Here is a 288,358-nt window from a genome sequence, read left to right as displayed (position 1 = left end):
TGACTGTGGAAACTTAACCCTGGACTTCAAGCAACTTGGGCTATGAGCTTCTCCACCATTCCTCCAGACTCTAGGACCTTGGTTTCCAAATAAAATTTGCTCTCATCTGAAAAGAGGATTTTGGACCACTGGGCAACAGTCCAGTTCTTCTTACACCTCTGACGTTGTCTGTGGCTCAGGAGTGGCTAAACAAGAGGAGTACGACGACTTTAGCCAAATTCCTTGACATGTCTGTGTGCGGTGGCTCTTGATGCTTTGAACCAAGCATCAGTCCATTCCTTGTGACTGGAAAAGTTCACCCAAATTCTTGAACTGCTTTTGCTTGACAAGCCTCTCAATGTTGCGGTTCTCTTGGTTGGTTGTGCATCTTTTTCTTCCACACTTTTTCCTTCCACTCAACATTCTGTTAACTTGCTTGGATACAGCACTCTGTGAACAGACAGCTTCTTTGGCAATGAATGTTTGTGGCTTACCCTCCTGTGTCAATGATTGTCTTCTGGACAACTGTCAGATCAGCAGTCTTCCCCATAATTGTGCAGCCTAGTGAACCAAATTGTGAGACCATTTTGATGGCTCAGGAAAACTTTGCAGGTGTTTTGAGTTGATTAGCTGATTTACATGTCTACATGTCACCATATTCTAATTTTTGAGATGGTGAATTGTTGGGTTTTTGATAAATGTGAGCCAAAATCATCACAATTAAAAGAATCAAAGACTTAAACTAGTTCAGTGTGTACTGAATTCATATAATACACAAGTTTCACTATTTCCTAATTAATGATATTGTTATTTAAACCAGTTTATTATTCTAGATGAAAATGGTCATTTTTAAGTTGGACCAATTTCCAGAAGACTTAATTGTGTGCTTCATCAAAGTCACATGCAGATGAATCTTAAAGATTTTATTGAAATACTAGCAAACCGTATACAACACAGTGAGAGCAGAGAAGTCAGACAATCTACAGGCAACATTGTAAAAGCCAGGGAGCAGAAGAAGACCAAAACAAGAATAACAAGTCACAAAATGAAAGGCTTTGTAAGTCTGAGCACACTAAGCATTATAGTACTTTTGTAATTGACCAAGATACTCCTAGTATTATATAGGGTGTGAATGTAATTGGGAACAGGTGTGTATAATAAAAACTCGATAGACTGTAAATATTCCGTTGGATTACTGAATTAGGGATCGTCATCAGTGTCTGCAGAAAGTGGAGTTTCTGGTGGATTCCCTGTATTTCATGCATAAATATTATGCTACATGAATATTTTTTTAAAATGAACTTAATCTTAAATTTGGTTTCTGCATACTGTGTATAGTATAAAGTATAAATCAAAAAGACAATTTTAGATTTCCAAATGTTCATTAAAATAAAGGCAGACATTTTTTAAACAATGATAACAAAAGTATCTAAAAGAAAAATGCTATGGCAAACTATTCTCATAAGAGTATTTTGTAAAATTGGTTTTGTGCTGCATTTTGTTCAACTCTGGCTTACTCACTTAAGGCTTTTGACCCAAAATACAATATGTTCTTATTGAAATGCCTAAATATTAACAACACTAATGGTGTCCTGACAGACCAGCATATAGAGATACAATGCTATGCAAAGACATTTGGATATACATAGACATATACCAACCACTGTACATTGTTATATAATCTGTGTATTTTATTCTCTTGTTTGTAAAATGCACACATTAGCTAAAACAGAGAAGAATAAATATGCACACAGAGAACAAATGAGTCATTTTTTAATTTTTAACCCCAGAAATATAGTGAAACACAAACACCTGCCATTAGTCACTAGCCAGCTTACAGTACAGTACTTTATAACTATCTAACAAAACAACCACACAACTGGGTAACAAGCTAAACATTACCATAAAGATAAATCAAATAAATAAATAAATAAATCAATCAATCATAACTCAGGAACACCATACATATTACACCGTACATTACATTTTTTACACTTACATTTTTTTCCACTGAAGCTTTAGGATCAAGAATCACTTTTCAGATAAAAATGAGGATGCCAATAATTACCTGCACATGCTGAAGCAAAAGAGCCAAACTGTGCAGAATAACACAGTCATGTTTTTTAATATGCTTGGAGCAAACTAGCAGATGATTTCCTTATAAAACAGCATGAAAGTGTACCTAAGAGAACTGATGCAATTTTAATGAAGTATGGATTTCATTAATTTACTGCTATTTATAATAATTTAATTGACAGAAGTTTTATATTTCCTTATTCCTTATTGTTACATATGCTTAAGCCATTTGCACAGGACTGATTAGTTTGATCACAGACTGTGTTACTGCTGTTTTTGTTTATTCATAGGGCTCCTGTTGAGCACAAGACTACACAAAATAATCCTTTTGAGCAAAATCTACACTATATATATATATATATATATATATATATATATATATATATATATATATATATACTTGCCTTTTTGTAAAAAAAAAAAATTAGGGTACTTCAGTATTTCAGATTTGTAACTTTACCATTTTGTACACTCCTCCTTTTGGTATTTACTACTTTATTTCACCTTTCACATTACATTTTCTTTCGACAGGAAATTATTCCTACACATACTGTATCCTTTCCTGCAGAAACTATTGCTATTCTGTACAGCAGGTTACCTAATGTTACCTTTCAAGCAGATGCTCTGTAGCCACGGGGTTTGTCTGCAGAGGAAGAGGGTTCAGACGAGTCACACAGGGTCCAGGGAGAGAGAACCCGGCGCTTTGATCCCCCTCCTAACCTCAGGCTGTGTTCTTACGCTTCATGTGCACAAAAGCATTACCATAATTGATTGCCCTCCCTTATATGGGGAAGGGGGGTCTCTTCCCTCCATGCATCAGGTTTCTGGGCACTTGCCATGTCTTTGATGTACAAGTGTGTGTTTCACATTCTCTTGCATCTGAGCTCAGTATCAGTGTATCTGACTTCTTCAGCTAATGTTGATGTGTCTTTATACATTTTTTCTTTCTTAATATGCTCATTTTTTACTTGTGTGTGGGTTTGCTTAAATATCATATTTTTATATTGTCATGTAGTGAGAATAAAATGGTTTTGGGTTCCAGAGTGAAATTTGTTTTATTTTAAAATCCAATTGTTTGTTAATTCACCGTCAAGCCATGCTCTTTGAAGCACTGTAGATCTGTGCTCATATCCAGCGCACCTCTGGGAAAGGCTTCAGGTTGGTTGAGATGCAGGAGAGATGGCGTCAATTCCCAAACCCCCTGTCTGTGAGCAGCGGCAGCTGATCCCTCCATCTTTCTCCTGAATGATAAAGCCTGCTGGAACTCTGCTGTTCTTGCTAACAGGCAGAACAGGGAACATTAATACACTGTACATGCATTATTGATGGAGGCAAGGAGCTGATAATCTTATAGGGGTTGCAGGCTTCTCTCTCCTCACACCGGGCCAATTAAACACGGCCAAATTCATGGCCTTGTAAAGCCATGGATTGTTCCGAGGGAGGACTTGCTGTGTACATAAAAACAGAAAAATGTGGGAAGCCACACGTACTTGCACAGAATCCAGCATGTGGGACCAATATGTACTCACACGTTTTTATTTTAGTCAGCATTATCATTAATGTCCATCCCTCTGCACACACACCTAGGGTTGTACAAGTGGGCAGTAATTCCACTGGCCCCCTGTTACTCCTGACATGCTTCACTGACATCTCCTGCATGGCCTTTGACCCCACAGGACATTAGTGAGGCAAGTTCTGGGACGCTGCAGGAATGAAGTGGTTGGAAATCTTTGTGTGCACACGTCCTTGGTGCCCATTATTTGTAGAAAACTGCAAAAATCAGAGTGCACGGGAACCATGGGTGGCCATTACAGAAAGCTGCTAAGAGTCATGCCTGGGGGCAGATTAGGCATAACGGGAAGGGGATAGGGTCTCTAAAGTGAGTCTGAGGGACAGACCAAATGGCCACTGTTATGGCTTATAGAGTGCTGATTAGGTACACTTCTTACTGTAGCTTTGTCTTTGAGAAAGCTGCATGGTGAGAAAAACCAATAATAGCGGTTTCTCCCTGGAGGGAATAGTTTCTCCATGGGTCCAAGCAGTGATCTGAAATGATTTTAAAAATGTATGAAATTAAATTGCAAACAGCATCAGTGTGGTTGCCTAAAAGGAACACTGCGGCTCCAGCACTACAATTACCTTACTGCTGATCTTTAACATTCCCACCCAAAGGACTGAGGTCCATCAGTAATCCAATCCAACTTTCCTTAACCAACATCAAGCAACATATCAACAAAGTATTTAAAATAGAACTGCCATATACTGCTACAACACCTTGGCACTTATCGGTACTTTAAAATTATGTGGAGAAGGTGGTGTCCATTTTTCAACAGATCAAAATTTTGTCTTGGCAGTCTAAAGCAAATATGACCCAAGGAGTCAATGACTGCTGTCAAAATATGTTGAATGACTATTGAAAGGGTACAGCAAAACAAATACAGGCAACCCCAGTATTTAACTTTACTTTGTGTTAATCACTCATTATTATAAACTTAGTCAGTAAACAAGCCGCAAGCAACCAGTGCAATGATTTCTAGCACAAGGGGAAAAAAGCAGTTCTGACCAGGTATTATTTTTATATTTTACAAATTTGAAATGTGCATGTGATTGTGTGTATGTTGGGGGTGGGGTGAAGGTGTGAAATTGACTTTTCTTCAATGGTAGGGAGAGGTAATCACTCATTCGGAGTGACAGGTGTGTTTATGCTTGGCATGCGTTATGCTGTGGCCTTGCCCTTTCTCCCTCTTAAAAGAAATGTACAGCACACACACACACACACACACACACACACACACACACACACACAGAGAGAGAACCTTAAATACATACAGTATAATGATGTGTTCATGTGCACCACCAGACACCAGGAATAGAGTATAAAAAAAGAGTAGATTAAATGTAAATTCTGTATGCTGTGTATTTGTGTGTATACACGTGCCAGCCCAATAGGACTATTATCATATAAAACTGTAAAGTATAAATTAAACATTTCCAGGGTATACAGTACAATATATAAAGTGAGAGAGAGTGAGAGAGAGAAAATAATAAACAAATGTTTCAAAGAAAAATGGGCAATAAAGAAATTTCACAGGCCAGCACAGCTCTAGCACTAGCGCTGTAAAGGCAGGATATTAGCAAAACCCCTCACCATGGAGTCACGGGATACATTAAAGATCATCATAAGCGAGATCACATCAGGAGCACAATGCCTAAGCCAGAGTAATGGACTCATCCGCACTGGTCTAAAGGGTTTTATGAGCTAATCTTCAGCACAACGATCTTTTTTACCTCGACGGCCTTTACGCAGTGTGATGCAGGGTCCAAACCGATCCTCAGACCACTGGGTTTACATGCAGTAAGGACCTTGCCTTACAAAATATCTGTAGCACATAACACAAGGTGACCTTTTTGTGTAATTCACACAAATGATACAGAAAAAAATTCCTTTTGAAATGTTTGTTTCTGCTAACCTTGCAACCATATGTCATTTTTAATTAAATAACACATCACGTGATCAACAGACTCCAGAAGGGAGAAAGGCAAATTGTCCCATTATTATTATTTTCAAAGAAGAAAGAGAGCGAGAGAGGGTGGTTTTCTCAGACAAATCTAAAGTCAAATTTGAGATAAATCACTGCTTACATGGATTTACAGGAGAGACATGTTTGTATTTCCATTTACTTACCCAACCTTCCTTGGTCTAGATTCAGCTTGTTCACTTTGCAATGTATTGCCTGCTGTTGTACAAAAGGTCATCAGATTATTCATTGGTTTTTTTTGCTGATTTCCATTTCATACTGAACAAAAGCATATGTTTATTGTGTATGATATGTATTTCCTGTCCAAAGCAGTGCCACCCTCCTGAGACATCATATTTCCTGCCTAAATGGTGGAAAGCTCTGTATCGATTTTCAATTTAGGGCTTGCGACATGGTCAGTTTGAGATATATAATGCGGTTGCACACTATCGCTTCTGCTCAAGTTGCCCATATTTCCAAAGGTGCAGAAAAGAGTGACTACTCTGAAGATGAATATGGCCATCCTCACTAGCCCTATATCACTGACTGCCAATATTCTATGCTATGTTCTCTTGCACTACAAGGGTTGAACATTCTCCCTGAATAATCTTTGACATACTTTCAGGTATGCACATGCATTTCTGCTGAGTTCACATCCTAAGGTCAGGGAGTTTAAAATCACTTGTGCTGAACTGTCTTAATATGCACAACCACTTATATGAAATCGCACACACTTGCATCTTGTAAATTCCTTTCAAATTGTAGGATATATCCCGAATCTAAAAGAAGTCAGCTGGCCGTATAAATAATAATTCGCAGACATAATTACAAAGCTGTGCTCTTGTAAACTTGTCAGCATATCCTTCACCTTCTTATAACAATCAGTTACACTAGCTCTAAAATATGCACACTACTCTCTTCCACACAAACTTAATTCTGCATTTTTACATTCCCATCTCCTTTTCGTCTAGATGCTTAGTACCGTGGCTCTGTCCATGCATGTCAATGGAAAATTGACATTCCCCAACCCCCAACAAAAACCTCTCTCTCTGCATATAATGTAAGTCTCACACTCTCTATAACTCTAAATAAGAACAGCGCACTCCACACCTCACACCTATAATCTGAGGGCATCTATAATCTTGCAACTTGGGAGTGGTTTACAGGTATCAGTAAATCAGAGGACAATGGACAGATTTTCTCCCCCTCTCTCCACTGCTGATTTCCCAGCCATCGGTGGCTGTAAACCTCAGGCAAAATTAGCTTATGAGTCATTTCACAGCATAAAATCTTTCATATGGATAGACACATTTTCCAACACCAGTAAAAGTGATTACAAAAAATAACGTGTTGTATACTGTAACTTACGATTATATGATAAACATGGCTTGAAATTATTTACTTATTTTTGCACCAGAAAATCTCCATAAATGTGAATTATATTACAATAAAGTCAGTAGGTCATAGACTGAAAGACCTAACAGCTGCTTTTTAATGAGACTCCAGAATGTGCGTGTGTGTGTGTTTGAGTTGTTCATAAGCCATCAAACCCATTCACTGGGACAGGGTCAAAGTCCTGAGCACTGTTTCTGTGTTCTGTTAAAAATGATAAGAATTGTAATGCAAGGGAGGGAGAGGGAGAGAGGGAGAGAGGGAGAGAGGGAGAGAGGGAGAGAGAGAGAGAGAGAGAGAGAGAGAGAGAGAGAGAGAGAGAAAGTTACTGTCCATTCCCCTTCAAAATGGCATCTTGGCCTCCAGCTGTGCGTAATTTAGACAGTGTCTGATTATCTTCTGGGTGCATGCTCCTTGTAATGGGCCATTCCTGCAGCTTTCATTCCTGCTCAAATATTCACACACCTGCTGAGCTTTTACACTTCTTACAACCTCTGAGGGTCACCCATTTCATCCAAGGTTATTGAATTTCACACAACAGCATCTCTGCACTTATATTTTTTCACGGTAAACCAGCAGTAGGTCCAAATTTGACCTGTCAAGCTTCTGTCTGAGTCCCTAAGACCAACAAACTGAAGAGTGACATTAAGAGGCTCAGATCTTATTATCAGTGTGCAGAAGATGCTAAAAGCTTTTCAAGAAATACATCATGAAGTATAGCAAAAATATGGCCCAAAATGGCCAACAAGCTGTTCAATTCCTTTCAGATGTTCTTTGGACAGAAACAAAGCTAAAAGCCAGATATGCAGAAATATTCACTGATGCATAAAACTGACACAAATCTATGAAATCCTGACCTACCTCTGCTTGAGGAATCCACTCATACACTGTGTCTTTGTTAAACCATACCCCTGAAACCAAAGTCTATAAGAATTATAGATTGATGGGTTTCTTTCATACTATACTTTCATATGGCATCATTCACCCATAGCCACTTTTCATAAGCCGATTTCCTGCAATTGATTACAACTTGGGGATAAATAAATTCAGCATAGGTTGTTCATAAATTCTGAACCAACTAGAGGAATTGCTGATATAAATTTGGAAAATGGCTGACACTTTAACTCTGAACATTTCTGTTCCAATATAAGCAGTTCAGATTCAGCCAAGCAATATGGCCTGCATATTTATTTATTTGCTCTAACTGTTACTAAATAATGTCTGTGTGAGCTTTGGAACATTACTGCAAGCTCCTCAATACCTAAAAGAGCAGACGTTTAAAATGGTAAAAAATATGCAGAAGAATGATTGTGAAGATTGATATTAAAGTAGTTTCACAATATGAAGATGTATATGTATATTGTGAAGCTTGATATTAGTTTCATATATACATTAGTTGATGATGTATATGTACATGCAGAATAAAGGATGTATTAGTTACTCATCAAGTATCAGTTTCTCAATGTCTTAGAACTGGATTTTTATTATGTTGGCTGTGTAGAAGCCAACATTCTGTTTTCCTATTTAAGCTTAGACAAAAATTTATAAAATTTAATTCGGCCTAGGGCTTTCGAGCCACATGCACTAAATTCGGATATGTTGTAGAACCTGCTCTGAAGTTTGTTGCTATGACTTTTGTAAGCGATCCGAGTACCGATACTTCCGGTACCGGGTCTCAAAATGGCCTTTTTCCCCATAGACTCCAAATTATAAATTTTGGAGGTTTATAACTTGGCAAGCTTTCGAACTATCTACACCAAACTCGGCCAGCTCCTTTAGGGTGATACTCTGAACAAAGTTTTAAATTGGCTTTCCGATCTACTTAACAACTTAATAACTCAATTAATTACTAAATTGGTCAGTCATGTGTTTCTGAAGGATTCCCATCCTTACTGATCCTTAATATAGACAGCTCTCTATGCCCTGATGTGACTTCATCCATCTTATCTGTCCAACCAGATCTTCAGCTGTGGCGTCTCTTTGATGAAGGCCTCTTGTACTGCCAATCAGCTGTGTTCAAAGAAAAAAAAAAAATCATGCTGTTCTTGTTTGGAAACCTTGACACAACACACAGCAGCTATGCCCACATCAACAATTTCAGATTCTTTGACCTGGATCATTCACAGGAATCACCTTCAAGCAACAATGGCTGGCATAAATAGTCTCCTACCATCTTTTCTTTACTTAACCCCCATCTCCCCACCAACACATTTTCTTTCACTATTACATTAATCATGGAATTTGAAATCTTTATTCATTTAACCAAGTTGGAATGAGCCCATATGCACAATGTAGGCTCAGATTTCTACACATTCAAGGCATTCATGGAGGAACTTGTAATGCTGATGACCACAATAACCTGCCTACTCAGAACACTACTTATCCACATGTCCAGTGACCTTGCACCATACAGTATGCCACTATGATCAATGCATCTGGTTTCTTTAAGCTTGTCTGTCTGCCTATCTGTCTGATAGACTCACCTACTCCATACACTTAGATCCATGAGTATTTAGACACTGCAAAAAAATGTTGTGCTTAACGTTTACGTTCACAAACAAAACAGACCCATAAGAGAGATGGCAGAAACTTTAGGAATGGGCAAATCAACAGTTTTGTACATTGTTAAAAGGAAGGAATTTACTGGTGAGCACAGCAAAAAATGCCTAGCAGACCAATGAAGGCAAGTAAAGGTTCATGGAAATGAACATTCTTAAACAGCAGGCAGTCAGCTGACTTCAACCCAACTAAGCGTGCTTTTCACAATACTAAGGCAGAAAGACCCACAAACAAGCAGCAACTCAAGGCAGCTGAAGTCGCAGCAAAGCCCCTCAAGTAGAAATTCTCAGCATAGACTGCAGACTTCAGGCAGTCACCGATTGTAAAGATTTTTATTCATGTATTAAAAAAGAATCTTTATATTTATAATTATGCTAGTTTGTCCGATTACTTTTGAGCCCATCAGAAACGGAGGGATTATATAAAAAGGCAATATTTTTTGTTAAACCTTTTGAACTCCTGGAAGTGACAAAAAACCAAAGAAAATTCTCCTTGAACTTTCTGCTGCCTTAGGAACTGTAAATTACCAGATTCCACTTTTCCCAACGATGGATCTTATGGTGTAGCACATAGAGGTTTACTTTCATCACATCACAGCCACAAATGCCCTTTATAGTACATCACTGGGCTGAGTTATCAGTTCTCAGTATTTCTTTCACCACTATTATGTCAATGTGTTTTTCTTCTATCCACTTTCCACATTGTTCTGAAGATATGGGAATGCATTATCTTCTAGATGAAGACTCATTTATTGAAACTCAACAATAAAACAAACAAAATTGGAACCCTTGACAACGAAGAACGTCCCTCTGTCAGACCTCCCACTGACACCATTAATCTTGATGTTATTTTAGATTATAGATTCAGCTTGTTTAGTGTTTAGTCATAATATCAGAAGAAAACAACATTTTCTGATTACAGTATGTTTGTTACTGCTAATATTAGCCATTATAATACAATACAAACCAAGTTCTCTCTTTTTTTTGGTCTCACTTAATGTGTCATACCTTCTCTGTAAAGTATCCTCTCCACTGCATACCTGGTTTATAACCTCCTGAAGTTCTTTCACATCACTCTCCCTACTGCACTAGATTCCTGACCTTGCTGAGACAAACTTCAGAACATTTGGCACTTAAGGGCTCTGCACCATATTATCAATGCACCTTGATCAGAACCACACATCTGCACCTCAACTTTGGAGTGCATGGCTCAGAGAGGTCTAAATGTGCTAATAATGTAATCTCTCACCTCCCTTTACAGATAATATCTGGGAGAACATCTTTCTTTGCATTTGTCCTTTTTATTACAAATTGATTTTTAATTGCATTATTATCAATGCATATACACACGTGGACAAAATTGTTGGTACCATCCGGTCAATGAAAGAAAAACTCACAATGGTCACAGAAAAAACTTTAATCTGACAAAAGTAATAATAAATAAAAATTCTATGAATGTTAACCAATGAAAGTCAGACATTGCTTTTCAACCATGCTTCAACGGTATTATTTAAAAAAAATATGGAACAGGCCTGGACAAAAATTATGGTACCCCTAGAAAAGACTATAATAATGTGAAAATAATGTGTAAAATATATAAATGTATAATAATGTAAAATAATGTGACCAAAGGGACATGTTAATTCAAGGTGTGTCCACTAATTAGCATCACAGGTGTCTACAATCCTGTAATCAGTCAGTGTTAGGGTTAGGGTTAGTCATTGTTTGTTTGAGCCAAAGTGGACTACATGGGAGATGACCAAGGAGAACACCATTGTTGAAAACAAATCATAAAAAAGCTAGACTGGAATATGCTAAACTACATGTTGACGACAAGCCACAAAGCCTCTGGGAGAATGTCCTATGGACAGATGAGACAAAAATGGAACTTTTTGCCAAGGCACATCAGCTCTATGTTCACAGATGGAAAAAGGAAGCATATCAAGAAAAGAACAGTCTCTACTGTGAAACATGGAGGAGGCTCTGTTATGTTCTGGGGCTGCTTTGCTGCATCTAGCACAGGGGGTCTTGAATCTGTGCAGGGTACAATGAAATCTGACTATCAAGGGATTCTAGAGAGAAATGTGCTGGCCAGTGACAGAAAGCTTGGTCTCAGTCGCAGGTCATGGGTCTTGCAACAGGACAATGACCCAAAACACAGCTACAAACACGCAAGAATGGCTAAGAGGAAAACATTGGACTATTCTAAAGTGGCCTTCTATGAGCCCTGACCTCAATCCTATTGAGCGTCTTTGGAAGGAACTGAAACATGCCGTCTGGAAAAGACACCCTTCAAACCGGAAACAACTGGAGCAGTTTGCTCATGAGGAGTGGGCCAAAATACCTGCTGAGAGGTGCAGAAGTCTCATTGACAGTTACAGGAATTGTCTGATTGCAGTGATTGCCTCAAAAGGTTGTGCAACAAAATATTAAGTTAGGGGTACCATCACTTTTGTCCAGGCCTGTTCCATGAATTGTTTTTTTTTTTTTTAAATAATTCCGTTGAAGCATTGTTGAAAAGCAATGTCTGATTTTCATTGGTTGACATTCATAGAATTTATTTATTACTACTTTAATCTGACAAAAGTTTTTTTTTTTTCTGTGACCATTGTGAGTTTTTCTTTCATTGACTGAATGGTACCAACAATTTTGTCCACGTGTGTAAGTTTTTTAAATTGTTCGTTCATTACTGGTAACCTTTTGTGTTCTGGATGCAGTTCAGTGATGGACTGGTGTCTGATTCAGTGTGTGCTATTGGGAAAAAAGTGGTTACTGGAGATAATGAATAAATTCTCCCTTGTGCATGAAGCCTTGCAGGTTCATTTTGTATTCTTGCTCGTTTTATAAGTTTGCATATTTTGTTAATCACTCTGGATCAGATTGTCTACTAAATAACTAACTATGAATCACAAGTCATAGACTGACTGCTGATTATTTAAGCGCGGTCTCCTTAGACTGGAATTAGGGCAACTAACTGATGTTTATGTTGGTATTGGATACTGATATATGACTTTATTTGCACAGTTCACACTTCTAGCACTCTTTAAGGATAGTATATAAAGTGTGATCATGTTACAACTCCCCAAAAAGAAAACGTTCTAAAATACAACTTTAGGAGTAAGACACAGAGGCACTTAATAAGCAGGTTGAAAGAGTGGGATGAGACAAATGTTCACTCACTGACCCAGATAAGAGCTGCATAATTGAGCAAGATGGGTTTGAATATAACAGATCATTAAAATGACAAGAAACATGTTCAGGCAACTCATACAAGCCCTGGGTGAGCAATGTTATCTTAATCTAAAAACTGTAATAGTGAGAGGATACCTGGGATGAAATATAACTGTTTACTATTATTATCGTCGTCATCATTGTCACAGGAACAATGCTACAAGTCATAAGTACATAAAGGAAAAGTCATGTCAGGTTCCACTGTTCCTTTACATAGATGCAAATAAATATAAATCTTAACTTTTAGGTGTGATGCAAGATACATTTTGTGAAAAATTCTTGAATTCTTGCTTCTTGAACTCAGTGAAGTGGTTTCACAAAATATGCAGGTCACATTCCTCAAAAAGACATCACCTTGGATAAAATAAGATGGCAACAAATAATGGACTATTTAATTCACTTAATGCAATCACTGATGCTAATGAGGAGAACTGCTTATGTGATTTTGTTGTGCACTGGGCTGTAACAAACTTTAAATGTCATATGCGATCACATGCACAACACCCTCTGTGAAGGGCCTTCATGGATTATTTGGAGTCTCTCCACAAATATTTAAATGTCAGCTGTGCATAAACACTTTCCAATTATCATTGTCAAGAGGCCAACACATCAAAGTCTCCTCTGTGAAACTTGGCGGTCAATAGTCTCCCTCTGCCATCAGTGTCCCCAGAGTGAATGACTGACCTACACACACGCACATACACAGACTCAGAGAGGTGCACACAGAAGCAGACACACAAACAAGAAACACACACACAGAGACGCAGAGGCACACGCATGCACATGCTCATCCGCTCACACACACGCACACACACACACACACACACAATAAAGAGCTTGAGCTAAGATGTAATATAGTGTACAGTTATAGAAAAACAGAAAGGAAATTATTGACAAATGCATTATAGAGCATTACACAGATGAGGCTGAGGTTTCTTCTTCATATCATCACAGGAAGATTTTCCTTGCCACTGCTGCTTCTGCTTTGTTCATTAGAGACATTTAATATAAATAGATAAATTAGTGCAATATTATTTTGTCATCAGTATCAACATCATATTGTTTACTTAAACCCTCAGTGAATCCACCGAAACAAGTTGTACTGTTAGTTAGTTTCTTAGTTAGTTATATAGTTAGATACTCAGCTAAAAGCACCACAACCTTCAGTAAATATTCAACAGATTCTAAGGTTAAGCTTTTAAGATATTTTATCTGTTTTTATATATATGAAACAACATACCCTATGAAACTAAAGAAAAAAATGGTCCGGTACTGAAAGACATATTAATTTTCTAACTTTTCTTGCTGGTGTATTCACCGTCTCTATTCTGTTGTTTGTATCCTGAGGCTAATTGCTTTAACCATTTGCATAAATACCAATCCAGTGCCCTGTAGTGGGGATGATGGTGTCCCAGCCCAATTACAGAGAGCAGGATGAACTACAATGCTGGATCTCTATGAGCTGGAACAAGGACAAAATGAAATGTGTTACACCACCAGATGGATGTGAAACAATCTACAGCAGCACAGACTGTTTTCTTTTCACTGAGTAGCCACATGTTGATAGCTGCTAACACCTACACAGGTTGTACCTAACTTCAAAACAGACACATAGCTCAATTCCCTGAAACAAGCTCTTGTTCTGCCCACAAGCACTAGTACTCTTGTTTTTTGTGTCTTTTGCTTCACTGTGATTAATATGGATCCTAGGACATGACTAAGTTTTATCTTGAGATTTTATCTTGTTTTGAACCACATTCCTACCTTGATGTTTGACCCAGGGTAACACTGTTTATAAATATAGTGCATATATTTTTTAGGGATTCCCCTAAAATATAGGGAACAGCGGTGTTGTGGAAGACATTTTACATAAAAGGTAGGGGAAGGCTCATTCAATAATTAGCATGCATTAATGTCTCTGCTGCAATCATGTCAGCTGAAGACAATAATACCTGCAAGAGCAAAGAAAATGAATGACTATTGTAACACTGAATGAATACCAAAGAAGATAACAAGATAATCTTGAAGAGGTGTTAGCAAGAAATGAAATTCAAATTCAAACATTTCATGTCACTGCTTTTCTTGGACATGGTGTTGTTTTTACTTAACTGGTATGTGACTGTGTCAATCAAAAAGGGGGTGGAACCAATCACAAATGTGACATTATAAAGTGTGTAAACAAAGGCAACATTTTATTATATATAAACACATTTAAGACATTTGTAAATCCTTGAGGAACTATTTTTTCCTATAAATTATTGCTGTGTCTGAAACAGACAGTGGCTGCTTGGATGCCTTGTTGTCTCATAAGCCAGTGTTATAAAAGGCCATTTAACCAAAGAGTGTGTGAACAAATATCCTGCTACTACAACAGGTATTTTCTGTCAGAAAGAAAATGAATTTAAAAAGATGAACTAATTATTTCACAAGCTGTTCCCTCTCCCTGGTGTTGTATGACTAAATCAGCTGAGCTTTTTCTTCAAAAATCACTTGCATGAAGGATTCTTGGGTAGTGTTCTGTGCAAACATTAGATTCAGAAGTGACTCGATACCTTCCTTCCTCCAAATGAGCATGTTTGGAACTTTTATCCATCTGACTATAATTCCATTGTTTTCTATGTGTGCACCTACAATGTACCTATTAGGATTGCACATTTGTCATATGCATGCTAGTTCAAGCTTGAGATGTGATAGGATTGAAAAGCAATCTCCAAGGAAGTGCTCAGTTTCCCTCAACCTCCCATTGAGAACATGCCACACAGGGCTGCTCTGAGTGGCAAGGTTATAGCAAGGGTGAGAGTCACGGAGTGAATTAGTTTACACTGAAATCATAAAGCTGTCACTCACACATGCACAAGAGAGACTCACATTTAAACATATAGCAGCTTATAGCACAGGGCACCATTAATGGCAGTCATGTCCACTACAGACCTAAAAAGTAATAACATAGGAAAGAATAAAAAAACCCTTTATTCTAGTCTGACAGCCTGACTGTGGAACTTGAGGTGGTTTAAATAATAAAACCCTGAGTGAACCCGTGTTGGTCTTCCTCCCACTCTGGCTGAGGGCGTCTCAGCTTTCAGGCCTCATGCCAGATCAGATGTGTGTCTGAACTCCTCTGCTTCTTCTGTTCCCTCCCAAATATGCTCTCAACAAATTATATGGGGATCCTCAAAGAAAATAGAAGGCCACACTTGTACAGGAGGACTCGCATGGCTGTGCTCTGTGCAGAAGAGATAATTGTAATAAGTCTTTGGATGACTGCATTATGGTGTGCACAGGGCAGGAGAACAAAAGCTCAAATTTGACCGACGTTGAGCAGCCGTGTAAACAAGGATGCTGGCAAAAATGGAGAAAATTTAATTAATGATTGTGACAGAGGCTAATGTCTCTATTAAATAATCAGGGACACATCACAAAAATAGCAGATAATAATCGTTGGTGCGTCAGCGGTTTATACAGTTTATGATATGTCTCTTATAGTTGTATATAATGCTGAACAGGATTCTGTACAAAATGGAAAGGATAAAGATTTCCCTTTTATAGAAATGCTCTCAATGCACAAGGAATTTCATTGAAACACTGACATGTTTTAGAATAAACTTTGCTGCAATGTAGAGATATTTATCATTTTTAATGTGTACAACTTACAATACCATATTTTACAAAATAAATCTTTATAATGCTTTTTTTTCCATATACTCCATATCGTATATAACTAGCCATTTAAATTAATGTCCAAATAAACAAAATCTTTGGATGAGGTTTTTAAAAGCTAATTAATTGGCAGCATGCCTTCTCCATTTGTAACTGATTTAAAGTGAATCTCACGGACGTCCGACATACAGATGGGCTTTTCTGCTGCATAAACCCTTGCTTTCCACAAAATATAATCTTTGCCAAAGATGCCTGATGTAAAAGAAATGAGTTTCTCCCTTGTAAAACTGAGGAAATATGATTTAAACTATATGGACCATGTGAGATTGCCTTTTCTCCATGGAGGTAGGCGATGAAATTTGATGGGTTACGGAGGCACTCATGGAACACGGTTTGCACCCTGCATAGTTATTTATAGTAAAACTAAGATTCTACACCTTTACATTAGCTCACAGATATTTAAGACTAGGATGTTTTATTTCAATTGTTTATTTCAATGCCTAGATACATTCCTTGGCATTAAAATGTCTTTAAAATGAACAACAAATGCATATTTATAGTAATATCTCTTCTACGAAAACAGGAGGTGGAAGACAAGAAATCTTGGAAATTTCTCTCTCTCTCGCTCTCTCACACACCACACACACACACACAATCAATACAGACCAGGTCTGTCTTGATACTGAATGATAGTTAGTTCCATTATCTTATCTATGTGGACTGTAGAGAAATAGGCAGGCAACTAGTATTTTAGTATTTTTGTTGTACATGAAACAGGATGTGTTTTTGTGCAAGGTGCTGCAATTGGCTTAATGATCAGCAATTAAACATTTCAATGTAATCCAGCTATTTAGAACTATCATACACTGTTTCTAAAAAAGGTGGAACTTTTGCCTGCTAATTAGCTTGATCATGCATGTTAGTTAATAATGAGCTGATGGAGTAGGAAATAAATCTAGGTAAAAGCTGAGTTATTGATACATGGTAGAAGGCTTGCATGTGACTAAAACATGTAGTTCTTCAGTTGACTAAAGTTGATTAACTGGAGAGATTTGAGGGTCTTGAAAATGAAAGGAGAAGCACAATCCATGCAAATTTTATGCACAGACACAGGGTTGAGGGAGGAACCAAACCCCAACCCTGGAGGTATAAGGCAAACATGCTCTACACTAAGCTACCATACCCTCATAATTTGCTATTCTCTCAAACAAACTGTATTGTTGCAGAAAAGTTACTCCTGCACACATGACACGATGAGAAAACATTAATTCCAGGTGACTGAGTTCTATCAATTATCTATGTATACTGCAAATACTGTTTAAATAAGAAACCTGGCTTTCCACCTAATTACTTTTCTTCTATCACCCCACATGAGGTATTATTCACATGTGATTATTTCCCTCATTAATTTCTTGAACATTAAATTCTTAATTCTTGTGATGTCTTTCCTAAGCTTTGAGATGCAAGACTTCAGGAAACACCATCGAATAAACCAGAACAGAAAATGAAAAGAATTCACATCAATTTGCAAAATGAATTTGTGCATTCACCTCATTAACCTCATCATTATAAAAGATACACTGGGGGATCGTAAAGATGAAATTCAATATTGAGCTTCCTTAAAAAGGCTTCCTTTTATTATTCACAAGCCATCTACTCTCCAGAATATGAAGCCACCAATTCATTGAGCACTGAGCTTGTAAACACATGCCATTTTTGATAATAGAGGAAATAAACAATAAAAGGGAATTGGATTAGACATGGCCAGTGGGTAAATGCAGATTTTAAGATGCATCTAAGGTGTACCGTCATTAATACACAAGAGATTCTTTTTACTTGTTTATTTGTATCTTTGTTTTTATTACTGGATTAACTGCTGTAGACAGTGTAATACTTTCCTTGAAGATGAGTATACAGCTGTATACAGTATACATGTCACTGCTGTTTGACTAGAATTACATTGTGGACACTTGACAAAAGCCTTTTTGAAGACTCTCGACCTTCTTCTTAGCCACAAACCATGCATCTAATGCTGAATCTGGACAAATGGTTCACAAGGACAACTGTGACAAAAAGAGATAAGAAATTCACTAAAGAAACATTGCATCACATATGAACTGTAGGAGGAAATTGTATCCACCCTCTCTATCCTCTCTTGTGTTAGGTTGTACAGACTTATGATATGATGATCATTATAACACAATCGATGCTAAGTGTATTTCTGTGCTTATGCCTTTGTACATCATCACATCTGCAATTATCCAGACAGACAAAATCACTCACACCTTTTTTCTTTTAACATTGTAAACTATGTAATTCTCTCTCTCTATCACTCACACACACACACACACACACAAAATATCTGCATAAAAGGTATAATGGACAAAGCACTTAAGGCAAAGTGCCTTTTTTAAAGCAAAGTCTCTGAGCCTTAAAAAAAAGCCTACAATGAAATAGAAATTTGATGTAAGAATATTTTAGAGTACTTAATGACTCTAAAGTGAAGAGAACAATGGAAGGCAGAAATACTTGAATTACCCTTTATATCCCTCAAATAGCCCAAATCCTCAAGTAAACAGAAAATGTGAGAAATTAGTGGATATATCCTCGCATGGTATCCTGATTTGCATCAAGAGCATGCACAGTCACATGATTTGATGCATTAACTAATTACATAAGTCATTAGTTAAATATCAAACTGTGCAGCGCTGTGGTCTTCTAGTACTGAGCCGTATGATTATAAGTGGCCCTTGTAAACACATGTCTTTTTTATTCCTTCATACCACCTATGGAGTCAGTCTGTATGCAGCATGTGTGTGTGTGTGTGTGTAGTGCATGTGTTATGTGTGCAAGCACCCAGGCATTTCCTCTGATAAAGGTCAGGCCTGGCCATGATGGATGACTGCTACTGCTGCTTTAATTTGAAATAAAGAGCAATAAAAAGGATGCCTGCACTGACGGTGAGCAGCCTATGATGAAGGAGCCATTAGTTAAGCAAAGGTCGTCAGCTCCTCCTCTGAAACCGACAGAGCCTGATCGGAGCATCAAAATCCTGAGAAACAAAACTGTAGAGAAGGAATAAAATTAAGAGAAAAGGAGAAAGGACACAGATGGAAAAGGTGTAAAGGGCAAATAGACTTATCAAAAGAGAATAATGCAACTTAAATAATTTTTAAAACAGTCATGGTGGGGGCAGGGTGAACCTTGAGTCAAGGGAAAAAATGAAGACATTCATGCAGATGATTGTGGAAAAGGAGAATGAGGTGAAAGGCTAGGTGATTCCAAGAAGAAGGGTGTTAGAACAAATGAGAGGAAGTGAGTGAAAGAGGTAGACTGCATGACAATGTGAAACGACAGCATAATCTTAAAGACTGCAGGCTCTCATGGGAGCTGTGCAAGTCAGCCATGTCCTCATGCAGAATTTGAATGCAGAGGGCAAAAGCAGCAAGATAAAAGCGACATGGAGACAGGAGCCTTACTAAGGCCACTAAAAGACACGGCTGTGTTAGCATGCAGTTAGTGGGTGCTTAATGTCACAGGAGAATACTCAAGACACTGATCTGCTGTACTCGAACAATTGGTGCCATTGTAGAACCCTTGCCCTACTGTAGGGTCTCAGAGTTTAAAAGAAATAGACAAAACAAGAGCATTGCCATCTCTCTGCACAACAGGAAGCATTTACACTGAATGAAATCTTCTCAGCTCTTAACCTTTCTGTTCAGGTCAAAATGACCCATTTTAAAGTTTTTCTGAAAGTCGTATTTAAAGTATCATATTAAATGGCATAAAAAAAAAGCTTTTTCACTATGAAACGTTATGTGCTTCACAATTTTTATATTTATGCATTATATATCAGGGATTAGAGGAGAATTAAAATAAAATAAAAATGAATAAGGTTACCCCAGGTGTGATCCCTAAACACATGGTTTCAATCAATAATATTCATAGTGTGTATTAGAAATGTTTATTCATTCATCCGTCTTCATTAATTTCTTTATTTTGATCAGAGTGTCAAAGGATATGGAGCATATCCCATTAACACTGGGTGAGAGATGGGAATATACTCTGAATGCTACAGTACACACATACACTATAAAGCCAAATGCTAAACAAAAGCACAAAACTGTATAGGATGCATTTGTATGCTGTGGCATTACAATTCCTTTTCACTGGAACTAAGCAGCCCAAATGTGTCTAATGTCGATGCCCTTGTGCAGAAAAAGACATGGTGTGCTAACTCAACTGGAAGAACTCTTGCACAAGAGTCCTGACCTCAACCCCACTGAACAGTTACAGCCCCGCAGTTCTCCTCATCCAACATCAGTGCTTGACCTCTCTAACGATCTTGGAACAGAATGAACACAAACACCCACACCCCAACACTGAATGGAAAGCCTTTCAAAAAGAGTGGAGTTTATTATAACAGCAAAAGGGGAACTAAGGCCACGTTCACACTGCAGGTAAATGTGGCCCAAATCTGATTTTTTTGGGGTCAAGTGACCAGGTCAGACTTCTTCAGGAGTAGTGTGAACACTCAAATCTAGCCCAGATCTGATCTTTTCAAATCAGATTCAGACCACTTCCATATGTGGTCCTGAATCAGACCCAAATCTGATTTTTTCCAATGTGGCCGCAGTGTGAACAACCAAGGTGGATTTGATGCGACTTTTACGTCAATCTACATCGACATTCGTCACAATTATGAAAGAAAAGCGAAAATGCTTACTTCCTCCATAACCTCGCCAACTTTAGCACAACGGCGTGCTGCGTGTGATGTCATTATTGTTTGTTTGCGCATGCGGGTCAGTTCGAGACAGCAAACAGTTCACACTGGTATCTGATTATAGGCCACATTTTAAAAGGTAATGTGAACAGCCAAACAAAAAAAATCAGATCTGAGCAAAATATCCGAATTGAGCATTAAGACTTGCAGTGTGAACGCGGCTTAAAATCTTTAATGGGGTGTTCCATAGGGACATATGAGTGTCATGGTGCACACAAACTAAAGTGATTTAGCCTAGCCCAGGTGTTTCCAATCTTTTCTGCAACGGGATCCAGTGTGAATGCAGGTTTTCATTCCAACCAGGCAGAAGCCACACCTGAGCCTACTGAAAGCCAAGATCAACTCATTAAACAGGTGTTAGGAGGTGTGGTTCCTGCTGGATTGGAAAGAAAACAAGTGTTTTTGAGAGTTGGGAGGATCAAGGATCACGCTAAGGACTCTAGAGTAATAAAATGAATTATTTCCGGCTGTGAAATTAGAATAGATAAAAAAAAATAGATATAGAAATACATGATAAAAATTTAAGCTTTTCTATCGGAAAGAACTCCAAACTATAATGTTCTTACAGAGCTAAGGAAATCTTAGATATGAATCCTTGAAGATTGCCTATGCTGTAAGTGTAGTGAACGTAACATATGGACTACTCTTGCTGAGCATGAGGTTTAAAGATTTTCAAGTTAGATGCCCTTGGAGAGTTAGTTATGATGTATCCTTCTCTCTAGCATGGATTTATCTTGAGATTGAGAATGATACACAGTCAGTATACACTTACTGTAAGGCTGTGTTGCAGAATGAATACTACACACTACATATAAGTAGATATCAAACAAACTAGTATTCTATTACTGAGTTTGCTGGCTAACTAAATGTAATGTGGGGAACAAAGCATTAATATTTTACTTTATGTTTTGGAATGTGTTTATTCCCTTGTATAAACACTGTTTCATTTTCTCAAGCATGCTTACATTCGTTTTAAATACTCACACATTTGTCACAGAAGATAATAATGAAAAAGGATAATATTTGTAATGTAATTGAACAGGGCTCCTCATGACACTGATGTAGTAGCACCTTGTGGGTCCATAAACACAAAATAATCTCATCATGAGGCGTCATCATGGAAAATGTTGCAATCACCAAATGCTTCACGCTGGTTAATAAGTGGGTTGGCTTGTCATGTGGAGACACCATGATCAATTTGGCCCACCAAAGCTAATGGCTGTCATTGCATTAGACTCAGGCTTTCTGAAATGGTTGACGGAAGCCAATTTATTTGCTGTCAGCAAGAGACACAGGAGCAAGCAAGTTCTCCATTAACAACACTAATGAAACAATGATATAAACCAAATAAGGCTGTCCTCAGTTTACCACATGGATACTAATGGCCTAAGATGCCATCAATGGGCTTGATGTATGGGTCAGGTGGAGTAATTTACACACTGGGCAAAATGGAGGTGTAGTTTTGATGCCGTTTTTCCAAAAGAGAAGATGTTGATTGAGTGAGTTACTTATTTAGCCCTAAAGAAATAATTGGCATCAATGAGGTACATCAGTCAATAGCTCTCTAAAAATATTCAGTGTCACTTTGCATTGGCTGCTTTATATTTTTTACCCAGTCACCTGAGAGGGGTAGCAATATTTACAGTTTTATTTTATTATATTAGACGTTTAGACAATATGTAAAGATCCGAAAAACTGAAATGTTATTGCAATGTGTTAGACTTCTAATATGTCTGAATGTGTACAGAAACTGCAGCTTTAAAAAATTTCAGAGGAAAATCCCCACATACTGTAGATAAATAAACCACTGTGTGAATGAGATTGGGGGATGTGGGTGAGATTGCGAGGTTGAATACTAGTGACAGCTATGGATTTTGAGAATGTCTAAGTGTAGATCATTATCAGTTCACCCTCTTTTGATAAAGAAGCATATTTACATCAACATGAAAATTATGTCCATGAGTGTGAATTGAGGATAGAAATGTGATAATTAAAAGACCAGTGAGATCACCACATTGCTCTCATTTAAAAATACAGATGACAGTGTTTTGCTCTGTCAGCTGTCAAGCATGATTAATAGTTATTTACAATACACTGTTAAATATTAATATGAGCGCATGTGCACGGTGTATGGGTCAATACAATTGTGTACTGTAACGTGTCTGAATACTTATTGGAAGATTAAAATTGTTCACCTCATCTTTTCCTGAACCTTCTCCTACATATAGTCTTTTTATAGTCATCAAACCTGAAATATTATGGTATTCACTGTGAATATTTTGCTCAAAAACAATTATGTAAATTTAATTATTCATAGCAACTCATAAAAAAACACAGGGCCATCCTTAGCTAACTCATAGTTAGAAATACTTTCTTGGCATCAGCCACCATATACTGTATGTCTAGGAAGTAAAAAATAAATCAGATCTTGAGCTTGACTTTTATTAAAACACCTACTAAAAAAGAAAATAAATCATCTGAATCTAATTCAGAATTTTGCTCAGCATTAGTAAAAGCTTGATGATATCAGGCAGACACAACTGGATTTAAAAAAAAAAGGAGCACACAACTGTCTGTGTTACCAAAAGTAAGAGCATCAAAAAACAAAAATCAGCTCAACGACATTGGTGCTGTCTGCTATGTCACGCTAAAAAGCAGCCAAGCTGCTAAGTAGCTAGCCAAGGATCACCGAGGATGCTATCCAAACCTAAAAAATAAACAAAATATTGCACATTTACAATTTATTTAGATTATTTACAAATACATAATAGCAAGTGTTACTGAAATTTGAAATTCAATTAAATTTAAAAATGTCAGTCAAGTTCATTACCGTTTTAATGATTGGTCATTTTTCCACCCCTTTAAATGATCTCCCAAATATAATGTGTAGAAACTGTGTATCTGGGCATGATAATACATGTTTACAAAGTCCATACTGTATGATTAACATTGAGTATTTTTCTATACAAATTTTAGTCCTGAAACACTCATCTATTCCCACAGAAGCCATTCAACTGATCTGGACACTTTAAATGACTTATTAAAAGCATGTTGTCCAGTGAGTGTTAATCATTCTTCCAATTAAAGTGCACTTAGCATAGTTTGCCTTATATTAGTCAGTATAGATCTATCAGTGATGCATGTACTGCATTACTGTATGGACATTTCCTGGCAGAATCTGTCCACCTGAAACAGTTTAAACAGCACAATATTTCACTAGATAATTTTTACTTTGAAACACATTGAAAGTGATGAATAATGGACACAAACACTCCATTGCTGAATTTGAATGAATTTGAAGGAGGCCATGCTTCCCATATTGTCTGTACACACCTGGCCTCAGATCACTACAGTGACAGTTTTTTTTTGTCTCCGTAACACTTTATGGCTTAGGATCAAAATTTATCTCAAATATTTTAAAATACACCTGCTCGACATCTTGCACCAAAATAAACTATTCAGCTAGCAGTTTCTCAAATTGAGATTATGATGGGCAGCATTTAGCTATTATGCTCATGAGCATAGATTTGGTTTAAACATTGGAGGAGGTTGATGTGTGAATGGGTATGCTTCCCATTATGTATAGAAAAATAAAGAAACTATATAGCTACTATATAGAGTGTCATTAGCTAGATTATACCATAGTCTACCTCCTTCTGAATGCATGTTTTATTATTTTTTTTTACACTCCCTCTCTGACCAGAATTGAAAAGTCTGCTGCATAGGTGGCAATTGTCTTCATCTTTAAAACTACCCCTGTTCTCCCAGTCAAACACAGTAATCAAGCTCTGTGTTACAAGGCATCTTTAGTATTTCTATAGGATTGATCTGAACTCACAATTGAAAAACACCAACAAATTACTTCAACATATGTTTCAGTTTATCATGGTATAAATATTGGGGTGGGAATTATTTGATGTTAATTGATAGTCACAGGTAGAACCAGCTGGCAAAATGGCAGACATGCCCCATTTGTGGACGTGTTTATTAATAAAATCTACCAATTGTACCTTTTTGTTTTTTTTCCTACATCCAGCACTGCAATTTTTTCTCAGCACATCTAACTTTCATTCAAGAGGTACTTTTAAACAATTATTTGTTGCTTTGTTATTCAGTGTTTTTAATCATATGAATTTGAACTTAATTTATTAGTTAATTAAGTCAGTGCACAGTGTTTGTGCTATAAAATGAGTTCAAACATGTGGTTGAACCCACCATTCCTGCAAAAGGTACTGGTTTAGGTACTTCAGCATGCTAATAGTCTATTTGCGTTTGCAGATGGGTTGTCACTTGAGCAATATACCTAGATTATACAGAATGAATGTTGCTGAACCTTAGTCCATAGTTAGTCGGGCTGACCAGATTACCCATATCGTCGCTGTCGGGCGGAAACCTTGTATGTCCAAATTTGGTCAATTTCATATTTTTTCACATATCGATGCTATTGGTCAGTCCCCACGTGGGTCTGTTATTTTTACAAGTTATTAACCAATCTAAAGCCTTGAAAATAGCTTGAGCGCAAATCTCATAACTCCCAATGGACACTTCAACTGTCCACCTCTTCCTCACTCCGCGAGAGCTTCGCGGCATATTTCTCCTCGAGAAGAGTCGCAACGAATCAACACGTCTTCTGAGGTAAATGTCTTCAAAACACTTTGCTCAAAGAAAAAAAAATCTTGACCCCCGCTAGTTCTGGTGCTCGTCTGAGGACAGGAATTTAGTGCAAGACAATCCACTTCAATGCGGACTAAACCCTGTGCACTGCAGATAAGGTACAGCGTTTTTTTAATTTCCTGAAAAATAACGTTTTTGGAGATACGAGGATTCTGCCCGACAGCGACGATATGACATTGTAAGCTAGCTACTTGGGGTCGCAGTAATAACCCAACATGGTGCCAAGAATGCCATTGATACTTTGCAAGGAAACAAGTACAAAGGAAATGTCCACTAGTTCTACATTTAGTTGCAGAGAGAACTTTGGCTGTATAAATACACCTTTCAATTGTAATTAATATACAATCAAGTTTGTACATTCTTTTTAGGTTCATCAGTAATTCTGGATTGCAACAGCATCTTCTCCTTGCATCTTTTTTGTTGTTCAAAAAGAAACAATTACAGTTTGTATGCTTACAGATAAAACATTCAAACTGAAGATCTGGCAGGCAGTCAGTAACAAAATACATTTTGAAATCTAAACTTTCCACACGGCACTGAATTATCAAACATATTCATTGTTGCAACCTCCTTTAAATGCTGAGCATAAAAATAATAAAATTCAAAAGCTTTGTTAGCCCAAGGTAACAATAAAAAGCATTTAAGTATTTGTCAGATCATGTTTTTATCTAATATCTGCACAAACATATTATAGGCAGACATAGGGGCCTATTTATTTTTATAAATATAAAGAACAGAATTTAAAGTAGCCTTGGCTGTTCAACTGGAAAAAGAGAGAGCAGAACCTCATGTGCAATATTAGAGGACATAATGCATAATACAAAATAAATAACACATGGTCATTATGGGAGAGAGGCCACAGTTAATTCAAGGCCATGTCCAGCAGAGCATCTCAAAACCCTTATCATCCAACAGCAAATAAAAATTTGTGGTCTGTATATGGTCTGTACAGTGCTACATGGTCACTACATTGCTTTTTACAAGCTCCTCTGAGCTTCTCGTTATGGAAAGTCTCTAAATCTTGCTATATCTCATTAAAACCATTTATATTTACTGTAATTACTCCATATTCAATTATTCATCACTCCACTATCACTGCAGTATACAGTGACACTGATTTAAGATGCATAATTAACCACATGGCCCATGATAACAGAGAATAGGACAGAGTTTTCCTTTCATAGTCTTCAGCCCTGCACTTTATCTTATAGGTTTTATTGTTCACTGTCCCCTGCACAGGCTAAACCTGTGTCCTCATCATGATTACCACTCATTTACATATGAAATAATAGGGCCAGGGCTTCAAGAGAGGCTCGGTGGAAATCTTTATGCAAATCATAATTAACAGCAATTAAACAATTGAAAGCAATCTATGATTATGAATAGCCTGATTTAGGAACCCAAAATTGAATCTAATGGTTTGACTGTGAGAGATTTTGTAAGGCAGGAGAACTGAAAAGCAGAGCTATCCTATTGAAAATGGATGAAGAATCAAGCGCAACTCTGGGTCATTGCCCAGCACACGTGATTTAACTCATAAAGGGACTGTGGTCCATACAAGAAAGACTACTAGTGAAATTTCCACCCTCTAAACATGCACAAGAAGGCAAATAGGATCAGCCTTGTCATACTGTTTAGCTTCTCTCTCTATCTCTTTTAGGTGTGAATTTAAATGTGTGTACTTTACAACCAATTAACATATGGCACAGGTGCAGTATCTTCCCTGCGGTGTATTTTAATGGATAATGCACATGAAGGTCAAAATCACTTGAATGGCACGTGAAGGTGTCATAATAGCTTTCCCCTACCATCACATCCTTTTTTCCCCTTGCCATCATATTCTAGTTCAGACGCTACAATTTCAAGCGTTGGATTTCATAAGAAGAAATGCTAGAGTGGAACTAATGGGATTATTGCTATTTCTTATCCATGTTTTTATGTGAAGTCTCCTGCAGTAATTATCTGCTGAGGGTCCATTTGAGACTTCTTCACTAATGACATTTCTGCAGTATTGTTAGCAAACTGAAATCTCTTTTGTGCTTCATGCAGGCAACATATTAAACAGTACAGAATTTTTATTGCAAAATATGAAACAATTTACTTGTCCAGTAAAGTTAGATTATAAAAGTAATCTAACTAAATTTTGTACATTGTTAGTAGCAATAACATTACCTCACAAGTGCATAAATACCTACCTGTCATTATGTCAATAGGTCAGGAACTGCTTCACCGCAGCTTACAATCATGGCCACCACCACCTCCAGCGTTCACATCATAATTGTTTTCACCGGTGTCTCATTATGTGAGGTTGGTTTATCACTCTTTATACGCATCTTTGTTTCAGTTCACTTTTTGCAAAGTATCTGTTCTGTTCTTGAGCCTGTTTATCACTATTTGATATCAAGGTTTTGGCCTTTGTATGTTCCCTGTTTCTGACTCTGCACTGTAAAACATGATGGCCTGAGTAAGTTACATGAACCTATTTCTTCTCTTTAACATAACTGTCATAAGTTTTGGATATTGAACTGAAGTTTACAAGTATTAGTAATCCATTGCTCATCTTCAAAATGAGTTTACTCAAATTTTGAAGGCATCAGGTGAACTTGTAAGGTGAATTTGTAAGTTTAATCACCTTGAAATGTTTTACAGTGTGCTTGGATCTAGCCTACATTGATGCTGTTCTAGTCTGATTGACCTTTGCCTGTGTGACCTGACGTTTTTGGATGGTTTGCTATTTTATTTATTTTTTCTCCACTTTTATTCCTAATTTCTTTTAGTAGTTTCCTAATTTTTTAGATTATTTCTATTTCCAGCATGTTTTGTAAATAAAACCTCCAGCACTTGCATCCAAATTGATCAATTCTTAGTACATCTCATTAAAATAGTTATCTGTGCTCCATTTTAATAGCTAAAACAAAACCTCCTTTGGTTAGTGTTGAACAGTAATTTAGTAATAGTCTTGCTTTCAAAATCCTTGATGTTTCATCTATTCAAATTTATTTATTGTCCAATGTGACAAAAATGTACACTGATTTCAGGAGTGCCTTTGCATAGCATATTTTTTAGCTGACCTTTACTACCAGTGCTAGTAAATGTTAGCATCTTTACAGTAGCTGCACTAGTTAGCATCTTTAACTGCACAAAAGTTAGCTAGCATAGTGTACATTACGAAGGTTGTTCGCCTAAAGTACTACAGAGTCAGTTTATACAACACCAAGATGTAAATGCAGTGAAATCTAAACATGAATAAAAGAAAGAAAAAAAAAAAAAAACAGGGTTTAAACAGGCTCTGATTACTCTTGGTCAGCCTTGAATTAATATCACTAGCTCATTGTAGGCTCATGCATGTCTAAATACATTAAGATCACAGAGAATTTATTCATTTATTCAAAGACACATGTAAGAAAATGATTTCACACAGTTAGCAGAGGACAAGGATCTGAAAAAGGAGGGTGAGGAGAAGAGTATTATTGGAGAAAATTCTGCTGAATACAAGAATATATAATTGACTTAATTACACAATTGTTTTTATTTCCAAAGTCTATAAAAGACTGTGCCAGGAGGTTGAGTTTTAATATGAGTCAATTGTTTGTGTGCTATATAAATCAGAATATATTTTAAATGCAACTTAAATAGCATCAATAATATTTTCTTACAACTACAAAATCCCACATATTGTTTTTATATTTTTATTCAGATCTCTTATAATGTCCTTCTATACAAACCAATGAGAGAGAGAGAGAGAGAGAGAGAGAGAGAGAGAGAGAGAGAGAGAGAGAGAGACACATTATGCTGTCCTTTGCCCCTTTACAGTTAAGACATTTTTTCAATTTAATCCTAGTGGGAAGAAATGAAAGCCAATAATAAGGCAGCAGATTTCTAATAAGAGTCATGATGTATCATAACCCTGATTACAGGTGGACATGTACATGTGTGGAGGTTGGGGGGTTTCTCAGAAACATGCAGTAGTGTGTCTGTTTCTGTGTCTACATGTTGGTGTTCTGGTGTGGTGACAGATAACAGACAGGAGGGAGGAGGAGGGTGACATTAGTATTCCTGCATAGTAGTCTGACCCCTGATGATCAGTCCTTTCCTCCAAACCCCAACACTCCTCCAATTTCCTCTACTACTACTGAAAGGCCCCAATGCCCCCGAATGAAATTATTGATGGCTATATCACTCTGTCTGCTCCACGCTGTTTCATTGGTGCGTTTATGGATATAATGCTGACAAGGGGTATGATAATGGCTGTCACAGATCAGCATGGCAACTGTTCAACCTTCCAAGCAAAGAATAAATTGAGTCTCACTTACTTATCCTGCATAACAGGGTCAGAGAATAAAATAGGATGAGTGATGCATATAAATTACAATACATAAGATTATAGTTTTGATGTTCAAGATCTAGAGAGATGGATGAGAATGAATTAAAGTTCTCTCACATACTGGGTTAAGCCTTATTCATTGATGCTGCTGCCGTGTTCTGGTGCTCTTCTTTATGGATGTGCATTTTATCAGACCCATGAGTTCAGAGGAAATTAAGATTGTTACCACTATTCTATATAAGCTACACAGTCTAGACTCCATCCTGCTTTTCAATTTCTTTAAGGGCAGTCCTGTCAGAGGTAGCTAGGGAAAAATGACACTCAAAGCACAAAGGTCAAGGTTCAGAGGTTCTGTACACTTCCCTTGTCTGTGCCTATAACAGCAGTGACACTTATTTGAACATTCTGCCTGTGATTGCCTATTTCATCTAAACAAACAGCATCCCAACACTGTTAATACAATTTGAAGCTGAAACTGGGAAACTGGGAAAGGCTAAAATGTGTGAAACAAAAAGGCACAATAGGTTCCTGACAAGGAAAAAGACAATGATCGCCTGCAATGTGTTAAACCAAATGAGATTTTATAGTTCTAAACATAATTCTCACAAGCGCTGACTATGAATTATGCATTATGCACTAATTACAATGCTAATAACTTTCACACCTACGTGATCTCACAGCAACAAACAAGGTCATACGAAAAGTTTGTTTATAGGCACTTATAATAATGAGTGTAGAAGGTTGGCATGTTTGATGTGTCTATCGTCCTATTGTTGTTCTTAACTTATCGTATTTTTCTATGACTTTGTAAAATTGTTAATAAAGCCAAGCTACCAACAAATAGGATTGACCGAGTTCTTTGGGGTTAGATGAGGATGTAAGTGCAAAGACACCAACTTAAGTATGAAGAGTCACAAGTAGAGTGTAGACCCTGGCAAAAGGAAGCCTGCTCATTGCTCCCTGAACGTAAGTGCACTTCTTTTTTTTCATAATTTCTCCGGATGCTTACTTTACTGTGTTCGCAATACACATCATATTGAGTTAATTTTTATGACTACACTCACTAATACTGCTCTGCATTTTAAGGTTGAATGCCCCAACACTCTCTATTTAACACACAGTAAAAAACACTGTAGTACCTTTTCTTGATACCTTCATAAGGCACAGTTTACAGTCTGCATAGTTTACTTCATGAGATACGAACATTGTTTATGAGTATGAGTAAATGAGCATGGTGTTGGAGTGATATCTGAAACCAGAATCAGTACTAATGCATCTCTGTTTGCAATACCAATGGAAGTACTCTTGCCGAGGTTAGCACTTTTAGCTTGTGAATGGAGGACCATATGCAGTAAAGCTGTACAAACACTGAAATGCAAGATAGTAACAGATTCTCCAGGCAAACTGCCAAACACAACATTAAATGTCAATGGTGTATAATAAAAAAGAGTGTTAAAGAGAAAAAGATATTTGGGGGATCCCTTTTAATGAACGTAATTAGTTTTATTCTCATTAATAATTGAACAATGTACAGTATCGATTTTAAGCAGATCCACATTGTAAAGTATAAAGCTTTTTAGTTTACCTTCAGGGAGTTGTTTTATTAGACTGCATAAATACTGTCTCATAGGCCAAAGAGGCCAGATTAGACCTAATCAAAGTACTCCACATATATGTATATGTGGAGTACTTTGATTAGGTCTAATCTCGACAAAGAGGCCAGATTAGACCTAATCAAAATACTCCACATATACATATATTCACACACATATACACATACAGTATGTACACACATACACTGTGTTTCACTGTGTCCATGCTTAGTGGCCCCTTGAAATTGCCCCTTTTCATTGTTATCTTTGCACTTCTTGTCAGAGGCAATGACTTAAGTTTATTCTATATATGAATTCATTTGAATGTGAAAGGACATTGAAGTTAAAGGATCAATTGCAACATGATGGTTACTGGGCCACTATTTTACATTCTAATAGAGAAGCTGAGGATCAGTTAACATCACTCCTCAGGCTGAATCTGGCCCTGGGGTTGGATTTAGGACACCTCTGTCATAGGTCTATGTGATTTGCAATATGATGCAAGTTCACGTTATAAAGGTTAATAATCTATTACAGAAAATACTAATTCTAATTCTTGTGTACACCTGAACCCTAATGTAATCAGGATTACAATTGGCCTCATACCCTTCATATTGTGTTTAAACAATGCTGAGACAATAATCTGCATTGAGTAATAACATGCATGAAATGTCATTTAGGCTTCAGTTTTTAGTCAGTCCTTGTGCCAGACAAGATACATGCAGGAGTTTTATTACTGGATGTATTAATATCCTGAAAGTGTCAACCTTGTTGCCATTTGTTAAAATGAAATTCATTGCTCTTCTTTTAGCATGAGCAATTTTTCTTTGTCCAGAGATAGATGCATGCGTTTAGAATAGTGAAATCATTTTCCTGTGAAGATGCATGGGAAGGTTTTTTAAACAATGGGTGATAGTTTAGAAGACTGCTGTCTGCAAATTATACGTTTGCAAAAGTTCAGAATATGGTATAATTTTAGCCTGTGGTTAAGAGGAGGTCTGTGTGTGTGGTATAGGGATAAGACTGAACATGCAGTCAGTGGTTGAGATAATAATCACATTTGCCTGAGGTGTAAAGTTGTAAGGATTTAAAGAGGAATGATCTTGTTTGGTAATGGATGCAATGTACAATTCAGTGATCAAGCCAAGAATGTTATCTTTCCTTTCAAACAATTAGCATAAAATGCCATGACACACAACACAGCAACACAACAACTGTGTCTATCTTTATGTCGGTCTTCTAAAAAAAATTCTTCAGACTCATCAGGTGAAGTGAGGCAGAGTGAATGTATGGTCAGCATTAGGGATCAGAGAACTAAAAAACCTGACCACTACATGAACTGAATTAGAATAAGTGATGACTAATCACTATGGATTTATTGTCATGGTGTTCAACCTGCAGTCAGGCAGACCAAAGATAACATCAGCAAGAATGAAGAAAACCATAAGGAGAGCTGAAAACACAACCTACATCTTGCTCGCAAACAAATAATAACCTAAACAAAAAAAATTCTACTTTCATTTTACTATTATAAGGTAAATCCAACCATTTACTGTACCGACACAGGGTCATAGGAAACCCATGGTCCAGGGGACTTGGGGCATGAGTCAACCCATCACAGAGCAAACACACACACTAATTTAATGTTCATTATCATCAAGCTCAAGATACAAAGAATACAAGATTAGATTTAGAATAAGGTTTCTTACAAGTCTTCAGTTGATTATGGATTAATATGTGCAGAGCAACTGAAGGAAACTGAATACTATTTATAGTCCCTCAGTCTCTTGGGAATCTTATTATTCATGTTTTGAAATCTTTTTGTTAAAGTTTGCTAAAGTCTTTATCTCTCTCTCTCTCTCTCACTCTCAAACACACACAATGTGTGTTTCTTGTTTTTGATTTGTGTACATCAAGCAACAGCTAATAAATATTTCATTATCAGACATCATTGACAATAATACCTCTTTCTACTCAGTGTTTAATACGTTCACTTGCACAGGGATCGTGAGTGGATTTGTCTCATCAATAACATCACACTTATGAAACCATTCCTCTCAGAGGAAAGCACAATAGGATGGAAAATGCATTAGTGCATGTCTAGCCCATCATCCTGCATGAGAACTGATGATCATCTTGAAGGCAAACAAAGCTCCTTCTATGCTATTCTCAGCTGCCCATCCAATAATAAATCCATTATAAAATAGATCCAGGTACATGATGCACAGAAGCTGGTAATCCTCTAAATCACATGTAAAGCTCTGAGGGGACGTCACACTGGATTTGCATATCAGGAATTACAGAAAGACAGTGAAGGGACGGTGAAGAGTTTTCTATGGTTCTTCATACCACTTCTCTTTAAAGTGGTCTATAGGACATAACAGAACAAGAGAAAATTCAATTGAATTAAACCTCTGCTGTGTTCAGTGTGATGTCATTTGTATGTTTATATTGATTAAATATTACATGTTCTTCTGTCTGCAAATTTATAGAAGTCACATAAATCAAGTCCTATAAATTAGTATAATGTATCGTATAATACTATGTTTGTGTACTGTATATACTATATTTATATCAACAGTAAGTTGAGGTTAGTGGTAGCATGAAATGTCCAGAGTTGCTCATTTCAATGCATAGGCACTTAAAACCTGCACAGGTTGCACAGACATTTACAAAGCAGAAGAATGTAGCTGCTTTAATGATTTGTGTCTAATGAATATTTTCTTGTCTTTGGGGCTATGTGAATGAAACGAGCAGCCAACTGTGACAGCACAAAGGAACATGCTTTAAACCAGAACAAAAACAAAAATCTATTTTCTGTTCGAATGATCAACCGTTATTTTCTCAACATTGATATTATAAATCAAATATTAAAAGAAAGGATTTATCTGTTCCACCCAACAGACACAGCAACAACACAATCAGTGCTTTATCATGTGAAGTGTGAAGACAAAGTCAGGGACTGTGCTAAGCATAAAACACATCAGATTAATAGAGGTACATTTTATAATATTTAAATGGCATGAAAACGGATATGTTTTTGATTGAAAGGTGTTAGATGTTTGCTAGGGTCAACTAGGCCTAAAGCTGGCCCTTATGTGCTGGTGCACACACATGCATGCACGAACACACATGCACAAGTCAGTTCGACTCGTCAGTTTACAAGTCGAACAACATATGAAAGTCACAAAGCTATAAGGCCTCTGGTTTGTGGACAGAAAGGTAGCTTTACTCTCAGAAACCATGAAAGGGTTATTCATTCATTCATCTTCTACCGCTTATCCGAACTACCTCGGGTCATGGGGAGCCTGTGCCTATCTCAGGCGTCATCGGGCATCAAGGCAGGATACACCCTGGATGGAGTGCCAACCCATCGCAGGTCACACACACACTTCACTCACGCAATCACGCAATCACACACTAGGGACAATTTTCCAGAGATGCCAATCAACCTACCATACATGTCTTTGGACGGGGGGAGGAAACCGGAGTACCCGGAGGAAACCCCCGAGGCACGGGGAGAACATGCAAACTCCACACACACAAGGTGGAGGCGGGAATCAAACCCCGACCCTGGAGGTGTGAGGCGAACGTGCTAACCACTAAGCCACCGTGCCCCCCCATGAAAGGGTTAAAACTATTTAAATATTTGTTTGAATTCACTTAATCTTTCTACAGAAGAGAGGTATGGTACACAAAATGACAGGAGCAAAGCGCTAATCCAAGCGTTACTGTTCCAGACTGTGGTCCAAGCACGGTGTGGCTACGGAGATAAACAGAGCTTGGGGGATTAAAATCTCTTAAATGTGAAGACTGGTTAATTGAATCCTCTCAGGGGACATGCTGCTCCTGTGGATGAGTTTATAGAGGAAGTGTAAGGTTTTTTCTACTGTAGAACGGGACACCTGGGGGCTGTTCAGTAGGTCACACTGTCAGAACAGCAAATCCTTTTCCCCCATTATTCCTGAGCTGGGGACTCAGTCTTTCTAACATCAATAAGTGGTGTGGGTTTTAGTGAACATAGACAGTCATTATGGCATGGAAGCCTGATACAATGTGGTGGCCTTTATGTCTCTGCCAGTGACAGAACCAACTTGCCTCTAGGGCTGGCGTGTGGGGGGAAAAGTCTATTTGATCAATAATTAATATGAATATTAGAAAGCATTTGCTTTGTGTGACAGACCAATGAGCGCATCATTCATCCATGGTGTGAGAAGAGAGTATGAGAGCAAAGCAACCTCTCGATCACAGATCCCAACTCAGCACCACCCCCAGGTTAAAGACATCAAATCATCCCAAAATGCACCATTAACCTGAAAAATGATGCCACCTCTAGAAATAGTGTCAGACTGACAATCCAGGGAGCCATAAAGGAGAACACACATATATAGTACATCTCCAGTTCACATTACTGAGTGGTTGCTTTGAACTGAGAGTTTGTTTTTAATGGGTTACAAGCACTAGGTAATAGATTAATAAAACAATAGAAGCCATACAAATGGCTCGGTTTAATAAAGCATCTAAATGTGAAGTGCAGTCGTTCCTCCAAGTGAAGTTTTGCAAGAGTTTACTCTCATTTAGCACAACTTTTAAAGAGGAAGGAAAAACATTTGTGAGGTCTATTGAGAACAGAATTTTTTTGCTAAATAATATATACTCAGGGTACATGGACTTAACTTTATCTTAATCTAAGAATATTTTCTCAAAGTTCTGCAAAATGTCTGATCACGAATGATGACCCTTGTAAAATTGTTTCAAAGGCCAAAAATATGCCATATTTCACAGTTTTGATGATTAATTACTCACAGAATATTAACTAGTGAGAAAAAAAGCCATTTATTTTTTGTTAATCAGATTAGAAACGCTTACTTGCTTCTTAATTAGCAGGTTATTTAAATGCCTGTGGAGTGTGATCCTTTCCAAAGCTAATAGTCAGTATGCTAATATCGCATTGAAACAGGAAAGAGCTCACTCAACAAGAGAAAGGAGAAACAGCCAAATTCGTCTGTGTTTTTAAGTGCTTTGATCAAGTGTGAAGTAAAGCGTGGAGGTCAATACAAAGGCAGCGTTCCATAAATAGCTGTTCATTGCATAGAGATGGTGTAATGGATAAGGCTTTCAGTTTAGGTCTTTCTGATTCTTTAGGGCTGTTTCAAATACTACTCGCTGGACCGTATCTTATATGAATATAAACAATTTTATAGAACATCATTCATTTGATCAAAATTTGCCTGTATTGTTTAACTGTGTGTGAATATAATGCATGTTTAGATCAGATCTGTTTCTCAGTCCTTCTAAATGCTTAAAACAGCATGGAGTGTTGCAGCATCTGAAGTGACTTGGCACCATATTTATTGTTTCTAGTATTAAACTAAATTGAAGAAAAAAAAATTTGAACTGATTTTTTTTGTTTGACATTTCCTTTGGAAATGTATACAATAAATTATTATAATAGGTAACGTTTGCAGCTCAGCCATCTGGTGGCAGTGTTCCAATTCAGTCTAATCACTAGTCCCCAACAGTATAAACTGGTGGCCAGGCGAACAAAGGAAACACTGACACATTACAGCTGCCAGTAATAGTCAAATTCATCATGATATAGTGCTACACACATGGCATATGGCAAGTGTCACTCAGGGCCACTTCAAATGGCCATATATGTGCAACATATTACAAATTACCAGTGTATTAACATGCACTGATGAAGTACCTGAAAGCAGATTTGACAGCATAATTGTTATTAACAAACATAATCAGCATTGTTAATACTGATAATAATGTCATCATTACTGTGGTCATCAGGTATTGTTAGCAGGATGATCTGAAACAAAGTATTTTGTTTTTATTCAATATCGAATTGAAAGACATTATAGCTACAGTATAATACATTCTCTCCTTACTTGAAATCCAAATAAGAAACTGTAATAGCTTGAATATTAGAAAATTCTCTTCACACAAGGTGGGCATCAGATTATATGCCTATACGTGAATCTCTGAACTGTACAAACATTAGAATTCATTAAAATCATTTTAAGAGGCTTTCATTACCTTCTGAAGGAAAGTAAGAGCTCATCTGGACTGGCTAAGATCTGAGTGCTACAATAATTCTTCATTTTCTTTGATAATATTATCTCATAATGAGAGACCATTTAAATGTTAATGGACAGATTTCCTGTGCCATACACTTATCAGTATCTCTCCCTGGGAGTGCTGAAACCATAATACGTGGGTTAAATCCACAACAAGCTTATCCACATCACATTTCTAACCACACTCGCATATTTTATAATACAAGCAGTCATAATACCATTTTTTTTATTCAGTCATAATTATTCAGTTATAGATACAATATATTACCTAATGATTGATGGACTGTATTATGGTATATTAGGTGATTTTTTTTAAGCTCTGAAAGACTGACTTTATAATTTTGTGTCTCATTAGCACAGCTATGGATTCTAGATTATTATATATCATACACATTCCAAATATATGACATATGAAATTTGTATTGTGTCATTTTGACATAAATATATATTTATAAACATCACAAAATATAATCTAATACTTCAGTTTTGTTTAATAAATGTGATCATACATTTAATAATATTTAATAATAAATTACATATTATTGAAAACAATACAAATTATTCAAATAATAAACCATATGTTACCAATTTTAACCAAATTTTAGAGTCAAAGGTGGAAACTGGCCGGCATCGAAACTCCCTGTTGTATAAAATAACTCTCGGCCTGGGCCATCAAAGGTTAGTGAGCTTTAATAGCTAGACAACCCAGTTGCCTCCCAAAGTGAGGCCACTCTAATGAGCCCCCTCTCTGCCCAAAGCCTTCCTCCAGAGGGGGTAAAGAGGCCATCATGTTGCTCATTTACAGGCGACATATAGCAATGACTTTCCTCTAATTGTGCCTTAGCTGGCTCATTTGTTTTGGTCATTAACATTCTGCCTGATATACACACTCCCACTACCACTACCATCATCAGTATGAAAGCACATATGCCATAGGAAGTAAGTGTAGATAGCCAATGTGGATTTGGAGAAGCATTCTGGACCTCACAATAAATGTCAACACTTGCACACACACACACACACACACACACACACACACACACACACAGAGTAAAGCAACATCACAACAACATATACAGCCTCCACACAAATACACAGAAACATGTTCTAAAGAACAGACTGGTAACACACAAGCGCACACACACCCACACACACAGACCCTGTGGGGACTGTCTGCTTTTTGTGGCATATTTCAAAGCATTAAACATCAAAACTCTGTGAGTTTGGGATAAAAAGACCTTTAGTGTTTTGGTATTAAATATTGATAGACTAATGATATGCAGATTGTTTATTGACTGGCTCCTGAATGGAAATGTGAGATGACAGGATCACTTGTGTCGGCTGTAGCACCCCGGCTTTAATGACTTGTGTCTTATTTTGGAATATGGTTTGAATATGATGTGTTGTTAGCTGGGGTTGTAATTACCAAACATAAACGAGCAATTAAAAGAATAATGGACTATGCATGCTGCCTTGCTTAAGTGTTTAGCAGTAATGGGCTGGCATAGAAGGGAATAAACCGTAGGAGTGCAACACAAGTGCTCTGTTAATGCCCACTAATGGCTTCAATTATGGCCAATTGTTGCTTATTCAGTATGAACACAGGGTTTCTGACAGTTGACACAGTGATGACATTTTCCAGGTGGTGTTTGCTTATCTCATGTCCATTGAACAAAGCAATTTTCATGAAATATGATGTTAGGACTGGATATTGTTTACTTTGATGCAGTTGTCCAAATAATATTTGATACTACTTTTAAGTGCCAGTGTTTTTTATACACATCTGTAAATTGTAATAGCATAGTATGGAACTTATTGTACATGTATTTTCATGAAGAAGCTTGTATTTGCACCAAAACAAGAGTTTATCACTATACACATTTTCTCATCCTGAGTTCATATGTAACTTGCATGAATTCAAACAACTAAAGGCAACATGGTTGGATTTCATACTACAATTAATGCAAAATCATTATGGAGAAACGCAACACAGAGAAACCTGTAAAAACATTTAAATGTTTCTAACTTGTATTGTTTATTGCTGTAACTACCCATAATTTAATGTACGTGCCTTATTATCATTCATTCTAAATGAAGTAACTTTACAAAGAAGATCTGAAATATAACAATTATGCAATTGTAATGTTTCTCTCTTGCAGATGTACTAAAGCTATTTTAGAACAGCTGTTGGTGTTTCCTCTTTGAAAACAGCTCTTGCTGTGTTGTGGGACACTTTAATATTTTGCCTGTGGTGGTTTTCAGAGGAGGCCGTCATCTTCAGGGAAAGCTCCGTCATTTCTCATGCAGTCTAAAAGAAACTTTCCTGCCGATTAATCCAATATATTGTCCCATGTTTCATTAGGTTTGATATATCACCAGACTTCCCATGCCAGTTAATGAAAAGAACTAAATTCTTTCACATATTACAAGGAGATTTTGTGATTTCTGTGTTTCCCTTTTTATTCATTAGATTCCAGACAGATGTCACATGAGAATAAGATTTCCGACTGTCACAAATAGAGTCAGTATTTTGTGAGATGGCAAGTGAGACCAGGAACAAATGTGTAAAATTAATCATGCAATATAAATAAGTCTAAATATTATAAGGATTCATAGGGATCACTTCAATATGTTCTCTTTATGCATATATAAAATATACGGATGAAAAAGTAAAAAGCATTTTAATGACTTTTGGGACACCCAGTAAATAGACAAAAGCAAAGAATTAACCTGTACAAATTCTGTGCTTGAATAATTACGAAAACACATTTATTTATTTTAAAGTATAGACAAAAAGCATCACCTGTGCCTGGTCAGCATGAAAAGCCATGCAAGTGACCAATGAGCATCCATGCATTGTGTCCACTTGTTCAGATCGTCCTACTTTTTGTAATTCTGTGGCACAGTCCTAATAACAGACAATGGAAAAGTAATCCTTTTATGGTTCGGTGTAAAAAGCCAAAACTCACCATGAGACAATAAAACACATTTTTGTTCCAGTAATCAGATAAACATGAATAAAATACTACTGTAACACTTCAAACATCATTATGATGGTGTAGCCAACGAATGTCTCTCCAGGTAGAAGTAACGACACATTTGTTTGTTTTCAAGTAAAGATGATGTTCCAAGCAGAAAAAAATGCTTGTAGAATGCAAGATTATAATACAGTTTTATTTTAAAATAAAACAAGATGCTTCTTAGCCTATTGAAACCATAGCCTATTTGCCTACAAGATGCATCTCTTGGATAATGTGGATTATTTACATTTGCATAACAAACATACAGTGATATGCTTTAAATATGCTATTTAATAGTCTTAACCTCTGAATGCTGATAAATAAGTACTAAGTCTAAAATGAGGCAAAATTGATAAGATTGTATCTTGAAAAAATTGTGCAGTAATGGACGTTCTTGATAATGTATTACTTCCTCCTAGTGTATGGATATCCAAGCAAATGAGGATTAGTCAGGCAGGCACTAAGTTAGTCAATGAAGCAAAAGACATTCACTGATTCTTCTAAGTAACTGCATCCGGCATTTTTCATAAGCAAATACACATCCTGAAAGAAATACTTCATTCACACTTAGGAAGTTTAATGTGTCTAAGTCTTTATTTATAATCAAACTAGATGCAAAATGAGGTTTAATCTTTTTCCCATTGGTTTCAGTGGCAAGAAGCATGGCCTCTTATCTTATTATTGTTATGACCCTGCACCCTGTATTGTGGCAGTTTTATGGAACATTGGCTGCATTGTTGGGTGAAAAATTGTTTTCAACTAAAATCATATAAAACTGTGGAACAGACACTCTTGTGCACTGGTCAAATGACTTGTAAACAATGCACTTTTGAATAAATGTGATTTTTGTTGAGTTAAATTATTTGGTTTAGAACTATGGATGTATATTGAATGTATATTTCTAAACACCATATGAACACCATAATATTATAAGTCCCCTTATTCAGAAACATTGATCAACAGGGACTGAAGATCACACCTCAGGATGGTCTTTATGACACATGGTTTTATGACACAAGGCTTAGGTAATGCTTTACCTCATTTACTCTCCTCAGCACTGACAGACAAGGTGATGTCTTACCAAAAAAAATGTGTCACCACGTGCAGCTGCCATCGAGCTGCAAATAATTGTCTGGTCCACTCTAGTTAAACCCCCTGGGGCACTACATAGCCTCTGGCTATTGTTTTCAGACAGGGCGAAAATGAAAAAGAGGCAGTAAGAAATAGAACAGAGGCAGATAGGTGACAGAGTGAGAGCGCGAGAGAATGTTAATAAGGAGATGATGACAAATACCTGTTCTCATAGGAAGATTGGCAAACTGAAGGCTACAAAGAATAGGACATTTCCAGAGGTTTTTGGATTTTCAAAGCTTTTCAGGGTGACAGAGTAGCTCTTTCATCAAAACGGAACCAAGGTATATAAAAAGGGTCACATCACTAATTAAGAACTTCCAGGTACAGTAATTGGTGCAAGATATTTGGATATATGATTTGGATACATGTTTACCTTCATCGATATATGAAGCTAAACAGCAGTGGAGTAAATCATGAACGTCCCACGAATCAATGTTAAATTTTAATAAAGAATATGACAGAACCTTAACCCTGTCAAGAGAAGGTTGTCCACCAAAAATAACCAAGCAGTCATGGGGCAACAGTCAATATAATGCTACCACTACATGCATCACTTTGGGGATATTGTTCTGATGGTTTAACTATTTCAAACAATTTTGGCACACTCCAAACAGGAATTTGTATGGACCGTCTAGGCGGTGGGTGTCTTGATACACTTGGACCCTTAGTTGCTTCTGTGAGTAATGACCTTCTTATCTGTTCACAGAGTTTTAGTGGACAGACTCTTGGAAGAGTGGGCAGACTCATGGTAGCGCCATATTTATTTCATTTTTAATATTGGGTTTATATAGCTTCAAAGGATGCTCAAAGTGTAGGATTAATTTATAATGACATTTTATTACATTAATGATGATATTTTATGGTTATTGAATTCTGGAGGTGTGGTGTTTGGTAGCTGTGATGGTCCCATTGATTACAAAATATTTTTATGCTTCTGTAAAACAAGGGGAGTATAATGTTGACAAACAATAGCATATTTGAAATATGAAACTTAAATAATTTTGACTGCTCTCAGTACAGGATAAATATTAATCTATAATGTAAATAATAGGTTCCCCAATTTTTATTACTTTACTGAATCATCCATGATCCATAGCTGAATTACAGAAACAATTTAATCTTCCTCTTAAATTTCTCTGGCTTTGCCAGCGGTCCATGGTCTAAGGTTTACTCACAGAAACCTCCTGACAGCATTTCTGAACATTTAGCTAAAAATGTGCTTTTGATTCCTTGGTGGTTTTACAAGCTTATCCGACTTGGCACTATATCTGTCGCTTCTGGCATGTCTGTTGCCCAGAGCTCTGCAAAACAAGGCTAAGGAAAGGGGGCTTTATGAACCTTGCTGGTTCACTGCAGATGTATAAAGATTTACAAGTTCACTTATAGCCTGAAACATTCTTCTGAACAGAAGCACTTTTATGTTTTGTTTTTTTTTAATACCTGCAATTTTGTCAGTAAGAGTATGTATAACAAAAAATAAAAGGGTGTCAGGGGGGCAAAGTGCACAGGGTACAACCTGAGGCAGTGCCTAAGAGGTGTTAAGCCCTGTCTCTTATATCTCCTAGAGGGAACGAGCATAAAACAAGTCCACAACACCACCCGTTTCCACTTCATTTGTGTGCCGCATCACAGCAGGAACTCCGCACAGAGAGCCTACTAGATACCAATCAGCTCATTCTGAAGATATCAGTGGAAACAAAGGGATGAAAAACTCACGATTGGTGATATTGAGGCAGTTTAGCTTAATTATAGGTCTCTCTCTCATGCAAGGAGAAACAGGCACATCTGGCACAAAAGTCTGCTACCAACAGACATTCTGAAAGATAAACACAAGTCACACACACACACACAATTTGCTGCTTACACAGCACTCTTGTCTTCACCAGAGACTTTTTACTGAGACTCCACTCTTCACTGTAATAACAGGTTGGCAAACTAAGTCTTATTGTTCACCATATGGCAAGCCTTCTGGCCGTGACACATTCAGAACACCAATGGCTAGATACATCTTCAGTCTGATATATATGAGCTACAAAGTTCTAATGAGCACTCTCAGGACCACACACACCTACACACCACATCTGTAAGCCCTAAATGCCAATGCACATACACTCTCCATATGTAAGGACTGAATGCACTCACTCACTCCTACACTCTGAGGACTGCAAGAACAAGTCACAGCACACGTCTCTTTTAGTATAATGATGGCTGCCAGAAACTTGTTGCTTTCCTTCTTGTGCTTTTTATCTTTCCATACTGCAATTTCAGACCTATATCATACAAAACCCCTTTTTTCATAAATTTAATAAACTGAACTGAACTTGATTGCTGTAATTATAAGTTGCTGGCGCCTCCAGTCATTTTATATTCACAAACACATTAAATCAAATATGTTCATGTAATTATGTGAGGGTTACAGTAAAACTGGGGCTTAGAGCTTCATTGTTGGAAATAATAAATCTATATGCCAGATTTAATAGAACCAAAATCTCTCTTAATATGCTGATGTAGAACATGGTTTCAGGCAGCCCAGCTGAAAGCAACATATTTTTAAGTAATTATACAAATCTTTGTGGTCAAATAGGCTGCTGTGCTTATGCAAACCTCTGAAATGTTCTGCATTATTGTTCCTTTGCAACCTTTGAATACTTCAGTTTATTCAGTTTTATCATAAGTACACATGATGCAAAAAATAAGATCGAGGCTCAAACTCCATGGTTTTTATACTTTGCTAGTCATGGTTGTGAGTCTGTATCTCTGAGAAGATGCCATTCAGTTCTCTCGTTATCCATTGTATGATATCTGCTCTAGTGTGTACAAAGTTCATATCAGAATCAAATTAATTCTTCAGTCACCAGGTTGATTCACCTGCCACGTCTGTAGGAAAGTGAAATGGATGTGTAGGCAGGTGTTGGCCTTCAATCTCCCCAGCATAAAATAGAAAATGAAAATGTATGACTCCCTTTATTTTGCACCTGCACAAGCATCTGCTATTTAGTGCATTTAGCTGCACCGTTCTAATGAAATATATAAAGCGAACATGACCTAGAGGAACACAGAACTACTCAAAAGGAAAAACTCTATTCTCAAATAACTTTCTATTGCTCCGGCCTGAACATCAACATAGACACAAGGACATTACCATTTACCCAAGTAAAGTATCTAGAGACAGGTCTCAGAAACCTAAAAGCATGGAAGTTGTGCTGGACTGTAAATACAAGGCCATAGCCAGTTTGTGTATGATGAACAGCATCAGAGGTCAGATCCCTTTAAGAAATGTTTAATGCTCAGTGATCTGAGGAGCTATTTTTAATTTATTTATTTACTTATTTATTTATATATTTGAGAGCATACATTTCCACAGTGCAAATGTATATTATATAACACCCACTACAAACTCATTATCATTATAATACAAGGAACAAAGCTGATATATTGAATTCTTTCATGCATAGCTCACAGATTAATAGGGACAACTTTCATTGTGATACAGATCTTCACAATCAGACAAAACAAAAGAAAAATAATAATTCACAGACACCCTCTGCACACACCCAAATGTGTTCCATTGAATATGGTAGCGAATGACAGATAAATGTTTCCACTTACATCAGCAGGGTGCAAGAACAGAGTTAAGTGGTAGAGGACTGATAATAGTCTGCAGGGGTCTGCTCTAAAAAAGGGGCTTGGATATAAGCTTATGTGCTATACAGCAACCAAGAGATGAGAAGAACACACATTGTTCATTAAGCAAAGTACAACATTTTATTAGAAAATACAATAGTCCATTCCAGAGTAAGCAGATGTTCTTAAATGCATACACGTCTAATTCACAGTATCCGGTACAACACAACAGTTCTAACAGTTAGAGAAGCTCTATTTGAACCCCATTGATCAGCGTCCTGTTTGCTTACAGTTGCCTTTTAGTAATACTGCCAACAAGATTTTTCCATTTCCAGATAGTTCACATTTTCACATTTATCAATGACAAGAAGCAAGACATGCCACAAATTAACTTAAACCACACCATGAAATAGAGCTTTGTCCAGCAACTTCCATATATATATATATATATATATATATATATATATATATATATATATATATATATATATGTGTGTGTGTGTGTGTGTGTGTGTGTGTGTGTCTCTTAAAAATCGATTTCAGCCACATCAGCATGTCAGAGCTTGAGAAGGAATGAAAAAACAGAAAAGAAATATATAAAAGGTGAACACTTTATAGCCTTGCTAAGGCCATAATATATATACAGCGGCGTTCCAAATATCTGAGAACACTAGTGATAATGATACTATTTTCCATTCCTTTGTATGTTAATACTATCGTTTGCATTACAAATTAGATTATTTGACAACGACTTGAAAAGTAAAATATTTGAAATTTATGCAAGATGCAGTTTCTAGCAATTGGTATGTCGCCTTGTTGCATTAAATGACATTCCAGCTGCATGGACTCCAAGTTTTTGAAAAATTTTATAAGCCGTTTTAGATCAAATCCATCAGTGTCACCTGAACACATGAATCAATGTTAGATTAGACATGAAAAATCTGACCTTCTGTATAAAATGCAGTTCAAATCACATTATTACATTTAGATAGGCACCCAGAAGCAGTGCAGATTCCTAAATTAGCTATTATTTATCACTTATAAATAAAAATTAGAAATATTTTTTTAAAAATTCAATTGAAAAAAATATCAGAGATTATTAATGTGGTCACAAAATCTTGGACACCATTGTGTATGTGTAGATTTGTTGTTAAAGCGGATTTGTTGTTTTGACACATTACCCAAGTTGGTATCTTAAAGTGTTGAGAATTAAGAGATGACTACAGCACAAGCCTCCTTTTAAGAATCCTTTGGGAATATTGTATTATCTACAGGATTAATCAGAATATAGTCCCAGAAGGAAAATTACATTTAAATGTTTATTCTACATCAGCTGCTTTTTTCAGTCGACATGATCAAACATTTATCACATTACAATTATTTATGTGAGTAGAAAACCATATGAATACGCTCTGATAACACTTTAAAATCAAGCCTCCTCTAACTATCTTTATTTAATGCATTAATTAACATTAACAAAACATGAGCTTCAGCATAATTAAACCGAACTTGATTTGCACATTAACACATGATTTATCTGACATTTATTTCAATGATAATTAAATGCACCTTTAGTGACTGTTTTATTCATCAACTAAAAAAAGCCCACATAAATTAAGGTATATTAAATACATGTTGCTCAATGTTGATAAATTACTGAACTCTGGTCTCCACCTCCGTTCTGAATTTTGCTAACCTGGGATTCATTTGACTTCATTAAAAAGTATGAATATTGGCTAATGCTGATGTTGATCATTTGGCTTAATTGTTTATTTAAAGAAAACACACAAACTAATGCTAGGCTTTGTTGCATTGCTTATGGTGTATTAATACTGACATACATGGTTTATGTAAATTAATGTTAAATGATATAATTTAAGTGAACCATAATGTAAAGTACCATTGATTGAGACATTTGCCATATGTGTAACTGTTATTCTATCATGATTTAAAACCTGTCTAAGACTAGGTTTGGGTTTGATGAGGAGTGGGATTATTATATAGATTAATTCAGACCCTCAGTCTGAAACGTCAACCCCCTGGACACAGGTGGACACAGTGTCCCTCATTTATTCCAAGTGTAGGGTCACTTGAGTTCAGACACCATTAGTCAGGTGTGGCAGCATTAATCATAGTGCAGAATTACTCTTCGCTATTAAACAGCTTAGCTTATGAAACAAATACCCCATGCTGAATCCGTTTGCTTCACTTTTTTCAATCTGAATTCTTAAATCTAAATATCTTGTGATCTGTATTTGGCATTCATTTTCTAAACCTGTGCTGACATGTTGGGTCAGAAATTAAATAACTTCATATTTATGACAAATTAAGATACTTGTGCAACTGAAGATCCCAGACTGAGATAAATTATTTCCTCTTGATATCCATCTGTTTTAGTCCAGTATTTTCTCAGACCACTGAAACTATTACTGCATCATAAAACTCCAGCTGCAACTAGCGGAGGATATTTAACAGCACATAATCAGTAAAAGCTATTTTATAGTCGGTTGATTAGCCTCCCACTAATTTTGGTCACTGTTTAAAATCATGTATCCTTTTGGGATTATGACCCAGTGACCGGGGCAGGTTTACAGAAGATTATATGCTTGCTCATCATGTCTAGAAGCAACCATAAACCTGTTTTTCTAATACCAGAGTCAAGAAAATTTAGAAAGTGGTGCACATGGCCACAATTCTATATACCTACTTAGCTTTCAAAGTTGGTTCTTTCACTCTGGCTGAAAATATATATACAAGGTTCTTTTTCTGCCCTTCAGTAGTGTTTTGTACATTGTTCAATCAGTTAAATTATAAACAGTATGTTAAGCTTTAAAGGGGAGGGCAGTACAACCAGACAAGACAATAGATGCAGGAAAGGTCATAAAAAAAGGAGGAGGATTTTGTGCCTTTTGGGGTGTCCATTTTCAGCATTAAATTTCTTTGTCATGTCACACAGTAGTGCATAATGGCTCATATGAAATAAGGCACTTATGCTTTAAGAATTTGTAGTTTTTCATAAGCAGTTCTGGTTTTAATATATTGAGAGATAAGTTGGTGAGAAGAGACATCTTAAAAACTCTTTTCTGCACGGATTTGATGACCAGAGAATGCACTCAGAGAGCAGGTCTGATTATTTGAGACTTTGTACACAGTTTATTCAAGTTTTGTTCTTGTGGACATTGCGAGTCAGAATATAAAACAATCTTTCAAGGCTGACCAGTGTTTGAATTCACACTGTCTCAACACAGTAGTTTCTAAAGATTTACATCAGAACAGAATATTAGTTTTATCTATTCATTTTGTAAAGACTGAGCTTTATGCAGCTACAATGATTGGTACAAACCCCTGAAAAGGAATGGTAGCATTAGGAGGGAATGGCAGTGCTCGATTAAATTTCTATACCAATACAAATGTCACTGGAAATACAAGCGTATGTGCAAGCGTATGTGTGCATGTTTGTCTAGACATCTTGGATGGCAGATTATGTTGATAAGATGAGAAAACATGATGAACAGGTGATAAGGACACAAAAGTGGCTTAGATTAGAGGTCAGATCTACTTGCTATCAGTGTCTAATGAGTGATGGGTCTTAAGAGGTGCCTTTCTTCCTTTAATCTGAAAACGTATAGCAATGCTACACATCCAGTAAAACAACCAATAAGATTTTAATGGTAGCTCAGTCTTAACCAAGCTGCCTGTAGATAAAAGGCCCAAACAGCAGCTATGTTTTTCAGTGTCTCATCATTTTTGCCTTTTAAAGAAAGAACAATTTCAAAACCTACAGAAACTACTGAGCTGTCTGCAGAATGATTGCAGATAGAAACAGCATGGATTTAGACTTTTGCAGTAATCTTTAAATAGCAACACTTTAGCCTTCAAAAGTACATAGTCTCCAACTGATAAACTGACTCACATCAGCACAAAGTGTTTGGAGGATTGTAGTTGCTCTCATGGAGGCTTTCACTTTTAAGAGTGATATTTACTGTGGGTTTTAGGGGAACAGCATATTTAAACAAATTGCTAAACTATCCCCTGCAGCATACATTATTGCTGCTAAAATGACAAATGGCCTACACAATGCCTCAGCAGAACTAAAGTTCACAAATTAGAAGCTTTTCTTTGCTATGCCACCTCCAGTAAGGTTCTTATGAGGAGTCCTGCTGGTCCAACAATAATGACAGGTCATCTCTTCAGCATCATGGACAGATGGCTGCATGACTGGCCCCACTCCATCTATGCACAAGGTCAATCCCCCACCCCTTCTTCTTCCCTTCTCTCCTGGGCCCCATTGTTCTTTACATGGCTTTCTTCGAAACATCCTCAGCACATGCCACCCAGGTGATGAGGAGGTGTTGACCCTGTTTAACCCATCTCCCCTTTGGGAAAAAGGCTGGATTGATTGAGGAAAACTGAAATGGGTGAATTATCATTAACAAGTTTCTTATTGCACTGGAGATCAAGCACCCACATGGCTATGTTACATGAATTTGGTCAAACATATTGGACCAGTTAAATTATAACATATAATGTGGATAAATGTCAAATATTTACCAATAATTCAAATAAAATAATAAAATAATTTTAAATAATTCATCTCCTGAAATTCAATTAACTTGCCCTTGGTTTAGTCAATACAGCCATCAGAACATGTATGGTTTTCAATGGAAATTTATCTTTTGTTTATATTTTCATATACTTTGATAATTTCACAGTTTAGATCATATTTATTTCTGAGGTGTTGGATGCATAATTATTAGTATATTTTTACCATTAATAGTAAATCAAATAATGAAAATACTGTATGTAGACAACCTTATAGGGTAATTTATGATTGCTTCTGGTGAATGCACTACATTAAATAAAACAGTTCATTGTAGCTCAAGGTGTATGACCGAGTACAGTTAATCGTGTTTATAATCATTGTATATTTTATTTACAGTTCTTGTACTCTAAAATTATGCTCTAAACGTCTAAAAAATTCAATTCAATTCCCCAATGAAGTATCCCTGAAGACTGTCACTGAATCAGTTATACAAGTTTGTCATTCTATAGAAATATTGTTTGATTAAAGCAAACAACATCCATAATAAAACAGTCAGGGATATATGTAGGGTTTGGCTATGGTAAATACCTCCCCAGTGCACAAATATTTGGTTGAATGGGCAACACCTGAAAGATCAAGATTTACTGTAAGTCCATTTTAAGCAATTTAACCACCTCTTTCTTGCTGTGATGGAATGAATCTAACAGTTGACAAATTCAGCTTGTGGAATTTTTTGGGTTATTTGGTGTTGAACTAATGAATTTAGTGTATAAAGATAACAAGAGTATATCTCTTCTCAGAGAGAACTAATTGAAATAAATATATAATTAACTTATATACATACATACACACATAAATAAATAAAAATATAGTACTGAGCCATGTGGGAATAATATGTGAAACGCACAGGTAAAATGAAATATTAAACTACAAGGGCCGGTGCTATTCTAATGTGTAAAACCTCAAGACCTGAAATAAAGAGACTTTTTCGTGTTGGTATTATCGGAAATCTTAGAAAAATGCTCAAGTTTGGCACAAGTAGCCATCATTATAAGAAGCACTATGGTAGCATGTGGTAAAATCAACACCTCAGTACCAAGTTAAAAATATAACATTGCTTTAAATAATTTCTTCATCTCTTGCCAGCTGTCTGTGAATCAGCTATGCCAAGACTCTGAGACAAAACAATCAAACTGAAAGAAGTTGGTGGCCTAATTACCAGTACATCACAATCTGCCATCTTCAATCAATAGATGGCCAGGTCTGGAAGAAAGAAAACCATTTATCCTAATCCAAAATAAGAAGAGAGCATTGATATGCTGGTGGGACTGGACATATTGATGGTCAGGATCAATGATCTATGATCAGAGGCAATGTGTACCTGCCAGAGGGAGAAAGATATACCTGCATAAAAGCTCTATCTATAAGGTCCTACATCTGATCACTTCAGAAACAGATAGCACACAAGAGGGGGGGGGGGGGGAGTAATATTGCAGCTAATCTCTCAATCTAAATCATCCAACATCCAGTCTTCCCTGCCAACTTCAAAAGCTGTGTGTATATAAGTTGCAATTAGTGATCTAGTCAATATAACAGTAGGAGGCTGTGATCACAATAGCAAGATGGGAAGGTGGGAGTTCAGGGCTGGCACACAATTACAAGACAAAGATACCAAAAGTATCATGCAATAAAAAAGTATGAAAAAAGCTATTTAAATACAGAAAAAAAATGGTGAGTAGTTCCAATCAAGTGAATAAGCCAAGGCAGCAAAATAACCCAGGGCAGAGAAAATCAATTCTTCCACAAGTGAGAAGCAATTAAGATGTGATTTTTATACCTGCACTTCACCACACACTGTAAACTTGTCCTGAATATTTATAGTGGTTTTAACTGTCCACCACATCACTCTCTGAAGTGTCACAAAGCAGCTGTAATCAAGACTCGGAGATGAGTCCCATTTCGAGGCTCTCTATCTCCTCACAGTCGATAACTCTGCATTCTGCTGTGCATGTAAATGCTTACTGCCTCATTCAGTGTTTCATCAACTGCATCAGAGTGCAGAGCAGAAAACCATGCTTAAAGGAATTCCTATAGCTGATTTTGGCTTAACATCAAAACAATTAACTTTGTTATATCATATCCAGGGAGGTTAGCATGTTTATCTCACAGCTTTGGAGTTGGGCGTCTGATTCTTGTCTCTAATCTGTGTGCATAGTTTGCATGTTCTCCCTGTGCATTGGAGTTTTCCATTGTGTACTCTGGTTTTCTAGTCAGTCTAAAGACATGCATAATAAGCTGACTGTGGTGGCTCAAGTGGTTAACTCTTTGGATTGTTGGAGGATCAGGGTTCAAGCCACTGCACTGCAAAGCTGCCACCATTGTACCCTTGAGTAAAGCTTTTAACCCTCCCTGCTCCAGGGGCAGATCCTCTGCTCTGACCCCAAACTCTAAAGTATATGTGAATAAATGCTTTACAGCACAGTGAAATTCTATGTGACAAGCAAATGTAAATTGTCCATGGTGTCTGAATGATGTGTGCAGTTGTGCCCAGTGATGGGTTGGCACAATGTCCAGGTATCCCTTGTTCAAGTTCCCTAGGATAGAGTCCAGGACCCCACAACCCTGTATATAGGTTGATATGTATCATATATATGATATACATCATATTATATCCAGGGTGGCCATAGCTGTATAGTTTCTGTTTCACTTCTGCTTGTGTCTGCCTGGGATTCTTCCTATTCTCAACATTTCTCTCACCTCCAAAAAACATGCCAGTTGGTGGATTGTATACGCTAAATTACTCCTGGGTGTGAATGACTGTGTGAATGTGTGTGAGTGCAATGCCTCCAAGGTGTATTTCCGTTTACAACCAGCATTCCCAGAACAGGCTCCAGATTCAGTGCCATGAAGAGTATAATTACTGAAGATGAATGGATGTATAAATATGATATACAATAATGTTAGTCATGCAGTCATGTTAATGATTCCTAATTTATACTGGTGACATTAATATTGGCTAGGGTAGTCCACTATCTGTAGCTAAGCATTAATTCATTTGATATTATAGGGAGATATACAGAAGGCTTAACAACAGAAGATGTTCTGTAGCAAAAGACTTATTTTGCATAGTTTCATCTTTTCTGCAAAAATGTATACAATTATTCACAGTAATTGAGAGTACAATGATGGAGAACACTAATTTGCAATGCATAAATAAACTCTAACTAAAGCAGTCCTAATAAATTAAAAATATGTTTTGAGAAGAAAATGTGGTTATGTAAAATCTACAGTCAGAAGCTTTTATCTGCATTTCAGTCCTTTTTGATCTGTCCTGTTAAGCTTTGTAAGCAATCACAAATTGCTCAACCATGTTTTATTGACTGAAAAGTACCAAAGCACTGTGCTTTAATTAGAACTCTACATGCTTGTGTGGAAGAAAAGGGACAGGATCAGTATTAGCTGACCAAGCGTTAACAGCAGTCCCTAATTGTACCTATGCCTGCTCTAAACATCAGACTCATCTGACGTGCAGTACCAACACAGGAAAACTAAATGAGCTGGTTACATGTGGATCAAGTACTGTATACTGTATATGCAGGAGATAGAGCTGGAAAGACTGAACATCTGAACTGATTAGGGGATTATGTCTGTTGCACTTTGGCAAACTGTGTTTTTGAAGAGAAATATCCTGCAATACGTTTAAAAAAAAAAAAAAGGAAAAACCCCTACATTTTGTTTTGGGTCTATATATTCACAGGTTGAGGAATTTTGGCCAAAACCCAGTTTCTCATCTTTGTTGGCTATTTTCCAGAATTCTGTCACAGCAACATCGAAAAGCTTCTCCCAGAACACTACATATTTCTAAACGGGATTGATTACATAGTCCACAAATCCTGATTTATATCTGCTCCTGTAATCCTCTGGGTCTACTATCAAATTATCACAAGAAAAAGCTCACTCCATAATTCATTCTCTCGGGCTTTGGAAGAATTTCATTTTTGTCAGTCTTTTATCTCACTGCACAAACTTAATACTGTCAATTTGCATTCAGTTTATGATCTGTCCTGGTCAGTGCAACATTCCTATTCAGTTTCCCAGAAAAAAAAAGCTCAGGGATTAGTAAATGAATGGATGTATGATTGCATAGGCAATGAAAAACAATTCTTCCTAACAAACAGCTCTTGAAATGCCTGAGGGTAGAGAGGAAAAGTTTACCTTCCTGTTCTCTGTGGGGGTGAAGCTTTGTTCCAACCACAATAGTGAACATCCCAGAGAACATCAAAGGAACACAGTGTTTTCTAACCCCTACACTAATGAGAGAAGACTGCATCACATGAGTGTGTTTACGTGGAGGGATTTGAACTGCTAGGATATACAGACCCCGTACAGTCCAGGGTCTGATTTTAATTCACAAGTAATGAGTAGTGTGTGTAGGAAGTGAAATAGCTTAGATGCTTAGAGTGATGATTAACAACTTCATTTCAAACACTAAATTCAAATCAATGTGGTGAAAAAAAAAAAAAACAATGAGAAAGTGTATTTATATATCTTTTTTTTATATTTGCTATTTATTACAAATATTTTAATTAAAAAATTAACAGAGAGAAGAAGATATTTACATTTACATTTATGAGGACAAGTAATTTCAGTGAATTTTGTACATTCTTGTAGTGTATGTGCACCTGTACTTCTTGGCATGAAAACATGTAAACAAACAAAAAGGTTTACCTTGAAAATCATGCTCTGTCAGGGGAGCAACACTAAGCGTTTATTTATCAGCTCAAGACCTGCTAGTAATGCATCACAAGGCACTGCAACTAGCCTTGGTATTTACTATCTGACAGGACCTCACTAATATCATTATGGATTATACAGTAACTGTGCCCTACAATTTACTGCGTTTTATGGCTTTAGGATTGCTTGGCCGCCTTGGTCCATAAACGTGAAGGTAGATGATTCTTCATGGACTGATAGGTGTAGAACATTGCGCTACCTCCAGATCAGCATGTTTTCAACCCAAGGATGCAGTTGGTGCAACCCACACCCACACATCTTTTAACAGAAGTCGTCTTCACTTCAAAAGGGCAAAACTGAATTGATTATTGATTCCACCAGCCTACATTAGCATAACCAGTGTGTGTTCCCATTAGAAAAGAAGAATGCATAGCTTTTGTGCTACCCTGCTATGCATACCACCTGCTATTACAAAAGGATCTTATCAGAAATTTATGAAATAGCAAGTCTAATCGTATTAGCAGGCAATTACTATACAAAACAATATCCACAAAATGGATATTCACAAAACTATAACTATTCACAAAATGATCTGGAAGTCAAGGTCAATGGAGTGATTTTTTTTTTTACCAATTATTTTTTACAATTAGCGACAGTCTTAGCTGTTACTATTCCCAAAGGAACATCTACTGTCAGGTGTTGGGGGACTGACCCTTGCTGTTTTATTAATATTAATGTATTTTTACTGTAATGAACATCAATGTAGTTATGGGACTAAAAAGTGTAGCCTTCCTGCTTGTGCTAAAATAGTCTCACCACTATAGATTAGAGATTTCCTATTGAAACAAAGACTCTGATATTTAAACTCCTCATCCATTTGCTTCCTTTATTTTATCTGCTAGTATTCATAAGCATGTCATTGTCCCCCACCTTCTGCTCCCCCATCATTAGTTTTTATGGTAATTCCACTGGAAAAAACATCGCAGAAATAATTATCTTGATTATTCTGGATAGATTATGTAGCAGGGATTTTGCAGATCCTCTCATCTTTGGCTGCAGGGCATTTCATTCTCCCCACAAGTGGAAGTAATTGTAATGAGCGGATGTTTAATTATTATTTTAAATACAGCCCATTCGAATGATTTGTGCATACGCTGCACTTGAGCTTCTTTTTAAACACATCAAATGTAGCCATTTTATTAAAAAGTAGTAGAATATAAAGGTCTTAAATGTATGGTAATGAGTAAGCTTTTCGTTTTCAGTCTGCTCTTGTAGACTAAGCACATATTTTGGTAGTTTATTCAAATCCAAGGCAGAGGAAAAAAGGAGGTATGTATTGAGTTTGGTTTGATGTGGCAGAAACAGATAAAAAAGTAAATGAAAAGCAACATTAGACAACATGATTCTCACAGTTCAGCACTCTCCAACTGCAACAAACAGCTATGGATGGTAGGTTCTTCCACAGTGTTTCTAGTAGAAGGAATAACACCAAAACAATAGCCAAGAGCAGAAACCACAGGCTGATCCTATCTTCTATTCTCTCAAATATTAAGAGGAGAAAGCACAAGGGCAGCAGTCTCAAAGGACAGCATCTATTATTCATCTAAAGGCCTTATGAATTAGAAATGAGATAATCTATCTATATATGTTTTTGATGTAAAACTTAAAAAAAATAATTAACACTCACCTACTGAAAAATAATTAAGAACATAATTAAAATAAAATAAAGTAATTTGTAATTCAATTTGCAATTGTATTATTGCATTTAAAAAAACCTGACAAAACGCATGGATCTGATCATGATCCATTTGTTTACAAAAAAAATATTATGCCATTTTAGTTCATTTCTTTAAATAAGCTGACTTGAATGAGGAACTCACTGCTACTGCTTCTAATGATGTAAAAAAAAAAAATCTATCCAAGTGCCAAATACATCCATCTGTTAATTAATATCCACAATTTAAGCCTGCCAGCCTGTGGAAATTAAGATGTTAGATTGTACTTAAACTTTAGCCAGAGTAAAGCATAATTTGATATGAAACATTACAGCAATATTAGGACTTGATTAATTCTCTCCCATGTGATTAATTAACCATAAATCCTTACAGCATTCAAGACCTCTGTTCGATTCCATGTTGTGTTATGATTAAAAGTATCACAACCCTGACTGAATATATATTTGCGAGCAAACAACCTCCCAGGAAGACTTCATCATGTAGACAGTGTCCATTCATCACTGGAAAACACCCTGACAAGTGGTCGTAAGCGGCGCTCTGAGGTGCCGAGCTATGAAAACTGCTGCATCCCAGAGCAACACAATCACCATAACTCTCTCAGTTTAGTACCACGGCACGGACAAGCTTCAGTCCGGAAGCCTGTCTGTGAGTAGGCAGATCAGCTGGACCAGGGAGAGTTGTATACACCTACAGCAGGGAGTATGTGCACCACCAGGGAGATCACAAAGAGATTTATAGCTAAGGTTCTGAAATAAATGCAATTTTTACATGGAGAGAAAAAAAATCTTATAGAAAAGTTACACAAGTGAAATAACAAGTATCCTTACTTAATAGCTAATGATTAACAGGCATTTTGTCTTCCATAGGTTCTTAGCAGGTTTCAGAGCATTATAGGTATTAACTGAAGCGCAACCATGGCCCAAAATCTTAGGTCACTTTATTATCCTCATCTTCCTTCTAAATTTTGTCCTCTTTATTGAGTTGTCAGATCTCACGCAAGTGTCCATCTGTTTGCCTGCTCCAAAAGGGCAGATGTCTCTCACCCAAGCCTTATTTTCTTTCTCTTGTTCTTCCTTCCTTTGCCGCAGGTGCTCTTTTAATCAGTGCAATGTACTGACAGTCTCACACTCTACTGGTCCCTATGTCACTTGCACAGTTGCCCAACTCAGCATCCCGATGGTGGCTGACCAACGCATGCTGGCTTCAAGACATAATGAGATCAGACAAGATGCAAATGTGCACCAGCAGGAGAGGAGAGTGCATAGAGTTAGAGGTGTGGTCTGGTCTGTTAAGTCATTATACTGCACAGTTTCAGTAACATTGCAGACCACTGGGTAATATGTAATTTTAGACAATCAAAATCTTCTAAATAACACCTGTTGAACATGTTGAAAGTCCATAAACAGATCTAGCTTGTCATTGTTTGGTTTATCGATCAGAATAAATGATTATAAGAAAGGTCACCCACATGCTCAGTGTATAATGATGATGCACTCTGGAAGACACTACTTTAAACTGCAAAGCATCCATGTCAATAAGTTCATTGTAACGAATAACAAGCAAAGAGATTACTCCTAACACCTACTGTAGACCGAGAGGTCATGTTTATTCAAACTGTGCACGCCACCTCAATTTTAGCTCTCTAATATTAGACAGTGATTTATTTTAAATGACATTGGCCAACACAACACAATTGACAGGTAATTTATTTTCTCTTAAAAAAATTACCATTGTTAACAGGCCAACTATAAAATGGAATCATAATGAATGAGCTTAGAACACAGCTTGCTTAAATAACCTGCACATGTTACCTTCATCATTTAGCTGGAAGAGCTGATATGATTAAAAGCAACGGTTAATATATGCCAGTTAATTGAACTATTATTGTTGAATCACATTTAAATTGAACACCGTGTGTTCATGGATTGTTGCAATTAGCTGTAATTTGAAAAAAAAATGTTTTGCTTTTATGCTAAATAAATGTGAGGCTAGCTAAGATGGCTAAGTTGAATGCTTATAAGTTTTGAAGGGCTATCGCTACCATGCTATTACTGTTCAAATTTATAATTATTTTGGAAAGTTAGAGTAGTAGTTTTCCAGATGAATCAACCAAACACATCAAGGATAATATGGATGGAAAAGGGAGTACAACCCAAGTTATTGCAAGACCCCATCACACCAATAGAAGATTTTGTTCATTGTCCTTCAGCCAGTCATGAGTAAGTTTGGGCTCATAGTGGATCAAGAGTCTATCCACTGGCACAAGGGATGCAAGATAGGATGCCATTCCATCACAGAGCAGAGTTACTCCCTCCTTAGTGGAAAATTAGTGTTGTCAGAAAATCTAAAACAAGGTCCTTAATCTTATCTGCAAAGGCCTGTGTGGCTGCAAGTTTTCATTCCAACCAAACAGGAGTCATGCCTGATTCCACTTCTTCAAATATCTGATTCTGGTCTTCAAACATGTATTAAATGTGTCTGGCTAGGATGAAAAACAAACCTGCAGCCACAACAGTTCTTTGAGCATAAAATAGAAGCTTTACAAATGTGTTTTGTTAAGAAACAAGCATTTGCTGTACTGAAAATTCCTTTATATGAAACTCTATAAAAACATCAATTGGCGTCTTGCTACAGCACAAACAAATATTAGCAGTAATTAATATTAACAAATTTAACTTAATTTTCTAATGAAATGTCATAAAGGTCTTAGCTGTTTGTATTATGTGCAATTCACATTTGAATCTAAAATGTCTCTCTCACTGTAATATATGGGTTCAAGTTAAAATAAAAATTCAAAAAGATGTGCCGTTTGCAATCAGAAATTAAATGAATTTCAGATGTAAAAAGAAAACATTTTTTTAAGTTATGCAAGTAGTCTTTTCAAATCTAGAACAAACGAATTTGTAAAAGAATACTACAAGATATCTTTTAGATCTGCATTTATACAGAAAACTGACACCAACTTTCACCCTAATGACAGATTTGGCAAAGCTGAGAGAAAAGTGATTGTCAGTTCTGTCTCCAAATCTCTCTCAAAAGCCTTATGCCCTGAGGGATATGGAGCACCTCATCGTTCCAGGCTACACAAATGCTTCCAACACCAAGAAACAGACATTTTTACTCTCTCTTTACATGCATTTGTGAACAGGTCATATGTACAACAGGAAGCTGATCACCCATATTTCTTGAAGATCATGAGAAGAAGAAAAGTAAGCTCTAATATTTTTTTATTTATTTGGACTGAAATTATGATATTAACAGTTAAGGTCAATTTGAATGTACAATGCTTTCCCCACTAGAAAGTAAATGTTTAATAAATATCTTATAAATAAAATTCTGACAAAGAATATTCTCAATGCCACCATGTTATTAACATTGTGTCTAGGAAACCACATTTTGTACATTTCCTAATTCTTTGCGAAATTAAGTTATTAAATGTATGCTTTCTTAGATTTAATGATGAAAAAAACTTTTTTTTTTTTTTTTATTATAAAGAAGTTTAAGTGTTGTCAAGAGCAGAGTGATGCCTTTTTCATGGAATCACCCTAATTGGTTTGTTCACAGAATTACATTCTAGTGCACATACAGACAGAACTGAAAGCCAAATTAAATTACAGCAGTCCTTTGAGTTGAAATTATATACATTGATGCTAGAGTTTTTTTTTTTTACTTAAACAATTTTTCATACAAACCTTAAGACAAGCTTAAATGCTGTGTAGAAATATCGTGTGTAAAATCTTGCCAGGGTATAATACTGAGTGATTTGTGCTGCTGTGTCCCAGAGAAAGGCAGTTATGGTTCGAAGCATAAACCCCTCTGATACTAAAGTCTCTATGCAGAGAACGTGGCAGACCTGTATGCCATATGTTCAGTAAATGCAGGCTCAGGTAGCTTGTCACATTCCTGTAGTAAATGGACCAATTCCCACAAATTTAGCAGAGCCATCATGTCCAAGTGCGTGCTAGAGTTGTGTTAGTGTCTAATCTAGTGATGTAAATGGGAAAAACATGCCAGTCACACACAGTAGCTCAGATGGCGTTCTCTTTGAAAAAATGCCCGAAAGCTGCACACCTCCCTTCTGAATTTCTGTTCCGTTTCAGCAGAAGGCAAGCAATTACCAACTCAAATATATTCCAAGTGAGAAGGTCGTGGCATGAGAGAGTAAAAAAGTACACATCAGAGTAAATTGATGCAATCTGTCGTTTGATCTTTTTTTTTAAAACTGTACTTTTGCACTTTCATGGTGTAGCCTAAAAATAGCTTGCTTATCAAGACCAAGGAACGCATTATCTTTGGAATTCGGGTCATGTGAGGTTTTTGGTCAGTACAAAGATGCAGATGCAGACTTCAGCCACCGCCAGAACCACCACCACCACCACCACCACCAGACTATAGCTGTTTATGTAACAAGGGAAGCATTTCCCCTCAACAGCTTACAGTCAATCTAAAAGAATAAATCCTTGGCTATATTTCATTGCATTTCTAAACATTCAACACTCACCAATTCTCATTGTGAGAAACTCAAGAAGTGCTACATTACTCTCTAGCACAAGTGAAGTGTGTCAGATAACTTCAGTGTCCTTTGTGGTTCTGACAATTGAAGTCTGTTATAAACGCTGTTTTGAAATGTACAACACATTATGTTAATGACTTAGTATTTGATTTGCTTCCTTCTTTCTGGGATTTATTTAGCAAACTACTCCATCTCTGCATCATGACTGTTGACTTCATTTTGTTTACTTTGCTAGCAAGTTACTAAGCTTAGTTCTGTGTAATGGTTTCTTGTTTTAAAATGTTTTCTTCTAATCGCTCCCATTTTTCTCCTGTCAAGCACTCCCTTTTTTTTAAGGTGAAAACATTTGTACAGTCCTATTCACTGTTCCAATTAAGTGTTGTGTGCAAATGTACAAAGAAATAGCTTCATGAATGCTCCTCTTATAAACTACTCCTTATTGGTGGTAAGTTGTTTGACATAGGTGTTATTCACTTCCATGTTGTCAATAGAAGTCAGTGAGTGACTGTTAAAAAGGGAAATGAGAAATAATTTATTGTGGTATTTTGTATTACTTCATTTCTCATATGTGAGATGTCTCATCTAATGAGGACATGTAAGTAAATGTATTTTTTCTTGAGAGACCAAAGAAATGAAGAAGCAATGAAATCTCCAAAGCTCAGAACAGATTGTGCTGTAACACAAACCTTGTAAACCTTGTAATTGATGAGATAAATGAACATGTTACAGCAAAGAACACGCAGTAATGATCACTGACCTGCCAGGATTGGTGGTAGTCACAATGATTCAACCAGCACCACCACCCGCAGTGATTTAGCCACCCTTAGTGACTGCATCTTTAGCATCATGACCAACTGGGGAAAGGGGTGAGTAAATAGGCAATTATGAAACAATGAACAGGTGTGCAGGATCAACCAATTACCCTTCCACTTCCTCTGACTGCTTTCACCCCCCTTTTCCATATTCCACCATATCCCTGTCTGCTACACACAGTTTAAAAAATGACAGGCTTTCCCTTTAAATAAACTGTTTTTTTTCCCCTGTCCCATAAGATAATGCACCATCTGGATTTGTTAATTCTCTGCATCAACTCTAAATCATGATTTTGTGGTGCATGGCTGGAACCATGGCGATAAATTTAATATACAGTCTGTGGTGTGAGAATCCTAGAAAACCATGTGCTCACTACAACCATCATTTTCCTTTTCCTCTGTCTAATCTATTACATTCTATTTTTCTCTCTCTCTTTTTACTGATCCCAAGTGGATTCACTTTTGTCTGTAATTCACTGCCAGTCTCTCTCTCTCTCTCTCTCTCTCTCTCTCTCTCTCTCTCTCTCTCTCTCTCTCTCTCTCTCTCATTTCTCTATGCCAGTGCACAGCAATCTGTCTTGCAAAGGATAATTTCCCATGTTTGATAGGAATGCTCTTCCATCCTGCCAAAACCATACAAAAACCAGAGACCATAAGAGACCCACTCAATCTACCATACACCATAAAGAAAAAGGGATGTTTGATAGCACATGTGAGTGTTTTATGCAGGCTTCCTTTGGTTATTCATATATTACACATATGCCTAAGCATGCACACTTCACAGAATCTATATTACATTCATGTTATTGGCTCTATTAGCACCAAAGTCTTCATTTCCACTTCATCCCCAGTAGGAGCCAGTAGCATGCGATGAGAGCACCTGAGGGCTGGCAGCACACATCCACAAACAACAGTGCCTGACTCTGCCTTTAACAATGCATGATAAATACTCCAACACATTGGCAGGATGTGGACAGTAGCTACAAGCCATTCCACTGTGTGCTGTCATTAATTACAAAGGGGTCCAAAATGTGGGATGTGAAGCAGTACATGCCTGATTCCCTCAAGCTTTTAATTAACTAAACGCATGCACACTTGATCACCCATTGATCACGGCTTAGGGGATTGATTATTTCAGCGGTGACACAGAGAAGAGACGAAGCACGACACGTATCTAGGTGAGCAGAACACAGCTAATCAGACACTAATGCTGAGCATGAGGTAATGCAATCGTCCATCAGTATAGTCTCAGCTTTACTACATGGCTGTGTGTAGCTGTGGCAGTCGAGAACCTGAACCTAACATCATTGTGGATGAGTTTTATTCCAGTATAGTGATTTACTATACTATTTACTATACTTTTTTATATAGTGATTCATTGTTCATTAATTGTAAAATTAATAAAATTGGTTTCAATTTTATTAGATGATTGGAAGCAAAACAGGAAGCACAACAAAGGTAGCTTAGCTCTACTTCTGGTTCTAAGATGATACCATTCTATTTCTCTGTTCTACTGTCTGCCACACTGCAGTTATGTTAGACTTAGTAAATGTCCTTGAAGCTCAGAGGACATTCTGAAAGAACAGGGATGATGATGGTGTGTAGCTCCCAATTGGACACAGTGTCATCTGTGCCCTAGAATCTCACTGTAGGAAGCACTGACACACACACACACACACACACACACACACACACACACACACACACACACACACACACACTTACCTATATGTGAACCTGAACACACACTCAAACTCTTACTTATACGTGCAACACACACACACACACACACACACACACACACACACACACACACACACACACACACTCACACTCCCACATACACACACACACACACTCCACCTGTGATGCCTCCTGTCATGACTGAAGCTGATGGGAAGCAATCCTATTTTCCAACTTAAATGAGGGAAGCTGAGTTATATTTGATCCTCAGGTTTTTGGGGGCAGGGTGTGAGTGAGAGAGAGAGTCTGAGACAGAGATGGTCCTGTCCTTAGGCACTGGAAGACTTTTTTTATGGAGACAGACAGGCTGAAATTGTTGGGCTAAATGAAGGCGGATAGGGTGAAAATGGAGTAATGTGTCAGCTCACTTTGGGAGCAGTGAGATTGTCCTCTCAATGTCTTTTCTGTTCTCTGCTTATGACTAATGCACTCATTCATATTCCTCCTTCACCAGGATTTTCTACATGAATACATCCTTTTGAAGAATTACACACATCTTGAAAGCTTATTTTAATAATGCATACCAATCCTCCTGTTAGTTTAAATCTGGATGAACCTATTGGCCTAAGGATTTAGACCTAATTTTGTACCTCTTTTAAGTTGACCTATGAATACATAAAACTAAACAAAATGAAACATCATAATTTACATTTGTTTGTGCTGATTTGTACAGTATACAAATAGCGTTGTCAATAGCGTTGACATTAACAGCTCTAGGGTCTCAGTTTCAAACGGATTGAAAGGTTCTGTCAAGTGCATCTGATCAGTAGTCCGGAGACTGTGAACAAGTGCATGGCAGGAAGTGGAGCCATGTTTGTAGGCCATGGTGCATTTTGGGGACTTCACAATTAACCACTATGTATATAGAAAATATATGTCCATAGTCACACATTCCAGAACGGACGAATAATGTGTAAGCAGTACTCAAGATGCATGTGCTTTTTATGCACTATATATTAATATAAATTTAAAATTTGTCCCAGTATATAGTCACAACTTACCACATTCAATATAATCTGTCTCTATAGGTACTAACTTCATACACATTAAGTAGCTTAAAAACAGGTAAAATGAAAGAAAATAGCAGAAATGAAAGAAAAACCCCAGGAGCACAAATAGTCTAGCTAAATAGTTCTAAATCCTGGAGCATGCTCTCAGCCATATCACAGGCTTAAGCATTTTACTTCAACTGGGGATAAACTAAACCACAATACAAAATACAGGATCAGTAGGACTTGTCATAGCTAAGAGGTATGACATATCTTTGACAAGTTCTACTGATCCTCTATTCTGTGCTAAGGTTTAGTGTGGAATTGATGTCTGCCAAAAAAAGGCAGATCTATGTTATTGTGGTGTGTTGCATGGTGAAGGTTAGAGGTTAGCCCTCTGAGATATAAGGCACAACTGAACAAGTGAGAGAGAGAGAGAGAGAGAGAGAGAGAGAGAGAGAGAGTGTGTGTGTGTGTGTGTGTGTGTGTGTGTGTGTGTGTGAGTGAAAGAGAGAGAGAGAGAGAGAGAGAGAGAGAGAGAGAGAGAGAGAGAGAGAGAGTAAATTTGGACTGCTCCCAGTGCTGACTTGTAGGATGAGTGTAATAATGACAGGTTGTGTTATGTTGTCTGGCTTTGAGAGTCACTGTATCACTGCACAACTTCCAGAAGGCATATCCAGCAACATCCAGACATATACACTAGACAGACTCACTCCATATATACTGTTTGTACACCTCCAGAATGTAGTGCCTTTGGCTAAATGCAGTGACACACTCATAGACCTTCCACCAACAGATGGGCTTTTTACAAGAACTGCTTGGGTAAAGCACTCGCTCAAGGGGATGGCAGCTGTCTCTCCTAAATTCTGAGCTCACCCTTACCCCTCTATTTTCTTCAGTGTTTCTCATTTCCCCTTAAAGGTCCACAAAGCAAATACAGTTATGGCTCTCTTGTAACTGAAGCAAAATATATTGAACTAATGCATGATTTAAAACATACTCAGTAGTTTCCATGTTTTTGTAAGTGTTTGGTCACGCTTACAAGCTGATTCACTCTTATGTTTTATCCTTAAACTAAAGTGTCACCAATGAATACATATTGAGAAACTATAGCTTCTGAATGCCAGGATATAAATCCAGGGTTTGTTCTTCACCAGACCCAGCTGCAGGGCATTGGATGACACCGTGTAAAGTAAAATTTCATTTGTGGAGAAGCCCTATGGAAGTCTCTATCACTCACCCAGTGCTCAATAACCTTGAGCTCATATTTCTCTGCTGGTGATTTAAGACCTTACAGCGTTGCCATGGGTTTTAGTTCTGCTCTGATCCACTGTCTGGAGCTATGTCTGAAGCACACATTATTTATTTCACCCAGCTACAAGCCACGCAGTGACACATGGGCACAGGCCAATGCTCCATCCATCTTCAGGTTAAATATGTGTCAGCCAGATCAGGTTTGAGTCTGAAGAGTTAGGTGAAGAATGTTACAGATTGGCAGACTGGACCCATGAATCAGCCTGTTCTGCAACCCCAAAGAGTTCAGGTTTAAGTTTTGCTTGTTGTGTGCGATTCTTGTCGATTATGCTGTCATGCTGATTAATGGACCGTGTAGAGTTAGACGAAGAACACGTCCACATATCATGAACATGATAGGCTCAACAGTGCGGAATATTGATAGAGATTTTTATTACACAAACTACAGCAGTGCAGAAAGTCTATTGTATTACAGCAGTGATACATTTGCTGTAAGACCTGTTGGTTTGAGAATGGCTGGATTCTTGAGACTATAGAATGATATAAACGAAATTATATGAGCATCATGGTTTTTAGGAGAAACGTCTAAATAATACACCCAAACAGCATCATTGTGCTCAGTAACAGATAGCAGGTTGAAATTGGTCTTGCATGGATGAGAGTCATTTCAGGACATAAAAGATATTGATGTATATGTTGTTCTCCATCTGGCGCTACTTAACCAAACCAACACTGGACCTAAAATGACTATAAAAGATGTCAGGGTGCTTCATAATTAATTATGTATACTGAAAGTGTGCCGTGTTTGCATTTTACCAGTTTATTTTTCTGACCAAAGGAATTTATAAATATGTTTTTTTTCACGGAGGAACCATTAATCCATTACAAGGAGAGAAATTGTAAATCAGGTTACTTATGCAGAATACTTAACTGGCAAAACTAAGTCAGTATTTCAGAAAAATCTTCTTAATATATGTGTTTGGCAAGTTAATATTAAAGTCACGTAATACGTAAATCTTTAGTGAGGAAATAATTTATGTTTGACAGGGTAGCTGTGAAGGGATTGGGGTGGGTGGGATGGTTCTTCTACTTTTCTATTCGGCAAGAAAGAAATGTTCATGAAAAATATATGAGATCCTATAAGAAGATGTGTGTGTGTATGTGTGTCAATTAGTGTCAGCTTCCTGACAAAATTTCACACAATGAAAGGGATCTTCCTGTTTTCAATAGTTAAACTGATATACGAATGCACAAAGAATCAAAGCATACTAGTCATTTCCTTTACAATTTTTGCTGAATATACATTGTTTCCTTAAAAATCACACCACATACTGTTCTATAAGGATATTTACGGTCCATCTGCTATTCCATGAGCTATCATAGACTGCCTGCAATTAAATCCTTAGCAGCTGTAAAACTGTTAAACAAAAGAGAATTCTGTACATGCCACAGGAACATGTTTTTGCCAAGTAAGGTCCCCAAGGAATACTTTTTTATTTACTAAGACTAATTATAATGCAGCACATGCATCTCCAGCCTCTCCCTTGTAATTAGTACATTCTGCAAATAATTCCAAAACTACACAGAGCTAGAGAATAGGTGTTTGTAGAAATCCAACTTAAATATGTATGCAGCTCTTATATGAAGCAAGACAAATATGGAATTTACTGTAAACTTATAAGCAAATGTTGGGATTTCTGCAAAAACATGTGACTGCACACTCACACACACACACACACACTCAGGTGTATCAGGTGCAGGTGTGACTGCACTTTAAATTAAATTTAATAGTCTGCACATGACTGGCCCTACAAAAGAAGGCCCCATCCTAAGTTTCCTTAGCCATTAGGCTTCAAAAAAAAATAAAGCAGGTCTACTGTAATGTGCCAGATACCAGGTTAGTCTAGGTACACTAATACACTAATTATTCCATCTAAAAGATCAAAAAGATTCAAAAGCATCTTAATAGATCTAACACAAGTGTTTTTAGTTTCTATATTTAGTGACTATTTTTAGCCACCTATTACTCAACAATTTTATCATTTGCCGTCTCTTACATTTGCACATGGTTCTTGTCCTGTGAAGCAGAACTAGAGATCGCAAGATCAAACTACTGAGAAATCCTAATTTTAGGCAAAGCACAGTGGTACTGCAAGCAGCATACACGCTTCTCAGCTCCGGCGCCAGGGTTCAATCCTGAGATACAGTCTGTTTAAAGTTTTCCCTGTGTATCTGTAGAGCATGCACTTCCTCCAAGAGGAATACCCATGTGCGTGTGTGTGTGTGTGTGTGTGTGTGTATGTGTGTGTGTGTGTGTGTGTGTGTGTGTGTGTGTGTGTGTGTGTGTGTGTGTGTGTGTGTGTGTGTGCGTGTGTGTGTGAAATAAATAAATTATAATAAATACTTCTTAATCCTCAGTTAATGATTAAATAGTTATTTATTTCCTGTTAAAGTCTCTGTGAGTTTTGTTTTATGCATATATTTCCTAAATGCTTGAATTATCATACATTGATTCTTATAGTACTATTGTGTGTATTGTGGCCAACAGACAATAAAACACATTGAACCACACATTCAGCTGAAACATAACCAAACATTAGCCTGTAACCTTTATATTAAAATGTTTCTATAACATCTGTTCTTTTTGACTCATTTCTAGATAATAACTATCATTTCTACACAGAAACAATTTTCCTCATCAACATCAGCAGCCATTAGAATACTTAAAGGAAATACACTGGATGTTTGAGTAACCTAATACAGTCTTTAGCTAACTACTGCATCATCAATTACTGACATTTTCCAAGTCGTTGTGCGCCAACATGAAAACACACACGATTAAAACACGCTTACAACAAGCTGCACAGGAAATGTGCTGTAATTTAATCTCAAACACTTGGACATCTTGTCTGTTATGCAGAGACTATTGACTGCCACTGTGTGTAATTAAGTCAGGGGGCCTGTATTGGATCAGTTCAAACAAAGTGCTGACATGTCGTTGTGTAAATGAGCATTTGGCAGGTTTGGCACTCACCTCCAGTCCGGAGAATCAACCTGTCCATCACATCAACAATCTGATCAAATTCATGTCATTGTGTTGCCTCATTTCCGAGAATTACCTCCCTGTCTCTGGATCCTTTGAGTTCAATAGAGGTCATCAGATGTATTTCTGTTACCTGTTGTTTTTATGGTGTGTTATTAAAATGTAGGTCTCAAATATGATATGAACATATAAAACAATGTATGCCTTTAAAAAAAATACCACTGAAAATATCTCTATAGCAGCAGTTTTACTTAGAAGTGTTGGTGGAAGCATGCAACATGCAAGTAAACATGTGATTAACATGACAGTCTAGAGGACATACTGCCACCTAAACTGATTGCCATAGCCTGTATTTAGGAAGGCATCCAATGCAATTAATAAGATAATTAATGCCTGACTGGAATGAGCTTTGATTTCATGGATTTGCACAGGAGAGTGTAGACTGTATTGATGAGCTACAAAGCGATGCAGAACTCAATTTGCTTTGTAGATCTTGAAAGCTTACTGAACATATATTTGCCACCATGGGCATGTTGATTAAAAAAAAGCTATGCAGCATAGGGTGAAGTGACAGCAGAGTAGTATCACCCAGGATTATAGGTTGTAGGAAACTTAAAGCTTTGTATTTATTAGTAAATTTAGGTGCTAGTACTGATATTAATACTAGTGCTAATGTATGCTGTTAAGTATTACCATGACTATAACTTGCTATGACTTTTTTGCTTTAACTTGTCAACCAAGTAAATAAGGAATGCTTGCTTGTTACCAAAAGAGGTGGAGGGTGACACACTGTGCATTGTGCCAAATAGCAAGTATCCAAACAAAAGACGAAAGAAATAGAAGCACCCACGAAATCATGCTCAATATGCCATTTTACAGAGAAGTTAGAGAGATGGAGACAGTCTCTACACAGTCTCTGTAAACCAAAATCAGCTTGGATGACTAAAAATAACATGGCTGAGACTGGTTCAAATTAGAACAAAGAGTGCTGGGGTATAGTCACTGAATATCACTGAATAATGCATAATTTATTTGATATGCATCATATTTACACTATGTTGGAAGGGATTGAATCGCATTGCTATTTTTAAAATATTTGAAATTATTCATCAAATAAGAACATTTAAATTTTCTTTGGGAAAAGGTGATCAGACTTGGTTGTCTAAACTATTGCTCACCTTCAGCCATAGGATGCAAAGTCGCTGCCTCCACAGTTTGCTGTGAAGCCATTCTGTGATTATCAGCAGTGTCATACTCATAATTCCCTGTGGTGGGTAATTTCGTTGGAGCCAACCTGGTCTGGCGTGGACACAGTCGCCTATTGTTATGACCCTGTTTCTTTATTCATGACCTTGAGCCACAATCAAAGTCCGGGACCTTGCAAATAATGAAATATTCACATATTCACACCCCCTACCTACACACACACACACGCACACACACACACACACACACACACACACAAGAATAATCAGAATCTCTTTTGCCCTGAAACCAAGACTGAGCCTCTCTCACCAAAACTACTGCTCTTGGCTGCTCTTGGTGAAGACTTATTGGATATTTAATTATAATGGTATTTATTAAAATATTCTCTCATGGATTTCATTTTCTCATTATGATGTGCCAGCTATTTTGCGCTTGAGGTTAGATATTCAGAAAAAAAATGTCAATCTGGATGGGCTGTAGAAATACTTCAGCAGGAATTTTGTGTGTATGTAGGCTACAGTAAATACAAAATCCAGGCTTTAGATGCTAAGCATTTAAATAATCCCTCCATGATACTCAAATGGAAAAATATCAAACAGGGAAAAGTGTTTCTTGGATGACATCCTATGAGTGTGTTTCTTATTCAAAGCTGCAGTCAATACAGGTCAAGCTGCCGAGAGCTGACAGAAGACATTAGAGTTGAGGTTGACCATAACTAAACCTGACTAGAGAGGTAAGGGTCAGGTAAAGCTCTTCTCCCCCACCACAAAATAGGCTCAAATTCAAGGATATATAGCACTGACCATGCCTCAATTTCTATTGCACGCTACTAGGTCTGGAGGGAGGTGTAAATATCTAATCAGATTGGGGAATATTCAGCTTGCCTAAAAACTGCATTAGCACTCAACCTGCAGGGGTAATTACATCACTAGGTTAATATCAGCATTCACTCTCTCTTAATCTAATTCAGCACTGAGCAGGAGACCATGGCTGTTAAAGCCATTTGATTGGGTTAGCCGCTATCACTTTCAGCAATTCAGCAAGATTTCAGTAGAGTTAAGCAAGTGATTCACACAGCTGCCACATCCCAGAGGAAATTAAAAACAAATCAAACATGACGAGAGAAACAAAAGAACCAAAAAGACATCAAAATATAGCAATCAATAAAAGAAGCATGATATTTACATTTCACCTGTTAATAGGCCACTCATTCAGACCTCATTCATATGTTCACTGTCTAAAATGATTCAAAACCACCCTTCTTCCTGATCCTTTTCCTCAGATTTAATGCTGTATAGATGGCTCTGTGGATTTGAAGTGGTTTGAATGAAGGTTAATAAAAAATGAATTATATCAATTATTACATTTGTAAAATGTAATTTTAGAAACAGCAGATATGAAAACCCTCAGTTACACTACCTACTGTATACTACACACATTTATTGTCAGGGGCAGATTTGGTGGAATCAAATAGAGGCCAGTATCACAATATTGGATGGTCATAACTTATATTATGTTATAGCCCAGAGATGTAAAGACATTTCTGTTAATATGTAATTTCTTCAGGTAACCTTATTTCTCCTGTAGATAAAACATTAACCAATAGTGCTTTCACTGAAATTAATGAGTAATATTTTAAATTATGATAAAATACTGAAACATAATTTATCAAAAGTCTTTCAAATCTTTTCAAATTCCATAGGATCTGAAGCAGATGAATGTCCAGCCATTTTGCAGGAATGTTGTCTAAAGATATTTATCATGCACAGACATATTCATCAGTATTGAATTAGATTCAGAGTAGAAATGATTGATTAGAATGTGGACAGATTAGGGGGTGAAGACAGACCATCCCTCCGATGAGAAAATCATTGAAAACTGAATTCTCAACAAAGGCAGAAAGCGATCTGTGGGTGGTACCATAAGTAAAGTGAGGCAAGATGTTCATTTCTAGCATCTCTCTCTCTCTCTCTCTCTCTCTCTCTCTCTCTCTCTCTCTCTCTCTTGTTTACCACTTCCAGACATCTATGTCTGTGGCATGCATGTGTTATGAATTTTTCATGGTATCCCATCTCTGACAATAGACCATTGCCTGTGCCAGCACCGTGGAGCTTGTAAAAGCCTGTTCCAGACCCCCCACCAGGCAGTAGCTTTCCTGAACTTGAACCAGTGGCTAAGATATTTCAGTAGTCCTGAGCTCATTCTACAGTGTACACATATTTATGTCTATATCCAGGCAGGGGTTTAGAGAGGTGCTGCAAAGTAGCGGCCACTGTAAATGAAATATTCTCTTTAAACAACAGCTTCTGATGTGAGGCTCTGCCAGGCCATGTGTGCGAAATGTGCAGGATGTAAAAACCTGAAGCACTCTGAGAGCATCCTGATAGCAACTTTATTTCATGTGTCAGTCACTATTGCTCCAGCTGTGACTGAGAAATGCATGTTCTGAGAATAGAGAATAACCAGTAAAGGGTCTTCAGCGTGCTTCATCAATCTGTGATCACATCTAGTAAGATGAATTCTGTAGAGTACAGAGAGGAGGAAATAGAGGGGAAATGAGTGAGAAATGGAGTAACGTCCCCCTCTAGTTCACTTTGTTTCTGAAATAGATATGGTAAAGCCAGCCTTATGGCATTTTTCCAGTGTTTAGCCCTATGTCCATTTTTAGAGACCAATTTCTACCATGTGCTGTGATTATAATAGGGACAAGATATTAACTGTTGTTGGGTTAATTCAGATTTTTGTAACACAATGGGTTTAGAATTATTACAAATTTATAGTTTTTATTGTGATATGTATACACCCAAATAACATACATATCAAGCCCTCTCGTGATTTCCCACCTTTACTGGTAAATCATTTGAAATTTTTTATAATGAAGTGATTTATGTGGACTAGTGGCACATTAATGATTCTAGCAAGACTTGCTTGTCATCCATATTCATGAACAACTGTGAAGGGAGGAAGAGGAGGGGCAGAAGGGGCATTGGAGAAAAAGGCGAGGGAATATCGATTCTGCCAAAACTCTTACAAGCACAAGACTGAATAGTGATTCTGCCCAAGGCAAAAGTTCAGCAGTCTCCAACTGATTGTGTAAAAATATAAGCTTAGTGCATTTGGGGGAAAAATTAATATTAGTCCATTCTTTCACAAGCTGCGTGAATACAGATTTAAACGGTCGCCTTTTCAGCTTAGTGACATCAGCACCACTAACAGCTCTATCTTATTCATTTCAATAAAGGAAGCTTCGGGACCTTACGTCTTATTAGCCATCATGCCCTAATCAATGAGCTGTATCCCTACACCAGCTGTCAGCTAATTAAAGGGGCACTGCATGTTTTCTGCTGTCCCACCAGCCAGGTAACCAGTGGTAATTAAATCTGGAAAGAAATATCTGCTGAGAGCACTGCAAGCTTAGAGACAAGCTACACTGTACAAAATGAATTGTTTAGACACCCCCAGAGCAAAGGCCTAAATTGCTCTTTCAGACAAATCAATAGAACTGTTTCATCTCAGGCAGAAGAACGGAACAAGAAACACGAAAACACAATGAATATATCCTTTGAGAGTAGTTCACATTAACATCTTGTGCAAACAGCTGGAAAAATTATCTGTAGTAACCCCAAATATGAGAAAGCTTGTCTTGACTTGGAATCTTTGTGGTTTCTGAGGTCTTTCCTTAATCTCCTTAATTCTATCATCAGTGCATAGAAAACATACAGCAGATTGTAATCCTAAATCAAGACCATGGAATTATTCATTGTTCATTCAAAGTCGTCTGACTTTTTTTCCAAATAATGCAAATAAAGTTATTCACATGTCATTCATTCTTTTATTCATTTTTCTTCTACTTTTCCTGGTGGGGATCATGGTGGCAACATGCTGAGAACATCATTCCAGACTTTTCTATCCCCCAACACAGATTCTGGCTCCTCCTGGGGTATCCACAGACAGTCATAAGTATCCTAAGCCAACTGTAAGATATTATCTCTCTAGCAGGTCCCATGGCATGTTCCTGATAAAACTCTACTGGAGACTGACCAGGTAGCATCTTTCTAAGGTGCCCAAACAACATTCAGTCTGACCCTCTCCTTTATTGTCAAAGCTATCCTCACCCTCCTACAGATACTAAGCTCAGCAGCCCTGCTGTGGAATCTCATTTCCAGCACCTATATTCACCGCTGTATTATTTAATTTTTCAATTCATTTTAGATATGAGCCAAACAAAATATTGCTTAAGGCTATAAAAAATACAAAATTGTATATTTGTCTTGAAATGTTTTGCTGTTAAGTGTATACATTTGTAATTGTTGAAATTCACACACTGTAAAACAGTTCCTGTCATCAATAGTTGTGAACATGCTTTAAAAAAATCACAGCTTGATAAGTGAAATGTTCCAGCATTCTGCTTCAGCAGAATTTAATGAACATCTGCGTTAAGGGTCAAGCAAAATTATGCTGAAACCTACTGTAGAAATATGGCAGATACATAAAAGAGCATCCATTAAATTTATCTTTGTGGTTTTAGTGTCCTGTGGGATTTTTTTGTCCATGAACTTGTGCTATAAAGCATAATAATTAGCTCTTGAGCATGCTATCAAAGCTGCCCACCATATCTTTCAATATCCCTGCGATGACAGAAAACTGGCCATGGTTGCTGGGACTTATTTCATAACATTACCTGTTTACTGTAAATGTTACTGTACTCATCAGAGGGCATAAGCTACTTAATAAACCAATTGATGAACAGACATACCTTAAATATGTCACCCACATAAAAAAAAAATGCTTGTGATTGTTCCACTGCTTTCTGATCAAATTTGCTGAACCTAAAAGCATTACTGAAACGACTCAAGTGAATACTAACTCCAGTCCAAGCTGGGCACGCTCCCACGCTGTACTCTAGATATTTCCTCCTGTTTTCTTCTTGACCAGCCATGAATAAAAATGAGACAGAGGAGCTCTCCTACCTGCCAGCTAACTCATATAAAATAATAGCAGGATCTCATGAATCCTGCCAGACCTGCCTCCGTCACAGGAACTGTGGCCACAGCATGAGTCAGACTACCACGTCTCATCATGCAATGCTGGTGTTTCAGTGACTGTACAGGTAGGATAATAAAAAAATGTAATTGATGCATAGAGTAAGAAATTGCAGATTGTATGCTCCCAGATTCCACTTCAAGATAGTGGACCTCAGAAAGATTTAATTCCCAAAAAGGCTTAAGTATCATAAGGCAATATGTTCAGAACTCATAGTTAGAAATAACCTTGATTAATTGTTATTATGGAAGCAGCAGCAGGACATCAAGGACCGTCACTAAAAAAGGATATACGTGACCGTGATTACCTTTTAAAGTGACCATTTAGGTGATAACACGTGTAACAGTAAAAAGCCAAGGTGTACGTGACCATGATTAAGATTTAAAGACATCCGGCTAGACAACAATGTATGACCCAACTATTTGGAAGATACTCAGTTCTTACACTTAATTTACATTTAAAGCATTTAAACTACAAATGTGGAAAAACTGTATAAGATGTTTGAGCAGGATTTGTCCTGCAGTCTTGTTGACTCGGATGAATCTGAAGTCACTGCTATGCTGGAATAAGCATTTTCTTCATTAGGATCTTTGCCCTCATAGTTTTATCTTCTCAAAGTTTAGACAAAAGGCACAAAAGAAGTTATGTGTGTGTATATATATATATATATATATAGTGTGTGTGTGTGTGTGTGTGTGTGTGTGTGTGTGTGTGTGTGTGTGTGTGTGTGAGTGTGTGTGTAAACTGCTTTGCTCTATATATAAACTCCTTTGAATATATTTCCTAATTTTTTCATTACAGTATATTGCTTCATACTTGAGATATATTCAAATGGAAACTTCTTTTACAGGAGCAGTTTTTTTGATAGCATGTGTTTGTGTCACACAAAGAAACAGACTAATTTATATATTTTTACTAGGAGAGAAAGAGAGAGAGGAACAGACAGTGTTTATCCTGTCACTAAGACAGCAGTGTCACAGCAGACAGATTCGAGAGCCTGAGAGACAGCATGCCTGCTCTGATGTGAACTAGATCTACAGTAAGTAAGAAAAACATCTCTACTATTGAAATGTAAATGTAGACAATATAAAAGCAAATTTGAGCCCACAGAATCTTACTATATATGGTATAAATGTGTGTTACTGATTTGAACAGTATAGAACAAAGTACAGACCACAGGTGCACCACTGAACTATGGCCTGTAATTGTAGCCATACACACATACCTGCATTTACATGCACACACCTTATACGCTGAAAATGGCAAACAGGAATAGTTAAATGAATCATTTCTACTGCAATCTTGTGCAGATGTATTACTGGATGTATTATTGTCGAACACCTTGGCTGAAATAAAAACATTCTTCTTTACTTGTGAACAAGAACAGCTTCTGAATGCAAATAGAAAGCCTTCTCTGTTCTGTAAAACCCAACAGTTACTGATGTTTATTTCATGAATCTGTAGGTGTGCTTTGAAGGACATATTTCACATTTGCTGTGTTGAAAGGAGTATCATTAAGAGAGGCAATTGTGTATAGGTCCACAACTTTGGGCTATGACTGAAGCTTCTGATCAGCTGAACAACACAGTGATTTTGTGGTGAAAACCTGCTATGAAGTGAAAACTTGTAATTTCTTTTTTGTTTGTTTTTTTGCATAGTTCAAAGGACTTTTTAGCATAGACAAGCAATTTATCTCAAAGGGAGAGTTACAAAACAACCTTATGTGTGTTTTATGTTTTGGAATACCATCAAATCATGGGAAAAAGCAAATGTCTTAAAGAAAACGGAGAACCAAAAAGACTTAACTGGATTGACGGGTTTTGCTTGTTGTAGGGAAAAATGCACTGAATAAACTCATCTTTCATGGACAGCCAGGGCACCAGTTGGAATTTTTTGCCCTCTGACTGGATAATACTCCAAACCCCAGACATTTACACAGTCTCCTTGGCCTCCTGTTTACTCTGGGCCTTTGTAATTGTCCATATCTTCGACCCTATAGAGCACTCTCATGGACAGAACACTATAGAGCACAATAATCATTACATTTCACCAAATTAAGTCTGATTTTTGGCTTTAATGTACTAAAACAGAAAGAAAAGGACAACATGCAAGTTATAACATAGACAAATATTGAAACATACAACATACAAAGCACTATTCAGACAAAATAAATGTCTTTTCTTAAAGGATTAAACAAACTTCTTCCGCTTGTCTCATTGGTATATATGTATTTAAGTCTCTCTTTTGTATACAAATCCAGTCTTTATAAGAGCATGGTATGTACATCCTGTAGATAGAACACAAGCAGCCTGACAGTTAGGATGCAGTAGAAAAGTCTCTCCTCGTCTAAAGCAGCTATTCATGCCTATGGCACACCTAAACTCAATTCCTCCCTCTGTCAGTTCCATGTAAATTCAGGTTTCATTGTTATAATAACATACATGATGTATGTCCCAGTAGCCTTGCCAAAAATCACTGCTAAGTCAACTGCTGAGATGGGGCAAGGTGGCAAGGGTAGGTCCTCTCAAATCCAGACTTTTGCCTGAATCCTTTGGCCCAATTTCTGGCTCACTGGTGTAGGAAGGAACACAAGAAGCCACCCTGCCATCCTGGAGCCTCTCTCCAACAGATGGCAGTTGTTGGGAACTCAGTATAGGGCTCAGTCAATGAAACTTTATTGGAAAGAGGGCTGGGCAAGGTAAGTGATGTCCTCGAACAGACTAATTAAAAGGGCTCTTTTTCATTAGAGGAGCCCATCTGTTAGGCGCATGGGACCTGATGGAGTCAGAATCAGTGTAAGAGTAGAAGCTAAAGCTGGCATGAAACCACATATTTGGGCTTGTCATGTGATTTGGGCTCTTGTTATGGGATTTGAGAAGCTGCTTGTGATTGGTGGAATCTATGCAAAAAGCAGCATTATTTTACATGCAGAAATCAGCAACTTGGCTTAGGTTATGGAGAATCCATATATCCAATTGTATACAACATGTTAGCATCAGTAGAGACAATAGGACAGCATGGACAGCACTATCAGTTTCATGCTAAAGCAAAAAAAACAGCAACCCATTGTAGCTTTGGTTATTTAAATATCTTTCTAAATTTCAAATTATTTCTGAAGGGTAGCACATTCTGAAGGATGCATTGAAGGCTTCATCTGGAAGATCATTCAGCATAAGCACCACTACTAAGATCAAAATGCATCAACTAAACAACAGCATGTGCTTCTTCTAAAGAACTAAATAGAAGTACTTTGTGTTTCTGCCTATTGTGTGTGCTGGCAGTTGTTTAGAGTATTTAAAAGATTTTTTTAAACAAATATATTTCAGAAAATGACTTATATCCCAAGGATCAAGGATGTCGATTGTTGCATTTGCTGTCCATTAAACATAATTTTGCCAGACCATGTAGGTCTAATTTTGCCAGGGTGACTTGTTTCTGGACACCCAGCATGCTTCTCTTCTGCTTTACAATGGAACCCAATGGGGTGTGGGAGAGAGGATAATGATGAGGATGCCCCAGCCTCCCTGATTGCTGCCAGGCTGCTGTCAGCTCCGATCAGTCCTGTGGTTGTTCTGTGTCTCCATTACTCTAGACTCCAGGGTGGTGGCTAGGCAGTGGTGTCAAAAGTATTCGCATTCATTACTCAGGTAGAAGTATAGATACTAGGGTTTAAAAAATACTTATGTAGAAGTTGAAGTATCAATTCAAGCTTTTTACTCAAGTAAAAGTGTAAAAGTACTGGTTTCAAAACTACTTTAAAAGTATAAAAGTAATGCAAGGAAAAAATGCCATTAAGGACAAACGCTTAGGCTGTGCCACAGGGGCCTATTGTGCACTACCAAACCTCCTCAAAAAACATTTCTAAAGGTCATAATGACTATAATGTTATATTAATATGATAATGTTGAAAAATTTGGGATGCATTAGACTACCTGTTTCAGACACATACTGTATTATGCCCATTGAAAAAGAACGCAATTTAGTACAATGCAAATACATTAAAGAACCATATATGTGTACTACTGAGCTGTGTTTCATGGAGCAGAAGATATGACTAGTTGGCTATAAGTATTGTAATGGTGCAAAAAGTCAAACTTCAGAGGCATGTCATCAATAACCTTTATTAAAACAAACACATTGCAAATTTATCATTATTAGTACGTTACTAGGTCACTACAATATTGTCAATAATCTACTGATAATAACAAAAACTATAGGTTTGCACAATTAACTTATATAGCAATAATTTAAGCTCAGATAAAATTTGGCTAAAGTCGAATTTGTTAATAATTGACTGATAACAAAATTTCAGCTCACCTCAATATGCTTTTTTAAATTAGACGTCAAGTTTTTGAAAACCATTAGCTTGTGCTATTTGGGTGCGCGCAGCGCATGCGCAATGACTTATTTTTCCATCCAACCATTTCAAACAATACTTCCAGGTACAGCCATGGATGTATAAGGGTTGGGGTAGGTTGGTCTTCCCGGCTACCAACTTCCTCACTGGTGCTGGTGCTGGTGCTGGTTGTTGACATTAGGTTTGAGCCTTCGCCACGGACATCTTCGTACTTGGCTCCGTCTGCTATGTCCAGCGTTGCGGTAACTGAAGTGTCATTTGATTTGTGTCATGTGCAGGTGCGATGGGTCGCGTACAAACCAAAAGGGTGTTGGAATGGTATATGTTTATACTTCTCATCCAACCACAATCAAATTCACTTTATCCGGATGGCGTGATTTATCTTGATAGGTTTTTTTGAATGATGACAAACCGGAATGAAAACAAGCCGAAATGAAACAGGAGTAACGAGGCTATTTTTACAATGTAAGGAGTAGAAAGTACAGATAATTGCGTGAAAATGTAAGTATGCTAAAAAAATTTAGTCCATTAAAGTATAGATACTCAAAATTTCTACTTAAGTAAAGTAACGAAGTATTTGTACGTCGTTACTTGACACCTCTGTGACTAGGCAAAAAGCAGCCCTGTACACACCAGTCAGATGTCAGACTCACACACAAATAAGGACATTGTGTGTAGAGGAATGTAGAGAGGGAAGTTAAAAGGCTTAAATACATAGAGGAGCTGTTTAAAACATGACAGTGTCTGCCATTGGCCTGTGAATGTTCTTTTGATATTTAAGGGCCTGTTTGGAAATTTTCACTGATGCTTTTCGGACCATCACTTTGTTTCACTCATGAAGTAAATTTACACAAATGAGATCCAGCTGTATTACGGGGTCAGATCCAGCTGACCCTTATTATTTCTCTTTTTCTTAACTGATTTCTTGGAATCAGACATATTCACTATCCACAGGGTTCAATCATAGATCCTCCTCTTTAGGCTTTTAAATTGTAGAGTGATTTTCAAAGCTTCAAACCCTGGTGCAAGACCATCACCCAAAACTGAGAGCCCGTTCACTGACCCCAAGTCCCAGGAGACAGACATGCCTTAAGCAGTGGGAAGGTTCGGTTGGGAACTGCTGGATAATGATGTGTGTGTTTGTTAAGGTTTGTCAATAGTTACAGCACCCTTAAAGGCAATGAGAAGCAATGTGTTTTCACCCACATACTCAGGTAATTTAAGGTCTCTTTCCAAACCAGCTTGTTTTAATTACTTAGAGTAAGTGGCAGCATTTGGTTAGGTTTATAGCTCCCCTTAAAAGAGGCAGGGCATGGTATCGAAGGTGAACTCAGTCTGATTGCAGAGTTGTAAATTGCTAGTCTTGCAAGCCTCCTAACAATGCCTGGGCCAACCGCATAACCCCTTGAATAGAGGGCACTCATAAATTCTCTTTTAATCTTCTAACTCACTAAGACAGTGGGTGGCACGAACAACATCACAACACCAGAACAATGCAAGTAGCCTCATAAAATGAAAAGGTATTATGGTCATTCATAAGGCCATCTTCTAGATTATTCTTAAAAATTATCTCTATATAAGTAAGCATAAATGATTTAATCAATTGTCCACCAATGGTTAAATGCAATGTTAAATTACTTTTGTGAACTCTTGGGTAGTCATCAGTGAAGCCATTTAACAAGCAAATAAATATTCAAACCAAGCAGTGGAGAAAACAAAGGTGTCAAAAAGAACCTTTGAGGTTGTAGAGTAAATAAGGACCTAGTAAATTAAAACATGAATATTTCATGTCAGGACCAAACCAAAATAAATTACACAGGGGGTGATAATGTTCTCCTTGATCTCCCTAAGCAATATAGAGATTGGTTTAGGTTCCCCTACAAATCAAAGATGCATTTTTATGGGAGTGACCAAATGAGAGACCCTGCATCGTTAAGGTGTGGGTAGCTCTGCTCATTAGAAATGACTGGAGGAAGTAAATCTAAAGATCACTTCCTCTTTATGGGCCATGCACTCACTGCACTGGGTTAAAAAAGGCACAGAGAGCATCTCATTTTCAAGGTTAAGAGCATGGGATGGTATTAAACAACTATAATTTGCTGATAATTTGTTTTATGGGGCCCGATATACTGTGTTTCATATATCTTTTCATATGTCCTGCCTGCTGCTCATTTTTATTCCTATTTTCTAGTATTATTATTCTATACAACTAAACATTTGTACTTGGTTACATCATATAATCCATAAGTAGCAGTTATCAGTGCACAAGGCTCTAGTAAAAACTCCAGGTCTGCATTTTGATCGATTATGAACAGCCACAGCTTGACTCAATTTGCAGGGAATCATCCTGACTTTTCCCTTAACTCTCCCTCATTGCACTGCTCCCATGTTCCTCGCCAATGGAGAGGCCAGAGACTCAAGGTCAAACTAGCCTTTAAAAAGCCTTGATCCACCAGCATAACAACCTATCACAACTCTCTCAGCCAGTATGGAGTGTCTCAGTGGTGTTGTCAATCCGTGGCACGTATTACCCTTGCATGAAAGCAAAATTAAGTTAACATGAGCAGAAACTTTCATCATGGTCTAGAATCACATCATGGAAACAAGAAAGGGAAATATTCCATGAGTCCCAATTGATTTTTGCCAAATCCACAAACATTTGATCATATTTATTCAATTTGTATGTGCTGCTGCCACTTAAATTTACTCAAAATTGTTTGCAATGTGTACTATCCAAATGGTAAAAAAGTGACATGCCAAATTTTTGATGATGTGCTTGTGCTATGTAGAAGTGAGCTATCATTACAATAACAATGACAGACAGAGGCAAAATTAAGCCATGACAGAGATTAAAAATTTTCCTAAGTTATAATATGTACAGTTTAATCATTGTCATTTGAAAGATACAATCCTCTTGCCTGCTGTCAAAAAGCACTCACTGCCAGCAAGACTAAAACCCGCAGATCTGATTAGCAATATAGAAGCCAGATGCTCCAACAGAGCAGCTAAATCATTACTACTGTATGCTCTGGTTTCAATCAAATTAAATCAACAGTGGGGAGGAAAGATTGGAGCAGGCTGAGGTTATTGTATTTGCTCTGTAAGTAGGGGATTACCTAGCAATATGCAGTCCAAATTTAAGCAGCGCTGCTAAAATGTATTAGAAGAACACATTGCGAGGATATCCTCTAAAACTCTGGCAAGCGCCGTAATCATAATCAGATAAATGGGGAAGGCCATATTATACAGTAATTAAACTGTGCAGTCTATGTTCTTTGCCAAGAACATATTGTGTTCTGTGCTGGACTGTAGTTATCAGCTCGGATTCTGTAACCTGGCCATTTTATGGTTACCATCCTAAACATGAATTTTATGTGCATGATTGTGTGTATACAAGAGTGGGTCCTCAATCAAAAGCGAATTCGCTTCAGAGCAGGTGGAAGCACAACAGGATTATCGGGTTACAGGGTAGTTTGTGGTGTGTGTGCATGCATGCATGCATGTTTTGCTGGCAGAGATAATGACCATCCACAGCACTCACTACTTCTAATTCAACACCTGTGGATTGCCTGCCATTACTTGTTTTTTTTTTCTGAGCTTTTGGTGCTGCATGTACTAAAATCTGTGCATATGATCAATTCCATGTATAATCATTACAAAGAGAATGAACTGATCTTAGTGTTTTGTTTTAGCGTTCATGCAACTTTCACTATAGTTTTACAAGAAATCAAAAGTAGTCATATAAAATAAGCCAATGTATATTAATATATATGTATAAGTATACTAACAGTTTGATGTCACACCTCTAATCCAAATATATTACTCTATATTAGTTCCACAGTTCCTCCTACAGCTTGAGTAACACTCATGCTGCTTTGCAATGTGCCACAGCACTGTAACAAATCATTAGAGAGATTACTCTAGAAGACTGACTGTTTTTATATTTTGCACACAAATATTTTTGACACACATTTTAAACTTGGAGGCTTTGCTAATTTTATTTTTAATTCACATTTCACCATAATAACTAAATAACATTAAATGAACTCTGCCTTGTAATAGTTTTAAATAAAAGAATTCTGCATTTTTAGTAATTCTGTATTTTCAACTATTTTAAGGCCATCAACCTACATAACTCCTAATTGTATGTAAAACTGAGATTCACACCACGATAAGAAGGAACATGTGTTTATTCACAACAAAAAAGAAGTCATACCAAGTTGCCATATTATACATTTTTACACAGTTTGAAAATCTTTTACAAAACCAAAAAACATTAGAAAATATGATCTGATATGAAATATGACATAACATACATTTTGAATAAAAAAAAGTTTGGTATTAGTTGGTTAATTCATGTTTCGAACTCCCCATGACAGTGAACTCCAGCATCATCATTAAAAAATACACGTAAAAATGAACAAGAACATACCTTAATAGTAAAATAAAAAAAAAAATTCATGCAGCATTGTAAGAAAGGGCCTGAGCATGTGTACTTGTAAAGGTTAACTAGGAAAGGTTTTTGTAATTCAATCTGATGAATAGTAGAAATAACCACCTTTGTTATTATGCTGGTATGCAAAAGTCACTCACAAATATAGTCTGAAAGACAGCTAACAAACAGCCATTGTGGACAATCTACACCTGTACAGTTGCCTCAATGACATCAGGAATACAGAGGTATATTGACAGTTCAGGCAAGTTGATCTTTAAAGAGCATTAAGAAAAGGCAGAAAGAAATGCTCCGAAACTCCAAATAAGGCCAGTGCATTTGTGCTAAAGGCAAAAGCATTTTGAGGTTCTACATGAACAGACTGAAAGAATGCATAGAACCAATGCCTGGCATGTGTACTCCAGTGTATCTTATCCACAGTGGTTCATTAAAACAATGTTAAAACGTCTGTAGCAGTTTTGTATTGACAATTTAATCAGTGCATGGTGTGTAACAATGGCAAATGCCAACTATCTCAGTACTCTGTTTTCACTGGACAATCATGATCACCTTTCTCTCAGCTTTTCAACTTTTTATGGATCAGGTTTTTAGCTGTTGCTCTGATATCTGCTGGTTGAGAAACATCTCAGTCTTTGCTGAACTCTACCTGTCAGACTGCATGAATCATGCTAAATTCAAACAACAGCTATTCTACAGAGTCCAGTGATGAATTCACACTACTGTGATCCCAGTAAATGTAAACAAGGACCGGAGCTAACATATTTTTTTTGTCATGCAATATGTCTGGATTTAACTGTAAATTAGATAAAAAGCAGGATAAGTCACATTCTGGGGCTTCTTTTTTTTTTTTTTTTTCGGGGGGGGATGGTTCTCATTGGATTTTTTTTTATGTACATTCAATTTTAGTGACAAAAGACAGACAAGAGACAAGTGTGTCAAAATGAACACCAAATGCAAGACATCAATCATTTTGAATAATTTTTTTACAGATATGATCATGTGTCATGTTCTATTCACCTTAAATTAATTAAGGCAACTGAGTCAAAGTTTTAGGGATTTATGTTATGCATGGACTCCACCAAAGTTGGCAGTGGTTGACAACAGTATTACAAACATAGCTCTTTAAAAAAACATCAGAGATTTGCTTGATATGTAAGTTAGAAAGTCACACAGTCACTAGAAAGAGAACATAAGGCTCCAGAGGTTAGATGACAATGCTGAAAGGTGATAGCACAGGAGAAAGGCTAAGTCTAGGAAAATGCAATAACATTAGCTTACTGCTTTCGTTTCCCCTTGCCTTTAATATTCAAACAAAAATGGTATTTTACAGACTGTTTCATCATATAAATACACTATACAATGTAATATAAAATCATTTTCTTCTTAAAAGTAATATGTTAAGGGTTGGCTTAGGTATGCTGGTTAGAGCACTAGCACCAATACAAAAAATAATGATTGAAATTATATCACAAAGGCACTTTGTGGTATAGCAGAAAAACTCTTGGCTAAATGATGACAGTCTGTCTTGTTTCAACATATTTGATGATCCAAAAAATCAAGTTGTTGCTTTTTTCCATTTAAATCCATTATACAGAGAGAGGCACTATATATTACCAGTACCAGTCATTTCTCAAAGATAACACCTCCTCTATGTAGTGTTCAGTGCTCCAGTCTTTTAAAGTTTATTCATTGGCTTTTTTTTTTGTTCTTCGTATCAGTGAATTGGCTGCTACATTTCATTTTCCTTCCATTTAGACTTCCAAAATTCTTTCTCAATTCTACGCCTCATCGTTTATATCCACGTTTACCCCAACCTAATTTCATACCTCCACTTCCCGCGGTCCTTCTTGTATCTCTGATGCTACTCTGATGTCAAAGCAAGTCACCATCATAACACGTGACTTGCATAGGTTGACACAGTACTCCAGTTCACTTGTGACTTGCTCTAGTTCCTCCAAATACTCCTGTGACTCTGGGTCCAAGTCCTGGTCCACTTCAACTGTATAGGGGAACATTCAATCATTACTTAATGGAGAACATTTAAAATGACCTTACTCAAGTGTAATACTTAAATATAACTCTAACTCACACTCTCCAATCCACTTTCTGGGGTCCATCATTAGTCTGGTTTTGGTGTCCTCGAGTTCTTCCTTCAGATTGCCATGTTTCAATCTTAGATCTCTGATCTGTTGCTGCCGCCGCTCAACGTCTTTTAGTTTTGTGTTAAAATGCAGCAAACCCTACAGATTTATGCAAAAATAAATTTCAATAATATAGAGACTAAAATGAATTAGTAAAGTATTCCAACAAAGTGTAGAACTGACTCTACAAATTAATTACAGGATACGGCAAATATCTAAAATATTTTCCTGGTATTGTCAGACAAGAATACATATGGCCTGATCGACATACCTTATCAACATCCTGAATTGACTGCTGGAAGAGAAAGAAGAGGGATGTAAATAGTAGTTCTATAATGGAATATAAATGTGCATTTTATACATATACATATTCATACACGGTCATCCAAGCTATCACCATATTTTCAAAAGATGTAAGGCCTCAGCTAATGCTCATATGATTACCTTCAAAATAATGAGTGGCGACTTGAGTGAGTGGTTTAACTTAAAGAAGATTCAACATGTGAATCAATGCTAATATTTTAAGCCAGTAACCATAATGAAAATATTACATCCTAACTGTAAAATCACTGAGCCAGTTCCTGAGCAGTTTAATATGGATCTCAGACAACCTCATTTACTCACCTCAGTTGGCTGTTCTTGTCTCCGCCGCTGCAACCGCTCTACATCATCAATCTCATACACCTTGATTTCAAAGGGCTCTTTCAATGGTCCAGCTATAGGGGGTAAGTCCACCCACTGACCTGTGGTGCCAGCCTTCATTCCCAGAGAGGAGGTGTCTGGTAAAGGAGCAGGGATGAGACGCCGCCTCTGAATGCCTAGAATATCCAAATCATGTGGATGGCACAAGTTGTTCAATACAAGTTGAACAATAATAAGAAATGATAAAAACCTTTTGCGACATAAAACAACTGTGAACACAAGAAATCAGCATCATACATTGATGCACAAATGGCCACAGTGGAAAGCATCTCAAACGTACCCATGCAAAATAAGGACACATCACAGAGAAGAGATTTAATTACTAAAAATGAAAATGAAAATGTATCAGTCACACAGACTGATAATAAGTAAGAAAGTTCCTAAGAAACCATGAGGAAAAACATATATTGGAAAAACTGGGTATGTATCACCTGTAGGATTACATATTACTCACCATTAGATCTCTTTTTGGGTGGTTTTGAGCTCCTGAGCCGCATATTGGAAGACATCCCACTTTCACTCATAGAGTCATGAGCTGAAGATGCACTTCCAGTGGCCTCACTGTCTCTGATCATGCTCTCATACCCACTACTCCCTCCACTGTGGTAGAACAGTGCAGTTCGCCCCATTGCAGGAGGCAGCTCTCCACTCAGGACACTGCTATTGTCACTTCCATGCCCGCTGCTATACCTCTGTGGCCGTCTTGGAGCAGTGATCTTGCTATAAGGAGAAGGCAGGATGGGGATAGGTGTATGCTTGTCATCATTAAGGTTAACACCACTGTCATTTCCACTGTCAGAATCACCAGATCCCTTTGGTTGTTTTCCAGAAGAACTACCGGATGCCAGTTCACCTACTCGGCTGTTAGTTGCTCGCATGGCTTGCTTAGTACCCATTATAGTTCCCCTTGTACATTTAGCATTACTTCCTACTCCTGAACGAGGTAATGCACTCTTTCCTGAAGGTGGGAGACTAGCATTCCTTGTTGTGGATGTTGTGAGAGACTTAGTTGAGGAACTTAGTGCTTTGGAATTGCTTGCAGATAATGTGCGAGCTTTGTTTCCATTTACAGGCACTGGTCTTGCATTAAGGCTATTTTTGATCTGCCCACATTTTCCCATGTTGAATTGATTAACACAGGCATTTGGAGAGGTAGTGTTTGGGGAAGAGGTGGCAACAGGTGATCCAAACTTAGTAACCGATTTGCTTGACTTTCCACCAAGGCTGGCCCCACTGTTCTCTCGACTGAGCATGGGTTTAGATCCTAAAGATGTCAAACTGTCAGATCTTTCTAGGGATACTTGGCTTCCATACATTTGTCCAGCTTCCCCTCTTGCTCCTCTGGCTTTGAGACTTGATGTGGCTTTTAGTAAACTATGATCTAACCTCAAATTGGATGTTTTTAAACTGTGGGAGTCTCCTCTGTACCGTAGATCATATTCATCCTCTGACTTTGCAGGCCTGAGTACCAGTGACTTTCCGGTCTCACATGCAGACTTTAAGGCACTTGCTGGTAGCAAGATTCGATTCTTCTGATCCAGACTGGACTTACGCACTGGAGGTGGAGGAGGTAATACACCACCTGGCAGTATACTAATGTCCTTATTTGCTTTCACATTTTTTTCTAAAGATGAAAACTTCCAGTTACCTGATGATCCAATGTCAAGGCCAACCTTGACATCAACGGATGTATGAATGACTGGAACAGTCCCAAGTGTGGTTGCACCTCTTCTGAACTGTGGCATTTTGCTGGGTGTCTCCACCTTCTTAATGCTGGTAGATTTTTCACATCCATCTACCACCCTTAAGGATGAAGTAGACCCCTGTGTCATTGTGGGTATTTGTGAAATACTGTTAAAGTCTGTGCCTGCCTTTCTCGTAGGTATGCCACTTATTCCATTTTTTAATTGTTTGAATGAAGGACTTGAATTTGAGGCCACTGGCAATGCTGACACAATCTCTTGTCTGTGCCATGGGTCACCTGACTTGCTCTCTAGCCTCAGTGGTTCACGTCTCCATCTGCTACCATTACTGCACTCACTGATGCTACCAGACTGAACTGTGGATGAGGTAGGTTTCATTTTCCTGGGAAGACTGCAATGGACACTGTACGGTTCTTGCAGAGTCTGGGTTGGAGATGAGTTTATGTTATTTGGTTTCGCCATTTTTAAAGTATTTCTGATGGAGGCTTTAGTGGACTCTGGAGAAGATGAACATTTACTTAATGAGAGCTTACTTGATGTGGCACTGTCACTATCCAGATCAGAGAAACTAAAGCCACTGTCATTCAATGAGTTATTGGGTTCCTTCTGTGGACTAGTTTGGAATATGCCAGGAGAATCAAGGTAGAAACCACTTCCTGGTTCAATTTGTATACCATCAGGAAGGAAGACATCTGCAGATTGTGCCCCTTCACTTTCTATGGTGCAGACACTTACTTCGCTAAGCCATGAACTGATAGAAGAACCATGACTGTCTAAAGAGACAAATGTTTCTTCTGGAAATGGTGCGACCATCTCAATATTTACTTGAGAGGCACCCACACTGGATGTATAGGCATCAAACTCATCATTGATGCTACTGATAATGCTTACTGGCCGAGATCCTGAAGCAAGGGCCTGTACAGAACAATCACTATTGAAGCTTATGATACTGGAGGGTCTTCCATTGTCCATAATACTTCCAATTGCTAGTTCTTCTACAAGGGTGAACACCAGCTCATCCTCTCCATTTAGCTCAACTGGCTGCTGCAGAGTAACTGTAGTTCTTAAGATATCTCGCTCCCTAAGTGTGGACTTTAGCTGGCACACTTCTAGTGGGGTCTTGGGGTTTAGGTGATGAACCCTACTCAAAAGAGGAGAGTTGCCTCCTGAACCACACTGCTTCTGTACTTGATGGCTCATTCCAATGGGTGGTATCCGTATACTAGACTTTTCTTCTGATTCACTATTAGACCTTGTAGAGTCCCTTTGTTGTGGGGGTGGAGGAGCAGGTTTGGGTAGATGTTTCCTATTTAAGAATACCTTTTCTCTCACCACTGGCTCTGAGTTTTGAAATGTTGCTACTTTATCTTGCTTCCCTGGGGAGCATGGAGCTGAGCTGTCTGTTACCATCCCCTTTTCGCTATCTGCCCTTGCACAACAGGCTGTCACAGGCATATCTCCATCTGACACTGATGCATTTTGCCATTTGGAATGTTCATTTTTGGACTTGTGTTTGGGGCTGCTGGGCAGTTTATTCTGAGCAGAAAGTGGCTGTTTGGATAAAATACTGTCCTGCTGGGAAGCTGTTTTTGTAGGAGACTTAAAAGGACCCAAAATAGACCCTTCTTTGGGCTTTATTGAGATAATGTCTGTCTTAGGGCTTACTTGGCTTCCTCTAGCTTCACCAACAAAAGCACTTGGCTCCTCACTGCCATCAATACATTCCAGCCGCTCTTGAAGCTCAGCAAAAGTGTTGCACTTGAAAAGGTCTCGGTCAGTTTGTCCTTCCTTGCCACGTTGCTTTCTGTTAAGGGATGGGATTATAGGAACAAAGGCTGGTGGACCCTCATTGTCACTGAGTTCTCGATCAGAAATTGTAGCACCACCAGGGCCAACATAAATAACAGTATCACATGACTGTTCACTGCTTGAGGAGTAATCTGGATCGCTCAATAGTGATGGTAGATCTGGGTCCAGGGCCACAGTCCGTGGATGGAAGGGTCTTAAATGTGGGGGTCGGCGAATCCTTCCTTCATCACAAGAGCTTTCACCACCAGAGGAACTGGATGCATACTGTGGTAGGAATAAAGTATAAATTTGCATTAATTATATGAACTAGGGTGCCTATAAGATGGTAATTCTAACTAAATATCAATGTTAAAATCACATATTATTTTGTCATACAGAACTACTGTATGATTTTCTTCCAAAGGAAAAGTGTAAAGTTGTCTGTACCTGTATTACTGGACTTGCCATTATTATTATTATTATTATTATTATTATTATTATTATTAATAATAATAATAATAACAACAATACTAATGATAATAATAATAAAATAATGTATTATTATGATTATTAGTATTATTATTATTATTATTATTATTATTATTATTAATAATAATAATAATAATAATAATAATAATAATAATAATAATAAGCTGAAACCAAGTATTACAATTTTTTATTGTTAGAAATCTAGCTTTTACATCATTGTTCTTCAAATTTCCACATTTATGGTTATATTCACCTCTAGCAACATTTTTGCTTTCAAAACAGCTTTTCACACAAACAGTTTTAACCAATGAGATTCTGACCTTGGACTTTTTCTTTCTCATGCGGTGAATTCGGGAAGCAAGCTGGATAGTGGTGAGTGAATCAGCATAATGACCAGGTGAGTCTGAGACATGCGCTATCATTGTTGTCCTGCAGTTGATGTTCCCAAGTGAGTCACGAAGCAGCATTGTAAGCTTACTATCCCTAAAGAATACAAAAAATTAGCAGTACGTAAATACTTTTCTAAGGGCTTTTATGTTTTTTCTTGTTTTAACAGAGTCAGTATTTTAGGGATTACCTGAAATGATCAAATAGTTTAAATTTAACTTTACACAGTACGCTGCAGAGCTCTATGAATGACATCAGCAGCATACAAAGCTGCCAGTAAACCTGTCACCACCACTCAGCGTGTGTGATCTTGTTGCTGCCAGCTTTGATTACATGTTCACTCATTCTCTGTTACGTCTTTGGAAAATTGAATAACAATAACCCTTGTCTGTCTTTAGTAAGATCACATGAAAAATAGCAAATAAAAAAAATCTGTATATGATCTTCAAGAGAGAGAATTTTTTGGCATCACAAGTATTGGTAAAAAAAAAAAAAATGGCCCACTCTGATTTCTCCTACCTGTATGGTACATGTTTGGCTCCATTTGTCAAAGCCAGGATGACATTGCCTAAGGCTGTGAGAGATAGACACAGACCGCCTCCTCCATCCCTGCTCTTACTAAGCACCTTTTCACAGCTGCCCAGGTCTATGAGGTGCAGTCTACTTCTACCACCAGACACTGGGAGGGAGGAGCAGAAATAGGAGAGAAAAAAGAGAAATAAATTTGTTAAAGTTCTTAGGGCATATTACAGTAGGCATAACAGTGTATAAGGAGACTTATGATACATTTGAAACAAACTTGCAACATGTAATTTCCCCACTTACAACCATTAACACACTCAGAAGTATGTAAGTGTTCTCTACTACCATGTTCTTCCTGGTTTATGGAGTGACGTCAAATCAACATGTTGTACATACTGTGAACAGTGTAAAGTCCCCTTCTCTACTTTTAAAGTAGTTTATAGCAATTTTAGCTTTCAATCAGTTAATATACAGATACAGTACTTGGTGAAATCTATGACAATGACCATACTAATCACTGTTTTAAGAAGGTATTCATCAATTTTAGAGTTACCACTAACATTAGCTGAAAAGCTACCTCACCATAATAAGCTGTTGTTGCTGTTGTACTGCAATTTCAGTCCAAAATGTTTCATGCATGTTTAAATGTTCATAATACCAGTACTCACTTAGGCATGTAACAGTAAATGTGCAACTAAAGTAGCTTGATGAGCTTTATATGCACTGAAAGAACAAATAAAGGACACGCTTTCGTAGATGCATCCATTTGTTTCCCACTTTGCACACTGGCTGTCCCAAGGTGGGAAATTATGTTATCACAACGTGTAAAGCACTAGTAACAGTACAGCATGAAACATTGAGGAAACTGATATTACAGTATTATATACTGAGAAATATGAGAGCCATGATCTCCAAGTAACAATGAAATGGCTCAAAGCATGAGTTTGAGACAGAGGTAGAGTTTATAACACACCACTGACACTCCTACTCTGAAAGTAATGACAGGAAGTGTACACAGCAACAGACATTTACACACCCTTAGAGTATGTCAGCGACTAGCATTACTTGCAGTGAATTATTCCCAAGAAATCTACATACAAATCTGGACCAAATTGAGCAAATTAACAGCTCAACATAAAACACACTGACATATACAGCAAGTTGTACTATTCATAAGTCCTTATCTGCTCACCGAAGACATCATCCATGGACATTGAAACATCCGGACCATTGGTATAGATATTAAACTCATACTGCTACGTGCTTCAAATGTAATAACATAGAAGAAATGTCAGATAAAATTGTCTGTGTCACAAATGACACCATTTTGTGAGGACATTTGCAGTGCACCACAGCTTAATGCACAAAAGCTCTTGAATAACTATCATTACCTTTTGTCATGGCATTAAAACTGTCATTCTCTATGTCACATAAAGTTGCTCTGAGGGGCACAATAGGTTCATGAAGTAGCTGCCTCACATTATCTGTGCTACATGTACATTGTTACTCATAACCACTGATAAAAATGACAGAAATTAAGAACAGCTACCATTTTCCTCCCTGTTCCAGCTCTTTTTTTTTTTTTTTTTGCCCTGTTCTTTCTGAAAGCCAGTTTCCATTTAACACAACTGTACATATTTTTCCTCTGTTGTCAAAATGCTCAGCATTTACCTATGCTAATGAGAAGTGCAGGATTGCACAGTGAGAGGTACTTCTACATTATGATTGTGGTCATTAGCTGCTCATGAATTATTACTGTCTGTTAAAATTCCCATTAAAGTTTAATGAAGTGGTCAAAACAGGCCCGAGTGATTTACCTTCCACATGATAGATTGAGAGAAAAAATGAAAGGGTGATGGGAAGGTAGCTTTGATTTAGTCTGTAATATCTCGGCTATTAGATTAATGAGTTTGAGATGCAGCTCTCCACCTCTGTGAGTATGAAAAGTGAGAAAGAAAAGGAAATGGAAGTGCAGCCCATCAATTAACTGCACAGAGGGAGATCATCATCGCTGGAATGTCAATTAACCACACACACAAACACACACACACTCATCCATGCAGATACTCACTTCCTCCCTTGCCACTCTTTTCCATCCGATACTGATAAATGTGAAGAGTGAAGAGCATGTGTGAGTTGCGTCGATCCTCCTCGTCTGTATCAGGATGGCTGGTGCTACGTGCTGCAAGGGCTGCATCCAGAAAGAAAGCAGCCTTTTCTGCGGTGGGAGCCCGCAACTCACTGTGATTCTGGAGCTGAAACCAATTTCAGATAAAATACACAGATGTTCTTGCATCTCCTCAATTCAAAATGGATAATTCATAACACAAAAGTTCATTCTTCCTCACAACAAAGAAAAATGATCAACAATTGTGCTACAGTGTTAACAGTAAAAAAGTTAGCTCAAATGCAGTGGTGGGTAGTAACGAGTTACATTTACTCCGTTACATTTACTTGAGTAAGTTTTTGAAAAAATTATACTTCTAGGAGTAGTTTTAAATCACTATACTTTTTACTTTTACTTGAGTAGATTTGTGAAGAAGAAACTGTACTCTTACTCCGCTACATTAGGCTACAATGATCTTGTTACTTTTCTTTTTACCTCTTTGGTATTCTACGCATCAATTTTAATGTTTTATTTTGACAGATAGAGAAACTTCCGCTAAGGCTCTACCACGTGACTGTGTTTCACCAAGCAAACGTAGTTGTGCAGTCTCGTCACATTACCATACTCAATCTCAGCGGTGGGACGCGTTAGTTAGCAACACAGCAGTTTTGTCGAGTTCAGCTGTTTCGAGTTTTTTTTATGTGCTCAACTTTACTCAGCGCCGCAAGAGCCGACAAACAGTGACATCAGACGTGTCGTTTCTTGCAGTGCCGAACACACATATTTAAAGGGATAGTTCACTCAAAATGAAAATTCTGTCATCATTTACTCACTCTCATGTTGTTACAAACCTGTATAAATTTCTTTGTTCTGATGAACATGAAGGAAGATATTTTGAGAAACAAAAACAGCTTTGCAACCAGAAGCTTTAGCTTACCTGAAACTAAGGAAAGTACTAGAGGCTTCCTGAAATTAATTAAAGGAGTAGAGATGTATTTCATTATTATTGCCCTTTCATCAAGGCATCAAATGTGCAACAATCACAACACAAAAGAAATGAAATGTGTGTGTGTTTCCTTCTGTTGTTCTGTCACTGGAGACACACACACAGTTTATGAGAATTTATGGGCTGCCTCGTTCTAGTTCTGCCTGGTAAAAAAGTATATAGGTTTGGAAATTTGTGTTACTTGTGCATATTTTTTATTTATTATTATTATATTTATTAAGTACTTGAATTTACCTGAATTATTTAAATTTAAGCTATTTTGTAATTAATTTTAATTTATTTTATTGATTGGATGAGCCATAATTTGCCTAAAGATTATTTTGTATTTTTGTCTGTCTGATTGTTGTCATGTTAAAAAATAAATCAGACGTTACATAACAGTTACTCAGTACTTGAGTAGTTTTTTAGTTTTTACTTTTTTACTCTTATTCAAGTAATTATTTGGATGTCTACTTTTTACTTTTACTTGAGTCATATTATTCTGAAGTAACAGTACTTTTACTTGAGTACAATTTTTGGCTACTCTACCCACCTCTGCTCAAATGTTTGCATTTCCTATTTCATGTTTTAGGATATCCTGATTATTTTATATCCTGTAACTCTGAAAGTGAGCTGGAGTTTACATTACATTACATTCAAAAAATGTCCATGTTTTTTTTAATGGTTTGAAGGAGACAGATAGTTTTGTAATGTGAAAGTATACAATCTCAAATAATTCAACTGGTAAAAAGGATAAAAGGTCAAGATCCTAATAGGCCTATACCAGAGGGGAGATGAAGCAGCAGGCTAAGAACCTGTTATAAGCAACTGAAAGAGAAGTGGCAATTAAACATAGCTAAAATGGAAAAAGGTAAAATCCTAAATTACAGCTAGCTAAAACTGCTAAAAAATGGTATATCTTAATTTTGTTTGTTTGTTTTTGAAGAGCCCTATACCTGTGATATCTCTATAAAGATCTCTATTTTAGAAGTATTAATTCCCGCTTTGTGCGTTGTGTTCCTAGAACAGGCTCAGAATCCCTATGGCCCTAAAATGGCCCTAAAGAGGTAAAATGAATCAATATTACGGATGAATGTTTCAGCAATCAGATAAACCCAAGCTTGAAATAAGCAGTAACTACCCAGTTAGCAGCACTAGCACTGAGAAGGGAGAACACTCTTGAGGAACGCTGGGTGGAGCCTGACTCCATCTATGTAAACTTCACAAGCCTCAGGCAGCCTTTGAAGTGTCGGCCTCGTATGGACCCCAAAAAACAACATCTGATGCTAACACCTGGCAGCACTTTCAACTACCTTCTTCCCCATCTCCCCAAACACCACAAACACCACTAGCTTTTACCCTCCTCCAATGAGGAGGCTAGTGGTTGAAAGAAGAAAGACACATCAGCAGCACCCTTAGATGTGGGGGATGAAATAGCTGCCTTATAGTGCAAGGCTTCATGACTGTACACTATAAAAATGCTGCTAAAATGATATGGAGTTAAAACACGACACATTTTAGTAATGCACAACTAGACAGCAAAACTAATATACACAAAGAAAATAAAACTATATAAGACTTCCAAGCTCATATTTAAAATAGATCAAAATGCAAAAATAACAATAACAATAATGCCCTAAACTCTCACTAACCTGTGTACCACAGATAGGGTCCTCACGCAGGTAGACCCCTGGCGACTGGCCATCCTGCAGACTGCCTGTTGAGACATCCGAGAGCAGATCCTGCAGACCTTCTTCTTTACCGTAGATCTCGACAGCCGAGACACGTACAGAAAAGCGTGTGCCAGTTTTCTCCCTGCGCTCACTGATGAGCTTGAAGAGCCAGGAGATGGCACAGGGCGCAATGCCAAGGCTCTGAGAAGAGCTGTCTTTGCCAATCATGGTGTACGTCTTGCCTGGTGAGGGGGAGAGAGCAAGCTGTTAATTCTGGCAACGTATTGAGAGCGCTCGGCACACTAGTGTATGCAGAGCACTGGAATTTCAAAAGAGCCTTTTCTACTGATGATATCACTTATTACACGTTTACTCAAATTCATTTACCAGTGTTGTAAGTGATAGAGAGAAAAAAGAGCAGAATGAAAGAGGGAGTTACAGGAAATAAAGGGTCTCTTCTTCACAGTAAGAACGTGTACTAAGCTCACATACTGTAAGCGAAAATGTTGCAATACCTGTTGAGAAACTGTTAATAAAGCCTGGAATATATTCTGTTACCGTTTAAGATATTAGCAACCTGCCAATCAAACAAAAGGATGGGATAGTAAACAGCAAGTTATAAAAATGATTAAAGCCATTTTTGTTAGTTTGCTTTAGGTTAGAAGAGAATGTTTCCATCCAAAATTCCCTAACATGAAGGGAAATAGTGCCTTCGAAGAACTGACAAGAAATACATAACTTGAGGTATTCATTTTAGACCACATACATTGATCAAGGACATCTCTTAAAGATATTAATTAGTTCTTTCATCGTTTTTTCTTTTTCTGTTTCTTTGGTGGATTTAGTATTGGGTAACTGGTTTATGCTATAGAAATATATGATATTAGAACATTTACATGTAACTTGATTTATAGGATGTAACAACCTTATTGTTTCAAATTAAAAACCAAACACTACTTGATGAACACTAAAACCTCTGGTTTTCTTTCACTACCAATTTCAACCAATGACAATGTTATCTCAAAAATACTGATCTAGTCACCGCCTTAAGACATTCAAACACATTGTAGTGTAGGCATAAATTATTAAGTTTTCAATTATACTCTCTAACCTTTGACCTTTCTGCTCATAATAATCACCCACTTACATACACACACACACACACACACACACACACACATATAAGAACACATAAGAACACACACACAGTCAATCAACCTGAGTGTGTCACTGAAGGCTTTTAAAGAAATTAGAAGAAAGAAATATCTTTATATAGCACCTAAGTGACTTCCACACTATTAACAAAAAGCTGGACTATAAGACAAATGGCTGCTATCCCACTTGTAAGTCATTAGTAAAAAGTAATGCTATGTAATTACATGTAATGGTAATAAAGAATATTGGACAAAAAAGCTTACCAAGTTTAACATGACCAAAGCTGAAGATACATCCATCTGCTCCATTCACCACTGACTGGATAATTTCAGCCACGGTCCCTGAGCACACTTCAGCCTGCAGACATCCAGAATAGACAAGGATATGAACAGTCAGTCACTATTCTTGACAATTCAGTGCTGCAGTTTTCGTAGCAGAACACCATGAACTGTCAACCGGACCGTGATCTGTCTGAAAGGCAGATATTTATGTTGCATAACAGATATCCAATTAATTCATCATTAATAAACCAAATATAGAGCAACATCAAATCAACCAAGTAGCAGCTCATCATGGATTCAGCAGGCAGGAGGAGGTTTACACTGCTGTAGTCTATGGTGCTGTCATTACAATCTGTTCCACTAGCTTCAGTCCACAGGGACAGTTCGCTACTGCAGCAATCTCCTTTCATACATCACACATAGATAAAGTACACACAAGGACAAACAGGCTAACCTGAATATTGTAGGTTGCACAGCACACATTTTAGCAAGCTACTAGAATAATGTGCCACTTCAGCTACTAAAACATACAATTATTTAGTAGATTTACCATCTTTTCAGGCTTATCTAATCGCTTATCTAAAAACAATGAATAATTTAATCAGACAAACACTTTAAATCAAGCATGCACTGAAGAAACAAATTAATTGTTTGTGTAAAGAGCCTCTATAAAATGGGTTTAATGATGAGTTCTTTCAGCACAGACATTAAGAAGTCAACTCAGTTGCCACAAAACGTCAACTAAATTGTTCTCACTTAATCATTCTCAAGGACTGTTCATGTCTCTTAAGTGTCTCCTCATGGTTATTTGTGTGGCTGTTTGGAAGGTGCTCTTAATTTGGTTCTTAATTTGGATGCCCTCCCACCATCAGAGTCTGGATGAGGAACTGAACACTGTTGAATATATGGGGCAAAAATTCAATTTTTCAGACTCCAGAAGAATCAGCTGCTGTGTATATACTATGAAGAATGATGCTAGTAAGATGGCCATTTTTGCAATAAGCCTCGAGCCCAGTACATAATATGTGTGGGAGGTGGGGTTGTTTATATTTGTGTTGTGCAGATGTCCTACTGCCCTTGAGGAAATGTCTTAGCGCAAATGTACTAGAATACAGCCTAGTAGGCAATAAAACAAGACAAGCATCAGAATTATAACAAAACCAACAGCAATTCACACAGATTCCAATAGAGCCCTTACCTGTGAGGCATCTTGGGTGAAGACAGCATCGAAAGCGAACATCTTTGGAGCAGTTAATGGTGTGCGTCGCTGCCCGGAGCTAGGCTGGGTCAGGAGCGAAGGCTCATACAGGGTCAACTGCTTCTTCCTCTGGTCCACCTTCAGGAAAGACATGGACTCGGAAGTGTCCTGCACGCCAACAGATGGACAGATCCGCACCATCACCTTCACCTGCTCAGAGAAACAATGAAAGAAAAGTATTAATATGTAACAATTCCCATGCAGGAGAGAAATTTTAAAATTACAAAGCAAAAAAATAGAATGCAGTTTATTGAATGAGGCTTTGGGTTTTTTATTTTTAGGATTATGGGTTTTGTAGAATGATACTGTACAGATTTGCTGAATAGTTTGATGACAAAAGATAGCTTGTGTTTTAACTGTAGAAGCTGTAAGGCAAAACTCTTCCAACACATTTTACAGTGTCACACCCATTCCGAAGAGCCAGGAAAGACCCAGCAGCTGAGAAACTGCTCTACTTAATCCTCACAACACATCAGTAAACAAGCTGCCACTGTAAACATCACTCAGTGGCCAGGCATACACAAGTACAGTGCAGCACATTCCCCCTGGAGCTCCTACAGCATTCCAATGTGAGCAGCACAAAGCCATGCCACATCCTTGTGGACCTGTGGTTAGTGTGTATTTACAGCTTCAGTCCAGCTTTGGTCCAGCAGAACAATGTCTGCTTTGCTTTATCCCACTGCCATGCCTGTGAGGAATGTCTATGCCACAGCACCAGCCATGGTCGAGCTCCCCCTCGTTCCTGCTGCTCCACAGGGGCCGATTACCGCTGATGGACATGTGCACATGGTGAAGGAAATTACTCTGGCTGTGACATTGGAAACAGGTTTCCATATATGACTGACCAAAAAAAGTCAACAGTCTCCCCTATATTTATTGGTTGGTTAACATGGTCTTGCACACCTAAAATTAATAAATGTGTTCTCCCAGCACTATATATATATATATATATATATATATATATATATATATATATATATATATATATATATACTGTATATACTCACAAGAATAAAAAGTTTATCTGAATATTTAATAACAATTTGTTTAATTAATTTCACACTAATTGCTTCTGATGGTAACTATGACAACCAAATATTTTGAAATACCACAGTGAAACTGTCAATTTGTTATCAAACATGAATATTCTGGTATACCGATAATGTATATTGTAAGTATCTTTAGGTATGCTTTGTTTAATTTTTACTTCTAATGTGTCCTTGGTATAATTTAGTGAGAAGAACTTGCATCCCACTTCGATCGTTTCAAGTGGCAGCAGATGTGAGTTTCAGTAGTGGGGTAGAGAAAGCTCGTTAATGAAGCTGGGTTTCAATGAGTCCATTTACAATGGCCAGTTAGCAATCATCTCAATGGGCTTGAGCTTTTGGCAACATGTGTTATAATAATCTCACAGAGCAGGTGGTATCTAATCTGGTACAAATCTTCTTGATCTCTATAAATATGGTAGCATGCAGCTGAACAATAATAGACAAAGGAGATACATGCTGAATTCTTTCTGTTGATGGCGTTGCATTCAGAGCTTCCAACAATGCTGGCTGTTTGTTTTTAAAAAAAAAAAAAACCTGAGACCACTAGTTTTTTGCGACCTTCAAAAAAGACTTTATTTATTTAAATTTATTTATTTGGATTTCTTAATTACATACTTGCCTAGAACATATATTTATGGCTCTGCAATGCAATAATGAGGTATTTGCTTTTAGAAAATTAAACAGTTACTCAAAATCTTTTCTAACATATATACATGTTCAAAAAGCGAGTGGATAATGAGAGGAAAACAGTCCATAAACACATTTAAATCCCCCCTCCTAGTGAGAACAAAGCAGGAAAAAAAACAAAAAAAACAAGGAGAACAGATTCATGACATTCCAAGGGATTTATACCACTATATTAGCCTACACTGCCCCAAGCCTGTCTGGGCACCAGACTGTATGATACAAACAACTGCAGCCTTGTACCCCACTATACATTTCTGTGTGTGTGTGCGTGTGTGTGTGTGTGTGTGTGTCATGCCAACCGGCATGTGTGTTCCCCACTGAACACTAAACAGAGAGATGTATGGCCTTGTATTTCTTTGGCCAGGTTCAAACCAAAAGCACTCTTTATTCACTGTCAAAGAATGCATTTGTAAGCACAATGATAGTTTCTGTGTGTGTGTGTGTGTGTGTGTGTGTGTGTGTGTGTGTGTGTGTGTGTGTGTGTGTGTGTGTGTGTGTGTGTGTGTGCGTTTATCTCTCTAACCTTGCCCATGCCAGGGTTCTCCTTGGCCTTTGAGCTGGCCCTGAGCAGGCATGGTGGAGCGGGTGGAGGAGACAGCTGGAGGATGCTGCTGAAGTTGGTGGGGTAAATGGAGGGCTCTGGTGGCTGCAGCATAGGCGGCTGGGTCTTTTTCCGCTTGGAGGAGAGGTTCAGCTTCTGTGCGGCCCTGGAAAAAAACACCATGCAATTCAGTACAAGACAAGCTCCTTCTGAAGTCTCATGCTTTGTGAAGAAAATCACTGCAAGGCTCTGTAACCAATCAACTGACAAGTTCTTGCACACCATAGCGAAGGTTGTTTCCAAAAAGACTTTAAATATTGCCACTCATTCAAGTTTAGGAAGGTTTAATAAAAATCAATCTGCTCTTTTGCTGATTGATTTTATGGTATAGCTTGGCATTTACAGAAGTGAAAGGTCAAAAGCCCCATCTCAAAGCCAAAGTAAACACCCAGCATTCTCACTCACTTTCTCTTGCTCGTTCCCTCTCTGCAGGTTGCCTCCTCCCTTTACTTCACATTACCAAATGGCCATATTATGCCCCCATCACCCCAAAATGCCCTCCTCTTTTTCAGAAGGAAATGTGAAACTGCAGCTAATAGGGTCAGTTCCGCCATTAGCCTTGACATTAACCATTTGCTGGCACTGACTCCACATCTATAATAAGGACATTAATCTCATTCACATGAGATACAACATTTCAAGTAAGCAAATAATGAATCCTTCACTGAAGTGTTTGTGCTTCATATTTATATATTACATATATTACTTGCAATGTTTAACAGCTGATCTGAAGCTGTAATGGTTTTGTGTGCAATGAAATACACATGACGAAAGTTACGCCAGTAAAAAATCATGTAAAAATAAGTACAAAGTTAAAGAGAGCAAGACATGAAGAAAACAGGAAAGAGAAAATAGAAGAGTTAGCAAAAGATGCTTAGGCTCTGCAGGTAATGCTAATTAGGAGGAGCCTTACAGGCATTGAACTGTGTGTTGTGTGGAATGCACTAAGTGGAGGAGAGAACCTGACAGGCGGCATCTGTCTCATGCTGAATACTGTAGTGCTGAAGGGGGAATTACTCTGTACCACACACAGTGAGTGAGCAGCGCACCTATGAAACACAGTTAACTACAGTTAATGTCCCAAATCGCACTGCACTATATATTTTATTCCCTCAAAGTCTGAACATGTTACTCATTTATTAATCTTAGCATATGATTCTGTAACTATTAGCAGAGCCTTAATTGTAGTCAAACTAATTAAAAAGGTCAGTATAATTAAAGACAGGAAGAAAAGTGTCTATTTTTAAAGGTATAACTAGTGATTTTGGTGAACTCAAAATTTGTGGACATGGATCAAGATTTGGATCTTGAGCTGAAATCTTCTGGGTGCAAGGTGGGAGAATACACCCTGAAGGAAGCCATACTTAAACTCATTAATGCTAGAGACAATTTAAGGCAGCCAAAAAAAATGATGGCATTATATTTTGGTGTGTGTGTGTGTGTGTGTGTGTGTGTGTGTGTGTGTGTGTGTGTGTAAACCAGAGCAACCTTGAGAAAACCCACAGAGATACAAGACAGTACATGGCCATCTCTCCACTCCCACCCACTTCCTAGGCTACTGTTACTCTTGACTAAAACTCTGATTTTGTTAATGACTTAAAATCAACATGGCTGCTCACAGCAACATGAGTAAACATGGCGGCATACTTTCCTTTAAATCAGTTAAGCTAAGTGTTTGCTTCGGATCAATCAACATACAAAACTATTAGTTTGTAGAATCCATAACACTTACTATACAGTTTGCTGCTTTTCAGCCAATTTCAGCTCAAATACATGGAGGTTGAAAATTACATTATTTACAATTTCCACTATAGAGGTTGAACACAGCAGTATACATATGGATACATGTGCAAGTGGAGGAGCTTTCTAAATGAACAGGTAAAATTTAAAAATTGATTCCACAGAAACCAGAGTTTCTCTTTTGGGCAGACAAAAAAGAATATTGCAAACCACTGACTTTTACTGATTAATTCATTAGTCATTGGCTTTTGAGCCATTTTAACTCAAAAAACAAAGAGCTTACTAAATGATTGAATAAATAAGGTAGCAATGAGAGGGCATGTAAACAAGTGTTTATGTCATTCAGTAGAATGTGAATATGACAGGTTGTGTGTGTACAGAGACATCCTCTTCCTTCAGCAAGTAGACTGCTCATTAGTCCAGTCTATCATGCCTTTGAACATGGGTGTGGGTGGGTGTGTGTGTGTGTGTGTGTGTGTGTGTGTGTGTGTGTGTGTGTGTGTGTGTGTGTGTGTGTGTGTGTGTGTGTGTGTGTGTGTGTGTGTGTGTGTGTGTGTGTGTGTGAGCGTGCCTACTGGTCATCCACCCTCCCATCTACACTCTATCTCTCTATATCTCCATGAGTGTCATGCTCGCTTTATTCCTCCCTGCTCTTCCCCCCTCCTTCCTCTCTTCTCCCTCTCCAGTCCAGAGTGACAGCCCCACAAGCACAATCAGGGAACACACCGCTGGCTGATGAAATAATTATAGCGTCCAAGAGGAATACAGGAGGAGTTTCTCCCCAGGGAACTGCAGGCCCATGAGTAAGAGAGGTCTGTGTGTGTGTGTGTGTGTGTGTGTGCGCGCGTGTGCATGCTTGTGTGTGTGCGTGTGTGCGCATGTGTGTGTGTGCATTTGTGTGTGTAAGTGAGAAGGAGTGTTTGCACAGTGAAAGAGAAAAGACAGACAGACACAGCGTCAGAGGCGCGAGACAGGCAGAGTGTGTCACTGATTGTGATCAAGTGACAGTACATCTCCACATACACGATAAATGCAAGGTTTTCAAAACCCAAACCCATCTTATTTTTTACATGTGTCAATGTTCTGTACAACTAGAATAAAGACATTCTAGACTTAAAAACTTTAAAACATAATAGTTTTATTATTATTATTATTATTATTATTATTATTATTATTATTATTATTATATAGCAAGAGAAAAAATGCTTCTCACATGTGCACTTCCCTCCTACTATCCACCTTTTTTCCATTTCTCTTATCCTTCCTTCCTTCCTTCCCATTTCTCCATTTCTCCTTCTCTTTTCCTCTCTTTCACCCCCTCTCAGAGAAGAACCTGGCTTCACTCATAGACGGGAGCTTGCCATAAAGAACACGCCAAAGTGCCTACACTTTCCATGGCTTGTCCACCTGTTCAACTTTACTGTAGCTGACATACACACAGATACACTTTCATACACATAACAATAATATAAACAATTTAACCTCACCCTTCACATGTCTTGGCAAGTTCAAAAGTTACTGAGAAAATACTTCCACCTTTAGAAAATCTGATTTATATTCCAGAAAATGAGTGAAAATGTGATTAAATCCCATTTGGGTTCAGTAGGTATGTAATAAATTCAATTAGTGTTATTAATTATATTGACAGAGAAATAGAGTAGGGAAATGGGGTGCATGGGGTAAAAAGGATCATCTCACACACACAGACACACACACACACACACAAAGTGAGAAAAAGTACTTACACTTCTTTCCAATCCATCATCTAACAAAGTAACTGCTCAGTTTTGCCAAAGGCAGCCAAACAAGACCAAAGGAAAATGTACAGCCTACATGTCCACATTTTGCCATTGAGTTTGCCATGCAGTTTTAAAAGTATACTTGTTTCTAAATGTCTAATTTTTGTTTATCATTAGTGAAAAGATCCAGATGGGTTTTGAAGTTGTGCATGAGAGGAGAAAGTCCAGAACCAGCATAAAAATCTATGGCATGGAAGTGGTTGAAGAAAGCTGAGAGGGGACAGGAGGGATGCAGCGAGGGCACAAAGTTCCTCTTCACTGTACATTTCCCATAATCTGTTCAACTCCACAAAGAATCCAGCTGTAATTCAAATACTCTTCTTTCCATACACTCCAGCAGGCTTGGCTCGTCTTCCCTTTACCTCTTTTCACGCGTCATTCATTTCATTTTTCTGTGACCCGTGCTATGTCTTTTCGCACCTTTCTTCTCTTTCCTCAGGTTCTCTGTCAGTTCATTTAATCCTACACTTCCTCTGTCATTCCTCCCCCTCCTCTCCATGTGTTCTTCTCCGCTGTGAACCAGGAGGGAAATGAGGATGAAATCTCGCAGTCAAGCTCCGGCTCGTGCTGCCTGAGAAACGTTAGTAGCCGTGCAGCATTCTCATTCACACACACACATACAAGCTCACACACTCATGCACACTTACACACACACATACGCTGCTCCCTCCCTCCCTCTTTCTTTACACAGCCCTGCCCCTTTTACTCCCCACAGCCAGAAAAGGAGTTCACACTGACTGAGGGTGCGCCTCTCTCCTTTACTCGCTCTCTCTAAACACACACGTGCACACACACACACGCATGCACATATATGCCCCCTTGCTGCATGAATACTTCATGTGCAAAGAAGCCCATTCCCTCTTACTCTGTCCCAGACTTCAAACAGATATACAGTATATATCTAAGGCTGTTATAGAGGCAGGAAAATCTAGAAAAATCTAAAAAATAGAACAAAAGAGTGAGAGAAAAATGAAGATTCTATATGCAAAGTGAATGCTTTACTCAGCCTGTGCTTTGTCAAAGATGTGATCAGCGTGACAGCTGAGATAATGCTATTCATTTCCACACGCCGTCTCTGAATAGTGCCTTGCATTCAGGTGGATGGTCAGATTGATTTGGAAAAGAAAAATGCACACAGTATCTGGCAATCCATAGAAGGTAAAGTCAATATGAATACCCTCGTCCTTAGTAAAAAGAAAAAGAAAGACAGGGAATAGCCAATGAACTAAACCATTTCTTAGAGAAAGATCGATATTCCCTTGACTGTCAATTTACTTAGCAAGCATAGTGTAAAAAGCATTCAAACAAAAGTCAATGTAGCACAGCTTTACACACTTCTCCCCTAACCCACTGCCCTACATAATATATACACACCAGAGTCAGTACTCTCCCTGCCAGGCAGAGGTAACAGTTAGACCACATATAGTGTGAATGCTGATTAGTCATGGTAGAGGCATGGTCAAAAGCCAAATATGTGTTTCCTATTTCATGCATGAAAGTTAGTGTTGGGCAATATGGCAATAAACTCATATATTATGATGCCTGAACACATTCATGTGAAATATGATATACAGGTTTGTTAACAAAATGGCCCAGGAAAAAAAAGGTACATGATTATTTAACCCCTTACAGTCCTGGATTTTTATTCAGATTAGACCATATTGTTCAATAACTATGATGTCAAAATCTGCCAAAGAAAACAAAAGCATGTATTCGCAAAAAATTTATATTATAGCATCATATTTCCATTAAGACTAGTATGTGATATAAGTGATCAAATTCATGTTGCTTTACGACACCTAAATAAAAGAGAATAGACAGCGTGAAAATATGCTCATGTGTGCTGCAATAAGTAAAATTTAAAATTGACCACAATATGCACACTAACCACAATGACCACATATTTTAGTATTGATGACTACTGAGAGCAAATATATGGGGGGGAGGGGGATTCCTTAGAAACCGTTCGTTTTAAAGCCAAACAGATATATTGTGCATACCTGTTAAACCGGATCCAGGGAAACGTTAGTAACAATCGATCCGGCAACGTTACAAATAATAATGTGTGTTTCGCTCAGTGTGGCAGGGGAGCTGAAGTCATCACTCTCTCAGGCTATAGCAGCATTTCAGAGCACATGTGTGAGCAGCATGTACAAACAGTGCCGGATAAGACAAAGCAATATGTTGCTGTCAAGGGATACAAAAGGTACTTTAAGCTTTTACTAATGACAGCACAAGCGTGATTGGAGGATGGCTGCTGGTATTGTGGTGTGTGAATCAATGTCTTTGTCACACTCAGGTTATCTGTCTACTCTTGTGAGGATCCAAACCATTTGGATTGTCATCTATAATCTTGCCAGGCTCCCTTTCTGGCATTCAGCTTTTGTCGAATTTGCAAGAGGAATTCATCTGGCCAAGGGAGTCATTAGCCTATAGACCCATTAGCTTGTTTGCGAGGCACTCTCACTCTGTGTCTGTTTATGTCTGCATGTGTGGGTCAAAAAGGTCCTGTGGCTAATTGCAACATAGATCCTGTTTACCATCCTTGACATTTTGCTTTTTAGAATAAAGTTGTTTTTTTTATATTTGGTTGACTGGATATCTATAACAGAGCTATGACCATTCAGGCAAAAATCAGATCACCCAGGCTGATATCAGAATACATTATCCACACAAGACTACATGTATGCAGCCCTGCTACACTTAACTTCTTAATCTGAAACCAGCTTCCTTCGTTTCCCTTACCATTCTATAGCTTATACATACAGACTCCTAAGAATATACAAAATCTAGAAAATATCATCAATCTACTATATTTACATACAAGTTGTTTTTTAAAATAAACTTCATTATAGGACCATAATGACCACTATTGCTCCTATAATGTTCATGCTGAACGAGGGAGGTGTGGCTCAGGGCTTGTACAGATTTGGCTTTGGTCTGTGCAAGCCTGATGATATCCGCCAGAGCAAGTATCACAGGGCAGTTCTGCTGCAGTTAATGGGGAGGAAAATTAAATAATGTTATTAAGACAGTACCAATAAACTGACAGCCAGGGCCTCACAATATAAATAATTGCTTAATTTTACACAGTTATTTAAGAGGCATTCTGACATGGGATACGTGTGCAGTAACAGTCTTTTGTTCTATTGTTCGTCACTACAGAAAGCTTGCCATGTGAACACTTTAGGTAAAATGGTGACAAAGACACTGTTTAAAAAAGGATTACTTCATACAATGGGCACTAAAGGATGATGTCATATTCTGCTGTGCCCAGCTATATGGATTCAACTGAGAGGCAGTTAGTCAGTAATCTGGCATCCCACAAAAAAGGATTCCGCTTTATTTAGGTGGTTAATTTCAAAGTAATAAACTACTAATTGTGCATAATAAATGTTTGAGTGTTCCCTCTCTCAATCCACCATGTTTGAGGTTTGTCTGAGTATACAGAGACCCATTACACAAAGCCTGTGAATAAGTTGAGCTTTATCCTAAAGCATGCTCAGTCATGCAACTGTATCTGTATCATCATGGGATATTAGTGGAGTAAACAAAGGTTCTTTAAATAACCACTGAGCACATGGCTATTCTGTTTCTGGAACAGAAAGTGGTGTATTTCCTTCCCATGAACTGACGTGACAAACAGGAGGACAGAGTGTAATGCAGACTGTGAAGGAGCCATGGATCTGCTGTTACGTACTCCTACTGAGTGTGGGCAAATTGTGAGAGTGACATATGACATCAGTCAGACTGCATATGGTTTTGGCTGTCACTCTCCACACGACTCCTGCACAACATTGCTCTTGGCACCTCACGTTCCTGCTGAAGCACTTCAGATATGCTGCCCTCGTTACTCACTTCGTTACTTACTTACTGCCCTTTTAGAACACGTATCTTCTTCTCCTTTTTAGTGTTTTTATCTTCGTTTTGCCTTATTAGAGACTGCTCTTCCTAACATCATCTCAGTTTCAGCTATTTTAACATTAATAGTCACATATGGAATTATGAGCTCTTTTTCTCATTCAGTCTGAGTGAGATTTGGCTTCAGCTTCAAGGAATCTGTCAGGTGCGGAGCATAGTGTCTGCCTCAGCTGCATCCACTCAACTATATCCATTACATCCATTTTCAGCCAAGAACTACAAAACTGAGGACTCTTTATCTAGCTTTTTTGCATTATGATAATCATTCAGGAGTATACTTCATTCAAAAGCATTTAGGAATACGGTAGCACAGCATATTTCATTTAACTGCCCACCTGTACTGCAGGTAGAATCTTCAATATGTTGTGATGAATAATCAGTGCACTGTCATTCCACAGCCAGCAATTAAAAACATTCAGCTGTCCTGCATTTTTAAACTAACTGACATTCAAAATGTTTAAAGGATTACAAGAAAATACTTTTCATCTGTAAAGAAGCTTTGTGACCAAGTCAATTGTAAAAATAGCTATACAAATAAACTTGCATTTAATTGAATAGAATTGAAAACTTGAATTGAACCTCTGGACTACAGAACAATCAATAGGATTATATACTGGGTACTGACTACACTATGCTGAATAACATAAGCAAGCATCATTACACTGGCTTTCCACTGGCTAAACTGGAAGATATCAGTATTTTAGAGATAATAGTAGAGGGTTATAAATGGAGAGTGAAATATGAGCACAAAAAGAGACCCACAGCCCCATTTGTGGACTGAAAACAATGAGCTCAGTTGATTCATTTCAACTGCAAAGAAAGTATAAAAACACAAATTAAAGCTTACACACAGCGGATAATGTTACAGAACTGTATAGATGTACAAGTCTGCTGAACCAGATTGTTGAGAATATCCCTTACTGATATGCTTATACACCCTGAAATTCCTTGGTTTAGACACAATATAACATGCCCTCCAGACGTATATCAAAAATGAGCAAAATGCATACAGGCTGCATAAACAGGCTTAAACTCATTACAATCACCATGCTAGAGCAAGACCTTGTGCAGTAACACTACAGTCTGGGTTAGTTAAAAAAAAGTGTGAAGGCAAACAGGTGAGTTCTATTAGTAATGTGATGAGCTTGTAGGCTGAGTTTGGGAGTTGCATACACAAGCATCTTTTTGGACAGTGTGTAGTTAACATTTCTTACTGATAAGCTTAAGAGTATATAGTTAGGTTTGTGTAGGCGGAAATCCATCTCCAATCCGATGTCATATCTGGAGACTGATATGGCCGCTGCAAATCACAGATTTTGTGTTTCCTTAACCATTTCTGTGTTGATCTATAGATGTCTGGTTCATGTCTAAATTCAATTCAAACCAGTTAATGCTGGTTCATGTCAAGCGCCATGTCTAATCCTAGTGGCAGAGGCAATCAGGTTTTCGGCTGAAATATCCAGCTACATAGCAGAATTTGGAGAGTGTGTTCATGGGTCCAATTTCAACGGAAAATCGTTGAGACACTAATTGTGATTAATATTAACTTTAACTTCCTATGTATTTTTATCTCCATTTACATCCACAAACTCGCATTTATGCACAAGGAAATCATTACTAAGTTAAAAGCATGTTAGGATAAATACAGTACAAATTATAAATGTTATCGTAAATTAGAATTCGTCTGTATAATGCAATCAGATTTGCAGATTTATAATGAAGTTGCCAATAAATACAAAAGGTGCTGTATAATGAAAATGATCACCTGCAACCAAGCAGTGAAATCCAAAACAAAAATAAATTGCATGAAATGTGCAATGTGTATTGAGAGAGATGCTGATGGGGGAAAAGAAAGAGGACAAAGCAAGCTGAATAAAAGGTTTTGTATGGCTTCTGATACTGTAGCCATACAAATATAATGAGGACTTATTCTTTCAGGAATAAGGAACTGGAACACAAAAATGTTGGACTCCCTAGAAGAAGTCTGGTCTGGACCATGGTCCTGGAGAACCCCTTGTCCTGCAAAATTTAGTGTTTTTCTTGCTCTGATACTCATACTTCCTCATATAAAAGGATGTAAATTAGTTATTAGTTAAATCAGGTGTGTTGGAAACATGGAAAACAGGCAAATGTGCAGCCCAGGAGTAGTCCAAGGTCAGGGTTGGGAACTTGTGCTCTATGTTAACAAAAATAAGGACAATATGGGGAAAAAATGTGAACAATTAGATAGAAGAGAGAACATAAGCTAAATTTGGATGATGAGATCAAACAGAAATAGTGAAGACTGGCTAAGCCTTGCCTTGATGGAGCATTTGTGTGATCAGTCTATTCCTCTTTAAGCTCTGAGTTTTGGCTGAGGGCCAATCAGCGGCTGTCAGAGTGAAGGTAAATCATTTTGAACCTAAGAGAGCAACAGTGAAAAATGATGGCTTGGGTACTGCTGAGCCCAGGCTTTATTCCGACAGCATGTCTGGGCCAGGAATCCCTAGCCATCTCAAAATAAATGAAGCAATTTAAGTCTAAATGGAAAACATTCTAATTAAAAGGAAACAGGGAGAGAAAAATCCCCAAGTCCTTAGTGCACTTTTAGCCTTCGCCAACCTCTGTATAAATACACAAATATATTTTTTATATTTACTTATATGTACTTATGTGAAAAAGAAAAATCCCAGAGATTAAAATAAGGAAAAAAAGATGTAAGTGTCTACATAGCTTTGTGTTCTTGCTTCTTGAGTCCAATTTATGGCAAGAGGCCCATTTCATAAATAATCTAAAAATTATACCAACCTGTCATACTGCCATTACAAAAAGCATGCACTAGACTAAACAAAGCCAAAACTATTTTCCCTGATAAACCTAAACATGACCTTTTTTTTGTTAAATGAGGTCTGTCCTTAAGAAAAACATGTAATACCCACAAGTAGGTGCAAAACTTTAAACCTGCTTCCTGTGCTAGTTATGTCACTAATAAAACAGTAAAAACCCAAATAACTTTTTCACCCAACACCCAAACAGCACCACAACGTCTAGCCTCCTATCTCCCAACAAAGCCAGAGGCCAAGTCAAGAGTATACGACTCTGTCTTAAGTACCAAACAGGAAGTAGGTAGGAATAGTGGGGGGCTGAGTTTTCTCTTCTGTTTGTAGTTTCCTAAATTGCCCTCTCAATGGCATCCCCAAGCACACAGGATGTGCAGCTAATCCTGGCTCTGCAGCTTGTGGTTTAAACACAGTAGGGAGGACAGGGAACTAGCTGTAAAACATAGTCAGGCTGTTTTTGTTATTTAATGAGTTGGGTCCTCTAAGCCGGAAGTCAAGAAAAGGTATGGAATTAAGACACTGGTGTGTTTTGATCATCTTGTTATTCCTAAACTCTATAAAGATCATAATGGGTTTTGAAGTGTAATATAAGAAGTGTGTTTAAAAGAGCATGCTAACATAAGAAAAGCCGAGAGATCGTTAAGACTTTGCTCCCTCTCCAGTCAACCCTTTCTGCCTCCCTGTTTATGAAGATTATCGTCTACTTTCATCTCTCCTCCTTCTTGTTCCAGTGCACGGCTGCAAACAGCATGGCAGCTAATGAGCCCTCAGCATCAGGTTTCGCTCACAGATTAGTGACAATGGGGAATTTGGTTGCAGCACAAACACGTGTGGCTGTTGGCACGAAAGAGTAGTACAATTCAATGCAAGACACACAATCAAAACTGTGCTGCCTCGACAGGAGTCTTTACTCCATCTGGTCAGTTTTCTATCAAAGTTTAAATGTATAGAAAATATAGAAAAACAGGACAGAACGATGATAGAATAAGGCATGTGAGTGAAGAAAGGAAAGAAAACAAAAGCACTCCTGGTTTCTACCCTCATCCCCACCTCATTAATCACTGTCTGCCATGGAGGACACCTTGTGCTTATTTGTTTGCACTCTTTTACTCTCAGGGCTATCACAACATTCAGCTACAGTGACTGCTGGGAACATTTGTGCGTGATTAATCAAAGTAAATGCTGGAATGGCAGGGCTGTGGAGAGAAAGGTGGAGCAGAAAGGACATTCGAGGTGAAGGATGGGGTGGAGTGGACAGGCCAAAGAAGTTCTATCAGTCCCTCTAGGATTTTGCAATCGAACAGAGTGATGCAAAATCAAGCAAATAATAACAATCAAACCGGTGTTTGGCTACGAACACTCAGCAACAGGGGAGCAAACAAAAATGAATATTTGAGTAAAGAAATAGTATAGAAAAAATAAACCAAAGCTCAGAGGGGAAGAATCATCCATATTTTCCTTTTAGTGCATCATCCCAAGAGCAATGAAGCTGTCAATAGCACTTATTATGCAAAAATCACACTGTCATTGGCAGTAAGATGGATGGTGTCCAACACAGGGTGACGTCAATTTTTCAAAGGCATGGTTCAAAGCACATAAGATAATTAACCACCTTTTAAATCAGTTGCAGGAACTATAAGGATCACATTATAATACGGTAGTGGACAGAGACACCCATTAATCAATATCACCACTGCTCTTATTGCCAAACTGAGGATTTAAGAATTTACTCTGTCTTAGATTAAATACAACTCAGAGCTTGATTCAGGAAAGGGTATTTAGAGATAGAAGGAGATTGAGAGAGGTGGAGAAAGACATAGACAGAGAGAGTCAGAGAGACTGGGGATTAGTATAGTATAAATGGATTTTTAGCAGGCTCTAGTGCACTGGTTCTTGAACTGATTACAGCCTATAATCCACTGTGCTGAAGGCAATCTGTATGTGAAAAAAAAACAGAATTCAGAAAACAAACACAATGCAGACACCATTAACTCACGCTTTCCACAGTGTCTAATACTGATCACTAAAAACATGCATAGATCCTCCAAGAGCTAAACTAGGTGACAAGAAATAGCAAAATTAACATCTTAAACTCCTTTGTGTTCTTTGTGTTTCTTTTTTCCTTATCAAATCTGAACAGCAAATTAATGAATTTAAGTGCTTTTTACTGATTATACAACAAGATAAACATCCTGTACATTCACAACTGTCTAAATTCAGGATGCAATATTTGAGTAGAGTAGAGAATAGAGAGAACTTTATTGACCACGGAGGGGAAATTCGGTATTACAACAGTCATAATACAAGACAACAGGGAGAACAGAGACATAACAGTTCATGAGACTAATGTGCACAATAAACTCAAAATATACCCCAAATAAGAAAGAATGAATAAAGTGACAGGTTTGGAAGACAAAGTAATAGACCATTTACTTTTAAACATGTAAATATGACCCAGACCATGAATTGTGACATTTATGTAGGGGTAGGAGGTATGGGGTAGATAACACTAAACTGTTATAAGCAGCACTGATTTGGGAAATCAAGTACAGCATGATTAAAAAGAAATAAGTTCTTATCGAATATTCATATCAAACTAGACAAGAGACCACTAGAGTGGAGGGGGAAAGCGAGAGAGAGGAGGGGAGAATGAAGCTGCCATCTTTGTTTTTTCCAGTATAACAAAGGAAATGGACTGCACTGCTTAAAAGTGATGTTCAAAGAAAATAGAATGTAATTGTAAAGACAATAAAACCTTTAGTGATTATTCTGGTCCATGGATTAACAAAAATATATTGTTTTCCACATTGTTCTACAAAACCATTCATGCCGAAACACTTTGAAGTGATTAATTGTCCATTTATTTTAAAGACATTTTAATTTTAACATGCTCTCCCCTTGACTATCATTAAGTGTCAATTAAAATGAGATCTGAGAATGAGATTTAATGCTCAAACAACTTGAGGAACAAGAGCTATTAAATCTAGACAAGAGATTCAGCTGACCATATCTTGCTATGTGAATGCTGCAAGGATGAATGCAAACAGGACAATTTCTTGTAGATAAAATGTAGCCTTAGGGATCGCCAGAGACCTCTGTTGAGATGTTGACTGATAAACACAGATGACACGACATATTTCCATACAAGTGAAATGCTGTTCAATCTGTGAGAACAACTTCTCAGCACCTGAAGACCTGCAAACACAGTTGTCTCTCTCCTAGCAGGAGGCCAGCATCAGGCCACAGGGGAACTTCCTGAAAGATTGATTTGACAGCGTTTCTCCCCTCTCCATTTCATGGTGTGGTGGAGAACACTGAGGCATTGCTGTAACACTGCAGTCATGATTCAGCAGATTTTCAGTGGCTGAAGGGCTTCCTAATGCCTTGTCCTCTTCCTCTTGGGACTATGGCTAGACTTCCTGACACTGCACCTTTTGTGTATAACAGTGTCGATCTGTGGGTTGTCGGAGACCTTTCTTGCCCCATCTCTCTTCCAGTTTATATTGAGAACGATTGAAGAAGGAATCTTGATTCTGTAACAATTTATCTTATTTAGGTCTGTAAGTCCAAACCAAATAATTTCCCCAAGCTGCATAAGGTCAGAACAGTACAAACATAAGACAGTCTTTAAATATTCAAGTGACAGGCATCTACTATAATAATGAAGCTATAATCAGGACCACCACTTATCCGGAAGACACACTATTTTTTTCCATCAAAGTTGAAATGTATAGGAAATACAAAAAAACGACACAGGATGACACACATAGCTATTTTAGCCAACGTTCTATGCGGTCCCAGTTCTAGCTTGCGATTTTCTTCAGTCTGCAAACAATTACTGAGGCTCCAATATTTTCAAGCATGTTTGATTTTTGCTGTAATGAATCGCATAGTACAGCAATGAAAACAGCCTAAAAAGAAACCAAATTCATCTGCCTTCATGCTCAACAGATCCAGTTAATCAACCATCTATTTTGAGTGTGAGGGTAAAATGTAAGCACAATAATATTGTGTCTGGAAGAAATTATTTGGCATTTTATATCCAACCAGTTGTCAGGAACAGCAAAAATAAAAAAAACACTATATGATTCATGGCAGTGCACAATACAGAAATAGCAATTTTTTCTACCCTATATCGCCAGACAATGTTTGCTTCCTGCAACTCCTACAACAAACCAAATAACTAATATCAAGTGATTAAAGTCATGTAATGTGAAAGAGTCAGCAATTCTGAGTCATGTAGTGTGAGAGTGCACTCAGCTTTAGTGTCTATGATTTGAGCTTTTGTACGTACAACTGTGTAACTGAACCAAAGAGAAAGTAATCAAATACATGTTCTGACCATACAGGAACTCTCCTGCCATCATAACAGCACTGAGTCACTTCTGATTGCTCGCTGAGTCCTACTGAAACTTGATAATCACTCCAGTATGAACAACATGTCTTTGGCGGTAGCGAGGAATGAGGCAGAATGAAAAGAGTTTCCGAAACTACGCTTTGAGAGGCATAACTTTTCATCTGAACCAGGAGTCAGAACAAGTAGCCACAGAGTTTACACAATTGCAAGCCAGTATCACTGATGAATCAGATACAATGAATATGGGTGGATGAGCACCTTGTGGTTAGTGATTCATCTGGACACATCAACGCTCTCCTTCAGAATCTTCAAGGACAGGAAATGGACTAAGCTAGAGCGCATCCCTGGGGCTCAGAGTGATAGATCCATCAACACCTCCACCATCCACCCCCAACACTCAAAGATACACAGCAAACAGTCCATAGCAAGCCCTTCACACCTGGGCTTATCTTGCAGAGTAAATCCCTCCCTCCACAATGCTCGGCCCCAGCTGCTCCTGCTCATACTCCTTGGCCATTACAGTAACACACACACACATGGATGATAGCCTGATTACAACTGGGGACCACCAGCTGGTCTTCCAGCTTCAAAGTAAACACTAGGTAAAGACAACAAAGCAGAAAAACTGCACTCACAACAAGCTGTTGTCCTTATCACAGCTCAAACCTACCGGATACAAAGCATTGTTTTAAAAAGAGAACACAAGTTTGAGAAAGAAATGAAACAAGCACATGTAACAGCCATGTCAGTTTTTGGTTAACACGACTGCTTTGTAGAACTGAGCCTTATCAGACTGTGCTGCAGACAAAAACTTAAACAAACTATATTTGTTGTCAACTGAGAATTGGGAAATGTCATACAAGCATAAAGCTGCACTGTGGCGAAATAACTTACTGCAATTTCATGGAGGTGCTCCAGCTTGTGTCCTCTCCATTCTCTGCTCCCCAGCTTGGAGAGGTTTTCTGGAGCATCAGTCCTAGCTTCCCTACCATGGCTCAGCAGGCTTGTATACCGTCCTCAGTTCTGCATGTGTGTGTTGTAGCACCCAGATGCTGTGTGTGTGTGTGTGTGTGTGTGTGAGTGTGTGTGTGTGTCCTCAGCCCTGGACATCACCCGTGCTGGTCTCTCTGCTGTTTCTCTCGATCCTCGAGGTGCAGCTGTACACCAGACTCTAGCTCTGCTGCAGGGCAGACGCCACTCAACGTTAATCTATTTTGCCAATTTGTGCCTGATGGGAATTAGTGCAATGAAATAAAAATATGCAAAACGCATGGACCATTTTCTACAATTTTCCTTCTACACTCTCTTCACCTGTGTTCTATGGTTTTTCCTCTCCCTCTTTGCTTTCCACGTTCTGCCTCTCATAATGACATTACTCCTCTCTCTCTCTCTCTCTCTCTCTCTCTCTCTCTCTCTTTCTCCCTCTCTCAGTCCTCTTCTCTGATATACAGAGCCGATGTTATCATCTTAACCGACTTCTGTTCGAGTGTGTGCGGGCATGTGAGCTAAGTGAGAGTGAACTATGAACTCTCTCTCCCAGTCTAAAGCTTGTTCCTCCACTTCTCCAAAACCATCCCCCATCACTCTCTTTCCATCCCACCCCCATTTTAGCAAGGAGAAGGCCACGACCACCCATTAGCATAAACACAGGCAGCATGAATATGAGGGGATGGTATCCTACTGTTTACAGTTCCTAGCAGCATTATCCATGCCATTATCTATGACATTCTGACGCAGCAATAGGAAGCAAATCAGCTTAACAATGTGATTAAAGAGATGCATTCTTGTACCTAATTGATTTTAAATGGGCCACCCCAGGGACATTTGCAAATTACGGGCAATACTAGTTATCCATGGGTAACCAGACTAATTTAGGATGGTAGATCACAATCATTAAGTAATTGTTAAACATCTGCTGAGGAAAACTAAAGCAAGCCTCATTTATCATTAACCACTTTAACATGTCTCATGTCTAAAATGTTTAATTAGGCAAAATTCTGTGTAATTGTGCATGTTCAGTTTGTAACACAGGTGGTTTCTATGTTAGTGTTTACAAACAATGTTGGAAATGTTAGAAAAAGCAACAGGTCTGCATTACTTATTTAGAGCAAATTTCTACCTTGTGTTTCTTTTCTACACCACAGTCATGCTCGTTCGACACATGCCATCAACTTACCTTTGTACGTACTTACCAGAAACCATTTGTTACTATGGTTACTCCCTAGGGCCTAGGCCACAAAGCATTCTGTCAGCCACAAAGACTAAGCAGTGTCTGGGACCAGTCTGGATTGTTATGGGGTAATTACGGTGGAATTCCTACCCCAATCATAGTCATTACCACCTAGGCTCACCTGGACAAGCAGCTGGCCAAAGCATGTTCAGTTGCATGTGCACACAAACTAACATTAAGCCATGGAAAGTAAGAGGTTATGTGTTAAGTGCTCCAAATATTTGTATTTGTATCATAATGACGATTGGATTGAGCTGCCAGTGGCCTAAACCTGAAGTGAATTTTGTTTGGTATTCTTGGTATTATTCTGTTGGTATTCTTGGTATTATTCTTGGTATTGTTTGGTATTGTTGTTGTTGTTGTTGTTGTTTTAATTCAGATATGAACCCTAACAATATTCCTGTCAGCATGGTCTATAAATTTGCAATTTGTCCGCGTACACTCCTGTAGTCTAAACCAGATGTCCTGTGAACCAAATGTTCTGGTGATAAAACCCAATTAAACAGTGCGCCTCCTATACGTATCTGTATTTGTATCCCTTTAGAACAAACTACCGGTTCAATCTGATAATGTGTTTTTATTAAGTTGCATCCCTATGAATACACATTCTCTCAAATAATGCACATTCTTTCAGTTTTAAGTTACGAGTTTTCAAAGTTAGTTCATATACAGCTTTTAAACTTTTGAACATATTTCACATGCATGTATGTATGTTCACAAAAAATAAAAAAAATTACTCAACACTGTATTTACCAGCTGTCCATCCTTTGCTCTTTCTGTTCCACAGGCAAACTGACAGTGCCTTTGTTCTCCCAGTCTAGTGCTCTCTCCTACTCATCCATTTAAAAACCAATGGAGCATGGGCCGATCTTGAACGGCATTATATTCTATCAATCAATTCCAGCCTGGTTCACATCGACTGTGAGCCCCCTGCTCAGAGGGCTGCACTGTAACTGAACAGTGCATGAATCTAGCACATGTCTTACACATCTGTCTGTTTTCATTATGGCAGCTGTAGAGAATGTCAATACACTAATAATATGCTTTGTCAAACAGGAGCATTTTGTGATACTGAAAGCTTGAAAAGCCATCTATCACACTGCTCTGGCTTTCAATATCTCCTCATACCTCACAGAGCCTGTCTTATCTCATTTCTTAAACTATTCATATTAAATTAGTCAAAAGCATCTCCAAAATGTGCTTTATTAAGTAAAGATGAGCGCTACATTTTAGTTCAGCAGAACATTTGCTTTCAAGTACACTAAATCTGTTGAGGTTTTTGGATGATTTGGTAGGTTCTTACACAGTTCTTTATTACATTTCCTTCTTTATCTGTAGAAAAATTAACACTAATATTTCCTAATGTTTTTGTCTAACTACGAGCATTTAAAAGCAACAATTTAAGAACACTGAGAAGCCAATGATTATTACAACAGACAGGTTGAGACCACTGCAGCTATTTCTTATGAAAATCTGTTGAATACCTACTGCTACCACACAATACGAATTAAAGCTTAATCATGTGAAAGAAGCTAGATATAAGGAAAAAAGTAAACACAAGCAAAAAAGTACACTTCAATAAAGGAAATTGTCTGTATCTATAGGCTTTATATTAAATTCAACAAGCTGAGGTTAAAAGCAATCAAAATTAGATATGCATGCTGAGTCACTAATGAATGGCACACACATAGTTCCTGCTGAGAAAAACTGACAAGAGCAGAGTAACAAAAAAGATGATAAGAGTAAACATGCTGACTTCTTTCTCTCCTCCTCGTCTCTCTAATTGCACTCTAATTAACATTTCATTGACAAGAGAGCACCACTGATACAGCAAGCCCGCTGAATGTTTTACAAGAGTCCAAGAACCTGGCACACGCTAGGCGCATGAAAATGAGCTGGACGTTCTCACCCTTTATCACTAACATTCTGAGGGTTTTTTACTAGAAAAAATCCAATGATTATTTATATTTCTATTTACTGTATTTCACAAAATGGCTGGGGAAATCAGATTTATTTAGCACCTAATTTAAATTCCTGTGAGTACTCTAACAAAGCCTTAAAGATTCCTTCCATAAAGATTACCTGGACAGTTAATGGTTCTAGCTTTCTAAAGGTGTTCTTCATGAAAGTAAAACCAGAACATTAAACCCTTAGATGTATGAAGACAATCTAAAGAACCCCTAAGAGTGCAGAATTTTTAAGGTAATCATTAATATAGGACTGTATCCGTTCTTCATACTGTACAAAAAGGGCCATTACAGTTAATAGTAACATAGTCATTGTCTTTGAGCCTCTTTGTTTCCTTTCATTTGATGACTGCTTGGGGTTATTAAGGTAATAAGTAAGTGCACTGCCAAGAAAAACATCTGAAATTCTTGGCAAAAGCTAATATTTGTAATATAATGAAAGGTTGCAGACATCATCCTTTCCCATTCCTCCTCTCTTCACCCTTGAACATGTGAATAAAGGGGAAAAAACAAGTCTATTGTCCCTCCCAGGCTTCTCACTTAGTGACGAAGCAAGGCCTCCCTGCCTATCCGCTTGTTTGAGATTATGTCCAAAGAAAACATGGATGTGCTTGTAGACCAGCCTGCAAAAATTAACCCTGTACCATTTTGAGGACTTCTCTCTCTTTTTTCATTGTGACCTGGAAATACTTGGCAGGTGGCAGTACACATTGTTGCAGCTCTACCATCTCTCTTCACCCACAGAGATGCCAGATAACCACACTGCCCATGCTATGACAGATTGGCATGTTGGACATTACAAATCTATTCTTAATGCTTATGATATATTCTTTCATGTCCATACATACATAGGCAACATTTTAATGCTTAGTCAGACACAGACCTAATGCAACAGTATTAAAAAGATACTTTAAAGTTGAATATTAATACACTAATTTGCTCTTACCTGATGAAGAAGGAGGTGGTGGTTGAGGTAGGCTGGGTAGAGGACAATGTTACTGCTGGGCCAAACTGGACTGGACTCCTCTGTCTGGATGTGTTGATGGAAACAGAAGTGGCGGTCGTGTCTGAGAGTGGAGCAGGCTGATCAGCCTCGACAATAGGACCATGTGTCTGGGAGGATGAACATGACAGAGATTGAGTCAGGACTGTTCAAAATATCAGTAATCTACAGCAACACACTCATGTATAGACAATGTTTATGTTTATTATGTAATGTATTAAGGGGGGCACGGTGGCTTAGTGGTTAGCACGTTCGCCTCACTCCTCCAGGGTTGGGGGTTCGATTCCCGCCTCCACCTTGTGTGTGTGAAGTTTGCATGTTCTCCCCGTGCCTCGGGGGTTTCCTCCGGGTACTCCGGTTTCCTCCCCCGGTCCAAAGACATGCATGGTAGGTTGATTGGCATCTCTGGAAAATTGTCCGTAGTGTATGTGTGTGTGAGTGGATGAGAGTTGCGATGGGTTGGCACTCCGTCCAGGGTGTATCCTGCCTTGATGCCCGGTGACGCCTGAGATAGGCACAGGCTCCCCGTGACCCGAAATAGTTCGGATAAGCAGAAAATGAGTGAGTGAGTGAGTGAGTGAGTGAGTGAGTGAGTGTAATGTATTAGTCTAGTAATAATTATATGCAAATTAGATTGTGAACTGAAAACAATCTCCAGTGCCAATTGTCAGTGTCTCAATGTAGGAATAATGAGACACAGAAGGAGAATAAACATGTTTCAGGTGGAAAAGGGAATCGAGTGGCTCACAAAAGTAGCTGGAAAGAGAGAGACAGACATGATAAGAAAGAAGTGCACTTTCCCTGACCAGAGGCAATGAAGGCACCCTGATGTTGCTGTTCACCTCTGAAGAGGCTCTGAGTGCATGTGCTGAATGTCAGCAAGACAAGGTGGAAAGCACAAGCAGCCAAAGATCTTTCTGTGATACCAGTGGACGCTTATAAAGGAAACATGTGAGACAGACAACTTGTGTGATTTAAAAATACCAGAAGGGCCAGTAAAGCCTTCTCTGAATTCAGATTCTCCAGGATATCTAAGTGTGACTCTGAGCACTGCCTCTCAGGGAGTGAGCCTAAGTGCTGCTTCTCAGGATATTCAGAACTCTCAGTGAATACTTAAGTTGTTTAACTGAACATGAATATAATATTAAATAGTCATACAATCAAGTTCCAGAAGTTCAAGATGCAATTATCACTGCCAAAGGCTTTATGACTCAAACAGTCACACATTTTATTTAGTACATTCCTACATAGCAACACAGGTTTTCCTAGTTCTTAGCTGACTGTGTAATACTCTGGAATTAAACTGACTTAATCTGAGCTCACAAGAAGAATCCGACTAGTTGTATGATGTTTTTGGTCCCCCAGCTGCTCATTTTGAAATGTTTCTGAAAGTAGCATTGTATTCACAGTTTTTGTGGCATTGTTGAAATCATATTATAGCCTTGAAATGTAATATATTTATGATGTATATTAGATTATCGATACCGAATAATACAACCATAATAAACCATTTGCATATACAATTCCTTTTATTAACTACATAGAATATACTAAACTAAGTGATGTCTTAAGGGTAAAATCCAGCAAAAATCATGCTGGAAACTGACTCACCTAGTGCTGCAACCTAATCTCACTACAGTGTTTTGAAATGGCTTTATATAGCAAGGCTAAATCTTTTCTGCTAACTGAGTTAGTATCTAAGCAGAATAAGGTTGTGATCAATATCAACTGCCAAAAGCTTGTTTTGTATGTAAGCTGCTGGGCCATTTCCCAGTCTCTGCCAAGACTTAATCACTTTGAGCAGCTGACATCTTTTAACTTAAACAAGGCCTGCCATTTTAAGAAGATGTGTTTTATTTGTGCATTCCAGTCACTTTCTTCATGTTTACCATGGATTAACAGTCTGGCAACTAAAATTTATACAATGGCAACATAAATTAACATAATTTATGATCTTTTTGTAAAGCATATGGCCTCCAGTGCATGAAGAGTGACAACATATACTGACAAGGGTACTATTAATCTTGATAAAATGAAATATGAGCTCAAGAAAACTTGCTCAGTCCCAAGAAAGGGGGTTCAGCAATAAACTTCTACTCACTCGTAACAGTGGGATAACACTTGGAATGTGTATATTCATATGGCACAGAGGGCAGATTTAGACGGATTGATTCTCTTAGAGAAACAACTAGGTACTGGTGTGTGAAACTTAGGAACTATGAAAAACTCCTTCTGTTAAACATGTACAATAACTGTGTAACAAGTAAAGTCATGTCTCAGTCTTTAAGTCATGTCTCAGTCTTGCAAGAATAGTATTGAGTATATTTCTATGTCAAACGTCAATGGAAAACGAAAGCAACACCATGATACACCCACAACATGACAAACACGACGAGGAAGGAGATCATGGTATACAACATTCCAGTTTCACATGCACTGTGAAATAAAAACAGCTTCACACTTGTGCATGTGTGACTATTTGTGCAGTACATAAAGCTCCTAACACAGATAAGGCAAGAGCCATTCCAGGCCCCTATCAACAGGATGAATGTTTTATGGGGCCTCTCTAAGAATAAACATGCACACTTGCACATATGCACACACACTCACACACACACACACACACACACACACACACACACACACACACACACACACGCAGACACACACACTCAGACTGCTGTCAGGAAACCCCATGGTGAAAAGCATGGGGTTTAAGCCCTTATATCAACCTCATGAGTGACGGACAAAGAAAGACGGCTAAGCGTGATATAGCCTATGGTCAGATCATTATGTTATGCCTGCATATGGTGTTCATATCACCTCAGAGACCTAAAAGAGACAACGAATAATAATAGGCTCATCTGAGGAGTCAAATCAACCACGCATACATTCCCAGTCCAGGTTCCCCTTTCTTTCTCTCCCTATCAGCCTCGCTTTTTCTTCTTATGTCAGCTAGTTTGAGTATATCTCTGTGTGGATGCTCCCTAATGAATCCCGAGCCTGAGCTCCCAATCAGCAAGTTGGTTACTACAGCTCATATATAATCCTCATGGTAAATCCTAGGCAGCTATGCTCTAATAATTTAATTTTGCTGCTGAGCAAACAGCGAGGTCAAAAGATAAATGAGGTCATTGTTCGAGATGGGAATGGAAGACTAGAGCACTAACAGGTACATGGTCAAAATGTGAAATCATTTTCACAACATTTTCTCAGTTGCTCTATGAAAGACTCCAGAAGGGTCATTAGACTTCCAAAAGGAAACAGATGATAGGGAGTATTACATGTGAATGCCACCAGACAACAGAAGCATCCCTAGCCTAGCTGACCTTACAGAACTCAACATAGTCTAACCCTGACAGAGTTATTTGCAGTTTTTTCGGAAGCCGTGGAACTCCCGCTGCCATTGATTAGTGCACATGTGATTACAGATTGTGGGACTGAAGCTTAACAGCTTTAAGTCTTACCTTTGCCCTCATTTCTGACAACCATTCTGCTATTTTAGTGGCAATAATTGTTACTACTATTTATAATAATCACAACCATTTATATACAACATTTAACAATCTTCATAAATTCCACATTCACAGGTCCATAAATTTTAAATTATGTTGAAATATAATCTTTTAAGAAACCAATTTTAAAAATATGGGGCAATGTGCTCCTTAACCTTTTAGCGTTCAGATTTATTATTGGACCTAGTGGTCAAATGGAAGAACCGCAACAAACGCATTTAGAAGTCCATTGGGACAAGATTTGAGGTGCCCCACGTTTGGGAGAGGAGCAGAAAACAGACTGTAAATGACAGCTTTGGCAGATTGAGCTACAGTAGTTTATATTTCACCATAGCCATATAACAAATAATCAGAATGTCATGCTTGTTTTCTTGTACAAGTCCTAAGAAATTCTGCTGAAATTTGACAACCCTAATTAATGATATCACCTTGAACATAACTGAACAAAATACTTCTAAAACTTCTCTAAAATAGAGTTACTCAAATAGACAGAAGCCCATATTACAAGTGGCCACTAAACTTAATTTTTTTGAGGTTATGTCACTATTAATGTCAACCTGCCTCAGCAAAATCTATAATCATGAACCTCTGCTGATAATTACTACAGAAATATTACTGGTATTTTTGTCATTCACTCAGCAATGTGATACAACAATGCAAACTGGTTCCTCCAGAAGCCACTTAAAATGCATGCTGCCTTTTACATACATCTCAGTTCAGGGATGTCTTAGCTTTGTTCTTTTGTGCTTCGAGATTTAGTTCTACCTCTCCATCTCTTCTTCTCTCTTCCATGAAGACGCTCCTTTGCAGGTGGCCCATTACCAGGGTGATCAGGCCAAAGCCCCGAGGCAATGCAGTGCCAGTAGCATATCTAAAGGCCTGCTGTCAGACCTGGTCCATCTCCAAGCCTTTGTATGTCAGTCCTTCCCTACAGAACTCACACCACCTTTCTTACAAATTAACGCACCTACGTCTACACAGTCTATACCGACCCCCAATCTCTCATACCCAACCTACACACACACACCATGGTTTTTGTCATTCTGAGGAGATGTCGATGTAATGAAAGAAAGGAAGGCTTTCCAAATCACAGCAGGCACATTTCAGCATGGTGGAGAGAGACATGCGTTCACAGCCCTGAGGGGACTCCATTCTCCATGGCTGGTGTGTGTGTGTGTGTGTGCATGTGTGTGTCTAGGAATACATATGTCTGGCTGTGTGTTTTGCTACTGAACACCACCAGGCATTCAGATTCACACTTCCGGCAGCATCGCTAGCTTTTCCACTCATGCTGTGACAGGATTCCATCACCACAGCTTTTTCGACTTAAAGCTTTTTATGCCTTTTGAATGTGAAGCACACATGCTGGCTGCTAAAAGCTTTGACGGTTGTGGGCATACAGAAAAACAAAAGCACTTGTTGACATTAGAGCGATGAGGGAAATGAGGCCACAGTCATACTTTTAACCTCTGTATTCATCAACAGATGTAACTCCATCCAGGAGCAAAGGGGAACGGTTTGGAGACCCTGGCTTTAAAAAAAGCAATATATATATACCAATATATACAACACATAAGCAAAAAAGCTAATTGAATTCAGATCAATTAATAACACTCATAATACAGGCTAGAATCAGGTGAGGCTGTAGCTCTGTGTGCAGTTGTTGTTTTAAGTTATTGTCTATATTTATATTTTGATTTGATTTGATTTATCTGTACCAACGCTCGATGAGTATTCCAGACTTGTTTTCTCATAAGTGAACAAGGGTAAAATATCACACTTGTGTAATCGATTTCTATGTATGCACAACAAGAAACTTTTTTGCTTAGAGGCTACACAATTTTCCAAACATCTACAGAGCATTGCTCTTTTGCTCTGTCTGTAACTCAAAATCAAGAACTTGACAAAAATCCATAAAACCATTTTAACAACTCTGTATAAAAATATATTTTAACAGGCTAGAAAGGATTCATTCGCACACATATAACAAAGAGGTGATTAAAATTTGGCATTGCTCATTCAAGTTGACAGGTGCGTAATTGCTCTATTTCCACAACAGAAAAATCAATGACATGTAAAGCTCAAGCATTCCATCTCACTTTCTGTCATAAGAGCATTTCAAGTCTGTAGAGATGTTTATAAATTAGAGCTGTTCAATGTCGCACAAACTGAAAATGTAATTGCTTAAGATTGCCACAATTTTAAACCGATGGCTACATTCCAGTTATAACAACAGTAAAATTAAAAGAGAGGCTCTTCACCACCACCAAACTCTCATTTCATTCAAATAACAATGTGTCGAGCCCAAACCCAGAAAGACGCACAAACAATAAATTAATCAACCTTGGTTGTACAAGTACAACTGACTAAACTATGTACATTATAAAGCATCAAGAACTGGTCAATATGAAAGAAAATAAATAAATGTCAGAAAATAACCATTCTAGCTAAATTAAAAATGCCTCACCTTGAGTATAAATACAATTATTACAAATAATTTGTCTACAAACCTGCTTTATAATCCCAGATGGGTTTCACATACACAAAAACTATCAATCCGTCCTGTTAAATCAAACCTATGAAATAAAACCTATATTTGAAGTCAGATTAAAATAGCAGCAGGTGGTTCAAATGAAGTAAATCAAACTAGTATCTCTTCATTTCTAAACACAGAGTTAGACAAGATTTACTGTATGTATTTAATTGACATTGACGTAGTGTGGGAGGTTCTGACTCTTCTCTATTTTTATTGGTAGTTGGTGTGCTAAACCATTCACTTTCATTTCCATCCTCAGGTATACTCAGGCTAAAAACTATTTAACACTATATACAGTATATTCACTGCTAAATATTAGTAATACAGCTAAAATAAAATGATTAGCATAAGTATTGTACATATTTCACAATTTTCATATTCAAATGCAAAATAATAATAAATAAATAAATAAATGGGAGTGTCTCCTACCGGGCTTGGCTGAGGCAGGAAGTTGTTGACACGTGAGATGCTCCACATGCCCTCCAGGTACTGCTGAGCCTGGATGGTGACAGAGCTGAGAGTTCCACTCAGAGCGTTTCCTCCCACAGTGACCTGGACGCTTGGCTTGGTGCTGGATGCCCAGCCCAGACCCCTCCGCTGATCTGCCACAGGCAGCATGCTGTGGGATGGGTGAGGGATTTTAGATGCAGGGGGCCTGGAAGAGAGCGTGAGCATACCATGGGTGGTCACTCTGGTAGGCTGCCCAGGTAAAGTTTTAGAGGGAAGAGCTGGCACGGTTGACAATTCTGTGCCAGGGCACAGGTCCTGGAGAGCCTGTAATGCCTGTTGTCTTAACTGTTGCATTGATGTTGCACAGACTGGGCACCTTGACCCCTCATGCCCACCTTGCACAGGCCAGTCTGGCACCTGTAGCTGGTCAAAGAGGAAAGTGGCAAATCCAGGGTCCTATAGAAACAGAGAAGAACAAGCAAGAAATTGAGAGATTTTTTTTTTTTTTTTTATAAGAACAAAAAACTTTTTTGCATATTTGCATTTCTTAGCTGATGTACAAGAAGGGATGGAAAGTGTAAATACATTGCATGAAGAAGCAAAGAGTTTTTCATTATAAAAAGAGATATCAGATATGATGACAGTTTATTATTATTAGAGAATTATCTTGTCAACACTAAAAGATGTGAAGTTTAGAAGAAAGGACACACACCACATAAAACACACCACGTTTCTCCTGGATAATACTGCTTCAAGAAATGTAAAGACACATCTTTTGCAATACAGCAACATTTACTTAAAAATTGTGCCTCGAAAGTCTCTCACACAGAGATGCATACAAAGAAACAAACACAAACATCAGGCCTCTTGAGAGACATAAAGGAAGCGAAGCCCTGGTGTTGTGGTGAGACAGAGGCTGAGGAATTGTTTATAGGACCTCTGAGATTCACACATGGATGGTGGTAATCATGATGAGAGAGAGAGAGAGAGAGAGAGAGAGAGAGAGAGAGCACTGACACATTCACAGAGTTGACCAGATAATCATCTGACTTCAGTTATTTAATGACTGTAATGTATGTAGCCAGAGAATGAGAACTATACAAAATAAAAAATAGCATGCTAACTGTCATCCATAACATCTCCTCAACTCTGGGTTTCAACATAGTGCTGACTGTAGCAGCTCATAAATACACATAACACACATAATATTCAGTAATGCCACATATCAGATTACATTCATCTTACTATCAGCGCACTACAGCCTACCAACTTATGTTAATCAATCATATAATAAACACTTTGCTCTGGGATTTAGGAACAAAGGATTTTTTATTTTTTTTTAAATGACTTAGTATTTGTCGTAGATCATCCAGTAGTCCTACTGGGAGCAATATCTAAAGGCTTTGGCAGCTAATGGTGGGATTTGTTAAACAGTCTCCTTATGGAATAAACCACTCAAAATAATGCATAAATTTTTAAAGAGGATCTAAAAGATAAACAACCAGCTACAGTAGCCTGAGAGTAGAAGAAGACCCAGGCATATAACTTGAAGTAGCCAGAGGCCACCGCACAAGTTTAATGTTCTCAGTGTCACACACACCCACACACACATACATGCATGATGTCCTGTCTCATTTTTTTCTTCACCTTTCTCCATAACCTCAGTCCGCCTTTCTCATGTCACAAATAAGCACTCCTTTGTATTCGGTGCTCTAACCCCTGTGTGCATTGTTAGGCCTTGATTTAAGAAGCATAATAACATTTCATGTAACAACCCCTTTCTGCTCCTGGTGCATTGTGGGGACTGTAGGCTAGGCCATGGCAATGAGGATGGCAGGAAGGTTAAATGGAACTACGCTGAACTAGAATTTTTCCCGGATGCAGGGTTGGAAAAGTGATTCAAATTATAAATGCAGCGAGTGAATCAGAAATGGGAGGAGAATGAGAGCATAAAATAAGAGAAAAAGAGAGATGATTAGAGTTAGACTCCTGGCCTGCGGGTTTGTAGGCCATTGTATTACTTCATTGCCAGTCGCTTTATGAAGCTCTGGGGATGAATGAAAGCCCACACTATCTGCTGATTAGGAGCCACTAAAGAACAGCAGAGAGAGCTGTAGGATAAATGACTGCATGCATGCCCTCGGTCTGTCTGCCTGCTGAACTAATGATGATGAGATATAGGCAGAGAGGGGGCAGGGAGACAAGGGCTACAATGAAAGAAAACAGAGGACTCAGAAGGCAGTGGCTATGGAAATATGTGTGATTTATGAGAAAGAGAAGAGAAATCAGGGAAAAGAAAGACAAATGAAGTGGAGAAACAGAGAGAGGAGAGTGTAAGGAGACGAGAGAGTAACATCAGGCCACCTCCAAAACCTTGACCTCTGTGCATCTGGAAAATATGTTCTCAGCTGTAAGCACTCAGCAGTGGAAATTAAGAAAAATACAGACACTCATTCATTTACTTTTTTTCTATGCCAAGTAATAATTTTACCATACACATTTCAGAGACAAGAGCTATCTATAACACAAATTTCATACCCCTATATTTCAACCCTATATATCAAAGCTTGCTTTTCAATCCAAGTCTGAAGCTATAATTGCAATAGCAGTTGTTTATTTAAAAAAAAAACAACAGATATGACTTTCTTCATTTTTGACAGATTTTGTCTATTTTAGAATAATAATGCATGTCTTAACCCTAGGTTAAGATATGGTTAAGATGTTGTACTACTTATTACAGACTACAGAAGGTTGTTAGTTTGATGTTGCTGCTGCTAGCCCTTTAGGTTCTTAAGCCTCGACTGCTCACTTGGATGAGTGAGATCAACGTAAGTCACTCTGAATAAGGGTGTTTGTCAAATGCTACTAATCTAATCAAATATGTAATAGCACGGTGACCAAGAAAGGTGTTCAATGGAAGAAATGTTATATATTTAATTATTAACAGAATTGCTAATGAAGATTTTAACACTCTGCATCTTCCTCATCAATGTTATAAAGTCTTTTGGAGAGTAAACTATATTGTATTAACTATATTCATTCTTGTGTGACAAGCTGCCCTGTTAGTCCATCACTGGTCAAAAAAGTCTTTACAAATTATTGTTGATGCCTCATATAACAACAACAACTATGCTCAGATAGAGCGTGATATACGTCTAAAACTGTAAGAGGCAGATATCTAATATCCGACATATAGATGTTAAATTGTGGTTTTAACAGTTTTTAATATAAAAAAAATCCATTCATGCAAATGGGATGTGGCAAACATTACACACCTCATTTACAACTTGTTACTTACTGTACTATAGTGATGCTATATGATATAGTATATTATAAGCTGTGCATGTTAGCCTCATTATGTCTTATGTTTCATGGAAAGGTTTAGTCTTTTAGGCTAATTAGCAAAATATGTGAAATACTTTCATAAAATTGATCAGTTTAACTGATTTTATTTTGGTTTCAGTTAATGATGAAACATTGTCTACTGGGTTTGTACAGCTGTTCAGATTTTATGTGGATTAATTCCGCCAATATAAAATAAACGTAGATATGATGAGGTTTGTGTTAAATCACTGCAGAGCGGATAATATCACAATTACACAACATTCAAATAGCCATTACTTTTGTTTATCAAAAAGTAGTTGACATGTTCTAGAATTAGAAAAACATTTTTATTGCAACCCTAGTAGCAACTGATGGATGAAGCCAGATATTATCCGGCTGTATATTTGAACGCATATTGTATTTAGATCAGCTGTAAAGGGTTCTTCAATACAGAACAACACTCAGTTTATGCCACCTTTTCATGTCTCTGCAATTTAATTCTCTGTGTGAAGAAGCAGAAGAAGTTTAATTAATGCTACGTCTCCTTCGCATAATCCTTCCATAAACATCATCTACAAATGGAAATTTAAATTGTACAAATATGTGATTTGCATGGAGAATACACTGCACATGCTGTTGCTTTGTTAGACTCGGGTAAATAAATCAAGCAGGTGAAAAAACATTCAGTAAATTCTCCAAAGGAAACAGTGATGCCCATAAATATTGTTGATATTCATATAATAGACTCTTAGGACTTTCCCATTTACTTGCATATGTCTATATATGTGTGTTGGCTACTAAACCCAGACATAAAAGTAATGTGTTTTGTGTCTGGCTATGCTCTATCTGACATCAGAGCTTGGACAGATGCATAACAAACTAACCACTAATGGAAGAGGCACACACTGTGCCCAGTGAGGATTCAGAATCTCTATAGTAAGGCTTAAAAGCAACTTAATACACTGTAAATACAAATTGACACATTGTTTTTCAGCTTTCTAGTGAACAGCTGGGGCCAGCAGGATGCCAGGCCACTTTTTACACAGGTAGGTGAAATAAGGAGTTTCCCCATGAGCAGGGGTGCAGGGATGACAAGAGCAGCTGCTGCTACAATGCCCACAGTGACACAGGAGGAGAGCAGGGCTTTCTCACGGCAAGCCATTAACAGTGATTACACTGACTAGGCTCTAAAGACCACATCCAGACCTAATCTCCACTGACCTTCTCACACACATGCCCGAGTCAATCCTCAGGATAGGAGATTTCTCTCGCACTGAACGCTGAGCAGGACCCCTGTGGGCTTAATCACTCTCAGCAGCAAACTCTCAAGGAGAACATGCATGTGTGGTTTGGTGATTAGTCTTTCCTTGCGTTTACCATTTCCACTGGTGCTAAAAGCTCTTTCGGACTGAAGCTAATCCTGTCAGCAGATTGTGCTTTCTAAACAACTTCTCAGCAAATCATCAGGTTGGGTTTTGACCTGAGATTCACGAACATACATTCAGTAAAATAATACAGTTCCAGCTTCAGTTCCGGTGTTGGTTTAAAACGGAAAAAAAAAACAGTCCATCCTCTTTAAGTGCTTACTAGCACCAAAAAGAGGGAGGCATGGGTAAGTGCTGAAATTAATGATAAGTGCCAAACCATCACCCACACATCCATTGCAGCGAGCCAGACAGAGAGGACATATGCATACAAACAGGAAATACAGGGTCCCCAGAAAAACATATTCTGGTCTCTGTTTCAACTAATTTGACAAGGCACAGTATTTATTTATTTTTTTCCCAAATGCACTATTATTTGATTTATACTTCTATGAAACACTTTGCCATCATTTCCACTATGTGTGTCATACAAATAATTTAGTTCAGTGCAGTAAAGACAAAGCAGAATTCGGAAGGCCAGTGTATTTTTAAGCAATATGTTCCAATTAATCTGAATTCATAATTGCAAATTCAAGCATTGATCAGAGTATATTTTTAAGCAATAAAGCATTTCTGGTTGACATTTAATAAAATGTACGGCAGGATAAATAATAATTCAGAAAGAACCAAAATCCAAAATGGTACAGCTTACATTACCCAACCTTTATAAGAAACATGGAAGGAATCTCACCCTGAGCTTCGAAAATTAATTACAGTATTAACTGCTCACCACTTATCAGCATCAAAGATAATTAGTGTTGCAAAAATTAAATACTGAGTATAAGTATCAGGTGACTTTGCCCTAAATGCTGTATGGGTATCATCAGATTTTATATACTTTCAATAAATTATCTGGCGTATGCATTATTATAAACGCTGTGAATGTACTTGAGTCAAGAAGGTTACGATTTAACATCGTAAGTACATAATTAATTAGGGCAAGGGGGAGACTCTTACAGCAATGGACCTTTCATACATTTTATGCATATATTAAAGGAAAACAAGTTAATCAGATTAGTAGCAGTCAATATTATATATACAAAAAGTATCAAAGTAAGAAAAAGGATCAGTGCCTCTATACTGATAATAAATGTATACTATTATCTGGCAGTTTAAGGACTCCAGGAAAACTAAACTTGGATTAAAAATCTGTACTACTGTGGTGTACAGTATGCAGGAAGCTAAAAATAGTTACACTCAGGCATAAAATAACATCTCCACCAGAACACACAAGTACGGTAGAATGTTTTTGTGTATCCATGATAGAGACCATCATTACTTGCTCACTTAATTTCCAGCACACAGGCTTGCAAAAGAAACATGTTCTTTGTCAAAGTGTTTGGACAGCCCCTTAGTCTCACTACAGCACACCTCCTAGACATGCCTGCAGTGTCACTTACTGTCATTTCTCTCTTTCTCTGTTTCTCTCTCATTTTTATGTGTCCCACTAGGTACAAACCAAACACCAGTAAAGTCTCTTTTTCATGTTTATAAAAGCACACTGCTGAAGTGCAGATTTACACTAAGACAAACTGGTGTGTGTTTATATATGAGCTCAACTGCTTCTGCAAGTACCCACTTAAACTAACTGATGAAAAGCTCTATGAGAAACAACCGATAAGACGATGAAAGTCCTCAGTCTGCATTTGATTGTGTACTTATTATGTCGGCTTTGTAGAAGCCAACTGTCACAAGCAGGGAAGGAAGGAGGCGGACCCGTTCACAGGATAGCTTCAAAGGAATGGGGTTTAATAACTGATAAAGACAAATACAATAAAAAGGACGAGAACTAAAACAATACAGATGAAGACACTTAACATTGACTACACGTGACTAATGAATCCGTGCTGCCATCGGCAACGCGGCTCACATTTATACAAAAGACAATGATGACACAATGAGGAGCAGGTGTGGTGACAGGGAGGAGCAGACGAAGGCTGGGCAGACACATGATGAGAAACGACAACACACACATGGCCGAAAGTCTGCGCTGATCCCTAACACCAACATTCTGTTTTCCTATTTAAGCTTAGACAAAAATTTATCAAGAGAAACTCCTCCTAGGGCTTTCGAGCCACATGCACCAAATTCAGATATGTTGTAGACCCTGGTCTGAAGTTTATTGCTATTACTTTTCTAAGTGATCCGAGTACCGGTACTTCGGATACCGGGTCTCAAAGTGGCCATTTTTCCCATAGACTCCCATTAGAAAATTTCGAGGTTTATAACTCGGCAAGCTTTCGAACTATCTACACCAAACTTGGCCAGCTCCTTTAGGGTGATACTCTGAACAAAGTTTTAAATTGGTGTACCGACTGGCCTTTCGGTTGTGCCGCAGCCCTGCCCCCAAAATATGCAAAATCAAAAAACTTTTTACAACATGGACATGTGACATATCAAAACAGAACAATGAGGGGAACTTCCTCACGGGTATTCTGATGACGTCACGTGACAAAAAGAAACACTGACCCTTATGTCCACTCGCCTCCAAAACGCACCGCCCTTTGTGAACACTTGCATCGTCAAAGCCAACATCAAAGTTTGTTGCGACGAACATTGCAAATCTAGTTTTTACTGATTTTGATGTTTATGGAAATAAACTGAAAGAGCTAGAAGGGCCTTGAATTTTCACTGGATACAAAATGCCTGGAGAAATGTGTTTTTGTGTTTGTATGTGTATGTGTGTGCAGTGGGGTGAAATGTGCAACATTTGTGCAATGTGATGCTTCTTCTCTATTCATGAGAGGACTCCGGACAAGCTACATGCTGTGGCTCCTGGGATTTATTTACCCTTCAAATACAGTACATAAGCTAAGCCAGGTATAGAGTGAAGTCATCCATGAAATGACGAGCCATCCAATGACAAAACCACAGCACCGTGATACATCTTTGTGCTTTCATTTATACTCTCAACTACTTCTTTTCCACACTTTAATCTTCTTCATTCACGGCCACTCTGACCTCTTCCAAAGACTTAAGAGCAGTTTTAATGGATTGAGGTAAAGAAAATGTTTACAGGGGACAATTGCAGCTCCCAGTGCAGCCAAACAAAACAACATGGAGATGTTTGAAGATAGCATTTATAGTCTGTGTGTTCTCAATGCAGAAAAAAAAACCCATTGCACTTTTACAGCGATTCATGACCCTCTTATGTACATGGCTTATACCCAAAAAGGACAACTGCAGGTTAACAACTAAATGGATACAGCAGCCAGTTCCCCATAAAATCTGAGCCAGGAAAGCACCACTAAAATGATCTAAAGATTGATGATGTACTAAGAGATCATAAACAGAGATCTACAGCGTCAAATAACATAGAGTTATTTACACCTTAGTAGGTTTCACAAAGAATAAACACAGAGGTGCACACTGTCAAGAAATAAATCAAAACCTTTACCCCTGAAATGTACTTCACTGCCATTCATCTACACCCATTAAATGATCACCAAGCAACATTTGTGTATTTCACCTCCTTTCTGTTTCCTAATAGTTAAAAGGGCCTGCAGAGGAAGCTAGAATCAGCCTAGATTGTCTTGTGCAAAGAAGTTAATTACTGGATAAAGAAGACAAACAGGAAGAGGAAAACACTCCAGCACATAAGATGGCATCAGTCACAACAACACGCAAGTCCTGATGAAATTGCACTTTCTATAGCAGCAGTTTTTATGGAAAGCAATTAGATTTGGTCATTCACAACCAAAACTAACCAAAACTAATTGGACAATCTTAAAAGTGTGGTGTTGCTTTAGAACTGTGTAACTGCCACATGCAACCTTCATGCATTACTCATCAACTTAGCATAAATAACATTTTAAGAAATTGGAGAACATGTCAACCCCAGTATGCTGGCACACATGGAGTTCATTTCCATTATGCCATTATAACTGCAATAGTTTGAAAACTATGTTTATAACATTAAATCAAAAGCTATTATCCCATTACACTTTAGCCCGCCAGCACAACAATGGATCCGAGTGACGAATCAGGAAATTAAACATATTAAACAGTAAATAAATAAGCTGAACTCAATAGAGCACAATTAATCCAGATAATTCAGTGTGTCAAGTAAAAATGTGAATTCTGCACTAGGCAATGAAATTGTAATTTCCCATTATCCATCTATTAAGCAGCTTTCTTTGTGTGACAGGTATTTATAGTGCATGAGGCTACTGATAGAAACATCTGAAGCTACTGCAGCATGAACAGAATGAATGCTGTCATTGGGCTAATAGAGACGTCTAGACAAACTCAATAAAGATGCTCAGATAGAGAGAGAATGCCCCGAACCCATCTCTATCTAGACCAGGCATGTGGACTAAGTGTTGATGCACACACACACACACCCACACACATTATCCACTTATGAATAGTAAAAGAGGGTTTCCTCCTATTTTTCTGTCCACTTTTTGTGAAGAGATTTACTTATCAAGAATAGAGACAATGGCTATTTAGCCACTGTGCCTGACAGGAACAATAGAGGAGGCTGTAAACGGCCTTGTAGCGCAAAAGAAAAAAGTCCCTTCACTCCACATTCGAATAAGTGAGGTTAGAAGGGTGAGGGCGGCCCTGAGTTATAATGGGCTGAATTGAAATGGCAAAATTACATGAAACGAGAAAAAGGCTCAGTGTGAAGAAAAGCACAGACAGGGGGATGATTGCCTGTGCTTTTTCAACTGTGGATTGCTCTCATTTCATTGGCACTGCTGTCTGGCCAGACAAAAAAAATGTCCTGTAGACTGAATATTGAAAAAGAAAAAAAAACATATGTTCATGTGTCAGAGGCTTCTAAGCTTGAAAGTATATTGAACAGTCAACAAAAATGTGTTTTCACTGTATAGTTATGTCCTGGTCTTTTTCAGTCATGCCATATAACCCGTCTAATATCATTCAGTTGTCCTTTCTAGTTGTGTGCACTTAAGAATCCTGTGTATTTGCTTTATTACTTACACTCGTCACTGCCGTGTATTTAAATTTTGTGTTATTCCATTCTACTGTATATTGAGTCACACTAACGTATACATGTTTTATATATGAAATATAAATAATAATAAAATAATAGGAATAAGGAATAATAATAAAACATCTTGGCATGACTTTTCCCCATGTGTGCTTTTATCTGATATTCACCAGTAATCAGAGTTGAATAAAGCCAACTATAATGAGACAATTCTTTGATCCTTTGTGTGAATAAAAAAGTAACACGTCTATAACAAAATCCATTATAGTACTGTACAACATGGCCAGTAATACATGGAAGAGGTGAAGAATGCCCTATCACTGGTGTTAGCAAGTATCAGCCTGAGACAAGGCAAAATCTGCACATGAATCAGAACACATTACAGTATGTGACCATTAAATTACTTTAATGGCTTTCCTTCTGCTGGAGATTTGTTCCCATGTGGTAACACACAGCGAGAGTGAACGAGCCAAATAAACCCACTCAGTACTCCAAGCAACAGGATTCAGAATAAACTTTCCAAAAGCAGTCTGGTTATCTGAATTTGGAATAAATAAAAATAGCTTGTGATACAATACATCAGTGTTTTATGACACAATGACACAAAGATGCCTAATGCAATGTCAAGGCTATTGAGTTGATAATATATATCTAAGGTTTACCCAAGCATTACAAATACACACTGCGCTTAATGTGGGATTAGGGATGCGTAAGCATGTCCGCAGTCCGTGCCTGAGGGCTTATTTGCAGGCTCAGGGGTCAAAAAGGTTAAAGGTTGGCTAATAGGGCAGCTTGTGGAGGTCTGCACAGCAGTGCTCCCACTTCAGAGAGCGGCCTTCAAGTGCAATGACCTCTGACATTTGCTCTTTCCTCTCTGCCCCCCGCAATCACTGTGCACCAGTATATACACAACCATGTCTACATTAGCCTCAGTGCTTATTTAAGGGGTGATTATACAAGACTCCAGTACATATGTAGACACACACTCTGATTAACATCTCTGACAGAGTAAACCCATTGTTTAAAATAACCACTCAGTTTTGCTATTAAGTCACAAATATACATATGAGGTTCCTTCAGGAATGTAGCTATCTTTTTCATGAAATTCACTTAGGTTGACTAATCAGGACTAAAGTATTTGCACATGCTTTGGCACTTCAAAACCTCAAACAATTCCTCTCCACCCAAACACAGCACAGGAACAAAAAGGTTTCCTCTCTAAGCACTCTTTCTCATGCACTACAGGAAACAGAAGGCTCTGGACTCAGACATTAAAAATGATCCACTGTTGTTTCTGCTGTTTAAATATTCACAGGTTGTCTCTGAGAAAGAACGGCAGCTGCATCAGAGAAAAGCTGAGTGGAATACAGTACAGCTAAAGGGTTTCTGTGGTCATCTACATCTTTAAAACACAAACTAACCACATGCTGTTTTTGTGTGTAAAAAAAAGCATCCATGATACTTGGCTTACTATATACTATATCCTTCAACATTAAAGTGGCAATTTTGTTAAAAGTGGCTCCAGGCTAAACAGAAAGAGATTGTTGTCTTTTGCCAAGGTTAATAATTATTCCCCTTTCTAATTAGCTGTCTAGGTAATTCCAGACTATATGTATTAATTTTATAAAGAGAGACAGACTCTTTGGCTAGGAAACTAAAAGAAAGCCTTAGACGAGATGAAAGCTATGGAGTCTCAAGAGTCAAGAGTCTTTTAGATGTGATCATAAACACTGAAATGGGACGCAAACCATTAATTATTAATCTGTCAACATCATTTTTAATATATTCATTTATTTACCTATCTGCAGAACAGCTTCACACAACTAATGAGTATACAAAACAAAAAACACTTAATTATTTCAATATGTCTAAGGAGTTTATACTGTAGGTCAACAAAGCTTAGTGATGTGATCGACTGTATTGTCAAACACACAATGTTTAATATCACACGGTGTATCATTAACATTGCATGTTCTTCACTGAGATCCATTAAGTTAACAACTGGTGAGACAATGACAGTATGAACTGGGGGTGTTTATAGTCCTCTAGCTGACAATTTTTCAGATCAACATCAGCAAATGTATACAAACTATATAATATATAAATAGATAAATTACAGTATAAAATAAACAACATAATATTTAATTTGGTTTATATTTTATTTGGTTTATGGCTCATTCTTAACTTTGTTTGTATTTTCTATACACAGTTATATCCATCACAGATATGCAAAAAATGTAAATTCTTGAACAAATTTATTACCAAACACACAAGCGTATCAGTCATGCTGATTTTATCAGTATCCACCTGCAAGAACGTGTTATAATCAGACATGTTCTTGCAGGTGGATATTGAAAAATGTCCATTTAATAAGAGTCCATTAGATGAAGTGACATACGAAGAGAGGTGTTGACTTCCCCCTCACACAGCGACTTAAATGAGTGTGATGGATGGAACGAGACAGAAAAACAAAAGCGGGCCGACATTTTCGGAAACACACATTGTGCACAGGTCGTAGAGAGCATCCTGGGAAGGAGGTCAACATTACTGGAATGATTAAGTGCATTCCCACAAAAGTTTCCTTTCCTAAACATATGCAGCAGGCCAGGCTCATTAGTGGGATTTAAGCAACCGCCCAACGCCTATATGTGTGTGTGTGTGTCTCACCTAAGGACAGCTTTCAGAACTGCCCTCCACTGTATCTCTCTCAGTGTTTGTGTGCCTACGCTATCTACCCTTACTTCCTGTGAAAACAGGAAATGACCGAATAGGAAAGTGCTATATTCACGTGCTTTGGCCACAGGCCTGTCTCTACAGTCCTGAAAACAGGGTTATGTAGGGTGTGACCTGTAGTGGTGTTATTTTTAACACTTCAACAAAGAGTAGGCTGATCCTTTTCACAGCTGTTGACACTTCAGTTACTTTCTGCTATTGAGCTGGGATACGTTGATGTACCAGCCTGAAGCATTGTTATACAATTCAGTAGAAATTCACTCTAGAGACACATAAGGGCTTTGCACTTGAGCACACCAGGATCTAAAAGAAATTTAGAGCTACGGAGGAGACTGAAACAAATAATAATACATACATCTGTTGTGAAAGCATGGGTAAATATGTCCAACAAGACTGTGGGCCTGTCTTTGTGCTTGTAGAATTAGATTTATGTATCAGTATTGGGAGTGAAGAATGATCTCTTTGAAGGCCATAGGAAGGTGCTGACAGGGCTTCCACATCTCTCTGAACTCGTATTTTTTGGGCGTTAGGCGTTCTTTTATGTGTTGAGGAAGCCCCTCACTGGGAGACACAACAAACCCCCCACAACTCTCTCTGATCTTCTCTGGGCCATTGTTTGAGAGTCAATTAAGCATTGTCTAGCACGCGCATACAAAGCCCCTCTCCCACACACTCTCAAACACACTCAGAAAAAACAGGCCCACTCAGAAAAGCAGGGTGAGAGTAAAGTTGATCTAAAAAGGAACACATTTACACTGCAGGCCTTATGATTTTCTACGTTACACTTTCCAGTTGTGAGAAAGAGAAAAAAACAATCTGCATGAGATTTTCAGAGTACAAGACAACAGGAATAGTACCTAACAAAGGCTAAGGGGCAAGAGAAAAATAACCAATGAACACGCACCTTTGCTGTCCTGCTAATTACAGCATTCCAAAGTGTAAAGACAAGAACCATCTGCATACCTACATACTTGCATACCAAATAAATCAGCAAACAGATGCACAGAGACTTGTTATGTGGTGCGCTGGCTGCCTGGACATGCACTGGACAACAGGGGGCCACCTCCTGATTACGTATCCTTTTCTCACTGAGTTTCTCACACTCTGAAGACCTAAAGGCCAGAGCCAGAAGTAGTCAGACCACGTTCACACACCTTGGCTGGACAGATGTCTCAGAAAATCCCACCTTTCTATACACAGACTAATAAAACTGCACAAGTGAAAACAGGATGAAAACTTCTTCTTTAAGTAGCCAAAAAAAAAAGGTCAAAAAGAAAACTTCAGGTTTACTTGTGTAGGTACTCCAAATATTTGTATATGTAATAGTTGAGTGTATTTACCACAATATTGTTCTAAACATACTAGCAGCCTAATTTATACCATCACAGCTCTGTACAGGTGCTTACTAAGAATGAGCAAATAAACATTATAAATGCATCATTGTAAAAGTATTGCTAACACTGACGTTAAGAAATGTGGCCTTACAGCTTTCATGTGAGCTTTTTTTCATGTGAACCTTTCTGGTAAGCTTTCAGAAACAAAACCAAAACCATATAAATTTTCAACATTCTTCTTCCGTAAACCTTCATATGAATTCAAATTCCATTCAAGCTGCTGAACTACAGCATGGAAACAGCATTTTAATTTACTGGGGTTAAATCATTCTAAGAAGCTTTAAGGTCTTGTAGCGTGTATGAACCCTGCACATAAAAACATAAATGAGAGCATCAGTAAAATTTGATAATTCTTCATGTCAACATGTTGGAGGCTTTATTGATCTCAGCCACCATAAGAGAGATAAGAATGGATTGGTATTATGAGTAATGGCTACTTTAGGGGCGTACATCCAATAGTAAGAGTAACATTTATATTTTTTGTTCTCAATTTACATCAACAAACAATTTCTTCCAGACAACAACCCATTCTGGGGAAGCCCCATCAGAGAGCAAGTGAGCATACAGGACTAAATAAGACAGAAAAGGGCTTAACACTGTAACTGATAGTTTATTCAGACACTATGTGAAACCTAGGCACTAGACTCTTTCACATCTACCACTTCTATTTTTATTAAGGTTGCTGAACAGCAATGTAATAAAAATGCTACGCTATTACATTCTGACCTTAAAACCTCAAGCAGGGCATGAAAAGTTGTGAACATAGGAACCAAAATGTACAGCATAAAAGCCCTTCTGCAAGTTCGTGGTCCTGCCTGTGCTTTTTAATGGGGTGAGTGCTTCTGGAGCGTTAGTGCCACTGAGGACCAGCATGCCGAGGTGTGCGTGGGAAAGACAGCACAGGGGCTCGTAAAGTGAGGTGTGAGTTAAAGGAGCTGACATACTGCAGAGATAAAAGACAAGCTCTCCAGGAAGACACTTCCATTCTGACATCATAAAACCTCACTAAAGTAACTACAGCCTGCGAGATGGACACGTCCACAGTGACATCATAAATAGTGTCAGCGGAACAAAAAGGGTAATACAGACCTCTCTCGCTGTGACAACACATGGTAACAGATTAGAAAACTTTTAAAGGGACATCATAAACATTCTCAATGTAGCAGGCAAGACATTGTGGTTCGACAAAGTACTGCTATGACAGTGAGAGTAAATGTTTTCAAGAGACAAGGATGACATGGAATAAGAGGAATACAACACTTTTGGAAATGCTGTAAAGATCAGCTTAGAGTGGGAACAGCATCACAGCACCCCGTCTTTGATTATTTTCCTATAACATAATCCCATCATGCTTTATTTCTTACTATCTAAGCCATTCCTTTTTAAGGGAGTGCATTTAAGGCAGGGTCTTTTTTGAATGCATTTCAACATTTATATTGCAGAAACAGTACACTAAAATATAAATACAGTTACTTTATAAACCTGAGGCAAACAAGACAACACCCTGTGCTTAGGGACAACATAGCAATATCTGTGACTTGTAGGATTTGGAGGTTTATATTATGATATTTTTGTACATTTTGGACAATACTGGTATATTACAGCAAAGCACCTAAGGCCACTTGTTTCTTGTCCTCCTGAGCTTAGACAACTATAACTCACTCCTGGCTGTATACCAGTACACCCCTGTGTCTGATACAGAATGCAGCAAGATTTTTGCTTATAAAATTTATGTTTATATATGTTTATACGATTTATGAACCTATACAAGTTCTCCCACATCATATCACTGCTGTCTTTTCTCCAGCTGTTCCATATAGCTGCCTGCGTCAGGTTTAAAACAATAATCCTTGCCAAAAACAGACCAGCGCTCACCTCAAACCAAAATCCCTCAAAACACAAGAAAGAAATGGTATCAAGGTGCAATCAACTTACTCTGGCTTTTTTTTAATAATCCTATATCCTTTGCTCTATGTACTGCACAAAACAATACACCCCTTTTGGAATGCCCAAATTAGACCACATGCCCAAATGTGTGCAAAACCTTTAAACATGCTGCAGAATCTGAGAAATGTTCACTCATAAGTCAGAATTGGAAAACAGCTAGCATTCTATCATTTAGACTGCTAGGCAGCTCATTATTAACCTGTGTCCAGTGAGCACAATACACCAGCCACAATCACTATGACGGTTTATCCCATGTCAACTTTTTAAACAAAGTTCAAGACTCAACCTATCAGCAAACAGGAATCTATAGCCTAGGGTGAAGTGGGATGCTCCATAGATTTTGCGATCTGTTTTATCTTATCAGAACTCCAGGCAAGCGGCACAGAGTACAGATGTCATGAGATCCAAGAGCAGAAATATCACATCAAAATAAAATATTTAAAAAAAAAAAAGCTTTGAAACTTGACACTTTTGCATTCTTTGCATTTTAAAATCAGAATGAGAATACAAATTAAAATTAATTTATTTCACACTACAGCTATCACAATACATGGACAACAGGAGAGTGTGTCTCAGCTTTTGTATCTTTCCTATGTGATTATATATCTAAACACTGTTCTGAATGTAATACATAGATGCAAAAATATTATTGTCCAAAGAAAAAAAAAACACCTTTACGGTTAATTTGCTTAATGAATGCATGAATGGAGTGAAACAAAGTAGTTTTTCAAACGAAACCAGACAAACCATCTCTCTGTCAGAAAAATAACATGTAAATGGAAAACAGTTATACATATATATCATAATGTGATTTTTCTCAGTCGTTCATTTTCCACAGACTACACAGAGATTCACACATTTGCATGCATACACACACACACATGCCACACACATGATGGGAGACCCTGAAGCGTGAAATGAGCCTGGGCATGAACTTCGACTAGAATTTTCATGCTCAGATTTACAGAACCCACATAGGCGCATGAGCGTCAAACACTGGGGGATAAATAAGGGCATACCAAGGATGCATCATGCAAGGCACACACAAACACACAAGCACACACAGATACACACCCAAGGCAACACCACTGCATTTCCTGTGAAACCAGGCAATGTTCTGAATTCTAGTCCTGGTATTGCACTGCCATGTTGCTTTGCCTAAATGATGAGCTATTGATAACTCTTATATTAAAATATTGTATCAAGCATGTTGGAAGAGGAACATGCTTCAAACTACAAACTACAGTGCACTGGAGTTTAGCCAAGTCCTGGTTTAGCGAGACAAATGAATATTTCGGCTGACTGGATACAGATGAGATCCAAAGGCAGAAACACAAGTAGTTCTTTCTTTGCTCATTGAAATTGCAGCAGTTTTACTTTGTTGAATTTGAATCGATCTTGGCAGCTTTAGAAAATGTGGCTGTATGTCATTTCGCTCATATTCATAAGGATGGCTGAGAGCTCTGGAGCTCGTCTGGGTCAAATAAGCTTGATCGATGTGTAACAGACAGGAAAAAACACCCAGTGCATCATGCTGCTACAGCTGGTCATACTGCCTTAGGATGGTCTGTTCCAGCTTCCAGAGCGGGTTTGCTTTGGCAAGCCAGTGCCTTGTTCATGCCAATCAAACACAATCAGGGAGCCAGTGTATTAATGGAAGGGTTTTAGAGTTCTAATGTAAAGCAGCCAAGGGACATTACGTTTGAGTTGGCTTGGCTTTAGCTATTTTTATGATTTATTTCTAACTGGGTCATCATCTCTATCGCTCTAAATTCTCACTGGTCAAACTTAAAAATGTAACTGGTGTTGTGAATCTGTAAACTTTCATAAGTCTGTATTAGATCTGAGAAATACACTTTCTTGTATTTTTTTGTGATCCATTTCTGCGATTGCAGTTGAAACATGATACAAATGAATGATTAAAAGAAACATGTCTGATATTAAGAAAATGAAAATCTGTTCATGGAAACACATTTCAAAAACTTATACCTAACAAATATGGCTAAATGACATTTAACCAAACCTCACTCATGAATAGCTACCCTCCTGCAGAGACGGTGAGACTATATTAGAGTAATAGAGCAGAGCTCAACAGAAGCTGCACTGATGAAGACTAGCAAAGGTCTAAAAGACTTTCAACTTATGTTTCCACAAATACTCATTAACTCTTTCAGATGTGCATGCAGTATACTGTGCCTGGCCATTTAAAATGTCTGAGAACGTTTAAAAAAAAAATCAGACAAGCAGACTGCCAGATGTCTGAGAATCTAAGCTTTTTGGAGCCAGTGGGAGACGACCCACACTGTCCTGATCTTTTCTTTTATCTAGCCTGCAATCAAGCTGCTCTGATAACAAACAGGACTAGGCAAGGATATTATACTAGTTAAAGCATTTCAAAATGCATTCTTTCAATCTGATATAAAATGAATCATCTGCCACATATCTCTACCCACTACATTTTTTAAAACATATACTCAAGCATACAGACACATGTACAAATCTAAAGCCTCTCTTAAACCTGACCCTTTCTCACACCCTCCAGCACAGAGCGGTTTCCTCTTGTCGCTACCAATCACCAACAGAAACTATGCTTAAGACACCAAAGAAATTACTCTTTTTTTTTTTCTTTCCACACCTGTCTTTCATCACAGTCATCTCTCCTGGCTCATTCTTTCATCTTATCTTCTTAGTGCAGTGTCAGTGCTCCTTCTATGCTTTCTTTTCCTGTCTTCTATTCCTCTCTTTAGTTTTGTCAATCATCTCCCACGTGTCTGTCTCTGAGTTGTGACAGATGAATGCTGCTCAACTCTGACATCTGACATAATGCTTATATAATCATAGTGTTTTTAAATGCATCCACTTCAAGGCTATGTGGTCAATGCAGGGTGTATATCCCCTCTGTGAGACTTAAACGTTATAGATAAAAGATTATAAATATGTAAATACTGTTTTCATGTTGATGCTGTATTCATGAACCCTAACCTGAATTGATCAAATTCTGCACTGCTAAAATCCAGATTTCAAATTATTGAATTTATGCATTTGGACTTTAAAATGAATATACATCATTATAAAATACGAGTAAAGGGATGGTGATAAGTAACATCCATTAAGAAATTGTGCAAACTCAAAATATTAATTAATTAAAGAATTAATAATAAATAATTAATCAACAAAGACCAAAAATGACCAAAAACATTGCTATTGATAAGGATAGTTGGTTATGAAATTAATGTGCTTTTCTACCTATTCCCAATTTTAAATAGTTACAAAATAGTTACTAAAGATGGCTTTATGAATAAATGTACAGTATAAATAAATAAATGGATGAATGAACAGTCTAAACGTATTTAAGTATAATATAATATAAAACTACAAAAGGATTTGGAAACCTATTTTGTGCATATGGACATTATCTTAAACATCTGTAGAAATGTTTAGTACATAATCCTATGTTTACATTAAAGATCATTCTACATACATCTTGAAATTGTGTCTTGATATTTGCACTCTATATTTCCAGATTGAAACCTTCCCAAAGCTGTGAAGCTATGTGATAACCCGGTACCTGTTCTTTTGTGGTTTAGTCCATAGAAACCCTAGATCATATAAAATAGTGTCAATTAAAAAATAATTACAAAAGTAATCCATAGGCAACCTGAATCTCTTTTTCTCTCTCTTTCTCCCTGTCTCACAGTCTTTCACTCTGTTACAGAGAATAAAATCAGCAGGAAAAACTTACAAAGAATTATCCAGCCCATATAAAGTGATATGAACTACATACATCACTGCACTCAGCATCAACACAGACAAATAGTAAATATTTTCTAATTTCATCGCCTAACTTTTCTTCACAGCTACAAATTGTGTGTTCCTTCCTGGGGAATAACGCCTCTAGTGGCCAAGATGTGTAACTTCACTTGGCAGACATATATGTGTACCCAGCTCCTGCAATTCAAGAGGAGAAACAATGAGATTCACAGAGCCTGTCAATCAATAATCAAGGATCAAATAACACAAATCACACATCAGTCAGTGCATTAGTCACTGCAAGTGTTTGTCCATTCCATCCAAGACATATGTGTGCCAAATAGTTGTCAACCTGTCAAGAAAATATAAAGATCATTTAAACATTTTTAAACTAGAACATTTTATCTTTAAAAATACACAAAACAATAAAGAATAAAGTTTTAAAAAGAAGACAATAAAATAATGAAATAAAATAAAAATCTTATAAGCTAAATACACAGCTTGTCTTTGAACAGCTCCAAGTTCAAATATGTGCTTAATGTGCACCTGTGACCACGGCTTACACGAGCAAATATAACACCTGCATAAGGGTTTCATCAATCCTCTATTGTTTCCTGCGGTGGAAAACTGGTCTTTAACCTGTGGTCTGCAGTGATGATGGATTTAAATAGTTATAACCAGTTACACCAAGGTGAGAGCCGCACGCTAAAAGCTCCATCTCCAGAGTGGTGCTCTTAACCTGCTCTCATTTATTCCACCCTGACAGGCATTCACATGTGTGTCCAATGCTACCAGGCATTCAATCTCTTCTGTCACGCACTTCCACCTTTTGGGTTCAGCTAGATTTCAGCATGTCCACTCACTGTTTCACCCAGAAGGTACATTTCACACCAAATAAACGGAAGAGCACATGTGAATGTCTCTGTCACTGTGGAATGAATGTTAGTGACTTGATTAACGGTACTGGGAACTGAGACTATTCCTGTAAATTTAAAGCCTATTTCCGGAGGTTCTCTTGTAAAATGTCCATACATGTCACATCACTTTAACAGAAATAAGTGATTTCTGAGAACTGCAGAAATGTTACTGCCTTAATAAAAAAGAGAGCCAACAAAAATTATGTCTCATAAATCATAAATGAAAATTCTCCTCAGCAAACAACACAGATATTCAAAAGCTGCTGTGCAAGCCCTGTTAGTGCCAAGTGCCAAACAGCATGAAAGAGAGGTAAGAACTAAATGTGAAATCATTAGGGTAAACTGATTGATTTATAGCAGGTGCTCAGGCATGTGTAGGGCAACCCTTGCCTGCAGGGATCAAGGTGAAGGATGGGCCAAGCCTGCCGAACCAGGACTTCCAGTAAGAGCTTACCTTTCCCTTCAACTGGCCTGCCTTCCCATGAGAAAAGCGCAGGTTAATAAGAAAAAATTGTCAGACCTATCAACATACAATTTAGCTATTTCCCTCCAGCATGTATTCACAACAAGTCTCATAGGAGTTCACATGAGGAACTTTATCATATTGCTCAAATACAAATTTAAGTTTTAATGCAGGAAGGTGGGGGGATAAAATAAATATGCATTTATTCCCTTCTTTTTTATATATACTCACTGAATTTTAGATACTAATCATTTTCTGGTATGCAATGTCATACTAACCAAACCCCCTGCACTTTAATAAAGAATATCTGAGATTTTTTATTTCTTCTCTTTCTTGCTTCTCTTATACATATAATCATGCTTCTACAAGAATCATGTAAGAGACACCAGTTACCGCCAAGGTAAGGCAAGTAGCTTCATGTCATCCACTGTATCAGGTGACATATTCAACCAGAAAATGACCACGGGCTACAGGTGCTTTTGACCTGAAAGAATATAAAATGTCGTACAGATCACAACACAGAGCTTGTAGACCCTTGGAGATTTAGTGACCAATTGTAAGAGATGACAGCCACTTCAGACCCACTAAGGAGACAATGCATATGGAAAAATCATCCACCTCCAAGCAACAATTCATCTTATTAAATTTGATACCCGAGGTCCAACCACAATGGAAGGGGTAAAGATTCTAGCCCATATAGTATGGTTGATCTAACCCAGGTGTTCAAGCTCCTCAGTCTTGTTGAAAGATCTCATAATTGTAGTGCACAATGCAACTGGAATCCAAGACAAGATTGGTGTAGCTCTCAGGTTCCATCTTACTAGTTAATCCCTATTTACAACACTGTAATTTCAGCATAACTTCGACCATTTGTGTTGCCCCTTTAGAAGTCACATCACCTATGTTAAAACAGTTCAAGATTGTTCAAGATTTTGTGACAGTACAGAGTAATTTTTTGTCAAAGAATTCTTTGCACACTGTGCTGTATTAAGCATCCAGACATTTCACCAAGATTGCCATTGTTAAGGCATTAAATGCCCTGACATTAAAGCAAATGAACTATTGAGCTACGAGCTTCAGCACTATGTGAGAAGTAGTGCCCATTCCAAAGGAATCACTGACAATAAATAATAAAACAAAGGATGCAGAGAACCCTGGGCTAGCCCTGTGGAAAAATGCAGGCCCATGAAAAGCTGTGGGGCGTGAAGAAAGACTAATTGCCACCTGCTAAACACGCATACTGCAGAAGACTATGAAGAAGCTTGTCACCAGAGCATCAGTGCTGACCATGCGTTTCCTGGACCGAGCGTGACTATCAGCTGTCTGTAAGAAATGTCTCAGAAAATCAGCCCTGGGATCAGCTTATGAACCCAGTGCTGTACATGCAACACTGAGTTTGTCTTTTAAGTCAGTACAGCACAATTTCAAACACTGCCTTCTATCAAAGTTGTAAGTCAGCAGTATGTGTTGTTTTCTGTGTTGCTAATCTGAAACTGCTATTGCTAGAAAAAAAAAAGGAAGAAGAAATACCCCTAAAATGGTTTTAGAAATCTGACTGTCCACACTGCATGAGCATGGCTAATTAAATGTGTAACAAATGTTTCGTTCTAATATTAGGCCCTGTGCCAATGTGGTTACTGGCAAAATCTAAATACACCACTGAATGATCATTACAGCCAAAAGCACTCAACAGGACCACTGCAATCAAGTTGTAACTAAACTAAGCATCAGCATACACCTGTATAATTTTTGATAGCCTTCAAGTCAGATTTTAGTTTGCTAATATTATATGAATTGAATATATAATAATATAATGAAACAGCAATTCCTTACAACATAATAAACAGTAAAGCAATCCTTAAGAACCTATAACAGATATGTGTCGAAGTTCAGGTCAGGTAAGCACACCGTGTCCCAGTTGGACAATGTATCCTTTCTGCTCTTTGGTTGAGGAAACTGATCTCCCCTCCCTAAAAAGCAGCCTCCCATGGCGGTTGCACCCACGGCCTCATTAAGCCATCAGCACAGAGTCTGATAAAGTAATAATCCTCTGCTCTAACCTCCTTCCGCCATCTCCAAACCTGGTGCAGACCACACAGGAGCAATGATCTGCATGGCCAAGCAGTCCAGAGCTCTTTAAGTTCCCATGCTAAACCAGCACAGGAGCCCAGTGATGGAGGAAAGCACAAGATAAGGAGAAAAGGGGGAGGGTTTGGGTGCAGATATAACTACGCCCTGAATTCTGTTTATCCAAGTAAAAGGACTGAGTATTGGATAGTGTGCCACACATACACAAACACACACACATACAAAGCCTCCTCTGTCGTATCTGTTAACCTGGAAAAAAGCAAAAGGGAGTGGGGGGGGGGGGGGGGTTGGGGGGGGAAGCAGAGGTTCAAATAAAACTGGAGGGAGTGAAATCCTACCTAAGCGTGAGATCTTCCTTTGAAACCACCACCACTACATAAAGATGGGGGGGGGCCTGAGGCTAGCCTCAGCAGCAAGTCAGACAACAATAAAGAGTTGCAAGCCTATATTTAACAGTGGTGGGAATTTGGTGAGGGGTATACAGGAACACTTTGAATGCATGGTGAAGGTCAACTGGGTGTCTGTTTCCTCTGCAGACTCCACAGCAAATACAACCCCCCAATCCCGAGGTCTACAGACAAGGAGTGAGATAAGCATTGTTTTCCCAAAACAATGAGCCACTTCCAAACCGTGCTCTACTACAAAGATCCCTAGATACCAGCACTCTTAGCTTAAGTGTGTGAAAGTGGGAGAGAAAAGTCTTGCATGACCAAGAGTACAGAAATCCAGCAAATCAGCAAAGGTCACAATTTATCTGATATACTATTAATGAAAATGTTGATGTAACAGTACTTTACTATAACAGGTTACAAATATAGAGACTTGATTTACTTTGTTTCATGCTTTTTTAAGTTAAATGATTTAGGTACACTAGCGTGTTGTCTTCACAAGCAATTTTTTTTTCCTGTTTATACAGACCGCTACTAATCATGACCATGAGGGGGGAATTCACATTTGGCCTTGGCAAGCGATGAAGGATTTCAATCATCACCACTAATTGAGTCTTGTATAATTCAAGCCCTCCCACTGCAGCTTGATGCTCAGTAGACTTAGATAGAGCCAAAAAGCATGTGGAAATCCATAGGATAAGGTAACTCTATTTGTTTTAGATGCTGAAAGTCTGAAGCATATTTATACAGTTTCCATATTCAGCAATCAATGCACATCTACTGTCACATAACAACCTCTGATTCGTAACAGTTCACCAGAAAAAACACACAGATTGTAGACAATTAAAAAGCAATGACAGGAAACTGCAGTCTCTCAAAATAGGGTCCTTGAAGAATTTCTGATAATTCTGTGGTGGGAAAGATCATGAACAACTACGATCAAAGCTGTCACAGTAAAGATAATATTAGGATATTAGTTACAAACTAATGAACTGCTAAAAAATTTGAATCCAAAATTCAGTAACTTAAAAGCAGCCATAGATTATAAACTTGTGTCTAACTGAAACAGAATGGAGAAAATCATTGCTACTATGACATAAAACAACTTGTTTGGCTTCTGTTGGGTCAGGAATAAAAAGCCTGATTCTGACCTTGGGTAAATGTTGGGTTTCCTTCACCTCCCAAAAACATACCAGTAGGTGGACTGGATAATGTAATAATATAAATTATGTAAAAATAATGTAAATGTAAAAAGTTTTGGTGGTGGCTGGGGGGAGGGGTGGTGAGTGTATGGGTGTGCATGTGTTTACATAAACCTAGTGCCATTTGATAAGCTAGTGTCCCATCAAGGGTGTATTCCTGCCTCATGCTCAGAGTTCCCAGATCAGGCACTGGATCCACCCTGTCCCTGAGCAGGATAATGAATAATGACACTAAAAGAGTTAATCATGGTGCGGCTAAAAATAGTGTCTACTGGAGCAGCTCTCCAGGCCGTGAATATAGTAGTGTTACATGTGTGTTAACGGTTTGGTCAGAAAAAAAATCTCTTACTGACCTGTAGTGATGTTGGCTCGGTCAGGGCAAGTGCTTGTCTCTTGAGCTCAGCCACAGTCACCTGGCATTGCTTGCACAAGTCTGTGGCTTTACACGTCTCGGTGATGCTGACTGAGCGCGCGCCCTCAGGCTGGGGTCTGCTCCCGTATCGCCTCTGTCGTGGACTGGGCTCGGAGGAAGAGCAGGAAGAAGACTCTGCACTGGAAATTCCATCAACCTTGGAAAACATCAGTAATAGTTCACAAGCTGCACCATTAAAGCAAGTTGCGCTTTTTCTCATCTCCAAAAAGCGCATCATTTTTTCGGTTTAGCAAAGTTTATAGTGCTGGTGTTAGGTGTTAGTTCAGTAGAGAAATAATCACAGGTCTACATATCACAAACAAATACTCTCACTCTAACCCCCTACAAAGCACTATTCATATTGTAACTTACTGCGGTGCGCTTGTTGCTCTGTCTGGCAGTAGTGTTCTCAGCTCCAGTCATCTTGATCGAAACTGAGCAAAAAGTTCAGCAATCTGTTTCTTTCTTTATTTCCCTAAATTCCACGTTAGACGCGCTAGTTAGAAATGCGGCAGCTTAAAAGTGAAACTCGGTGAAAGAAGCATGTTTAGATCGCCATGGAAAAGTTGTGCGTTTTTTCGTGCCATGTCGGAGCGAAGCTGCAGTGTGACCCGCTGTCACTGCGCTGCACCGTAAGCAGCCGAGGGGGCGTGGATGTACGTGCGAGCGCGCGCTCTGGCTACTTCCAAAATTGCTCAATAGTACAGGAGGAGTAGTAACCTTTTATTACACACTACCAAGGTGTAAAGTAAACCGCATGAATACAGTACGTAACATGTGAGACTGAATAAGGATCTCCAAATTGCATTAATGTTTCTATAATTCTATAATTAGATGGTCCTCAATATCGAATAAGCTGTCTTTTTATGGACTAGCCTACATTAAATTGTATGAAGACCCATGTTTTACAAGAATGATGTCATCTTGCTCGTGTTGTGTAAATGTCACCGTGTTGCTGCTGTGAGGCGCACGTGGAGCGGACGAGTTCTTCTCTATTACTCTGTCACCATCATCTGGTCGTTTTTGCAATTACAACTTAAACCCATGAGTGAAATAAAACTATGGAAATGTAAAATATTTAATTATTTATATCTAAATATTTGATGATGTAAGCATCGTGGTCACATGATTTGAAGTCACAGCCCAAATGGTTTTCCTTTTCCCTCCACCTCAAGTGTCCCACTTCTTTGTCTGGCTATTAGTCACAGAATGTGCACCACAATGATCAGTTGAACAGAAGGCTGCCAAAGCACAGAATCCAAAAGTGTCATCAATAAATTCAGTATGACTGTTGACACATGCTGCACACATTCCTGATCATTACTTTAAAAAAATAAATAGACAAATATCATACTGCTGAAGGACTGTTTAGAATGACCATCATATATAACGTCCATCCTTGTATTTTTCTTACATATCTAATTTAAAGGTGTGTTGATTCGTCCAACTGTAAATAAATGGATTTGCTCAAGTTACAGAACACGACGTGATGATGTAACCTACTTTGCTTTGTTTTAGTATCACTTACATGAAACGCATATTTTGCTTAAAAAATAATGAACACACGAAACTTTTGTCAGAATTTATACAGGTTTACTTAAATGACCATGCAAACAAATACATGTCTATAGCTGTGTTGATATGAGTCTTATGTATATCCTTTACACTATGTTAAAAGACGGATCTATATCTAGAGCATATATCTATTCTTTCTACATGTTTTTTTCGCCATTCTAACTTACTCTGTCTTACCCTAAGAAAGGTTTTAGGCGCATCCTCTGCTGCCTATGGTTCTCGTACAGACTGCATCACTGCCATGAACGTTTGCAGAACTTGTTGCCCGAAAGACTGAAACGATTTTCTACAATTCTTGTAAGATGCTTTAACAATAATGATTTCGAATGGAAGTAAGGGTCAATAGTTGATGATAAAACAGGAGCTTGGTGAGTGAGGGGAAAGAGAGCTGCTCTCTGTGCTGTCACTCATGGCCACTCCCGCTTATGCGCACGTTTAAGGCAACTAACTTGTGGAGTGGTTGCGGTACACTTACCTTTGCTTTCCGTCTTAAAAGATGACTCGTAAATCCAAATATTATATCTGAGTCCACGAAAAAGGTTCCCAAGTCAATGAGGGTCGGATTCGTTTTGTCCGAGCCGGACGCGTCTTCCGACTTTTTTACATCCATCTTGTGAGCCTGTAGTGGACAAGGATTCCTTAGTCTTTTGGTAAAAATGTGGTACTCGCCATGTTCCACTGAGTCATTTCCACTGAGTCCACTTTTCACCAATATGTTTTTTATACAGAATTTACTCGTGCCTCACATCTATCTGAAACTCATGCAAAGCGTCCTGTTTATTATCAGCTCTTTTCAGTTATCTTTCTCGATTGATATGGATCATCCCAATGTTGAGATATGTCCGAATAAGCATGAAGCCCATGAGAAATCCACCCGCAATCCATGCGCCATGAGCAAACATCCTTGCGAGGCACTTTCCTCATTCATGCATCCACTGTGCATCAACGCTGCATCCCTGTCAGTGGATTCAGGCAACAGTGATGAGGAGGACCACCTTCAGCAACTCCACCTCTCTTTCTCTTCCCTTTACTCCCTCTCTATCTCTCTCTACCCATGCGCCTTTCTTCCAGTCCCTTTCTCGCGCGCGCTCTCTGACTGTATCTCCCATCTCTCTCTCTCTCTCTCTCTCTCTCTCTCTCTCTCTCTCTCCCTCTCTCTCTCTCTCTCTCTCTCTCTCTCTCTCTGTGTGTGTCTGTGTCTGTGTGTGTGTGTGTGTGTGTGAGTGTGTGTGTGTTCCCCTTCTTCAATGTATCCATCCGTTTGTCTCTTTAACGCCTTTGATTTTTCAGGTTGACTGTTGCCAACTGAAGCATCAACGCAAAAATTCAGAACTTTACAATTCTAACTGTCATATTGAACATAATCAGCAAGCATTTCATTGAATACTTGATTTCAGCTTTTTTTTTTACTCATTTGGTTTTCCCTTAAGTACCTTAAGTCATTGAGCCAGGTGACCTTTAATTAGTTACACTTCACTGCACTGCCACAAAAAAGCTATACCAAAGGCGTCTCAGTGATGTGGTCCATCATTGTTATGTCTTCTGTACCTATAATGAGATATATTTAATATATCTCACCTGAGACCTGTGGTAATCAGACATTAATGACCTCTGATGTTTCCTAAGAGGGTACATTTGTAATTTGTTTGTCATGAAGAACAATAGTTCCTATATGTTGCTCTTTACCCTAAAATATATGGGGTTGCCACGGAAGCGTGTATAGTCCGCATAAATGTTTTAAACAGCTATTGATGCCATCGACATCTTGGAAAGGCTGCAGGCACTTTTGGGCAGCTTGTGTCTCGAGCCTGACGCTTTGTTCATAACAGATTGCACATCTCGAAGCTGAAATGAGTTTCTCCACCTTTACTGTGCGGCAGTTGTGGATTAATGTGGCTTAATATAAGGGATTATTCTGAGCCAGTTTCTCAGATCGCACTGACATTAAAGCGCTCCTTCGTTTTGCGTTCTCGGGCTGTGTTACAATCGAGCGCCTTATAGGCTGAAGCTTATTATGCTTGATTAAGTCGGTTATATGCCGCTGTTTGTACACTGAATGCAGGACATTACAGCCGGCCTGTTAATAAAACTCTTATCTAGTGCACACAGAGGACTTCGTTGTAGATAAGCAGGTGGCCATTATTGCCGTAATAAAGTCGTTTCTGGTTTGAGGAGTCGTTTCCGTCGCCCCATGAAGGGGAGACACTGCTGATTGTTGACAAGTTCGACCGTGAATACCATTTCATCGCATCACTGAGATTCTTAGCTTGTGGTCGGTACGTCATAAATTTGTCGCCTAAGTAAAACACGCTCACGCGTCACGAACCCAGAGAGAAACACATGCACACACACGGACACAGAGCGCGAGCGCGCACACACACGAACACAATTCTTTTTGAGATGACAGTGTGGGCTGGAAAGGTGTGGTGGGGGTCACTCATACGTTAGTGTTTTAGGACCTGATGATTGCAATCCGTTGTAAAGGTGATTTAGCACGCGCAGCCGCGGGATGGGGCAGGGTCACCCCGGCACGCTGATGAAATTCCGCAGAGAGAGTTCTCAAGGGACCCCGGGCCGACATCTGGTGGCCTCGCCCGTGTAGGCATAGCGCTCCGGGCTCCTCATTAAGAGTGCTGACATGTCCTCCTCCTTTTCCTCCTCCTCCGTACTCATCATCAGAGCTCTTCCCCTCTGCTCCATAACAAGCAGCATTTAGTGAATATCGGTGCAATAGGCACACCGCTGAGATCAAGCGCCTTACTCGGATAAAGAAAGCAACTTGCGATCTTGGGTTTATGAATAATTTATTAAAGACTCTTTAAAGCAAATGTGAGTGTAGTGACAGTGTGACATTTATTGGAATTGTGTTCAGTGGGTGGTTTAATTTTTACATTTTCAGATTTTGAAAAAGGTATCTTAAAAAGGGTTCTTATAGGGATTATTCATGGTATTATAGATCGTGTATTATAAAACATGAAAAATCAAACTTTTCAAAGTTACCTCCTAAAGGTCAAAATGTACAATAAATATACATATATATTTAATCAGATGAGATACAATGCATTCTATATCTGTATATTTTCCACTTGGGTGTACTTTAAGGTTTGATGCCCGATAAATTGGTATAATGTGACATTTGATGTTTTTTCCTCATTTTCACTTGACACAAATCAATATTCGCCTATTTGAATTTCGGACCTTATTTACAATTCATGAGTCTCTTTATTCTTCTCCATCTTGTTCCTGTCTCTTGTGCCTAAGAGCCAGATAATCCGCTGGATTTGTTTCCTAATAGCTTGCAATCTGTGTGTTGTGTGATGAATATGTTTGTTGACTAAGGTGTTGTTTGCATGGTCTTCTTCAGTGTTTTTGCTGTAATGATCACTTTTTTTTTACTTGTCTTCGTAAACTAATGAGACTTGATGTAAGGATTTAACGTAATAATTGCGCTTATTGATTTGCCTGAGTTTTCGTTCAGCGCTTGGCCTCGCTTGTTGTGCATTTGTCACGCTTAGACGCTTGTAAGGTTGGGACCGTAAATCATCTGGACAAAATGCCGGACGTCTTCAGGATGGATAAATGGAGGGGAAATATGTTCCAGCTCCCGGAGAGACTCTTCAGCACCACGGAGAGCGCTAGAGTCAGCACAAAACTCACACGGAAAGTGTCCATCCGCTTCATTCGGAGTCTTCATAAAAGAAGAGCAACATGTAGGGCACAGGTTTTCAATCTTACCCGAAAAGTATTGGTTTGTCTGCAGGTTTTCATTACAGGCCAAACAGTGGCCACACCTAGCAATCATTTGAAAATCAAGATCAATAGTGGAATAAGCTGGAATAATCACAAGTGGAATAAGCTGTGCTTCTGCTTAGCTGGAACGAAAACCTGCAGACACACTTACACACATAGCATTAAAATAGCAAAATGTAAAAAAAAAAATAAATAGATAAAAAAATAAAAAATAAATCAGAAGAAAGAAAGAAACGATGGATGTATGGATATATGGATGTATGGATGGATGAATGGATGGATTAATTTGTTCAAGCTGTCAAAACAAACACTGTACACACTACATTTTCTGCATGGAAAGTTTTATTACCAAAAGAATACAATACAATACAGTCATGATATCAAAACATTTCATTAAAAGCTCACGCATTATTTGGGGAAAGACTTTCAAAAAACACACAATCTAACAATTATTTATGATGTCCCTCTTTCACCAAGACTAGAGAATACAGCATCAGTTTGCATATCTATAGCACCAGCTTTATGAAGTATAAACAGAGGGAGGAGCTCCTTTTTCCTGCTTTTTCTGGAACCCAAGAAATCGTCTGCCTGGTCAAGTGGTCCTAAACATTTCACAATTTTTGGATAGAACTGTTGAACTGTTAAGAACCACTGCACCAGACAGACCAGATGAACGCCATCGTTTCCGGGTAGTGAAGGTACGCGATGTGATCTTCAAGCTTGAGCTACGTCCAAAACCGCAAACTAATCTACTAATGAGCAGGTCAAATGCCCGACACAAAGAGCGGCGTACTGCGTTTGATAAACTGTTAAATAAGATAGAATGCGGTTTTCATCGCGGAGCAAGTCGTCTTACCGAAGGCTGTTGGAGTCCGGCATCGACCCGGTGCGTTTCAGATCCTTGGTGAGAAAACTTGATGAAGTTAATAATATTGGTTTATTTTGTATTAAAAAAAGGAAAGAGCAAAACTGGCCGCGCAAGGAGAACTTTCTCCGCAGTGTCTTCGCCCCGATGAGCCAAGTGTTTGACAAAGCAGTGTTTTTATACTGAGAGCTTAGGGCACTGTTCATACAAGTTCTATTCACTGCGACAGGCTGGAATGAAGGCCCTGCAGGTCAGACCGGCTCTCCTGGCTTCCTGCGGCACCTACTCCCCAAACACTCAATTCCACATTCAGCCTTGCCCAGGACACGATTCTGTCTCGTTCTTCCAAAAATCAGTGTATACCACTTAAAAAAAATCTCATTATCTTGCATAAATTCCCAGTTTACTACACGATTTTAACCGTACTACTATTACACGGTGATATTGAAAGGCATTTAAAAAGTATGTTATGTAAATTAAACATTTGTATGCTTTAATATCAAAATGAGCTGTTTATTAAAAGAGAAATAATTCTCAGTTATTTGTGGATTTCTGAAATTAGCATGGTTTAAACCCTTAAATAAAAGTAGTTTAATCACTTGTGCACACAAATCACCTTTCATCATGAACACTCCATGTGTGTCAAGAATCTTTGTATATTTCCATAAAGATCATGTACAAATATGACCAAATGTACAGTATGTGGACATCTGATTATCATACCCAGATTTAGTCTCTCCTTGCTCTGCTCTTCAGGGAAGATGAAACTAGTTTTTGTTCATATACTACTACAACTACTTTTGATTATATACTGTATATTATTAGTCATCGATGTATATTGTCCTGTACATGCAAGTTATTTTTTACACCCGTATTCCCATCCAAATCAGAAAAAAAGACCTGGAATAATGAGGCACACATATATTAAAAATATGGGGCCATTCATTCTTATCTAAGTACAATTGTTCTTCCTGTTTTAGTCTTTTACTTTAGGTACATTCAGAACACTGATATCTGCCATAATTTAAGCTACAAACTGCCATGTTTTTGTAAAACTGCGACAAAATACTAAAATGATATGATTTTTTCAATCGTTTTGTCACAAATTGTTCTATACATTACACAAGATCTACTGCTTTCTACTACAAGATCTTTCTTCCAGCTACATATTATATATACCAACACGAAGAGATTACATATTACATATACCGACATGAAGATATTTCTGGCTGCACATTACAGAATACTTGGTAATATACATATCCTGTACATAAAAGAAAAATTATACTTCTATGATTTTAACCCGGTGGTATCTGTAAACTGTTTAATGAATTGAAATGAAAGAGTTGATGAATAGTAAGGAGGGGGATAATATCTGATAATAGAAGTGTAGCTAACATTACAATTGGATGTCAGCAACAACTGTGTATGTGGGCACAGCTCTGGACTTAAGAAATGAAAAAAGAAAGTTATATATAGAAACTATATAGAAAGTTTTATATGATATGTATTTCATACTGTTGTCTTCTAATTTTTTATTTTACACTTTTACTGTGAAACTCCTTTACAAAACAGGTAAAGCAACAAGCTTGCACTTCAAGATATTCCACATTTTAAAACATGACAAGCATGTATATTCATGAGAGAAAGAGTGAGAGATTGTTCAGCCATTAGAAACAATGAATAAACACATTGCAATTAATAAGGATGAAAATGTTTATTTCTGTGTTTGTGCTTATCTAACAGATTTGCCATCATTTCACATTCATATAATAACAACAAACACAGACATATTTTCTCAGCTTTTGGATATTACCTGAGTCATACTACATGCTTGTGCATCTTTAAGACATACTGAACTGCATGCTGAGGTGAATTGCAAAGAGACAAAATATTGCACAACTCTTTTGTGCCAGTTCACATAAGCAGATGGTGAATTAGCAAAAAGCCAAACCAATGTTGGCTAGTGCAAATCACAACACTCTCTTTCCACTTCCTGACCACCTAATGAGATGATAAACAAACCTGATTACACCAGATATGGTTTAACAGTATATTTGAATTGGAACCGTTCCCAAACATGGCCTTCTCTAGTTCTCAAACACTTTCTAAAATGTACAATACATATTGTAGCACTCCCTGTCAAAGGAAGACTCTTAGAACATAACACTTTATTACTTTCTAATACTGATGCGACATCAACACTTAATTAATATTGCTCAGTAACATAAAAGGACATTCACTAATGATAACTGAACATTTATACAAGCACAGTTGTTTGTTTAGTTATGTATACATACAGTCCACAGGGAAAATAAATGGCTTATTCTCTAATGAAAAGGATTCAAATTGTATTGACACAAGATCAAATTATCTATTTAAAAAACAGGATTAAAGGAAGGATGGATAAAGCCAGTTTTATGCTCTGATCAAAAAACATTAATACTAATACCTTGAACATTTCCAGAAGCCAGTACTGTTTACTGATCTTGTATTATGTGACCAATGTGCTATTATACTATAATCCTAATGAGCAAAATTAAAAACTTAAAAACGTCTTCTCAAGATGATTTCGTTACGCTGCCACCTTTAGTTGACTCGTTTATAAAGTAAATCAGCTTTGTGAAACTATCTGCTGTAATAACACTACAAATACATTGAATGAAAAGCAACACAGGGACGGATGCTTGTGCGATTGTCAAAGGGAAGCATGCTTGTGCGATTGTCTCCTTAGGATTTCTGTGGACAAGCTGAAAACTCGATGAATTCACCATTCTGGAAAAAATTATCAAAAAAATGAAAAAATCAAAAAAAGGTTTTGACTTCTAAATGTATAATATGAAATATATTTTCCATAGAGAATTAAAATATAAAATTAAATTCAAATATAAATTTTGCACTTTAATAAGTTACCTCCAGATCATATTTAATTTAAACAATGGACATCATTTACCCATGTATTTGCAAGGGGAAAATTATATCCTCATACCCTTATAATTGCAAACAATGGCATATAATAAGCAAATTAGCAATAATTGGTAAGGTCACAATTAAAAGAACGCAAGTGCAGTGACACACAGGTTGAAATGTGTGTATAAAGCATTTGAAACTTTCGATAAACTAAGGTTAGGATATCTGAAGCTTTTATTTACAGAACAACAATTTATTTAGAGAAGAAAGATTAAAGAGCTGAGAACAAAAAACGTTTATGCTAGCTACATATATTACAGCCTCAGACATTTCAGTACGGTAGAACAACAAACCAGGCACTAAAAGTAGGTGTGGGTGGACTGATTCCCTCCACGTTGCATGCGGAGCTATAAATACAAGCAAAAACCAGACTCTAAATATATGAACTCGTAATATTGTGGCTTTAAATAAGCAACACCAATCATAAGGAATTTACCTCTTCGATTTCATCAAAAACCTGAAATGTAAAGAATATTTATTGATATCTGGAAGAAACAATTAATCAATGCAGAAAACAGTACATGCTACAAAACTGTGAGATGACAACACACATTTTGCTCAGAAGACAGACAAAAGGATGACAATTCACACAGATCAGGGTGAAACTGGAACTGATTGTCTGATTGTTTAATGCCTCAAGACATTTCCCATAATCAGAACACTGCAAATGGATGAAAACCTTTAAAGGTATTCAGGAATGAAATGGAATGGAAAAGAAATGTTCACCTCAAAACCTTCATCTGTCTGATGCTGTGTTATGCAACAAAAAGGAATACACAACAAAAATCAGATTGCTTTAGCATTCATTTGAACTTTGTTTTAATCTGTCTGAAATTGTCTGTGTAATTCAAATCAAGATGATTTCAGTTTGTGTGTGTGTGTGTGTGTGTGTGTGTGTGTGTGTGTGTGTGTGTGTGTGTGCGTGTGTGTGTGTGTGTGTGTGTGTGTAAAACAATTACCTGAGCTCGGTACTGTGCAGCTCGTTGAAGATACTGCACAGCTTCCTCATTGCCAAACTGCATGGCCTGCATGAGAAAGACAGAGGCTGAGTTATACTGAACATCTAGAGCGGTACGAGACAGAAGTAAGGGCTAATTGTTTTATGTCTTACAAAGTTCTAGAGCTAAACACAGACACTAAAATAAAGAGGCTAAGGGGGAAGTGGTGGGAAGCTCAGTGTTTAAGGTGTTGGACTGTTGCTTGAAAGGTTGAGAGTTTGAATCCCAGGGCCACCAAGCTGCTACTACCAGGCCCCTGAGCAAGGCCCCCAATCCTCAATTGCTCTGCTGTATAAATGAGATAAATGCAAGTCGCTCTGGATTTATGCCATAAATATAAGCTACTATTTTTTGTTATCGTTGACTGTATTGACATTGACATCCCATGCCACAAACAGTGAACTCTGTATGAGTCATGATAAGGGATGCTAGTTTTACTTACCACCTCTATGGCTATTTGCCCATTATAACTTGGCATAGTTAGATCAGCTCCAGCTAAGTGCCAAAGCTCCAAGCCTTCCAAGTCTGCGTTTGCTGCCAGACTATGATACAGATACACAGACAAATTACCTGTTTTGATAAAACATAGATTCCTAAAAATGCACACAACAGTCCTGTTAACCTGGTGTAAAACTTCATGATATATCATTAAATATTGTTTTATAAATGTGAGAATGTTAATCTGAATTTCTTGCCATTATATGGAAATGTTATATAGTGAAATTGTGAAATAAAAGCATGTTGCGCTTGCATTTGTTTTAAACTTCAAATACCAGGCACATGCTATATCTGCTGTATGCATGTAATGTAGCTAGGGAACTTTCCAAAATCCGAGAAAGCCTTGACGGACTGGACAAACCTGCATGAATGCTACACAAAGGAAGAGTGGGGGTTAGTGTCTGTCACCTGCAAAGCTCAGTTCCAGCACCTTCTATTTCTTCAGGAGAAAAATGGGCTCCTGTTTTTCTCAGTAACTTCACCACGTCTTTGTGTCTATGAGAAAAAAACAGTCAAGGAAAACATTAGAGAGTTGCTTGTTGAAACTAGAACTGCTGACGTCTTGCTTGTGAAGCAGCAGCATCTTCTTCTAACTCTCCGAAAGTGTATTGGCATCAAGCAGTACAATTCCATATTGAAGAAAAATCAGTGGGTGAAGCCAGTCTAAAGTTCCATGGATACAATAACATACAATGGCTCCAACTCTAAGTAATAGCAATGTAATGAATCCTCAATTCGTTAGGAAATCAATAGGAAATGTTCCTTTATTGAATCGGAACTGTGGAAAGATTGTTCGATTATGTTTGATTAACCCCTGCTCTTAGCGACTGTTGGCACGAGAGTTTAGTGTCTGATACTAGAGCACAGAGGTGACTTCAATGGTGCAGACAGGCTGGGACAAGTCGAGACATCACACCACAAACAAACATACCACAGACGACAACTAAAAAGAATAGCGACGACTGTATCCCTGAATGACAGTAGTTCGTTAAGATGGTCGCCATTATCGATGTAGAACTAAAAAAAAACAAGGATCTAAGATCTAAAGGATCTAAAACATCTCATTATACTGAAATGAAACCTGTACTTCTCCAAACAGGTCTAAATAAACTTTTAGCTTGGAAATTTTGATGTTGCTCACATAATAATAGGTGTGTTCTTCCACTAATCTATTTCTGGGCTACAGTTTGGCCCTACCCAGCTGTATATGTTTTCTTTTAATTCACTCACAGAACTAGTGGCTGTTGCATATCCGGTTAGTCCTACCTCTGCTAGTCATAGTATCTGTCAGTCATGAAGAGAACAGCAGGTAGGGCTGGTTTATTTTACACACCTTTTAGTAATCTACTTTTCTCTTCCTTATAGCAACATGACACCTTCAGTTACTGTTGTAGGGGCAAAAAAACAAGAAGCCAAGCGCCTTCAAATGAATCGCTTTAAAATATTTCTAAAGCCCGTAATTGCCTCTTACTGCTGATCTTTCAGTTTAGAGCATCGATGCAAATGCAAAGCTTTGTGGATGCCTATAAAAGAAAACCTAGTGACCTTGCCCAGGAAGAAGATGCAACAAGAAACAGCGGTGTTTCTCCTCAAAAGAAAAAACACAAAGGATGGCGATACTGCTTCTTACTGAGATCTGAACCACTCCCTCAGGAATGAAAACGTGCCCAAGGTCTCAGAACACCGAGGAAATATAACAGCGGGAGTAAAAATAAGCACCAGTGACTGACTGTCTCATGCTCACTCTAATTAAATGATAATTGTTGTCAAGGCCTTTAAGGAGTCTCTCTAATTCCTGCACACACATACACACATACATGCACACACACTTTTACTCCCTGCTGTGTACAACTGTAATTTAGTTACAACCCCTCCCTTCTACCTCCTTTAATGAGGCTGATATCTCATCCTGGTTTGTTTGTATGTAACGTCCCCACAGAGAGAGATGTAGAGAGACTATTGATAGCCTGTGTAACATTGGAGAAAATGAAGAGGGAAGAAACTCTGTCCTAGTTTCTTGAGCCGAGCCATAATCTGGTGCGCTCAACAGACCGTACGATGATCATTAGGATTGTGTGCAATTAGGCCAGCCGTATGTCTAACATTTATGTTTGAGGGAGTTTGTAAGAGAAGCGCACAGCGAGATTGTTGCTCATGAAAAACAGACGGCTGAACAGATCTAAAGGCACCTTAGAAGCAAGACAGCCTCCAGCCTAATAGATTCACAAACTCTCCATCTGAATGCATATCAGTGCCAAAAAGCAAGTCAGACAACAAAACATTCCCTTTTTCTAATTGTGATGACTTCATTAATTCATTCATCATCAGTAGGCTTGTGCTGGAGCCGGATCCAATGCCACGAACCCTGGGCTTGAGTCAGGAACTTGGCTGAGACACATGTTTACTGCAATTACATAAATGTCCTTGAGTTGTCACAGAGTCACAGAGTGCAGTAACCTTTGCATTATAAAGCAAACATAGAACCTTAGATGAACTTGAAATACACTTGTTTACTGGAACAAAACTGTTCACTGTTAAACAAGCTGAAACCATAAGGGTTCCCTGACACTGTTCTAAGGTAAATCGGAAATACGGTATGTGATAACAGACCTGCAAAACGAGACACCAACGGACTCTCACCCACCCACTAAGAATCAAAGCTTTCTTTCAGGAACCTGTGTGACAACACATACTGTCAGATGCATACAAATGTTCAGTAAACATGGTGAAAACCTTCAATTGTCTACACGCAATCCATGTACACGTCTTCACATTCACGCATTTTATATAACATATACAGAGCTATAGGCAGCTCAATAATTATTGTCACCCTTGGTTTCAACGGGTAAAAAGAAATTTCACCTTCAAATGAACTAAAGAATAGCATACCATCAGTGAGTCCTGTGATGCTTGATGAGATTGAGAGACTCCCCAATACCGAATCTCTTCAGATTTTCCAGTGGCTGGGATCCTTCCTTCTGAACTCTTTAGTTCAAAGTACAGGTTTTCAATGGGGTTTAGAACAGGGACTAGGATAATTATTTTAAAAACCTCTCACTTTTACTCTCACTTAAACAATTTCGTGTAGATTTAGATCTTTTGCAAACACAGCCAGAATTTCCTTTAAATTCTCAAACATTATATATTTAGGAAGTTTGAAAGTTATTAACTTTCTCTTGTTGGCTTTCAGAGATAGATTAAGCTAATGAACCAAAGGCATTTTTATAACCTTTTTACTCTTCTTTACCAAGGGCACCAACATTTATGGAGTGGGGTGCACCATGTAAGATCATCTTACCTGAAACGAACAGCATTTCGAAGAGGCGTGTTCCCATAGCGATCTTTGGCATATACGGTGGCTCCCAGGCTCAGTAAATACTGCACTAATTTGAGGTGGCCCTCACAGGCTGCGATATGGAGAGGAGTCCGACCATCGTAGTCTTCCATGCTCAAGTTTGCTCCCTGTAGAAAGAGCATTCACACAGTCCAGAAAATCACAAGCACAAGTGTCAGTTGTGTTAATTATGCCAGTTTGTATAAAGTTGAGTGCTTTTGGAGAAGTGTGTTAATAGTCAAAGAAATTATATATCTGATGCTGATATAAACATGGACTCTAGATTTTTTCTGTTCAGAATTCTCTTTTGTTTCCATTAATTCCTGTGTGGTTTTTTTTGGCTATTGTTTTCTTTTTCCCTCTTGTTACCTAAACTAGCTCAAGGACAGTATTTTCAATGTTTAGGTGTTGTGATGTTGAAAATGTATCTTCAAAAAATTACCTATGTTAGCGTGCATTAGGCATCAAGTTTAAAAAAAACTTAATATCTGTGGAACCTCCAATTATTAAACATCTTAATGAAGTACACTAAAATAAATGAATCACACGAATCATAAACACTGTATTCTCTTCTGTATTCCTGATAAAATTGTAGTTTATTTACAGTATAATTGGTGGTTCTGTGGGGCATTGTGCTAGCATGGTTTTGATCCACCTTTGTCATTTAAAGGAAAACGCCACTGCAAATCAATACAAAGTTATTCTGACAGCTCACCATTATCCTACGATGAAGCACTGCTATCCTCATGGTGCTGAAGCCTTCCTCATCCACAGGACACAAGGGTTCACTGAATAGTTTGATAAGTGTGAAAATGATGTAAATCATATACTACGGCCTTCACAGTCACCAAATTTCAACAACTGAACACTTTGGGAGATGTTGACAGATGTGTTAGACAGAGCTCTCCACCACCATCATCATCACAACAACTGAGAAAATATCCTTAGGAAGAATGACGTTCATCATTCCAGTATAGTTCCACAGACTTTTATGATCATTGATGCCAAGATGCCCTAAAGCTGGTGGGGTCTCATCCGTTCATGCAGTAGAAAACTGGATTTTGTTGCAAAGCAGTCACTGTTCAGTTCAGCCCTAAGGTAAAACTCAAAGTGCCACTTGTTACCTTGATCGCTTACTCTGAAAATGCTAAATTCAATTGCATAAGTGCAGCTGTATGGTGAGCAAGGTTATCAGTGGCAGGCCTTTACAAACATGGCTTGGATGCCATCTCCTCAGTGCATTAGTGGCCTTATCTCAAAATGACCTCTACCTAGACAAGACAAAAACATGATTGTTTTCCTCTCTTCTCTTTAATCCAGGGAAGCATGAGAGCAGTATCCTTCCCCTTAAAGATAACACAGCTACTACTTCACTCCTTGATGTAAAATTTGCTTAGATATACTTTATGTTCAACTGCATAAATGGCTATTATCAATGGTGGGTGCATAATTTGGAAATATTTTGTGTAGAAGAACACAGTCAGAAAAAGATGAAGCGTGTTAAAAATCAAACACAATTCCAGCACATTTAGTGCATCCACTGCAATGAACTTCAGAGGAAGTGCCCCTTTTTTTGCGTGCATGTGTGTTGGTCTAAAACAGGTGTGAAAACTGGTCTAAAAACTGGTCTCGGTAGTTGAGTAAAGACATGAGAATGCTTCGAGGAAATGGTGACAGGGCAGAGCCATTCCATTCCTGACTGCAGCCTGATGTGCTTGATAAACACAGTCTGAATCTTCATAAAGTGAAGATAAGCTCAGCTCAGAGATTCAGAGATGAGCTCTTTGATACCATGCCACAGAGTCTTACCATCTCTTTAATTGCCTCCAGCGCCTCAACATCGCCAATCTTAGCAGCAGCGCAGGCTAATGTGGGAGTCAGGGCATCACGGATAGCTTCCAGCTCCTGAAAACAACAATGTTTACTACAATCAAAAATCATTTACTACAATCAAAGTCATTCATCAGTGCAAAACTAGAGAATATGATCCCAAGGCACCAAATATATGGCTGAAACCTTCCGGGAATGAAATGTGAAAAGAATCTGGTTCCCGCACCTCTTTACAGCTGATGCTGAGGGATTTAGCAATGACTTGAATGAAGCGACTGTCACTGAGTGTCAGCTTGGCCCCCTTCAAGTGAGCGATCATTTCACCACGAAGATTTCGGCTCAACATCTACATGCCAAAAACAGAGAATGTATACGCCGCATAGAAAAAACAGGTAATCAATGCCACATGAATTACTATCAAAACATCCACATGAGAGATTTCTGCCAGATCACCTATCATACATCCTAGACAAGATTATTAAATGTAAGCACCCATAATGTAATGACAGGTGAACTTTGAAGAGTTGGAATAAAACTGTTTGGGGCCTGGTTTCCCTGAGCTCTGTGTATTATTAGTGATTCAACATGAAATGGTTCTCATTATCTACATATCGGGTTATAGTGTAATGTCCACAGTACCTTCTTTTTCTCTTGAGTCGTTAGGTCTTTCCTGGCCAGTACATAGGAGAGTTTAGACAAAGCAGCTTCTGGAGTCATATCACCCCCAGGCACCAATCCAGCATCACTCAGGGCCTATGAAACAATATAGTGGAAATATAGACCAATTAAAACACAAATAAATAATTAAAATACTATTAAAGCAGTTGAGCGCAATATAGAATGGTGTTGCTTTAGGACTTTATTACACAGGATCATGTGCACCCGCATACACACCTTCCCAGTGGCGTATGATGTGGTGACAGAGCCTCGCAGGCACTGGGTGCAGTTGACCATGATAACTCCTCTTTCTGTAGCTTTACGAAACTCTTCCAGCAGGTCTGCACGGTTATCTGGGGCATTACCGCTGCCATAGGTCTCCAGGACAATCCCCTCCATGGGTGGCTGCAGAAAAGCTCGAACCTGGTCAAACAAGCAATTGGGCACACTGATATTCGTCCACTTACTTATGGTCAAATGAAACAGGTCATGTGATAGTTAAGTTCATCTGTAGGTACAATAACAAAGATACTCTATTAAGCTTAGCTAAGCTTAGTTATCAGCAATGTTTCAAACCACCAACCTCACTGACAAATGTTGTGAGCACAGTGTGTTAATTTTGCCCTCTGCTGTAATGGGTCCCATAGGGAGCGACACAATCACTCCGCCACACTGCCACACTTAAGAGCCTGTTTGGCCCAATAGTCCCAGAGAGAGGGGAATTAACGATGCTGGAGATTGAATTAAAATCTTGTCAACCCCCACTCCACTGTAGCACATCTGGAGTATCTTCTAACCACCTGACCAGCCAAGGACGGCTATCACACCGACACAAAATCCCTCCTTACCTGTGAACTGCAGTTCAATCTCACAGCTTAGCATACCAAAGCAAGAGAAGATTTTGCAAAATAAATAAATAAATAAAGTGGTAGTAAAATGTAGTGGTACAACAAACAGGAGTAGAAAATTAGTAGTTAAAATTAACTTAAGAACATACAATTCTGAAAAATAAAATAAATAATAGCATACACAGAAATTATACATCTGGTTTGTTTTATTGCTAAAACCAGTATAGTCTGAATTCATAACTTCCTACAGTATGACAATCATCCTGCATAAATTTTATTAATATTTCAATAATCTGCAATGTCTACAACATCCATTCACCCTCATTTCCATAACAGTCCTGACTCCAACCTTTGCTTCTGTAGGTAAAGGGACAACTATCTACATGAAGATGAGAAGGAATCGTATAAAATCTACACCATATAGGGACCTGGAATAAAGAAGCCCCAAGGCCATAAAAGCTGATAAAAAAGCTGTCGATGCGTAGCGTGGCAAAAGAGCCAGATTGAGGTAGTAAATATGTGCTCCTTCCCCCCTCTCCTCTCTTCATGAGAGCTGGAGTGTAAGTGCGAGCACGAATGCCAACTCCTCACTCCTTTGTGAAGAATTAGACATGCCTCATAACTCTGTCTTATTACTTAGCTATCAACACTGGTCACAGGCAAGTGAATCTGTCATACTGCATATCTCATTGTATAGTGAAGAACATGAGATTTTACAACGAAATTAGACAAATCATGCAGCTGGGTTGCAAGTCAGCTACACAAGAACGAGGCACGAATGCAGTAATGTACTTTTTATAATACAGTTGGTTAAGGTCATGAGAAAGACATGGATGTGCGACATCAGTACTCAAGTGGAACATCATCTTACAGTGTCAGCAGTGATCCCCGGGAATAAACGCAGGAGGCCAACGTTGCGGTTCATCTGTGTGTTGACCCTGAACTTTGCTGTTGTGTTTGCCCTCCACACCGTGTCCCAATTTACTGCAGAGAGGAAAGATATATAAAAAAAAATCTAGCAGAAAACTGAAGGCAGAGATCAAATGATCAGAAATCAAGTGACATTTGCTTTCTGTGTGAGGGGTTAAGTGAATCAGATCAAATTACTTTTGATATCAACTTCGGCATTGGCTAATGGAGCCAGGTTGGGGGAGTTAAAGGCATCAAAACTCCCAGCATCCACTTTGGTAACACGATTACCTCGGAACAGCTTATGATGGAAGTAGAGGCACACCTGTGTGGAAAGAATGGGAAGAACCTTTTCATTTTGTTCAATGCCTCAATCTATGTGTCATACCGCAAATGTGGATCAAGAGGACACTGGCAAGTAAGTTTGCAGGACTAGATTCAGAGTGACTTCTTTGCCACACTGCATCAGAAGATGAACTGATCCGACTTGTTGAACCGGTCGCACGTGGGTGGTGGTGACTCAGTGCACACCAGTTTCTTTTAACAATAGAAATAACACACTGAGGAACTCCATATGAATAAGAAACAGCCACCGACACCACACAAAGATCAAAATGAACTTCTGCGATTTGCACTTAGTACTTGAAATACTGAGCAGAGTTAATGTTTTTAACATCTAAAACAGATTTTTGACTTTATACATCAAAAATCTATGCTTTGTGATAAAAGCAGTTTTATGGCTTGATTATCCAGCTATGGCTTGTGTATGCCAAAGCAAAGGAGTCCTTGCTCACCTCAGGGATGACAAACTGCCCTGCGATCAGCAGCGCCCCCAACAGGTTGTCTCTCCCATCGTTCCTCATTTCATAGATTGGTACCTGCCAGACACAACAAGGTCACAGAGGCAAAATCATGTATTTTACCATACGATAACATATTACTGTGAACAACAGAGTAGCTATAAAAACTCTCATCGCCAAAGCACTGTGTTTGAGTGTGTGTGTGTGTGTGTGTGTGTGTGTGTGTACCTGAGAGCCAGTGAGAATGACAGGTTTGCCCAGGTGTTCACACATAAAGGACAGAGCTGAGGCCGTGTAGGCCATAGTGTCAGTACCATGCAGAATGACAAAGCCATCATATTTCTCATAGTGTTTCTGAGGATAACATGGAGAAAGTTTATCGGGCTTAAACATCTGGTTTAATAATCAGTTGTTTATCTTAAAGCATGTTATACATGACTCAGCTTTTTTCAGGTCTGATCCGAGCCACTCTTGTGCACGATGTCACTGAGGTGTAACACGGTGTATTTTTGATGGAACAGGTAAAAATAATAGAATTTCATCTGTCATTCAGTTCATACTATTGTTCATGACAACCAATAATTTTTACTCTCTTTTAGCTCATCTTTCTTCTGCTTGTAACCCTGCGGCAGGGGTTTTTATCTAGTAGACTATAATCTGGATATGAAGTCAGCAATGTATTTTATCAAGCCAAGCCATGTACATGGGAAATTATTGGGGAATAAAAATAAAGCCATAATTCAGTAACTCGGGTATTGCTGCAGATACTCTGGTGTAATTTATTCCCTCACATTCATTTATGTGAATAATTAAGCTGAAGGCAGTTTATCAGACCAGATACAAACTACAGGGTCGGACACATTAGGTGAGAAAGAGAACAGATTTTACTGACTAGATTTCTTATTTTATTTACATCATCTCTTCTACGCCAAAAGTCTTATCAGCCTTAACTGTTAAGCAATAAAAGATAAATGTTTTCTCCATCATGATAGTTCCTTAATTGGACCTGTGACTGTTTATGTTTTTAAATTAATTTGTTACTCGATAAGTTTTAGATTCTATATTTTAAATTCTCTTAACTATGTACGGCACTTTAGTCAGTGTTTGTTTAAATCTGCTTTGATTTCATGTTTTCTTACAAGTTGTGCTGCTGTATGGTGAGTACTGTAGATGTTTTGATTCTGTAACTTTGCAGAATAAAAAAAGTACCTCAATGTCTTTTCCAATAGTGGCCCAGTCATCGGTTGTCATGTTGCAGGAGTCCAGCAGCGGAGAATACTCTATAACAGTATACACTATTCTTTTGTTCTGTTTGGAAAGGCTGTATTCAAATGGAGAAAAACACAAAATTAGATTTTCAGATTACAATAAACACTAAATTTACACAACTCACACAATTCACTAAAACACACAGAGAATAACAAGCTTGGCAAAGCAGCACACTTTAACCGGAGCAAATGGTTTATGTGAGCAAAGCTTAACAAGCTCAGTTAAGCCAATGAGGCAATTAAAACGTCTCAATTTGCAAAAACACTTTGATAATGATTCTCATACTCTGTTTATATAAAGCCGCTCTTTAGGAAAACCGCTAAGTTTGGCCCGTGTTCGGTTTTTCTATACAATTATAAGGGAGAAAAGGACCTAAAGTGGGTGGCTCGAGGGCACGTTCTGAATGTGAAACCCAAAAAATTTATTTCAGTGGCCTTCTGGTTGATCAGCATGGAGCCTCAAAGTCCTCAATTATTTGGGTTTGTGTGCAAAGTAGCAGACATAAGCAAACAGTCAAGTGTAAATAGGCAAGTGTTTGTTGAGGTAGCTGAGGGGCAAACTACCCCTCATAATGGGGCGTATTCATCTTACCATGACCCCAATGTCCTAATTAAAAGGGGGTACATCACCCTAAAGCCCACATTTATATTAATATAGCCCTTAAGTGGTGTTAGATTGATCGAGGCATGTTTGAGTGCACAGATGAGCTGTCAGAGGAGTGTGAATGTCTACAGCTTGATGAAAAGACGCTTCTTAATCTTTCCTTTTCATAAGTACCCCTTGTTCCAATGGCACTCCACCTTCTTATACAGAAAAGGAGAGAGGCGCAGCTCAAATCTTGTTCAGCAGCTCAATGGAACAGCAGGGGAGGGAGATAACACACACACACACTCACAGACACACACTCACGCACTAGCGCACACACTCGCGCGCACACACACTCGCGCGCACACACACACACTAGCGCACACACGCACTAGCGCACACACGCACTCGCGCACACACACGCACTCGCGCACACACGCACTCGCACACACACGCACACTCGCACACACACACACACTCACACACACACACTCGCACACACACACTCGCACACACACACTCGCACACACACACTCGCACACACACACTCGCACACACACACATACACACACTCGCACACACACACATACAGTACATGCACTCGCGCACACACACACACTCGCGCACACACTCGCACTAGCGCACACGCACTCGCGCACACACACTCGCGCACACACACACACTCGCACACACACACACACACTCGCACACACACACACACACTCGCACTCGCACACACACACTCGCACACACGCACGCACACACTCACACACACGCACACTCGCACACACACACACACACACACACACACTCGCACTCGCACACACACACTCGCACACACGCACGCACACACTCACACACACGCACACACACACTCGCACACACACACGCACGCACACGCACGCACACACACGCACACACACGCACACACACGCACACACATACACACACTCGCACACACACACACATACAGTACATGCACTCACGCACACACACACACTCGCACACACACACACTCGCGCGCGCACACACACACTCACTCACACACACACTCACAAACATTCGCACAAGCACACACACTCGCACACACACAAACACACACACAAAATCCTCCCAGCCTTCCTTCCTTTTTCCAACAGCCCTCAGATGAGCCAAGTCTCGGTTAGTGCTTTAATTATCCTCCGCGCACAAGAACAGCCCCAAATGTATGTTGTTGACATTCCTAAAGGATGGATGCTGCAGAAAAAAGAGTGTATTAAAACTGCCAATTATTCATTTAGCTAACAATGCTGGCAAGGGCCCTGTGGGGAGGGGTGAAATTAACATTTTTTCAAGCTGAGCCGGAGGCAGGAGATTTGCACAAGATGAAACGAGTGATGAAAAAAAGAAAGAGAACAAACTAAACCACACTTTTTTTTCTTGAGCATTGTTCACAGTTAATAAACCAAACATATAACCATTTTCTATAATGTGTTTGTAGTGTATCATGTTGTTTAATGCTGTTACATCAACTCTTATTCTTTACAGCATACACACTGCCTCATAGTAATAGTAATTAGTCTTTTATTCCATAATGGCCACTTTTTACCAAATACATTGTAATCAAATGACAACAGAACACTATTTTCCATCCTTTTTCTAGGTTTTAGCCATTTACATATCATCGTAGAACCACATAAGAAGTTGAGAACACGGCTCATAATTGCAAAATCCTACCTGAACAAACTGCTAATATGAACACTGACACACAAATGCATTTATATGGCAAGACACAACAGATGGTGAGTATTCGAGTGTGCAATGCTTACTATTATAAACAAAACTGAGACTGCCCATGTTCCTGAGGTGGTAGGTTTATCTTTAATACCTTTAGTATATTTCTTTCACCTGGAAATAAATAATACATAGTGGACATTTGAAAAAGATTTAAGGTCTATCTCTGTAATTTTCTTCAAAGCAACATTATAACCACACACCATATAGACTTTTCAGGGTAAAAAAAAAGACTAAAGGCTAAAATAGTGTATGTTTGTGGGCAACTTCACAGTGACAAGTGTCACTGTTTTTTAAGCAGTAATTTGAGATGTTATTATCTGATACATAATCCTTAAAATAACATCTACTTGACTCACACAGAAATGTTAAGCAGGGAGAGGAGATCAAATGGCCCTGTGACTTTGTGACGTGTATGTGTGTATGTGTGTGTGTGTGTGTGTACATGTGTAAATATATATGACCAAACCTGCACATCTCTGTATACTTGGACACCAGGCGTGACACCCCACTAGCTTAATCTCTGTGCAACCCTATGAAAAGCCTCTAAGCTTTGGGAAATACGGAGGAGTATCTGGTCCCCATGTGCTCTCCTGATACCAGACACCACACCAATAAGCCCAGCAAGACTCCATGCAAACACATCGAGAGATCAAACATGCTTAGGTCACAGCTCAGACTATGGCTCCGTGCTATCCGCCAGCACAGGCTAACTGGGTCGGACCCCCTGATGCTGAAGCACATGGCGTGATTTTTGAAGCTTAACTTGAGCTGCAGCTGTACACAAATCCGCCAGATGTCATAGATGTGTGAGGTTTATGTATAAGCTGAGGAACTACAAGGGTCCTCTTGTTGTAACATTTGAAAATAAGGATCATTGTAAGAGATTACATAATCTCCCTCTAACACCCTGATTCTTCATCACTACTGAATGAGCTGGTACTTATGGTTAATGAAGTAAAGTGTAATAAAACACTGCTTTGTGAGTAGAACAAAATGCATAATATCTCACTGTTCCAGGACAAATAGCATTTTCAGGCAGCTATACTTTAAAGAAACTAAATTCAGCTACATTGAAAGTATACTCTTAAACATATTGATAAATAATGGTCTAAAGACACTGATTTTGGTTTATATAACCATATGAAGTAGCTAATACTCGTGTTTCTACAGAGACAGACAGTAAGCAAATCAAACTAATGATTTACATACACATGCGCACACACACGCGCGCACACACACACACACAATGCAAAAACATGATTCTACCAGTACTACAGGACCATTGAGATAGTTCATCAGCATGTTGAGTTGGCATCCTGTCAAAACAACACTGTAGCGGCTATCTTACATTGTAAAAGGCCGCTGAGAGGCTGAAGCAGGAACTCAATGCATTTGCGACGCATATGAAGAATCCGTGAGGCAAACAGGTGTTAATAGTCCCTTCTTTATTGCACAGACAGATATTTCTTCTTTCAAAAGTTGTGTATGAGTATATGTATATGGTCAACAAAGAATACATCGTCCTGACTCACCCCCTCTCTCTACCACCCTAAGTGAACAGGTGACTAATATTCCTATTCCCCAGGTAATCCCGTGACCCTCCACCATGATCACGTGACATTAATTTAATTTAACTCTTTCATGTCCCTTTCAAACACAATCAGGTTTAGACTGAGGATCTCAAGAGGACTTGGAGAAGTGCTTCAAAGTGAAATACACAAACTTACGTACACAGCTCCCTCTGTTGGCCATAATATATAATAAACACTTAAACCTAAAGTTAATCAAATCCAGACATCAGAAAGTCTTATTATTATACACTCACTTGAATAGAAACAACTGTTCTTTTTATGCAGATATCAAATGGTTTAATTACGTGGCAGCATAAATTATGCAGCTCTACAGGTCAAAAGCTTCAGTTCATGTTTCCAACCATGAGATTGCTGAAAATCAACAGAATGAGGAAAAATGTGATGTTACTTTAAATGGTGTGGATTTTGAAGCCAAATGGGTTTGAGTTTTCAACAATAAAAGTATGTACAGTCATAACGAAGGCTTGTATGTAGCTTGTAGTTTCATGTGTCATAAAAACACACGTTGTTCTTTTGTTATGTTTTAGATCTGTCCTAAACATCAACAGGAGCATAATATAACAATTATTCTGTAAGGAGTTATTAGATGTCCACACATGCAGGCGTTTCACTATGATGAAATTCTGGCCAACAATAAATGCAGTTGATATCATTGTTGTGGCCGTTGTTTTTATTACACTTTTACAATTTCAGCTGTATGTTTTCCAACCAAAGACACAGGTCAAAGATCAGTCAGTGCGTATGTGTGTGTGTACTTACGGCAGCACCAGCGTGTTTTCCAGAGGATCGTAGTACTCAAAGAGTCGGGTTTGCAGAGCATATTGTTCGTCATGCAGAGTGGGAAGTTTGCGGAGAGCTTTAACCAGGGCATTTGGTTCAGGACACAGCACTGTAACAGAAATGGCAAAAGCTTCATCATAATAGTAACATCACTCTTAGTATCATGCTAATGAACACTGCAAATGTTTGTTCAACTCACGCTTTTTCAAAACGTGTCTCATGTGTAATACAACATTAATTGTGGTTGGCCTGTTCATACTCAGATCTATTCAAATTACAGTACAGAACACTGTGAAATGTGCATGCTAAAATCATTAGCCCTTGTACTCGGTCACTATTTGGCATTAATTAGCAGTGATTATTTGTTGGTTGCATGAATCCAGTGTACACCTGAACATGCAGATATTCTTGCTTGTTCGATTAGATTTGGAGCAAGAAGGGCGATGGACAGATGTGAATGTTCCTCAAAACATTCCTTTAAATATGCAATCCAAGCACAGCATGAAGCAAAGGCAGTGAGTGGTTTTCACTAGAGATGAGCCGGATACTCGGCTGAAACCAGTATCCGGTACGGATAAAGCACTTCTGCTGAGTACGAGTATTATACGAGTAATAGGTGGTGGAATGAACTTCCCCTAGAGGTCCGGACAGCTGAGTCACTGGATATTTTCAAGCGGCGGTTGAAGACCTACTTATTCAGGAAACACTTCAAATAGCACTTCTTTCCTTATCTTTCGCATTTTTAAAAAAAAAACAAAAAAAAAAACACACCTTTGACACTTTTTCATTGTAACTTTGAACAAATGTTTTAAACTCATGGTATCTTAAGTATGTAACTTAGTGAGCCAGCATTAATGTATTCAATGTTAGAGATTTAAGCACTTATGTACGTCGCTCTGGATAAGGGCGTCTGCCAAATGCTGTAAATGTAAATGTAAATGTAATACGAGTCAATATCTGTGCTCGGATTGAATGAAAATCATCATTGTGTATCTGATTGTGTCAGCGTTCTGTGATAGGCTAGTCACAGCGCCCCTCCCCAACACACATACAGATGTATTGTGTTGCTGTGTCTCGCTCTGCTCACTCACAGTCACACACAGAACAGCTCTCTCTCTCTCCCTCAGTCACTCGGGTTCGCGGGTGTTTTCCGTTAACGTTTAGGGTTTCTTCAGCTTTTTACTTCGGGTTGTAACGTTAATAATACGTACTTACTAACCAGTAGAGTTCTGGTAAATGTGGGTTCGTTCAGACGTGGTGCTTGCTTGGTAGAATGCGACTCGCATTGCGTCTCTGCCTGTCGGAGATTTGTTTTCTTTTTTTAAACCTTCAGCTGTCTCTAACCAGTAACCAGACATTTTTGCTGTATTTCATAAAAACATAAAGGTAGTAAGCCACTGTTATAAATATTACAAATTAATTATTACCAGTTAAAGCCCCGCCCATTTCAAGCCTACTTCCGGGTTAGGCCCCAAACACTCCGAGTACAGATACGGATACGGATAATTCATATGGTTAACAGATACAGATACAGATAATGCTGTACTCGCTCATCCCTAGTTTTCACTGAGGTGTGACTGCATGTGTATGCAAGAAGCTTGCATTTGCAGCTTGGTGGAAGTTTAATCTGAGAGAATCTTGAACAAACCAGTGAGTGAATATACAAGAGGATTTAAAAAGGCAGCTTTTGACCACAACACAGCCTCGGACTAACAAACAAGACTTTTGGTCAATAATTAATAAATTAATAGAAACTAATATTTAATAATGACCTTGAACTCATCAACTAGACTTTTGGTTTACTTGTTGCCATCATCATCTTCAATTTTAGTAATCCTCCCTTCACCCCAAATACTACAATAGTAGTATTACAATAATCAATTCAACATAAATCAAATTATGATTCAGTAAAAAGTAAATAAAGAGAAATGACTGAAATTAGCTGGCTTTACTCAGTGGTATTACACCTGATGCCTGAATCTGAAATGTAGCCCTTTATGAAAAGAAAAGTCATTAAATAAGACTGTAATGGATCAACAGTTAAGGTTCTGGGGTACTGATCAGGAGGTCAGGGTCCAAGCTGCCTCTGTTAGGGAGTGATGCATCATAGCTGACCCTGTCCTCTGACCACGACTTCAGAATCAGAATCAGAATCAGAAAGATCTTTATTGCTACGGCGCCCGGGAAGCAATTGGTATTGCTATTGGTAGATTGATGGAGAGATAGATGAACTCAGAGTTTCTATTACAGCTATCATGACATGGTGAGAGCGAGGAAAAGGGACTTCAGGCCACATGGGTGTGCGAGATATGACAATTGTTTGAGTCACGATTATTCAGAACTGGGCTCTGAACATTCACACACACACTCACTCACACACTCACTCACACACTCACTCACACACTCACACACACACTCACACACACACTCACACACACACACACACTCACACTCACTCACACACACACACACTCACACACACACACACACACTTTACACACACTCACACACACTCGTGCTAACCACTAATCCCTCATGCCTCCATTTAGAAATGTCAGAGAATACTATGTGAGGACAAGCTGAAAGGAGTAGTATATACAAATATTAGGCCTCAGTGATGATGATGATGATGATGATGATGCACAACATCATGTCTTCACCTGTGTCTATGACTTGTGACGTACAGTGTATACACGGGTTTGAAAAAAGACAGCAATACAAACTGCAAGCTCCTTTAACAACATACATGAATAGTGAATAAAAAGCACGAGGCACTTTGTATGTTAACGTTACCGTCATTGTGGTACATCATTCCTATTGTCCCTCCGGTGTTGATGACCAGCACTCGCGCCTCAGCGCTCGGACTCATGTCCAAGGAGTCCACGCTTTGACTAGCGGATATTCTTCTCCTCCGAGAGGCTGCTATTCTGTACAGAGACGACTGCGACTGAAACACGTCCGACTGGTCGAGCTGGGATAAAGTGGTGTGAGATAGAGCCCGTGCCAGTGAAGTCATATCTCCTGGTGAAGGAAGACCTGAGGTGCATTTGCCTGACTCCGCCATAGCTGCTGCTTGCTAACGATTACAGCAGTCAAGGTCTTAACTGAAACGAAGCGAGCGCATGGAATGCCATTGGTGTCATCCTACTACATTCTGATGCCCACACGTATACGCATATTATTGAAAACATTCTCTCTCTTAGTGAACTGCTAAAATTCAGTTTTCACTAGTTCCATATAAATAGGGAAAAACGTTTTCTGAAAACATTGAAGTTTGATTTTATTTCATTTTGTTTTTACACCCCTGTGTGGAAGCACCAGAATATGACACTGTGTTCTTGAGATTTTAGATAAGACCCAGGTAAAGACATGGTATTCAACCTTAAAGCTAATACGTGACGATTATCACACACGCACTTGTCGAGTGAATGTGCAAATTCACTCCCTGGCATTAGATGATATAATAATAAACAGAAATGCCCCGTACGCAAGGTGGCGCTGTTTCACTTGTCACAAGGAAGAAGCAGAAATCTCTTTTCAAGATTTTTGTCGTCACTGTCACGTTTGTCATAAAGCGCTTTGCTTTCAGAAACCAACGAGACCAGCAGCCGTACGTTCGTTTTGCCTCGATGCATCTTCGTCGTGGTATCGACGTGTGCTCGGCGAGACCGTTTTGTGCCTGAGCACCACTGAGTCATGCTTTACTGTAACATCAGCAGCTCCAGGCACGTAAACAAAAGCACCAATCTCATTTTTTTAAAGCAAAGTGTCCAACCCAAAAAACAAGCCTGATGAGTGTTTTTTAAAAATGACGCTATTACGCCTGGCGTTTTACGCACTGGTGTGCACACTCAAATTGGCGCCATTCGATTAGTCACAAGGCGATAAACATTGGCGATAATCGTCCCAGTGTCTAAGCCTTTAAGCATTATTTCCACCTCGTTGTTAGTCCACATGTATGTTGTATGTACAGATCATGTTTGTCTTCTTCTTTTTGCTCACCGCTCTGCTAACCAGGATACTGGCTCTGGAAGATTAACGAATGCATATGAACTGAATATTGAGTCACACATTTTGTGTCACACATTTACATATATATGAAATGAATGAACAATCATCCATGTTGTTGCTTATACGTGCTCTTAAAAACAAGACATTTGAAATAACAATTTGTAACACACGATCACCGCACACTTGCTTGTTTTCACATTTTTGTGAGGATTGAGATATTCTCAGAAACATTGCATGGATCAGATTATTATTATTAGTAGTAGTAGTATTGGCAATAGTAGTATTATTATATTGCTGTGTCCGAGTTGATGGAGTAAAAGAAAATCAGTAAAACAATTTAATTATTAATATAAACATCTGGAACTGAAGGGTCTCATTTGTTGAAGAAATACAAACTTTTTTGTTTTATTATCCCCATATAATTATACGTCTCTGTGTATTGACCCTAATGGCGTTCCATAGTTGCCTTACCGCTATAAATTACTTTCTGGCGGGTTCCAAAAATAACTTGCTCACAGCTACTTTTCTTACTTTTTCTTAGGGAGGGGGAGAAGGGAGGGGCGTCTGTCGCAAGCTGAAAACAGCCAGAATAGGATTGAGATGATTCTATTTATGTTTACAACGAAAGTTAACTTTTAAGTAATTGAAAAATTGTATTTTAGCAGTAGCATGCACGTGACCAGGATGGCCGAGTGGTTAAGGCGTTGGACTTAAGATCCAATGGACTCATGTCCTCGTGGGTTCGAACCCCACTCCTGGTATCCGTGAATTTTACAGTGATGGCTATTATGGGGCATTGTTAATAAAAACTAACAAAAGATGGTCGTTTGCTACCGAGTCAGTTGCGAAAGACGTGCAGTTAGAATTCCGAAAGTAATAAAAAAAAAGCGCATTTTCATAGAAAATAAGCTGAAATCCTCCATCTGTAGTGTCAGGTTCACTAAGTTTGAGTTTAAATTATTCTAGAGAAAAATCAACTTGACAAGAATAATCTGGGGATAAATAAAGAAATTGTTATGACTAGAAATTATTTTTAATTCAGTTAGTATCCCGTGGTGTTAACTGTATTGCCCGGGATCTGAAAACAAGCATAAAGACGAAGGCACTTTTTGGACGCTAGATGTCGCTGTTGTCGTATTTGAGTATGACAACGGTTTACAAAGGTTAAATCACAAATTCTTTTTTTTATTTAACATGCATAGTACACTACATACAGTTCGGAAGCTATAAAATCATACACTATATAGGGCACTCGAAAGGGTGGAAGGAAGTGATTTGGAATCGAGCTAAAATGGGTACGACGAGCCGACTGACAGGAAGTGGCGGGTGAGTTCGTCCACACCTTTTCCGGTTTTTCATTCGGCGCTTGAGAGGAAGCTGCCTGTCGGGGCGAACACAGGACCAAAGCCTATTATAGAATGACGAGCTTCTACAGGTAACGTGAAGATACGTTTTGATTAGAATTTAGCGCGTATGGTAGTGTTTTTATATAGCAATTGATCTTGTTGGATTTGTGTACAGTGTGTTATAGTCAACGCGCTCGAGCTGTTCGGTTAGCTTAACGGCTAACTGGCTAAAACGATTAGCTTGGCTAAGTTGTGCTCTGGCACTCCGGCTGTCTGACTTACCTCCCTGTCTCTGTCTCACAGAGGGCCGGCGGGAGGAATTCACACACAGGACGTTTAAGAGCTGCCCCGATGACAGCAGGAAAAAAATAAAGCTTCCTCGACGGACAATTGAAATCTTTCTCTACTTCTAGCTGAGAAAAGACGGAAAAAAGAAGCCGCGCGTTGTTCAGACGCGAAGAGGAAGTGAAAAAAGCAAAGTGAAGACTGTTCCAGGCCTCAGCCGGGTTTCTGACAGCTCCTTTAACATGTCTAAGGCTGCTTTAACGTCTTAATGACCTTAAATGTGAGACTGGGTTTCAGTTATCGCACGTATAGACGTTTCATTCCCAATTTAAAAGACTGTGCTGTTTAATTAAACGCTTCACTTTATCCAAGGAGACGCTATAACATTCTCACTCACATCTCACTGCTGCTAGTTGTGATCATTATGAGCCGTGTGACAGATTTACATCATTTTATCCACTAGTTCACATCCTGCTCATGATTTGCTGAAGTTTCTTTTAACTTTACTGCCTTTATAAACTACTCCTCTGGGAGTCGACTCATAGTTCATGTTGATTGACCAACAGGCATACTCACAAATCTGGTCCTACTTGACAAAGTTTACCCAGCAACGATTCTATTACACGTTCAGGTAACATTTGCCTGTTGAACAGATTTATTTTTTTTTATTAGGGTGAAGGAAATATTTATGAACTATTTAAAAGATGGGGAAGATGCTGTCGAAGATATTCGGTAACAAGGAGATGAGGATATTGATGTTGGGCTTGGATGCAGCAGGCAAAACTACCATCCTTTACAAACTAAAACTGGGCCAATCGGTGACCACGATTCCTACGGTGGGCTTCAACGTGGAGACTGTGACCTACAAGAACGTCAAGTTCAACGTGTGGGATGTGGGAGGCCAGGACAAGATCCGCCCACTGTGGCGCCACTACTACACAGGCACGCAAGGCTTAATCTTTGTGGTGGATTGCGCAGATAGGGATCGTATTGACGAGGCCCGACAGGAGCTGCACCGCATCATCAACGACCGTGAGATGCGGGACGCCATTATCCTGATTTTCGCCAACAAGCAGGATCTGCCTGATGCCATGAAGCCACACGAGATCCAGGAGAAACTTGGACTCACACGCATCAGAGACCGCAACTGGTACGTGCAGCCTTCTTGCGCTACCACAGGTGACGGACTGTATGAAGGCCTGACGTGGCTCACCTCTAATTACAAATCTTAATGACCGTTTGCTTTGGCCTGGACTATTTTAGTTAAGAAGGAAAAAAATTCCAAGGAATAAACTTAACAACAGTTACTTCAGTATGCGCAAAAAGTTTGAATTATATTTCCATTTATTTTTTTGATTGTTGAAATGACCCCTTAACTAATAATTTATATCTTTGAATGAGATTTGGTTTGCTTGCTTTGTAGCTTTCTGTGTTTTGTGGCCTGTTGGCCACCTACCTTACTTAACTGTTGTTTAAAGCATTTCTGATTTTTTTTTTCTTAATGCAGAATCTATATTTTTTCCCTAATGATGTAGGGCTTTCTATTTCTGGTTCTTATTTTCTTTTTGACTTCATTTTTGGTTAAAGGTTATTCTTTTTGGAACCCTTCTGTCTGTCGTCTGTGTTTTTGGAGTCTGTGTGACAAAAATGAAGGTCTGTCTCCTACAAATAGTCCTTGGATGTGGTGTATTAATACAGCTTATTAATAAGCAAGATGTTTCAGACCATTTGTAGGACAGTCTTACTGACAAAATTGTAACAGATTTAATAGCCCATTGTGTCAACGGTTAAACTTTACCATTTTCATGATGTCCCTGGCATCACATGATGGTTAATCTGTAAATGACCCCATGAAACATTTATTATATGCAAGTCTATGATATTTACTCTGGAAGGAGCACATGACATTCATAAACTGTTTGGAAAAAAACAATAATAATAATAATGTACATCACGCTGTCACATGGTTCAAAATTGAACCCTGGGGTTTCTTTATTACCATGTAGCCCAAAAGTCAAGTAAAGCAACTGAATACGTTTTATTTTGTAATCCATTAGCCCCCTTTTGTTCCGCTTAGGCTAATTTCAGTCAACCAGTATGTCAGTTGAAGTCATGTGTCTTCACAGTGTGGGATTGTTACCTTCTTGCATTTCCACCTTAGCGCTTGCATCTGAGTGAACTGAACTTGACATAGAAATGGGGAAACTTTCACATGACTCATTTTCTCTCATTGCTTTACTCATTTCAAAAACCATTGTACAGAGACTGATTGTAATTGTAACATCCAATTAAACTTAGACATTTTAAAGATTTTACTTTATTCTTGTTTCGATCCATTTTTCAGACCTTGAAAGTAATTTCTAAACTGAGTAACATCCGGGGATTTTTTTTTTTGTGACAGAATTTAAAGATAAAGGACTGAAATGAGTAACGGGAAATTTTGAATAAACTCATGATGTGCTCATTGTGTGAGTCCTGAAAGCTGTTTTGGACATCAGGCTCAAATTTTGTATTGATTTACAAAATGGGATTGTGCTGAAAACCTAAGAATCACTAGGTTGTAGGAATGTAAAGAATGCAAGTCAGGTTTAATATTTGACTTCACCACTGTTTTGTAACCTTCAGGAAAATCTATGGGCTTTAAATAATCTGCTGAGTGGAATCTGCTTTTTTTATTTGCATTTTGAGTAGAGAAGTTTGAGGAGAACTTTATCTCTGCTGTCGTCACGGTTTCACCTTACTAAGCATTTTCTTACTGTAGTCTTCTTTTAAAAACAGGATGCATCCCTGTTAGTCCCCAAAGGCCACACAGCTGCTAAAGTGCTTCACACAGAGAAAAGTGATGGGAAGCTGCTGGTGTGCAGCACAAATGTTTGTACTGCTGCTGACACAGCTGTTATTACCAAGTGTTTGACCCACTTGTTGAACCGTCCACCATTTTGAATGCATGAACAAGCAAACGAATCAACTGCCTTTTCCTCTTCCTCCTCACACCAAAACAAGGAAGCATTCTCACCTGACATCCTCATGATGTTGCTGGCTGAATTTCTGACTCGCTGCCAGTTGTGTAGTCTAAACAGTAAGAGGTAATTATACTCATCTGCAGTCTTTTAAACTGCATTTCATGCATGAGTTGACAAACTGTTCCCTTGAGGGCTAGAACTGGGGGGAAAAGCAATATTTAGACCACTTTGTTGCTGAACTTTGCTTTAAACTGAAATACTGAAATACACTTGAAAGAAAGTTGGACTTTTTTCTGTTTATAATTAACGTCACAAGTTATAATGGTATCAACTGTAAATTTGGTAAATGTTTTCTGTGCATTTTTGGACAATTGTCCAAAGCCCTTTAACTGTAACTAATGCATGTAAAATATCAGTCACACAGATCCCTCAGTCCCGCCAGGAGTCCATTATTTTGGAATAGTTTAAATTAACACAAAATCAAGCAGCCAAAGCCCTCTTCAATTCATGTGTGTCAAAAATGAATACAGATATCAGAGTATGTAATTACATATATGTTTTTAATGGTGTGCTTTTCAAAAATTTGGTAAGTCGTATGGCAAATTTTGAAAAGCCTTCAAAATCAACAATTTTGGCTGCAACAATCCCAAGAAAACTCATATTTCAATACAATTGCATTACCCACTCGTATTAAACGCTTGCTGGCTTTTATAAGCATAATAACATCATTAATATATTCATATATTCACCAGCCTCACTGCTGATGAATATATGAAAAAATTGTACGTATTATTGATATGAATGGAGTCATAAGTAAGTTGTGATTGCCGACATGATTGCTAGCTGTTTCATAAAGCCTATGAGGATTTTTTACGCAGGTTTAATGTAAGGTGTGCTGTCATGAGGAAGTGTGACAAAGAATTTCCAATTAGCTCCCCACACATCTGAGAGTTTCACTTCCACTTCAGACAGCTGCATATAACCGTCCAGCCCTTTCCAGGCTTCATTGAGCCTTTTAAGAGGGCGTTTTTTGTTTTTTTTAAAAAATGATTTATTGTAAGCATTATGACCTAGTTGCAAAATATCTGTGTTAACACCCACTCTGTGAAATGCAACTTTTGCATGCTTTGTTCATCCTGTCTCCTTATGCCAGTTATAGGTTTTAACATGTTTGCCTGAGCCTGAGCAGGAGGAAGTGGAGGAAGTGGTCACTGCGGTCACACTCGTCTTGTGTGAGAATGGGGTGGGGTTGCATGATGAAAATGATGAGCTTATGATTTCAGCTCTGTTTTTAGACTGTTAGGCTAACTTTATGGATTAGAGGTCTCATAAAAATGTTGGTGGCATTAACACGTCTCGGCAAACTAGTCCTTTGTTAAGGTACTGAAAGCAAGAGGGAGAGGATTTTTTTTTCCATTTGGTAAATTTTTAAATGTAATAGACACATAGAGCAAGTTGAGGCTTGATGGCTTAAATTGAGTCTTAATCACTGAGCTTTCACTGTTCTGATGTTATGTTCAGATCAATTTTAGGTTGTTTGGAAATACTTTATTCATAACTACAGGTACATCAAAAAATGAAACTTTCAGTGGTGGGGGCTTTCACAGTGGTAGTTTAGTCTGAAACATGGTCAAGCAATGGTCTACATGTCTCCACCTACATGGACCCAAACCTGAAGACTAGGTTCAGATCTTCATCTCCAATGATTAATCAGATCTTTTCAGATCAGAAAAAACTGGCTGAAAGAAAGGGTTTGGTGCTTGTTTGTAGTATAATGTAAACATGTATCAGATCTTGCAGCTGGGTAAGGATCAGACTTTGTGGAGTCTGACTGAAGGAGTGCTTTACTCCTGCCAAGATTAAACACAACAAGGGGGTGTTTACTATCCCACAAATCATGGTTTGTTGCTAAGGCGGACTTTGTGGGATTGCTTGGCTGAACTCTATTTTTGGCAATTATAGGATTAGTTTGATTTCAGTTTTGAGTTTTTTTTCACTCAGGGAGTGTTTCCTTAATGCCAGCCTAGTTGAACTACATCCAAGCCTGGAATCTGTAGTGCAATCTGGGAAACTGATATGAGATACATTTATATTTATGGTATTTGGCAGAAGCCCTTATCCAGAGCGATGTCCAAAGCTTTGAGGTTTCTATCAATGAATACAACAACACAAGTTCATTAGCTAACAGACTTTGAATGCCATCAACCCAAAACTCTGTTGGGAGGATTTTTTTTAAAATACGTAAACAAGGAAAAAAATAAGCACTAGTAAGTGTTTCAGGAAGAGGTAGAGTCTATATAGTGTTACAGGCGGCGCACAGTTGGATGAGATAAGCTTGACTTCACATGGACGAGGGTGTGTCCTTGCTACCTATCGGATAACCTTAGACGCTATCTGTGTCCTGTCAGTTAGCAGTGTGAAAATGTAACTCTGGCTGGCTGTAGGTTGCATCATGTTGATTTGTTTTCTACAGGTTTGGCTACATAGAGGAAAGATATATTATTGGAGGCACAGCCTTTTTTGCTTTGTAAGCCATTGCATAGAGAATTGGCTGAGTTTGTGATGTTGCAGTGGGCGTCCTGTATTGTTTGCATTCCTAACCCTGACCTTGGCCTTACTCAGTTACAGATGTTCTCAGATGACACTGGTAATAAAGAAGCGAGGACTGAAAAAAGACAGAGAACAGGAAATACAACAGAAGGTCGTGGGCTGCCAGCTTGACATTTTTAAAGGAAGATAAACTATCAACTTGAATGTAAATAATGCCAAATCACAGTATTTTGTTGAAGGAAAAGTGACAGGTTTTAAGAGTCGCAGACGAACTTCATCGTGTCCATGTCCCTCAGACATGTACCCAGTTTTTCATCCTCTTCATGTGTTTATTTACAGCTAAAAGGAATACTGTGTGAATGAGCATTTCTAAAGGAATGTCTGGAATTCTGATGCTGGATTTCCTGAGAGGAAAAAGACAATGAATAGGGAAGTCACAGAGGGGAAGGGGCTGGTTCAGCTTTGGAACAAAAAATACTGTATGGAGCTCAAAGCTGATGAAATCTGGACAGTGAGCGATGTTTCATTATCTGTTCCTGCCACGTGCTGAGTGCAAAAGAACCAAATTGATACTAATGCTCATAACCTTCTATTGTTGTAAGGGCTATGCCTCCACACCGAGACCTCCTTTATTCTTTCTGATACGTATTCATCTATTTATCTGTCTACAGAATACTCCATAGCTATGCATTCTTTAACCTGAAGCACTGTGTTCAGTCTTTGTTCTCAATGGGTATGACTCCAGTCCTGGAGTTTTGTGTAGTTGCTCATACTGGTTAAAGGGCGTAACCAGCCAGACATTATTGTTTCGATGTGTGTAACACGCATTCACTGCAAGCCCTGTTTGCTTGACCTGTTGCTGAGGAAACGTTCTGACAGGAGTGCTACTGCTTGCTTTGAGTGAGTAATTTACACCAGGCTTTGTGGATCAGTGCCATAGGTGGAGACTGGTTTCTGCCTTTTAATGACAAATGTTAGTGCTTAAGGAGGAATCAATTTGTTGTCTTCCACGAAAATTATCTAATCACCAGACAGTCAAAAAATATTATTAACCAATAGCTGGTGACAATTTATGTTAATCCAAGGTCCAGATAATAAAACTCTGTCATGGGTATACTGTCTAAAGCAATACTATGCTAAAGCAAGTATTGTTGCTTCAATCAAAAATACTTTCAGTATTTTTTCATAAAAATTTCATGTTGTCTTCAAAAATATTTTTAACATTTGATCTACTTCAATGTCTCAACAATATCTTAAATCATAAATACTGACTGCTGAGTGATGGCTCAGCATTTACAGCTGTGGGCTACTGATTGGAATGTTCTGAGTCCAAATTCCAGTATCACCAAACAGCTGCTGTTTGGTCCTTAAGCAAGACTTCTTAACCTTCATCTGTGTTGCTCACTTGTAAGTCTGACAGATGAATAAATGTAAAATATTTAACGAAAGATTGTGTTGAGTGAGGAGGACATTTAACACCGCCATGGGAAAAACATCTAGTCGACCTGAAGATAAAATCTAAAGTCTTGCTAGTTTTAATCACGTAGTAAATGTCACGATTTGATCAAGAGGGATAGAAAGAGTTAGTTAATCATATAACAACCCTACACCTGCTTTCCATGAAGATATATGAGTGCCAGGCATGATAAAGATCCCTATAACCTGCTTTTTTAATACATTGAAATGGCAGTCTGTGTGTGCGATCAAACATAACCAGTAGATTAGGCAAAATATTATACTGCTGAAGCGGAAAAAACAGGCCAACTTCACAGACGTGTGCCTACCAACCATCACATAATCCTTTCCTCATTAATTTCACTCACCTGTTATTTTTGGTTGATCTATTTTACTTGAACTGATTTATATGATTTATTTGGAAATCTTGACTGATATACTCAATTTGCAGTTTCTCAACTGCATACCAGGATTAAAAAACATATATACAGCAAATCATTCACCTGCTGTTATATTAGTCTTCCTTCTGCAATCCTGCTGCCTGTGGCCTTGGAGTTTATAATCTAACTTCAGAGTTTTAGCAGTAATTGTCCTGCCCTGCTCATAAACACAACATGCCATTGCTCTTCATTTGACACAGGAAGTGGTTTATAGTTAGCTCTCTTCCTGTTGTGGCTCAGAAGCTTGAATGGAGCCATCTGTGTTAGCTGAATTCATGCAGTCTGCAGTGATGGGGACTGCTTACATGTTTGTGGTTCATAATGAATTAGAGCAATTTCCAATGCTACTCCATTGAAACACTGGCTGAGAAAGTCTTCAGGATCCATCCAAATGACTTCTTGGTCATTTACAAAATGTAATATAAAAAAAAAACAAGCTATGACAGTTGCCTATGGTATTTTATGGAGTTTGAGAAGAGTTTGGCTAAAATACTGAGATGTATGAAAGTATATCTGAATCACCAGTGATGTAAAGTGAAGTTAAAATCGATAAAATATATCCAGACCCGTATCTATATCTAAAATCTATAAATATATAGACAGATAGCTTGCTGTAGTTAACCAGCTTAAGAGAGTCACATGCTAGCTAATGTGAGAGATTCAGATAAAGTCAGATAAGTTAAATGTTTGTATTATATTATGTGATTTCACACATTCCATGGTTGAAAAGATACAAATTTAGCTTCAGGAACTAAAATCAGTGTGTGATTTAAGCTACATTTGGTGTGTTTAACAATGCTGCTTATCGGTGTCATGGTCTCCAGTTTGATACTGAGCTCAAATTGCTGCATGTTTATTAGGATCTCCCGTTATCCATGTGTTTCTTAGATGTTCTCTGGTTTCCTTCCATCTCTCAAAAGCATGCCAGTGGATTGTGTGTAAACTGGTGTCTCATCCAGGTTGTAAAGCCGTCTTGTACTCCGTGTTCCTGGATAGCTTGTGATCCACCACATCCCTGACAAGGATAAACTAATTACTGAAGGTAAATGAATCGATGATTGATTCGAGATTTCATTTTCGTTTTTGTTTCTGAATCTTTCTTGTACTTTTACTTACTTGAACTATTTGACTTCAACTTTTACCACAGTATTTACTTTGATAAATAAGTGCACTGTTACTCGAGAGAGAATTTACCTCATTTTTTACACCACACTCCCATCTCTGAGTATCTCTTATGTAGATAACCACTCCGTTTTTTAAAATTTGTTGCATATGTCGCAAAACAGCCCTATCTGTCAATACACACTCATTTCCCGTGCAGTAAATACAGTAAAACTTCCGTGCCTTCCGAGTCATTATTTGCAGTATTGCAAGCATTTTGCCTGGCAGTCTCTCTGTGCAAACAGAACAAGAGCTGATTTATATTTGCTGTACAATGCCAATAGTCTTCCGCAAAGAGCTCAGTAGGAACAGCTGCAGCAGACAGGGCGGGAGGAGAGCCTGGCTCTTTGCTCTGGTACTGAGGACGCAAAGGGAGAGGGATCCGACTGGGAGCAATTGTCTTCAGTATGATATTGAAATGCTGAGCCATTTTGGCGAGAGACTTGAGAAAAGACAGCTCTCTGTTGCCAAGCTCTGGTGCCAAGTGTAAGTGAATAAATTCATTCTGACAGAAATTTGAGAAACGTTTATTTTGCCTTGTAAAAAAAGGCTCTATATGTCCTTTGACCTATAGATAAGATAACACATTCTTTTTTATAAACGACCATAAACAAGTGCTATTGATGTTCACTCTCTCTCATTGGCTAAGAATGAGTATTGATTAAATCTAACTAAACTATGTTGAACACTTTCATAACACAATGGATCTGTACAGTGGATCTTTAGGTAGCACTGCCACATCACTGCTCCAGGATCCCAAGTTCAATCCAGAGCTCTTTTGGCATTTCACATGTTCTCTCTTTGACCATATTGGTTTCTTCCAGGGACAATTTTTCCAGAGATGCCAATCAACCTACCATGCATGTCTTTGGACCGGGGGAGGAAACCGGAGTACCCGGAGGAAACCCCCGAGGCACGGGGAGAACATGCAAACTCCACACACACAAGGTGGAGGCGGGAATCGAACCCCGACCCTGTAGGTGTGAGGCGAACGTGCTAACCACTAAGCCACCGTGCCTCCCTTCTCTAGGTTGATTGGTCTAAATTGTCCTTAGTTGTGAACAAATGTGTGCATGTGTGCAGGCATATTGCCCTGCAATAAACTGCCATCGCATTCAAGATGTATCTTGTCCTAGAGTTCACAGGATATGCTTATAATCCTCCACTATCTTAACTGGGATAAAGATGATTGAATGCAGTCAGTGCTTTTTAATGCCTGTTTAATGCATCAGCTACAAGCAAATACAAAACTGAGTTGAATAGATGCCTGATTTGCTTAGAATATGAGTTGATACAGCATGTGGTAAGTTTCATGATTTGCCTATAAAACACCAGACACTTTTACAAAAAAAGGATCAAACTCACATTCTACATATCACGTTGACAGTCTAGCCAGCTTCTCTCAAAGAACGGCTCCGCGTACCGGTAACATTAAAAGTTACTCTTATCTCTGTGGGTGTAAATAGTTCTGTACTACCCCAGAATTGCAATGTAATAACAGCAAATCACAAGACACAAATGCTACATCGATAGTGGCTGGTGAGGAAGCAGCTCCAATCGTCTGCAGACTGATTTGCTTCACCGTCTGTATTTTAAATATCAGCATTCCTGTCTAAGCCACCAAATCCATTTTGGCAGAGTTGCTTTACTAATATAATTTATAACTGCTGTCTGATATTGCTCCTACTCAAACAGACACATACACACAAATAAGGTCAGCTGAGTTCAAGTTTTCTACTAAAATGTCTGACACATCTGTTTTGGAATCCAAGACTATTTTTAATCACCCAGTTCTCGTTTCTATTTTGGAGGCTGCATTTTAAATCGGGAGTGTGATGAGATTGGATTTTTCCGGAGCATTCTATTGGAGCTAAACAATGAATCCTCTGTGCTCAGATACGAAGTATGAGATGGCTGATCACGGACCTGCTCTGTTGCTTGACTTATAATGAATATGCCGTATGTGAGAGAGGGATGTCTGATCACAGATCATCCAAGTGAAGGAGGTTTTTCCTTCACTGACCCGTAGCTGATCACGAACACTAAGATCTCATTGTTGAGCCACTATTCTCCGTATGGAAAGTCTTCTGTGTGTATTCCCTGCTGAGTCAGCACAGGCTTTGCTTACAACTTTGTCTAAGATACTTGGCAGATCCTTGTCTCCACTCGTCTTTCTCCATTGACTTGACCGGCCCACTGAGCGCAATACTGTGTTTACACGTTCTCACTGACACTGACACTGTGTGGCAAACTGATTTGTGTGATATGGATAAGGTCTATGAGTGTGCCTGAGAGATGACTGAATTAAAATGGAATTTAGCGTTGGACCGTAACAACATTGCCGTGTCAATGTGTTTGCTGTCAGCTTTGTGACTACGCTATGATTCACTAGTGAACCAATCTTCTCACTACATCTGTTTATGTGCGAAGGCATATTTAACACCCAGCAGTTGCCAGTCTGTTGCAAGGCTTGAGAGAAACACTCCATATGATGTCACTGTCCACCAATCGGAGACACAGATGGCCTGTGATGTTAAACAGTATGTCACAAGTTCTGTGAATTTTATCTGATAATCATAGTGGGTTGACTCATTTCCATGAGATCACTTCAAAGCATTTTATATTAAGCAAATTGACATTTTTAATAAAAAATTAACTTTCTTTATTTCTCTGTGTTTGCAATATATCCCTTCAAGTACTTCTTAGAACCACACCTCTACTTCCACAAGTCTATCATTAATGTCATAAAGTGTCCTATTTGGCTATAATTTCCCTAACAGGTTTGTGGGTAAATGAGGTGGAAACCTTTTTTTTTTTTTTTACTGTATGTGGCCCTGAACGCTGTCATTCAAAATGTTCAACACTCCTCACTTCAAATGACCTACAGTTCAAACTTCTGTCACCTAGAGATCAATGCCCTAAATGTGTCAAAATCAAAGACACACGGTTTACTCTTCGTGTCGCTACTAGTAGCATTGCGTAACATCTAACTTTTTGGCTATGTTTTTTGAGCAACTTCTGATCTTTTACATCTAAGCCTCAAAGAGAGGAAGTGTGGGTTTCCCTTAGTAACCATTGTCAAGGAAGTGAGTTGTAATGGGGGTTATATGCGTCACATCTGATTTACAATCAGATCATTGTTTTATTTTATTTTTATAAATAAAGGATTAGAGGTTAGGGTTGTAACAACAGCAAGGACTTAGGAGATTAGAAAGACCTTAGGAAGTCTGTCCAAATGACCGTGTGTTTATTCATTATACACTTTAAACACACACACCTTCTCATGGTAATGTTACTGTAATGTTCTGCAACAATGGGTGTGTTTACATCATGCATGCCACCTGTCGGTTATAAGGAATATAAGGGGGAAAAACAAGATTAAACACATTCACTTGTTTATACTGAGAATCCGTTTCAAATACACACCTTTCTTCCTCGCCAGAGTCTCTTAAAGGGAATGTCAAATTTGATTTCACTAATCTGTCCCCACCCCAACAGAAATAATTAATAACACTGTATTATTATACTAAATATAATACCCTAGCTTGTGTCTGAGCTGGAAATAAGAGCTGATGTGAAGTAATATAATTGTGATCACATTAACCAGCTTTTGTTAAGCTATGGAATATCACTAGGCAAAAATATCTTATGCTAATATTTAAGGTAGAGTCTTATGGTGAACCACTGATCCATTTCTCTGCAGGGTTGGAAAATGCATTATGTTTTTTTCACTCCCTTTATTATATTTTTATCCTCTTTTTGGTGAGGCGAATACATTCCCAGCAGTAGAAAAATCCTTCAGTTGTGGATTTGTTGTGCTTTACATTTTCCGAGTGAGGGAATAGTAGGCCAGTATTCTTGGATGCAGTGCACCATCGGGAAGGCTTTACAAAGAGATGTGGTTTATGGAACTCATTATGATGTTTTTTTTTCTCACTCAGTTCACACGTCTGCATGGTATGTGCCAGCATGGCTTTTAAACAAAGCATGACCTAATGGCAAAAAAAACTTAATTTGGCTTTATAATGATCTTTAAAATAAATGATGTATAAAGGAAACGTTTGGGGTTTTTAACTCCTCCGTTATTAGTTTGTATGGATGTGGTCTAAATGGAAAGTTAATCTTTTCATCAATTGTTTTGTGTCTTTGTGTGGAAAATCTTATCACATAATCAGATTAGTGGTAATGTATTTTATTAGAGAAAGTGAAGTCCACTTAGTCTGACTGGACGTCTACAGTGAGATTGTTCAACACATGGCTTTGTTTGGGTTGTAAGGGTTTAACCACAGCAGCCTGTGTAACATCACTGTGCTCTCTGGTGCACAGAGTACCTGATGTCTGCTAACAGGACTGCTGACTGGCATTTTAAATTCAGAGAATAGAGGTCTAGAAGGTACTGTTTCTCCACAGCTCCAGAGACACTGGTTTGATCCTGAGCTCAGGTTACTGTCTGAGCAGCTACACATGTTCTTCCTGTGTCTGTATGCATCTTCTCTATGTAGGTGGACTGGCTATACTAAAATGGTACCCACACTCCCCCATGATGTTGATCCACCAGCAGTCACTGAAAATGAATGAAGCTCAGGGACCTTTCCAGAAAGTGGACATGCTCAAATGACATTCAGAGCTGACTAATAATAATATTACGTAAATGGAAAAACTGAATCGACTCATCCATAGAACATTGACTTGACTTTCTAAAGGGTCATTGAAACAAAGCTAAATCATAGCTAAAATTATATTAGTACAATTGTAATTAATTACTAGAAAAATTAATTAATATAATTACTTAGAAAAATCATATTAGATGAAATCATATAAAAAATCCAGGACACTTTTAAAATGTATTTATACTCTCTATATAAATATATCTGTGTGGAAAAATTGAAGTGGAGGAACTCGTGTAGCCTGCACAGGTCCCTGACCTCTACCCCACTGAACTGGACTGGGATGAACTGAAAAGCTGACTGTCTTCCCAGAATTCAAGAGGCCATTACAGCAGTAAAGCGGGGGGCAACTTTTGAATAGGATGTTTCACAGGAACGTATGGGTCTGATTGTGTTGATGCCCACCAATGTCCATTGTTGTTTGTTTTGTTTTATTCTTGTACATAATTAATAAATTACAGGAAAAATAGTGATTGGATATTGATGACAACAAAAGCTAAATATGTTTTAAATCTAACCAAAAAGAACAATGTCAATATTATCTTAAAAAATATGACAAAATGAAAATGTTTCCAAAACGGCTTGCTGAAATATGCCAGTTGTGTTATTCATGGTTCATCTGATGTGATATAAAAGCTAGCAGATAAATGTTAAATAAATGTTTATTTGCATAAAGCTACATCATCGTGAAAAGAAATGTTTCAAAAAGATTTCCAGGAAATAGATGTTAATAGCCCAAACCAGGAAGCAAAAGTTCATTGCCATAAGCAGCAGCCTTTCAGTGTGAGAAACAGGCAGGCTGGTGCATGTGTTACTGATAGTCATGCTACTGTGTAAACAGCGGCTCTGTGAAAGCCAGTCAGAGACCTGTGTTTGCCTAGAGGTGCATGGACCTTGCTTCATGCTATAGGCCTGTGAAAGTGCCATTAATCTCTGCACTAATCTCCACAGCATTCATTGCAGAATTGCCCCAACACAGGCTGGGGCTGCTGGCCACCAACAAGCTACAGTGCACTGTCTAGACTAGAGAAAATGATAGTGGTGTGGAATCCTTTACCATTTTTTATGGACACTCCTTGTTAAAATGATTTATCATTTTAGAGTTTTTACTGCTACATGAAACTTTCAACATATGTAATATTTCAATAAACAGACCCATTTTTCTGCTCTCCACTCATCCATTCTAAATGTTACACGAAAGTCATCTCTCAACATGTTGGTTCTGCTTAACCAGAGCACCTGCTGTTTGAAATGAGAATTACACAAAGCTTGAAAAAAACAAAAAACAAAAAAAAAACATTTTAGGAGAAAGTTAACTCCTTTACAGGACTGTACATACTTTATAACTAATACATATTGTAAAATCTATCCACATTCTACTTATAACATATTGCAAGCATCTGCACTGAATGTGTATGAAGAATCAAGTACAAAAAGAATGTGAAAAACGTTTAGTGTTTATTAAACAGTACGGTTAATATATTATGAAGGTTTACAGCAGTATTCGGGCTGAAAAGAACAGCTACTTTTTACAGCGGTTAGAAGAAACAAGAGCAAAGAGGAATGGAAAATATTTTAATGACTTCAAGGAAAAAGACTGGATTGGATACAGTGATGAGGGAAAAAAAATTTACCATCTGTCTAAACAGAGTCAGGAGACAAGGTCTGAAGACAGAGACTCAAAGAATGGCATAAATCCACAGTGCCTGAAAATGTGTTTTATTTGCAAACCATTATGATCAAGCAAGCTTGTGTGCCTTAAAGAGTATTTTAGAAGATAAGACATTTACTGTTTATTCTTAACCAGATGAAAATGTTAAAACAGCTGCACTAGAAATGCAGGCATACAATTATAAAGCTAGGATTTACACTTAAACTTGCCCTCAATATCACACCTACAAATGTAACTATTATTACTTGTCGTATGCCTAAATTTTTGCTCAAAGTATTTTTGAGTGATAACACACAGCAGTGATGTTGAACAAAATAAAGCTTGGCAGGTCTGGATACACATATTGCACCCAATGGATACACAGGCTGAATGCCGTTCAGCCATTTCTGCGCCGTAGATGGAGAATGTGAATGTCGGGACTATTAAACTCAGGGTCTTGTCTTTCAGCTGGCACCTCCTCAGCCTCAAAGTCTTGCAGCAGCAACTAGAAAACACATGAAGCAAAGAAAATGCCAATGAGGTCACAAAATGTCTCAAATGCAATTTGGCTTTCTCCAAATTCACATTCTCAAGTCTGTGTTGGTCAAGAGTAGACATGTAGTCTATTGATTGTGTGTACTCACCTCAAAAAATCTCTTCTCCACCTCAGGATTAACTCCCATTGTGCGTTGCTCATAACAGCAGATGATGCAGGTGTCAGGTCCAGACAGCAGCTTCAGCGTTTCCACCAGCGGCACCACAGACTGCAAATATTTGGAGATCATCAGTTATAACGGATCTATTCCATACACAAATACACTTAATGTAGAGTTGCTGGTAGAAGATAAAGCTTTACCTGTTCATAATAGATGCAGTCAGCCATTAGAATGTAATCTGGATGTGGCAAAAAGTCTGTCACATTTTCACCCCTTTCAAAAAAGATTAGGTGTATTATTTATCAAGTTATGGCATAGACCATTTTATTTATTAACGTATAAACAAATGGGCTACTTGATTAGGTAGAAATAATTTATACCTACAATATAAACTGACCAGTCATAACATTAAAACCTGTCTAATATTGTGTATGTCCATTATTCCGCTAAAACAGCAGTGACCTGCCTGGACATGACATCTGGACATCCCTGTAGATTTGTAAAATAAATATTTAATGTAAATTGTTAGTTTTTTAAAAAGTGAAATTCTAAGATTATGATGCTCTTGTAACATTAAAGTAAACCGTGTTAAATATTTTTGTCGCTCAAAATATGCGTCATAACTGCCGACTTGCGAAATCCGACACACAGAAGCAGACTCATTTTTGGTTTGCTGCAGCCGGCAAGTTAAAATTTTGATGTCATGAATACGAAGAGGACTCAATTAGACATTGAACATTTTATTTGAAAGTAACCTTCAACCCAGCGTCTTTTTTGTTAAGGTTAGTTCAAACTGTTCAAAATATTTTTGTTTGCCTGCAGAAATAAAATTTTGTTAACTCAGTAGCAGGTCATTGATTTCATAAATGAACACACTACAGTTTTTTACATTACTTTCCATAAAGGTAAAAAATGATATATGCAGTGTTATCTTCATTTTAGATGTCAAAAGGGTTTTGTGGCTTTTTTTTCTGTGGGAAGTGGGTCCAAATGGCTCTGAGTGTTTAAGGTAGTCGACCCCTGGTCTAGCGCATCCCTCAGATGCTCTATCAGACTGAGAGCTGGGGATTTGGAGAATTCACACCATTCCTGAACAATTTTTGCAGCATCTTGCCACAGTAACTCTTCTGTAAGTGTGGACCAGATGGGCTAGCCTTCACTATCCATGTGCCTCATTGAGACTTTGGTGTCCCTGTCCCTATGTATATCCATGTACACAGCACCACCCATATCAAACTGTTTACATGTTTTTGCACACTGTTTTTGCTCTTTGCACATGCTCTCTTTCGCATTTCAGTCGATTTCTGTTTTGCACAATACATTATAATACCTCATGTAATACCTGCTGCTATTATATTAAGTGTTCGTGCCAGTATTTCTGCACATACAATATAGAAAATAAAGTATGTACACTGGTTGGCACTGCTTTTGTGTATTGTCTTTTGTGTAATGTCTTGTATTGTTTGTTTGCACTGTCTTTTGTCTTGCACTGTTTGCATCAGGTTGCACAGATAACTTACTTAAGTCCTTAGCTCTGTCTTTGGTTTATGTAGCACCATTGACGGTTCACTCGTGTCCTTCCTGGGACCACTTTTTGTTGATACTAACCACTGAATACTGGGAGCACCCTACAAGACCTGTTTAGAGATGCACTAATCCAGTTGTCTAACCATCACAATTTGGCCCTTGTCAAAGTCTGACATTTTTTAACTAGCTGCTTACTTGCTGATAATCAATAATATTCACTTCAAATGTCAGTAGTTTTAATGTAATGGCTGACTGACTTAGGTATACGTTATATCTATACGTTTAGTGAAACAAGGCATGGTGTGCAATTGGCCGGACATCTGTCACTGCATCAACCAATAAAAGGGAATATAATGTAATCACTATTGCAGCTGTGCTGCGAACATTTACTGTACATAGATATATCTTAGAAGAGGGTCACAGTGACTGCAGGTATTTGTCAAGTGTGCCTGATAATGCAGACATTATGAATGACATTCATTGTTAACCTAGTTAAAACAAGATTCAGAAGGACAGTACAAACCATTTTAGTACCTTGGCTGTGATCGAGCCTGCTCTGAGTAGCTCTTGGTTTTCCTGTATGTTTAGTTGAAGGAGAGGTTGGAGATCCTCCAGATCTGTCACTGTGACATTGGCTCTGTTTGGGTAAAACAGGGCAGGTGTTAAGTCTGTAGGGGGCAAATTGGCAACTTACCGAGTCAATACTCTTAAATATGGCTCTGTAGAATCAGATCTCTACTTTAGCCACCTGATGTTCACCTACCTATGAGTATTACATTTAGTAGACGTTCACATGAAGAGCAGGGTCAGTTTTGTCACTTTAAAGTCCGCAGATAAAAGCTTTTTATATCAGTCGGTGAGGTAAGTAGCAATGTTTTGACTGAAAAGTAGCAGTGTTTTGACTCTTACATAATATGTTGTTTCTTTTCTGCCATACAAACAATTTAATAAAAAGAGAATGTTTGGATATCTAAAATATTTTTTGTACTGACCAAATAATGCAGTATTCAAATAAAAATCAACAAATTTTCTAAAATATCTGTAAGAAAACTTGCACTAAAAAAATCAAGAAGACTTTTGCACAGTATGTGTACTGTATGTTGCAGATGCAACACAAAAATTTATTTTAATGGGTGTTTAAATATCTGCCACAGCATGACACACGTATGTCAATCACATACAGAGCAGCTGATCGTTATCCTTATGCAATGAGAAAATAAAGAAGTTTCAAGTCAGTGCAATTTTTTGTTACAAACAGTCCTGTAGTGGTCCTACAGCAGAAGAGGAATCAAAGCGTTGGTCGCTGCTGTTCTGCAGACTGCAGAAAACGCTACTGAGCATGCGCAGTGTGAGTGTCACCACAGTAGCTTGATGCTGCAACTCCTCCTTATAGTCTTTAGTACAATAACACTTTACCTCCAACACAGGAGCGCTTTCCGTGTTACTCACCCCAGGGAGGCGGCCATGATCCCCACCACTCCTGTCCCCGCGCCAAGCTCGATCATGTGCTTAGAGGACCATGTGCTAGAGGAACACGTGCTGACACCAGACCGGAAATTACAAAACTGTTCCGTTTCGAGGTATTTTGACAGGACAATAGCCGCATCCCAAACCACGCAGCCTACATCGCCTGTGCTGCACTGATAAACCTTTAGAACAGAGCCGTCATTTTTCTCAATCTCTCTAACAAAATGAGCGGCTGATATTTGTTGTCTATGCGAGACCGCCATATTGTTTCCGGATTTACACCAACCAATAGGAAAGCGCGGTGACGGAGATTCCCGGCGACCCCCTGGTTGCCAGATTGATATAGGTTCCGTTTGGTCTGTTTAAACTACAGTTTGATATTTTATCAACTGTAAAAAGATCATTGTAAAATATGTAGAATCAAGATAGAAACTAATTGAGTCGTTATGTAACTGTAGTAAGTCATCTAATTTGGTATTTGTGACGGAGGTGTATTTGTGTTACTTGATTTCCCTCTTGTGGTATGACATTGCTATTGCAGTTCAACAGGAACAAAGGAATTATAGGCAAATATGCATGGTATAATATGTTTAGAGAGGTATATGCTACCATAAAGCAATATTATAAATGTAATATTGACTAACAGAAAGAAAAAAAACTCTAAGAACTAATACACATGGAAGCTTTAATGAGCTCTTCTGTGCCTGGTTTATGTCAGTTACAAGGCTGAGGAGAGGTTAGCAGCTGCCAGTACATTAAGAGGTACTCTCTGATTTATATCATCCCTCCCAAACCACATGTAGCTCTCCTCAGCCTGGGCCATAGCAGCCTGATGTGACTTCTCCAGATGATTCCTGGGAAAACGGCGTCTGTGCTGTGTGCTTTCTGTGATCTCTTTGTGCTGCCTGGCCAGGAAGTCAGCCTGATAAGATGAAAGATTTTTGCTCTCCAGCCATGCATCACTCACACCGGTATCATGACAAAGGCAGAAGTGAGAGTCATGCTGCCGGCGGTCATCCAGACACTTCTTACGACCAAAAGCCTACACACACACACACACACACACACACACAAATTATTAATTTCACCTAAACACAGACCCTAATCTTAACTTTGATAACCAAAAGGAAACTTTTTGCCATTGATTGTAAAATGTAAACATTGTAAATTGTGGAATAGAATAGTAATAGAAAAAAATAGAAAAAGTCTTCCTTGTGTATATTGGCCATAATCAGATATTGTTATTCAATCATCTTTAAGTAAGTAAATAAATTGTAAGAAAATACTTATAGAAATGGAAGATTACTGAGATATTTTATTTATTTATTTATTTTGGTTACTCTGTTCTCTATATTTGTAATTAGCCTGTGAACAGACTTACAGGGCCATATGTAGCTATATTGTCTTGCAATGCGGCTCGGTTGTCATGCTCTGAAAATGGATAGCTCCTGCCCCTTGTTTTCTGGAAGAAAAATGTATGTATTTATTTATTTATTTATTGTAGCAAGTTTTTTTTTATTATGATCAATTGTACAATAATCAGCTGCTCACTCAGTTCTCAACTTTACTAACACTGTTAAGTACTAAACTGTACTGTCACACAACATTTATTATGAAACTGCTGCTGTATGTGAATGGCCTACTAATCTGGTAGTGCCACAAAGTTTTTAACCTTTTCTTGGTTGTTAAAAGTTTTGGGGTATTTTTCTTGTCCTTGCATGTGTTGTGGTGTGGCCTCTGATAGCATGGCTCCTGTGGTGGTACAGGCTTCTCGTGTTACATCACACTGCTGCCAACCAACATGGGCAAACTACAAAAAAAGTAGAAATAATATAAATAATAATAATAATAATAATTATTATTATTATTATTCAAATCAAAATAAAATTGTATTTGTCACATACACATACATACAGAGTACGACATGCAGTTAAATGCTTTTTGCATCTGTCTGGTATTCAAGCATAGAAGGAATGCATTTAGGGATAAAAAATAAAACCAAAAGGAGGTAGATGAACAAAAAAGTATAAACTATATAAAAACTATATAATATATGAAAATACATGTGAAAAATAATGTATATACATAAAAATTATTATTATTATTATTATTATTATAATCAGCAGCATTATTATCATCATTATTATTATGCTTATTATGGTAATTATAATAATTATTATTATTGTAATTATTATAACTATTCAAGACAAACTGGAACACCCTTATTATGTGACTCTGAATTGAACCAAATAAAAAAACATCTAAAATATCAAAAGTAATCTCACCCATTTGCCATCCTGATCCATATTTGCATATCTCTTTCCTCCTTTGGTCATATTATCCAATAATAAATAAAAAAAAGAGAAAAGAAAAGTACAATTGACTTCAATTATGCTTTAAATATTAAGAAACCAAAAAGTCCCTAAAATTCCAGTCATAAAAACTGTATCTGCTCTCTGTAGAACAACGGTATCCATGACAACAGAACACAAGCTATGTTACTGTAAAATACCTATTATTTGTATTGCGATCAACAAGAAGTTATTTTAAATACTAAGTCGGTATTTTATACGTGAAATCTAACGTGTTAAATGTACATTCATGTTACTTAAAAATAATTAATAAATAAATAAATAAATAAATAAAAATACAAGAAGATTTTAAATTATTTAGAATTAGCGCTATTCTTCTAGAACAATTATTTTTTTCACGACGTCATATGTGCTTCCGGGTTAAGCGAGTTCAGCGTTGCTGATGGTAAATGTGTTTCTAGCGAGCCGTGAGATCACGTTGTAGCTTTCGACGGTAGATTAAACACAGCGGGGTGTTTTCACGTGTCTGAAATATTCGTCTTCGACGTGGTTTAATGCTGATGACGATTCTGTAAACAAAGGTAACGTCATGATGTTCCTAGCTGTAATGGACAGCTAGCAGAAGTGAGTAAACACACAGCTGGTAGTCAGACTGACTGAGTTAGATTCAGATCAGTAAACATCCCAGTTAGTGAATGTTACCTCAGTTTAACTTCACAGTGCTTCAGCTGCTTGACCTGGAACTTTCTGGATGGCTGAGAGAGAGAGAGTTATGAGTGAATAGTTGTGTCCTGTTGACCATGAGCTGTACAGAGCAGGGAAAAGACTCCCCTGTGTGTCCACACCACAAACATGAAGCTGTGGAAGCAGACAGCTCGACCAGTGAAGACATAAAGCAGGTAACCAACACTACAGAAACATGATCAGCAACAGAACCTGTAGAAGCTGTCAGACTGGAGGCTGTCTGTGTGTCTTAGAAGTCTCACTTGTAAAGAGTCGTTAAGGCGTTAAACATGTTGTATGTGATTGATTTAAGAATGATTTATTATTCTTTACTGATGATAAACACACAGCTGATGAATTTGTGTTTGTAGAAGTTTCACTAAGGGATTAAATATTTGTTTAAAAATACTTGTTAGTCTGCATCGAAACCTTAGGTAACGGAGTAACTAGTATACATTAGGTAACGGAGTTTGTTTTTTTTAGCATTGCAGTCATTTTTTGTTGTAATTTTTTTTTTTATTTGAGCAGAAATATGGCAATTAAGTGTTTAATGTCCTGAAACTGCTCACTAAATGAATTGAAAATTGTTTTAAAAAATGCTAGAAATCAAGAGACATGATTTGTAAATTAGAGCTTAAGTGTATATAAAGCACGACCTTATTATTAGCTTATATGTCAGATTTATTCATAGCTGCTGATTGATTTGTTTCTGTCTGTCTGATTTGCTATTTTTCTGTTTCTCAGGGGGCAGTTTTATGTCTTTGTAACAATGAGGTAAAGAGTCGAGCTGTGGTGAAATACTCCGCAGTACCACCACCAGCCACCTATGCACTCCTTCAGGAGCAGACAGATCTCAAGCTTCCCCCAGCAAACTGGCTACGCCAAAGTGCCCAGCTCGGCTCTGCTGGCACCACCGTGTTCGGGTCCAGCAGCAAAAGCAAGCCCTTCTCTAGGTATGACTACTTTAATAATCTTTTTCCACTCTCACAGGTTCATACTAACACATTTTCAACCATGGCATAGAAGTCACTGGGAAGTCAAGAACATTTGGTGTTTGAGCTATTAAATAATCTGTGGAGGATAATTGTTTAAGAGATGGTTTACTTCTAGTAGTCACAATTGTCACAGGTGGAAATGCATGGAATTTCCATACAGTACATGACACTCAACCTGACAGAATATATTATTATGAACCTTTTCATTCATTACTACAGTAGTTAGTTTAGTTAGTTGGCTTTCTTAGTACACATGCCTCTTTTAGAAAAAAACATACTTTTATGTGACGCATTTAATAACACTAAAAAGTCTCAGCGGTCCTTTAGTGACACTCCAGAGAGTGTGAACACTCCAAATAGTATCCCTTTACCATGGCAGCTTATAATTGATCATTTCATTTTATATACTGGATAAATCTAAAGCCATAAATGTCATAAATAACCTGTCTCATATACAACACTACTCAGATCATTATCATATAAAATTACTGAGAAAAGATCATTAAGAAAAGTTGACTTCAGGTTGACTTTAAATATCTCTTTGGTTGGAACTGTGGATGGTTTGATCTTGTGTTTAGCACTTTAAATCTCACACATTGTTATGTCTAAACAATTTGCTTTAATGTGAACTAAAACTTTGCATTATGTGCTCTGTGTTTGCTTTTGTCTAAGCTTTGGTATGGCTTATGAATTTATTGACTCCATCGGCAATGATGTTGATGTGGTGTCTGACTCTGAGGTGAGTTCTGTTTGTTTTTTATCATCTTTACATAGTGAATATGAAGAGCTCATCTGTGTTCATCTTATAGTCCTGCATGCATAGGAGAGAACTTTTTCTGAATGTGTGTTCCTGACTTTGGCAGAACATAAAAAAGCTGCTGAAGATCCCATACAGTAAGTCACACGTCAGCATGGCGGTGCATCGTGTGGGCAGGACACTTCTGCTAGATGAACTCGACATTCAAGAGTTGTTCATGAGATCGTCACAGGTGAGTATTACTGCATAGAGGCAGAAAATAATGGGAGAGACTGTGACTGCTAACAAGTTTCAGTTCAACAAGTCTCATAGTGTGTGGTGTTTTTGTTGTTGTTGGGGGTTTTTTGGTAGTCTGGAGACTGGACATGGTTGAAAGAATTTTATCAAAGGCTCATTGACCAGAAATGGCAGAGGAAAAAGAAAAGTAAAGAGCACTGGTATGAAAAGGCCATTCTCTCCAAGTTCCTTTATTACAGGTGAGGTCCAGTTTTACATGGAATAGTGAAACAAAGTTGTGGTATTTTTTTTAATCTTCTATCATCATCCTTAACCAAACATCTGTCTTGTATTTCAGTATAAATGGAGATGGTGCTGCAGAGCCTGTGCCCTCAGGATCAGACCGCTGTGCTGAAGCAGAGGAGGCATGTGAAAGAGCAGAATATGGCTCATCCTGGCCCGCTACCTTCAGCAGCTCAACCTCAGACTCAGACCAGTCCTCTATTCCTAAGGAGGTCTCTAGTTATTTTGTGTGTGCGTGTGAGTGAGTGAGAGAGAGAGATAGCGAGAGAGAGTTTTTGAAAATTCAAAAACTTTATTCATAAACTTTTTTTTTTCATAAAAATTTATTTCATAAACCTCCTCAGTACAGTATTATTTCATGAATGCTATATAAACATGTACAGTAAAATTCTGGCCATTTATAAAAACTTTTGAAAACGTTGAGTTCCAGCACTGTAAATAAATAAAAAAGTCGTGTTTTTCAGACTCTGCAAGACCTGACCATACTTTAAAAAAACACTGCTTCAGTGGTTGTGTTTTATTGTTTACTATTCTCTTCTATTTTCTAGAAGCGAATGGAGAACACGTTTGTGCTTGGCCATGTCACCTCAGTTCCTAAAGAACAAAACCTGCCAATGCTATTTAATGAAGGAGAAAACAGCCAGGTAACAGGTTCATTTCTCAACCCAGTGGAAGTCTGTTTGAGGCTTCATTTAAAGTCCAAGTACTTGTTATTAGTACATAGTATGAGAGAGCTGTTAATATTTATTAAAATGTATGGCTTATTGGCGTTATGTAGCTGTGGTGCTCTCTTCTGGATGTAGGGTGTAAAAAATGACTTTGTGCGGAACATCCTCTGGACTTTCGAGGACATCCACATGCTAGTGGGATCAAACATGCCAATTTTTGGAGGAGGTCGTTACCCAGCAGTGAGTCTCCGGCTCAGGTCAGATTCCCTGTTCCAGCTATTCGGTAACAGTGTTTATAGTATTAGATATTTGATTGAATTATTTATTTTCTGTTTGTTATATAGTAATAAGCTCCAGGTATGTTTTAGAGTTATCTGGCTTGTAATGTTGTGATATAGTGCCATTGAGTACCACCATGCCATTGGAAAACAAACCACTTACCTTCTCAGTGGGTTCTATTTAAAGTAAATGGGTTGGTTGTTTAGGTCTAAGGTTAGCAGTGGTGATCAATATCACTGGCATTATGAAAGTATTTAATGTATTTTTTTATTTGAATTCTATAAAAAAAATAATGTTTTGCTTTGATACAGGGATAATAACAAACCAATCAACATTCTCACCGGTATTGATTACTGGCTGGACAATCTGATGTGCAACGTACCAGAGCTTGTAATGTGTTTCCATGTAAATGGCATAGTGCAGGTAAAATTTCAATTTGTTTAGTACATTATTCTTGTTCATATTAGTACCATGTACACATACCTAACTTTCTGTTCCATTTCTTATACATAGAAATATGAGATGATAAAGACAGAGGACATCCCAGATCTGGAGAATTCCACATTTTCCACTAAGGTGGTGAAAAATATTGCTCAAAATATACTTTCTTTTCTTAAATCCAATTGTACCAAAGAGGGACACACGTATTGGCTCTTCAAAGGTGAGTTTCTGTCTCTTAAGTAGTATAGATGCATGTTATTTGTAATTATTTGTAAAAGTGGTTATAAAGATTGTTTTCCACACATAGTGGACGCATCTGAGTATGTCTAACACTTTCCGTTTAGCCAGTGGGAGTGACATTGTAAAGCTGTATGATCTGACCACTCTGTGTGAGGAGGCACCTGAAGAGAAATGTCAGAACCCCTTCACTTTGCCCGTGGCAGTTCTACTTTACAAGTGTGTATTTTATCTCATGCATTCTATCTCGTAGTGTACTTTGTGTTTTCTGGATCATCACAGTGAGCATGGTATTCTGATGAACGGAGCTGATTTGTTTTGAAATTGCAGGGTGGCGAACAATATGATGCTGAAACAGAACCAAAACAGGAAACACTATGGAACCATCAGAACGCTGTTGCTCAACTGTGTTAAGCTCTTAGATGAGGAGAAACACTATCAGGTACCCAGGACGTGTGTCTCACTTTACCTTTGCTGCAGATCAGATTCATTTTGATTAGACAGTGGTTCATCATGTCTCCTTTCCAAATGTTTAGATCATTGCCTCAGCTCACTACATGCTGTCAGAGCTGTTTCAGCTGGATGACTCAAGTGAGGAGGAGGGCAGCGAGGAGTCTCTGCGTAACGGAGGCTCTGAGGACAGCTATAGTGAGGACGAGGATGAAGAGGTGGATGACGAAGATGATGATGATGGCTGCTCATACAGCATGTCATCTGAGCGTCCGGAGGACTGCAAAGCTGTGGCTGTGATTAAATCTGTAGAGGAGCTGTCTGTTCCAGAGAAGTACACATCAACCCACAAGATAAGAGTATGCCTAGGACCTTTATCTAGCAGGAAATGATTAAAAACTTATATATATTCCTTCTGCTACTTAATGAAAAGATAATATAAGATTCTCTATTTAGATCTGTACAATTTAAATGAGTGTTAAAATGATTGACAATTAGACATGCTTCATATACAGTAGATGGAGATTAGGTTGGAGGACGCTTTGAAGATTTGTATTCACACCTTATCATTCTCTTTAACTTTTTTCTTTTTTTTCAGCCCAACTTTTCATTTCCTGTGTCCCAAGACAAAGAAGAGAAATGTAGGCTTGTACTTAGCTATGTGCTAAAGGTGAGAATACCCAGTCCTGCAAATGCATTTTGCTTTATTGTTGTAATAACAAATTGTTCAAAAGAAATGAATTACACAGAATTCCTCAGAATGGTTTAATGTACTGCTGTCAAAGAGGTTCCACAATGTGTTGTATATTAAATGTTCTAGCATAGAAGTACAACAATTCTCGTTTCCGGTAACCGAGGTTGAAAATGCACATACTTAATGTCTTAGTATGGTAACATTTTTTTAGATACCTTATAATTTCAACATCTCAAGACGCTGAAAATGTTTTCATTTTTCTATAAAGTTATAGTCTGACACCAAGATTAAATTCCCATGCTGGTCATATGTATAAGTAATAGATTGTCTGTATAGTAAACACTCTGCTGTATGTTCTATAGGGACTGAAGGCAGTGGATAGCAGTATCAAGAAGGAGAGTGACCTGCCAGCAGCTGACCCCAGCACTCCTATCCCTCTAAAGTATGAGGAGTCTGGAGCCAGAGCAGTGGAGAAAGAGATCGCTCTGCTGCTTGACAGAGGTCAGCAGCACCCACTTTTATTTTTGGTGTACATTTCATTCACCGGATCTGTCTATGAGCTTCTTTTATTGACACTCTTCCTGTTCAGCTGCTCCATGTGGTGAGGGACTGAAGTTGCCCATGCGCTCAGGCATGCTGCCTGGTTCCTGGCAGCACCAGATGAAGCTGCAGCTCTTTCTGAAGGCATCAAAAGCTTACTACGTGCTGTCTGAGGCTGCGACCAACCTGCAGAAATATGGCCGGGCACTGCGTTACATCAAACTGTCCCTACAGTGTCATGGTGAGAGAACAAAAAATAGAAAAGAACACACTGATATCAGCATAAGGTCATTTAATCAGGTGTTTTGACATGATGTTCAATTCTTTCTCCCCCGTGTGTAGACGCGTATTGTGCTATAAGCAGTCGGTTGCATCCAACTGTGCTGCTCTTCCACAGCCAGTGTCTGTCTCTGTGTGGAGACGTGCAGTTGATGTTGGCTCAGAATGCCTCAAACAGAGCTGCCTATCTGGAGGAGTACAGCTACCAGACTAGAGATGACCAGGAGATCCTTCACTGCCTTCACCGGGAGAGCTCCTGCCAAGGTTTCACTCACCTACCATATTTCATCAATATTATATAAACATTCTGTTTTCATGTGCAAGAAAGGGTTGCATGACTAGTAATTTCTTTTTGGCAACACAGTTAAAAATTGGTTACTACGTTAAATAAAGTACATGTGCAAAATAATACATCTGTGTATCTTCTTGCACCATTTGTTGTGCCGATTTCTAAAATGTATTTGTCTTGACTGACTAGTGGAACTGCTGAAGTTATGGATGACCGTTTCTAATAAGGATGTTTTTACACTGGTAATAAAAAAAGATGTGGGTTCGGTTTTGGTTTTCACCAATACTGTTACTTTACTAAGAGCTGTCTATTTTGATTCAGCTACAATTAGTGGCAAACTGTATCCTGACTAATAGTGTTTTGATTCGCTGGAGCTATACTGTATTCACTGACACCATGGGAAGAACAGTTATTTTTGTATGCTTGAGATTGACTATTAGGAGAAAAAGCAGCATGTTTTTGTCATTTTGCCTTATGATCTGTGTTGCCCTCAGCTTTCAGCATGGCCACTGACCTGGCCACTGACCCAGAGTACCAGCTGTTTGTGAGCAGTAAGTGCTATGAAGCAGCTCATGACATTTTAACTTCTGAAGCTCTGAAAGACCTGAACCCAGAGAAGATGGCTCAGGTTTTGAAGCGGCTCGGTAACATCCGTAACGAGATGGGCGTCTTCTATATGAACCAGGCCGCAGCACTGCAGACAGAGAAAGAAGGAGGTGAGTAAGTTCAAAGATCAGAATATATCTGTCTACTGGTTCAGTACCTGTTCATTGTCTTGTTTTAATTGTATTCTTCTCTCCCTTTGCTTGTATGCACCGCAGTATGGAAGTCAGTGTGTGCAGCAGAGCAGGATCTGTGGAAGAAGAGCTTCTCTTGTTTTGAGAAGGGCATGCAGAATTTTGAGGCCATTTTAGACTCTGTAAACAAAGCCCTGCTGCTGTGTAACATTGGCAGACTGATGCGGATCTGTGCACAGGCCCATTGCACCATGACTACAGAGGAGAGCCGAGGAGAGTTCTCACCTGAGGAAGCTCTCTACTACAACAAGGTACACTCTCACACAGAATAGTTCTAATCTATAAGACTCAAGGATGGAGTGAGCATTCAAAGAATTAAGACTGATACTTTCTTTATTTAGATTTTACTCTGTTCGAATTTACTGGCTTTTTACCCATTTAGTCTGACTGCTGACCTGAATGAGTCTCTCTTTTATAGGTGCCTTTTTAAATGTGACGGTTTTTGTTAAGTGTGATGTATGTTTCTCACTATGTATCTATATACACTATATATAGTCACCCAAATGAGGATGAGGTTCCCCTTTGACTCTGGCTCCTCTCAAGGTTTCTTCCTTTACCATCCAAGGGAGTTTTTCCTCGCCACAGTCGCCTCAGTCACCTCAGATTTGCGCATTGCGGATAAATACAAACACATTTAAATATATCTAATATTAATCTTGAATTTTTGTATTATAATAATCTTTAGATTACCCTCTTGTTTTATGTTTATATTCTGTAAAGCTGCTTTCAGACAATGTCAGTTGTTAAAAGCGCAATACAAATAAATTTGAATTTGAATACAGGCAGTGGATTACTATCAGAGGGCCATGAAGTGTCTGGGAAGTAGAGAGAGCCATGTAGCAGTGTGGGACTCGGTGAACTGGGAGCTTTCCACCACATACTTCACCCTGGCTACACTACTGCAGGACTATGCTCCATTGTCCCGCAAAGCTCAGGAGCAGGTGACGTACACATATACATGCACACGTTCATCTAATTATATAGCTCATGAAGCAGGACTGAAATATTGTTCAATTATATTGTTGTAAATACTATAAGAACTACAAAAATATCTAGCTTGACCTACCTACATGATGCCAGGAAAATAGCCGTTGACGCTGGCATGGCATTAAAAGATCAGGAAACAAACGAACAATGATTTGGATGACTGTTTTGTATGCATGTACTGTGAAAGTATTTTAAACGTTCTGTTCTATTTGTTTCAGGTTGAGAGAGAAGTGACGGAGGCTATGATGAAGTCTCTGCGATATTGTGACCTCCAGACAGAATCAGCTCGCCAGCCACTATACCAGTACAGAGCAGCAACCATCCACCACAGATTGGCGTCTATGTACCACAGCTGCTACCGTAACCAGGTACACACGTTCACTCAGGCTCTTGCATTCATCTCAGGCACATTTATTTTCTTATAGACTAGGCCCAAGGCATTTAGAACAACTAGCAGTGGACTCCTGCATTACATGCTCACGATGTTTGTTCGCACTCAGTGGAATCTCAAATTTGTTTGTAGGCTTTTAAGTGCTTGTGCTAATACATCTAGCTATGCTGATATCTAAATAATATTGCAGTATTTTAGTATAACTGATACCTGTGTATGTAATAGATACCTAAAGTTTACACACATGTTCATTTAAGGTGGGTGATGAGAGTATAAGGAAGCAGCACAGGTCTCTAGCAGAGCTCCATTACTCCAAAGCAGTGCGTCTGTTCCTCAGTCTGACTGATGCCCCGTGTGAGTTGCTGCGCACTCTGCTGGAGCGAGTGGCCTTCGCTGAGTTCACCATGGCAGGTCAGTCCCACACACTGCTCTCACACTTGCTGTTCGTCCAACTTCATTTGTGCATGGTGTTGGTGAAACCATTTTTTTTTGGACTATTAATTTATTTTTACCTGCATAATGAAAATCCAAGTTTCATACTCTATACCTTATGGGTTACGGTTAAGATTAACATTACAATTAGATAGAATAATTATTTTTTGTTTTTAGTTTTTACCAATAACTGTTTTCCTCTATTAATATTTTATTGTAATAATATATATAAACACGTGTGTCTGTGTCCTTGTATGTTTTAGGACAGAGCAGTAGCGCAGTGAAACTGAAAACCTTAACAGGAGCTTTGGAAATAATGTGTGAGTCTCGCCATGCCTTCAGCCTAATATACAAAGAGCTGCAGGAGCAACAGCAGAAAGAGGTATAGTACATTTTGAGTTCATAACCTTCTGGTCTGTAGTACAGAAATTTAAGCACCGAGCCAGTGTTGCAAGCCAACGAAAAAAGACGGTCAGGTTTAAAATGTTTTGAAATTAAAAAGTAATGTTTTGAAAAATGTTAAAAGTAATAACTTGTGTGTGTTTATATGGGATTACAGGGAGTGGTACGAGAAGACACAGCCAAGCCTGATGAGACCTCTGAAGATAGCACTGCCTCTTCAGGGTTAAACACACAAGAAGTGGTGAAGCTGATTGGCATCTTTGAGCCCAGTATCTCTTTCTTGCTGCTGCAAGTGATAAAACTCAATACCACCAGTAAGCGCAAACTCAGGTAAGATGGAGAAAAACCCTTTGTGGCTCATGTAGTTTCAGAAGAGAAAATTTCTTGAAAAGTAGTATTTGTATATAGTATATAGTATATGTTTTTGACAAATTACTTTTTGTATAATTTGCATCCGGAATTGGAAGTTTTGGACATTCTTTAAGAATAATTCTATAATAATAAGTCATTCATATTAAATATTAGTGTAGAATGATATGATTGATAGAATCTTCAAAGCCCTATTATAAGTCACTCTGGATAAGGGTTACCTAGATATTGATGGACCTTTTCTAAAAATAAAAAAATAAAAACTTTGAAAGTTTTTCTTTGAAACTTTGTGTGCTATACTGCAATTTATACCACCACGTTTATTATTATCACAAATATTGTTGGTTTAACTTCAGGAGCCAGATTTTCAATTCAACCCACAAATGTTTCCACGTGTAGACCAATAGCATACAGTCTTGATATGGATGTTATTATGCATATGGGCTTGTGTGTTTTTGTATAAGCAGCAGTAAAGATGAGGAGCAGGTGATGGTCTACAAGCAGGTCTACTCCAGGCTGTTGCGAGCAGAAAAGAATGCCCCCCTGACCCAGCGCATAGCCCTCTATATGGAACTTCTTGATGAGCTGGCCTCACAAGCATAAACAAAGAGTCACCACTAATTCTACATGTGAATTATAATGTGATGTTATCTGTCACATCACCGGTCTGAGGGAGGCAGTTGATCATCTGCCCAGACCTGCACTCTGTAGTGAAAAATATGATGAAGAGGTTTCCTGGATGGGACTTAAATAAGAGTTCTTACTAGCGGTGTCTTGTTCTCACACTCGCAGCAGATTACTCCAGGTTTTGCTTTACTTTTTGTTATTATTCAGAAAGGAAATTGTCAGAAGTATTTCCTAAGACTGACTAATGTGAAATAGTTAAATACTATTTGATTATGAAAAAAGAAAAGAAAAATAATTATATATTTTGCTTTTAGATGAATAAGCAGGAAACTTTTTTTTTTTTCAGGAGGGTCACAAAATCAGTGATTAATATGTGCAATAATAAGGCAATGTACAGGACAACCTCTGCTAAAGCTGTTGCCGTATTTTATATACGAGGTGTGTGTGTGTGTGTGTGCTATAAAAATTCTTTATTAAAATTTTGGAAGTAGTTTGAACATCAATTGTCTTCATTTTGTCTCAGGTTGCAGAATTATTAAATTGAAGGGCACAGCTGTAGACAAAGAAGTGACCAGAGTAAAAAAAAAAAAAAAAAACCTGCACTATTCAGTATTATAGGGCACAAAGTTTTATCACTTTAGAAACAGTTGGTTACTCTGGTCAACCAGTGGTTCTTAATGTGGGGTCATGGGGCCCCTCAGTGGATGCTGGGGTACAGCTAATGGGTCTAAATTTAGATTTTCTTATGTTTTTACAGTGGTGGAAAAACAATTCATTATCAAACCAGCTTGTTTGGCTGGTTATTTGAATCAAATGCGTTCAATCCAAACTTCACTGGCTCAACAAGTATCCATCCATCAGTCCATCCATCCATCCATCCATCCATCTATCTATCAGTCTATCTAGCTAGCTATCCATCCATCCATCCATCTATCTATCTATCTATTTATTCAAATTTTAAATTCAAATTTATTTGTATAGAGCTTTTTACAATTGACATTGTCTCAAAGCAGCTTTACAGAACATAAACATAGAACAAAAGGTTAATATAAATTATGGCTTTATCCATCCATCTATCTATCCATCCATCCATCTATGTATCTATACATCGATTTATCTATCTATCTATCTATCTATCTATCTATCTATCTATCGCTCTACTGTGCATTTATTTTTTACAGAAAAATAATAAATTTACTACATTTTCATTTATAGGAATAAAACTAAACCACTAGTGTCACTTTACAGAACCACCAGAGTGGCAAAAGCGCATAAAAGAGACGACTTAACTCGTCTTTAAAATTAGTTGTAAAATCTAAACTAAAAAAAAACCAGACCGTAATTCTGTCAATTCTAACGTTTAATAACAAGTCGTCTTTGTTTAGAGTTTATGGGGGAGGGGCTTTAGTGACTACCTACCCGGTGACGTGTGCCGCGAACAGCCAATCAGAGTGCGATAGAGTTCTTGGCGCCTTGTTGTGAACGGAGGTCGGGATCTCAGTCGTGTTTTTATAGAGAGTTATATTTTCATGTATAAACGAAGGATCGCGGTTGTAATCGAATCGTATCATTGTTTAAAACACGCGTGGGATTTCGGAACAAGGTAGTCGTATGTAGAACCCGCGGGCTGCTGTTTGTGTTGTGTGTTTTTGTTGATTTGTCAGTAGTCTGTTCGGTTAGCAGACTAGCTAACGGATGCTAGCGGCTGCTGGGCAACGGCACAATGAGCACCAAGGAGATCAAGCGTAAGTTCGTCCTCATTAACACAAACTAACCTCTATGTATTTCAGTGTCAAGTCATTTTATCCTGTTTATATTATTTAATCTACAGAACTACAGAAAGCCAAGAGCAAAGCCCAGATCAGCAATAATCTGAAGGAGGAAGCCAATCTGTGCAATCAGCTCGGAGAACTTTTAGCCAAGAATGGTATGATGGAAACTCATCCCAACCCAAAATCTAGTTCTGCTCTACTGGTTCTCAGAATTGCCTGTGTGTTTTACAGTGAATGTTCTGGATATGCCTGTTTTGTCTGTGCTTCAGGTGATTACCAGGCTGCCATAGAGGAGCATCAACAGGAACTGGCTCTGTCTGAGGTTTCTCATGACATCATCGGCTGTGCTGTAGCCAATCGGAAGATAGGAGAATGTTACGCAGAACTTGGAAACATAGAAGCTGCCCTCAAGGTAAAACAGTCACCTTTAGATTGACAAGGTAATGTCTGTGAAATAGTCTTTGTCTTCAACACACCGCTGATGGTCTCTTCCAGCATCAGAGACTGCATCTGGACCTTGCTCGCTCTGTACACGATGCAGCCGAGGAGCAGAGAGCTCTGGCCACAATTGGTCGCACTTACCTCTTCCTTCATGACTCCGATCAGTCCCAGGACAGCCTGAAGCGAGCAGAAGATGCTTTCAAGAAAAGCCTGGCTATACTAGACGGACGTCTAGAAGGTTTGCGCTCACTCTATGACCTTCTAGTACTAAAGACTAAGGTTGTTTGTCAGGTGACACAACAGTGCAGAGTCATCCCGTAATTCATTTTACTTCACTAACTCCTTCATCATGGTTAGCCTTTTGCTGAATCTGGAGCCTGAGAGTACACAAGGGACTCCTGTCCATTATAGGAAGCCACACATACATCACACCTATCTGGTGCAACCTCATGACATGTACTAGCAAGAATATTAAATGTGAACTTAGGTGGACAAGGCAAAATGTACTTATGAGGTCATTTGAAAATTGCAGTGGTGTTGGATTTTGTTTGATTTTCTATGAATGTAGTCATAAGATAGGTACAAATGCTAACCCTGCCCTTGAACCCTAACATTGACTGCACCCCCGTAATGATGTGATGTTAGGTGTATATAACCCAGAGAACTCAGGCAATTGAGTTCCTGACTTGGATTTCCAAGTTGAATGACGGTTTCTTTGCACTTTTTTCTGACCACTTTTCTAAGCAGCTCTTCCCAAGTAAAAAGTGCAAAGTGACAGTGTTTTTGAATAAAACTGTAGCTGTGTATGCATCGCAGGGACTGTGTCAGCACGTGAGCTGAGTGAAATGAGAGCACGTCTGTTGTTGAACCTGGGCTTTGTGTTTGATGGCCTGAAGGAACCGCAACGCTGCAGTGATTTCATCCGCCAGAGTATCTACATCGCAGAGTGAGACACTTGCATTTATAACCTGTGTCAACTCTGTACTGCATGCTTGCTACATAGAACATAGACACTGCTGGTGTTGCAATTAAATCAGATCTTTCTTCTTTCTTAGGAAGAACAATCTGCTGGAGGATCTCTACCGTGCCAACTTCAATCTGGGCAGCATTCACTTCAGAAATGGACAGCACTCTCTTGCAATGCGCTGCTTTGAGAAGAGCAAGGAGTGTGCACGCAAGATGAGTGACAAGTTTAGCGAGAGCGAGTGCTTCAACGCCATTGGCAAGGTGAGCAGCAGGTGAACAGTTAATTAGAACACTTGACTGGCAGGGGGCAGAATCTTGTAAAATTACTTAAATTGAACAACTATCTTTAGATATGTTCACAATATATACTATTAAAAAAACATTGGATAAAATGGGACTGATTAAAATAACAAAATTGTGAGCAGCAAATAACCAGGCAGCAAGGGCCTGTGGTAGCTTAGTGGTTAAGGTGTTGGGCTACCAATCAGAAGGTTGTGAGTTCAATCCCAGGTCCACCAAGCTGCCACTATTGGGCCCCTGAGCAAGGCCCTTAACCCTCAATTGCTCAGCTGTATAAAAATGAGATAATGTAAGTCGCTCTGGATAAGAGCATCTGAAAAAATGCTGTAAATGTAACCAATCCATGAAGACAATAATACTTCCTAGAGTGTAGCGTTTTAAACATCCAGGGCCTGTATATTTATTCCATGATTATAAAGATGTTGAGTTGTCTGTGCTCTTTCTGTGTCTTACGTATTTTCTATTTGTAGGTTCTTTTGAATCTGGGTGACTTGCTGGCAGCCCGGCGCTCTCTAAAGAAGGCCTTTCGTCTCGGCTCCCAGCAGCCTGCAGAACGAGAGGCAGTCAAAAGAGACCTGAGATACGGTAAGAGGGAAAGTGGATAGGCTGTTCTTGACTATTTTCAGGGCCTGGAAAATGAAAAAGAAAAAAAGAGTAGGTGTGTTACTATTTTTATCAGTTCAATTCTCTGTGCTGTTATGTTTGAACGCTGTTTCCACAGCAATCCGTGGCTGTCAACTGGAGGAAGCTATGGCAGCTGTCAGTAACACCGTCTCTCAGGAGGCTTTGGGTCTTGCAGAGGGACTGGGAGATCTCTACTGTAAAGTGGGCTGCTATTCCAAAGCTCTGGAAGCTTATCACACACAGGCAAGAGGCTGTTTTATTTAAATCTAATTCTGAACAAAGGAAGATTGTAGCTGCTAGGTAAATACTGTACAGGATCTTAAATAGATGAAAACATGTTGACTGTCATCTTGAAACCATCAATAATAGCTGTGAAAGAATGAGACCAGATAGAAGATTCCAAGAGCTTGAAGGTGTACATTACAAGTAGTTCAGATGAATAAAATGTATATGTATTTTGTTAAAAAAAAAACGTGTTAATTTATGTAAATATTAAGAAGATGGGTCAGAATAAAACAAATAATAACCTAGTGGTTAAGGTGTTGAGCTACCAATCAGAAGGTTGTGAGTTCTAACCCAGGTCTACCAGGCTGCCACTGTTGGGCACCTGAGCAAGGCCCTTAACCCTCAATTTCTCAGTTGCATGAAAAAAAAATGAGATAATGTAAGTCGCTCTGGATAAGTGCATCTGCCAAATATTGGAAAATGTAAATGTCTTGAATACATATGTGGCCCTATGCAAAGAATCATTTACAGAAAGTTTGTGTTAAGGGTGCTCTTAAATGGCTTTGTGTTTAGACGAGCTGCAGAGAGAGACAACTGTTTTGAGTAGCAAAACGTAGCAGGTCAGAGAAACATCGATACATTTTCCATGCTTGAAAAGCTGAACTGAAAACGGAGATAATATAGTATCAATAAACATGCATGGGGTCAGTTGGAAAGATTTTTTCACTCAAATATGTAATTAGTGATCATATACGATACCATTCAGGGTGTTTGAGGCTCAACCATTTGGGACCTGCGTCATCTTTCTCACTGTTCTCCTGTCATCACTTGGCAAACCATTTTCTGTGGCTGAACTAAGTGTTTAGTGCTGTGAATTTGCTGGTAATTTGTATACTGCTTCCATTGTTTTTTGGTATATTGCCTTAATGCTTTAATTTGTTTTACCAGACTTTAAACTTAACATCTGTGTTTTTAGCTGTCATGTGCCGAACAGTTGGGGAAACCTGTTCGAGAGCTGGCTGTAATCCACGTCTCTCTGGCAGCCACATATTCTGACCTTCGACAGCACAGGAAAACTTTAGAGCACTACAGACATGAGCTGAAGCTGAGAGAAGGCAATCCCAAAGAGGTACTGCGCACACATACACCAGCGTTTTATCTTTTATTTGTAAATAAGATTAGATAAATTAGTTAAATTTGTTTCCAGACTAGGGGGGCACGGTGGCTTAGTGGTTAGCACGTTCGCCTCACACCTCCAGGGTTGGGGGTTCGATTCCCGCCTCCACCTTGTGTGTGTGGAGTTTGCATGTTCTCCTCGTGCCTCGGGGGTTTCCTCCGGGTACTCCGGTTTCCTCCCCCGGTCCAAAGACATGCATGCTAGGTTGATTGGCATGTCTGGAAAATTGTCCGTAGTGTGTGATTGTGTGATAAACGGTAGAAAATGAGTGAGTGAGTGAGTGTAGATTTGCTCATTGATTGTTTCATGTATGTGTGGCAGGAGTGTGAAACGTGGCTGAACATCGCGAGCTGTCAGGAGGAGCATGGTGTGAGCCTGGAAGAGGTGGACAACAGTTACACTGCTGCTCTGAATTGTGCTGAGCGAGCAGCTCAAAGCAAACTCCAGGTAACTCACTGTCCTTCATGTTCAATTTTCCTGCTCCACTTTTCCATTACAAATTTGTTGTATCTGTTGTACTATAGAGGCATTTCCACTTGTTTTGTACCTCCATCCCGCCTAACTGACATGAAACCTTCCCCACTGTATGTCTAAACACAAAATACTAAGAACTCCTTAATGCCTAATGTCTTAACTCCCTAATGTCTGTCTTTGCTTTGGTTGTGTGTTTCGGGTTCTTTGATGCAGAGACGTGTTCTGAGGATGTGGCTGCAGTCACAAAAGCGTGCTAGTTCAGCAGGTGCTGACAGCACGGAGGCTCGTCTCCAGGAGCTGTGTGAGGCAGAGGGCTGCCGGGTGGAGGACAGTGATGAAGAAGAGGAGGAAGAGGAACTGCAGAATAGTGAACCTTTGGACAGTGACATACAGCTTTCAGATTCTGGTATAGAAGTCAGAAGATAAGAAGATAATATTCACAGAGGTGGTTATAATGGTCATGAATGTCTTGCTCATATGTACCATACCGTGTGTTGTTTACTGTGCAGATGACGACCTGGATGGTTATGATAAGCTTGTGACTGGCAGGAGGAAAACTGGCAGGGTAAGAAACTTGTTTAACATATTATTTGCCATTTTTATGTGTTACATTATTTTTTTTTATAAATGTTTGTTTGTTTCTTACCTTTTTCTTGTGTGTGTGTGTGTATATATATATGTGTGTGTGTGTGTGTGTGTGTGTGTGTGTGTGTGTGTGTGTGTGTGTGTGTGTGTGTGTGTGTGTGTGTGTGTGTGTGTGTGTGTGTGTGTGTGTGTGTGTGTGTGTGTGTGTGTGTGTGTGTGTGTGTGTGTATAAACAGTGGAACCGCCGAAATGAGAAGGGTGAAACTGCGCTTCACAGAGCCTGCATTGAGGGCAACATGAAGCAGGTCCATTACCTAGTAGAGCAGGTAAGCTGATCGTATTGTCCAAACGCACCAGATCAGCTCTGTTGATGTTTTTATTTGAACCGTCTGCTCTTTTTCTGCAACAGGGTCATCCACTAAACCCCAGAGATCACTGCGGCTGGACACCAATACACGAAGCCTGCAACCATGGCCATCTAGGTATGAAGATTATTGTTTCCTTTCACTGTAACCCTCCCTGTTCAATCTGTAGATACAGTCCTGTTAGCCTCACCTATAGTTTTTTTTATTCTGGTTTAGAAATTTATTGTTTCTTTCAACAGCTGATTTGCTTTGCACCTGTGTGTGTTTTAGGGGTTGTAGCCTTGCTGTTGGACAGTGGGGCAAACATAAACGATCCTGGTGGGGCGTTCTGTGAGGGGGTAACTCCCCTTCATGATGCACTGAGTTGTGGACACTTTGACGTTGCACGGCTTCTGGTGCAGAGAGGAGCTTCTGTTAACGTCCGCAATAACAAGGTCTGATATAAATACAAAGGACAGGGAGAACTAACTAACTAGTGGATGGGAGTTAACAAATGACCAAACTGGTGAGAATCTAGAGAAAAATGTTCTTGTGTGTATTTTGTGTCTATTAGGGTGACAAACCTCTAGACACCTTGCGACAGTGGATAAAGACATATGGTCGTGAACTGGATCAGGAAACACGGCAGGATTGTTCAGAAACTGAGAAACTTCTGAAAAGAGCACTGACTGGAGCAGGTGAAAAGTTTTTCTGTAATTTTTCCCTTTGCGTACTTGGATTTCATTAATTCATGTCTCAGTTTCAATAATTTCTTTTTAAGCTCTTAAGTTGAATGTGCTAAATTTCATTCACAGATCTTACACACTATTATGCCAATAATATAGTTCATTAAAAATTCTGCATCGTGTTTAAAACTGAACTATTAATTCTGATTATAGAAATTTATGCTTTTGAGCAATTAGTAAAGGTTTTGTGTCTCATCTGTCTTCTGTGCTTTAGTGGCAGCTGTGCCTGTGACTCCACAAGTTTTACAGGACAGTCAACTATTTGACGCTGAGTACTCAGAGCCGCTGCTGCAGCGGAATGAGTCCCACCCCGTATCCCAGCATGCCTTGCTCAATGCACATACCCCTCCAGAGGCGAGTACTCCTCCCAGAGCGAGGCGATCCACTGGCCCTCGGCACCAACCTCGGGGGACTGAGGAGAATGTTTTGTTTGGGGTAAGATTTTACTGATGCATGTTAATTAATTTTAATAGTTTCATTAGGCACCGATTGCTCCTTATTGTATCTGACCATGCTGGTAGATTGAGTTGGTGCTCAAGTGATCAAGTTTTACGTAAACAAATGTTATTCACAATCCCGCAGTGGACTGAATGGGGCGACATTATCATTGTCAGTTATTCAGCGTTATATAACAGTGCTGGCGAATTCTCTATCTTGATTGGACAGAAACATAATTTTCTATTAAATCTACAGCAAACCTCTGATAGTAGTAGTTACATCAAGAAGTACATATAAAACGAATAACAGTTTTATATTACTCGTAATGTTATCCATTTCTTTAACTACAACTTAAAAGTTTGCGCCTCAAAGAAAATGCTTTGTGTGGAGACTTGAACAAAACTAGTAAGCGGCAGCTTCTTTTGTATTTAATCTAGGCTCATCGTGAAGCTGCATTGTAGATTGCATATTCCAGGTTTTTTTTTATTAGCAATTTTTATTAATGATTTAATTGCAATTTTAATGTTTGAGACAGTTCTGTATTCTTGTGGGTTTTAGGATCTTTTGGGGTTTTTATTGTGTGCTGAAAGTTAGAGAAGGTCAGGAGTCTCAGTGTTTAAACATTGTTTATCCGTTTCTTCCTCTTAACTTCTCAGAATGAAAGCAGCTCCTCTGAGCACTCGGACTCTGAGATCAGCCCACTGCGCCCCGTGAGACCAAGACTTCGTTATTCAAATGTCTCTCCAGCCCCACAGGACGTTTGTGCCACGCGCGATATCCCTGTTCCACATGGGGTTAGAGAGACAGAGTTGCCCTCACAGCCTCCCTCTGGCAGTAAGGAATACCACAGGGCCATTCAAAACCTGGGCAGTGCAAAATCCCGTCTTCTCTCTCAGAGCTTATCAGAGCCGGCATTCAGCAGCACGCCAGCAGTATCAACCAATCATCTGTCAGCTTTAGTCCCCGAGGAACTTTACTTACAAGATGACTGGCTAGAAGATGACTTGGGAAGTGTTCAGCCAAAAAAGAAACGGAGGGTTGTTTCAGAACAGGAAAACAGATGGGACAATGTGGCATCTAGAAATCAGAGTCGTGCATCTGGATCGTGTGAGTCGTCTGCTAGAGGTGTGGAGAAAATGTGATGTTATTAATACAAATTTCTTATTAATTAATGAGACTTTATTTATTTATTTTTCTAATTTATTCTCTATGCATCTGTTCAAAAACTGTGAAACTGCAGTATGACTGTAAAGGCACAGAGTTATCATTTCAGGCTTGTTGCTGTGTCTCTAGGCGCTTTGTAATTAAACTTATATATATGCAGGTCAGTCATCTTCCAGCAGGGGTCTCTCTCTGAAAAAGAATAACAAAGCCCGACAAGTGAAGATGAGTCAACTGCCTGGTATGGTGATGCTGGGCAGAAGAGAGGTCACCAGGTCTCCCAGTCCCATTATTACCCTTGATGATGAACCCCTTCAGGTTGAACGCCCTCAGCCGTACAGCACACAAACAGTGGTGAGAGAGTCCCCTCCTTTCATACTCTCTGATATAAACCACTGTTTTTAAAACAGGCTACTTGTTTAAAGAATGTAATAATGTTGGAAATATCAGTAGTAAAAGCAAATGAACTGATTGATTAGTGACCTAAACCCATCAAGGCCAAGTGTCAGAAATAGTTAAACTTTAATATCTTCCATTCTGTTTATAGTATATTTTAAGGGTATTTCAGGAATACAAATGAGTAGGAATAAGGATTATATTATTACTAAGGTAATACTATGATTACGGCATTGTACGTTTTCAAGCTATGCAGTTTAAGGAAATGACTTACGCATGATTCACTGGGACAAGAAGTAAACCCAAGTATAGATCGACCAGCCTTAATGTTAAATCATAGACCGGTGAAGTAAATAAAATTGATTTAATTTCAATGGCACCTGTCAAGGAGTGGGATACATTAGGCAGCAAATGAACAGTATAAATTTAATGCTGACTGATGAAAGAGGGGTCAGATTACACAGTGTGTTGTGGTTTGATGTGTATAAAGCTGCATAGCTGCAGACGTGTCCCATGCTGACCACCGTCTAACATCTGTGGGATTTGTTGGACAAACAATTCTGATCCATGAAGTCTTACAATGCAATTTACGATCTACTGATTGGCATCAGAGTTGTTTTGGTGGCACACAGGGGACATACACAATATTTGTCATGTTGTTTTAATGATATTTCTGAATGGTGTCTATAAATATAAGAATGTAAGATTTGACTGAATTATTAGAAATGAAAAACTTAGTAGGTGATCTCATTAATTGACCATTCTGACCAATCACTAGTAATTAATTCAGCACTGAATTGCTTGTTGACGTGCTTGTTTTTGGCTTGTGTCGTAGCCTCAGGCTGTTCCTCAGACCTCAGCAGCCCCAGTGCCTGCACCAATCAGGATGAGGGTCAGAGTTCAGAACAACATCTTTCTGATTCCCGTTCCACACAGGTTTGTACTGCGTGTCTTTGTTTTTTTTACACTTTGCAAAATTTCTGATTTCTGTTTTGTTCTCACTGACACCTGTGTGTACATGCTCTGTATGTGTGATTTGCAGTTAGTCATTAGAGTGTTGCATACTGCAAGTGCCAGGGCTTATATATATTTGTATAGGGATTATTTGTTCATGCTGAAGCATTCCTTTATTGTGTGGAGCATTTTGTGAGTGTGTTTATTACTTTTAATTTTGGGTATTTTTAGTGAGGCTGACTCCTGCACAGTGGCATGGCTGTGTGAACAAGCTGCTCAACGTTATTATCAGACCTGTGGACTTCTTCCACGTCTCTCTCTGCAGAAAGAGGGTGCGCTGCTCTCACCTGCTGACCTGCTGCTGACTGTTTTGCACACGAATGAGGAGGTGACAACATGAATAAATATTTCTTACTTGTATGGTCAAAATATCGTGGACACCTACATGTCACACCCACAATGTGGGTCTTTCCCTAATTGCTGCCACCAAATTGGAAGCACATAGTTTGTTTTTTTTTGTACTTTTAAGCATTAAGTTTTCCTAACACTGGAACTAAGCGCTCCAAAATTGTGCTTGTGCACAATGCAAGCTCCATGAATACATTGATTTACAAGGTTGGTGTGGATGAACTCTGGTAATTCTAAACTCAACAACACTGAACACTTTTGGGATGTTGACTGTACCCCAGGCCTCTTCACCCAACATCAGTGCCTGACCTCACTAAAGCTCTTGTGGCTGAATGGGAAAATCCCCACAGCTAAAATCTAGTGGAAATCTTTAACAGAAACTGGAGCACAGAGGGACTAAATCTGGAGTGATTTTAAAATTATAAAATGTTGCCAGGTGTCCATAAACATTTGACCAGGCAGTGTATAGTCTGGTATATATGTATATAGCCTTGATGGAAAGTCAAGTATGTCTTGGAGACCTGTTGCACTGAATGAACTGAGACTGAATTTTTTGTAAAAAAAAATAAAAAATTGTTGGACTTTTGTGTCTGCAGGTTTTGGCAGAGGTCTGTTCCTGGGATCTCCCTCCTCTTCCTGAGCGATATAAGAAAGCTTGTAAGAGTTTAGGTGTAGGTGCGTGCCTTTCTGTTAGTTCACGGTCACCTTTGTCTAAACTGGATTTTGATTGTGCTAAGTAGAGGGATGTATTTTGTGCCTGTGTGTTTAATCCCCTTTCTTTTATATGTATTTGTTGTAGAAGAGAACAGGCGCGTGTTGCGGCTATGTGAGGTGCAGGACGGCTCTCCGCATGTGTGTGTATGTGGTCTGAGTCTGGCTCCAGTATGTCTGGCTCCCCTCCTGCGTGCTTTCAAACTCCAGAGCAGCCTCACAGAGCTCAGACTCTCTGCCAACTGTCTTAATGATGACCTCCTTCCTGAGCTCATCTCTGCAGCAACCACCATGCCCCTACTTCGTCTTCTTGATATCTCAGCCAATCAGATCACAGGAGAAGGCATTAAGAAGGCTGCTAGCACACTAGAGGGAAGGACTCAGCATGCATTTCCGGTACACTTTACCCTTCTTTTTCTCCTCCCAGTATTGTATGCTATTAGGAAAGTTTTATATAGATTTACAAATTTAGAAATTACGGGGGTTAATAGCTTATTTTGTAAAGCTTATATTATATAAAATTGGAAATTCTAATGACCTTTGGTTTTGTTAGGTTAGGCTTAGGCAATGTTTATTTATTTTTTTCATAATTTTAGTATTCTTTAAAAAAAATTGTAATAAATAAATGAATCATACAGAAATTAAACTCTAAAATGCAGGAAAAATTAATAGCATAATAATTTGACCAGTTATGTAGTTAGGAAATTGCTGTGGCAACAAAGCTGGATTCTGCAGTAACTTGTAGTAAACATTTTCATTGTAATCATTTCCAAATCAGGTGTCTTGTCCATTAGCCCAACACTTTTCTCTCTTGATTTTCAGCAACATCTTTTTTTGAGTACTGACTGGTGCAGCAGGGTTTAAAAACTGTTTACTTACTTTACAAACATTTTAAAAGTTTGTGAAAATGAAGTGGCTGAATGTGAGCGTGTCTTGCGTGTCCAGTTGAAGAATATGACATTGGGGAATGGGGTGAAGTTTGTTGGCTTTCGAAGAAGATCAGAGCAGTTCTTGTTCTTGACAGCTGCTTTAAAGTGTGAAACCACAGAAGCATTTGCATCTGTGAATTTTAGATACAATAACCTTTAACAGAATGAGAGAGCTGCTTAGCTGCACAGTGGGTCAGGACAATCCTGCATTATTGTTACAATCAGTGATGTACTAGCTAAAGAAAGTTACAGAAGTGTTTTTCTGAAGCTTCTTGTTGGCTGTGACCACTATCATGACACACAAATTCTTGGTTTGTCAGGTTCCGTTAATGTTTGCAACACCTACCAGCTATTCTATACACTTCACACACATAGTGTGGAAAAAATGAAGTGCAAAAAAGTGACCTTTATCAGGAAGAAGGGTGTGTGAGGTGTGGGTTTGTGGTTGAGAACACGTAAAAGAAACTACATGATGAAGAAATTGGTCAGCTTGCAAGTTATCGTAGTAATGGCAAAAAAAATGTATGCAATAAATACAGAATTTAAAGGCTAGGAATATAATGATGTTTTCACAAATAAACTTAAATGAGTATCATGAGGAAGTAAAGCAGCTGATTGTCACTATACAGACTTAATTTAATGATGTGTGTTCAGTAGTTCTTTCACTGAGTTCAGTCCCCTCAGAATATACTGGAATGGCAAGGTCAATTCTTCTGTTTTTGCTATACATTGAATACATTTAAGATTGAGTTGATTTAACAGTTACATATCAATGTAATGTCCTGATTCTTTAGGTTACTGACCACCCAGTTTTTACACTTACCTTTTTGTTACATATTCCATGACTGCAATAAGTGCATCTTCTTTTGTGGTGAAATTTTATGTTTGTTCAGGTGTTTTGAGAGGTTTCTTCCTTCTCAGGGTGAAATGATACTGAGCTGGGTTAAGGTCTGGTGATTGTCTTGGCCAAGCTTATGATCACTCTGGCAGTGTGATTTGAGTCATTAATCGGCTGCATGAAAAATGTCCTCCCAAATAGGTTGGATGTATTTCTCTGTAAATTGACAGAGTTTCTGTGGACTTCTGAATTCATTCTGCTTACATCAGCAATTATGATTAGCAAGCCACATACCAGAAGCAGCCATGCAAACCCAATCCATGACACTACCTTCACCATGCTTGACTCATAAGCTTGTAAGTTTTGGATCAGGTTTAATCCTTTATTTCTCCAACCTTTGGACTTTCCATCACTGTGATAATGGTTAAGATTGAGCTTCCAGTTTTTACTTTTGTGTTTTATCGCTGTATTTCTTTGTGAAGACTGCTGTGGTCTTCTGATTCTTGCTGATTGTGAGTGTTTTGCATCTTGCGGTATGGCCTCTGTATTTCTGCTCATAGATACTTGCAGTGGTGCAGCAGGTAGCATTACTGCCTAGAGTCAAACAGTCCCTGGTTCAATCCTTAGCTCATGAATTCTCACATATTTGTGTGGTTTTATTGGTTTTCTCAGGGTTCACTGGATTCCTTCTACCTCCCAAAAACATGCTAGTAGGTGGATGGTACCTCATGATGGACTGGCATGCCATTAAGTGTTTATTACCACCTCACACCCAGTGTTTTCAGCATAGGCTCTAGAGCCACCTCTATCCTGAACAATACAAACATTTTCATTGCCAGAACTGCAAACTGTGTGCTTTCTTTTACTTTCTTTTCGTGTTGCTTGCACTTGGGTGTGCCTTGGTGGCAGCAAAAGGCGTTTTTCATCTGGTTAATGTTACTTGGTATGTGTGCAAAGGGACTTTACATATTGATTGCAGCTTGCGTCACAATAATGCATTGAAATGAAGGTAAAGATTTTGAAGGTTTATGTGGTGAAGAGGAAAATGTTTGTGAATTTGATTTTTCTTTAAATCATCCTGTAAAAGTGCAAGACAGCAGAATAGATGTATACATCAGTACAATTTACTGCTGGTGTTTTTCTTCATATTTAAAAACTCCAGTTCATCCTTAATGAATCAAACAGCATATATGTATATTTCTAGTATATGAAACGTGGATGTTTACTCCTGCTTAAGAAGGTCTTTTCCTCCCACTTAGTGTCTGGAGGAGCTGAATATGAGTATGAATCCTCTTGGAGATGGTTGGTCTCAGGCTCTGTCCTGTTTAATGTCCTCCTGTCCCCTCCTGGCTACACTGTCTCTGCAAGCCTGTGGACTCACTGCTCGGTTCCTACATCAACACCGTCTCTTGCTGTCCAGTGCTCTCACAGGTGCTTATTCTCTAGTTATAGAGTGTTTCACAGCACTTAGTAAACAAGAGTAACACAAAACTACTGTGATTGGAAAAAAAATAATTGGAATGTAAATTAACTACTGGTCCCTGTCCATGAAAATGTGTAGTTTTCTCATGTCCTCAATCAGGTATGATTTTGAGGTATCCATGAATGGATGTCTCTGTGTGTGTGAGTCTGTGTGTGTGTCTTTGTGTTGTCTGTGTGTGTGTTTTGTTATGCACTGTGACCCTGATGCTACTGAAGATGAATGATGAATCTTCTGTTAAACTACATGCACACCATTGACTTCCCTTCCCTGATGTACCACCTCTGTGATATTTATTTTTGTTTTATACAGGTACTGGTCACTTACGGTCAGTGTGTCTGTCCCAGAATGCACTGGGTGCCACAGGGTTTGAGTTGGTGTTAAAGACATTGCCACTACAACAGCTCACACACCTGGAGCTTAATGCTGTGTGTAAAGGTCCATCAGATCAACCTGCTCTGGACCTCCTCAGCAAAATTCTAACACAGGTATATCTGCTTCCATAGCAGGCACACATATACACACACACACGTATATCTTTGCTATGAACAATTCAGCACTGACAATGAATAGTCACATTGTTGAGACACAGCATTGTATGTCACAATAACCTGATTATGCAGCTTTATCCACAATGAAATAGTTTCACATAATAAGTGATAACTTTTTTCCTTATGCAGTTTTTGAACGCCTTGGATTCAGAGACCTAACTTGAATTGATATTTGTATAATTTACATCATAGTATCTTGCTAAATATATCATGCATCAAAAATCTGAGTCCTTATGATAAAAGTAAGGGGGGAAAATTGCAATTACAGTTGAGTCAAAACATGAACCATACTCGACTCAACATATGACTGTAATTTATTTAAATGAAGGAAGCTTGAAGATAGGACCTGGACAAATTTTAAGATCAGACTTGTACTGTATTTAGTTGACACTTACAAATAGAAATCAAGTTGAGGTAATGAAGTTTGTATGACAACTTCATTTGACAACTTTGCACATTGCGTTCTGGTAGTGGTTAAAGTGGGCTTTACACATTTGCATCTGCATCTTTCCGGTGTTGATGTGATCAGTTGTTGATAAATAGGCCCTCTTCAGTCTGTGGCATGCGTTACTTCCTTTAATTCTGTTCAATTATTCTGTTCCAGTTCATCATGAACACATTTAAGTAAATTTATCTAAAACATTCTGAAGCCAGTGCAACCTGTGTGTGCATGCATGTGTGTGTATGTGCGTATGTGCATGCGTGTGTTGTTTCTTCTAGGGTGATTGCTCACTTACACATCTGGGTTTGGCTGCAAATGGACTGACTGATCAAAGTATCAGATCCTTCACAAGGTGAAAATACCTTCTATCTGATGCATTTTGTGACTCTGAAACGTAATACACTTTCAATGACATTTCAAACGAAAGCAGGAATTGCTTGTTTCATATTCATCTTTTAATCTAAACCACAAATGTTGTCAGTGTACAGCAAAAATAAAAGCACTGGCTTTATCATTCCAATACATTGGGGGGGGGGGGGGGGGGTGTCAGTGTATCCAGTGACTTAATTTTGAGTTCTGTTCAGACCTTCTGGGGACTGGTTTAGTATGGAAGATCAGGAAATGTGTCTGAGTAGGTGCACTATATGATTATCTGTGAATAGGAAACTAGTGTACGTAATAAGTACTTTTCGCTTGGTGTTGTAGGTGTCTCTCTCTTTGTCCATCCCTTGTGTCTCTGGACCTGTCAGCTAATCCCTCTGTGACTTCAACCGGACTACACAGCATCCTCAGTGCTCTTGGAGAAGCACGACGGCCGTTGACTCTTCTTAACCTTCAAGGTTAGTCATCGGAAGTGTTTGTAATAGTCATCGGGTGCATTGTTCTTGCTCTGTTTTATAAAGAATATTTTTCCATTCCATGCATGGAAACAGAAAAGTATGGGTGGTATTGTGACATAACACATGATGTCTCAAAGTACAAAGGTCACTAGTTTAATGCTCAGGTCAGGTTATTGTCCGTGTGAAGGTTTACTTTACCTTATTTCTGCTCGGGTTCTCTGATTGTTAGCCTCCAAGTTCTCAGGTTCCCACTGTCCAAACATATTCCAGTAGCTGAACTGGCTATGGTACATTATAAATGACCTGCTGTTCAATCTGGGGCAATTCTCCTTCCCTGGGATAAGCTCTGAATCCTTTGCAGACTGAACTAGAAAAAAGTAATTATTTAAATAAAAGATCATTTAAATAGGAGGGGCATGGTGGCTTAGTGGTTAGCACGTTCGCCTCACACCTCCAGGGTCGGGGTTCGATTCCCGCCTCCACCTTGTGTGCCTCCAGTTTGCATGTTCTCCCCGTGCCTCGGGTATCCTGTCTTGATGCCCGATGACGCCTGAGATAGGCACAGGCTCCCTGTGACCCGAGGTAGTTCGGATAAGCGGTAGAAGATGAATGAATGAATCATCTAAATAAAAGATAATTTTAAATCATAATCACAAATTTCATCAGTAGTTGTAAAGTATCAGGTGTTTTTATGCTCAAGTAGCCATGTAATGATTCAATAATCTGATAACATCTGCAGCTGAATAGACGTGAAAAAAATATGGTGATTTTATAGTTGTGCTTGTATGCCTGATTAAAACATCTCTGCTTTTGGATCTCTGTCAGGTTGCCAGGTGTGTGGGCCATGGGACATGGAGTGTTTGGAGAACCTGGCCAAGCGTGTTGAGGATCTGCGGCTCTGCTCTCAAAGGCTTAACAAGCTGGATCAGGAGATACTACGGCGGAGCTGGCCAGGCCGTATCCTGTCTCGTAACTCCAAGTGCCTGCTCAGTATGTCTCCTGTTCCACATTAACTAACACTGTAGCCTTTGTGCAGTCACTATGTGCTACAGAATTAAACTGAGCCAAAAACTGGTGCTGGTGTTTTCCTCTGTTGGACCTTTCCCTCCCACTCCATGCTCAATCACTTGTATTTATGTACAAATATATTTCTGTAAGATGTATTTAAATGTGGTAACTTGGTGTAATTGAGCATCAGTCCGAATGTATGTGTGTCAGAGAAGCAGTAAAGGTCTTTGTGCCCATCCACTGTCTGTGAGATGCAGCCTCTGTTCCTAATGCAACCCAGTCTTAGAAACATCCAGCATAAAAAAACCCTAGAATGAATTGACTGGAGCTCATCAGAGCTTCTCAGTGATATTCATTCTTCCATTGATCTTAATAAGGATCCCGTACAAAAAATGTCCTAATAAATACAAAACTGTACAAATGTGTGCCAGTGATATATAAAATCAACCTAAGATAACTGAGACTCAAACTGGACTGAAAAACAAATACTTCATTATTTCTAATGTATTAAAAATCATACCATACCACATATAAGTTTTGGTTTCACTCCTGTGGTAAGGTTCTAACTGCAAAATTGCGTGAGAATATGTTGAATTTTCCCACCGCATTTGAAAACGCCCCACACTCACTCTCTCACACTCTCTCTCACACACACACGTCTGACACTACATTCCTTCAAGTTAACTACCTAAAGATTCTCATCTCTATTCAGTTCTGCATGATGGAGATTCCACATTTGTACCTCAATGTGTTCTCTTGACTATACAACAACCCCAATCCTAGTCCCAAGCTCTCAGAGTTTTTTTATCCCTACACTGGCTACCTGTTAAGTTTAGAATTGATTACAAACTGCTTCTACTTACGTACAAGGCTCTTAATGGTTTAGCTCCCATGCATCTGTCCGGTCTTCTAACATATTATAATCCTTCACGCTCTCTGAGATCACAAAACTCAGGACTCCTGGTAGTCCCCAGAATATCAAAATTTACTAAAGGCGGTAGAGCGTTTTTGTATGTAGCTCCCAAAGTTTGCAATAGTCTTCCTGATAGTGTTTGGGGCTTAGACACACTTTCCCAGTTTAAATGTATATTAAAAGCGTATCTCTTTGGTTAGGCGTGTACACAACTTCTGACCAAATGCACATTATTATTATCTAGTGCTTGCAAATATTATGAACAGCAACTACGTTAATTCCTCTCCACTGCTTCTCTCTTTCTACCCATCCCGAGACATCTACAAATTGTACCAGCTCCGAATTGTCTTCTGTGCCATGAAGTTTTTGGACCTCCACTGATATGAGGCCAACCATTTGAGGATCCTGAGACATCTAGAGATTTACTATCTCCAGTTGGACTCTGCTTCATGAAGTATTCGGACATACTAAGAGTAGATGTCAACTCCATGTGGTCTTTGAGGACAACAAACTCCTCATTAATACAACATTTGTTGGAATGTATATTTATAATTGCACCCTCCAGTGTCATCCAAATGAGGATGAGGTTTCCCTTTGAGTCTGGTTCCTCTCAAGTTTTCTTCCTTTACCATTTAAGGGAGTTTTTCCTTGTCACTGCTGCCTGAGTCACCTCAGACTTGCTCATTGGGGATAAATACAAAATATTTTATATATATATCTAATATTAATCTGGAATTTTTGTATTATAGTATATATACCTTTAGATTATTCTTTTAACCTCTTGTTCTATGTTTATGTTCTTTAAAGCTGCTTTGAGACAATGTCATTTGTTAAATGAGCTATACAAATAAATTTGAATTACATTTTTTCTTAGTACACTTCCACAATCACTTTCCAAGCAATGTCATATGAAGGTGAGGTCAGCAAAAAAAGTTTTGTGAAAATTGTTGGTATGAAAGACTCCATACAGACTTAACTATTTGGTGCACATGAATGAGACAGATAATTGCTGATTTCAAATTGCTTTATTGGCACAAAATATCTGACTTTATCAGGATTTAAAAGCGTGTTATATTTCAAGCATTGTTTTCTTCAGGTTTCTTCAGATTTTCGGGTATTTTCTCAGAAAAGCCTTGGTCAGTTCCTGCATGCTCACTGAACTGTAAATTTTGAATGGAAAATACAGGATTATAGTTACTTGCCATTAGATTATAGGTAAGTGTAAGTATTTAGTCAGAACAAACTTTCGTAATTCACCTACAAATACCGATATTCACACAGATTGTTTTTGGATTGTCTGTGGTAGAAAGCTCCTCCGCCAAAGTATCCATGTACTTGTTGATTAATGCCTTACAGATAAATCGCAGGAATCCGATTCCATCACAGACTGTTGCCAGTTGTCCTTTAATTGTCTCCTGTGGTAATGTTTATACTTTTGTGAGAAATGTTCATGGCATCAGTTTCTTTGAGTTTTCACATATATCATATGCTGCTTATCACTCACCACAGTCGATTTACTGGAAACATGTTTTTTCACATTCTGCATGGCCCACTTACACACCCAGCATGCACCAGGGAGCTGGACCTCAGACATCGGCAAATCCTCATCCTGGTTAACAGGATCCTGAGAATAAACAAAATCTTACAGCAAATAGTTCAAAGAAATGAAGCCTGAGTAAAACATTTTATATTTGCATATTACAATCATATATGTTTAGTTTGTCATAGTCTTTTGCCGTAGAATCTGGTGTCGCTGGATGCTCAGTTTATTGATGTAAAAAATAAATAAGTAAAATATTAATAAGGTCAAAAAGACAATTTATTTAAAATACCAGGCTTCCATCAAGAGGTTCCTCAGCAGAGTCAATCTTCAGGTATTCCAGGTGAACTGCACAGGCTGAGAAGCAGAATGAACAAAACAATATTTATTTTTTTACATAGAATGAATTCATCCTCCCAAAATTATCAGATTGACTAGAATTGTCTGATTATTCATACCTGTGCCTATGAAGACAGAAGCGATGAGAAGATTCCAGAGCATAGTGATGGTTAAAGATAAGTATATTCTAGAAAACAGAACAATCTGTATTAATGCAGCACTTGGTGGTCATCTTTATATCTCCACAGACTTCACAGTTTTTTCTTCTGTAACCACAACCCAAGAAGCTGCAGATGTGCTCATGCTCAAAATTTCTAAGTGCACACCCACAAACCACTAATTAAAAAAAAAATATTTTAGGATGCTTATTTTGTTACTATGATGCCTATTTATTATATATAAAATACAGCATAAACCAGCATGAATTCCATGCTGTTCCAGGCTGGGTTTTACTGGATCATGCTGGTATAGTGCTGGTACAGTATAGCTGGGTGGCCAGCATAGTCATGGTGTTATCAAGCAAAACAGGGCTGGTTTAGCTGGTTAACCAGTATGATCTTGCTGGAATGAGCTTTATGGGAACAACCTTTATTTTTGCTTGTGTATGTCTATGTAACACATTAATATAAGATTAAAACACAATATATTGGAATATATTTAATTATAAGTGTGTTATTTCATTTGCTCCCTCTTTTGAATAATGTTCTGAAATAACAAAGCTATTCGTTCGTTAGGGATTAAAGTGTCTCCACAAATTAAATATAGTAATACCAACAAATGGTGACTTCCCGGGCTCCATGAGGGAAGCAGCATATAAATCATACAGAATGATGTTTTTTGAAAGATAGATATATATATATCCATTTGTCTCAATTAAGAAGTTGTTTGTCTGTTTTTTTAGTAAAGCGGTAATGTGAAGAGATATTACCCAGCATCAGCGTTGCTATGCAACCTTTAAAGCAGCTATGTTCACGAAGGTAAATGTAGTTCCTGCACTTTCCAAAAATAAATCTCGCAATGTTTTCGACTACATTATATACCTTACACTGTTTATCGAAATTAGTATAAGTGCACGTGTTCCAGATCATCATGTTTTTGCCACCGTAATTAGGATTTTGTTTTGGGGTAAATAAAAAGCTTCAGCTTCTACACGACGAATCTGCTGATCACTGGGAATCAGAATGTTGGCATACGTGAGGTACCTGGATGACGGCTGCACGGCAGTTGTTTCAACTAGCGATATTAAGGACTTTAACTACGACATGTTTGACCAAACTCAGGTTTATTGGGTAGCTACAATGGAAGCAAAACTTCTTCAGGGCACAAATACTGATGCTTTAACTGGTGTATGTAACTTAAGCAGTAGCTGTTTTATCGTAGCTCGTTCACTGCACAATATAAACAAATGAGTGATATATAGTTTTGTTTCTTATTTTGTTTCTATAATTTTTCAGAGAATACAGAAGACATAGAGCAGGAGTTGTCTAAAGGCAAATGACTCCGGGTAGCACCTCTTAAAAAAACATGGTCATCTTCACCACATACTACTTGTTCCTCGCTAAAAGAGAGAGCGGAAGCTAAGACCAAAAATGTGTGTTGTAAAGGTTATATTGTGTAACGTTATTTGTGTGTATATTACAGTGTGATGGCAAATGTCATTGTCCAATAAATATTTTAAACAAACTTATACATATACATATATAATGTGTGTGTGTGTGTGTGTGTGTGTGTGTGTTTTATATTTTATATATATATATATATATATATATATATATATATATATATATATATATATATATAGACTTTATTATATTTGATAAGGATCAGTTGTGTTGCTTTGAATTGGATAGTAGATGCACATATTATCATTTCTTGTGTCTCAGTAAGTACTGGTGGCCCATGACCCTTCCCTTAGGAATACTATAGGCAATGAGAAAGATATGCACCCCAGGTAAGATGCCAGTCCAGTACAGGGCACCATGCACACAAACACACGCACGCACACACACACGCGCGCGCACACACACACACACAGACACACACATAAGGATCGAGCCAATGACAGAGAACCGAGGGAGCTGTACAACAATGCTGCCCTCTGCACTACAGTGCTGTCATGTAGGAAGTACGTTTGTTTTGCTGTAACTTGCTTCAGAAGTAGGATGGAGTCAGATAAAAAAATGAGATACATAAAGATACTTAAGATTAAAAAGATTTAAGTCAGCCTACACCCAAAAAAGATCTGTGATTAGTTCTCCAAGATATTTGGAACATCCTACTGCTGAGTTCCTTTAAAACACTGCGTATTAGTATTATATTTATTCCAAGACTGCAAGAACCAGTGTGACCTGGATACCGACTGATAGTCTAGTTTAATTGGATTCAACTGATAGTGATGTAATGGCTTAAGAACAAAGCTCTAAAATAAAGGTGTTAGGTATTTTCTTTGTATGTATTTGCATGTATTATATTTCTACTCTTTTTTTCAAGCACACATCCTGAAGATGTCAAAAGCAGATCTAAAACCACAGTCCACCCTCTCTTCTTTATTACAGTTCCACTATAACTCTCCATGATGCTACTATGTAGAAAATGTTTTCTTTATAAGAAATAAGAATCTTCATAACAATTATTGTTCTTTAAAGAAATCTGCCATGACATTCTTTACAGATTTAACCAGCATGAACTATATTGTACTCATAGAATGACAAAGAGAATTATTGACCAAATATTTTATTAGCACAAAATGATTAGAAAACATTTATATTTGAAACATAGAGTTCCATTTTGATTCCTTTCTTGCTGTGCTGGACTTCATTCAGAGAATCTGGACGTTTTGTGGAAAAACTTGGATCAGATCCAGCATGTCCATTTCCCTGTAATGTTTTAATGAAAGATAAAGGATCACAATAACTCTTATTAAACTGTACTTAAAATAATTACAGGATCAGTCAGAACACTTTTTCACAACTCACTTGCAAATTCCAGCTTTAGCACAGACTGTTTTTGGATTATCATCAGTAGAAAGTTCCTTCACTAAGATATCAATGTGCCTATTAACCAGCTTCTTACAAAGTTTTGCCACTTCTCCTAAATTGTCACAGCCTCTCCTCAGTTTCTCTTTAATCTTTTCCTGTGGAAATATTAAAACTGTATGAGAAGAGTTGAAGGCATCAATTTCCTTATTTTACCAACATAGTATGATACTTATCACTCACCACTTTTTCATGACTACCAAGATGTTTCTTCACCTTCGTCACAATTTTCTTACACAACCAACACGTGCCAGGAATCAGTGCTTCAAGATCCAGCAAATCCTCGTCCTGATCAACAGAACCGTGAGAAGTGGCCGAAACCTGATGAGCGTATATAACAAACACATTAAGCAAGAGTAATTCTCCATTGTACATTTGATTTAATTTTTTTTTTTAGTTTGAGAACAATGTATTGAACAAACCAAAGTCCCATCGGTGACCTCCGTAGAGTCCATTTTCAGGTATTCCAGATGTAATGCACAGGCTGAGAAGCAGAGGGAACAAAACAATTTCCTAGTAACTGACAAATCATAGAATTTACATCTTAATTCTGAACATTTAAAAACATACATACTGACCAGTTTTATCTTTTAATTAGATTTTGTCTCAAATTGCATGATTTACCTGAGCCTATGAGGAGAGAAGCAAGAAAGATGAGTCGGAGCATACTGTGTGAAGATGCACAAGCTTCTTTGTGAGCTGAATAGTCTGTCTTAACCCAGTGTCTTCTGGGGGTCTTTTATACATTTGATGCTTCCACAGTAATCTTTTCTGTGACCACAAAACCCACAAATGATAGCACTGCAGACCTGCTCAGAGTCATGCTCAGAATGTTCCAGTGCACCTGCCATCAGTGTAATCAAATTTCACTTGTAACATACACAACTATACAAAGTATGACATAGAGTAGTGACTTTTTTTTGTCTGTCCATGTCATAAATACAGAATAAAAATAGAATAAAGAATAGTTCTAATTCTAAAATTACCTGTACATTGTATGTTTAAACACAATTTATTTATTTTATTTATCATGTACATTTATAATTTATCATATTTATAATGCTAATTATATATTATTTTGATTATGATCGATATATCAGGGGCTAGGGGGGCACGGTGGCTTAGTGGTTAGCACGTTCGCCTCACACCTCCAGCTGAAGCTTCCAGTTGGGGTTCGATTCCTGCCTCCACCTTGTGTGTGTGGAGTTTGCATGTTCTCCCCGTGCCTCGGGGGTTGCCCCATCCAAAGACATGCATGGTAGGTTGACTGGCATCTCTGGAAAATTGTCCCTAGTGTGTGATTGCGTGAGTGAATGAGAGTGCGTGTGTGTGTGTGTGTGTGTGTGTGTGTGTGTGTGCCCTGCGATGGGTTGGCACTCCGTCCAGGGTGTATCCTGCCTTGATGCCCGATGATGCCTGAGATAGGCACAGGCTCCCCGTGACCCGAGGTAGTTCGGATAAGTGGTAGAAGATGAATGAATGAATGAATGAATATCAGGGGCTCTCACACTTACTCACTTTCATTACCACTTTATACTTGTCTGGGTTGTGTATACAACCTGGGTGTGAAGTGGTATTCCAGTCCATTTCGGGTCACAACACTCACACACACACTCACAGACACACACACTCACACACACTCACAGACATACACACATACACACTCACAGACACACACACACACACTCACACACATACACACACTCACAGACACACACACTCACACACACGCACACACATACTCACAGACATACACACATACACACTCACAGACACACACACACAGACACACACACACACACTCATACACTCACAGACACACACAAACACACACTCATACACACACATACACACTCATACACTCACACTCACACACAGACACACACACAAACACACACACATACATTGACACACACACTCATACACACACATACTCACACACACTCACAGACACACACACAGACACACATACATAGACACACACTCATACACACACTCAAACACACACACACACACACACACATACACAGACACACTCACACTCACAGACACACACACACACAGAAACACACACACTCACAGACACACACACACAGCCAAACACACACTCATACACACACACTCACAGACACACACACAAACACTCATACACACACACTCACACTAAGTTTTGAAGACAGGCAAGAGTGACGTATTTTAAATAAGCCCCCTGGCACCATCTCAGGGCCCCCAGTTTGAGAAGCACTGGCCTAGACTACTTGTTCTGAGCAGCTGTTGCCAGTGAACAGGCTATAAATCTGTTGGCTAAGTTACAGACACTCATGAAGAACTGATGCTGATTATCTGGGAAACATTCTCTAACAGCAGTCAAAATGTCACTGTGTCAAACAAGTTGTGAATTTGTTGTAATATTAAAACAGGAGATCATGCTCAAAGTGATGTTCAAAGTGATAGGATATGCTTTTTTTTCATTGGTTGTTGCATTAAATCTTACCCAGATAGTGCTATTTTCTGATTGGCAATATTTTTAGCCTCTTTTTTGATTGGCTGATAAATGTCAGGCTCGACTAAGAACTCCAGGTGAGATGCGCTTGATTCCTGCCCGATTCCATAGAGACAGCGGTGCGGATTGATACATTTTGGGCGCTGCGGCTTATTGTGATAAATAGTACGTTTTTCAATGTGTGAAATACAATGTGTGGCGAGAGAGCGTGAAAAAATACCCAAATGCGTGACTGTCACGCTCAATGCGTGATACCTGACAGCCCTGCACACAAACCCACAAACCCACAAACCCACACACACACACGCGCACACACACACACACACAAATTATTATTATTAATCACACACAGATTATTTGTGGGTGTATTATGGCATGTATCTTAGCCAGTCAGTCCACTTCCATAGTTCCATACTTCCATAGGATCCGGGAGAAAAGCAGAAAACCTGATTAAAACCACTGACCGTATTTATGAGTGAATGTTATACAGAGACACAAAAGTGAAGTTAAAACATCCCTCTAGTGATGTTTTAACTTCACTTTTGTGTCTCTATTATGACATTATTCTAAAATAATTATAATAATCTCTTATTACATTCAGTTTTCATCAATATCTCCACAACTAGTTATTCTTATGATTAATAAGCTGTATATAAGTTATTAGCAGTAATACGACAGGGTTCATTTGGTAACTGACAGGTTTACAGGCAGTCTATAGTGGACATAATGTAGTCTCTGTCTCTCGACACTACCAGTCTTTATGTAGGGGTTGTTTCTCCAGCACAGTTGGTGGCAGTATTACCTTATTATACGTAAACACCCCACTACTATTAAACACATCGGAAGTTGTGTTTCATAATCCGGAAGTAGTATCTGGGAAAGAAACGACAATGGTGAGCAAGCAATTTTATTTTCAATCTGTGTAGACATTTCAGTCTTAAATAAAAATGCACTCGAATCCGGTCATCAACGTGAATACTTTAAGTGCACGTTTTAACACGATATTTAACTGTGAAAAGTCGTTTTGGGACGATTTGGGTTTATAGTGTTAGTCATTAACATTAGCTTGTGCTACAGTTAGCAAGCCGCTTGTTAGACATGTAAACAAACCGTGTAGTTTCGCAGCTTTGTAGACCTGTTAGATCAATATAAAGCACTTAAGTGAGTTCTTCTAAGCTGTTTAGTCGGTGTGATGTGTGATGAGGATGTAATATATGCTGTGTTGAACAGGGACAGAATCAGAGCGGAGGACATGGTCCTGGAGGTGGGAAGAAAGATGATAAAGTAAGTATTTTACTCTGAATACAGCTAGCGAGATGTCACTCAGTCGGGTTTTAATCCATTTAGCTGCTTAACAAACACCAAACACGTTCTGTTGAAAGGATAAGAAAAAGAAATACGAGCCTCCGATTCCCACAAGGGTGGGGAAGAAGAAGAAGAAGACCAAAGGCCCAGATGCTGCTAGCAAGCTTCCTTTAGGTATCTAGTTCTTTCTTATCATTGTCAAAAAAAAAGTTAGATTTTATTTCCATCCTTTACACTTTCAGAATAACAGAAAATGGTGTCTGCAGAAGTTTGGAATAAGAATGTCTGTAATTTGATGCCTTTTGGAGATTTTTCCATCTTTTCTTGGCTTCGTTATGCACATTAATACACATTTTTACCTGGGGTGCCCAAACTTTCGAGCCCCACTGTACATCACGTTAATTTACAGACACGAATAAGCCATGACCTGATCATGTTGGTTCTGTCTGTAGTAACTCCGCACACACAGTGCAGACTGAAGCTGCTGAAGCAGGAGAGGATCAAGGACTATCTGCTGATGGAGGAGGAGTTCATCAGGAATCAAGAGCAGATGAAGCCACTTGAGGAAAAGCAGGAGGTATGTTTGACTATATAACTGTAAATTCCCTCTGACTTGGAAACCAAATCGAGATTATTTTTACGCAAGCAATGTTTTTAATGTCCTTTTCTGTTATAAACAGAAGCTAGACACAGGCTAAGTGCTCGGGTTCGCATTGACTAGTTGTTTTTGATCCTTATAGGAAGAGAGGTCTAAAGTTGATGACCTGAGAGGGACACCGATGTCAGTAGGAACTCTTGAAGAGATCATTGATGATAACCATGCCATCGTGTCTACATCAGTGGGCTCTGAGCACTATGTCAGCATTCTCTCCTTTGTGGATAAAGACCTGCTGGAGCCAGGTTGTTCTGTTTTACTAAATCACAAGGTAATATTATTTTCCATCATGTATTGCATTATTAAAGGATTTCAGGGTAAACTTTTAAATAGCCAGGATACTAAAGCTTTTGATGAGCAGCTTGTTTCAGCAATTGCAGCAGAAGTGTACGCTACACTTTAAATGCTGTAGCACTGACTCCAGTCTAACAACGTGTATGAAAGACTGTGGATTACTGATATGTAGTCAACAGCCATAATTTGCACAACTCATATATGCGCTTGCACATGCATCTATACACACCAGTGCACAGATAGTATATGTTTGTCTATATTTGTCGACACACTTACACATCTGTCTACACCACTTTGCTGCTATATTGTCATTTTCTATATTCTCCAATGTCTTTTGTCTGCTTCTGTTACACTGGTATTTCCCACTTGGTATTAAGTGGTATTTTTTATATCCAGCTACTATATAAATGCTTTTATCTGTCTATAAGCTATCTAAATGTACTGTCTATTTTTAGAGCATTGCTCAGCCAAAAACAGTTGCTATGAACAGCACTGCCTTGTTTATCTGTGCATTTGATAGCTCTTGTGCACTATAAAGTTATGAAGATACAGCAGAGGTAGTAACTCATTACCCAGCCAAAGGGGTTTAGTGCAGTCAGGACCATTGTTCAGAGAAATGGAGGATGCTGGAATATCTGCTGTAACCCTTTTCCAGAGGGAAGGAGTTGCAAAAAAAAAAGTCTGTAAAAGTGGTAGACTGTAACATTCCTATTACAGAGTGATGTGAATGTGTTTGCAGGTGCATGCAGTGATCGGTGTGCTGATGGATGACACGGATCCTCTGGTGACGGTGATGAAAGTGGAAAAAGCTCCTCAGGAGACATACGCTGATATTGGAGGCCTGGACAACCAAATTCAAGAGATCAAAGTATGAGACGTGTCTCAAACACAAACTCGTATTCTTCTTATTTTTACTGTCACATGTTTTATTTATTTCTTTATTTTATTTTTTCACATTTACATAGGAGTCAGTTGAGCTTCCACTTACACACCCCGAGTATTACGAGGAGATGGGAATAAAGCCTCCTAAAGGAGTCATTCTTTATGGACCACCAGGGACGGGTCAGTCAAAACACTTATGACAATGAATGCTAGGTTTAAACATTCATTCATTCATTCATTAATTCATCTTCTACCACTTATCCGAACTACCTCGGGTCACGGGGAGCCTGTGCCTATCTCAGGCGTCATCGGGCATCAAGGCAGGATACACCCTGGACAGAGTGCCAACCCATCGCAGGGCACACACACACACTCTCATTCACTCACGCAATCACACACTATGGACAATTTTCCAGAAATGCCATGCATGTCTTTGGACCGGGGGAGGAAACCCCCGAGGCACAGGGAGAACATGCAAACTCCACACACACAAGGTGGAGGCAGGAATCAAACCCCGACCCTGGAGGTGTGAGGCAAACGTGCTAACCACTAAGCCACCGTACCCCCCGGTTTAAACATTACATTTTTGTTTTATTAAACATCAAATTATTTTCTTAATGCAAAAAATGTTTTATCAGGTGCTTCAGTGAGTATTGGAGCACTGACTGTGTTGACCCTGAATACTCTGGTTTTAGGTAAGACTCTGCTGGCTAAAGCTGTGGCCAATCAGACATCTGCCACATTCCTGAGGGTGGTGGGTTCAGAGCTGATTCAGAAATACCTGGGTGACGGACCCAAACTGGTGCGAGAGCTGTTCCGAGTTGCAGAGGAGCATGCTCCCTCCATAGTCTTCATCGATGAGATCGATGCCATCGGAACAAAGAGGTAAGACAGTGTGTGCAGTAATTAAGAACGCGTTTATTCCTCTGCTGTGGAAGCCACCAAGTGTTCACACACACATCATTTTCTCCTACCTTAATAACTGCACTAAGTCTAGTGTTGGGAGATGTGGTGTCCTTTTTATTTGACTGATTATTTTATGTTTAATCAGGTCTCTTTATTTGATCATAACGCTTGTATGTACAATCTGGGTTCTGTACAGTCTCCCGTGTATATACTACCAGACTTGTGTCTCTTGTATACAGAATAGCACTTCACTTAAACAGCACTAACGAGGATGATTTCTCTTCCATTGTGCAGCACTACCATAAAAATATGCATGCTATTTCTTTGAATGTAATATAGTCTGCTCTTTAAAAATGACAGTTACAGCATTGCCAGCATAACATAGTACACACACAAGTGGATGGATTGCACTGTGCCCTGTGTAGATATGACTCTAACTCTGGAGGAGAGAGGGAGATCCAGAGGACCATGCTGGAGCTCCTGAACCAGCTGGATGGATTTGACTCCCGTGGTGACGTTAAAGTAATCATGGCTACTAATCGGATCGAGACACTTGACCCCGCACTCATCCGTCCAGGTCGGTTGCCGGGCTAATATTCTGTGTCCGTTGCATTCAGATAGAAGGGGAAAAAATTCTACCTTTGAATTGTTCACAGAACATATACACATCTTTGCTTTAAGACGGAAATTTTTCCATGCGGTTCTGTAGGAAGAATCGACCGCAAAATAGAGTTCCCACTACCTGATGAGAAGACCAAGCGCAGAATCTTCCAAATTCACACAAGCAGGATGACAGTGGCTGATGATGTAACCCTTGATGACCTTATACTAGCTAAAGATGACCTCTCTGGTGCTGACATAAAGGTACAATCCTGATGAAGTCAAACTTTGACTAGATTTTGAATGATTTTATACATTTTATAAATATTCTAAACTAATTACTTCTAGCACCTACTGCAGTTACTACACTCACCTGTGACTATGTAAATGTTAGTGCTGTATATTCAAACTCATCAGATGAAGAACACTTTACTGCCACCTTCTGTCATAAAGCTGCATCACATCACTGTTTTGATTATAGAACGTTGTAGAACAATGGACATGGATCAGTTTGGACATGTTGTTTTTCGCAGGCGATTTGCACAGAAGCCGGGCTTATGGCTCTGAGGGAAAGGAGGATGAAAGTAACAAATGAGGACTTCAAAAAGTCTAAAGAAAATGTGCTCTACAAAAAACAGGAAGGGACCCCAGAGGGCCTCTACCTTTGAGTTGGCATTGGCCAAATGTGTGTCCAGTTATACTAAAAAAAACCCAAAAAAAAAAACCCTTTTTTGTTACTCCTGTTTCTGTTTGTTCTGGCTGTCACTTCTGCTTCTTGCAAATAAAAAGTATCATGTGTCAAGCTCATGGTCTTGTTTAGAAACTGGCAGTACTGTTGGCACCTGTTTTACCTTTAAGAAACCTAATTTATAAAACACGTATAAGTCTTGCTGGGACCTCAAACACACACAGACACATAATCCTGACACTGCAGAACAGACACGGGATAAAACCTCACATAGACTCTTTTTAAAAACAAACAGTTTTAAAGAAGCTTTACTGATTAGACATTCAGCTTATAATCCTTCAATGATTTGGTCTCCACCTCATCACACATCAGAGACGTACAATAGATGCCAAAGGTTTGACAATTGTATAATAACGGAAAATAAGAACTTGAGGGTGTCTTTAACTCCAGGTGAAGGACTAGACTGAACACACAGCCACAAGAGGGGGCGTGAAGACATCAAAACAAACAAGTCTGATCACTGCAAGACCACGGACCAATGTTCACTTTGGTTTCAGTCAAGTCTTTGAATGTAATATTAACAAGCACATCCAGAGAATATTAGCAGAGAGAAAAAAAAAATCTCAACACCTAAAACGGTCACACCAAATGTGACCAGACACCCAAGTGTTACAGTATGTAGAAACATGACTTTGTGTACATGTAGTGTAACCTTTAGAGTTAACAACCAACTAAAAAGGATCCATTTGGAAAGGCTAGCTCCGTTTTGTGAGGCACAAACAGAGTGCCGATTCCTCACAGATAATGGTATCAAGTTTGCAGTTGAATTCCTCATGCAGGAGAGGTCAAAACTTTTATCATACAGTGGTGTGTATTCATTTCCATAATTCACAAACTATCATACAGATAAATAAATATCTCAGTGAATGGATCTTGACACAAAAAAAGAATTCAAGTGATGTATAAGTAAATGTAAGGTGTTACCAACAACTAAAGTTTAAAAATGGAGCTGAAGCAAATAAAAAAAATGTGCTTAAGTGCTCTTAGTATAACTACTGAAATATCTTCTTTCCATAAATCTTGCTTCCAAAAGCAAATCTAGAATAATAACTGGACTAAAACAAAGGGCATACTCTGTAAGGCATGTACAATTTGTAACCTAACTTCTTTTATTTCATGTTGGCCAAAATCTTTTTTTTTTTTGCATCATTGATGAGAAGAGACCGCCGGTTTGCTGAAGAGTAAGAATGTGTGTATATACATATGACAAGGATAAATAATGGTACATTAGTGTGTGTTCCTCGCAAGGAAGGGTAAAGGTGCACCGAGTCTCTGAGTAAAGAGAAGCCGCTTCTCCTCACTCATCTTCATCTTCCTCTTCTTCCTCGCCATCTGAGAGGGCAGGGCAAGTGCCCAGCTGCCGATAGCCGTCCAACCACTTCTCCACCATCTGTGTGACGAGAGGATGACTCCGCCTCCTCGAGCTCTTCTGCAATGCCACCAGGACTCCACCCTCAGTCACACAACAGTCCAGCCACTGCCTCAGCAGACGCTCCTGCTGCTCCTCTGTTCCCATCTGATGGACATGCAAAACAGCTTAGCTACTTACCAAAACATGTCACACAAAACAACTCGATCTTTATGACAAAACCCCCACTCACCTCTTGGGCAGACAGGAAGTGGACATGCAGCAGCTTCCTGTCACTGTCCACCAAGGGCAGAAATGTGACCGTGACATCATCGTCTGTGTTTAGGTTAGCGCCCGCACCGCGGTTGTCATAGCCGTCATTCTCCATGGCAACCAGTGCTGAGAAGTGGCCTCTTGTGTAACCCAGTGCTATGGGGCTCTTCCAGCAAAAACTCGGCTCCCACAACAGGGGCAGATACACCCCTGTAAAGTAGGTGGGAAATGAAAGTTTAGCCTGGATTACATCTGGACAATATGCCAACAATTTGCTTTAGAATTAACACCTTAGTAGTAGCACATCAACGCAGTTGGATTGTTGTCGTGGGAGTCGCAGTTCTCCTATTCTCATTTCTTACAGTAACGTAATAGTGAGGGGTATAAACATAATATTAGCCATCCTGATACGTTTATTGTTTGGGATTATACTGACATCAATGATGTAACAAAAAAAATGAAAAAAAATCATATTTTAACAGTCATATAAACTGCAGTGAAACATACTATAACAAATGAAGATGCGCTGTGCATGTGTTACAAACTGTACATTTCAAATCCCTTCAAATTATTCAGTTTTTCTGCATGGCAGCTAAATGTGATGCCTAATTTCTTCCTGGTGCACATGTGTGATGGAGGTGAGTGCCGTAACCATTGTTCTGCCACTGTAGGAACATTTCTTACAATACTTTTGTAAACACAGGAGCTGTTTGTTTCTTCTATTGTCATTCACACGACGCTCAGTGATGAAAGAATAAATGAGGTTTAAAGCTGTCGACTGATAATGTATTCCTAGTCTCAGCCGCTTCATGTGAAAGGAAATGTTTTGCTAACATTAACATTTCAAAGCAAATAAATCAGCTGTCTTCGCACTCTTGCCTAATCGAGACCGAAATGTTGTTTAAAAATAGCTACTGGGTGACAATCTACTGGTTTTTCATTTATACCACTGAGACTCTGTTCGTCAATGTAGATCAAATGTTACTGAAGCTCCTGTGATGAGTTTCAAAACACCTTCCGGGTAACACAAGTCCAGTCACTTAAACAATTAAACATACATTATAGCAAATCTCCTATTACAAACAGTCGATACTGTAATTCTTTAACTGCTCCGGCTTATACGGCTAGCTCATTGAAATCTCATTTCTCCAGCTCACCCTGGAAGCGAGTGTATCCCAAAGTCTCCCCTCGGAAGCTCTTGTAATATTTCACGCCGTACACGATGATGGGCCGGCGGAGGATATGAGCCAGCACAAACACATGAGTCTGCTCTAAACTCGCCCCCGGCTTCCAGGAACAAGGCACGACCAGAGGGGGATTTTTGAGAAGAGAGGGAGAGAGAGAGAGAGAGAGATGAAAACAAAAGATAGAAGTCTTACATTTGTGAATAAAACTAACATTGCTGGTATACACTGTACATTAATAAGCAAATGACAAAGCATACAAGTGCCACAGAAATGTATGAAGAAGATCTATTGGAAATATCATGCATTAATCCTGCCAGCATGGAGGCTGTGTGATTATGTGTGAGACTTTAAGAGAGGAGTAGGATGCGTAGTCCTATAACTGCTTCTCTTTACATGATGTGTGTAACAGAGTGTGAGAGAGCGTGTATACCTGACTGGCTAGGGATAAAATAAAAGCCCAGTCTTCCTGCCACTGCTCTTCCCTCAGTGAGAAGTGCAAGCCAAAACTCTGAGAATACCAGGATTCCCACTCCTTCCAGCGGGTGTAGAACCTGCAACACACACACACACCTATAATCAATATTATATTAAAAGAAACTAAATACCCTCGTTCCCAATAGCAGGTTGAGTTATAATTACGTGATGCAGCATTTGGTGTGGTGGTGTATTCTGGATTTTAACATAAATCTCTAATCTACATACCCTATACTCACTCTGAAACGTTATGACAGCTGTAGCTGATCTCATACATACCAACGATGTGTAACTGTGATAAATATCTGCATCCATACTAGTTATTGTATTTCCTCTATTTTCTGTAACAACTGGTGACTTAATGAAAAATCTCACTAGAAATAGTTCTTGATTAGAACATGTTCATGAAAAACATTATACTTGTATAAAACAGTGTCAGTTAGTCCTTCTGCAGCAAGTAACACAACTGTGTGTGTGTGTAAGTCATAAATTCACCCTGACACATGAAATCAGACCCCAGGCAAAATATTCAAATATGGTGTTATACATTATCTCTTGAACTAAAGGTCACTGCTGTCAGTGTGGTCTCACATTAAGGATGACTGGAGTTTACAAATAAAAACTCGAATCAAAAATGTCTCTCTAACCCTGGACCCAAAAGCTTTCTGGGATAGCTACAAAAATAAATAAATAAATAGCTACAAGCAGTTCTTGGCCACAGGGTGCGGCAGTGATGTCTTCCTCATCTGCCTCTTAAATGATTCAATACCAAAGTCTTGTGATTTCACCTGTGCGGTTTTTCCCCTCAGTAATCTTTGTATTTGTCTAATTTTCTAATACTTCAGGATAACATTCATCATAAGGCATCACGCACATAGAAGAAAACCATCTGTTCATGCACAAAACAGTCATGCAATCATTGAGCACTTTATTAGGAACACTGTATTAATACTGTCTTTGTCTCAGTTCCTCAAGACATGGATTCTGCAACATTTCTTTGAGATTCTGCTCCATGTAGAGATGACTGCAGATATTTCAGGTGCACTTTCATGCTATGACTCTCCTGTTGTACCACATCCCAAAGATGCATAACAAGATTCAGTATTGTGTCTATACTCTTAGTACCAATGTTTAAACCTAGCATCAGTGTGCCTCATGAAACAAAATCAAGATTAACCAGACCAGGCTATGTTTGCCCCCATCAGTTTTGGTGAGTCTGAGCTCACAACAGTCTCAGCTCTCTGTTCTTGGCTGATAGACGTGGAACCCCATGCGGTCTTCTGCTGTTGCATCCCATCTGTCCATCAAGGATTAAGTGTTGTGCGTCCTGAGATGCTTTTCGTCTCACCACAATTGTGCAGAGTGGTTATTTGAGTTACTGTAGCCTTTCTGTCAGCTCCGGTATGTCTCATCTATTCTCTGTGGATCTCTCTAATGGACAAGGTGTTTCTGTCTGCAGAACTGCTATTTGCTGGATGTTTTTCTTTATTGCACCATTCTAAATAAACTCTAGAGACTGTTGTGTGTGAAAATCACAGGAGACGAACCATTATAGAAATACTCAAACCAGCCTGTCGAGCACCAGAAATCACACCGCAGTAAAAACCACAGAGACTTTTTTTAACCACATTCTGATGATGATGTAATTGTGTTTACGCTTTGCATTGCAGCCACATTAGGCAATTGTGGTAACGATGTTCAGGTGTTATTTATAATATGGTCACTGAGTATATTTAATCAAATGAAAATAACGGCTCTTTTGATTAATTATTAATTAAAGTTTCTATGATTCTCTCAAGCGGTGTGTGTGTGTTTTCTCTCACCAGTGGGAGCAGTCATGTAAGCTGTCATGCAGGCTCTTTCTCAGTACAGAATCTTTGTCATAGATGCCCCACGTGGCCTGCAGCACTGAGTCCAGAAGGCAATCTCCTGCAGTGCGGTTCCACAGAGCGTACAGCCGGCTGTCCAATCGTGTGCCGAGCTCCAAAGACCAGTTTATGATTGGAGATTCCTCTTCAAGCTCTGCAACATTATTGTAGCAGATAATAGATGCACTTATTATTGTACTGCATGTTTAAGAGAGTATCCTTTGTTTAATGTTAAACATTGCAAAAAACAACATTAAAGGACAAGAAAGAAAAAGAAAAAAAGGTCAGAAAGAACGCTACAGCAGGCGCAGTGATTCTCATGTCTGCTGTAGAGACACACACACACACACACACACACACACACACACACACACACACACACACACACACACACACACACACACACACACACACACACACACACACACACACACACACACTTTTCAAAAGTATGGTCACTTTAAATGTAATCCATATGGATTATCTGAGGATTTTGTCTTTCTGGCTGGGGCCAATAACACCATCTGCTGCTTTCATCATTCTTTTTTTGTTATTTTGGTTTTAAGTCCACCCACCATATCAGACAGACAGACAGACAGACAGACAGACAGACCTTGTATATTGATCAGGGCTGGATATTAAACCAATCACAATGTGAAAACACTGACCTTTCTTTTTATTTAATTTAATCCAAGTAGCAGAACCAGTGAAATAATACTGAAAATGTTTTTTTTTCACCTTTCTGTACATCTCGATCCAACACCTCATCAAACAGCTTCTCTTGGACATTAGGAGGCAGGTCTTCAATATCTACATAAAACATGGAAGGTCAAATAAAGAGCAAGCAAAATGACTGACACGCATATGTAGTTCAGTGAAAGTGATGTGTCTGACCTGCTGGAAGTGTAAAGGTAGTGATATCAGTGAAGAAGTAACAGGGAAACTCTCCTTTACGCCTATGCAGTGCAGCAGCCACCTCTCGACGAATCTGCTCTGTTAATTCAGGACATACCATGGCTGGAATACACTTAGCTGCCTGCTGGGACACCTGAGTGACACACACACAAAAACACATGCATTAATATAAACATGCCTAAAATAGGTACAAGGAGTGACATTCACTTGGGCTGCTTGAGCATATGTGTTGGCTGACCTCTGTGAGGAGTACAGAGAGCATGTCCTGGCGCTGAAAGCGGATAGCAAGGTGCACCAGAGTGAAGCCAGGGTTAAACGCAGATGGACGATTCAGCAGGCGGACCTCATCTGAGGTCAGCTGACGTGCGATGTCGCCACCTGATGACTTATAGGCTTCAACTGCAGCCAAATCGCCCTCCACCACACCTGCAAGGGGGAGAAAAGGACACACACAGACACACACACGTATTGGAACAGCATGTGCAGGGCACGCAAACCTTCGGGAGCAACAAACGGCTGTCAGTCACATTCCAATGTTTCTGATCACTTGAAAAATGGGTGGGTTCAAATAAAAGGTGCCATGTTCCAAATTGTTTAACACGTCTAGATATAAATATAAGCAAAGGATTTCATATCCAAGTTTTTAACTCAAACCCAAAGACTTCAGTGTAGAGCAAATACAAAAGACTGACCTTGCTGTTCCAATACTTTCAGAGTGAACTGGCCTTTACTAATCATTTAACATAAAAAAAAATGGACTTCCAGTTAACGAGACAGTTAAATGAAAAGATTAGGCAGTGTTTAGCTAAACGTTGAAGCAATTGTCAGTTTTTAATGGTTACTGACTCTTCTAGAAAAGAACATTACGTGACCACTAAATTCATATCAAATTACTGGTTTAAGTGGATAAAGAAACGAACGTAAAAACAGATAGATATAATAGAACTACTGCAAATATACCAAGGTACTTCAAATATAAATACATAAGTACAAGCCATATAGCACATTGTATAACCAATCTATACCCAAAACTTCTATTTATTAATGATTCCCATACGCACCTGTCATTTATGATGCAAACGTGAGTAATATTTACTGAGTAATAAAGTAAGCCACAAATAGCAAGCCTTTCATCAGCTCTATTTCTATCTCAAGTGACACAAAGGGTCATTTTGCCAGAAAGGAAACCAGTGATTTGAACCTACACTCGGCAACTAAATGTGAGGTGTGATTAGAAAAGTTGTTTCAATGTTTCTAATGATTAGACATCCATATGACTTACTACACAACATATTGGACAGTGACACTGGTTCATATTTGAGAAAAATATGTTTTTATCTTAGAAGGCTATAGACCACGAGATCAGATTTCCAAAAGTGACACATCTTAAGAGAGTTATGATCTGATGTAAAAACCTGTTTGTATAGTGTTGCATACTTAATGTCTGAAATGCTGTCAAATTGCTTGAGATCCATGACTTGATCCTGATGTTGTAATATTACCCTCAGCAACAGAAATCGTAGCGCAAATGTGTCAAAGGGCATGAATGACTTCCACAACAGCCAACAGCATTAGAGATACACTACACCGCCTGCTGAATCCAATGAATCTAGCAAGAGAGCTTTTTTACACCGTAGGACGAATCATTGGCACTTTTGTTGTGTCCGGTATCCTAAAGCAGAGGTTTCACACCACTGGAGCTGAGCTTGTACTGGACTATGGAGTCAATATGTTACCGACCCACAGCAGCCTTTTCCTTGCCCTCGTGGCAGTGAAGGCATTAGGCTGCTGTTAAATGCACCTTGATAGCTCAGAGTGCTCAATCTCCACGTTATACACATACACACACACATTAGCTGCATATTAACTGTACATAGCTCATATATCAATTCAGCCCACAATGTTTTTGGGTGAAGTTGTACATGTCTATGCTGAGATAATCAACAGATTTTAGAAAGCCTGTTAGTGCAGACACGCACACACAGCATCATTCAACACACAAGGGATGCTTTGAACATGGAATAAAATGTAGCACAACTCCACAAAAAATATATTTTGCTGATAACTGGGTCTATTATAGAGTGATGGAGAGTGATGATGTTCATGGGGGTATAGCATACGAGGTACCTGTACAGTCTGGGTCATCAAATCTATTCGCAGTGTTGGCTTAATGGTTAAGAGTCATGGGTTATTGCTCAGAGAATCAGGGGGTTCAAGCCCCAGCATCATCAAGCTGCCACGGGCCCTAAACCTACTCTGTTCGGGGGACACTGCATCATGGCTGAATGAGCACACTGACCCAAACTTCCTAACAAGCTGGGATATAGTAAGAAATTTATTTCACTGTACAATTATATGTGACAAACAATGGCTTCTTCTTCCTACAGAAATTGTCTACTGTAAAATAAAAATAAGATTAATCTACCAAACATACTTTTGATACTAGTATATTTGTACACGAAGACAAGAGACAGAAAGCTACTACAAAGCTCTAATTTTGATTTCATGAGCACATAAAGATGTGACAACTAGATTTACTATTTGCATTTGAACTGTGTCAAAACAAACTTGATTTCAGACTTCTAGTCTTAAGTGAATCACTGTAAAATGCCAAATTCTGTTAAATAGAACAAGCTGCCCACATAATAACATATTTGGAGTAATCAGAATACAAAACAATAGCCCTAAGACACAGGCGATCGCTAAAGATGTCATATTTTGCTAGCACAAGACATCGCAGTAAGAAAGGAATCAGGATAGTGAATATTTTGAAGCCTCCAGTCTTCCTCTCACCTGCACATGCATTCAGAAAGAGCCAGTCAATCCTCCGCATCCTGTTCCTGATCTGCTTGAGTTTCTTAAAGTCAGTCTTGTGCTCTTCTTGGGCACCCACTGCTCCAGATGCCAGTTCAATCTGCACTTCTGCCTGGCCAGCAGGCACAGGGGGCGAAAGCCTCCTCTGAGCCATTTTACTGCCCCCCATACCCCCTCCCCCTGCTGTCCTCTCCTGCTCGTTCACTATAGACAGGGCCATGGTACTCTCGGGCTGTGGCTCCTGCAGCACAGCATCGCTCGTCTTAGGGTGGTCACATACGACACACCTTAGGGTCTTGGGCCAGTTCTCATAGGTGCAGGCTGAGCAAGCCCAGTGCTGTATGCACGTGTTCAGGCGATTACGGTCATTGTATTCCTCACAAGGGTCAGGGGCCGCTGGTGCAGGAAGTCGACAGCCTGGTTCAGAGGTGTGTGGGCCATCTGAGGGCCTGTGAGGGCCCTGCTGTGGTCCTTGCTGCCTCTGGCTGAGGCACTGAGTGCAGCGGATAGCACGAGGCCAGTTCAGATAGGTACACATGTGGCATGACCATTTGCTGGCAATCTCTGGTGCCTCATCAGCCACACGTACTCGTGGTCGGGCACTCGAATCGGGGCAAATGAGAACACTGGAGCCCTCCTGAGTGGAGCACAGGTGCGACGTGAGACTCGGACTGCTCTTAAACGGCTCCTCTGTGATGATGGGGCCTGTGAGCCGTTGGGCACGACACATAGTGCACTTGATGGCGGATGGCCAGTTCTCGTATGTGCAATACTCGCAGCTCCACTTCGGCTGGAAATCAGTCATCCTCGCTCAAACAGAACTTCTAAATGTCCCCTTCCCTCCCACCCTCCGCTGGCTCACGCCTGACCAAAGGCCACTCAGCCTGCCAGGGCGCTCTGAGAAAAGAACACACACACAAAAAAAGTCAATCTTCTTCTTATCTACTCAATGAAAGTTGCAGTAAAGACGACATTTCTGAATGCAAACAGCTAGAGACAGTGGCAGCTTAACAACAAAGATAACAAAAAAGACACAAAAAAATTGTCTCCAGTACTGTATCTTACAGCTACTTCTGGTAGATCTAGCAATGAAACACACAATAAAGTGCCACTGGATCACATTTGAGTAAGCCACAACATAAGGCACATCACATCCATTTGAATATTTTACATGTGGTGGTGCAGCTGTGCTTTCTCACACAGGGGCTGCTGAGATTTTAGAGCTGTGTATTTACTATACAGGAACTCCCATTTTCGCCCTTCCGTGTGAAACAGTAATCAAATAAAACACAATACAGCAATCTGGAAGGGCTTGTCCCACGGGAAATTTGCTTACAATTCTAGTGCATTGTTTTATAAAGTCCAAATAGAAAGAAAAACACAAAACGCAGATAATTCCAGTTCACTCGACATGTTTTTCCAATCCAAACTGACAGAGCTGCATGATAGCTATGATGTTAGCACAAGCACACTGAGCTCTACTGTAAAGCAGCATTACTGTGTGCGGTTCATCATATAATCAAAAACTTTATTTCATTTCGTTAACAACTTACATCCCCATGCAGGTATTAAGTTTGGGCCTGTATTATTGATTTAGCCGGAATACAACCCTAATTAAGCGGTTTAATTCGGAGCGTTAGCTCGCTAAGCTACATGTCAAAGGGATTCTAACGGCCTCACTGAGAAGACAGTTCATTACAATCATCGGTTTATAAATAAACGTGCAATAAAATAAACTAGCTTTCACTCTCAAAGGTCAATACAAAGCAGGGTATGGACGTCTAAAAGGAGTTTAACATTAGAAGTGATGGGATTCTTACCATCATTATTAAAATGTGCTGTAATGTATATGTGGCGATAATAAAGGCTTCTATGCCCCCGTTCTGTTCTATTCTATTCTATTCTTTTATTCTAAAAACAGAGCTTGAAAATATACAAGAAAACTAAAACACCGCAACAAAACACACATTTCTTAGCTAGCTATGTCAGTTAACCTGCCTGCTTGGATTTGGGGCAGAAGGTGAGCGGAGAGCAGCGGGACCTACAGTAGCATTGTGAGCTTGTGTAGGCTACACGGTAAATAGGCGGAGAAATCAATGGACAAGCGAAACCAACGGGCCTTTATATATTCTCGGTTCCCGATCTCGGTTTCTCAGAGCATAGGGCCCTCTTGAGTTCATTTCTGTAGTAACGCATCCCAGTGTTTTTAGACACCGATCCGACCTATAAACAACCCGACAAACCCCCTGCAGCCACAGTTTAGCCGTTAGCAGCACACACTCGTATTATTACACCCACCCTTACCGTTTCCACCGCGACGATCCTGATATCCGCAAAATCCAGCTTTGTTAACTGAGCTTTCCTGGAACTTATAAAGTACTAATTCCCATTTCCAGTGCCGATTTGTCTAATGGCGTCAGCAGGGGAACAGGGTAAACCAAAATAAACCTACTCCGGAGATACAGGGGAGGAGGGACGCCACCTGGAGCGGTACTCAAACGTGATTGGCTCTTTGTGCACGTGACTGATCTTAGCCAATTAGAGCATGCGTATTTCAGTGACATCGATTAAAGGGCTTCTGACTCTACCTCTGTAACTAGGCTGCCAGAAAACTGACAATCTCGTGCCGCCATCTTGGCTCTTCAAACAAAGTAGAGACAGACGCTTGGTTAATTCCTTTGGAGCCACAATGGCGTGCTTTTCATACATTTCTGGCAACAGCGACTGTAGTAAAAGGGTGATGTCATTTCAGAAAAGATCTACCGCAGCATTATGCAGTGGTTCGTTATAGTAGGTTTACTGTCATTTTCAGCAATAGTTTAGAGCTATGTTTGATCATATTCATTATTAAAGCATCTAAGCAAAACCAAAGCTCAATAATGCTTAATGCGGATTTTTTTGTAACCCACTTTTATGGTGATCAGCTTGAAAAAAAAGATTCTAACAAACTATTGTAATGTAAATAAACAAACCAACAAGGTGTAAGGTTTATGGTATAAACTAAAAACTCATTCATCTTCTACCGCTTATCCGAACTACCTCGGGTCACGGGGAGCCTGTGCCTATCTCAGGCGTCATTGGGCATCAAGGCAGGATACACACACTTTCATTCACTCACACAATCCGGACAATTTTCCAGATATGCCAAATCAACCTACCATGCATGTCTTTGGATCGGGGGAGGAAACCGGAGTACCCGGAGGACATGCAAACTCTACACACATAAGGTGGATGCGGGAATCGAACCCCGATGTGTGAGGCGAACGTGCTAACCACTAAGCCACTAAGCTATAGGACAGAACATGGAGTTGTACACTATCAGTATGTCTATACATGTGGCTTTGTCATTTCATTTAATCCATTTTATTTTATTTTTAATAAAATTTAAAAATAAGATTTTTAATCCATTTTATTTCATTTATTTTATTTCATTAAATAACCCCATAGTCAAAGTTCACCTGCTATTCAAGGCACGGTGGTTTTAATCACTCAGAATCTGCATGAGGCTCCCATTTTTCAGATATGCTCAAAGTGTCAATCAAAGTGTTACCGCTTTACTCCAGAAATAGTCATAATTGGCAGAGTAATAGGACCATTTTCTTGAGGTTAATTGGTGTCTTGTTTAGGCCTCAGGTCACTTTCACTTAATATGAAATGTCTTAGCTGCTCTCTTGTAGCAATGTAGTGAAATAATGCATGTAAAATACTTCATAAAAGTATTCATAATTTTGCAAAAGGAGCAGACCAAAACTGGATTCTTTTTTTTTCTTTTTTTTTTGGATACAGTGCTGTAAATCATAATTGTTACTATAAATGTTAATATAAAATACAAATCTAATTTTTTCTTTTCCATTGCATTCTATTTTTATTAGTGAGCATGGCTTGGAAAAAGATGTTTGTTTTTAAGTTGCTCTTATGTTGTTTGCACCTCGTCTGTGTTTTTTCCCCAAGTCTGTGAATAATGCAACACCACGGCAGTTGTCGGCTGGTAAGAGGCTTCTAAGGAAGGTACAAAACCTGTTGAAACAGGCTAATCCTTTGTCAACTTTTTAACTGGGGCAAGTTGATTTGAGCTCAATGCCAGAATTATAGCTCTCTCCAACCTCTTTGTTTGTCTGGAACACACCTCTGCTACTGGATTCTTGGCATACACCCTTATGTTAGGTACGGCAGTAAGTACCAACGAAGGTACATTGGTGCAAACTCAATATAGTATCAGCCATGAAGATGTTTCATAACACACACAACTAGTGATTATTTATTATTTATTTAGAGTGACTACATACTCTTAATAACATGCACTGTTAAAGAACCATCCATCAATTTACCATATCATCATGCTGAAAACTAAGAATTAGTATAATTGTAATGTGTAAAGTGTAATCGGGTGCAGGTCGGGTGAGGATAGTGATTCCTCCCTCCCAGATGCGCTGAATGACTTCTGTTTGAGGTGCTCCCCCAACGATCAGGTACTCTGTCTATCCATGGCCGACGTGAGGAGAACTCTATGCAGAGTTAACCCACGGAAGGCTGCCGGACCAGACAACATTCCTGGCAGGGTGCTCAGGGAATGCGCAGAACAGCTAGCATATGTCTTCAATGACATCTTCAAAATTTCCCTGAGCAGCGCTGTTGTTGCTACGTCCTTCAAGACATCCACTATCGCCCCGTCCCAAAGAAGTCTACAGAGTCCTGCCTCAATGACTAACGTCTCGTAGCACTCACACCCATCGTTATGAAGTGCTTCGAAAAGCTCGTTATGAGGCACATCAAGACCCAGTTACCACCCTCACTGGACCCCCTACAGTTCACGTATTGTCCAAACCGCTCCACGGACGTTGCCATTGCCACGGCCCTTCATTTAGCCCTCACCCACCTGGACAATAAAGACATGTACGTATGAATGCTGTTCATAGACTGGTTCAGCTTTCAATACATTCATCCATCAGCTCCTGATTGGGAAGCTGAGCCTGCTTGGACTGAACACCTCCCTCTGCAACTGGATCCTGGACTTCCAAGGCCCTGCAGCGGATAGTGAGGAAAGCTGAGAAGATCATTGGAGTCTCTCTTCCCTCTATCAAGCCAACAGCATTGTGGATGACCCCACACACCCCTCACACACACTATTCACCCTCTCGACGTCTGGAAAAAGGTATCAAAGCATTCGGGCCCTCACGACCAGACTGTGTAACAGTTTCTTTCCACAAGCCATCAGACTACTTAATAACTGAACTGAACTGTACTGAGCACAACACACACATGCACATCAACTGTATGGACTGCACAGGCCTACACCATATACACATTCTTCCAATATATATCCATCAAACTGTTTTGCACACTGTTTTTTGCTCTTTGCACACGCTGTCTCACATTTCAGTTGAATGCTGTTTTGCACAATCCTTTACAATATCTCAGGTAACTGCTGCTATAATACTAATGTGTTCATTCCAGCAATTCTGCACAAGCAATTTTGTTTGAACATACAGTATCTACACTTTTCGGTGCTGTTTTTGTTTATTGTCTTTTGTGTATTGTCTTTTGTGTATTGTCTTGTATATTTTGTTTGTATGCCTTGTATCTTTTGTTCTGCACTGTCTTTTTTGTCTTGTCCTGCACTGTTTGCACCAGGTTGCACAGTTTCACTTTATTTGGCTAGGACTGCTTACTTAAGTCCTTAGCTCTGTCTTTGTTTTATGTAGCACCAGGGTCCTGGAGAAACATTCTCATTTCACTATGTACTGCAACAGCTATATATGGTTGAAATGTCAATTAAAGATTCTTGACTTGACTTGACTTGATATCTTATTCAGAGAAGAACATGGTGCGGGTGGATGAGGACATCTTATTCAGAGAAGATCATGGTACGGGTGGATGAGGACATCTTATTCAGAGAAGATCATGGTGCGGGTGGATGAGGACATCTTATTCAGTAAACATCATGGTGCGGGTGGATGGCAGGCTGATGATTTTATTTGAAGCAGTGTATTCGGGTGACGTTTGAGCTGATCCGGGCATCTCTAACACACACACACACACACACACACACACCTCACATACACTCAAGAATATAAAGGACATTCTTTTCATAATTTACTTCTTTAATCATTGGCCAGTCCTTGTTTATTCTATGCAATCTACTGTTCTTAAACACTCATTGTCAATGGATTGCTGTACACTTTGTGTGTCTCTCAAAGCCCAGCCATGCTTCTTCTGAAACATTGCCATCCAGTGGAATTTGTCGGGAAAGTCAATAACAAATTGTATCTCATTGCTGCATCTTTCACTTGCTGGAAATAAAAATGTAAACATTTTTGGACCACTGCTTTACATTTTCTAATTGTCTTTTTGAGTCTGTACTTGAGTTACTGCATGTGTGTGTTTTACATGTCATCGTGCATTTTCTTTGTGTTCTCTGTTTTCATCCTGAAAAAGGGTTCCAGGGTGAATTCACCTGCCTTAACCACTGATGAGGACAAATCAGTTACTGAAGATCAATCAATGATCAATATTCAATAATATTTGATTATATTTACAAAACAAACAAACAAAATAGACCCATTAACTCACTTGTCTACATTCATTCATTCATTCATTCATCTTCTACCGCTTATCCGAACTACCTCGGGTCACGGGGAGCCTGTGCCTATCTCAGGCGTCATCGGGCATCAAGGCAGGATACACCCTGGACAGAGTGCCAACCCATCGCAGCACTTGTCTACAATACTTTTTAAATAATAATAATAATAATAATAATAATAATAATAATAATAATAATAATAACAATAATAATAATAATAATATAAGTAATATAATAAATAAGACGGTCTCAGAGATGTGTGTGCCCAGGACAGTGCAATAAGAGCATCCTTGAGTTATTGTATTTAGTGTAATCATTCGGAATATCCTTTAATACAGAAAACTATTGTTATCAAACATTTTATGTTGCTCTGATGTTCTATGTTGCTCTTATCTACTCTGATGTTCAAATGTCTATTTTGTATTTTACTGACTAATGTAGAAATATTTTCTTCTGCCTTTCTTTAAGTTTGAACTATATGAGCATTAAAAAGAGAGAAAGAACACGAATGCAATAAACTTCACGAGGATGTTCAATAATACAGTAATATTCAGTAGTTATGAGGAATACCGTGGCAAAGTAATATACTACAGTATGATCTGCCAAAAGTTATCCATACATGGAGATATGGACACTTTTTCTCAAAATGTCTTAAGATTTTTTTTAAATACTTCTTAGGGATATTATCATTTATGGATTGTGGACATTCGTGGCAATGATCGAATTCATAATGAGTAAGAGAAACGACTCTGTGTGTGTTTATAACGAAATGATGTTGTATAACAAGCAAAGTTACGTTTTGCTTAAAAAAATTATGTATAAAATTTATTTGTGTATTATGTTTTTGTATATGTCATAATTTCCCTTATGTATAGAGACTTTTGGGACACTGTAGGGTAATCTTCGGTCACCGCCGCCCTGTCCCCTGTATCCCCGCCCACATTAAGCGCCACACCTCACCAACCAATCACAGCGCAGCGTGACTGCTCCATCACTCCACAGTTTCCCAGGCAACAGGGCTGCTCGATTGAAGGCGCTGCATCATCAGCATCCGCTGCTCCGCGCTGCTCGAGGCCGCAGTGTCTCAGCATACACACCTCCCCCATATCACAGCCTCACTCACGCCCTGAGCACGAGATGGAGTAAAGAGCAAGGATCAGGTGAGTGTCACACTTCTCTCTTTTCTCACTCACGATGTTATTGCGCTTGGGGTTGAGGCCGAACCTTGTGTTCCTACTGCCAAGGTTATATTGCGCGGGTAGCGGTGACTGGCAAGGCAGCGAGCGGCGTCCTGCTTTGTCAAAGAGGCCTGCAGAGAGGGAAAAGCTGCCGCATACACACACACACGCACACACACACACACACACACACCGGGAGAGATTTCACAGGGAAGTGCGTGTTTGTAAGTGTCTGGTTTCAGTTGTTTTCATGCCATAGTTGGCCTTGAGTAAAGGGATGCAGGCAACACAGCAGGATGTGAACCTGTGCACAGTTTTTCTTTTGGAGAAAGCAGGGTGTTTACATACAGTAGCTCTATGTTTATGTTTGTGTGTATAGGAAACAGGCGTACTTCTTCTGATGCTGTTGGTGGCAGAGTAGAGAAGAAAGGGTTAATAGTGAGTATGCTTCTTGGGGCATTACTGTTTAGCACTGTTACACTGTTTTAGTCCTGTCCGATGCCTGTTACTGAGCCTCAGGTGTAAGGAAAATGTTGCGTGTATTGTATTGTAAGGCGTGGATTAAAGCACCTCTGTGAACGGTCTTGTATGGCTTAAATGTGTGTGCTGTATTTTAAATGTGACTAGCCTGAGCGCTGGGCTGTTGATTGTGTCAATTTGTGTGTATAAGTAGAATTCCCTCTTGTCCGGCCCCTCCCTGTTCTGTAAGACACTTGTTTTATTATGGTGATGAATCTCTGTGCTTCAGGAGAAAAAGGAGGGGTGAGATCAGGAGGGATATGGAGCTCTGTTTCATTAAAGTTGTCCCCTGCTGGTACCAGATCTTAAACCTTTTCTACAGCTGCCCGTCTCCTGTCTTTGTTATATCCTCAGAGCAAGTGTGCTTTGAGCCGGGTATGATGGGAGACAGGTGATCTCGGACATAGGCCACCTTTATGTATAGTACCTGAGAGGATACAATAACCTTGGATCTTCGTTTTGAAGAATCAGAAGTTATTTTTTCTAGCTGTGTGTTTGAAATTGAAATTTTTTATTTAGATTTTGAACCTCAAAATTCATGCTCAGGTAAAAGATTTTAATGTTAGATGATGTAATGAATAATGTTATCATATTTCAAGTGAAAAGTGCAGCAATGTTCAGAACTATCACTCAGACATACAGAGAACAGCTAGCCTTTAGCAGAAAGCACAGCAGGGTGGGGCAGTGGACAGACAGCCACTTTTATCATCGAGCTCACAGCATTATTAAACCTGTTTGTGGGGTTTATATGCAATAATGAAGTATATGTAAGAACGAGCTAATGACCTATTATTGTATCTCCTGTATGTTGTATTAGCAGTTTTTTCTCCTGTCCTCTTCCTGTCCTTCTCCTGTATTCTTGTGTTGTGCTCAGGTGATTTTGCTGTTCAATCGAGTCACTGCATCTCTCTTTATGGAGTTCAGGGCAGCATTGAACATGCTGATTAAAATTTCTCTTTAGCCATTGTGATAATTAGGTTCAAAGGTCAACATATTAATCTCAGAATCAGGAATTGAACATAGAGTCACAATGCATATAATACATCTTTAAAAAATCTTTAACCACAGCAGAGGATTCATTCGTAAACATTAGATAGCTTGTATGCTATTTTGTCACATAGCAGATAGACACAAGCCACAGGGAAAGTTTATAAATGTGTGGTGATGCTAGTGACAGGGTTATGTTGTGTGGATGAAGTGTGAGGAAATGCAAGAGGTTTGAATGCTTAAGTGTAATGACCAGTGATATACCCTGCTGGTAACTGTACACCTGACACAAGGCCCAGTGTGTTTGCTGACTCACTGCATAATCCCATCTTCTTTATTACAAAGACTTTCAGTTCTAATGACTTGCTAACATCTAGTATATATGACATTTTCTTGTTAATATCTGTTTTGAAATAGTGTCCTGAAACCACGCTCTTCATAAAATACAGTATGCTGTCGATTAGGTAGTTATTAATGGAGCAGACTGGCTGTCATCTGATCTTTCCTTCATCTTTACAAAACCACTACGAGCACAAAACCCTCCGACTCAAAATATACTTGTAATGGCACTAATATATGACAACATTTAAACTGTAAATGTGTCTGTAGTGCTAGTTTTGAATTACCATTACAAACACTATTAAGAAATCTTAAGAAATCTTAGGACCAGACATTTTAGTGAAGAGGTTGGTATGAAGGTTTATCAAACTTTACAACAATAAAGTCAGAAGTCACTTCAGTTATTTACATTTTCTCTATCTGTGTTGGTAATGATAAATAAAACACTTTTTTTAAATGCATGTTTTATACATATACACCATCAGCTCTGCCATTTGTTAGCGGTTAGCTAAGTTACTGAGTCGGGTTACTATGTATGAAGCGAAATTTACAGGTGAAAGGTGAAACTGGGTCCATGGCTTACCTGATAAAATTTTGATGAACATTTTAAAGATTTAAAATTCACATTAATATCATGATCACTGATTAATGTTATGCGAATTGAAAATGTATTTTTTGTAATGTGTACTCTATTATATATATTTCTACATATGTCTTTTTTCTCCTCCTCCTCCTCTTCTTCTTCTTCTTCTTCTTCTTCTTTGTCTTCTTCTTCTTCATTTTAAGGTATTGTTGTTGAGCTATTCTTATAGATCTAAAGTGACTAACAACCAATTGTGAACTTTCGCAGTATGAAGGATGCATTGAAGTTTTACACAAGCTAGCAATAGCAGCTAATTTAGTATCTACTGTTTCCTATTTCTATAAAGGTGCATTATGCTCTAACATCTGTAGTTAGATTTCCATTATGTTTGAGTTCCAACTAAAAGAATATTTGGTTCTTTTCTCAGTACAGGACATTTGTCAGTTCTTAGTAATCTTAATTGTTTATTTAAAGAATTGTGTAGGACGTTTTAGAGATTTAGATTTGATATATTTAGGTACTCCATGTATACTGTACAAGCTGTAGTTTATTCTGAGAAATAATGGACTGTTCATTCTTATGTCAAAAATGTAGCATGTAGGGTTATTTCTAATAATTATTGAGAATCAACTGATACTGTTGAGCCTAAAGCTCTCTCAGATTTGATCATGTTAGGTAGTTCAACGTCACTGAGCATGTTCTACTGGGAATATTCTTGTTGGAAAGATAACTATCTATTAGCCCTTAAGACTTCATAAATTCATAAAAATATATACCGAAATGCATATTTATGAGTCTTTCATGTGTGAATAATAAATATTAAGTGAACTAGTGTCCTCGAGATAAGATTCCAAGACCGACCTGTTTAAAAGGAGAATTTGATTCATTAAAATTTGTTAATAAGATCACAAGCTGCTTGACTTCATGCTGAATAACTTGGTGATATAAAAGACTTTTACAAGGTGTGAAGGGCAGTGATTTCAGATAAATAGAGTAGCAGAAGGTCACTTAATATCGAGAGGAAATTATGTAATATGCCATGAGTCTATAAATTGTACTGTGTAATATGCAGTAATATTAAGAAAGACAGATTATGTATTTTTTTCAAAAATGACATTCAGTTCCATGGTATTTTAAAAAGGATTTATATAGGAGACAGATATGATTTAGGGAAATCCAGATGCAGACAAAAGTTCTAGTACTATCAGAAATCTGTGATTAAAATCTCACCAAGACTTCTGTGACACTCGTCTAAAAGCTACACATAAGATGATGGTACAGTTTGATGTGAAACTCACAGGGCAGTTACATTGGCACACTTTCTGAAATGTAAACAATGGTCAGAAAAAATGCCCTTATTTCCTTAAGTAGTTCTTGGTTAATTTTATTAGTATTTAAAAAGGTACTACTACTCTTACTACTATGACAACATGTTATTCTTTATCAGTTGTGTTTCTATTTGCTCTGTATCTGTGTAGCATTTAGGAAGGCCCATTTTTGTAACATGTCTGCTTCCCAAAACAATAAATAATTCAGAGCACGTGTCCTGACATCGCAGAGAGAAGAATCTTGACTTTGTTTCACTGCAGACAATCGTCTTAGGTCCTCCATGCTTTCTGGCTGAAAGTAGACACACACACACTTGGACGCACAACCCACTGTTCTGGTAATGGGTGTTGTGCATCACCATATCTCCGATGATGCCAGCTGTGGTGAATCACTTCCTGGCCAGAAATAGGTTTTAAACACTGTTATGAGGATGGTGGTGCTACAAGATTATTCGGAATCAGCTCCTTCTCCTAGCACACTAACACTCTTAGCATCAAACTAAGCAACTGTATTGATTCAGGCTCCTGTGGGTTATCTGAGTTATCAAACCCAGGATGCAATATGATAGGCCAGCCTAGAGAGAATAAACCTTTGTGTGCCCTGATATAGAGCAGTTTCACAGCAGGAAAATAGCCTGCGTTGCAGGTTGCTAATTTAAGATACTTCTTGGTGCATCTTTATTCATATAGATACATGCTTTATATTTATGATGCCATTGTCCGTTGTTTTAGGTTCCTTGATATACCCTAATAATCTTTAAATCATTTTTATGCATCACAACAGTAACTGAGTGTAAATATAACTATTGTTTATGATTCATTTTTCTAATGGATGCACCATTAACACAGATTTTGAAGTGCAGCTGATGTTAGGTGCTTGTTATTACTTCTTAGTTGGTTATTACTGTAATGTTTTTGTGTATAGAAATATATGGTGCTCAGTACTTCTGTCCAGCAGAGGCCAATTTTGCACAGCTTTAATTAAGGTGGATTGTTGCTAGGTATTTTGCAGGTTCAGCTCTGAGGTAATTACATGAAGTCATGCTCTTGAGTCTCATGTAAATATCATTTGTGATTTGATCCTAAATTTCATAGCTATGAACTTGAAACAGGAAAAAGTTCTATGTACACAAACTAAAAATTATGTGTACAAACATACGTTTGTGCTTGTGCACCGTCCTTTAGTTTCAGGATGATATAAGTGAACAACTGGCTGATTGATTTAAATAATGAATGAACATTATACTGATGAAAGAGTGCATTCATCAACATACATCAGATCTTTTTTTCATGATGAGGCAGTTTTTGTGGACAGTTCTAACACTTCAGAAGTCTTTTTATGATGTGTGTCATGAAGAGCGCATTCACACCATGATCTATAAGGACAATAATTGTTAAGGCATTACAGTATGCACCCCATACGTATAAAGTAAACTGAGACTCAAATTGATCATATCTAACCACAAATGTAGAAATTAACCTCAGCTAGGATTTGGCTTTGAATAATACCAATGTATAATTTGAATTATACCACTTGGACCTGGTCAAGCATTAATTGATTCAGACTCCCTTGCTGTGCTTTCACATAACATGTACCAGTAATTCTCTATAATCATCTATATATATAATCATCTATATGACTGATTCTGATTCTGAAACACCAAAGCCATTGCAAACACTTAGAGGAAGAGCGTAGGACTGAGGGGAAATGTTGCCTAATTTTATCAGCAACCCCTTTGCTCCTGCATATCCATTTTGGTCAAATGATCTAAACATGGAGGGAACTATACCAGGGTGATCCATGGTATTTAGAAAAAGTGGCACATTTGTCACATTTTATCGCCTAGATTGTGACTCAGCTTGCGATAAACCCTTGGTGTTATTTATCCAGGATTTTTTTTTCACGGAATGATCTCATTTGTCGGCCTTGCCTCATTGTGACACACAGAGGAAGTAAGAGTCATCTGAAGGATCTTGCGGTCGTCACTGTAAAGCTGTAAAGCTCCCCCTCTCCTCTTCAGCTCTAAATGCACTGTTTACTGTAAGACATGTAAGACAGCTTGATAATTTGGTCTTGTTAAAATACATTTAATGCTATTAACATGTGTAAGCACATATATTTTTATATATATAATTATGTGCGCTGATTTTTTTTTACCTTCTGTGATTTACAATAGAGGATTGGCTATTTATTCTTTCTTTTTGTACATCTCTCTCTCTCTCTCTCTCTCTCTCTCTCTGTTATACACTCATGTGGGTAAGATGAGTGCACTCTGTCACTGTCTCAGCAAGACTTTAAGGGATGGAAGACAGGAATGAAAAGCTGATTTCACTCTTTCAGAATGAATAATTTTAAAGTCTTTAGACTTCTCAGATATATAGATTTCTCTAAAGCTGGATGTTTGGCAGCAAAGTTGTCAGGTTGTCTTCCACTGAACTCTACAGTGGTAGTCTTCAGTCCTGCTGCAAATAACTGATTCCCCATTACACATTTGAATACAGTTACTTCCTTACAGAGACACTAGATATGCACATCGTGTTAAGAAGATTCAGCATATGCACTCATGGGTTTTTAAAGTCATTTCTATCAGTGTTCTTGCTGCCTTTTGTATTTTGTTCGAGGCTGAAGTGAATTCAGGCCTGTCATTCACATGTTTAAATAGCAAAAGCAAAGTGGACTACATGCTAGACAGAGTGGAAATGTAAGGAAGTCGTATTGCCAGAAGGATACAAATAATTGGTGCATTTATTTCTGTTCAGAACCAAGTGACGATGCTGCAGTTTAGAATACTTACTAACTTTATTATTACCACACAAATTACAGAACAGTGGAATTATTTTATGTGCTGGGGCAACTATGATGCAGCGCCCTTGGAGCAACAGGAGTTGAGGGCCTTGATCAGGGGCCCAGCAGTCTCAGTTTGGTGGTGCTGGAGCTTGAACCGCAACCTTCCAATTAACAACCCATAGCCTTATAATGCAAAAATAATGACCAATTTATTCACAATTTACGTATGTCTATCAGGGCTTCTATATGTAAGGTTAAGAAAGTAGTTGTGGTACAGATGGTTATAATACAATTTTTTTTAAATATTATTATAAATGAGATAATATTATGGGAACCAGTACTTCTTGCCAACAGAGAAGAGAGAGCATGTCATGGGAGTTTTATAAAGAATTCTAAAGTATCAGTACAAACAGAGTAGATTACTGAATGCAGACAGATGCTGGTAAACTTCAGATCCATTGCTGATGGAGAAAGTTAATATGAATATCAGAGGTATCTTGATCACAGAATTTGACTTGATGATGTTACTTTGTGATTTATGTGTTAGCTAGTATTGAGGAGGATAAGTGAATGGAAAAATTGCACACAATCCTCTTTACTTCAAAATGGTAAATACTCGAAAAAAAAGTCCTTGGGCATGTTACTGTCCAAGTAACAGCCAATTTGTATGCCAGCAGCGCATGAAATTGACTCGTAGTGCATTTTCCTCCCTAATCCCCTTTTTGAACTTAGAAATAAATCAATATGCTTCATACTCATTCACTCTGGATCTCTTTTCTTCTTTCCACCCCTCTTTCCCCCTTTACCTCATTTATTCTCCACACAGTTTATTGCAGAGTCCCCATCGTACGGATCTAGCACATTTTCAACATGAGCATTGCAGTGTCACCGATCGCCAGTGAGGCTGCCTCACCTATGATCACCTCTGTCACTCCCACCTTGGAGTCCAGCCCTAATCATGGTCCATGTGGACCTAATGAAAGTGGAGATAAGGTGCTTCAGAGCCCAGAATACCGCCAGAGGAATCAAAAACCTCCTCCCCTACACACAGGAGCAGACTGGAAGGTGGTGCTTCACCTGCCAGAGATTGAGACCTGGCTGAGAGCTACAGCAGAGAGAGTGAGGGACCTCACGCAGTCTGTGCAGCAGGACAGCCTCAACAGGCACGTGGACGTTCACTTGGTGCAGCTAAAGGTAAGAGACACTCTTTAATGCCTTTAATGATAAAAACGCTACGCACTATCACACAGATGTACAGTACATGCAGCTGGACAAGAAGATGTGCTAAAGTGTGTAAATAAACTATATTCCATTTTTCATTTAGTGCATTTTTTTTTTTTTTTTTTTTTTTTTTTAAAAATAACCAATGTCCTGTAGACAGTATATAGTAACAACTCGGTTAGCTGCTTTAACTTAGTAGCTCCACTCAGTGTGTTTCAGTGATTGTCTACATTTGTTGAAGTATTATATTAATTTCATTTCATATTAACCAAGCTGTAGCGCTGGACCTAAATGCATCATTTATTTGGTCATTGAATCTTTCCAATGGAGGGTGGAGTGCACCATAATTAGGTTATGGAGTTATGGACATTTTTTACATGAGATCCATCCATCTGTATTTTCATTGTACAATTGTTGAAATAACAAACAGTTTAAATACTTCATATATATTGGTTTCTTATGTCAAATGTCATGGAAATACATGGGGAATGTACTTGTAAAATAGCAAACTAGGTTATCTACCACTGATAACAAGACACAGGACATCAGATGAGTAACATTAGATAGGACAAGTTAAAAAGATAAAACACAGTTTCAAGGTAATGATGGCTTTAATGATGGTCTGTGTTTTTTTGGCTTCTTTACTCAAGCTAACTTAGAAGTTAGTTAGCTACAGTAGGTTAGCTACCTTATAATGATGCTTTTTAGCATCATTCTTGCTAGCTAATTTCTAGCATCTGTCTTGCTAGCTAATTGAGTCGTCACATGATAAATGAATGATTTGGACCTAGGTTTAAAGTCATCTTATTTTTATTCCCTTGCTAACTGCAAGAGCTCAGATTTTACCCAATACCCCTTTTAAATGAGCATTTATATAATTGCTCATTTTACCCAATACCCCTTTTAAATGAGCATTTATATAATTGCTGTATGAGGGATTCCTATTAATAGAAAGTGTGCAGGCTGTGTATATTTGCAGTGCAGTGTATTGAAAAAGGAGTGAAGAAGTGGTTCTTGGAACATCAGATAGATGAGACGGTGATGTTTTAAGGCTTTTGCACGACACTGCTCTCTCAGCTTTTTCATTGCTTGTTCATGCTGCAGTGACAGAACACATCTGTTGACATCCATGCATAAAAGAGCACTATCCTCTCATCTCTCAGATTTTAGCTGGCTCTGACACATGTTCCTCTGATCCCTTTTATGTTTAAAGCAAATACACTGAATCCTCTCATGCCACAGCTTTTTAAAGCCTAACTGCTGCCGTCAATAAATAATGTGTAAAGGGTTTAACCAGGGAAGGGATATGCTTGTTTTGAAGCTTGAACAAATGTGAGACTTTACCTATGTGGACAAATAACATCTCTCTAATAGAATGCTTAGATTATTGTTTTGGTTTTGTGTTGTTTTGTTAGAAATGGTTTGAACAGAAAAATCTGTTTGTTTTAGAGAGCTCTTTATAATCATAAAATACACAGCCTGTTTTTTTTTTTTTATCTTGCCATGATTTAAAAAAACAACACATCTACGCTTGAGAAATCTCTCAAGCTTAGATGTAAAATCATGGTTCATATTATTACATAAAACAAGAGTCAGACAAATCCAAAGGGCAAGGTAGTAATCAAAACCAATAAACAGGACTTGATCTATAACAGAACATGAACAGGCAGTGACTGAATCGAGGCCCAAGCAAAACAAATTAAATATCCAGAGCGTTATACAGAAGATTAAAAGGCTTACTGTACTAACATCACTGTGTTACAGCAGCAGGAGTAAAACTGCACATTGTTTGTGAAAGAACCTGAGAGTAAAGTGTGCATGATTGGAAGTTTGGAGAATGTGAAGGAGGGATAGGATGCTTGGTTACTCGTGTGACGGAACTTCACTGAAATACAGTTTGCAGTTTTGGCAGAGAAAGAAAGACACTGATGCCTCTGAGAAAATGTTAAAGATCTATGTAAAATGGTACAAAATACTATTATGTATTAATAACTTTAGACATTTTTATATCATATGTCATGTGGCAGCCTATGACAAAAGGCAACAAAGTCATTCGGAAGTGGATGTTTTAGAAGTTCAAGAATATCTAGCTCTTTATTTCTCATTATTATTACCTAACCAGGTCACGGCTTTACCAGGATATAGTGCTGCTATAGTGAATCTAAGGATTTTACTATCAAACTGAATCTGATATTTCAATGTTTTCTTTGTGAATGAACAAAAATCAAAATTAGGTCCAGATTAGAACAGTGTTGTTCTTAGCTTATTAGTTACTCAGTACAACAAGGTTGTATTTGTTTTTTTTATTTTAGCACAAAAACTTTTTTTCTTTTAGTAATTCATAGTCTGTACAATAGCTTATGTTGGGATGGTAATAATAATAGTGCAGAGTGAATGTTTAACTCGGCCTCTCTCAAGACTCTGCATTGGGAATGATTGCACTCTTTGTTTATTCTCTTAGCAGACAATGAATCATTTTGGGTTACGTAGTGCAAACACTGCTGGAATGGAATGAACTAAAGCTCCTCTGTTATTGTGGCTCAGTTATTTCCATTCTCTGATTTATTTCAGTGTTTCTTCAGTACAAAACAATGAGTGATGTGCCTTTATTTGAGTGGAAAATAAATAAATAAATAAACAAATAAATAAATAAATAAACAAATAAATAAATAAACAGATGACATAGCTTAATAATTCCATCACTCATGTAAATTAATCCTATCTGAGCATATTATACCGTAGGCTTAGTCATACAGCCATAGGCTTAGTAAATGTGATTAGATAATTATATTCATGATAATTGACAATCATTTTAATGGACGAAAGTACAGACAAGACGAGTTGAAGAGTGCAGTGTTTGCTGTACTCTTACAGATAATAAGTGTCCTTTGTTAGCTGACTCATCTTAAAGCAGAGTAAACAATCCTCTATGCAGTACTGTGGCCTTTCAGGAGAGCAAGTCTACTCTGTTGTTGTGCCAGAGTCACTTCCAGATAAGTGAAGACTGCCATCTAGTGGAAGAAAATATTATGATTATGATTAATAAGTTCATGCCTTACTTTGGTTAGTTGATGGCATTTTTAATACAGACAACTAAATTGTTAATTTACGTATATATAATATAGTTGAAAAAAGATTTCACTTAAATAGGAAAAAAAAGCTAATGAAACTCAGATTTTAGCAGAGCAGAATAAAGGCACATGTATGGGCACTTTTATAAACAACGTGAGCGTACGGTGTCAAATATTGTGCCGATAATCTTCATTTAATAAAACTACACCTTGACAAATGTAAATGGATTTAATATAGTCATCTTTATTGAGTGTTTCCTATCTTAAAAGATTTAAATATAAGAATTATTTAAATATTAGATTTTTAAGTCGTTTTAATTTTCTTCAAGCTTCAAGGAAAAATAATCAATGCTAGTTTTTAACATTTATTTTTAAAAACTAAATGATCAGTTATATGAAAAGATCATGAAAGCTTGAAATTAGCCTAAAAATATTAGGATTAATATTCTTTTATAGTACTAGATAAATTTGAGTATATTCAAGATCACTTTACTTTTTAAGACCCTTTTTTGTTTCCTTTTTTTCTAAGAATTTTTCTTTACCTTTCTTCTGTTTAGAATCCTGCTATTTTACGATTTCATATTTACCACAACATATTTACATTACTGTTTATTTTGATGTCATCATAAATTGAAGGGACTCTTTAGTGTTACTTGAAGGCATGCTGGTATGTGTTTTACCACTAGATGGTGTCATCATCACTAGATTTGGCTTAAATGGGAAAAAAAGATAAGAAAGACATCTTATACACGCAAAACGTTTATAGAAAAGGTGATATCAATACGGCTATGTACAGAATGTGTAGTTGTCGCCGTATGTTGTGCTGCCACCATCCACCAGCAGCTGGGTGTAGAATGTGGAGAGTGAGAGAGGAGGGTGTGTGAAGATCTTACTTCACAGCTGCCGTGTCTACATTCCTCTTCTGAGCTCTACCCACTAAACAATGTGCACTCAGTGGGTGTGAGCAAACTTGTGTCTAGTTAAATTAGACATTCACGTACATATGCATACAATGAATCATATTCTGAGGCTTACAGAGTGCAGGCAGGATCATGTCTCAGTTAGAGAAGGATCGCAGCTGCTTGTGGCCATTTATTTCGGGTGATGTAATCTCAGCACTCTGGACAATTTAGATAATCCAGACATGTTATCGCTCTCAACAAGAGAAAGAGAAGCAGAAATTAAGCATTGAACTGAGGTGGAAGTGTTGAGCAGAAAGAGTTTATATGTTATACCATCTTGTATCCTGTTCCTGGGATAGGCTGAAGACCCATTAGTTAACTCTCAAGATGAACAAGTAAATGATATTGGGTTACTGTATAAGAGAGTTTAATGTGTAAACATTACATAGGTGTGAAAGACATTTCCATCGTTCTTTTATCCCTGCAGAAATGGTGGAGTCGCCAAAACAGTCTGAATTAATGTTAATATGTGCATAGGCTGTCAAGCATAGGCATACACTGTATATCTACATATTATAACTATTATTTCTTAGTAATTAGGTTACAGTAAACAAATCTAAGATTATTAAACATATTTCTAGTCATTTTTGTGTGTGTTTTAAGCTCTTGTTCTGTTTATGTTCTTGTTCTGTTTCTGGATAATTTTGTTAATTAACTTCTAGAGCGAAGCAAAGTTATCTAGCAAGTATACTGCTAATAGACTAAGAAAAAAAAAAAAATATATATATATATATTTAATTTCATCGACTTACATTTTTTTCCCCCCTCATTTTATGCAACTGAGCCTTGCTCAGCAGTGGCAGCTTGGTGGAGCTGGGATTCAGTCCAGCACCTTAGCCACTAAGCTCCAACATCCACCTGTTGTTGAAAATAGTCAACAATGTTTAGAGACAGGTTTAATAATCTTTTATTTTCTTTATTGTAATCTTGTACAAAGAAATAGTAGATAATTTGGACTAGAATCAAGATGCCATGTTTGCAATCTAGCAGCTCACAGCTCTGTGTCTCTCAGCAGCAACAAAATCAACAACAACAGAAAGTGAGTGTGTCTAAGGGCGTGTGGAAAGTCATAGGCTCTGGGGAGTGTGAGTGTGACCTCTCCAGTAGCAGATGTCTGGCCCGTTTGCACTCGGTTATTTTCAGTGAACCCGGCACAAGGGCTATGGGGAGGATGGGAGGGAGGTGGAATCCTAAAATAGTAGTGCAGTGGCAAGAGCCCCTCCTTCAGAGAGAGGAAGGGAAAAACGGGTCAGTGTTGGGGGTGTGAAAGACAGAGTAAAGGCGGACATACAGAACAGCCTCTAAAACATGTGAGCAACAGTGGCAGTGTAGCTGCAGATCAACCTTGCACACTTACTGTAAATGCACTACTATTCTTTTATTGACTGAAATTCTTCCTATTTCATCTGATCTCAGGCAGCACAGAGGAGGTAAGCATATGCCATTATAGATGGGATTTTGCTGCCACTGGTGTGAAACAGGATAGTGTTAATGGGGTTAAATCATTTTCTACAATAAAGTGACACTTGGAATTTGATTATCATGCATTATAGTAGTATAATTTTATTCACTTGGTGGAAGTGCATGGTTAAGGTTACAGCCAATTATGTCATACATTATAATGAAATATATTATGCCATACATTATAATGAAGGCTTAAAATCTAATCTGATTTGTTAAATCTATATAAAAATGCTGTAATAGATTCATATCTATTACATATTAGATACATATTTTCATAACACAAGATATATATTTTCTACATTGCTTTTCTGTGAATTTAACAAAGGTTTTTTGCTCATGGTTTAAAAATGCTGCATGCGTGCTTTACTTATAAAAATAGTAAGAATGCACATGGTGTTGAGTCTTAAGTGCATGGTCTTAAACTCCCTGTTGTTGTTTACACTGTTCACATGTTGCATGTTTGCAGCACATACTTGGCAAACTAAACACCAACGCAAGAGCTAAAGCACCATATCTCACAAGATATCTCACGATATCTCATGTGTCATTATTGCATATGTATGAGTTATGTGCTGCTGAAATGCTCAGGAAATATTACTATAATGTTACAAAGGTTAATGGTCATTAACGCTATTATAAGAATCATGTGCAATTGTCTTTATTATAATATTTGTTAGCATTATTTGACCTGAGGTGATGTGAAGTTCTGTGTGCAGGGTGAGATGCTGTTTTGTAGATACAGTTGACTCCTACTGTAGTGTTGTTTTTTTTGAGCTGCTGTGGTATAAGTCTCGTGTAGGGACTCTGTCATGTTGGCAGAAGCTCTGACCTACATTCAGACATGCCACATTATATTAGGAGGCAGGAAGCATCATGGCCAAGAAGCTGGTGCCTGCGGGCAACAACACAGAGTCACAACGGCGCGGCAGTTGCTTTGGCATGTCTGCAGTGCTACAGAGCTGCCGGAGTCCTAATATCTTGATTTTAAGTGGTGCAGTAGAAGTCAGTTGTTTTAAAGTTAGCAGGAATCTCCTAGATATAATGTTGATGCTGAGATCACTGAGAAAGTCACTTCACTTGCAGGCTTCATAAGAACTTCATACTGTAACATTTATCTATGGAACAAAGAAACAACAGTGTTGTTACAGAGTTTATTTCTAGAAATAGATTCACGATGTTACTCTCTAACAGTTAATAACACAGCAGAAAGGACTGTGCAAGCAGGATTACTATACTTAGTATAGGATGTTATAATAACTTGAGTATGTTATTGTATTATGATTCTACACCAGTGTGTGTGCTTTTTACATTCTCTCCATGTCCCCATGGGTTTCCTTCGGGGGGACCTGGTTTCCTCCAATCTCTTTTGTTTCCTCAGGCCACTAGGTTGGTTGGTGCGTGTGTGTGTGTGTGTATGTGTATGTGTGTGTATGTGTGTATGTTTATAGGGCTGGCTAAGAATGTCATATGTTCCCAGCAGCTGGACCCCTGTTTTAGGCCGGGTTTCTGTCTCACAGTATTAAATTCTGAAATTAGACTTTTAATATCATCAGTCTGTAACTTATTCCTTAGAGACAGAAACAAAAAGCAGTCATGAAGCCAGTCACGAGGCAGTAAACATATTTGTAATCCTGATCTTATAAGCAGCTGTACTTGAATCCTGAATATTTATTTATTTATTTATTTATTTAGAAAACAGGGTTTCTTGAGGTTTTTTGTCCACTGGCTAGATACTTTTAAGGCAATTCAGCAACATGCTTATCTCTGAGAAAGAAAAGGTTCACAAGCTTGGGGTAGAATTGACTTAAAAAAAGAAACTACAAAAACACTGTCCTGATCTGAGCCTTATCATGTCCATCCAGTTAGCATGGTGCCTTCTGTTTATTCACACGCATGCACGCATGCATGCACACACGTAAACACACACACACACACTGAAATAAATGGTTACAGCAGATCTTATCCAACAGTGAGATATGGATTGTAGTGAATTGTTCTGTAAAGTCATGCTTCTAAATCTTTGCAACTAAATTTCTATGCTATTAAATCTCCATGTTTAGTTATTATTCACTCTCATAATAGACACATAACTCTGTGTTTTTACTCTAATAGCTTTTGATAATCACAGTACTGAAGTTATGCATGTGCTGTTAATGAAGCATAGGATATTGAATGATCATGATTAGGCTGACTATAGGAAATTACAGGAACAGGGCTAGACTGGGTTTGAATATATGGCTCCATAGTGCTATGGGTATAAATTTTAAGGGAATGGTTTTCATATCTAGGATAAAGCCACAAAATAATAATTATGATCATCTCCATTTAGTTTTATTTGCTGTGGTCCCTAAAGTGTGATCAGTGGCATTAGGCATTGTGGCAGTTCACAGTGCAACGTGGCACGGAGTTGTTTACGCTGTGATATTGCATGTAAATTATTCACATCTCATGTGAAACTGACTCAAGTGCAGAATGTGGAAGTATGACCTAAGTCTTCCTGTATTATATTTGGTGCTTGTATAGTTTTCAAAACATTCTACAGTGCTTACAGTATTTTACGGTAGGTCATTTTTTAATGTACACGCCGAAAAGTTTGGTTTACTTTTTGGTTTACTTTGAACACAAGACTTTTAGTAATCATTACAGGTGTCTTTAGAGCTTACACATTTTGTGTTTAGTTTATTTCTGTTTTCAAGCTCTTTTTTTATGATGACACTTGTTTTTCTTATTATGTTTTTTCTCACTATAGTGTATATTTTGTCTCTAGTATTGTTATTGCTCAGATTTTTCAGCAGTTGTCAAAAGCATGCATTACATTTTTTTTCTCAATATGTCAAGACGAAAGAATATTAGCTTTGGTTTAAAATCCTGTGAGGTGATTTAGCAGTTGTGGTAATAAAATGGGTAAAATCTTCTATGTGTGTGACATAGGACATCTGTGAGGACATATCAGATCATGTGGAGCAGATCCATGCGTTGCTGGAGACTGAGTTCTCCCTGAAGTTGCTGTCGTATTCTGTGAACATCATTGTGGACATTCGCACTGTGCAGCTTCTTTGGCACCAGCTCCGTGTGTCTGTGCTGGTTCTGAAGGAGAGGCTTCTCCAGGGCCTGCAGGACTCCAACGGCAACTACACACGACAGACTGACATACTGCAGGCTTTCAGCCAAGACCACGACCAGGTCTCTCTCTCACACACCCACACCCACACACACATACACACAAACACACACACTCAAAGTTTGTATCATATGTACACACACACCCACACACACACAGGTTCAAATAGCCACAGATGCTAGATAAGACAAAATAGGAAAAATATATACTGTACTAGATAATGCAGACATAGACAATTTATTATCCCACATTTAAGGTATCAAATATCTCATTTTTATCTTAATTTAAGTGCAAAAAATGCTATTCATGTACAAATTATATATGGTACTTATTTTGGAATAAATAAGGATATAAATATTCTTGTTTTCAAACCTATTACATCCTTACAAATTACATTACATTATATGTATAAATGACTTTAAATTACACGATATACAGTAAATAAAACTGTAAATAAACATGAAAGTTCTTTTAGCTTTTAATAATGCTTTGGATGCTTAAAAGTATGAGAATCAACATACATGTTGTGCTTAGGACTGAACCCTAAACTCTTAGCTACAGCACCACAGTTCCAAAAAATGATGGCACAGGAATTTTATATACAATAAAAAATTGTATATAAAAAAGTGTTTATATAAAATATAAATATATCATTAGCAGACATTTCTGTATGAATTTTCTTTTAACTTTTTAGATAATTTATAGAACACAATGGGCCATGTTATTTTGCTGTACCACAACATCGTGTAGATTATTTTCCCATAAAAACACATCCTGAAGTGGATTATTTACATTCAAATAAAACTCCTCAACAATTACAATTATTATTTATTGTAATATAGCATGTCATACCATTTATGACAAATAAATCTATGCATGTACCTATACATATAACACTGTGCTTTGCTTTTTTTCATCATCTTGCCTCCAGGCTCGATTGGACTCTCTGACAGAGGTGGACGACTCGGGTCAGCTGATTATTAAGTGTAGTCAGGACTACTTCTCCCTTGATTGTGGCATCACTGCCTATGAGCTGTGCGACTACAGCCCCAGTGAAGACCCAGAAAGTCGAGGCCTGGGACAAGACCCACGCTCCCTCTATCCTGAGCTGGAGCGAGACTTCCCTGAATTGCTTCAGAGTGTAGATCTTCTCACTATTGCTGCCTCCAGACAGAGCCAAGAATTTTCCTCTCCTAGAGAGGAGGAATCAAACGAAACCATACAGGGTTCTGTGGGTGAACTAACAAGATTGAAACAGGGGCCTGGAGAGCAAACAACTAAATCCAACCAGGGGCCTGTGGAGGAACCATCCAAACCCACCCAGGGGCCTGTGGAGGAGGCAGCTAGTTCTACCCCTGAGACCCAGAGCAAGCCTATGGACCAGGCACTATCCATGCACACAGCTATGCTTGAAGAGACTGACATTGGCCTCTCCAAGCGTCCACTCCAAGGCTCTCACAGTAATGACACATCACCTACTCAGCCTTCCATGCCCAAGAAGCCCATGTATGTAGAAGAATCGTCCCTCCTGTACCAAGCTGACATTAGTAGAAGCACGCCATCTCTTCTGGATTTGCCTGATCGTTCTAGATTCTGGCTGGACCTGGAGGCAGTGTACCCTAACAGTGTAAGTCAGTCAGATGAGAATCTCCACATCATGAATGTGAAGAACAGGCAAATGAGACACCAAACAGCTTTCCAGAAGGGCAAAGTCCAAATGCTTCTCCAGAGAAGCTTATCTGTAGCTGAGCAGGAAACCGACACTGAACACAGTAACCTGTACTCATGCTCTAAGATCAAGCACTCCAAAACCAAAGAGGTAAACAGTGACTCTTCCACTCCTCCACCATCTTCAGGGGAGGAAACCTCAAATCACAATCCTTGTGAAAGCTCTTCTAGTCTGGATGATCATCTTCCTAACACAGATTCTCTGTGGATCATGCCCAAACAGAGCTCTCCTACCACTGAGAAGAACAGAAGTCCTAAAGATGATTGCTGGTACGGCTCTGAGGAATTCCTTGCTCTTCCTGCCCAACTAAAGAAGACTGAGATGCTGGCCTTGAAGTTGGAGAGTTTGGCTCAGGCCTTACCCCCAAGAACCCTGCAACAGTCAGTTCAGGATGTGGACAATTGGGAGCTGACCGAGGCTAACCCAGAATGGGAGACCAATACCCATTTATTTTCACCCCAGCCCAACAGGAAGCAATTCTCATCAGGGAGGTTTTCATCCTCTTCTAGTGATGTGGCTCCCTCTGTAGGTGAAAGTATCGAGTCTGGACCTCTCAGTGACTTGATGTCAGAAGATGAGGGTGGGTGGTGTGCACCCAAGTCTCAAAGAGCTGAGAGGATTACTGTGCAACCTGAGGCCTCCAGAATGGTACTCCAGTGTACACCTCTCATCAAGCAGCTACTGGAAGACATCCAGCACCAGGAGAACTACCGGGACATTTGGGGAAAGTTAGAGGTGAGATTATTTTATTCAGTTAGGAATTGGGCACATTTTAGTGCAGTTACTGCTTACAAAGACATTCCATGAACCCCTAAATAGTTAGAAACTGAAACTTTTTTGGTATAACATGCTTTATTTTTGGTATATTGTGTTAGGAAAAGCTCAGTGCATTCATATATTTAGATATGAATACACATTATAAATACACATCCTGAAGTATTTTACATAAAACGGCTAATAATGTGGTTGCTACTCATAAATTACAGCCATCAAAATGGTAAATGAGAATATTTAGGACAGCTGAAGAGAACTTTGAGTCCATAATATTGGCAATCAGCAATTTACACTCATATTTGCTACAATCTTCTCAGTAGCCCAAATCCATAACTCCTAGGCCAAATCAGTCCAAAAGAAAGAATTGGACTTGTTATGGCACCTTATATAGAGCTTACTACAGAACCAAATGTTTACTTTTTGGATACCCACTTATAAACAAACCCCTAACCATACTCCTGCCCAGGAACGAGGAGCGCAAATATCCTGGATTTTAGATCTGCAGTGAGGAATACTTAAATAAAGGTGGTACACTGCTGCCACCTGGTGGTTTACACAAATACAGGCATTATACTGTTTCCATTAGAATCTTATTTTGCCATTTAATCAAAGATGTGAAAGTGAAAAATATACATTATGTGCATGAGAAAATATAACAATAAACTTAACCATAAATGTTAACCATAAATCTCTTTTTCTATGTGTTTATATACAGTATATATACGTATCTATGTATATATATTATACTATACTATAGTTTAGTATAGACATTTTTCCTGTTACTAAAACATGCAACACATCTGTTTTGAAACATTCCATAATGTTCTCCCATGTAATTTGCAAATCTCTGCTTGCAGAACTGTAACACTCCCCTGATTAGACACCTCCAGCTGATATGATGAATGAGAATCAGTAGTAGAGATGAGAAGACATGAGATGAAAAAAAAGATGATAAAATGAATTTCTCTGGCAAGTTCAGTTTACTATGTCTGTGTTGTGAGAAGGAACAGAAGAAAGAGTGAATGGGTGAGTGTGTGTTTGTATCTGTGAGGATGACTGGGCCAGGCTGAGGCAGGCAGCCGCATCCACCTGAGATGATGCGTGTCACGGGGGGAAGTGATTGATTACATTAGCATGCAGCCCCTGGAGATGACTTCATCCTCTCTGCAACAGACAGATGGCAGCTGAAGCCTTTGCTGGGGGGAGTCTCAGGGGCTTAGTCAAGTGTAACGCTTCTGACCAACCTCTTCTCCATCTCCCTGTCTCTCTCTCTCTCTCTTTCTCTCTCTCTCTCTCTCTCTCTCTCTCTCTCTGTCTCTGTCCCACTCTCTCCATCTACCCGGATATATTTTTTCCCTTTTTTGGTGCACTTTCTTTCTTTCTAAGGCTGTAAATTGGATATTCTTTTTTCTTCATCTTCTTGTAATAGACTCTTTGTGAACACAGTGACCACAGGCTACATATTCATCTGCTTTGAGACTTTCAGTGTAGAGGAGGAGGACAAGAAGTCTTAGACATATACAAAGTACAAGCAAAGCCTTTTGATCTCCACTGATGCTTGTATTATATTGTGTTTGTTAGCTGTGTATCTACACCAGCAGTCTGTGGGCCATGGTCCTCCCAGTGACATGATAAAAAACATGGATTTATTTTATTATTACATAAATTTACTCAATATCCTGGGCAATATTCCCATTTAACCTTGAGGTTTTATAATAAAGACTTTTGACATTTCAAATATTATTTGATATTCATTTGTTTGTCTTAGTATCTGATTTATCCTTGTCTGGGTTGTGGTTGTAATGAGACTCTAGTCCATTGCAGGGAACCCTGGGAGAACATGCAAAACTCCACATCGACAGATTAAATGTCTGTCCGTCTACTTACCTATACTACATGTCCAAATGTTTGGTGACATTTGACCATCACACCCACATGTGAGCCCAAGCTTCCCATTTGCTAGCATGGCAGTGTCCCAGAGCACAAAGAAAGGTGCGCAATGGCTGGAGTGGACTTCAACACCACTGTCCAGGTCTGCTCCCCATGCTGTCATGGCTGAATGAGCAAATCCTCATAGCCACGCTCCTAAATCTAGTGGAAAGCTTTCACAGAAGAGTGGAGATTATTATAACAGCAAATGGGGATATCAGGAATTGGATGTTCAACCTGTATATGTAAGTGTCACAGTCCACAAACATTTGGACATATAGACTGTCTATCTATCTATCCATCAATAGACTGTTCCAAAGGCTACTTAGAACCTCTTTAAAAAGGTAAACAAATACTTCTGTTCTTGGGCAGCGCATTTAAAGGTTGTCCCATAAGATGCCTTCTTTCATGCTAGAAGTAAACTGTAGGATTGTCTCTACAAACATCCGATTGTATAAGGATATTTTTACATCTTGCTTCTTGTCTTCCACACTTGCACTTGTTTTCATTTTTACCAGCTTTTTTTGAAAATAATCCTGATCAATTCCTCAGGTAGGGATAGAGGTACCACATTTATCCAAACTGCTGCTCGCGCAGTGCCATAGTGCAGCTGAAAGTGCTTTGAGGAGAACACTAACTGTCATATTCAGTAAACATGAACTCAGCGATGCCTACAGTTGGAGTCATGCTGATCGCTTGATTATACTCTATTTGCCAGGGATGTGGACTCATTGGTATTCAAATGCAGTGATAGGGAGAAACTTTAGGCAGCTCTGCCACTCAAATATTTACAGGGTACATCTATATCTGAAGAGTTGTCTTATTTATATTGCTTACATATTGTATCTATACGTTATGTAGTTTTGCGAGAGAGCTGTTAAAGCAGACAAGCTGCCTTGTCTGTGTTCAGACCTGAGGATGGCACTTACACTCAGAACACCATCTCTTCATCTTTCTCTCATTCTTGCTCAGTCTATGTCTCTCCCCTGTTCTCTCTCCAGCACTTAGCTTTGAAAACAGAGGCAGTCTTGCCCACTTCAAAGCTGCACTCTTTCAGTAGTCGAAGCTAAATATTCGATAAATTATTGCTTTCTTGGCATGTGAAGAGTTCATTTGTATCAATATCTTTGATTTTCACCAATGTTAGGTAATGAGCTGCTATAGCAAAAAATGGAGCCGTATCCTTGTATAAAGCCTGGGGGTCTGGCTATATAGTTCATTAAAGATATTACAAAGTGCCATTTGATCTGTTCAGGTTTTTGGCATTAGAATGTGGCTCCAGAGGACTGTGATGTATAAGTGTACGCATTTCGCTGTAATTAGAGGACTGTGTGCCCCTCTCACTGTCTTCTCCCTCTGGTCATCCTCAGGCTTGATCTGAGAGTAAATGGATACAAGGAATGATAATGATTCTTTATGGCAGCTGCAGTTTTACAGATGACCAAAAGGTGGCAGTGGTCACACATCAGAACAGCACGAGCAGTTTTCATTCAGCAGCCCGAGCACATCAAGGACAAGTGCTGAATGACATTGTGCTAAGCACTGTCCACGTTAGATTAAAGCAAACTGCTGCTTCCCAACTTTGTGTTTCTCAGACGTTATCAGCGATATCCAACCTCAACATTTAAATGGGGGTTGCATTAGTGGCTACTGATCAAACGTCTGGGCAGTTTCACTGGGTCTCATGGCTGGATTTCACTTTATATACTTAAGAGAATTTGGTTTTTAATATTTTTTTCTATCTCCTGTTTGCTCATGCATGCTGGAATGCATTTGCGGCAAAGTCATATACGCATAAATATTATATATCATTTAATGACTTTGTTGTCACAGAAGGTCCTGTTTTTTTGGTGTTGTTTTTTTCAGGAAAAAATTAGCAAAGAAATAAGGATCTAAATTCACATGTTTCCAAAAAGTCAGAATATAATTTATAATACAATATAACATATTGGCTGTTTTTAGGGATGGTTGATGTGATACAATATTGATAATGAAAGAAATTATATCAGAAACCATTTTACTAAGATATACTTGATATTTTAATTAATATATTAAGTATTTTTTTATTTTCAAATAATTAGAATTGATGAAAAACTGATCTAATGTACTTCAAATCTAAAATTGTAGAATGTTAAAATGATACAGGTTTTCATTATTTCTATATTAAATTTTCTTTTATTTATATTTGTTATTATTCTAATTATTATTATTATTATTATTATTATTATTATTATTATTATTATTATTATTATTATATTATTATTATTATGTGTGTGTTTGTAGGGCTTTGTCTCTAAGCTGGATGAGTTTATCTGTTGGCTGAGGGAAGCACTGGAGAGCACAGACAATTGGACTCCACCACGAGCCGATATCGAGAGCCTCAGACTTTACCTGGAAACACACCTTGTGAGTCACACAAACACACACACACACACACACACACACACACACACACATGCTTGAGCCATATAAACTGGCCATGCAACCATACTGGAATGTTTCCATCGTTCTTATTAATCAGTTTCTTTCTCACACACCAGACATGCGCTCGCTAGAAGCTTCACATTGGAACCATTATTTCATTGTGGGATTGTGAGATATGGAAACAGTAGCCTTCTCCCATACAGCACTGATCATTTATTTACTACACGATCAGGGATACAAGGCCAGACTGATATTGAACAGTTATTACGAACTATAAAAATTGCAAAGCCTTCAAATTTCAGAGCAAAATCCACATCACCATGTTCGCATCATTTTTTACTCTTGTAAGAGAAACATCACATTGAGTTTTATTAGGAAAGGCTACACTCCTTCATATTGATGTAGAGATGTGCAGAGATGTGTTTTTTACAGATTTAATGTCTGACTCATAGTCCAGCTGCCACATGGAATGTGAGAGAGAGAGAGAGATAGTGTGTGTGTGTCTGTGTGTGTAGCATGGCTCTTTCCGGTACCCATGGGAGAATTATAACACGGGGGTTGACTGCAGGGGGAGAGGGAGGGCTGTGTTTATAAGGCATTGAGAAATGGTGTGAAATGAAACGGCTATTGATTGAGCTTGATGGTGGATCCAGGTCCCTGAATCACATTAACGAGGGACGCAGCAGCCTGTGTTGGCAAATGAGTAGCAGGGAAAAGAGCTTGCAGTTACAGAGAACACACACACAAACACACACACACACACACACACACACTATTTAAGATGTTTAAACTAAAAAAAAAAATAAAAAGGTTATGTATTAAGCTATGGACACATTGCGAAGGCAAGGTGCTGAGTCCTGATTTAAGTTCATCATTTTGATTGTCCTGTATTCAATACTAGCCTGAATAGTAAATTGAGCTGCATGCACAAAAGTATTCCTGTCACAATGAAATTATGGTGGCCCACTTACGACAAGTAAAATAAAACGATGTAAATAAAATATATTCACACAGCAGGTAAAAGTGGCCAACATCCAGTTTCAAATATTCTGTTTAGCTGGGTATTATGAACAGCAAATTTCTAATTAAGTCCCAGACTTTTTTATTTCTTATTTTGTCTCACTGTCATTTGTGACACTCAAATCCGATTCAGATCTGATGTGAGTTCAGAATTTGTGTGACTTTCCCACCACTCCTTCTCAGTGACAATTGTACACAATAATTTGTCTCGTGGTGATCAGTGCTATCAAGTTCATGTGACCTGTACAGACTGTATGTAGAGCAGATTAAAAAGTGAATGCGAACAAAAAAAAAGAAAAAGGTATTGGATTAGAACTGTAAATTGAAATTGAACACTTTGTAAATTAGTTATTTATTAGTTATATTGAGTTATTATAATAATAATAATAATAATAATAATAATAATAATAACAATAATAATACAACATTTTTGTTTTATTATTAGTTTTTTATTATTATTATTATGTTTCAGATTCAAAATATAATAAGATTCTAGTAATGAGAAAGATTTCACTCTATGGCCTGTAGAGCTATGGCCTTCACAGGCATCAGAACCGTGAGCAGATTTAGGACGAACATACTAAACAC

At 38.5% G+C, this 288,358-nt stretch overlaps 12 protein-coding genes and 1 non-coding gene across 22 annotated transcripts in view; 6 read left to right on the top strand and 7 right to left on the bottom strand.

Moving 5' to 3' along the window:
• Positions 1 to 83,796: 83,796 nt before the first annotated feature.
• Positions 83,797 to 155,163, bottom strand: kif26ab (kinesin family member 26Ab). Of its 4 annotated transcripts, none has more exons than XM_060879698.1 (16): positions 154,993 to 155,163; positions 152,884 to 153,099; positions 127,922 to 128,398; positions 121,385 to 121,551; positions 101,528 to 101,711; positions 99,209 to 99,418; positions 97,993 to 98,086; positions 96,554 to 96,816; positions 93,881 to 94,064; positions 91,807 to 91,966; positions 91,221 to 91,383; positions 87,375 to 90,696; positions 86,843 to 87,036; positions 86,490 to 86,510; positions 86,167 to 86,317; positions 83,797 to 86,076 (listed from the first exon to the last, which is right to left on the bottom strand). In XM_060879698.1, the coding sequence occupies exons 1-16, from the start codon at positions 155,125 to 155,127 to the stop codon at positions 85,898 to 85,900; spliced, it is 6,120 nt and encodes a 2,039-aa protein (XP_060735681.1). In that variant the 5' UTR covers positions 155,128 to 155,163; the 3' UTR covers positions 83,797 to 85,897. The 4 variants fall into 4 exon arrangements, with proteins under 4 accessions (XP_060735681.1, XP_060735680.1, XP_060735682.1 ...); XM_060879697.1 differs by having other exon boundaries at positions 86,490 to 86,513; positions 154,993 to 155,162; XM_060879699.1 differs by lacking the exon at positions 154,993 to 155,163 and adding an exon at positions 153,315 to 153,553 and having other exon boundaries at positions 86,490 to 86,513.
• A 5,671-nt stretch (positions 155,164 to 160,834) lies between these two features.
• On the bottom strand, positions 160,835 to 181,117 carry aspg (asparaginase homolog (S. cerevisiae)). Of its 5 annotated transcripts, XM_060879691.1 has the most exons (19): positions 180,772 to 181,117; positions 177,958 to 178,087; positions 173,186 to 173,297; positions 172,205 to 172,330; positions 171,971 to 172,054; positions 171,375 to 171,501; positions 171,139 to 171,251; positions 169,657 to 169,842; positions 169,402 to 169,515; positions 168,989 to 169,108; positions 168,742 to 168,837; positions 166,897 to 167,060; positions 164,007 to 164,093; positions 163,543 to 163,642; positions 163,062 to 163,127; positions 162,829 to 162,852; positions 162,539 to 162,559; positions 162,396 to 162,449; positions 160,835 to 161,907 (listed from the first exon to the last, which is right to left on the bottom strand). In XM_060879691.1, exons 1-18 carry the CDS (start codon positions 181,040 to 181,042, stop codon positions 162,402 to 162,404), a joined length of 1,989 nt encoding a protein of 662 aa, XP_060735674.1. In that variant the 5' UTR covers positions 181,043 to 181,117; the 3' UTR covers positions 160,835 to 161,907; positions 162,396 to 162,401. The 5 variants fall into 5 exon arrangements, with proteins under 5 accessions (XP_060735674.1, XP_060735676.1, XP_060735678.1 ...); XM_060879693.1 differs by lacking the exon at positions 162,396 to 162,449; XM_060879695.1 differs by lacking the exon at positions 162,829 to 162,852.
• Positions 181,118 to 182,667: 1,550 nt separating this feature from the next.
• Positions 182,668 to 182,750, top strand: trnal-uaa (transfer RNA leucine (anticodon UAA)). The gene has a single exon. It is a non-coding gene; the product is annotated as a tRNA-Leu (tRNA).
• Positions 182,751 to 183,268: 518 nt separating this feature from the next.
• arf6b (ADP-ribosylation factor 6b) lies at positions 183,269 to 185,935 on the top strand. The gene is made up of 2 exons (XM_060879690.1): positions 183,269 to 183,424; positions 183,639 to 185,935. The coding sequence occupies exon 2, from the start codon at positions 184,325 to 184,327 to the stop codon at positions 184,850 to 184,852; it is 528 nt and encodes a 175-aa protein (XP_060735673.1). The 5' UTR covers positions 183,269 to 183,424; positions 183,639 to 184,324; the 3' UTR covers positions 184,853 to 185,935.
• Positions 185,936 to 198,295: 12,360 nt separating this feature from the next.
• On the bottom strand, positions 198,296 to 202,455 carry vcpkmt (valosin containing protein lysine (K) methyltransferase). The gene is made up of 5 exons (XM_060880023.1): positions 202,140 to 202,455; positions 201,214 to 201,327; positions 199,364 to 199,436; positions 199,152 to 199,271; positions 198,296 to 199,012 (listed from the first exon to the last, which is right to left on the bottom strand). The coding sequence occupies exons 1-5, from the start codon at positions 202,418 to 202,420 to the stop codon at positions 198,905 to 198,907; spliced, it is 696 nt and encodes a 231-aa protein (XP_060736006.1). The 5' UTR covers positions 202,421 to 202,455; the 3' UTR covers positions 198,296 to 198,904.
• A 148-nt stretch (positions 202,456 to 202,603) lies between these two features.
• On the bottom strand, positions 202,604 to 204,748 carry tex36 (testis expressed 36). Its single transcript, XM_060879689.1, has 4 exons — positions 204,443 to 204,748; positions 203,830 to 203,967; positions 203,539 to 203,619; positions 202,604 to 203,199 (listed from the first exon to the last, which is right to left on the bottom strand). The coding sequence occupies exons 1-4, from the start codon at positions 204,491 to 204,493 to the stop codon at positions 202,876 to 202,878; spliced, it is 594 nt and encodes a 197-aa protein (XP_060735672.1). The 5' UTR covers positions 204,494 to 204,748; the 3' UTR covers positions 202,604 to 202,875.
• Positions 204,749 to 204,909: 161 nt separating this feature from the next.
• edrf1 (erythroid differentiation regulatory factor 1) lies at positions 204,910 to 215,842 on the top strand. The gene is made up of 25 exons (XM_060879688.1): positions 204,910 to 205,368; positions 205,937 to 206,145; positions 206,860 to 206,926; positions 207,051 to 207,176; positions 207,296 to 207,420; positions 207,519 to 207,675; positions 208,012 to 208,107; positions 208,267 to 208,388; positions 208,722 to 208,833; positions 208,924 to 209,071; positions 209,196 to 209,307; positions 209,419 to 209,530; positions 209,625 to 209,897; positions 210,137 to 210,208; positions 210,595 to 210,733; positions 210,822 to 211,013; positions 211,115 to 211,315; positions 211,835 to 212,056; positions 212,162 to 212,388; positions 212,920 to 213,078; positions 213,343 to 213,492; positions 213,773 to 213,926; positions 214,211 to 214,329; positions 214,507 to 214,679; positions 215,186 to 215,842. The coding sequence occupies exons 1-25, from the start codon at positions 205,270 to 205,272 to the stop codon at positions 215,319 to 215,321; spliced, it is 3,702 nt and encodes a 1,233-aa protein (XP_060735671.1). The 5' UTR covers positions 204,910 to 205,269; the 3' UTR covers positions 215,322 to 215,842.
• A 999-nt stretch (positions 215,843 to 216,841) lies between these two features.
• tonsl (tonsoku-like, DNA repair protein) lies at positions 216,842 to 233,390 on the top strand. Its single transcript, XM_060879686.1, has 28 exons — positions 216,842 to 217,090; positions 217,177 to 217,272; positions 217,387 to 217,529; positions 217,613 to 217,796; positions 218,375 to 218,504; positions 218,614 to 218,785; positions 219,295 to 219,409; positions 219,546 to 219,691; positions 220,650 to 220,802; positions 221,172 to 221,297; positions 221,538 to 221,730; positions 221,834 to 221,889; positions 222,146 to 222,235; positions 222,319 to 222,391; positions 222,545 to 222,708; positions 222,828 to 222,951; positions 223,214 to 223,434; positions 224,094 to 224,562; positions 224,762 to 224,952; positions 225,830 to 225,930; positions 226,180 to 226,336; positions 226,953 to 227,031; positions 227,156 to 227,463; positions 230,094 to 230,265; positions 230,627 to 230,802; positions 231,586 to 231,659; positions 232,013 to 232,146; positions 232,972 to 233,390. Exons 1-28 carry the CDS (start codon positions 217,069 to 217,071, stop codon positions 233,157 to 233,159), a joined length of 4,257 nt encoding a protein of 1,418 aa, XP_060735669.1. The 5' UTR covers positions 216,842 to 217,068; the 3' UTR covers positions 233,160 to 233,390.
• Positions 233,391 to 235,073: 1,683 nt separating this feature from the next.
• LOC132852115 (antimicrobial peptide NK-lysin-like) lies at positions 235,074 to 236,218 on the bottom strand. 2 transcript variants are annotated; one of them, XM_060879159.1, is made up of 5 exons: positions 236,066 to 236,218; positions 235,900 to 235,964; positions 235,572 to 235,691; positions 235,325 to 235,482; positions 235,074 to 235,227 (listed from the first exon to the last, which is right to left on the bottom strand). In XM_060879159.1, the coding sequence occupies exons 1-5, from the start codon at positions 236,106 to 236,108 to the stop codon at positions 235,170 to 235,172; spliced, it is 444 nt and encodes a 147-aa protein (XP_060735142.1). In that variant the 5' UTR covers positions 236,109 to 236,218; the 3' UTR covers positions 235,074 to 235,169. The 2 variants fall into 2 exon arrangements, with proteins under 2 accessions (XP_060735142.1, XP_060735143.1); XM_060879160.1 differs by having other exon boundaries at positions 235,572 to 235,676.
• A 2,445-nt stretch (positions 236,219 to 238,663) lies between these two features.
• LOC132852274 (antimicrobial peptide NK-lysin-like) lies at positions 238,664 to 239,697 on the bottom strand. Its single transcript, XM_060879372.1, has 5 exons — positions 239,606 to 239,697; positions 239,404 to 239,465; positions 239,165 to 239,302; positions 238,922 to 239,079; positions 238,664 to 238,822 (listed from the first exon to the last, which is right to left on the bottom strand). Exons 1-5 carry the CDS (start codon positions 239,646 to 239,648, stop codon positions 238,765 to 238,767), a joined length of 459 nt encoding a protein of 152 aa, XP_060735355.1. The 5' UTR covers positions 239,649 to 239,697; the 3' UTR covers positions 238,664 to 238,764.
• A 2,634-nt stretch (positions 239,698 to 242,331) lies between these two features.
• psmc1a (proteasome 26S subunit, ATPase 1a) lies at positions 242,332 to 246,933 on the top strand. 2 transcript variants are annotated; one of them, XM_060879681.1, is made up of 11 exons: positions 242,332 to 242,377; positions 242,715 to 242,768; positions 242,867 to 242,963; positions 243,242 to 243,366; positions 243,530 to 243,715; positions 244,478 to 244,606; positions 244,704 to 244,800; positions 245,316 to 245,505; positions 245,952 to 246,103; positions 246,236 to 246,390; positions 246,660 to 246,933. In XM_060879681.1, exons 1-11 carry the CDS (start codon positions 242,375 to 242,377, stop codon positions 246,792 to 246,794), a joined length of 1,323 nt encoding a protein of 440 aa, XP_060735664.1. In that variant the 5' UTR covers positions 242,332 to 242,374; the 3' UTR covers positions 246,795 to 246,933. The 2 variants fall into 2 exon arrangements, with proteins under 2 accessions (XP_060735664.1, XP_060735665.1); XM_060879682.1 differs by lacking the exon at positions 242,867 to 242,963 and having other exon boundaries at positions 242,367 to 242,377.
• A 159-nt stretch (positions 246,934 to 247,092) lies between these two features.
• Positions 247,093 to 258,244, bottom strand: zranb1b (zinc finger, RAN-binding domain containing 1b). The gene is made up of 10 exons (XM_060879680.1): positions 258,058 to 258,244; positions 255,733 to 256,650; positions 253,178 to 253,365; positions 252,919 to 253,072; positions 252,763 to 252,834; positions 251,980 to 252,178; positions 250,113 to 250,233; positions 249,653 to 249,782; positions 248,476 to 248,705; positions 247,093 to 248,390 (listed from the first exon to the last, which is right to left on the bottom strand). The coding sequence occupies exons 2-10, from the start codon at positions 256,556 to 256,558 to the stop codon at positions 248,172 to 248,174; spliced, it is 2,139 nt and encodes a 712-aa protein (XP_060735663.1). The 5' UTR covers positions 256,559 to 256,650; positions 258,058 to 258,244; the 3' UTR covers positions 247,093 to 248,171.
• Positions 258,245 to 263,295: 5,051 nt separating this feature from the next.
• akap6 (A kinase (PRKA) anchor protein 6) overlaps positions 263,296 to 288,358 on the top strand; it is an 88,357-nt gene continuing 63,294 nt past the window's right edge. Inside the window, exons 1-5 of the mRNA XM_060879777.1 lie at positions 263,296 to 263,493; positions 270,882 to 271,249; positions 279,705 to 279,956; positions 280,826 to 282,358; positions 286,610 to 286,732. Coding sequence (XP_060735760.1) covers positions 270,926 to 271,249; positions 279,705 to 279,956; positions 280,826 to 282,358; positions 286,610 to 286,732 — 2,232 coding nt within the window. The 5' untranslated portion in view covers positions 263,296 to 263,493; positions 270,882 to 270,925. The remainder of the gene's footprint in view (positions 263,494 to 270,881; positions 271,250 to 279,704; positions 279,957 to 280,825; positions 282,359 to 286,609; positions 286,733 to 288,358) is intronic.

This window comes from Tachysurus vachellii, chromosome 10, assembly GCF_030014155.1.
Source record: "Tachysurus vachellii isolate PV-2020 chromosome 10, HZAU_Pvac_v1, whole genome shotgun sequence".
In the NCBI taxonomy this organism is placed as follows: Eukaryota; Metazoa; Chordata; class Actinopteri; order Siluriformes; family Bagridae; genus Tachysurus; species Tachysurus vachellii.
The sequence above is the reverse complement of the archived record's forward strand: the minus strand, read 5'-3'. Positions and strand labels throughout refer to the sequence as shown.

Excerpts from the sequence above, each read along its gene's own strand:
- kif26ab (XM_060879697.1), bottom strand. The coding sequence starts at position 155,127 with ATGGATGTAAAAAAGTCGGAAGACGCGTCCGGCTCGGACAAAACGAAT. Across the intron at positions 86,514-86,842 it reads GACAAGAACAGCCAACTGAG|CAGTCAATTCAGGATGTTGA; the intron begins GTGAGTAAATGA and ends TTTCTCTTCCAG. Across the intron at positions 86,318-86,489 it reads CAATTCAGGATGTTGATAAG|GGTTTGCTGCATTTTAACAC; the intron begins GTATGTCGATCA and ends ATAAATCTGTAG.
- aspg (XM_060879691.1), bottom strand. The coding sequence starts at position 181,042 with ATGGCGGAGTCAGGCAAATGCACCTCAGGTCTTCCTTCACCAGGAGAT. Across the intron at positions 168,838-168,988 it reads TCAGCATCAGCTGTAAAGAG|GAGCTGGAAGCTATCCGTGA; the intron begins GTGCGGGAACCA and ends TGTTGTTTTCAG. Across the intron at positions 162,853-163,061 it reads CTGCACAGTACCGAGCTCAG|CATCAGACAGATGAAGGTTT; the intron begins GTAATTGTTTTA and ends TGCATAACACAG.
- arf6b (XM_060879690.1), top strand. The coding sequence starts at position 184,325 with ATGGGGAAGATGCTGTCGAAGATATTCGGTAACAAGGAGATGAGGATA.
- vcpkmt (XM_060880023.1), bottom strand. The coding sequence starts at position 202,420 with ATGGCGGTCTCGCATAGACAACAAATATCAGCCGCTCATTTTGTTAGA. Across the intron at positions 199,272-199,363 it reads ACTGCATCTATTATGAACAG|TCTGTGGTGCCGCTGGTGGA; the intron begins GTAAAGCTTTAT and ends AAATATTTGCAG. Across the intron at positions 199,013-199,151 it reads TGGAGAAGAGATTTTTTGAG|TTGCTGCTGCAAGACTTTGA; the intron begins GTGAGTACACAC and ends TGTGTTTTCTAG.
- tex36 (XM_060879689.1), bottom strand. The coding sequence starts at position 204,493 with ATGACCAAAGGAGGAAAGAGATATGCAAATATGGATCAGGATGGCAAA. Across the intron at positions 203,968-204,442 it reads TGGATCAGGATGGCAAATGG|TTTGCCCATGTTGGTTGGCA; the intron begins GTGAGATTACTT and ends CTTTTTTTGTAG. Across the intron at positions 203,200-203,538 it reads ATATAGCTACATATGGCCCT|GCTTTTGGTCGTAAGAAGTG; the intron begins GTAAGTCTGTTC and ends GTGTGTGTGTAG.
- edrf1 (XM_060879688.1), top strand. The coding sequence starts at position 205,270 with ATGAGCTGTACAGAGCAGGGAAAAGACTCCCCTGTGTGTCCACACCAC. Across the intron at positions 209,531-209,624 it reads ATGAGGAGAAACACTATCAG|ATCATTGCCTCAGCTCACTA; the intron begins GTACCCAGGACG and ends CCAAATGTTTAG. Across the intron at positions 212,389-212,919 it reads AAGCTCTCTACTACAACAAG|GCAGTGGATTACTATCAGAG; the intron begins GTACACTCTCAC and ends ATTTGAATACAG.
- tonsl (XM_060879686.1), top strand. The coding sequence starts at position 217,069 with ATGAGCACCAAGGAGATCAAGC. Across the intron at positions 222,709-222,827 it reads TTAACGTCCGCAATAACAAG|GGTGACAAACCTCTAGACAC; the intron begins GTCTGATATAAA and ends TGTGTCTATTAG. Across the intron at positions 222,952-223,213 it reads AAGAGCACTGACTGGAGCAG|TGGCAGCTGTGCCTGTGACT; the intron begins GTGAAAAGTTTT and ends TCTGTGCTTTAG.
- LOC132852115 (XM_060879159.1), bottom strand. The coding sequence starts at position 236,108 with ATGCTCTGGAATCTTCTCATCGCTTCTGTCTTCATAGGCACAG. Across the intron at positions 235,483-235,571 it reads TTTCCAGTAAATCGACTGTG|GAGACAATTAAAGGACAACT; the intron begins GTGAGTGATAAG and ends ACATTACCACAG. Across the intron at positions 235,228-235,324 it reads GTGAATATCGGTATTTGTAG|TTCAGTGAGCATGCAGGAAC; the intron begins GTGAATTACGAA and ends CAAAATTTACAG.
- LOC132852274 (XM_060879372.1), bottom strand. The coding sequence starts at position 239,648 with ATGCTCCGACTCATCTTTCTTGCTTCTCTCCTCATAGGCTCAG. Across the intron at positions 239,303-239,403 it reads AGGTCACCGATGGGACTTTG|GTTTCGGCCACTTCTCACGG; the intron begins GTTTGTTCAATA and ends TACGCTCATCAG. Across the intron at positions 238,823-238,921 it reads GCTAAAGCTGGAATTTGCAA|GGAAATGGACATGCTGGATC; the intron begins GTGAGTTGTGAA and ends AAAACATTACAG.
- psmc1a (XM_060879681.1), top strand. Across the intron at positions 242,769-242,866 it reads GTGGGAAGAAAGATGATAAA|GATAAGAAAAAGAAATACGA; the intron begins GTAAGTATTTTA and ends TTCTGTTGAAAG. Across the intron at positions 243,367-243,529 it reads CACTTGAGGAAAAGCAGGAG|GAAGAGAGGTCTAAAGTTGA; the intron begins GTATGTTTGACT and ends TGATCCTTATAG.
- zranb1b (XM_060879680.1), bottom strand. The coding sequence starts at position 256,558 with ATGACTGATTTCCAGCCGAAGTGGAGCTGCGAGTATTGCACATACGAG. Across the intron at positions 250,234-251,979 it reads TTACATGACTGCTCCCACTG|GTTCTACACCCGCTGGAAGG; the intron begins GTGAGAGAAAAC and ends TGTGTGTTGCAG. Across the intron at positions 249,783-250,112 it reads TTTTATCCCTAGCCAGTCAG|CCGGGGGCGAGTTTAGAGCA; the intron begins GTATACACGCTC and ends TGTTCCTGGAAG.